Genomic DNA, 248019 nt, shown 5'->3' with positions numbered 1-248019 from the left:
TTGTGTCTCCTTCATACACCAAAACCATATACTCAATTCTCTATATGCTCCTGGATGTCCCATGGACATCTCAAACTCTGCATGTCTAAAGCTGAACCCTTGGATTTCCCTGGTGGTCTAGTGGTTACAACTCCATGCTCCTGAAGCAGGGGACCCAGGTTCAACCCCTGGTCGAGCAACTAGATTCCACATACTGCAACTAAAGATCAAAGACCCCGAATGCTGCAACTAAGGCCTGGCACAGCCAAATAAATAAATAAATATTAAAGCAATAGAAAATTGTTTAGGAAAAAAACAACAAAGTTGAACTCCTGGCTTTCCTCCCATACCGGCTTTCCTCCCATACCTGCTTTCCTCAGAACTCCCTGTTTCAGTATCTGGCATCGCTTTCCACACAACAGCTCAAGCCAGAGGTCTGAGTATCCTTGACTTATCCTTGACATCACCACCCACATCTGATAAAACACCAAGTTTTAGAGATTCCACCTTTTAAATATCTCTCAAATCTTAGTTGTCTCTGGCTCATCCCAGTCCAAGACACCATCCCCTCTTCTTAGACTCCAGAAATTGTCTTCAGTCTCACAGTCCTCCAACCTGTCCTACACACAATAGCCAGAGTGCTCGTTCTACATTTACCTTTGATGATTTTCCCTATTTCTCCCCAATTGACTCAGAAACATGCAGTGTCTTCCAACTACCCTAACAGTAAAATGAAAACTACTTAGCATGATCTATAAAGCCCTGTGTGTTCCAGCTTTTCTTACTTCTGCAGCCTGGCCTCATGGCTCTCCCCTTCAGTCTCTGTCTTGTCACACTAAGACAGGTGTGGTGACCAAATCCTCCATGCTGGATAGATGCTGAGATGGAGTCAAGAAGGCAAAGGTTTGTTGGGGAGTAAAACCTATGAAAGCAAAGAAGGAAGCAGGATTGGGCAAGGGGGAGTCATGAAGACCACAATACAGGCCTGTCACAATCTTTGTCAGCACCACGGGGAGCTCTGGAGCAAAGGTTGCACATTACAGGACGCACACTGGATGTAAATGGCCAGGTTCTTATACCACAGTCCTAGTCACTAGCTGGGGCCATTGGAGAGGACCATAATCCCATCTCAAATACTGAGGTGGAATTGAAAGAGTTAACAGTTGTAAGGTTGTTAATTGACCTTACTTTTTTTTTTTGGCTTCAATAGCACATGGGATCTTCCCTGTTCAGGGACAGAACCTGTACCCACTGCAGTAGGAGCACAGAGTCTTAGCCACTGGACTACCAGGTAAGTCCCAACTGACCTTCTCCTTGACAGTCCTCTTTTGAAGAGAAAGCAGCTATTTCAGCGTCTACCACCAGGAAGCATACAACCAAAGTCCCCACTGAAGTCTGGGGTATTAAGGACGTTTCCCAATGAAGTGGCATTCCCAATGAAGCTGAGGTCTAGGCATTCCCTGGTGGTTCAGTGGTTAGGACTCAGTCCTTTCACAGCCGGAGACCTGGGTTTGATCCCTGGTCAGGGAACTAAGATCCTGAAAGCTAGTGTGTAGTAGCCTAACCAAACAAACAAAGGCCTGCTGGGTAGATTAAAATTGTCCAGGGAAGCATGAAAGTATTCCAAAGACCAGCATGTGGGAAAGCTCCGTGTGGTAAGAGTATTGGATCCTTGAAGGAAATGAAAAAAGATCCTTGTGGCTAAGCACAATGTGTTGAGCAAAATGTTGGCTTCCAGCACACTCAGGAAACAGATCTTTTTCAAACTGAAGGTGTAAAAGACTTTGAGAACCTCTAATTAAAAAATGCAGACCCTGACCCTCACCCAGAGAGTCTGATGCAGTAGGTCTGGTACAGAGCCCATTACCTATGTTTTAAAAGGCAATTTCCCCTGGGGATTCCAAAGTAGGTGGTTCACAGGACACACTTTGAGAACGGTGGTAAACAGTAGCTATTATTATCTCTTTACTTGTCTCCTATAGACTGTGAGTTCCTCTCAGTTTTCTAGCATTGGGCATAAAATATACACGTGATAAACATTTGAGGAAGGAGTAAATGGCAAATGAAAAATGGAGGCAGAGCCAGGTAATAAAAATGGGATAACTAAAAGCATCTTATAAACTATAAATAAAATGTTCTATTCTGTGAACAGTGACTTTCAAACTTTTGAGGCATGTCCCACAGTAAGAGATATATTTTACATTGGGACTCAACAAACACACACACATGTATAATTATAAAACAACAGATTCAGTAACCAATAGTTACCTTTATTGTATGTGAAGCATCCTGATATTTTCTACTCTATCTCTTTCCAAAAAGTATACTGTTTTAATGATCCATTCATGTGTCTTATGCAATTTAAAACACAGTGGGTAAAGTGCAGTCACTATCCCCTGACCTATTCTGTCCCCACTCCCTCTGGTATGATTGTGTGCTCAGCTCCTCAGTCATGTCCAACTCTGTGACCACTATGGACTGTAGCTTTCCAGGCTCCTCTGTCCATGGGATTTTTCAGGCAAGAATACTGGAGTGGGCTGCCAATTCCTTCTCCAAGGAATCTTCCCAACCCAGGGATCAAACCTGTATCTCTTGAGTCTCTTGCATTAGCAGGTGGATTCTTTATCAGTGCGCCTCCTGGGTAGCCACAGGTATGATTTGGCCTTGCTAAATTAACAACTGCAGCCATGAAATTAGAAAATGACTGCTTCTTGGCAGGAAAGCTATGACAAACCTAGACAGTGTATTAAAAAGCAAAGACATCACTTTGCCATCAAAGGTCCATACAGTCAAGGCTATGGACTTTCCAGTAGTCATGTATAGTCCAATGAGAGCTGGGCCCTAAAGAAGGCAGAGTGCTGAAGAATTGATGCTTTCGAACTGTGGTGCTGGAGAAGACTCTTGAGAGTCCCTTGGACAGCTAGGAGATCAAACCAGTCAATCTTAAAGGAAATCAATTCTGAATACTCATTGGAAGGACTGATGCTGAAGCTGAAGCTCCAATACTTTGGTCACCTGATGCAAAGAGCTGACTCATTGAAAAAGACTCTGATGCTGGGAAAGATTGAAGGCAGGAGGAGAAGGGGACATCAGAGGATGAGATGGTTGGATGGCATCACCAATTCAATGAATGTGAACTTGGGCAAACTCCAGGAGATGGTGAGGTACCTGAGTCCATGCAGTCGCCAAGAGTTGGACATGACTTGGCAACAGAACCACAACAAGTTAGTGACAAGTACCCATGGCTTCTGTGAACTTAGTTCTCAAGTCTCATATATGGTGCTTCTTCTGACTCAGAAGATCCTTCTCCCCATTCTTACTTGGGTATGTGTGTGTTAGTTGCTCAGTTATGTTGAACTCTTTTGCGACCCCCTAGACTACAGCCCACCAGACTCCTCTGTCCATGGAATTCTCCAGGCAAGCATACTGGAGTGCATTTCCAGTTCCTTCTCCAGGAGATCTTCCCGACCCAGGGATCGAACCCAGGTATCCTGCATTGCAGGTGGAAGCTTTACCATCTGAGCTACTACACCTTTTACTTACTTGAGTAATTCCCATTTATTTTATACTGTCCTGTGGCCTAAGAAGACTCCCCTCTCCTTATGCCTGTCTTAGGCTAAAACAGCATAGTGTTCCCAGCTCTGTCACTTTGTATAGAAAGCGTCTGTGTCCATATCCTTTAGCAGACCATGAATGCTTAGAAGCCAAGGTTTCGGCAAAATGGTCAATCAAAAAATACTTGTCAAATACCTGAGTAAAATCTAATGTGCTGTTATGTGTTATTTTGAGAGGAAAAGTCTGGGTGCTAGAGAGGTGAAGAGGAGGCATGAGCTAAATGGTATAATTATGTTGTTAAACACATGAAGCTTCTGTAAACAGTCCAGGAAAAAACTCACATTTTCAGATCCTTCCAAACTCTATGACTCACTAAAACCATTCACTACTACAGTCAAGTTTTAAATCAGAGTGCAGGTTTTTGCCGTGTGATTTTTGTACAGAAGCTAAACATTTAAGAGTTTTTAGCATAAATATTAATAGAAATAGCGATTCAGTGGGAAGTGATAAAGACTTTGATGCCGGAATCAAACTGAATGGCTCACACTCAAAGATGTAACCTCAAAGTGTCTAACATGATGGCCATAATTGAGATGGACAAGCCCTCAGAAGGAGTAGAGTGGCTCTGCTATTCTGCACAACCAAAGGTCGGTTGGCTAATGTCCACAAGCAAAGTGAGAAACTGAAATTACAAGGTCTTACCTTTTCTTCACTCCTAAAGTTACTTCTGTTAATTTACATATACTGCATTTTAGAGACAGTGTTAACAAAATCCAATAACATTTCAAAGAAGCTTGTGTTGCCTTTAAAAACTGCTTCATCTTTGTAAAGGCAAAGTATTTTTGTCATTTCTTAGTGTCCTTCACTTTAAGCATTTCTACTTAAAGAGGCTCTTGACACTCCACTCCTTTCTCTGTCCCTGGCATCTTTCTTCTGTCTTGTATTCTCTCTCTTCTCTTGAATAATCAGAAACCAAAAGGATCTTTGAAATGCACCTCTCTGACAGCTGAAGTGGGTAAGGGACTACCTTGCACCATACTTCATAAAGAAGGACGCCAGAGAGCGGGGCTCAGCTCCAACTGCTGGGAGCTGGGGCTGGTGTTCAACAGTGGTAGCAGCGATGTAGGGATCTGAGAGGAAGATGAAGAAGCATGCTTACATGTGAAAACTCTGCTGTGCTCCTAGTGTACTGACACTTGGTAAAACTGACCAACCCAAATTTAGTGCTTTTATTCTTTGTTTTTTCTATTAAGAATTGGAAAGGGTGGCATACTAGGCCACTGGTTAAGTGAAATATTCACTGTGTGCACTTGTATGACCTTGCTTTCAGTCTGAGAGCATGTGATCTAACACTGAGCTTCCTACTTTTCATGCTTAATATGAGAATTAATAGAACTGTCATAATATTTATGCAAATACTACATTATAAACATACAGCATTTATAATACTATGTCTATTATGACCTTTTGTCTTTTAAGACTTTTTTCGAATATCCAGAAGTCAAGTGGGCCTTAGGAAGCATCACTACAAACAAAGCTAGTGGAGGTGATGGAATTCCAGTTTCAAATCCTAAAAGATGATGCTGTGAAAGTGCTGCACTCAATATGCCAGCAGATTTGGAAAACTCAGCAGTGGCCACAGGACTGAAAAAAGTCAGTTTTCATTCCAATCCCAAAGAAAGACAATCCCAAAGAATGCTCAAACTACTGCACAATTGCACTCATCTCACACGCTAGTAAAGTAATGCTCAAAATACTCCAAGTCAGGCTTTAATAATACCTGAAGCGTGAACTTCCAGATGTTCAAGCTGGTTTTAGACAAGCCAGAGGAACCAGAGATCAAATAGCCAACATCCTCGAAAAAGCAAGAGAGTTCCAGAAAAACATCTATTTCTGTTATATTGACTATGCCAAAGCCTTTCACTGTGTGGATCACAACAAACTGTGGGAAATTATTCAAGAGATGGGAATACCAGACCACCTTACTTGCCTCCTGAGAAATCTGTATGCAGGTCAGGAAGCAACAGTTAGAACTTGACATGGAACAACAAACTGGTTCCAAATAGGAAAAGGAGTATGTCAAGGCTATATATTGTCACCTTGCTTATTTAACTTATATGCAGAGTACATCATGAGAAATGCTGGGCTGGAAGAAGCACAAGCTGGAATCAAATCAAGAAAAACACCAATAACCTCAGATATGTAGATGACACCACCTTTATGGCAGAAAGTGATGAAGAACTAAAGAGCCTCTTGATGAGAGTGAAAGAGGAGAGTGAAAAAGTTGGCTTAAAGCTCAACATTCAGAAAACTAAGATCATGGTATCCGGTCCCATCACTTCATGGCAAATAGATGGGGAAACAGTGGAAACAGTGGCAGACTATTTTTTTGGGCTCCAAAATCACTGCAGATGGTGATTGCAGCCATGAAATTAAAAGACACTAGGTCCTTGAAAGAAAAGCTATGACCAATCTAGATAGCATATTAAAAAGCAGAGACATTACTTTGCCAACAAAAGTCCGTCTAGGCTATGGTTTTTCCAATAGCTATGTATGATTGTGAGAGTTGGACTATAAAGAAAGCTAAGTGCCGAAGAATTGATGCTTTTGAACTATGGTGTTGGAGAAGACTCTTGAGAATCCCTTGGACTGCAAGGAGATCCAACCAGTCCACTCTAAAGGAGATCAGTCCTGAGTGTTCATTGGAAGACTGATGTTGAAGCCGAAACTCCAATACTTTAGCCACCTGATGTGAAGAGCTGACTCATTGGAAAAGACCCTGATGCTGGGAAAGATCGAAGACAGGAGAAGAAGGGGATGACAGAGGATGAGATAGTTGAATGGCATCACCGACACAATGGAGATGAGTTTGGGTAAACTCAGGGAGTTGGTGATGGACAGGGAGGCCTGGTGTGCTGCAGTCCATGTGGTCGCAAAGAGCTGGACAAGACTGAGAGACTGAACTGAACTGAACTGAACTGAACATGAATACCCAGACACCCTTGTCAGTCATTTAACAAAGTTAGTAGAGACTTTCCTGGTGGTCCAATGGCTAAGTGTCCACCTGCCAATGCAGGGGACATGGGTTCTATCCCTGGTTGGGAAACTAAGATCCCACATGCCATGGGGCAACTAAGACAGCTTGCCGAACAAAGCTACTCTGTGTGAGCTCTGGAGCCTATGGGCTACAACTACAGAGACACCCACATGCTGCACCGAAAGATCCTGAGCACCACAGTGAAGACGCAATGCAGTCATAAATAAATAAATAACAATATTACTAGAAATCAAAGAAAGAAAAATTTACTAAGTCCCACCACTGCAACAAATCAAAACTCTCTTCATTTTCCTGCGTTCCCTTCAAATCCTTGCCTGTATCTCCATCAGCTATTTCACTTGCAAATGACAAAGAACAATAAACAATAGAGGAATTGTTGAAAAGTACAGTTTCACATGAGGCTTCACCCAACAGCTTGAATTAAATCACCAAGTACCAAGTTTCTTTCAACTACACTATTCTGCCTACCACTGCCTTGCTTTGTCTTCAGGCTCTGTCTGGTGAGCTTAGCAAGTCCCAGGCCCTCCCAGGGTAGGAAAACAGCTACAGAAGTTCTAGATCCCACACTCTTACACCTCATCAAGCCCTAGCAGTGGGCTCCAATTAGTTTACCTGCCCATCCCTGACTCAACCCTATGGTCAAGAAGGTGATGTTTAGATTGACCTGAATTATCAGAACTCAACACATGGCTGAGAACTGGTGAGAAGTGGTTTCCTTTCAAACAAACATATATGCTCTTATGAAAAAAAGAAAATAGATGCTGAATAGCAGAAAGAATATATGCCTGTTACCATATGCAAACTTGATTTGTTTTATCATTATAATCACCATTTGTTTGGTTGAGGGTTTCTTTGGCACACCCTGCAGCATGCGGGATCCTAATTCCTCAATCAGGGATCAAACCCATATCCTCTGCAATGGAAGCGTAGAGTCTCAACCACTGGACCACCAGGGAATTCCTATAATCACTGTGTGGATGTGATTTTATATTCTGCTTTTTAAATATACTTTTATTTATTTATTTTTGGCCACATCAGATCTTAGTTGCAGTGCACAGGCTTCTCTCTAGTTGAGACATGTGGGCTTAGCTGCCAAAAGGCAAGTGGGATCTTAGTTTCCTAACCAGGGATCAAACCTGCATACCCTGTATTGGAAGGTGGTTTCTTAACCACTGGACCACCAGGAAAGTCCCTATATTCTGCTTTTTAGACACAATTTTCTATAGAATTGTGTCTCAATAAGTTGGACTCATAGTAAGCATATTTTTTTTCCTGTCTTCACCTCTGGCAGATAATCTATATAAGAGTGTTTTCATTTTATTCTACTGCCGTATGGACTAGATTGGTTTATGGTAACACTGACAGATATCTAGGTGGGAGGCCCAGGGGAGAAGGGGAAAGCCAGTGAGCATAATTTTTTTAGTAAGCATGCTTTTAATGCTGTTAAATTTATGTCATTTTTAGTGATTCTGTCATCATTTAAACTTGAATGTAAAATACTGCTGATGCTAATGAAAAATCTAGTGACCAATCTTGCAAATAATAAAAGCATTAAAATGAATCATCCATGGAAGCCTGTGTATCATAACAATGATCAAAACACATCTTTGATGTGGTCAACAATTTAAGGTTAAGACCACAAGTGAGTATTTATTCATTGATTTATTCATTTATTTTCAACAGACATTCAACAAGTACTCGTTGTTTGCCAGTGTGTGCCAGAGTAGAGAATACAAAGGCGAATCAAACCTGGTCCCTGACCTCACTGATTGTGTGTTTTTAGCAGCATTTTCCTCAAACCTCATTCTGAGTTTCATTATCTTGTTTTCTATATATTTTACTTTGATGCAGCAAAATTCAGTAAAAACCTCAAGCTTTATATCTCTGATAAATTTCTTCCATGGGGTGGCCTGAACATCATTTCAATTTTCTTCAGACTGACCATCAAGCTGCAGGATGGCAGTGTCTAACTACAAAAGAGATTCTTGCATATTTGCTTATGTGCCTCCAGAACTTAGTTATCAGCACATAATAATTTCTAGAGATATAAAGGAATATTTGACTAAATGGAGACAGGTGACATGCTTCCAGATGTCAGTCCTTCCCCAATCAGTCTATTGTTAAGTGCAAGTCTAATCAGTCATCATATTAACTTTTAAATTATAACATAATTTAAAGATAGTTTTAATATCTTCCGGAGAAATATAGAAAATGAGTGATGGTTAGCCCTTCAGAGAAACTTTATTTATTTTTCATTATTTTGACCATGCTGGGATCTTAATGATGTTAACGAAAGTTAACTACCCCAATGGAGTGTGATGAGAAGGGCGATTCACTTCTGTGTTGCTCTTTCCAAGAGCAGTAATTAGACTGCAAGTCCAGTCTAATCATGAGAAAAGCATCAGACAAACCCCAACTAGAGAGAAGCCTGTGTAAGGCAACAAAACCCAAGGACCACAACCAAGATCCTACACAGCCAAAAATAAATAAAACTTTAAAAAATAAAATAATTCCAAAATAAAAGTTTACCTTGTAAAAAAAACAGCATGATGCTGGCATAATCACATGCAGATAGAGTAATGAGACTGGAGATACTGCCTAGAAAGAGTATTAGGATATAACAATATAATAAAAGAAAAAGAAGGTGTTACAAATTACAAGTAATTTATAGATTAATCAGCCAATAAAGCTGAGCCACAGCTGTTCAACCATTTGAAATTAAATCCAATCTGAGCTTTACTTCCATATTCATCTATGAATAATCTATAAATATTGAGCACCACCCGTATGCCAGGAAGTATGTTGCGTATTAACACTGTTCCTATTCTCAATGTGCTTACAATTTAGTAGGCAATGAGACTTGGAACAGGAATTATAAATGTAATTATTGTAAAGGGGCAATCAGTTCAGTTCAGCCGCTCAGTCATGTCTGACTCTTTGCAACCCCATGGACTGCAGCATGCCAGGCCTCCCTGTCCATTACCAACTCCCAGAGTTTACTCAAACTCATGTCCATTGAGTCGGTGATGCCATCCAACCATCTCATCCTCTGTTGTCCCCTTCTCCTCCTGGCTTCAATCTTTCCCAGCATCAGGGTCTTTTCTAATGAATCAGTTCTTCACATCAGGTGGCCAAAGTATTGGAGTTTCAGCTACAGTATCAGTCCCTCCAATGAATATTCAGAACTGATTTCCTTTAGGATGGACTGGTTGAATCTCCTTGCAGTCCAAGAGACTGTCAAGAGTCTTCTCCAACGCCACATTTCAAAAGCATCAATTCTTCGGCACTCAGCCTTCCTCATTGTCCAACTCTCACATTCATACATGACTGCGGGAAAAACCATATCCTTGACTAGAGGGACCTTTGTTGGCAAAGTAATGTCTCTGCTTTTTAATATGCTCTCTAGGTTGGTCATAATTTTTCTTCCAAGGAGCAAGCATTTTATAATTTCATGTCTGCAGTCACTATCTGTAGTGATTTTGGAGCCCCCAAAATAAAGTCTGTCATTGTTTCCACTGTTTCCCCATCTATTTACCATGAAGTGATGAGACCAAAGGGGCAATACTGAGTGCTTGAAAAGTGTTCCTAACCTAGCCCCAGGCATCAAGAAAATCTTCTCTGAGGCAGTGACATTTAGCTTGACATCTGAAGACAAGAAACTGACCAGGTAACAAGGGAATGAAGCGCATTCAAGGAAGAGAGACTGACCAAAGTAAAGACCTGAGATGTGTGAGATGACCTAAGGAGAAAGCTTAGTGTGGCAAGAATAAATAAGACCTTAGAAAATAGTCCTAAGGGACTCTAACATTAGAGGATGAATAGTGGAGCAAGAGCCAGCCTTGGGATAGAAAAGAAACACTCAAAGATGTACAAGGAAGAGATGCACATGTCTTCAAAACATAATGACAATATGGAAGCTAAGAAGAGAAATTGTGAATACCAATTGCTATATGCTGCTGTAGGTTGAAGTGTCCCTTTGATTTAGCAATATTAGGTTACTGGTAATCTTAAATAAGAGCATTGAAATGATTGGAATAAAAGCCAGATTAAGTGATCTGAAAGGGCAAGAGATACGACTTCTGTTTTGAAGATGGCAAAATGATCACTTACAGGAGTGTGCTAAAGGTATAAGACACTCTTTTCACCCGAGACTCTGAAGATTCTATTGGTGAGGGGAGCACTAGCATCCTTGAAAGGCTCTGTATTGGTCATTCTTGAAAAGTCAGAAATGACAGTGGTAATGCTGCCATTGAAATGGGCTCCCTGAATTCTATGTGTGATAAGAGTGGCAGAGGCCAAGTGGAGCACGTAAGTGTCAGAGAGATACTTTAGAACTCTCTCTCTCCCTCTACCCTGTCTCTCTGGTGTGCATGGGGGCAGGGGTAGGGATGGGGGAAGAACACATGTCTGTGTGTGCATGTGCAAAGACAGCTAGAGCAGTGCACTTTCATTGGCAGAGACAGTTATGCTTTCAGTCAGTTAGTTCAGTCGCTCAGTCGTGTCTGACCCTTTGTGACCCCATGAACTGCAGCACACCAGGCCTCCCTGTCCATCACCAACTCCTGGAGTCTACCCAAACCCATGTCCTTTGAGTCGGTGATGGCATCCAACCATCTCACCCTCTGTCGTCCCTTTTTCCTCCTGCCCTCAATCTTTCCCAGCATCAGGGTCTTTTCCAATGAGTCAGCTCTTCATATCAAGTATTGGAGTTTCAGCTTCAATATCAGTCCTTCCTATGAACATCCAGGACTGATCTCCTTTAGGACGGATTGGTTGGATCTCCTTACAGTCCAAGGGATTCTCAAGAGTCTTCTCCAACACCATAGTTCAAAAGCATCAATTCTTCAGCACTCAGCTTTCTTTATAGTCCAACTCTCACATCCATACATGACCACTGGAAAAACCATAGCCTTGACCAGATGGACCTTTGTTGGCAAAGTAATGTCTCTGCTTTTTAATATGCTGTCTAGGTTGGTTATAACTTTCCTTCCAAGGAGGAAGCGTCTTTTAATTTCACAGCTGCAATCACCATCTGCAGTGATTTTGGAGCCCAGAAAAATAAAGTCTGACACTGTTTCCACTGTTTCCCCACCTATTTGCCATGAAGTGATGGGACCGGATGCCATGATCTTAGTTTTCTGAATGTTGAGCTTTAAGCCAACTTTTTCGCTCTCCTCTTTCACTTTCATCAAGAGGCTCTTTAGTTCTTCTTCACTTTCTGTCATAAGAGTGGCGTCATCTGCATATCTGAGGTTATTGATAGTTCTCCAGGCAATCTTGATTCCAGCTTATGCTTCATCCAGCCCAGCATTTCTCATGCTGTACTCTGCATATAAGTTAAATAAGCAGGGTGACAATATACAATCTTGATGTACTCCTTTTCCTATTTGGAACCAGTTTGTTGTTCCATGTCCAGTTCTAACAGTTGCTTCCTGACCTGCATACAGGTTTCTCAAGAGGCAGATCAAGTGGTCTGGTATTCCCATCTTTCAGTATCTTGCCTCAAATCTGTGTTGACTCTCTGTCATAATCTAGACTCTAGAGACTTTGATCATATCTCCTTTCCTTATCACCAAACCAGCTTCCACAGATGGTTGATTCACTGCCTTGATGACATCTTGTTGACTGTGAGAGGCAAGCAACTTCCTATGAGCAGGAAGTTGCTTATCCAAAACACTGGATGCTTTGATAAGACACATGAGTGTCAGAAGGGGGGAAATAAACATAAACATTCATGAGACTGTTACATTGATGAACTTTCCAAGGGTCCAGTGGTCTGAGCCATGTAAAATGTGTAGTTCTCCAAAATGAGATGAAGAGTAGAAGAGAGGAGGCCATTACTCTGGAGATAATTGCAGCCAGAGATGTGGGCAGACATGAAAGCCAGAGTAGCTTCCCAGGGAGCTCTAGAAAACGATCTGCTTCTGCTTCACTATTTCAGACTAAGTCAGTTGGTGGAAGTGTCTCGGGTTCCTGAGAATTATGGCACCTTCCCAGTGCCTTCTGGAGAACTACTCAATCATTGATGTCTCAAGGTGAGACTTTTGGGGGCACTTTATCTTTGATAGTGGTTTCTCCAGCCTTTACTCTCCTGCTCTTCTAACTGTTGTATAAACCCCTAATTCATTATTTAGCCTTTCATATCTAGAAAACATAGAATGGTTCTGTTGTCTGATCCAGCCCCTACTTCCCTACTTATTCAGGAATCTTTGACTTCACTAGATTTTCAAGTGGTTGTACCAATTTACAATGCTATTGACTATTTCAGTTTCTTCCCTTATAAATTAGCCATTCTTCTTATTAATTGCCCATTTTTCTGTGGTTTTTCTTCCCTTATAAATTAGCCATTCTTCTTATTAATTGCTCATTTTTCTGTGGTTTATGTGATGGTTAGCTTTATACGCCAACTTGACTAGGCTATCAGTTCAGTTCAGTTCAGTCGATCAGTTGTGTCTGACTCTTTGTGACCCAATGGACTACAGCACGCCAGGCTTCCCTGTCCATCACCAACTCCTAGAACTTACTCAAACTGATGTCCGTCGAGTCAGTGATGCTATCCAACCATCTCATCCTCTGTCATCCCCTTCTCCTCCTACCTTCAATCTTCCCCAGCATCAAAGTCTTTTCCAACGAGTCAGTTCTTTTCATCAGGTGGCCAAAGTATTGGAGTTTCAGCTTCAGCATCAGTCCTTCCAGGGAACATTCAGGACTGATTTCCTTTTAGAATTAACTGGTTTGATTTCCTTGCAGTCCAAGGGACTCTCAAGAGTTTTCTCCAACACCACAGTTCAAAAGCATCAATTCTTCAGCACTCAGCTTTCTTTATACTCCAACTCTCACATCCGTACATGACTACTGGAAAACCATAGCTTTGACTAGATGAACCTTTGTCAGCAGTGTCTCTGCTTTTTAATATGCTGTCTAGGTTGGTCATAGCTTTTCTTCCAAGGAGTAAGCGTCTTTTAATTTCATGGCAGCAGTCACTGTCTACAGTGATTTTGGAGCCCAAGAAAATAAAATCTGCCACTGTTTCCACTGTTTCCCCATTTATTTGCCATGAAGTGATGGGACCGGATACCATGATCTTAGTTTTCTGAATATTGAGTTTTAAGCCAGATTTTTCACTCTCCTCTTTCACTTTCATCAAGAGGTTCTTTAGTTCCTGTTCACTTTCTGCCATAAGGGTGGTGTCATCTGCATATCTGAAGTTATTGATATTTCTCCTGGCAATCTTGATTCCAGCTTGTGCTTCATCCAGCCCCCCATTTCGCATGATGCATTCTGCATATAAGTTAAATAAGCAGGGTGACAATATACAGCCTTGACATACTCCTTTCCCAGTTTGGAACCAGAGATCTCTAGTCTTTCCCATTCTATTGTTTTCCTCTATTACTCTGCATTGTTCACTGAGGAAGGCTTTCTTATCTCTCCTTGCAATTCTTTGGAACTCTGCACTCAGATGGATATATCTTTCTTTTTCTCCTTTTCCTTTTGCTTCTCTTCTTTTCTCAGCTAATTGTAAGGCCTACTCAGACAACCATTTTGCCTTTCTGCATTTCTTTTTCTTGGGGATGGTTTTAATCACCACCTCCTGTACAATGTCATGAAGCTCTATCCATAGTTCTTCAGGCACTCTATCAGATCTAATTTCTTAAATCTATTTGTCACTTCCACTGTATAATCATAAGGGATTTGATCTAAGTCATACCTGAATGGCCTAGTGGTTTTCCCTACTTTCTTCAATTTAAGTCTGAATTTGGCAATAAGGAGTTCATGATCTGAGGCACAGTCAGCTCCCGGTCTTGTTTTTGCTGACTGTATAGAGCTTCTCCATCTTTGGCTGCAGAGAATATAATCAATCTGATTTCAGTATTGACTATCTGGTGATGTCCACATGTAGAGTCATCTCTTGTGTTGCTGAAAGAGGGTGTTTGCTAGGACCAGTGCGTTCTCTTGACAAAACTCTGTTAGCCTTTGTCCTGCTTCATTTTTTACTCCAAGACCAAACTTGCCTGTTACTTCAGGGATCTCTTGACTTCCTACTTTTGAATTCCAGTCCCCTATGATGAAAAGGACATCTTTTTTTGGTGTTAGTTCTAGAAGGTCTTGTAGAACCATTCAACTTCAGCTTCTTCGGCATTATTGGTTGGAGCATAGACTTGGATTACTATGATACTGAATGGTTTGCCTTGGAAATGAACAGAGATCATTCTGTCTGTTGCATTTGAGATTGCACCCAAGTACTGCATTCAAACACAAATCTAGGTATTGCTGTGAAGATATTTTGCAGATGTAGTTAACATCTGCAACTATTTAACTTGAAGTAAAAGAGATCATGCTCACTGAGAGAATAATACATATGGGGGTGGGAGGGAAGAAGACAATCTCTCCTATTTAGTTCTGTGTCCCTGGAGAACCCTGCCTGATACAGCTTTTGGTACTAGGAAGTGGGTGCTGCTGTAACAAATACTGAACATGTGGAAATGGCTTTGGAATTGGGTAATAGGTAGGGGCTACAAGAATTTTGAGGCACGTGATAGAAAAAGCCTAGATTGCCTTGAAGAGACTGTTCTAGAAATATGGAGGTTAAGGTAATTCTTGAGGTCTCAGATGGAAATGAGAAACATGTTTTTAAACCCTCAAAGAAAGGCAATCCTGGTTACAAAGTGGCAGAGAACTTGGCAGAACTGTGTTTTACTGTTAGGTGGAAAGTAGAAATTGTAAATAATGAATCTGGGTATTTAGTTCAAGAGATTTCCAAGAAAGAGCATGGAAAGTATGACCTAATTTCTTGTTGCTTACAGTAAGACATAAGAGGAAAGAAAGAAATTGAAGAAAGGGCTGTTAAACAAAAAGGAACAAACACTTGATGATTTGAGAAATTTTCAGCATATTCAGATGATACATACACTCTGGAAAGAGAGGCAAGGGTGTGTGTAGCTGGACAAACTGTTGTGGATGAGATTAGTTGTGTGACTTACAGATCTAATCAACCACCTCAGAAGAACCCAGGAATAGACATATGGGTTATACAGGAGGGATCTGTGGAGAACCCTCTTGTGTAATGGCATGGATCCCCCTGATATATAGAGAAGACTAACAAAGGTTTGTGAGAATGTCATATCAGCAGAAATACTGCCAACCTGGACTGAAGGGGACAGAGACAGAATGAAGGAAAGCTGTGGGAATTCAGGGATTCTACAGATAGGAAATGAGCTGCAAAAATTACTCAGCTACATATATATGTTATGCTTCAAATAAAAGGAAGAGTGACTCCAAGGGCAGTACCTTGGACACAGAGGCCAGAGAGATGGGCCCAGAGGAAGGAGCTGAAGAGACCTCTTTGGTCTCAGAGGGCAGATAGAGTCACAGAGAATGATTCTCCAGCCCCAAGACCTAATGGAATTTGCCCTGCCAGCTTTTGAATTTGCTTGAGATCAACTCTTGGCAACACCATGGACTGCAGCATGCCAGATTTCCCTGTCCACTATCTCCCAGAGTTTGCTCAAACTCATGTCCATTGAGTTGATGAAGACATCCAACCATCTCATCCTCTGTCGTCCCCTTCTCCTCTTGTCTCCAATCCTTCCCAGCATCAAGGTCTTCTCCAATGAGTCGGTTCTTTGCATCAGGTGGCCAAAGTTTTGGAGCTTCAGCTTCAGCATCAGTCCTTCCAATGAATATTCAGAACTGATTTCCTTTATGATAGACTGATTGGATCTCCTTGCTGTCCAAGGGACTCTCAAGCGTCTTCTCCAACACCACAGTCCAAAAGCATCAATTCTTCAGTGCTCAAACTTCTTTATGGTCCATCTCTCACACCCAAACATGACTCCTGGAAAAATCATAGCATTGACTGTATGGACCTTTGATGGCAAAGTGATGTCTCTGAGTTTTAATACACTGAATATATCCACTCTTTTTTAGATTCTTTCCCATATAGGTCATTACAGAGTATTGAGAAGAGTTCCCTGGGCTATACAATAGGTTTTTAATATTAATAGTTATCAATTTTATGTGTAGTAGTGTGTATATGTCAAGCCCAACCTCCCTATTTATCCCTCCCCCACCCTTGCCCCTGGTAACCATAAGCTTGTTTTCTACATCTGTGACTCTATTTCTGTCTGGTAATTAAGTTTATTTGTATCACTTTTTTAGATCCTACATATAACTGATATCACACGATATTTTTCTTTTTCTGTCTGAGTTACTTCATTCAGTATGACAATATCTAAGTCCATCCATGTTGCTGCAGATGACATTATTTCATTCTTTTTTATGGGTGAGTAATATTCCATTGTATATATATGTACCACAACTTCTTTATCCATTCATCTGTTGATGGACATTTAGGCTGTTTGGCGCTTGTAAATAGTGCTGCAATGAACATTTGGGTGCATGCATCTTTTCAAATTATGATTTTCTCTGGATATATGCCCAGTAATGAGATTATAGGATCTTACGGTAACTCTGTTTTTAGTTTTTTAAAGAACTTTCATACTGTTCTCCATGGTGGTTTATCAATTTACATTCCCACCAATGGTGGAGGAGGATTCCCTTTTTTCCACACCCTACGAGAAAGAAATGGTAACCCACTCCAGTATGCTTGCCTGGAAAATTCTATGGACAGAGGAGCCTGAGGGGCTACAGTCCATGGAGTAGCAAAGAGTTGGGTATGACTAAGCTCACCCACACACATCCAGCATTTACTGTTTGTAGATTTTTTGATGATGTCCATTTTTATGGGTGAGAGATGATAACTCATTGTAGTTGTGATTTGCATTTCTCTAATAATTATCGATGTTGAGCATCTTTTCATGTGCTTTTTGGCCGTCAGTATGTCTTTGGAGAAATGTCTATTTAGATCTTCTGCCCATGTTTTGATTGTCACCTTTGTATTCGGCAACCGGGCAACTTGTTTTCTAGCTTCACAGGTTCACAGAGAGAAATTTTGTCCCATGGTGGAGCATTTTCAGAGTGTCACCCACACTTGATTTACAAAATTTAGATTATGAGGTTTGGGACTTTCTAAATTGATATTTAGATGAGATTTGGGACTTGAAGTTGATGTTGGAGAAATTTAAGACCTTTGGAGGTGTTTGGATACAATAAAGGTATTTTGCATATGGCATGAATGTGAAAGTACAGGTTCAAAGAGCGGATTGTATTGGATTGAATAGTATCCTTCTAAAATTCAAGTCCACCGGAACCTCAGAATGTGACCTTATTTGGAGGTTGGATTTTTGCTGATGTAATCAAGTTTAGGTGAAGCCGTATTAGATCAAGGCGGGCCCTAAATATAATAGTTAGTGTCCTAAGAAGCCCATGTTAAGACACAGACACAGGGAAGAAGAACATGTGAAGACAAAGGCAGAGATTAGAGTAATGTGGCTAGAAGCCAAGAAATGCCAAGGATTACTGACAACCCTAGCTAGAAGAAAGGCATGGAACAATTCTCCCTTAGAGTTGCCAGAAGGAAACAGAGCTGCTGACACCTTGATTTTGGACTTCTAGCCTCCAGAACTGTGAGAGTATATTTCTGTTATTTTAAGCCACTTAGTTTGTGGTAATTTGTTACAGGATGCCTAGGAAGCTAATACAGTCAACATTTAGGTGTTGACTGGCATTTTATCATTATATTCTAAAGACATATCTTTTATTGGGTATTAGATCACAAATAATTTCTTCTGATTTGCCCCTTAGATTTTCACTTTGTCTATGATGCCATTGACATACATGATTTTTAACATAAAAGGTATAACCTTTTTCTTCGTGTTTTGTGGGGTTTTTTGGTGTCCTGTTTAAGAAATCCTTCTTACCCTGAAACAATGAAGATACTCTCCCATATTTTCTTTATAAGTGTTTATGAATGGAATGATATAGAATTGTAATTTTTTTCAATCAATTGCTTCAGCACCACTTAGTAAACAGCCTGACTCTTCTCCACTGATACATAATTCTATTTCTGTCATATATCACGTTCCATATATGCAGGGGTCCATTTTTTATCTCTCTCTTCTGTTCCATGGATCTATTTGTCTACCCTTGCACCAATAACACATCAAATACTGGAACTGTGTAGCAGTGGTTTTCAACTAGGGGTGATTTAACCTCCCAGGGGACATTTGGCAAATCAGGAGACATTTTTGGCTGTCATAATGGAGGTTGGGGGTGGTACTGGCATCTAACAGTAGAAAATGGAAATGCTGGTAAGCATCCTACAATGCACAAACCAGTCCCACACAAGGAATTATCCTGCCTCACATGTCAGAGGCACTGAGGTTGAAGGACCTTGTTTCATAGAAGGCTTGTATCTGATAGGAAGTGCATTGTCTCACTGAAACCTCACAATAACTCTATGTGATAGGTACCACCACTATCCTTACTTAACAGATGAGAAAGTAGTAGCTCTCAGTTGAGTGAAGATCCTACATCAAACATTTGTCAATAATTGGTAGAATCTGGATATAAACCTAACTAAAACTCCCTAAAATAAGATAGTTCTCATCATGTCCTAAGACAGGGCTTCCAAATTATAGTGTTTTCCACTGATTAACTGATTTTATCAGAAAACTCACTGTACACCCTTTAGGTGCCAGACTGGGTTGAATGGCGGGAACTCCCAGCAAACAAACCAGAGTCCCTGGCCTTGTGGAGTTCATAGTCTAATAGGGAGATAAAAATGGGAACAGACAGTCTCTCCTAAAATGCTGTGGCAGAGGGTAACCATCACTTCAGTTGCCTATCATGAAATAGTGCTTTAAAAGTGTCATCCTATGTACTCCCAAGTTTTGTTTAAAATCTGAATTTTAATCCATGACAGAAAGGGTTTGTTAAGCAAAATTCAACTTCATCCCAAACTCTGTTCAAATTACTGCAAACTACAAATAAACTTAGCAAGTGGAATTGTACCATTATGGGTATATAAATGTAGGGCAAAGACTGCATGTGAAGACTGGGGGCTTCCCTTGTGTTCCAGTGGCTAATACTTGGCACTTTCAATGCAGGGGCCTGAGTTTGATCCCTAGTCAGAAAACTAGATCCAGTACACCACAACGAAGACTGAAGGTTCTGTATGCTCACCTAAGACCTGGTGCTGCCTAATTAATTAATTAACTTTTAAAAATATTGGACAGCAAACTTCATATAAAGACAAGTAGTTAAATCTCTTATTTTGGTGGGAATATAAATCAGGACAGTCACTATGAAGAACAGTACAGAGATTCCTTAAAAAACTAAAAGCAGAGCTACCATGTGATCCAGCAATCCCACTCCTAGGCATATATCCAGAGAAAACTGTAATTCAAAAAGATACATGCAAAAAGAAAAAGAAAAAAAAAGATACATGCACCTCAGTGTTCACTGCAGCACTAATTACAACATCCAAGACAGAAGCAACATAAATGCCCATTGACAGATTAATGGATAAAGATGTGGTACATATATACAATTAAATACTACTCAACCATAAAAAGGAATGAAATAATGCCATTTGCAGCAAGATAGATGGACCTTACTTACTAAGTGAAATCAGACAAAGACAAATATCATGATATCACTTATATGTAGAGTCAAAAGTTATACACATGAACTTATTTATAAAACAGAAACAGACTCACAAACTTTAAAAATAAACTCACGGTTGCCAAAGGGGAAAGGTCTTGGGGATGGATAAATTAGGAGTCTGGCATCAACATATACATACACACATATATAAAATGGACAATCATCAAGATCTACTGTATAGCAAAAGGAACTCTACTCATATTCTGTGAATAACCTGTATGGAAAAGAACCTGAAAAAGAATGGATATATGTGTAACTGAATAACTTTGCTGTACACCCGAAACTAAAACAACATTGTAAATCAGCTTATACTTCAATATTAAATAAAAACTAAAAATATAATTGGAACAAATTTGTCAAAAAATTCTCTTCTTTTGTTTGGAGAGAAAAATGCTTGTCATTTGTTCTGAATTAATACAATAATCATGGCAGGGAACCTGTGGTAAAACAGTAGAATCAAAGTTAGCATCATTTAACCTCTCTCTCTGCCCACCCCAGCCTTTCAGAAGTTTGAAAAGAAGGCCTGCAGGGTCATTAGTTTCTCTCTGTGGTAGCAGGATGGATGTGTTGGTCTCAAACCATCCATAATAGATGGGTTCTAGTCTAGCTTTCAAAATCTACTCCTATGATGATTGTTCCACAGCCTCCCTCGGCAGTCCTTAAGTGTTCTTAGAATTTTAATATTTATTAAATCCAAACCTCATCAACTTATTTCCGAAGTCCAGACAATAGCAGGCAAAATCTCTTGTAATTGATTCATCACTTGTTCTTCCCTTGTTAGGTTCTATTTTACTTGCCAGGCACTTTCCATTGTCAAACTATTTCCTTCCTGTCTTGATTGCCAAACTTTCTTCTTAGTCTTACATCACTCCTATCCTCATCTCCTCCCATTCCTGCCCAGTCTCTCCTTTTCTGAGTGCAGGCTTCTCAGTCTCCTTTGGACCTAATTCTGGGAGCACTCCTGATTCCAGTTGCTGAATTTTGCAACTTTCCAGTTACCTTTTTACTTTTTCTGAACAATAATGCTTACAGGATTAATTCTATCTTATTATTACTGTAGCTAGCTAACGGAAACCGATGCTTATTTTGTAATGTTGTTTTTATGAGAAATAATCTAGCTTTAGGACTTCCCTGGTGATACAGTGGATAAGAATCTGCCTCCCAATGCAAGGGACATAGGTTTGATCTTCGATCCGGGAGGATCCCACATGCCGCGGGGCGACTAAGCCCCTGTACCACAACTACGGAAGCCCTCCCTACCTGGAGCCCACGAACCACAACTCCTGAGCCTGCATGTTGCAACTACTGAAACCCGAGCACTTAGAGCCTGTGCTCTGCAACAAGAGAAGCCACCACAAGAGAAGCCTATGTACTGCAATTAGAGAGTAGCCCCCACTCTCCATAATTAGAGCAAGACTGTGTGCAGCAACAAAGACTCAGGAAAACCAAAAAAATTAAAATCTAGCCTTAAATTTTTTCACCCAGTATCTATTTAGCCATTTCACACTTTTTAGTTATGTATTTCTTATGTACTTAAGTAGATTGGGCAATGCTTTCCTGACAAAGAAGATTTCCCTTAGTATCGTTTGGGCAAAGTTTTGTTGAAGAATCATAGCAATTAAATTTTTAATGTTCCTACTTCAAGCATTCATCCACCAGCTATTTACTAAGGATCTATTGTATTCCAAACACTGGGCCTTTAGGGTGAATCAGGCTCAGACTACCTTCCTGTAGCTCCCCTCCAGTGGCACACCAGGCATTTTGACTAATAATTATGGTAAAAGGTAATGACAGTTCTGAGTGTCTTCAGAGCACAATGGAAGCACAGCTCAGTCACAAACATTTTCTGAGTGACTTCAGTCTCACTGGCAGACACTTCAGTCTGACTGCTGAGCAGAGAGGGAGGTGGATACAAAGATGAATCATATAAGGTCCCTACCCTCAGGAGTCACAACCTAGTGGGAGAAACTGAATGGGGTAAGATGTCTTGAGGCTTACAAAGAGGAAATATTTAGGCTGAGTCTTGAAGGAGAGGAAGATAGCAGACAGAGGTAGAGCAGGGAATTCATCCAGGCAGGGTAACAGCCTAAACAAAAACACACAGAGGCATAAAACCACAAGGCTGGGACTTTCCTGGTGGTCCAGTGGTTAAGAGTCTGCCTTGCAATGTAGGAGAGGTGGTTTTGATCCCTGGTCACGGAACTAAGATTCCACATGCCTCGGAGCAGCTAAGCTCCATGTGCTGCAACAACTACTGAGCCCACTCACTGCAACAGAAGCTCCCAGGGCCACAACAAGAAATAAATTAAAAGAGAAAAAAGACTTGGAGCAGCCAAGTAAATAAATACATAAATATATACATACATATTTTTTAAAAAAGCAAGTTGCAGACAGGTAAATAGGAAAGACTAGAGATCTCTTCAAGAAAGTTAGAGATACCAAGATACCAACATTTCATGCAAAGTTGGGCACAATAAAGGACAGAAACTGTACGGACCTAACAGAAGCAGAAGATATTAAGAAGAGGTGGCAAGAATACACAGAACTATACAAAAAAGATCTTCATGACCCAGGTGATCACAATGGCATGACCACTTACCTAGAGCCAGACATCCTGGACTGTGAAGTCAAGTGGGCATTAGGAAGCATCACTACAAACAAAGCTAGGGGAAGTGATGGAATTCCAGGTGAGCTATTTCAGATCCTAAAGATGATGCTGTGAAAGTGTTGCGCTGCACTCAATACGCCAGAAAATCTGGAAAACTCAGCAGTGGCCACAGGACTGGAAAAGGTCAGCTTTCATTCCAATCCTAAAGAAAGACAATGCCAAAGAATGCTCAAACTACTGCACAATTGCACGCACCTTACACACTAGCAAAGTGATGCTCAAAATTCTCCAAGTCAGGCTTCAATAGTACATGAACAGTGATCTTCCAGATGTTCAAGCTGGATTTAGAAAAGGCAGAGGAACCAGAGAGCAAATTGCCAACATTCACTGGATCGTCGAAAAAGCAAGAGAGTTCCAGAAAAACATCTGCTTAATTGACTATGCCAAAGCCTTTGACTGTGTGGATCACAACAAACTGGGAAATTCTTAAAGAGATGGGAATACCAGACCACCTTACCTGCCTCCTAAGAAATCTGTATGCAGGTCAGGAAGCAACAGTTAGAACTGGACATGGACTGGTTCCAAATCAGGAAAGGAGTACATCAAGGCTGTATATTGTCACCCTGATTATTTAACTTACATGCAGAGTATATCATGAGAAACACTGGGCTGGAAGAAGCACAGCTGGAATCAAGATTGCCTGGAGAAATATCAATAACCTCAGATATGCAGATGACACCACCCTCATGGCAGAAAGTGAAGAACTAAAGAGCCTCTTGAGAAAAGTGAAAGAGGAGAGTGAAAAAGTTGGCTTAAAGCTCATCATTCAAAAAACTAAGATCATTGAATCTGGTCCCATCACTTCATGGCAATTAGATGGGGAAACAGTGGAAACAGTGACTGACTTTATTTTGGGGGGCTCCTAAATCACTGCAGATGGTACCTGCAGCCATGAAATTAAAAGACGCTTCCTCCTTGGAAGGAAAGTTATGACCAACCAAGACAGCATATTAAAAAGCAGACACATTACTCTGTCAACAGAGGTCCATCTAGTCAAAGTCATGGTTTTTCCAGTAGTCATGTATGGATGTGAGAATTGAATTATAAAGAAAGATTCTTTGAGGGCCAAAGAATCACTGCCTCTGAACTGTGGTGTTGGAGAAGACTCTTGAGAGTCCTTTGGACTGCAAGGAGATCCAACCAGTTCATCCTAAAGGAGAGCAGTCCTGCATATTCATTGGAAGGACTGATGCTGAAGCTGAAACTCCAATACTTTAGCCACCTGATGTGAAGAACTGACTCATTGCAGAAGACCCTGAAGCTTGGAAAGACTGAAGACAGTAAGAGAAGGGGACGACAGAGGATGAGATGGTTAGATGGCATCACCGACTCAGTGGACATGAATTTGAGTAAACTTCGGGAGTTGGTGATGGACAGGGAGGCCTGGTATGCTGCAGTTCATGGAAGTCGCAGAGTTTGACACTACTGAGGAACTGAACTGAGACAGATAAATATAGTATGATACCACTTACCTAAAGTTTCAATATATGGAAAATAATACTATATATTATTTTGGAATACTTATGTATTGAATAGTAAGATTATAAAAACATACATGTGAACATTAAATACTAAATTCATTCTGGTTACTGCTGGAAAAACAGCACGAAGGCTGAGGGAAGAAAGGGGTCTAAGAGGGTATTGTAATCATTATATTGTAATCATTCACTTCTTTAGCTGGATGGTGAATCACGTGGGGTTCAATATGACTTTCTCTTCTCTTTCACAAGCAACAATATTTTATAATTTGTTGAAGCTGGGGAGAAAGGGCCTTTTGGAATAGACTGTTAAATTGTGGTAGTGACCTTAGAGCAGTGTCAGTAGGTGGTGGGAGCAAAGGCTGCATGCAGTAGTGAGAACAGGAGGTACAATTTGAGCTGAGTTTTAAAGACTTGCAAGGCCTCAAACTGTATTTCCGGCCTCTAGTCAAGCTAACCAGGTCACTATGCCTTAGATATAGCCCACTTGATCCCCACACTAAATATTTACTTACATCAATTCTGTTCCCAGGGATTAACAGTTGTAGCTGCCACTTTCTGACAACCTGCTGCAATCCTGGCCACTATGTATAGAACACCTACTATGTGCCAGGAACTTTACAGATACTCTTCTATTTAACCCTGACAGCAGACAGAAGTAGATGTCATTCTCATTTTACAAATGAGAAAACTGAACTTAAATGTCATATTCCAGGTCACTCAGGAAATGGTAAAGCTGAGATTTATATCTATGTTCATCTGAACCTAAAACATGTCTTTCCATTAGAGCAGCCTGTCTTACCTTCCCAACTCCACTCAGTTTCCATTCCCTGACTCAATTCAAATATCCAACCCTTCCTTTTCTGATTCACCCATTCAAACATGTATTGAGTGTTTCCCAGGTACTGGTACTCCATTCATATGCCCTTGGCCCAGCCCAGAGACACTTGCAGCTTCTGAAGACTGGATGGCTTATGCTTCAAACACTGGCATCTTTCAGCCTGAAGGCTTTATCTGGCTGCAGGAGGACTTGGCCCATGTGGCAAGCAGGCTAAGGTGATAGAGAATTAGCACCTGAGGGTGCTAGCCTCAACCAGTGCAGGGTGGTGCTTGGTAGAAAATACCCCAGCTCGCTCTCTGATGGGACAACTAGGAATACATTCTGCACACTTCCTGAGAGGGCACCCAGCAGGATGGAGCCCTGGTTGCCCATTGCTGTAGCCCTCTGACTAATGAGCCTTTTATTGACTTTCTTACCTTTTCTGTCTCACTTTCCTACTCTCTCACCATACTTCTTAGAATCACGCTCAGATAAGCTCCATGTGCTTTCTCAGAGGGTACTTAGGGGAACAGAGACTAAGAGAGAGGGTCTTCCTTATGCAGAGTCAGCAAAGCCTTCCCACGAACCCAGCCACGTGCTCCCTCCTTCCACCGGTTTTGCTCCAGCTCCCTGAGGTGCTGTCATGCTATCCCAAAACCCTTCTAAATGTGGGTTTGCCTGGCTCACTTTGAACCCCTCAGAGCTGATGCCCTGTTCTTCTTTGTCTTCCTTGACCCCAGCACACCAGAACTGCCCACTGAATGCCTGCTGAATGGGCTGAGCTGTTGAAAGTCCTTCTTAAATTTGATCTAATTAATCCTCACCCCCCCTTTCAGAAAACCTTGTATTACCCTTAAGCCTAGAACTATATACAGGTCAAATGAAAATACATATAAGTTGTAACAGTGTCAGAATAAATTTTTCTTCAGTTTGAACCAGAAATAAACTAGAAAAACAAATCCGGGACTACATCTTCTAATGCAGGGGATGCAGGTGATCCCTGGTCGGAAAGCTAAGATCCCACATGCCTCGGCCAAAAAACTAAAACATAAAACATAAACTATTGTAACAAATTCAATAAAAGACTTTAAAAATGGTCCACATCAAAAAAACCAAATCCAATCATTTATTACACTTAAGATATTAATTCTGACAGTTTTCCTTTTAAAAAAAAAAAAAGCCCTACTTATGTTGGGTGCTTTGATTCAGACTATGAAGATGAATTGAAGTAATTGTTTTTAAATTTCTGTTGATTAATAAAATGCAAATGCATTGCTTGAAATGAAGGCAAGCAGGTTAGTCCAGGACCAGAGACATCTGAAGAGAAATACAGTTTTTTGTTTGTTTTCCATGAGGCACCCTTATGAAACAATATAAAGTGGTAGATAAGAGCATGGATTTTAAAGCCAGCCTGCCTCTGTTTCGGTTAACACCACTTACAGCCATGTGATCTAGAACCATTTACCCAATCCCTCTATTTCTTAGTTGCTTTAATTATAAATTAATTATAAATTAATTTTAAATAAATTTATATAATTTAAATAATTATAAATTATCTCTAATTATAAATTAGCGATAATAATAGTGCCTATTATCTCACAAAGTTGCTGTCATTGAGATGGGGGTGGGGGTGACAATCTTGCTGCTGTTTTGGCTCATCCCTGCATCTTCCTCCTGCTCCATCAGAGAGCACCCTACTCCATGTCTCTCATTCCTGAACCTCCCCCCACCTTCTCATAACCAGCCACTTCCTCACTCTTATCTCCCTTCCCTCACTACCTAGGCCTAGCCCAAGAGCTCTCTCCATTGTGGTCCCTCCCGTTTCTCATACCTCCTTTTTCCTACCTCATCTCTCTTCTCCAATTGAGGATATAGGTATTTAGAAGAGGTATATCTATAGGCCTCAGAAAGGAAGTTCCAGAGAATACAATGGAATGACTGAGGAGCAATGCAAGAAGGAAGCGCTAGGTCAGTGGAGGGGACCCAGGGAAGGGCCTGTATAGAACTGATGGAAGAAGAGTCAGAAAGGCAGGGTGACCCCAGTGAATGGGATTTACCTTGAGAGTCTCTTGGAGGAGGAAGCATTAACCCTGACTCCTTTGTCCCCAGAGCAGTGCTGTTCTTGTCCTACCCTAGGACCTTAGGTGAATCCCTCATTCCAAGTGTCTGAAAGAAGTAATTGAACCAGAATTATCTGTCTTTCTCACTGATAAAGGTGCCAGGTCTGTCACTTTGAAGAGAGGGTCCTCTAGTTTCCAGCCTTCCCCAATCTTACAGCATCATCTTGACTGTATCTGGGAAGTAGGAGATAAGAATATTCTGCTTCTTATCTATAAAACACTGGCTCTCTGGCCGTAGACCTAATTTAGATTATAATCTCCTAGAACCATGTCTAGCAGCGCTGAGTAGGAAAAAGCATAAACCATGGTGTCAGGTAGACATAGATTCTATTTTCAGCTCTGCCACTCACCAGTCACATGACTTTGAGGAAGTCATTAACCTCTCTGAGCCTCAATGTCCCCACCTCATAGATCATAGACAGAATTTTATTTATTTATTTTTTATTTTGCGGCACCAGGTCTTAGTTGCAGCATGTGGGATCTAGTTCTCTGATCAGGGCTCAAACTCGGGCCCCCTGCTTTGGGAGTGTGGAGTTTTAGATACCAGATTACCAGGGACGTCCCAGTTATAGGAAGAATTAAATGAGATGATGTATGAAAGACTCACAACTGGGAGTACTGAGACTGAGCCAATTTGTTCACCATTTGTAGTTCAATGTTCGGCAGAGAGCATGCTCTCAATAAATATTTGTTATAACTGAACGAATGAGTAGATACCTAACAAACTGTAGCCAGGTATCCCTTTGTCTGGGCTGATTCTGGCTGACTGCAATGACACTCTTCCTTGACATATTCTGAAAAAAACTCACTGCATCGAATCCAGAGATAGTACCACACTAGTCTAATGTGTGTGTGAGATTGCATCATGTCCCAGTAGGTTAAAAGGGGCTGGTGTGAAACAAAAGTTTCAATAATATTGACTGTGCCCATTGAGGAGTTTAATATAGTGCTTCTCAAATCTTAATGTGCCTCCAAATCACCTGGGGATCTTGTTAAAGAGTAGGTTCTGTCTGCCATCTTTCTGTGCTGTCATAATGGTACACACGAATGTTCTGACTGATAGTCTCAAGAGCATCAGCGATGCTTAAAAGAGAGGTTATTAGCCTGTGCTCCAAAGCCAACATCCAGTGTCTAACTGTGAAGATGGAGCATGGTTAAACTGGTCAGTCTGAAGTCACTGATGATCACAGAGCTGGGAAAATTGTTGTGAACCTCACAGGCAAGATACACAAATATGGAGATCAGACCCAGATTTGATGTACAACTCAAAGATCTAGAAAAATGGCAGAATAACCTGCTCCCATCCAGTCACTTTGGTTTCATTATACTGATAACCTTAGCTGGCATCAAGGACCACAAAGAAGCAAGATGAAAACACACAGGAGGGAAAATCTTGGGCTTCTTTTTCAAGGGATATAATGATGTATGCTCAGTCGCTCAGTCGTGTCCGACTCTTTGTGACCCCATGGAAGTGTAGCCCATCAGGCTCCTCTGTCCATGGGATACTCCAGGTAAAAATACTGGAGTGGGTTGCCATCTCCTCCTCCAGGGGATCTTCCCACAGGGATTGAACCCACATCTCCCAAGTCTCCGGCATTGGCAGGCGGATTCTTTACCACTGCGCCACCTGGGAAGTAATACATACATGCAAAGAAAATGCCTCACCGGGGGAAAAAGAACAGGTCCTGACTCAGCAGTTGCAAGTGGAGATCTGACAAGCTGCCCGGTGATGCTGAGACTGCTGGCTTGCGAACCTCATTTTGAGTAGCAGGGGTCTAATACAGGGGTGAACAAATTTCCTCTGTAATGGTCCAGACAGTAAATATTGTAGCTTTGTGAACCATGAGATTCCTGCTGCAACTGCTTAACTCTGCCAGTACTGAAAAAGGGCAGCCATAAACAACACTCAAACAAGCATAATTGTGTTCCAATAAACCTGTATTTACAAAAACCCAACAGACCGAATTTGGCCTATAGGCTGTATGTAGTTTGCCTACCCTTTATCTAATATAGGTAAAATCAACATACCACTCTTGTAATGAACATCAATGAGCTTGTCATCTGAGTGCTCAATAATTCCCTCTCATATGGTAACTTCCCCTTCCTGAAGATCCACTTCCCTCTCCTCACTATGATACCAGGAGCAGAGTACCCACTGCCAGGCTCTCACAACAATCTGCCTCTAAACCCCACCAGCCTGGTTCAGAATGGTGGCACAAGTCCAAGGGGCATCATTCACATTCACATCATCCACATTCTCTTGCACAGAGGGCTGCGCTCCAGGGGTACCCTCTACAGAGAGAACAAGGTGAAGCATCCTTGAGCTGTGAACTTGGCTGAACCATGTACCTGACTAAAGCAGGCTACTCATGGTCTTTCCTTAAGATTCTGGAACTGAGTCTAGGGGATTCCTGTTTTTGTCTGACTGTCTGTTCTCTTAAATGGAGAATATATAAACAGATAGACTCTTAAAAAAAAAAAAAAACTGTTTACTGGGATGCAGATAAAGTTAGTAGAGAGAAAGAAGGAAGCATATATTCAGAGAGAAACAATAGTGAGAGCTGGTGAGAGAGGCTTCCTGGGTTTTCAGCAGCACTGCAGTCACTGACTCCAGGTCACCTTTGAGGTCCAGCTGCATCCTTGCCCTTGCCTTCTGTGAGAAGACCTTCAATAAATGCATTTTTCTTTTGCTTAAATCCAGTAGAACTCAGTTGCATGCAAACTTCAGTCCTAATAGCATTGGCAAGCAACAAAAAAGTTCTTCAATGAAATTCAAATTTCATAGAATTTTTAAAAAAATCAATGGATAGGGACTTTCCTGGTGGTCCAGTGGCTAAGACTCCACACTACCAATGCAGGAAGCCTGAGTTGATCCCTGGTCAGGGAACTAGATCCCACATGCTGCAACTAAAAGTTTGTATGCCACAATGAAGACTCACCACATCCAAATAAATAAATGTTAATTAATTTATTTATTTAGGCTGTCCTAGGTCTTCGTTGCGGCATATGGGCTTTCTCTAGTTACGGCAAGCAGGAGCTACTCTGCGATTGCAGTGCGTGGGTTTCTCATTGCGGTGGCTTCTCTTGTTGCAGAGCACGGGCTCTAGGGGCGAACAGGCTTCAGTGGTTGCGGCATGCAGGCTTAGTTGCCCCATGGCATGTGTAATCTTCTCGGACCATCAGTTGAACCCATGTCCCCTGCATTGGAAGCACAAATTGTTAACTACTGAACCACCAAGGAAGTCCCATAAATATGTTAAATAAATAAATGCATGAACAACAAAAAAATAAATGTATAGATTGTAGTAGAAGCACAAATTTTTGTTGAAACTGGATCTTCCTGACAATAGAGTATGTCCAGTGAGTGGTTCAGTCCAGTGGTTAGGACTCCATGCTTTCACTGCTAAGGGCCTAGGTTCAGTCCCTGGTTGGGGAACTAGGATTCTGTGAAAGTGAAGTTGCTCAGTCGTGGCTGACTCTGTGACCCCATGGACCTGCCAGGCTCCTGCATCCATGAAATTTTCCAGGCAAGGATACTAGAGTGGGTTGCCATTTCCTTCTCCAGGGGATCTTCCCAACCCAAGAATTGAACCAAGATCAAAAGAGTATGTGATACTTCATAAATATTAAAGTACATCCATATTCTAATGATCCACATAGTAATCAATCATTGTGTCAGATGTATAATAATTCTCAGCCCCTAGGGCTTAGTGGCAGAGAAAACTATTCACTTGGGCAGAAAGGGATTTGGTGCAAGGTATTAAGTGAAGTCGCTCAGTCGTGTCCGACTCTTTGTGACCCCATGCATTATAACCTACCAGGCTCCTCCGTCCATGGGATTTTCCAGGCAAGAGTACTGGAGTGGGTTGCTATTTCCTTCTCCAGGGGCAAGGTATTAAGTGGCTTACAATGTTGTTAGATGCCCTGAGGAAACAGACTCCAGTTTGATCACCCAAGAAAAACTCTGTAAACCACTCAGCAGAACTGGGCTGTGAAGAAGACTTATGCTCCCTAGAAAAACAGGAGACCACCTGCTGAATCACGGAGTAAGAACCCGGCACTTGCTCTGGAATCCTGCCAAAGGATCCACTTTCAAGATGCCTTCCTCTGATGGGGGAAGGGATAGTTAAGGAGTTTGGGATCAGCATGTACATTCTGCTATATTTAAAATGAATAAAATGGATAACCAACAAGGTCCTCTTCTGCATCAGGAAGTTCCCTGCCAAATTAAGGAGCTGGTACCTCTGCTTCCAGGTACACGTCAAACTCCTTTCCTCAACCATCAGAATGAGCAAGATAGAAGCCTCAAACTCTCCCCCTTAACTGTTCATTCTCAGGTTACAGGTGGATGCATTTGAATGAAGGAACATACATCTCACTCAGAACCCTAGCAGCAAAAGAGTCTGGAAGATGTACTTTTAAACTTTTCAGTCTCTGCATTCCAGGAAGACACTCTGTAATGAGACTGGAACAGATGTTGAATGAGCCAGTCCACAGAATTAACCACACCCTTAATCAACCACACAGTTGTAAAACAAAAATTTTATTTTTGTGAAGAAAATGTAAATATGAGCAAACAAACAATAACACAGTAGTTTGCTGCACTTGTCAGATTGATGCTACATAATTCACTTTCCTTCCTTTTGCCAGATAGTGTTAGTTATGCATTCATTCCTACTTAGGCAACTGGAACAGCTTTTAACATCGCAATGACTATGATGAGAAAAGAGATCTATTCATTCATTCATTTATTCAACAAATATGTTTCAAATGCCTGCTGTGTGCCAGGCATTGCCTTTGTTCTTCAGCTACAACAGGGAACAACGGATGCTACATCCTATTAGCCAAGATTCCCTTTGAAAATTCCTTCCGTCCTCTATGAGGCTAAAAGGATTCTGGGGATTCTGTTGACATAGGCAAAGACAAAGCTGTTACAATAGTCAACGACCCTTAAGTACTTGGCCTTTCAAATCCAAAAGGTGCAAACATTTGATCAAAGCATGGAATGAAATGTAAGTTAACTTTATTGACTTAAAAATTGTGTTAAAAAATCTACATTAGAGATTTATTTTTAAAAATTAAAAAAAAAAAACCCTCTCACAGCCAAAATTTCACCATTATTTGATGACCCTTAAGAATTTTTTGCCTTGTCAGCTTTACTTTTATGCCAACTAATCTTTGGTAGTGTGTAATGGAAGAGAAAATATAATTAATCTTTCCTTATACTGAAATTACTCAGATAAATGCAATCTTTTAAGGGTTAAGTATTTTTGCTGATTTCTTTGTATATTTTTCTCCCACTCATAAGAATGAAAAAGTCTATATATAAAGTGAAATGCAGAGAAGAGGCAACAGGAAGTTTCAGGCACCTGTTAGAATTATTATTGATCTAATTACTGATTGACACCAAACCATAAAAAAACAGAAAAAACAAAAAAAGGTGTTCATGAATTTGGTGATTCATTCATTCAGTAAATATTTGTTTAAAACCCTATTATATTAGTTATCTATTGTTGCGTTATAAATTATCCCAGAACTTGGATGCTTAAACCAATAATGATAATCATTTATTACCTCTCACAGGCAGCAACTTGTTGCAGTGGTTCTGGCTTAGATTCTCTCATGAGATTATAGTTAGATGCCAGTCAGAGCTGAAGCTATCTGAAGGCTTGACCAGGGCTGGAGGATCCACTTTCAAGATGCCTTCCTCTGATGGGGAAAGGGATAGTTAGGGAGTTTGGGATCAACATGGACATTCTGCTATATTTAAAATGAATAAAATGGATAACCAACAAGGTCCTACTGTATAGCACAGGGAACTCTGCTTAATGTTATATGGCAGCCTGGATGGAAGATGAGTTTGGGGAAGAATGTTTACATGTGTATGTATGACTGAGTCCATTGGTTATTCACCTGACACTATCATAACATTGTTAATTGGCTATGTGTGATGGCTCAGTGGTGTCCAACTCTGTGTGATCCCATGGACTGAAATTATTGTATCAGGATTCAGAGAATTCTCAGTTGCTCATAAAGAATTTGAAATTTTATTTTGTTAACCAGGAAGTATAATTCCTTGCTAAAGTCTGAGGTAAAAGAAGTGGGAAGCTTGTGGGAAAGGCCTACCATGAGCTGGGCTCTAGGTCTCAGAGGCTGTTCCTTGTGAACCTGGTGGCAGATGCCCTGAGCACCAAATCCCCCTCTGTGTGCTGCACCCCCACGTGAAGTTGCAGGGAAGACAGTACCGTACCATTGCCAAATCACCACAAGAAGGCTCCCAACTATACTTGGCTGGTATGTATCTCTTTCATCAAGGAATTCTCAGGACAAATTCCATTCAAAAGGATCACCCCACCTTTGTGACTCTCCTCACCTGTTCTCGATATCCCCTCAACTGATCCAGCACTCCTTTAGGCCCTGATCCCCAGTCATTCCTTTGTATTCTCTTGAACTTTCATTCTGAAACTGCTAAACTCCTTTAGATACCGACATCCCCAAGCTTTTCTTTTGCCTAAACTGAAGCCTAGTGATCCCTTGAGGGCCCTCCCTCCACCCACCCCCACCACCAGCCAAAGCTTCCTCTCTAACTTTTTCATCTACTGAAAACTAGAAGGTGAAATCAGTGTCCTTTTTACCACCACGCATGATTTCTAGAACTTTACTACTTCTCCTTGTAAAAGAAAACTTATGGGAACTTCCCTGGTGATCCAGAGGTTAAGAACTTGCCTTCCAGTGCAGGGGACACAGGTTCAATCCCTGGTCAGGGCACTAAGATCCCACATGCCTCAGGGCAACTAACCACAAGTGCCACAAACAGAGAACCCTGCACACTGCAATGAAGAGCCCGTGTGACACAATGAAGATCTAGCACAGTCAAAAAAAAAAGAAAAAGAAAAGAAAAATTACGTGCCTTCAAAGTCTCACCTCATCCAGATTTACCACCATCTTCTCCTCCCCACAAAACTATCATTTTCTATTTTCTTAGTCATGACCTATCATCCTCTGAAGACTTTGGCATATGATTCAAGACTTTTCTCTCATTTACAATTCCTATTATCCTTCTGGGTGGTGTTAATACCCACACAGCTAAGCCTGGGCTCTTGGTTTCCTAGACCTCCTCACTGTCAATGACTATTTTCTTCATTCCATCTCCGCCTCCCTAGGTCCATGGTCACATATGGACCTTGTCGTCATCAGAATCTAGTCATATCCTAAATAACTTGTCCAAACATATCCTTCTTGAAAGGGCAAACACCACAGTGCCTCTCATTCTAGCTTAATTATTTAAGAGTCCCCATAGAAGTCACTCTTGGCCTTATCAGGATCTCCAACTTACTGGTTTTGCTCCATTCTGTCCATCAGCACCTCCCTTGTCTCCTTAATGCCTTAAACATGGTCTGTCTTTGTGGTCATTCTTTTGCAAATATCCTTGACCTCCCTGCCCCTGTCTCCTGGCTGGGAAAAAATATCTATCCTCATGGGCTCTTAAGCCTGGTTTTCTACCCCTCTTGCTTTCTTAGAAAGCTCACTCTTTCCACTACCCTCTTCTCTAACCCCCACCTCATCTTCTACATCTTTAACTTCTCCCCCTATAGCAGAGATTGCTAGCTACCAAATCCTTTTCTTCCTCTTCCTGCACACAGCTAGAGAAGATATCCAAATCTCTCTGGAAGTTAGGTATGTATTAATAGTATGGCTTTGTGTGCTGGAGTGATCACTGCTGCTTCCAAGCCAGACCCCTAAAAACATCCCATGAATATCATTCATGCTCTTTTCTCTTTCAAGGCTTGATGCAGACAAGCTTAGAATCACAGGAGTCTGTTGAAGGTGGATGAATCACAAGGTATAGGAAATCAAGGTCCTGAATTACCATCTGAAATAAACCTGATTGCTTTAGAATTTAAGTTATCAAGACACAAACTCCTATCATGTTTGAGCCATTATGCATAATTGGGAAGGTTTATAAAGGAGCTGGGCTTCCCCAGTGGCTCAACGGTAAAGATTCTGCCTGCAGTGCAGGAGACATACCAAGATGCGTGTTAAATCCCTAGGTCAGGAAGATTCCCTGGAGGAGAACATGGCAACCCACTCCAGTATTCTTGCCTGGAGAATTCCATGGACACAAGGAACCTGGTGGGCTACAGTCCACAGGGTCACAAAGAGTCGGACATGACTGAAGCAACTGAGCACACACGCACATATAGCAGCTAATGTTAGCTTAATTACTACATCATTTACTGAACTGTTTTCATCAGCACACAAACATAGCCTGCTGCTGCTAAGGCGCTTCAGTCGTGTCCGACTCTGTGCGACCCCATAGATGGCAGTCCACCAGGTTCCCCCGCCCCTGGCAAGAACATTGGAATGGGTTGCCATTTCCTTCCCCAGTGCATGAAAATGAAAAGTGGAAGTGAAGTCGCTCAGTCATGTCCGACTCTTCGCGACCCCATGGACTGCAGCCTACCAGGTTCCTCTGTCCATGGGATTTTCCAGGCAAGAGTACTGGAGTGGGGTGCCATTGCATTCTCCGAAACATAGGCTAGGATCCTCCAATTACAAGAGGAAATCTTTCCCTTGATCCAATACCCTTTCCAGCTACTACCCTCTCTTCTCCCCCAACAGCCAAGTTTTGTCAAGAATGATCTTCTCAGACTTCCCTAGTGGCCCAGTGGATATGAATCTGCCTGCCAATGTGGGGGACATGGGTTCAGTCCCTGGTCCAGGAAGATTCCATGTGTCAAGGGGCAAATAAGTCCGTGTGCCACAACTACTGAGCCCATGCTCTGGAGGCCATGCTCTACAACAAGAGAAGCCACTGCAATGAGAAGTCTAAGCACCGCAACAAACAGTAGCCCTACTCATCACAACTAGAGTAAGCCGGTGTGCACCAATGAAGATCCAGTGCAACCAAAAATAAGATAAATAATTTTTAAAATTCCTCATAGGCTATTTTAAAAAAAAGAAGAATGTTCTCATACTTTATTTTCTCCCCCAACTCATTCTGATAGTCTCCAATCTAGCTTCTACCCACATCACCAAATTTCTCTCACCTCAGTCACTAATAATCTCCACATTGGCAAGCCTTTTGGACACTTTCCAATGTCCATCTTACTAGCTCTCTCAGGAATATATGACTCAGTTGGTCATCCTTTCCCTCTTGAAACACTTTCTCTTACTTTCTGTGGCACCATACTCTCCTGGTTGATCTTTCACCTCTGTACCTATTCCTCTTTCTCCATTGCCGGCTCATTTTACCTGACCTGGACTGTCAATATGTTTCTTTCACTCCCTTTCTCATTCAACCTTCTCTCTCTGCACAACTTCATCCACACCCATATCTTTAATAACTAGCTATATATCAATAACTCAAATTTATGTTTCCAACATAGATTTCCCTTCTGAGCTCTGAATACTCTATCTACCTGATGTATTCTACTTACTCATTTCATGACATTAAAGATAGAACAAGAGTCCAGGGCCAGAGAAGTGAGAATGATTGCTGGTATATCTAAATCTAACAGGAAGGACAGGGGACTTCCCTAGAGGTCTAGTGGATAAGACTTTGCCTTCCAATGCAGGGAATATGGGTTCAATCCCTAGTCAGGGAACTAAGATCCCATATGTTTGGGGGCCAAAAGAACCCCAAAACAAAACAGGAACAATACTGTAACAAATTCAATGAAGACATTAAAAACGGTCCATATCAAAAGAAATATTAAAAAAAAAAAAAAAAACAAAAAACCAGGAAGGACAGATCAGACTGGGATGGAGGGAATAGAGAACATGGAGGACATACTGTTTTACAGCCCATGGAGCACATAGCTTGGATGGATTAGTCTCTCTCTTTAAAAAAAAAAAAAGATTATTTATTTGGTTGTACCAGGTGTTAGTTGTAGCAGGTGGGATCTAGTTCTCTGACCAGGGATTGAACCCGGGACCCCTGCATTGGGACCGTGGAGTTTTAGCCACTGGAGAACCAAGGAAATCCTGGATCAGTCTCTTTTAAGGAACTAATGAAGCAGAGACACGGCAACAAGTATTTTGCTTCATCCTTTGCCTATAATGCCCTTCCTCTAAATCAGAGAACTAATTCAGCCTGAAGGTTAGACGTGCAAATTCCCAGGCATTTGGGAAAATGTATTAAAAATGAAATTGTTCTTTGTTGAATTAAGAAGATAAACTTGTATATAATTTTATCTGTTCAAGATTGTTATATTTTATATATTATGTTTTAAAACATTTTAAATTCAGAACTAAATTACAAATTCACTAATTTAAATTATTTTAAATATAAAAGATGGAGCCCACAAACCATAGGACTTAAAGAACAAAGTATTGTTTGCCAGCTAGAAAAAGTAAGCAAAAACTGCAAATATAAGAAGAAGAGGAATTGCCTAGTGGCACAGTGAACGGGACTCCACATGCCAATGCAGGGGACACAGGTCTGATCCCCGGTCTGGGAAGATTCCACATGCCATGGGGCAACTGAGCCCCTGCACCACCACAACCACTGAGCACAAGAAGCCGCAACTACTGAACCTGATGCTGCAAATACTGAAGCCAGAATGCCTAGAGGCCCTGCTCCACGACAAAAGAAGCTACTGCAATGAGAAGCCAGCACACCGCAATGAAGAGTAGCCCCCACTCACTGCAACTAGAGAAAGCCCAGGGACAGCAACGAAGATCCAGCTCAGCCAAAAATAAGCTAATAAATAAATGACATTTTAAAAAAGAGAGAAAGAGAGAAGATGATATCCTGTCGGCAACCACCCTGAGTCCTCCAGGCTGCTGGGGTTACTCTTTAATATCCAAGTAAAGATTGCTCAAGACACTGCCCCACAGAATGTAGGAGTCTGTGCCCTCCTGCTGTTTCGTATATTACTTGGGAAGGACTCATGTTCTCCTTATCACTGATTGTCCTGTTCTCCAGCTCATGATGACTTGCTTCACTCAAGGTTCTTCCTTGGATCTGGTATTTCAATGTTTTCACTTCTTCTCATTGTTTCACTCTCTCCAAGTTGTCCAGGCCTATTCCCCCAGGCTGCCCCCAAACTCCAAATTCCCCTCACTCCTTACTTTCCCTGGCAGATCAATTCTGCCCTCTTAATCTCATTTCTTCTGTCCTCCTCTCCCCCTGCCCATTCCTAATTCCTCTCCTGAGAATCACACATTGTTTTCCTATCTGTGCCATGAATGCTGTCTTCCTCCTGAGCCATGATTTTTTCCCTGAAGAGCAATTTGTTCCCACTCCACAGAGAAAATCATTCTTTTAACATTAACAGCTGCCTCTGTGTCCCGGCATATACTGTTCCCTCTGCCTGGAATAGTCCACATACTCCTCTCAACTCCTCTCATGGCCCACACATCCTACACAAGGCTCACTCAAGCATAACCATCCCTAGCACTTGGTACACGTTTGAGAATTGAACACATTAATTACGTCTTCTCAACTCTCAAATCCAAACAGCATTCATTTCTAGAAAAGATCTTCAGGAAAAATAGAGCAAAACTGACTCAAACTTTTAATCTAATGGGTCTCAGATTCTGAGCTACTGTTACCATCAGTTTCTGCTGCTGTAGTTTTAGACATTGCATTGGCTCCTCCAAGTCAAAGGTTAGCGAAGACGGGAGCATCCTGCTCTTTCTTCCCTCCTGTTCTTCCCTTTACTCCTTTAACTGACACATTTCCAGGAGGGAATGGAAATGGCTCCTGATGGACACACTGCTTGTCAGGAACCCAGCTGCCTCCCTGTGGTCTGTACACCGTTTTCAAGATCTTTCTGGTATGCTGTCATTTCGTCAACGTTTTCGGGTTTGCATTTCTGCCTCTGCAAGTAGAAAAGCTGCAGCAATGGTTATTAGCTACCAATACAGTTCCATTTCTTAAAAATTCTTCTTCAGATAGTTGGGGACAGGGCTGTTTTCACATTGTAATTAAGAAGTCAATTTCTTCTTTATTTACTTTTGATAGTCTTTTAATTTTTTAAATTTGGAGTGTAGTTGCTTTACAATGTTGTGTTAGTTTCCACTGTACACCAAAGTGCATCAGCTAATACATATACATACATAACCCTCCTTTTGAGCCTCCCTCCCACCCCACCCCCATCCTACCATCTAGTTCATCACAGAGCACCGAGCTGAGCTTCCTGTGCCATGCAGCAGCCTCCCACAGCGTGTGTCTGTGCACTCAACCAGTCGTATCCAACTCCTTGCGACTGCATGGACTACAGCCTGCCAGGCTCCACGGTCCATGGAATTTTCCAGGCAAACACACTGGAGTGGGTTGCCATTTCCTTCTCCAGGGGATCTTCCTGACCCAGGGATCAAACCCACGTCTCTTGTGCCTCCTGCACTGGCAGGTGGATTCTTTACCACTGCGCCACCTGAGCTTCCTGCCAGCTACCTATTTTACACATGGTAGTACATATAGGTCAGTGCTACTCTCTCAATTCGTCCCACCCTCCTCTTCCCCCCATGTCCACAAGTCCATTCGCTTTGTCTGCCTCTCTATTTGTGCTCTGAAATAGGTTCATCAGTAACAAGAGGTCAGTTTAAAAAAGGAATGCATGCATCACTCAAGAGTCCGTCTTCAGGTGGAGACAGATGACCATGCAACATGGCAGTAGTATTGTGACAATTCACTTATTGTGCTGTTGGTTCTATGTACCTGTGGCATTTTGATGTACATTGCAGTTGGTAAAGCAAATGTTTCATTGGCCCTAGTCTACAAAATGTACTATCATTAACTATAATATATTGGGTGTTCTGTTATTTCCCTTTTAGCACTTTTATTAAAATTATGTTGAGGTGTTATCATAAAGCTTATTATTTCTTGTTCCTGAAAACGTTTTATCTATCCACACAAGACACAGAGACTCATGCATTTTTTTCCACACAGATTTTATCATCTGGTTATAATCTCACTTTAAAAGAGGTTTGTTCTGGGGACTTCCCTGGTGGTCCAGTAGCTAACACTCTGCTCCCAGTGCAGGAGGCCTGGTTTCAATCCCTAGTCAGGGAACTAGATCCCACATGCCACAAGTAAAGATTCCACATGCCACAATAAAAAGATCTCATATGCTGTAACTAAGATCCAATGCAGCCAAATAAATAAGTATTTTAAAATTAGATAAATAAAAGAGGTTTGGTCAAACTTGATTGTTGGGCAAATAGGTAAGTAATACAAGGCAGTGATTACCATGGGCTCTGGAACCAATGGCTTCCCTGGTAGTTCAGCTGGTAAAGAATTCGGCTACAATGCAGGAGACCTGGTTCAACTCCTGGGTCGGGTAGATCCACTGGAGAAGGGATAGACTACCCACTCCAGTATTCTTGGGGTTCCCTGGTGGCTCAGCTGGTAAAGAATCTGCCTGCAATGCAGGAGACCTGGATTTGATCCCTCGATTGGGAAGATCCCCTGGAGAAGGGAACAGCTACCCACTCCAGCATTCTGGCCTGGAGAATTCCATGGACTGCATAGTCCATGGGGTCGCAGAGTTGGACACGACTGAGCGACTTTCACTTTGGAATCAATAAACGCCTCTAAGTACTGGCTGTGACTTTGGACATTCATTTCAATTCAGTGAACTCTAGAATGCTACTTTATAAAATGGAGGGCTATGTATAACTAAGAATTTCAACTAAGGATTGAAAAGCATCAAATGATTTTCAACTTGCTGACACAGCAATTGTAGAGCCTGAAACACAGCAAGCACTTAAACAGGAATTACTACTCTACTACTACTAACATTATTATTACTGCACTTGTAGGACCTGAAAAGTCCTGACATTACCCTTGAGATTCCTTGTCAGTTTTGATCAGTGGTGTCCCAGGAAGGGGTCCAAGAAATAAATATTCTATTTTCCTACATGATTTGCTCCTAAAATCTTGTATAAAAATCAAATATGTGAAAAGTTAACTTTCTATTCATCAAGGAAAAGAAAGATATCTATTTTTTACATGCAAATATATATGTGTATATATATATATAAATACATACATAAAGTCTCAAATTATATCTGATTATATATTCTCAGTATTTTTTACCTATTCGTTAATTCTTTTTCCATCCATGTCAACACAAAATAAACTGAGTTAACACATTCTCATCTAAATGAGAATAAAGTCAACACTTCCAGCTTAACTGAATGGTAACTATTTAATCTCAATAGCAATACATTTATAAGACATATATGTTTTATCAACACTATCAGCAATTTTTTTTTCCATTTTCCTCTTAGTTATATAAAATATACAGAAAATTCAAAGTTGGACAAATATTGTTACACCAGCAAAAATGGAGAAACCAAATTGCCACTTGGTATTATGTGATGGATTAAAATGTTCACTTATCAGCAGATGTGCAAACATTCAAAATGTTTTATTTAGAGATATCAAAGTGTAATATACAAAAGTACATCAAGAACTGACTTGTAAGTCAGTCAAGAACTACCTCCACTGCACTTTGACAATCTTTTCTAAAGTTAACTCAACCAATAACTTTTCGTAATGATTATTCATCAGAGATTGTTAATGGGCAATTCTTTTTTATTCCTAGTTTTTTGAGGGGGCAGTGCCATGCAACATGTGGGATCAATGTAGGATCTTACTTTCACAATCAGGGATGGAACCCACACCCCCTACAATGAAAGTACAGAGTCTTAACCACTGGACCAACAGGGAAGTCCCTGGGCAATTCTTTTTAATAACGCTGATGTAATGCCGCAGAGCAGACTTCTGGGCAGAGGATGTTAGGAAAAGCAAGAACACCTTGTCCATAGCCACAAAAGACTTTTAAGATGTGGAGCCAGCCCTAGTACATGAGGTGGGTGGCCATTTGAATGTAAACTGGAACTACATATTTCATGTGCCAGTATTTGCAAAGGTCTTGCCTGGACTGGGGCTTTTTGTCTCGTTCTTAGAAAAACTTTCAGCTTGGAAATGTTTTTATACCAGAATTTCCCCAGGCCTCATCAACCTGTAAGCACAAAGAGGTCACATTAACAGATAAAACGCAAATTGTACTGGCTCAGGCCCACGTTCAAGACTGTAGGCAGTGAGACTGACAGGTGACCTAGAAAGCTGGGTTACCTGTGAAACTGATGTTTATTTAAAGGTTACAATGGGAACAAAAGTAGCAATGGAAAATCTGAGTGTGATGGCAGAACCATGGGTGCTGCTGCAGGAGGGGGTGGGGGAAGTTCCAGCTTAAGGGTATGTTGCAACAATGTAAAAAGACAACTTCCTGTGGCTACTCTATTGTGACCCCTAGATCCTCATGGTTCAGAGGTGTGTGTGTGCTAAGTCACTTCAGTTGTGTCCGACTCTTTGCGACGCTATGGACTGTAGCCTGCCAGGCTCCTCTGTACACAGGATTCTCCAGGCAAGAATACTGGAGTGGGTTGCCATGCCCTCCCCCAGGGGCCCTTCCTGACCCAGGGATTAAATCTGGTCTCCTGTGTCTCCTACATTGCAGGCAGATTCTTTACCTCTAGCGCCACCTGGACAACTCAGACTTTAACAAAGGCTCAGTTTAACCACTCGAAACAAGACACGACTGCAATGTAGGCCATCTCTTCTCCCCGCTCACCCAATTCTCCCCTACAGTATCAAGTTATATATTAAGAAACATAATGAGGAAAAAACAACACACCAAGTCATAAGCTCAAACCATAAGCAGCACTGACTTTAGACCCAATCCAGAAACAACCTGCAACAGAGTGGTGCCCTCTGTCCCTGACTGGGAGCCATCCTAACACAAGCTTCTGGCCCAGAGGATGACAGTCACAAGAAGCACTTCTGGCCTAAGACAGTCTCAAGCCTGCTTAAGTCACCACCATGGCTCCATGAGGCCAGACTCCTGCTAGCACACAGAGGAACCAGAACCTTCATGTGCAGAAGCGTTTCCCACTTGAGAACAGTACCTCCAAACTGCGAAAGCTAAAAGTTGACAAGCTGAGAGGCAAAAATCCTGTGGGTTATTGAGTATAAGAGTGAAATGAGTATTCACATACATCGCATTGTAGACATCCTAGTTACATGCACTGATTTCCAGACCCATATATTCGGCTGTGGGGGAGAAAGTACCATATAATCATCTCTGAATCAGAGCATATACTGTTACTGAAAGAGTGTGTGTGGGTCCGGCTGCTCGCAGCTCAAAAGGCAATAAACAGGCCAGGCTGGAGGAAAGGAAAGTTTGCTTTATTTCACATGCCGGCAACTGGGACGAGGGCGGGGGGGAGAGAGGGGACCAGCATCATCTTGGTTGTTTTAGATACAGTTAATCTTCAGTTCCAGAGTCCATTTGTTCCATTTCTTTGAGGCCAGTTCTCGGAATTGTGGCAACTCATGTTGTGGGTACAGTCTGGTCATCACGTAGTTAACTTCTCCATCTGTGTGTTTTAGTATCTATAAGACAGCTCCAAATATTATCTATAGCCCTTGAGAAAGAACTAAGGGTCCTTGACTATACTTAAAGAGTACATTATTATTGTTTAGTCTCCTTTGACTGTTTCCCTTTGTTTTCACACGTTCTCACTTCTCCAATTAAACTTATTCTTTGACTTAAGTTTCCCACAGACAAAAGGCAGGCAGAGGACATGGGTGGAGGAGGGCAAGGACCATACGGTCCTACTCCATTTCAATATTTCAGCCTGTAAGAACACTGTCCCTTCAGAGTGTTGCCTCCTAACTGACACCAAAACTGAATCTTCAGTAAGCCATTCCACCTTTTTAGTAAGTCAGATACTTCTAGGTAATGGTAAAAGTAGTAAGACCAGTCAATTCCCTGGGCATGAGCCCACTGACCATGGATAGAACCCATGACAGTACATAAAGCATCCTGAGAGTCTGTAGATGGTGGAATTGGCAGAAACATGACAGACAAGATATGGAAAATCCATATCCATAATATATGTCTAATCCTCTAAGGATAGATTTATGACTTTTCCATGATGAAAGAGATATATAATATATTCAGCCTGCATCAGCTGGCTGGCTTGTTCCTCTAAGGAATGCTATCAATTGGGGACTCAGTGTTGACATCATCTGTTAGCAGATTAGGCACTCAGAAGTACCAGCAGTCAAGTCAAGTCAGTTTCCTTAAGGGAAAGTCCATTTTGTTGAACTGATGCAGACCTCTCACCCCCATCATCAAAGCAAGCTGTTCATGAGTCCATTAAACAAGCACTGGGGTGGCTGATGAAAGGACATAGATTTGCTCCCAAATCCTAAAGGTCTATACTGTGATTCTCTTACTGGTGCTTGCCTAAGATTTTATTACCATCCTTATTTGTTAGAGATTCTTGAGTGTCACTGGACCTAGTGGATCATAAGGATCAAATAGAAGAACATCTTGTGCTTTAGCCTGGACTTGCAGAAGATTTGTTTCCCCATTTGACACTCGCAGCCTTATAAGGGACTCCTCAGATGGTTCCAACTCAAAACGTGATTTACATTGCCTCCAAAAGCCAAAAAAAACCCTATCAATTGTGATTCTTTTGTCATGGTAGATAATACATCAATTTGTCTGTCACTGTGGAAAGGATATCTCAACATGTTCCAGTCTGCTGGATTCTCAGAAACCAGTGAAGTGGCAGGTCCCTCAGATTTATCTCAGACTTTCTGGTTTGCTCATATCTTCGTTAAGGCTTCCAAATTAACTGCTACTTTTTGCTCATCAGATTCAATCAGCAAAATGTCATCTATGCAATAGACAGAGTGACGTTCTGCAGAGCATCAGCACCATGGAGATCTCTACTGACTATAACATGGCAGGCAGATTGAAAGCTGACATAGGACTAAGCCAAGATGGTGAATGTCTTGGCTGTTGTCACTGCCAGGTAAAAGTAAACTATTCATGGTTACCCTTTCAACGTGGTGTGGAGAAAAAAGCATTAGTCACATAACAGGGCCAGGGACTCTATTGATTTGTTCCAGTACAGAAACTCTTTTATAATGGGAGTTGCAACTGAAGTCACACCCTAACTAAGTTTATTGAAATCTACAATCATTCTCCAATATCCATTCTATCCAGGCCAGACAGGTAAATTAAATGGGAATATCCTAGATATCACTAATCTTGCATGCTTCAAGTCTTTGTTGTCGCACTGATCTCTGTAGTTCCCTCCGAAACACAGCATTGCTTCTAGTTTACTATCTTGGTAGGAGGAGGAAGTTCAAGGGCCTTCCATTTAGCTATGTCTACCATAACGACCTTGTCCCATGGATTAGAGAGCCAACAGGGGAATTTTTGCCTCTGGTCAAGTTTGTCTGTTCCAATCATTGGGGGAATTACCATAGGGTAGACCCATGACCTGACTGGTCCCATACATCGGTGGGCCACAGTGGCATTTTGGGTTCCCAGGAATTAACATTAATCCAAAAGTAGTGTCTAGACATCCACCAGAGGTCTAAATATTTCCTTTTCTCCACTTTAGTAAATGATATTAGGTATCTTTAGGAAAAGCTCACAAGGAAGATCTATATTATATATTTGTGGCAATTCTATAGAATTCTTCCATAATGAGACCTAGCTTTCTGTTCAGTAAAGGAGCTCTGTGTTTCAGAACTGGATTAATTCTGTAAATTGAATGAGAAGCCATGATTTTCCACTGTGGTAACCCAAAAAAAAAAACCTGAAAATAGGTACTCCAACAGACAATTGTTCATGAATGTTCACAGCAGCAATAGTCACAACAGCCAAAAAGATGGCATGAATAGATTTTTTAAATTGTGGTATATCTGTACCATGGGCATAATTTATCCATAAAAACAAATGAAGCACTGATACATTGCTACAGTCTGGATGAATCTCAAAAGCATGCAAAACCAAATAAGCAAGACAAAAAATAGCACACACTACACGGTTCACTTAATATGAAATATCCAGAATGGGAAAATCCATAAAGACATTAAAGCAGATTAGTAGTTGCCAGGGAATGGAAGAAGGGACGAATGAGGAGGGATTGCTTAATGGGTGTCTTCTGAAGTTATCAAAAAAAGTTTGAAACTAGAGAGAGGAGGTTGTCTACAACATTGTGACGGCACTACATGATGCTGAATGGCACACTTTAAAATGGTTAACGGTATGCTATATGAATTTCAAATCCATTTTTTAAAAGAAAAGTAACAAGACAGTACCCATAAATAAAAAAGTAATGAAATTATTCCTTCTCTAGTACCAATGGAAGGAGAGAATCCTGTTTTTCAATCATGCATATTTTTACCCTTTTACTTCAGAGAAACAGTACTTGAAAGAAATTGCAATGATCTAATACTACTAAATAGTTACATATTTTGCTGATTCGTTGGAATTTGGGGGGGTCAGGTGGGGATTGTTGTGAAGTCTGAGGAGGAAGAAAAGATCTATATAAAGCCTTTTTGTTCTGGTCTCTCTATTCTCAAAGAGAATATTTCTTTTTTTTTAAAAAAAATATTATTTTATTTATTTGGCTGCTCTGGGTCTTAGTTGCAGATCATCCTACAGATGCTCTTTTGTAAGCATCTAATTCCCTGCATTGAATTCCTTTATGTTCCTTTCCTTTTGAATGGTTTCCATTTCTTATCCTGAACTTCACTGACTTTCGGGGGTATTTAAAGAGATAAAGCATTGAAAGCAATCAGCCCAGTGCCTGGCACATGGAGAGGGGTCAAAATTGATAGCAATTATTATTACTACAACATATTATTTTCTAGTTCTTTATTATTACTATATGATGTAGAATTTCAATGTTTCTCCTCTTTCTTTGTTCCCCAATCCTGGTTATATTATAAAAGGTTCACTCAGGGACTTCCCTGGTGGTCCAGGGGCTAAGACTCCTTGCTCCCCATGCAGGGGGCCTTGGTTCAATCCTTGATTGGGGAACTAGATCCCCACATACTCAAGGAAGACCCAGTGCAGCCAAATAAAGGAATATAATTTTAAAAACAAACAAACAAACAACAACAACAAAAAAAGGTTCACTCAAAGAACTGAGGAGTCCTAAACTTTTTCTCTGTTTTCATTTAAGCTCCTTGTATTAGTCAAAATTCTCCAGAAAGAGACTTCCCTGGTGGTGCAGTGGTTATGAATCCACCTTGTAATGTAGGAGATGAGAGTTAGATCCCTGGTCAAGGACTATGATCCCACATGCCATGGAGCAACCACACACCACGCACCACACACCACACACCACAACCAGAGAATCCGTGCACCACAACAAAGATCCTGTGTGCCACAACTAAGACTCAACACAGCCAAATAAATAAATATTTTTTCAAAAGGTTCTTCAGAGAAAAAGAATCAATAGGATATATGAGTGTGTAAGGACATGTGGGTGTGGGTATGTAAGTGCAAGCATGCACACACACACATGCTAGCAAGTTTGAAATCTGTAGGGCTATCCAACAGTGTGGAAATCCTGGCAGAAGTTGATATTATATTCTTGAGTCAGAAGGCAGAATTCCTCCCTCTTCAGAGGACCTCAGTCTTTTCTCATAAGGCCTTCAACTGACTGGATGAGGCCCACCCACACTATGGAATGTAACTTGTTTGACTCAAAGTCTACCGATTTAAAAGTTAATCTCATCTAAAGATACTCTCACGACAACATCTACATTAGTATTTGACCACATAACATAGACTAGTTAAATTGACACAAAATGAACTATCACACTATTCAAACCATCAATCATGTCATGTAATGTTTATCTATGGATGTTAATCTACAATGCTTTAGGGCATAAGACATATTTGATTTCACTATGTATGTTTTAAAGGTGTGATACTTCAGTTTTCTTAGATTGAATACCTGATATATGCAATTAACTACAGAAGACTGCAAAATGAGTAAGGAGTAACCTAGGTCCTCTTCCTGCCTTTCGCATGCCGCAGCTAGAAGATCCTGCACGCCCCAAAGATCAAAGAACCCACGTAAAAAACAAACAAACAAACAAAGAACCCACGTACCACAACTAAGACTCAGCACAGCCAAATACATAAATAAATATGAATATTAAAAAAAAATTACATGGAGCATGAGATATAGGGAGACCATTAGGGTCCACTGCAGTAACCCAGGCAAGAGATGTCAGTCACATGGATTAGGACAATAGCAGTGGAGGTAGGAGTGGAGATTAGAACAAGTAAATAATTTTAAGATCTCTTTAAGAGGAAAAGTGACAGCATTTGGAGATGGATTGGGCACAAGGTGAAGGAGACGTTGGGGTCCCAGGTTTCTGGCTGGTACAACTAGCTAGTCAGTACATCGTTCACTCAGACAGGGAACATTGGACAAAGAAAAGGTATAGGAGAAACTGTGTGTTCAGCCTCAGGTATGCTGAATTTAAGGTAAGACACTCAAATAGAACTATCCAATAAGCAGTGGGGTATGCAGGTTTGAAGGTCAAAAGGGAGGTACAGCCTGGAGATGAATATTTGGAAGTCATATCCAGGGTCAGTCTATCTACTAGGCATGGCTAGACACATTAGTGCCCCAGTACTCTTAGGGCTCAGTTCAGTTCAGTCACTCAGTCATGTCCGACCCCATAGACTGCAGCACGCCAGGCTTTCCTGTCCATCACCAAATCCCAGAGCTTGCTCAAACTCATGTTCACTGAGTCAGTGATGTCATCCAACCATCTCATCCTCTGTTGTCCCCTTCTCCTCCCACCCTCAATCTTTCCCAGCATCAGGGTCCTTTCCAAGGAGTCAGTTCTTTGCATCAAGTGGCCAAAGTATTGGAGTTTCAGCTTCAGCATCAGCAATGAACATTCAGGACTCTTAGGGCTCATACACACAAAAAAAGTTTTAATCTCATTTAAATCATAAAAAAGCATCTTAATAGGTAAAGATGTTTTAATAGAAATTCCATGGATAGAGGGGCCTGGTGGGTTGTAGTCCATGGAGTTGCAAAGAGTCAGACACAACTGAGCACACACACACAACACACAATATATTCATCTTTACACCAGTGCAGTCATAAAAGATTATTTTAAAAGAAATGGTTCCCTAGGAAGGAGCCCACAAAAGTCCTAATGCTGTCCTGGCCGTATTAGTAAGAATGTTTCCTACCACAAATATCAGAAAGCCCACTCTCAATGGCTTCAGCAGGGATGATATTTAATTTCCCTTGTTCAGCATTTAGGGTGACTTCCAGAGATGACAGGAAGTTCATGCCCTCAAGGACAGAGGCTCCTTCCAACTCTCCACTCTGCCATCCCGGCTGTTGGCTCCATCCTCAGCTGAGAGCACACCAGTGCAGTAGGTCCAGAATACATCCAGACTTGTCAACATTCCCAGAAAGAAAGCTCCTGAGAACGTCGCTTCCAGAGAATGCTTCTCTCCTAGGAGTGAGAAAACCTTTCCCAGAAGCCCCGCAGCAAATGTCCTCTTAAGTCTCACTGGGAAGATACCCATTCTTAAACCAGTTACTGGCAAGACAGAAGGAATTTATATGATGGGCTCAGACTAATCATCTGGGGGTGCAATAGAGGTTAGGAGGCCAACCACGATGCCTTCTCTCGAAGACTTCCTCCAGGACTTGGGGCTAGAAGCTAAAAGCAGGGATGAGCTCACCCAGGGAAGAGTGTTCAAGAAAGAGAAGCACAGAGGACCTAGGAGCTTCAGTGTATCCACGCTATGAAGGCTTCCTGACTGATGGAAGAGACTCATCATTAAATACAGTTGCAAACAGACTGGAATGTATAAGCCAACTAGGTGTTGGAGACTCAGGTGTATGTTAAAACCTGTGTGACTGGGTAGGTTTCTTAAACTTTCTGCCTCAGTTTTCCTCTCTGTATAATACCCTACACACATATCAGATAAATTCAGCTATCATTGTTTTATGTTCATCCACATTATTATTATATTTAGGTGATGGGAAGACACCAGAAGGGAACTGACAGGCAAGTGTCCTGGGCAGATCTGTGGCTAGGTTATATGGCTTGGGCAGGCTGTGCTCAGTTCCTGCACTGGGTTTCCTTTTCACTAGGTCACTGAGAGCAGCTCACCAAGTTTCCCTCTGGCTGCCCCCAAGGTTGAACCCCACCAGAACCCTCCAGGCCCCAGCAGCATCTCTATAAAATCTGTGTGTTGGTTTTAGCTACACTCCTGTGCCTTGGAATCAGGATAAATTACTATCCCTCCTTTCACCCCTGTCCGCTTGCACTGCTGTCACTCAAAGAAATTAATCAGGTTTATTAAGCATGACCTCCCTTTTGTGAGCTTTGCTCCTGGTCTGCAGATCTGTACCTGTCTGCTGCTCTCCTAGCTCAGTTCCAGTTGGGGAGGCCTCAGTTTCTCTCGGTGCTCTGGTGGGGGCAGGGACAAGCAGCCGAGTGGCCACATCTTTTGTTATTTGCAGAGATTGACGCACTGGGCTGGATCGGACAAAAGCAGGATGCTCTGGTGTAGTGAGCACAAGGCTCTTTGTTGCCATGGCTGTGGAAGAAATAGGAACAGAAAGGATAAATGTTGCATCCAAATACACTAATAATTAACACTTAGCACCATGGATATAAAAAGCACTTAATACTAAATTACTGTGATCATAGTAGCTATTCTTTATTCAGCCTGACTCCATATGGCATCATGGCTTCGTAGTTAAGTATGTGTGAACTGCAGCCTGACTGTCTGGGTCCAAATCCTGGCTCTGCTACTTGCCAGTGTGGGCAAGTTACTCATGCTCCTTGAGTCTCAGTTTTGCATCTATAACGCACAGACAGTGGAAGTACACAACCCATAGTGTTAGGTGAGTTCACACTAAAAGCACTTAAACATGACCTGCCACATAATAAGCACTCAATAAATATCATATTTTTATATAAATTGGTGGGCAAATTTACACCTCAAAACAAACTTATGACATAGATGTTATTATTATCCCTATTTATTGATTGAGGAAACCAAGACTCGGAGAGGTTGAATAACTTTTCCGAAGTTACCCAGCAAGAAAGCAGCAGAATCCGATTCTGACTGACCCTAAAGCTATGTCCTTTCTACTCCACCATGTCACTGTCTTCCATGAGCTCCTGGCAAAAGGGCCCACAACAATGTGATGGTGCAGTGTTGGTGACTTTCACAACACTCTCTTTCATCACAGGTGGTACAAGACCAGGTATTTTCAGAATGAAGGACAGAGGAGTCTTGTGGACAAGAGAGCTTAATCAAGGTTTCTCTATTCTCTGGCCTTACTTCATGCCCAGATCCCCAGGCTTCCATGAAATGTACAATGCTCAGTTCTCTGGTGGAAGGTGGAAGGCCAGCTAGGGAAGAGCAGAGACATAGCCAAGGTCTGGGGAAGACTTGTTCAAGCACCATCCATCTGATGGCGTGGCTTGTAGAGAGGAGCCACAGGACAGAACTTGACCGTGGGATACCAGGCTACAGCAACACCAGGTCTGAGCCCAAGAGATGGTCGGGGACAGATCTTGCATCCCAAAAGTCTTTGGACATCACCAATAAAATAAAGTAAAACAGCACAGCCCAAAGCACCTTCATGCCAGAGCACCTTCATGCCAAAGAACTTAAAATTCTTGAGGGATGTCTGCATTTTGGTTTTTTTTAATGTAAAAGAATCTGAGTCTGGCTTATCAGACCTTCTGTGGAGCAGACATCGGGCTGCCAGACCAAAAAGTGTTCATAGGGCTCTGACCACTGTCTAGCCTAGTCAGGCCTCTGCCCACTCCTTCACACAACCAAAGTCAGGCCTCTGCTCATACTTCTACACAACCAACTCTTGTTGTGTATTCAATGCAGCTCAATTCCTAAACAACCACCTGGGCAAAAATAAAACATCCTTACAAATATCTCTGAGAAAGAGAGGCAGTTGGCTATATCATTAATTGCAACTATTCACTGAGCCCAAACTCTGGGCAAGGCACTGTACATACTATGACCCTTGTCACAGGCCCTACCCATCCCTCACTTATCAAGTTTAAGTTTATCGATAGCTCCTTATGGCCCCTCCTCTGTGATTCATGTTCAGATGTCCATCTGCAAGCAGGTAAGACGTGGTTGAACACACAGAAGAATTGTACAAAAAAGATCTTCATGACCCAGATAATCACAATGGTGTGATCACTCACCTAGAGCCAGACATCCTGGAATGTGAAGTCAAGTGGGCCTTAGAAAGCATCACTACAAAAAAAAAAAAAAAAAAAAAAGAAAGAAAGCATCACTATGAACAAAGCTAGTGGATGTGATGGAATTCCAGTTGAGCCATTTCAAATCCTGAAAGATGATGCTGTGAAAGTGCCGCACTCAATATGCCAGCAGATTTGGAAAACTCAGCAGTGGCCACAGGACTGGAAAAGGTCCATTTTCATTCCAATCCCTAAGAAAGACAATCCCAAAGAATGTTCAAACTACCGCACAATTACACTCATCTCACAGGCTAGTAAAGTAATGCTCAAAATTCTTCAAGCCAGGCTTCAGCAATACGTGAACCAAGAACTTCCAGATCTTCAAGCTGGTTTTAGAAAAGGCAGAGGAACCAGAGATCAAATTGCCAACATCTGCTGAATCATCGAAAAAGCAAGAGAGTTCCAGAAAAACACCTAGTTCAGCTTTATTGACTATGCCAAAGCCTTTGACTGTGTGGATCACAATAAACTGCGGAAAATTCTGAAAGAGATGGGAATACCAGACCACCTGACCTGACTCTTGAGAAACCTGTATGCAGATCAGGAAGCAACAGTTAGAACTGGACATGGAACAACAGTCTGGTTCCAAATAGGAAAAGGAGTACGTCAAGGCTGTATATTGTCACCCTGCTTATTTAACTTATATGCAGAGTACATCATGAGAAACACTGGGCTGGAAGAAGCACAAGCTGGAATCAAGATTGTCGGGAGAAATATCAATAACCTCAGATATGCAGATAACACCACCCTTATGGCAGAAAGTGAAGAGGAACGAAAAAGCCTCTTGATGAAAGTGAAAGAGGAGAGTGAAAAAGTCGGCTTAAAGCTTAACATTCAGAAAACTAAGATCACGGCATCTGGTCCCATCACTTCATGGGAAATAGATGGGGAGACAGTGGAAACAGTGTCAGACTCTTTTTCTGGGCTCCAAAATCACTGTAGATGGTGATTGCAGCCATGAAATTAGAAGACGCTTACTCCTTGGAAGGAAAGTTATGACCATCCTAGACAGCATATTAAAAAGCAGAGACATTACTTTGCCAACAAAGGTCCGTCTGGTCATGGCTATGGTTTTTCCAGTGGTCATGTATGGATGTGAGAGTTGCACTGTGAAGAAAGCTGAGGGCCGAAAAATTGATGCTTTTGAACTGTGGTGTTGGAGAAGACTCTTGAGAGTCCTTTGGACTGCAAGGAGATCCAACCAGTCCATCCTGAAGGAGATCAGTCCTGGGTGTTCATTGGAAGGACTGATGCTGAAGCTGAAACTCCAATACTTTGGCCACCTTAGGCGAAGAGTTGACTCATTGGAAAAGACCCTGATGCTGGGAGGGATTGGGGGCAGGAGGAGAAGGGGACAACAGAGGATGAGATGGCTGGATGGCATCACCGACTCGATGGGCATGAGTTTCAGTAAACTCCGGGAGTTTGTGATGGACAGGAAGGCCTGGCATGCTGCACGACTGAGCAACTGAGCTGAACTAAACTGAACTGAAGACGTGGTTGGGTTTACCCTGGACTCTGGGAAATACAGCCTTAAATATACAGCCTGGTGTCAGGAGAAGAGCCTGTGAAGGGGGCTCCCTAGAGTCCACAGGCTATGCCCACCTCTAGTTCAAGACAGCAGAGACTTCTCTTGTGTGGACAGGCAAACTGTCAGTGCTATGTGGATCCCACATTCCTACGCAGGCTCTGATCACAGACCCTCTTCCTCAATCCCTTCCACCCACACCTGTCTCTTGCCTCCTCCTCACACCCCTGGGGCTCTCAAATGATGACCAGAGAAGGAAGGAAATGGCCAGGCTAAAGATTCAGTGAAAATAACAGGAGATTTATACTTGAACAGACATGGGTTTGAATTTCACCATGTTATTTAATAGCTCTGTGACCTGGGCTGGTCACGTGACTTCTCTGAGTCTCAGTTTTCTATTCACTGAAAGGAGAATAATCTTCTGTACTCTTAGGGTTTCTGTGAGGATTAGAAAAGGTATATATCAGTATGTTATGCTCAGTGGCACTCAATAAATGGTAGATATTGTCAGACATAAGTTGGTCTCTTTTTTATCAATTTTTCAAAAGATTTTATTTATTTATTTTTATTTATTTTATTATGGCTGTCCTGGGTCTTTGTGGCTGTGTGGGCTTTTCTCTAGTTGAGATGATCAGGGGCTATTCTACAGTTACAGTGCGCAGGCTTCTCATCGCAGTGGCTTCTCTTGTTGTCAAGCACGGGCTCTAGGGCGCACTGGCTTCAGTAGTTGCGGCTCCCAGGCTCCAGAACACAGGTTCAATAGTTGTGGCAAAGGGGCTTAGTTGCTCCATGGCATGTGGGATCTTCCTTGATCAGGGGTTGAATTTGTGTCTCCCCCACTGGCAGGCAGATCTTTACCACTGAATCACCAGGGAAGCCCTATAAGTTGGTCTCTTTCCATTCATTTAAAGTATCTACACTTTCTCTCTCTAAATGCTTACAACCACCAGGCAACAGAGTCAGCCCACTAGTGATGCTGCTGTAAGGAGCTTGGCTGGGTTACAGTACCTTTCCTGCTGGGCTTGGGCCTTAGTCTAGTACATATGTTGGGGTTTCAGCCCCTCTGTCCACGGTTTGGTGACCAATTCTCCCGAGTTGCCTGAAGTTCAGCCTTGGGAAACCTGGTATGATTGGTCACCCTATAAAGAGAGTTGATCCAGAGCAGATGGAGAAGGTGTGAGACGTGGAAAATAGCTGGATTCCCATAACCTCTCCCAGTTTGCTGGACTGATGAGCCAGGCTGGACATCAACTCGACTCTTCCTTCTAGGTTCCCAGCCAAAGCCTAGTTAAACTGAAGTCAAGGGCGACACCTAGAGTCTGTGAAAAACTGTAGGCTGGTAACCACCCACCTGGCCCTTGAGGCCTTAGTTGGTTAGTTCGTTTCAGTTCAGTTCAACTCAGTCGCTTGTCGTGTCAGACTCTGCAACCCCATGGACTGCAGCACACCAGGCCTCCCTGTCCATCACTAACTCCTGGAGTTTACTTAAACTCATGTCCATTAAGTCGGTGATGCCATCCCACCATCTTATCCCTCTGTCGTCCCCTTCTCCTCCTGCCTTCAATCTTTCCCAGCATCAGGGTCTTTTCCAATGAGTCAGCTCTTCACATCAGGTGGCCAAAGTATTCAAGTATCAGCATCAGTCTTTCCAATGAATATTCAGGACCAATTTCCTTTAGGATGGACTGTTTGGATCTCCTTGAAGCTAAGGAACCCTCAAGAGTCTTCTCCAACACCACAGTTCAAAAGTATCAATTCTTCGGCGCTTAGCTTTCTTTATAGTCCAACTCTCACATCTATACATGACTACTGGAAAAACCATAGCTTTGACTAGATGGAAATCTGTTGACAAAGTAATGTCTCTGCTTTTTAATATGCTATCTAGGTTGGTCATAACTTTTCTTCCAAGGAGTAAATGTCTTTTCATTTCAAGGCTGCAGTCACCATCTGCAGTGATTTTGGGGCCCAAAAAAATAGTCTGTCACTGTTTCCACAGTTTCCCCATCTATTTGCCATGAAGTGATGGGACCAGATGCCGTGATCTTAGTTTTCTGAATGTTGAGTTTTAAGCCAACTTTTTCACTCTCCTTTCACTTTCATCAAGATGCTCTTTAATTCTTCTTTGCTTTCTGCCATAAGGGTGGTGTCATCTGCATATCTGAAGTTATTGATATTTCTCCCGACAATCTTAATTCCAGCTTGTGCTTCATCCAGTCCAGTATTTCTCATGATGTACTCTGCATATAAGTTAAATAAGCAGGGTGACAATATACAGCCTTGACGTACTCCTTTTCCTATTTGGAACCAGTCGGTTGTTCCATGTCCAGTTCTAACTGTTGCTTCCTGACCTGCATACAGATTTCTCAGGAGGCAGGTCAGGTGGTCTGGTATCCCCATCTCTTGAAGAATTTTCCAGTTTGTAGTGATACACACAGTCAAAGGTTTTGACATAGTCAATAAAGCAGATGTTTTTCTGAATGAACCTAGACAATATCACACAAGGTGAAGTAAGTTAGAAGAGAAAGACAGATATTATATATCACTTATATGTGAAATCTTGAAAAATACAAACCAGAAACAGACTCACAGACATAGAAAACAAACTTATGGTTACCAAAGGTGAAGGGGATGGGGGGGAGAAGGAAAATAATCTGAAAAAAAAAAAATATATATATATATATAACTGAATCACCCTACTATACACCTGAAACTAGCACAACATTGTAAGCCAACTTTACTTTTAGAAATTTTATTTTTACAAGTTTGGCTGTGAAAGGGAGGAGAATTATACAAAAATAGTTGTAGAAGTAAGCAGGATAGAAGAGAAAGGAACAGTTTGGGTTTTTTGTTTCTTTTTTTTAAGATGAGAGACAGACCAGTAGAGGGGGACCAGTGGCAAAATAGATGACACATTTGACTACAGAATGGAAGATTCTAGATGAGAGACAACTATTGATCTCTAAAGAGGGAAAGAGAGAAGATATATAGGAGAGAGAGGGAAATCAGCAAAGCAAGTTCACTGATTTTACAGGGATTTCCAACTGTGCAGGGATTGTCACCCCAACCCTATCCTTTTCTTCACCACCTGTGTTGTTCATGCATGCATGCCAAGTTGCTTCAGTTGTGTCCGACTCTGTGCAACCCTATGGACTGTATCCCACCAGGCTCCTCTGTCCATGGGATTCTCCGGGCAAGAATACTGGAATGGATTGCCAGTATCACATCAGTATCACTGATGATGTGAGTGCTGGTGGGATCCAGTGCCCTGGTTAGTCTTACCAAGGTGGTTTTCTTCTTTCTTCCTTCACAATGACAGGGGAGGAGAAGGTGATATCATCAGGTCTTCAGAGCCTGGTCCTAGGGCTATGGAAATGAAAACATATTTCCCGACTCCCACCCTCCCAGGAAGCTCCCAATCTAGGGGTTTAATTAGCTGACCCCTGAACAACACAGGGCTTCCCAGGTGGTACTAGTGGTAAAGAAGTTGCCTGACAATTCAGGAGACATAAGAATCGCGGGTTCAATCCCTGGGTCAGGAAGATCCCCTGGAGGAGGGCATGGCAACCCAATCTAGTATTCTTGCCCGGAGAATCCCATGGGCGGAGGAGCCTGGCGGGCTATAGTCCATAGAGTCACACAGAGTTGGACACAACTGAAGCGATTTAGCATGCATGCAAGAACAACACAAGTGGTGAAGAAAAGGACAGGGTTGGGGTGACAATCCCTGCACAGTTGGAAATCCCTGTAAAATCTGCATATAACTTTATAGTCACATCCCCCCATATCTGCTGTTCCACATCCTCAGATTCAACATACCATGGATGATGTACTAATACAGTATGTATTTATATATAGTATGTATAGTATGATGCCAAAACCATCCCAAAGAAAAAGAAATGCAAGAAGGCAAAATGATTGTCTGAGGAGGCCTTACAAATAGCTGAGAAGAGAAAGGGAAAGGAAAGCGAAAGCAAAAGATATACTCAACTGAACGCAGAATTCCAAAGAATAGCAAGGAGAAATAAGAAAGTCTTCTTAAGTAAACAATGCAAAGAAATAGAGGAAAACAAAAGAATGGGAAAGACTAGAAAACTCTTCAAGAAAATTAGATATACCAAGGAAACATTTCATGCAAAGATGGGCACAATAAAGGAAAGAAATGGTAAAGACCTAACGGAAGCAGAAGAGATTTAAAAGAGGTGGCAAGAATACACAGAACTTTACCAAAAAAGGTCTTAATGACTCATCTAACAATGATGGTGTAATAATCACTCACCTAGAGCCAGGTATCCTGGAGTGTGAAGTCAAGTGGACCTTAGGAAGTATCACTATGAAGAAAGCTAGTGGAGGTGATGGAATTCCAGTTGAGCTATTTCAAATCCTAAACAATGATGCTGTTAAAGTGCTGCACTCAATATGCCAGCAAATTTAGAAAACTCAGCAGTGGCCAGAGGACTGGAAAAGGTCAGTGTTCGTTCCAATCCCAAAGAAAGGCAATGCCAAAGAATGTTTAAACCGCACAGTTCTGCTCATTTCACATGCTAGCAAGATAATGCTCAAAATCCTTCAAGCGAGGTTTCAACAGTACATAAATTGAGAACGTCCAGATGTACAAGCTGAGTTTAGAAAAGGCAGAGGAACCAGAGAACCAATTGGATCAAGGAAAAAGCAAGAGAATTCCAGAAAATATCTATTTCTGCTTCACTGACTATGCTAAAGTCTTTGACTGAGTGGATCACAACAAACTGTGGGAAATTCTTAAAGAGATGGGAATACCAGACAGACCACCTTACCTGCCTCCTGAGAAACCTGTATGCAGGACAAGAAGCAAGTTAGAACTGGACATGAACAACAGACTGGTTCCAAATTGGAAAAAGGGTATGTCAAGACTGTATCATGTCACCCTACGTATTTAACTTATATGCAGAGTACCTCATAGGAAATGCTGGGCTGAATGACTCACACACTGAAATCAAGATCACCCTAAGATATGCACATGATATCATCCTAAAGGCAGAAAGCAAAGAGGAACTAAAGAGCCTCTTGATGAAGGTGAAAGAGAAGAGTGCAAAAGCTGGTTTAAAATTCAGCATTCAAAAAACTAAGATCATGGCATCTGATCCTGTCACTTCATGGCAGCAGATGGGGGGAAAATGGAAACAGTGGCAGATTTTACATTCCTGGACTCCGAAATCATGGCAGACAGTAACCTGCAGCCATGAAATTAAAAGATGCTTGCTCCTTGGATGAAAGCTATGACAAATCTAGACAGTGTATTAAAAAGCAGAGACATCACTTTACTGACAAAGGTTCATATACTCAAAGCTATGATTTTTCCAGTAGTCATGTATGGATGTGAGAGTTGGACCGTAAAGAAGACTGAGCATCGAAGAACTGATGCTTTTGAACTGTGGTGTCAGAAAAGACTCCTGAGAGTCCCTTGGACAGCAAGGAAATCAACCCTGAATACTCATTGGAAGGACTGATGCTGAAGCTGAAGCTCCAATACTCTGGCCACTTGATGTTAAGAACTGACTCATTGGAAAAGACTCTGAAGCTAGGAAAGATTGAAGGCAGGAGAAGAGGACGACACAGGATGAGATGGTTAGATTGCATCACTGACTCAGTGGACATGAGTTTGAGCATACTCTGGGAGATGATGAAGGACAGAGAAGACTGGAGTTTTACAGTCTATGGGGTTGCATAGAGTCAGACACAACTTAGGGGCTGACCAACAACAGTATGTATTTACTGAAAAAAACCCTACATATGAGTGGACCTGCATGTAAGTTCAAACTCATGTTGCTCAAGGGTCAACTGTACTAACAACTGTCAATCAACTACACTTGCTCTCACCTCCCAGGCCTTTGTATAAACTGTGTCCTCCACCTGGAGCACTTCACTCTCAACCTCCAACACATAAAGTTACCCCTCACCTTGTCAATTCCTACTTGAAATTCTGGTCTCAACTTCCCCTGGAAGCTTTCCCTACACCTCCAGACAATGTTAGAAGCAACAGTTTCTTCACTGGCCTCCCCATTCTGCCCTGGCACCCCTCCAGCCTATTATCAACTCAGCAGCCTGTTAGGTTCAATGAAAACGCAGTCTGATCTGTCAGCCTTCATCTTAAACCCTCCAATGGCTTCCTATCTTGTTAGAAAGTGAAAGTGTTTTTTTTTTTTTTAAGTGAAAGTGTCAGTCACTCAGTCCTGTCAGACTGTCTGCAACCCCACGCCTCAGCCCGCCAGGCTCCTCTCTGTTCATGGGATTCTCCAGGCAAGATAGCTAGAGGGGGTAGCCATTCCCTTCTTCAGGGCATCTTCCCTACCCAGGGATCGAACCTGTGTCTCCCACATTGCAGGCAGATTCTTAACCATCTGAGCCACCAAGAAAGTCCATCTTACTCAGAGTAAAAGCCAAAGTCCTAACAGGCAACAAGCCACTTACTACCCCTCCTCCCTATCTTATTCCAGCTTCACCGGTCCTTTGTTCCAGCACACCAGCCCCATTCCTGCCTCTGGGCCTTTACCTTTGTTCCTCTTGCCCCCACACTTCCTTCAAGAATTAAAATGTCACCAACTCGGAATTCTGACATGTTACAACATGGATGAAACTTAACAGGCATCATGCTAAATGAAATGAACCAAACACCCAGTGCCCAATTTCATTTACGTGAGGTACCTAGAACAGTCAAAATTATAATAGAGTCAGAAAAACAGAATAGTGGTTGCCAGCGGCTGGGGGGAGGGGCGAGTGGAGAATTATCTAATGTGTAGCGGTCAGCTGTGGAAGAAGGGTTCTGCACTTGGAAGAGGTGCTGGTTGCACAACACGAATGTACTCAATACCACCGAACTGTACCTTAAAAATGGAACATGGTAAATATGTGTATTTTAACACACACACACACACACACACACACACACACACACACACACAGTCACCTTCTTTAAGGTATTCCAGGTCACTCCTTATAAAAAGTCAAGGACTCAAGGAGAAAGCAATCACGTGGAAGAAAGGCAAGGGCAAAGCCAGAAAGGGGGGAGCTACAGAGCGAGCCTCCTTGAAGGGGTGGGGGCCCGGAAGAGGCGCCGCCAGAAAGGCGGGACCTTCCGGGAGTGTGTTTCTGAGGGAGCGAGCAAGTCCGGAGCTTGGGAGGGGCGTGGTCGGGGAAGGGCGGGGCGGGGCGGGGAGCAGAGGGGTGGGTGCGGCTTGAACGGTGAGAGCTCTGTATGGGAAGAGGCGAAAGTGGGAGGGGAAGCGGTGGGGGAAAGAGCTGGCAGCTGCTGAGGAACCGGATTTCCGCTTAGGCAGAGGGCGTCGTGGGTAGCCGGCTGCCTAGACTGAGCCCTCCACGAATTCGACCTCTTGGCCCGCCACAGCCCCCGCCTTCACCTCTTCTGACCTTGTCGTTGTCGACGGCAGATGTGTTAGGCGTGGCGTCACCACCTCACCTCTCGAACCGCGCGCCCTCGTGTACTACAGGCCGGTTTGTCCAGGTCTCCACCCTCAGTATCAGTAGCCCCAGCAGGAGTGCAATCCCTGCCAGACTCCGAGGACCTATCTTGGGAAACTTCTGCAGCGTCCTGATGCCAGCAGGACAGGAGTCCTACCGTGGTCATGGCCAGACGCCAGCAGGGCTACAGGAATTAGAGTCTAGTTCTCTACTCCCAGCTGGTCTCCAGAGTCCAGTCTATGCCCGGGCCGGAGTCAAGCACAGTGCCCTTGCAGGGCAGCGTGCCACAGTTAAGGTCACCCTTTTGTTTCAGACAGCCCTCACTTAGCCTCCAGAAATCTACCCTCTCCCAGGTCAAAAGTGATGGGCCAGGGGTCCTCTTTCTGTTCCCTTTGTCCATACCTGGGCCTTTGAGTGGAAATTCCTTCTCCTGGACCAAAGACCTGGAAGCTGCTCCTTTGGGGCCCTAATCATGAGGGCTGGGGCAGAACATCACCTTTTATGTATCAACCCTCTCAGAACCCTGTTCCCATGGTTCCTTCCCCCGGAATCCACAACCAAAGCCAGAACCCTCCCAGTTCCTTCACAGTGCTCAGGCCTAGGAAGGAGTAGCCCTTTCACCCCACAATTGGGCCCAAGTTCACTGGCTAAAATTGGCATCTCTTGCCATATACTATCAGCTCAGTTCAGTTCAGTCTCTCAATCATGTCCAACTCTTTGTGACCCCATGGACTGCAGCCTGCCAGGCCTCCCTGTCCATTACCAACTCCCAGGTATTACTCAAACTCATCTCCATTGTGTCAGTGATGCCATCCAACCATCTTATCCTCTGTCGTCCCCTTCTCTCACCTTCAATCTTTCCCAGCATCAGGGTGTTTTCAAATAAGTCAGCTCTTCGCATCATGGTGACCAAAGCATTGGAGTTTCAGCTTCAGCATCAGTCCTTCCAATGAACATTCAGGACTGATTTCCGTTAGGATAGATTGGTTGGATCTCCTTGCAGTCCAAGGGACTCTCAGGAGTCTTCTCCAATACCACAGTTCAAAAGCATAAATTCTTTGGTGCTCAGCTTTCTTTATAGTCCAACTCTCACATCCATACATGACTACTGGAAAAACCATAGCCTTGACTAGATGGACCTTTGTTGACAAAGTAATGTCTCTGCTTTTTAATATGCTGTCTAGGTTGGTCATAACTTTCCTTCCAAGGAGGAAGCGTCTTTTAATTTCATGGCTGCAGTCACCAACTGCAGTGATTTTGGAGCCCAAAAAAATAAAGTCTGCCACTGTTTCCACTGTTTCTCCATCTATTTGCCATGAAGTGATGGGACTGGATGCCATGATCTTTGTTTTCTGAATGTTGAGCTTTAAGCCAACTTTTTCGCTCTCCTCTTTCACTTTCATCAAGAGGCTCTTTAGTTCTTCACTTTCTGCCATAAGGGTGGTGTTATCTGCATATCTGAGGTTATTGCTATTTCTCCCAGCAATCTTGATTCCAGCTTGTGCTTCATCCATATACTATACCATATACTATTTCTTTTAATCATAACAATCCCATGAACTAGGTACTATTGAAGGAGGAAACAGACAGAACAGTCTCCATCTTGAAAGCAGGACTCCATCTTGGGCCGGACTGTGGACTTTGAGCTATATGCCCAGTATTTATGGAAATGACATACCAACTAGAAAACCAGGCCCCCCTGGATGGAAAAGCCCCAGGGCTGGTACCTAGACTCTCTGTTGCCTAAAAGAAAACCCTAATTATCTGTGTAACCAAATAGACTCATAAATTCTATTATGCTTTTTGGGGTATGACCACAGGTCTATTGATAATTGTCAACTGTTGACTACCTAGGATTAAGGCATATGAATCACGGGTTAACTTTGTTTTTGTTTTTGTTTTTATTAGTTGGAGGCTAATTACTTCACAACATTTCAGTGGGTTTTGTCATACATTGACATGAATCAGCCATAGAGTTACACGTATTCCCCAACCCAATCCCCCCTCCCACCTCCCTCACCATCCAACTCCTCTGGGTCCTCCCAGTGCACCAGGCCCGAGCACTTGTCTCATGCATCACGGGTTAACTTTGATTGTATCTTTCTTTTCCTTTATTCAGACTAGTTTCAGGGAATTTGGGGAGGTGGGTTTGGGCACGTACACTTAGGGTATATAAGGTTTTCAGAAAAACTGGTCAGGGTCCTTGGCTAAGAGGAGACTCTGCCTTGGGCCTACCGGTGTAATAAACTGCACTCCACTATCTGCATTGTCCCACTGAGTGAGTTTATTTCCCAGAATGTGTGGCTACAACACTATTATTATTCCTATTTTTACAGATGAAGAAACTAAGGCTCAGAGAATTTAAGCAACTTGCCCAAAGTTATACCGGTGCTAATCAGAATTGGAGGTGAATTTTAATGCCAGGTCTCTATGGCTTCTGGAGCCCTTGTTCTCAAAATCACTGGTGTGCAGAGTAGCACAAAGTACCTTCACCACTAATGACCAGCTTCTGGGTACTGACTTACTGACTGTAGACATGAACACTCAGCTTGGCCTTTTGCTAAGCCCTGTCTCCTCATTGCATCATTCTTCCTCTTGCCAATGAAACTCAATAATAAGTTGTCACACCAGGCTGCCTAATAAAGGAATCTCTTTTGCAATGCTTCAGACCATAGCATCCATCCCACTATCTCCCCAACCTTACACTCCATTGGTCAGTCCTCTGAGGGCTTGGCTCACACTTCTCATTGAGCTTTTGCTTATGCCATTTGCCCTTCTTGGAATGCCCTTCCAATCCCTTCAAGAGCTACAGGTGAAGTTCCAGAAGACTCCTAATCTCCTCAACCCAGGGATCTCACACTGTTCTGAATGGCAAGACCAGAAGTGGCTCCACTAAGCTTCTCTGACCCAGTACCCAATCAAGAAACTTCAAAGAGCAGGGAGGGCTTGTTCAATCCTAAGGCTTTCCTCATGGTTCAGCTGGTAAAGAATCCACCTGCAATTTGGGAGACCTGGGTTCAATTCCTGGGTTGGGAAGATCCCCTGGAGAAGGGAACAGCTACCCACTCCAATATTCTGGCCTGGAGAATTCCATGGACTATTCCATGGGATCGCAAAGAGTTAGACATAACTGAGTGACTTTCACTTTTCTTTCAATAGAGTCAGGAGGGTGAGAAAGGACACCCATGCAGCTGTTCCTTTCAGATCCTGAGCCACTGGTTTATATATATATTTTTTTCCCTCTAAATCTTGTTTGGGGCAAGGAGGGTAAACCATATTAAGGGAGAAGTGGGGTTGAAAAAAGAGGTGCAACTGAGAGATTTCCCAAAAGACAGATGCTTGTAGGAGCCATATAAATGGTCTATCTTCCTATAACATACATTTCTCTGCACTATTTTGGAGAGTGAAAATTTGTAACTTAAAAGCATTCTTTTTTTTTTTTTTTTTTAAGTTTTAGGAACATTAGGACTTAAAAGCAAAATTCTCCAAATATTTTAAACTAAAGCAGGAAAATTGCTAAGAAATTCCGTGCTTGTAGGGAGAAAATCCGGGCTCTTCCACCAACTAGAGCTGATTCTCTTTGCTCTGAGGTTGCCGCATGCATGGGAGCCCAGTGCCTGGAATCTAATGAAGGCAGCTATTGTGATCTCGAGAGTTGGGGGAAGGGAGAATCAGTGCCCAAGGGTGTGTGGCCCAGACAGAGGCCATGGGAGGGGGCAGTCCTGTGTACCCCGTGTACCGTCTGCAACACAGGCTGAGCGAGAAGGTGGAGCATGGCAGCGGCAGTCACTGGCTCCGCCCCCTCTCCCGCCCCTTCCCTGCCGTGCCTCCACGTGGTTCTCAAAAGCCGCAGCTCAGACTTGGTGGTCCCCATACAGCTCCAGTTTGCGGTAGCTCGGCAGCAGGAACTGCAAGCCCCCAAGGGGGTCCGTCTGTGGCTCCTGCCAGAAAAAGATCGAGGAAGGTGCTTTGCCGGCAAAATTGGACTCCACCGGCTTCCGACGACAAGCCAGGGACTGAGAGTCTCGGAGTCCTGAACGACAAGTGAGCGTCCCCAGGGGAAGGACAGGCCAGGGTCGCCATCCACACCGCCATGGCCGCTCCAGTCCGCCGTCTGTGTCATATCGCCTTCCACGTGCCGGTGGGGCTACCCTTCGCCCAGGATCTGCAGCGCTTCTTTGGCTTCCAGCCCTTGGCGGTGCGGGAAGCAGACGGCTGGAGGCAGCTGGCTCTGCGCAGCGGCGACGCTGTCTTTTTGGTGAACGAGGGCGCGGGGCTGGGAGAGCCGCTGTATGGCCTGGACCCGCATCATGGGATACCCAGCGCCACAAACCTGTGCTTCGACGTGGCCGACGCGGACGCTGCCGCCCGGGCGCTGGCGGCACTGGGCTGCAGCGTGCCGGTACCCCCTGTTAGCGTGCGAGATGAGCAGGGCGCTGCCATCTATGCCGTGGTCACTTCGCCAGCAGGCAACCTCAGTCTGACGCTGCTGGAGCGCACTGGCTTCAGTGGGCCCTTCCTGCCTGGCTTTAGCCCTGTGCCCTCTGCACCCGGGCCCTGCTGGTTCAGCCACGTGGATCACCTGACCTTGGCCTGCAACCCCAGCAGCTCCCCAAAACTGATGCACTGGTTCCACGACTGTCTAGGCTTTCACCACCTACCACTGAGCCCAGGTGAGGATCCAGAGCTGGGCCTGGAGGTGGCAGCAGGGTCCGGGCTTGGTGGGCTGAGGCTCACTGCCCTGCAGGGCCCTGTCGGCAGCGCTGTCCCCACCCTTGTGCTGGCAGAGTCCCTGCCGAGGGCCACCAGCGGACAGGACCAGGTGGAGCAGTTCCTGGCCAGGAACAGGGGACCTGGATTGCAGCACGTGGGGCTGTACACACCCAGTATCAAGGAAGCCACTGAAGGGGTGGCAGGGGCTGGGGGTCAGCTTCTGACTCCTCCTGAGGCCTACTACCAGCAGCCAGGCAAGGTGGAGCAGATCCTGGCTGCAGGGCACGAGCCTAACCTGCTGGCCCAACAGGGGGTCTTGCTAGATGGTGACAGAGGCAAGTTTCTGCTTCAGGTCTTCACCAAGTCCCTGTTTGCAGAGGACACTTTCTTCCTGGAGCTGATCCAGAGACAGGGGGCCACTGGCTTTGGCCAGGGCAACATTCGGGCCCTGTGGCAGTCTGTGCAGGAGCAAGCTGCCAGGGTCCAAGAAACCTGCAAAGGGCCCAAGCTGGATGCAGCCGCCTGTCCTGGAGCATTGGAAAGTTCGGCTTAGGGCCTGCTGGAACTGAGGGACATTCACGGAGGCCTGGAGTAAAAGCTTTTGTCTTTAGGGGCTTCCATTTCATCAGTACCTGCCAGAAGTTGAAACTCTCACAGGGGTCCAGAAAGGTAGGATTTTTATAACTGTGAAACATTTCTCATATTGTCTGTATCTAATATATATGCAAAGTGTAAATAGCAGCAGGATTATATGATTAGGAAATAGAACTGGGATTTCTGAATCCTCCTTGTGTCTTTCTGACCTCATTTCTCTCCATCACACCTCCAATATTATGATTAAAAACCTGTTTTTCTCACCAGCCCAGGTTGGATGCATGAGACAAGTGCTCAGGACTGGTGCACTGGGAAGACCCAGAGGGATGGGATGGGAAGAGAGGTGGGATCGGGATGGGAAACACATGTAAATCCATGGCTGATTCATGTCAATGTATGGCATAAACCACTACAATATTGTAAAACAATTAGCCTTCAACTAATAAAAATAAATGAAAAAAAAAAACCTGTTTTTCTGCATTGTTTCACTACATATATAATATATCCCTAAACAAATGATCTAAATGGCAACCCACTCCAGCATTTTTTCCAGAAAATTCCATGGATATAAGAGCCTGGTAGGCTACAGTCCAAAGAATCTTTGGATTCTTTGGGGTCTCCAAAGAATCACTGAGCACAGGAGTCTAAGGCAAAATAAATTCTCCTGTGCTTCCCCTCTCCCTAGGGAGAAGCCACTGCAGGGAGGGGCTGAGTCAGGGCTAAGCCCAACCACCTGCTCTAGGGTGATAACGCAGCTCCAATCAGAGACCTGGCCAGAGAGTGCTGGATGTAAGCCACTGGCAGGAGCTCCCTGCAGCTGCCTTCTCCCCTTCTGGGGTTGGAGGAGGACAGATCACTCAGGACGGAACACCCCCCCTCTTCCATCTGCCCAGGGCTGGCTAGGAGCTCAGAAGTCAGCACCAAACAGAGCTCTACCACTTTCTGGGTCCCTCAGAGGTAAGGAGTGAAGGGGCTCAGGAGAGGGTGGGAAGTCTCCAGAATGACTACAAAAATAAGCATTTTATTAAACAGGATTCTCTGCGGGGTGGAGGATTCCAAAGGCATCACTGGGCTGCACTGTTGAGGCTGGGTGCATCAGTGGGGACCTGGGGCCGAAAGAAACTCTCCAGGACTTGCTGGCCTGGGCTGGGCTTTTTCCGTTTGGACAGGGTGGCCACCTGGGATCTTTTGGAACCCTGTGCAGAAGACAAAGGAAACACCGAGGTGACAGTAGAGTCTTCTCCTTCCACCCCGCCCCCCACACCACTGATCTAGCTCAGATTCTAGCCTTAATACTGTAAACCTTCCATCCTGTTCCTGAGGCAGTCTTCCTAACATGCAAATCTGACTCTTCTCTCCACCCAAAATCCTTCAGGGCCCGGTGTTAACTGGCCTGGGCCAGTCCTGCTAACAACTCTAACTAATCCAACAGCTTACAGGTTGTACTGTACTTCACCGTGGCTCACACTACTCTTGGGCCAGGAAAGAACATCTTTACTGCTGATTCTCCTTCCAAACCCGGAGAAAATGCTTTAGTTCTAGGACCTAGATTACCAGCTGCTTCTTCCAAGCATCCATTCCTGACTCTTGTCTCCTAGATAGAAATGACAGCTCCCCACTTCATATCCCACAAAACTGAGTACAAACATTTCACACACTGTGACACTACTGTCTCCATCATTTGCTCCTGTCCCCTCTCTACCTGTAAGGTCTCCAGGTCAAGAACTATTCCTCTCGCTCCAGTGAACTCTGTCATGGAGACTGTTCACCCAAACATGCATCACTTAACTCACTGAAAACCTGTAGATTTGGCCCTGGGGAGAGATGGCTGGGTGAGGGCCAAAAGACTCACCTTGCAGGTGCCAGGCTGTTGGCCCTCATACATGCGGAACACCTAGACGAGACGAGGGAAGTGCAGGGCTGGCATCTTTCCCCCAAAGAGACAAACCTCTGTATTCTACCCTTAACTTCATGCCCCGACACTTTTGTTTAAGATATGTTTTTCATTTGTTTACATAGTAATAGGTTTACTTAGAAAATGCAGGGAACACGAAAAAACACAACGAAGACAACAAAGGTAGTGCCTTTTTCATGGCGGTGGAGACGGCTGCAGTGTGAAAGTCCTCCCGGGTCAGCCAGCGAGCGCCAGGTGGTACAATGGTCACTGGGGTGTGTTCTTCCAGGGCCAGACCATATACTTGGTATGTCATCTTGATGTGAGAGAAGGTGTGGACCACCTAGGGGGTGCCAAGAGGCTGAAACAGACCCGGAGATGTGGCCACAGAAGCCATCATTCCTGGTCACTCCTCTCCTCACTCACCTGCCCCAGATGCTGAAGGCGGGTGTCCGGGAGGGACCCAACCCAACTCTGCAGTTCCTGCAGCAGAGCCTCCCGCTGATGCTGCCCTGAGGTTTCTGCATTCACATTCACGGATGGGAACTCCCATAGTCCTGCTAGCAAACCTGAAAGGGAGGGCAGCCAGGCATGGGTGGGGCCTTAGCTGCTGCTGCCTCCTTTTCTTCCCTGTTGCTCATGCCACCTCCCTGCACTCCCAGGATCCAGGTACCTGAGTTGGGCCTCTGCACCAGCAGAATGCGGGCACCCCCAAGGGCCTTGGGCTGCTCCAGAACACAGATGGCAGAGCACTCCTCCCTGGGGGGCTTGCGGCTGGCCTTTCTGGGAAAGTTGGTTACTCCCAGGGTCTGGTCCCAGGGCTCCGTGGGAGGCGCGCACAGCGGGCACTGTCCAGTGTTGGGAGCTGGGAAGAGAGATCCAAGAGCTTCGCTCAGGCCGAGTGGGCTCAGGTGCCAAGCCCAAAGAGCAGGCCTTTGCCCAACTCTGTAGAATGACTCGGTTGCAGGATGAAAGGGAATGAGGCTGCCACAGGCAGCTCCCTGACGGCATAAGGAAGGGCTGGGGCTGCCACTCACCACACTCCTCCACGTCACAACTGCCCGGCAGGCTCTGTGAGGCTGAGAGCTGCTCCCACTCCACCTGAGAGGCACAGACAGGACAGGATGCCATGGGGCAGGGGTCACTCCCAAGGACGCCTGACTGCCTCCCTTCCTTGGGTGGCTCACCCTCTGGCGTGCCCGGCACAGGCTCTGCACAGGACAGTGGCTGCAGAGTGGGTGCTGCGGGGTGCACACTATGGCCCCCAACTCCATGGCTGCTTGGTTAAAGTCCCCTGGCCGGGCTGGGTCCACCAGCTGCTGGGCTAGGCTCCTGCAAGAAGGGACCATTGCTCTGAGCCAAAGACCCTTTGGAGACACCTTTTCTAATCTTCCTCTTTACCCCAGTATCCTACCAGAGGTGCTGGGAGACAAGACTGCTGCTGGGTTCAGCACCTATGGCTCGGACACGGCACAGCACCCGTATGACGTTCCCATCCACCACTCCGGCGGCCTGGCACAGAGGAGTCCGGGAGTCAGCCTGGTCTGGGAGGAAGGTAGGGGGGCATGCCCAATATCGGGGTGGGTGATGGGCTCACCTGGCCAAAGGCTATGGAAGCAATAGCTCCGGCTGTGTACCGCCCTACCCCAGGTAGGAACCGCTGCAGGGTCTCTGCTGTACGTGGCATGTGGCCCCCTAGCTCCTCTACCACCTGATTGGAATGGGAAGGTTCATGGTTACGAGACACTCAAGGTCCTGGGGCTCCCAGACCCCTCATCAACCCCTTACCTTCCGGGCTCCTTCCTGTAGCCACCGGCCTCGAGAGTAATAACCCAGGCCAGCCCAGAGTTGGTTAACTTCCTGTGCGTGGGATCAGAGGTCAGAGGGGTCAGGGATCGGTCCTCAGTAGGCCCCATTCCCCCTACCCTAGGGTGGTTCTCACCTCCAGGGAAGCACTGGCCAGGTCCTGCAGCGTTGGCCACTTCTACAGCCCGAAGGCAGACAAAAAGAAATGAGGCCAAAGGTGAAAGAAGCGGAGGAGGCCTTATTTTATCCCCACCCCCAAGGAGTCATCTGGGGTCTGGACCATGATTGACCCTTCCCCTTGTTCCTGGAAGTCACCTGCATCCATCGAGTATAATAGTTGATCACCGTGGCAACCTGGGTCTGCTGCAGCATGACCTCTGAGACCCACACTGGGGAAGAGGGGCCGGCATGAGGACACTGCTGACCACCCGAGTCTTAGCCCACAGCTCCCAGACCCTAAACGAGGTGGTCTAGGCAAAGCAGCCCTGTTCCAAGGAGATGTACTCACCAGCGTATGCCCGCCTGTCTAGGTCCACCTCACCCTCCACCTGCCAATGCAAACCCAGATGGGCAGTTAGTGTGGAGGGGACTGGGCACCAGCCTCCTATTTCCCCCACCCCCCCACATCCATTGTCCTCCTACCAGCCTTCTCCAGGGTAGGTCCCGCTTCTTTCGGTCATACCAGTCCAGCAAGCTCTCCTGGAAGGCTGTGACCTCGGCCACATCTCTGAATAGATGGTACGGGGAGACAGAGGCCTGCAATAACGCCTTCTGCTGCCTTGCCAGCCCTGCTGGGGTCTCAGAAAACTCAGGGACCGTCCCTGCACAGGATGTGCACCAGAGGCCTGGTTTCAGGCTGTCCACTTAAGGCTCCCCCCACCCCAACCCCTTGCTTGAGCTCAGACCAGGAGGCCCTAGGGTTTTGTAGCCTAAGTCAAGTTTCTAGCCTTTATTTCCCCAGGGTGGTACCCCTGGCTCCTTTGTCTCTGGATCATAATGAAAACCCAAGTTTCTGCCAAACATAATATACACCTGTGGAGGGCTTCCCATTCACAGAACACTTTCGGGTTGATAAATTCATTGGATCCCATGAAAACCAAGTGAGGAAGAAAATGCACAGACTACTGCTCCATGTCACTGATAAAAAGCATCTATTCAGAGCAATTATCCCAAAGTCACAGAGCAAAGTCAGAATTAGATCCTTAATTAGTCCCTTAATGACTTGATACATACCATGCTCTCTTCCCAGTCTGAATTTGCCCCCTTTCACAGCCAATTAAACCAGCCCCTGAGTCTGATTAGGACCCAGATCCTCACCACTGGGGGCAGACAGCTTGGACTGGCTGCTGCTGAAGGCACGTTTCTTCTTTCCCTCCTGGCTGGATGCCTGCTTCCTGCGACCACTTCGATTCCCCACAGCTGCTCGTGGCTTCTTCATGATCAGCTAGAACAGAATGGCCCAGCCAAAGTGTGTCAGTCACCATGAGGCTGAATCTTAGGGTCCTGTAGAGGGTAAAGCTACCTCCCTCCCCACACCATTCATGTAAAGTGTCTAGCTTTTCTCAAGCACTCCCCAGATGCTCACAGGCTTACTCTTGGCTGGCTGTGGTACTGAGGTATGACCAGTAGGGCTGAACTTCTGCAAGTGGCCTTAGTGGGACCAGCATTAGTATACACCTGGAGACATAAATAAGAGGCCAGAGCTGGGCTGAGTCAAAGACTAAAGCCTCCTGTGCAGGAGCATCTGCGTATCGCTGGGAGCTCAGGTGTAAGAGGTTAATCTCCTTAGGGATGTAGCACATTTACATTGAAACAGCCTTTTTTTTTTTTTTTAATTGGAGGCTTATTACTTTACAATATTGTAGTGGTTTTTGCCATACACTGACATGAATCAGCCATGGCTTGATTCCCCATCCTGTGCTCCCCATCCTGAACCCCCCCCACCTCCCTCTCCATCCCATCCCTCTGGGTCATCTCAGTGCACCAGCCCTGAGCACTTGTCTCATGCATCAAACCTGGACTGGCTATCTGTGAAACAGCTTGAGTAATCATCAAGTCTAAACCTTCATCCTATACAAAGGAGAAACCTCAGTGATGATTTTAAAAATAAAAGGCAAAGGGAAAAAAAACAGAGAAACTAAGGATCAGAGAGGGTAAAAGATTTGCCTGAAAGCAGATGGCAAGTTGGGAAGAGGGGGAAATGAGCTATTTTTATTTCTAATCTTCTCCTGATTTAGTAAATCACAGCTGCCTATCCACTAGTAATGAGAAAACATCTGGTTGATCTTCACTGCGCCCTAACTGTTCTGGCTGCTGATTTTACCTTTTATCTAACAGCTAAGTTAGTGAGTGTTATACATACCAGACCCAATGTAAATGCTTTACCAGATTTCTTACTCAGTCACTTAACAATCTCATGAGGTATGTTCTAGGATTACCTTCATTTCAGTTATAAGGAAGTTGAGGCTTATAATTAAGCAACTTTTTGATTCAAACTCCAAAGGTCTGTCTACAGAGCTATACCTGGCTATACTGCAGTCTCTGCTGAAACTCTGGTTCAAACTCTCTCCTCAAACTTTTGCTTCACACCTCATTTTCTTTTTTTTTTTAACTGAAAGATAATTACTTTACAGAATTTTGCTGTTCTCTGTCAAACCTCAACATGAATCAGCCATAGGTATACATATATCCCCCCCTTTTGAAACTCCCTTCCCGTCCCACCCCTCTAGGTTGATACAGAGCCCCTGTTTGAGTTTCCTGAGCCAAACAGCAAATTCCTGCTGGCTATCTATTTTACATATGGTAATATAAGTTTCCATGTTACTCTTTCCATACATCTCACCCTCTCCTCCCCTCTCCCCATGTCTATAAGTCTATTCTCTATGTCTGATTCTCCACTGTTGCTCTGTAAATAAATTCTTCAGTACCATTTTTCTAGATTTTGTATATATGTGTTAGAATACAGTATTTATCTTTCTCTTTCTGACTCACTTCACTCTGTATAATAGGTTCTAGGTTCATCCATCTCATTAGAACTGACTCAAACGTGTTCCTTTTTATGGCTGAGTAATATTCCATTGTGTATATATACCACAACTTCTTTATCCATTTATCTGTTGATGGACATCTAGGCTGCTTCCATGTTCTAGCTAGGCTTCACACCTCATTTTCATCAAAAGAACTTGCTTCCGCCTTCAGAAAAAAGAACCAATGCATAAACTTCCCTCCATCTGCATTTTCCTTCTCCCTTATCCAATCATATGGAGGAATGTTTTCTCCTCCTCTTCCAATTCCATCCATAAGACACACACGCTTCCTAGCAAAACTTTCTTAGCCAAACTCACTGATTTCCATAATTACTAATGGAGTGCCTACTATGTGCCAAGCAGTTTTAGGTACTTGGAATACTTCAATAAATAAAATATCAAAGGTTTGGGCCTTCACAGAGTTTATGGGATTGACAAAAAACAATGTACAAAATCAGCCAATTATATAGGATGTTAGGTGATAAAAACTAGCATAAACAGTCAAAGTAGACTTGTAAAGGGGATAAGAAGTAAGTGAGGGTGGTGGAATGTTGCAATGTTAAAAGAACATGGTCAAGGTGGGCCTTGTTAGAGCAATGTTTGACCAATGACTTTAAGCAGTTAAAGGAGTTACCCATATGGATGACTACCTGTGGGAAAGGCATCCTGAGAAGCTAGTGCAAAGGCCCTAAGCAGGGTACCTGGTGTGTTTGTAGAATGAGGAAGTCAGTGTGGTTAGAAACTGAATAAGGAAGGGGTGAGCAGCAGGTGAGGTCAAAGAGGTAAAGAAAGGGAAAGTGAAAGTCACTCAGTCGTTTCCGACTTTGTGACTGTAGCCCTCCAGGCTCTTCTATCCATGAGCTTCTCTAGGCAAGAATACTGGAGTTTGCTGCCATTTCAAACAAGGTGGGGGGAATAGGATTACAAAGTACCTTGTAGGCCACCAGAGGACTTTGGCTGTCACACCCATTGCTCTCAGGAGCCAATCCTCTTAATGTATCTTTGTAGGATACAAACAGCTCAACCTGCCTCATCCCCTCACCCACTGTGCTCCAGCCATGTTTGCCTGAAATAGTTGCAAATTCCCAAAGTGTCTGTCCACCTTGAGGCCTCACCTAGTTCATTTCCTCTGCTTGGACAGCTCTTCTGTTTTACCTAAGGTTTATTCACTCTTCAGGTCTTGACTTAAATGTTCAAATCAGATCCCTCCAGTCTTACCCACTTCTGTACTTCTCCATTGTTGCTCTTATACCAATCATAATTTCATGTTTATTTGTGAGCAGATCAGTGTCTGCTTTCCTCACTTAACTGTAAAATTCCATGAAAAGAAACTTGGGTGTCTTTTGTTGACACTGTTGTGCAGAGCACAGTGCCAGGCAAACTGCATAAAAAGTACCCCTTCTTTCCAGAATGGGAGAAATCCAAACAATTCAGAATGATGATGAAAAGATTCAATAGAGAGAAAGGATGAACTGGAAACAGCAAATAATCAGAGAGAGAAAAGGTTCAGAGTCCTTGGTGGAAACTAGAGCTCTTGGGAAAGTTCTGGTCCACGGTAGGGGCAACTCTCAGTAGCAGAAAATCAAATCCAAAACCTCTCAGGAGTAACTATAACTCCTAACTGCTTACACGCTGTCACTGCTGGAGCCTAATTCTAGTCGTCATCACGCGCGTCTATTGTTTCAAAAGTGTCCCTTTCACCCTCCTCAGCCTCATCTCCTGCCCGCTCCCCGCTCCTTTCACTTGCTGGAATGCAATGAGCTCTCCACCCTCCCTAGGAGCTTGCCTTTTCCCAAATCTTTTTTCCCCCACACTCTTTAGTCTGCATAACTTATACGCTTGCTTTAAGCTTAGCTCAGGTATCATCTCATCCTCTACAGACATAAAACCCCCAACCCCCACCCCTGGGCAGAGTCGATGAAGACAGCGTAACGCGAAAGCCTGCGTTCCCGCCGGGTCGCACGGGAAGAAGGAATTACCTCCCGCGTGATTTCCCGCGCCAAGCTCACCGACGAACTCCAGGGGGCGTGGCCCCGGCCAATTTTGGCGGCGAGCCGAACCACGCCGGCCAATACGCTTCCAGCGCGCGCCAGGCTGCCTCCTCCGCGCCAGACCCAGGCGACCTTAAAGGAAGTCCTAACGTTCGGCGATTCTTGGCGTGAGACCCCGCCCCATCCCCGACTGCAGGAACCGAGAGAGGAGACGAAGCGGAAGTCCCCCGTGCCCAGTGACTATACTGGCGAGGGACCCGCGGTGTCATGGCCGCCGACAGTGACGATGGCGCAGCCTCAGCTCCCGCGGTCTCAGACGGTGAGTGGCTTTCCCAGGGGCCGTTTTCAAAGCCTGTGCGCTCCGCGGTAGCGGAGGCCCACGGACTCGTAGTTCTAAGAAGCAGGCCTCAAGTTTCAGAGGACTAGCGCCTTCCTTTTGAATCAGCCACGAGGAGACTACATGTCCCGGTGTGCACCGCGGTTCCGCCTCCAAAAGCCTGGAGTGTTGGCAGGATAGTTAGGACTCGTGGGGGCATGTCGGGAGATGTAGTCTGGGGTTTATAGCTCTGTTAATTGGGGGAGGTTGGGAGTTGTGGTCCACAGGAAGTAGGACGGATTGGGGCGTTATTTATTAGGCTCTGGCGCGTACTGGCTACTGCCACTTGTGGCTATGAGGAACCATGGGAACGGTTACAGAGCGTTGTGGGATTTTAAAGGGCCTGAAGACCTCAAGCCTTACAAAATATTTCCTGCAGGATATGGGGAAAAGGAACCTCAACAGATTGTCTAGTTCAGCCTTCCTCTTTTACAGGTTTTGATGCTAAGGGGAAAATTTTTCCCAGAATTTTACATCGGCCACTGGAAGACCCAAGCTTTCTCTCCCCAAATTCAGGGCATTGTTCACTCCAATCCTGTTTATAAAGCATATGCAATATAACGCTTGACGGGAAAGCTGCCCCTACCCCCAGCCATGGCCTAGCTTGGTGTCTGTTCCCTTGGGCTCTTTCCTGAGTGTTAATGTCCATCACCCTTCTTATCTCCAGATGGTGTCAGCCAAAGCACAAAATCTGGGGAGGAGCTAGTAGTCCAGGTTCCCGTGGTGGATGTGCAAAGTGACAACTTCAAGGAGATGTGGCCATCCCTCCTCCTGGCTATAAAGACGGCTAACTTTGTGGCTGTGGACACGGTTAGAGCTGGGGAACTGGGAGAGCAGGTGGTGGTGAAAGGGCTGGTACTGCAGAACCTAACACAGCTCTCCCTTTACTGATCCACAGGAACTGAGTGGGCTTGGGGACAGGAAGTGTTTGCTGAACCAGTAAGTATAAGCCCTGATCTCTTTAGTCCTAGCCTTGCCAAGAAGGGCAGACCTCAACCCTGGAGTGGAGGTCACAGCCTTGGGTGGTTTGGGTCTTTCATGAAGCTAACTCCCAGCCACAGCCACCCCCAAACCCAACCCCAAGGTGCATCGAGGAACGTTACAAGGCCGTGTGTCATGCTGCCAGGACCCGTTCCATCCTCTCCCTGGGCCTCGCCTGCTTCAAGCAGCAGCCAGACAAGGTATGGGTTACTCTCACCCCCATCCCAGGTCTGTGGCTAGGGAAGGAGGGATTGAGATACTGAGGAACATCAGCTATGACGTTTTTTCTCCTAAGGCTGGATGTTGCAGAATCTTTTCTTCTCCCAGGGTGAACACTCATACCTGGCCCAAGTGTTCAATCTGACCCTACTGTGCATGGAAGAGTATGTCATTGAACCAAAGTCTGTGCAGTTCCTGGTACAGCACGGCTTCAACTTCAACCGGCAGTACGCTCAGGGAATCCCCTACCACAAGGGGAATGACAAGGTAGATCTTCAGCCTTGAGACTGCCTCTCCTGTGAATTCATTTCTTACTACTCTAGGCTGGGTACACTGGGGAGGATCTGCTTCTTAGGGAGTATGGGGACTCACCAGTGACAGAGCTGGAGAAACAAAATTGATACACTGGTGAATAGCAGTAAATTAGATGAAAGCAAGGAGAACTTTCCAGGTAAGGATGCCTGGTGGGACAGGTGTCTTGCAAGAGAGGTTCCCTAAGGCACTCTATCCTTCCTGATGACCCCTTTCTTTCCACGTAGGGTGATGAGAGTCAGAGACAGTCAGTGAGGACACTGTTCCTGGAGTTGATCCGGGCCCGCCGGCCCCTGGTACTACACAACGGTCTGATAGACTTGGTGTTCCTCTACCAGAACTTTTACGCACACCTGCCCGAGAACTTGGGAACCTTCACTGCTGACCTGTGTGAAATGTTCCCCGCTGGCATTTATGACACCAAATATGCTGCTGAGTTTCATGCCCGTTTTCTGGCCTCCTACCTAGAATATGCCTTCCGGAAATGGTGAGGGACTGGTTGAGGGAACAGGGTGGGGCCTGGCATAAGCCTGATTATTTCACTCACTTAAGATATTCAGTGAGTGCCTACCATGGGCCAGGCAGTGCTTTAGTGCCGAGGGTTCAGCAGTGAACAAAACAGACAAAACCCCTGCTGTCATGGAGCTTACATGCTAGTGGACCCATATCCTCTTGTGATGTTGCAGTGAGCGGGAAAATGGGAAGCAGCGGGCAGCCGGCAGCCCACACCTAACCCTGGAGTTCTGTAGCTATCCTTCTAGCATGAGGGCCCATATTGACTACCGCTGCTGTGCGCCACCCCCCACCTGCCGTACTCATTCCACCAGCATCTGTGACAACTTCTCGGTGAGCACACCTGCCCATTTCCTGGGGAAGGGACTTTGATGCCTGGAAACCCTCTCTAAGCTTCTTTCCTACCTCTAGGCCTATGGCTGGTGCCCCCTGGGACCACAGTGTCCTCGGTCCCATGATATTGACCTTATCATTGACACTGATGAAGCTGCGGTGGAGGACAAGAGGCGACGGAGACGACGTAAGGAAAAACGGCGGAGGGCTTTGTTGGGCCTGCCTGGGAAACAGCCTTCTGGGGAAGCTGAGGACAGTCCTCCCACCAAGCAGGTCTGTAAGGACGACCTCAAGCCTGAGGAAACTGAGCAGGAGGTGGCTGAGGATGAGACTGGGACCCAACCTGGCTCTGAGCAAGGTCCCACAAATGACCTGGAGATGGAGCCTAAAGCAACAAGTGCTGAAACCACTGACATGGCCACCTCAGAAGCCCCAGAGAGGCAAGTCACAACTGACATGGCCACCTCAGAAGCCCCAGAGAGTCAAGTCAGTCCTAACCCAGTGCCTGGGGATGGACTGCATCGGGCTGGTTTTGATGCCTTTATGACAGGTTACGTGATGGCCTATTTGGGAGTGAGCCAAGGATCCCAGCCCTGTAGCTCTGAACCATGGCTACCTGAATGTCACAACAAGGTATACCTGAGTGGCAAAGCTGTCCCCCTCACAGTGGTTAAGAGCCAGTTCTCCCGTTCTTCCAAAGCCCACAACCAGAAGATGAAGCTGGCTTGGGGCAGCAGCTGACCCAACTTCTACACAGCACTCAGGGCCTAGGAAGAGAAGCTAAGAGTGGATCAAAGGGGTCTGGATCCCTCTAGCCTGTGAGTGACTTAATCCCAACTACTCGGGGATAGGATGGGGTCCTGGCTGAGATACTGTTGCACTGCTTTGGCATCTCTGCCTTTACCTTAGAGGCTGAAGAACAAGGGTACAAGTAAGAAGGCTGACCAGCACCTGTAACACCGACTTTATTCATTTTTAAATCTCAAAGTGTCCTGGGAAAGTTTTACCAAAAAAAAAAAAACAAAACCAGAAATAAGATATGAAAATATCTGACCAGCTTCATCTTTGGTTATTTCTTATTGCGGTTCTATTAGGACAGACTGTTCCCATAGCTCCGGCCATAGCAGAAAGGGAAGAAATCAGTCCACGTATAAACCAGTTGGGTGTATCGTGTTGACAAATATACAGAGCAGGCCCTAGGGCCTACAAAATCAGCCCCACTCCCAACCACAGGGTTGGAAGTCTTTTAGGGCAGAACATTAAGACTCCTTCATAAATATGAAAATAGATTAATCAACTGGAAAAGATCTTTGAATAGGTTAGCTGAGAGCCACGACCACCACTCTGCCTTGCCTTGCATAGAAATGTAGTGACATGGTCTGGCCGTGCAGTAAGTGCAAACAGCAATTATTCAAGTGTCTTAGACATTCTGGCAAGAAGCACCCCAGTCTTTAGGTCTGAGAAATAGCCATGCCCTTTATGGTCTCCTGGTCAGCTCCAGGTTCCATCCATTAGCTTATATGCCCCAGGAAAGGGCAAGAAACAGACCCGGGGTAGGAGAAGAACCTGGGGTAATAGCTGCCTGCCAGCTCACACTAGAATTAGGAGTCCTCTGGTCTTGTCGGGAAGTCTCGGGGATCCGGTGGGAGCCAGAGCTCCTTGCTGGATTTCAGAGGCTTCGTATCAGCCATTGGCCCTAACTAGGAAGGCCTCTCATGGCTGCCTCACCTCACATAGCCACTGGGCAGTGGGAGCCTCACAGATGAGTCTGGCTTGGCTTAGCCTGCGTGTTCTGTGGGCCCCCGGGAAGAGTCTAGGCTGTATGCCGGGGGGCCCTGTGGCTTCAGCTGAAGGTCTGTCTCCAAGGTGAGGTGGATGAACTCTGCTCACCCATCCTGCTCTCCCTGGGTCCTCAGGCCCATGCCTGAGACAGAGAAGGGGACTGGAGCCGAGTCTCTTGGCCTTTCTTCTTCTACCTCCATCTCCTCAGGGGCACCTGCAAGGCATGGACTGATGCCCTGCGGCCTGGGCCCAAAACCATTTTCTTCCTTGGGGTTGGAGCAGTCCATGGCCTCATGGGCTGGAGCAACTGGCTGGGCAGATGCTCGGAATGGTGCGATCTCCCTTACTCTGTACTTGTGACTGCTGAGGCATGGTGGGGGCCCATCAGACAGTGATTCTTCCCGGCCCACAAATGGACAAGCCTCCTGATGCAAGAACTCAGGTGAACTAGGCAAAGAACGCCACCGGCGAGCAGGTGGGCCCAGGGGCTCCTGCCAGTCAGCCATAGGCATCGTTCCAGGCCCTGGTGCATCCAGGTCAAATACCAGGGAGATGACAGACTTGCTGGGAAGGTCAAAGAACTTGATCTTGCCACCTTTGAGGTCCTGGCGAGCACTAAAAGGGTTGATTTTGGGGGCTCGGGCAGCACCAACTCGTTGTGGCTGGTAGTAGGGATCCAAGACATTCACTGTACGTGGGGGCTTATTGGAGAAAATGTCTGACTGGCTTCGAGACAGCCAGATGGTACGTCTTGGGCGTGGGGACTTGGGAGGTATCTTGTCATCCAGTAAGCTCAGTCGCTTCACCCCAGGTCCTTTCTCCAAGAGTCCTGAAGAATAGTGAGTCAAGTCAGGGTTTCTCTCTAGTCATAACAAATAGAAGCAATATCTTGTATACAATGTGTTACCACTTGAGAGCAAAGTTAGGTACTGTTGTCCCTATTTAACAATGAGAAAACAGACTCAGAAGGGAGGCGATATGCTAGCGCAGAGCTCCAGGACTTTTCCTGCTTCCCCTGCTTTTTTGCCTTTCTTCTGTACATGGGATCCTGTGATCACAGCCCTAGAGGGGAAGCCCCTTCGCCCCCCACCATCCTAATATCCTCCCATGGGGTCAGGGTGGACATTCTGGTTTCATTTCTTACCCTTGGCTGTGGGCTGCAGCTCCCTGTCCCTCTCCAGCTCTTCCTCCTGTAGGCGGCTCAGAATTTCCTCCAAGGTCTTCTCAATCTCCACAAAGGATGGGCGTAGTTTGGGGTCCATCTGTATTCATCCACACCAGCCATTAGCCCTGACCTATCTTCCATCCCAAGGATGGCATTTGAGTCTCTTTCTGGCATCTTTTAAGAGTCAGATGTGTATCTAAGAGATCTTTGCTGAAGGTTCCAGACCATAAGACAGCCAGAGTGAAGGTCAGGGAAGATGCTATTGTCTAGTACCCTCCCCTATCTCAGCAGCCTTTCTATGTCTTGTCCCCTTGTTTGGCATAGAACCCTCCAAAAGGGGGTATTCACGTTGGTTGGTTCCATTCTTTGTTGAGTTCTGCAGCTAACATGTTTCTGGAAGCTACCTGGACCAGTCCCAGCTACCACTTAGTCAACTGGTAGGTGCGGCCCCAGACCTAAAGTGTTAATAAGAGCCTTTCTTATGGGCCTTGGACCAGTTGGATGCATGGTCCAACTAAAACCTGACCAAAGCTCCATCAATATCCAAGAAAAGGGGTAGTAGGTTTACACTACAAGCTGAGGACTGGATAATACAAAGCAATTTTCCTTCCTTGGTCCAAGGCTCTGGGCCAGAGTCCGATAGGCCCAGAGGAAGAAACATAGGCACTGCCACTCATTGAGAAAGAGGTCCCTTATGAGGCTAATTAGCAGCCTCTCCCAATGGTCCTAACCAGGTGAACAGGGTTCAGCCAGCCCCAACCAAAGCCTGGGAGAAAAAGATACTCACATTACAGCAGTTGAAGGTGAGCTGCAGAAAGTCAGGGGGACAGTCTCCCACCATGTGCTGGAAAGCATCATAGTCTAGCCCGAAATTCTGTGGATGGGTATGGTGGGGAAGGAGCAGGGACATGGGTAGACAGGTCATTAACCCCTCCACCCATCCTGGCCTGCTCAGGAGAGGTGGAAAACTGCCCCAGAGAAGAAGCCACAGACTAAGTTCCAGGAACTCCACCCCAAGAAAATAAAAAATTCCAGTGGCACTGATCCCCATCCTGGAGCTCACCTCTGTTCGGGGAAGATAGTCTGGATCAGCCTGGATGCGGGCGATGATCTCACAGAGGATGATACCATAAGAGAACACGTCCGCCTGGTGAGTAGTGAGATCTCAGTTTCCCTCTCAATGGGGTAAGAGGTGGGGTTTCTGCCGCTCATGTTCACTAGCCCAGGCTTGGGCCCTACTGACCATGTGCTCAGTTGCTCAGTCATGTCTAACTCTTTGTGACTCTGGACTGTAGCCCGCCAGTCTCCTCTGTCCGTGGGATTTCCCAGGCAAGAATACTGGGGTGGGTTGCTATTTCCTACTCCAGGAGATCTTCCTGACCCAGGGATCAAACCCACATCTCCTGCATTTGCAGGGGGATTCTTAACCACTGAGCCATCAGGGAAGTGGAATGAAATACTGATCATATTTCATTCAGCTCATTCACCAGGCAGCTGACAGGTACCAGTGCTGACTTTGCAGGAAGGATATAGATCCTTACCCCATACGTGAAGGGTAATCCAAGACATTTTATACTAAGAATGGATTCTACAGAGAATCAGGCCTTGGGGCCCCCAGACTCACCTTTTCATTGTAGGGCTCATCTCGGAGAACCTCAGGGGCCATCCAGAAGGGTGAACCCACCACAGCTAGCTTCTCACTTCCCGTGCTGTGGGGTGAGATTGTATGAAAAATGAGCTTGCCACTGGCAGGTGCAATGGGAGATCTGACCATTGGGAATTTCTCTCCCCCAAGGATGGGCATACCAAAATTGACTGAATTTAGAGAGCTGAGATTGGGCTGTGGCCAAGTCCTAGCCTCTGAAGAGGACGCTGGAGTCTTCCCTTCGCCTCAGTCCCTTCAGTGACCCCAGCACCCGTTAGGGCTACCTACCTGACATCAGGGATCTTCTCGGCCAGGCCAAAGTCAGCTACCACTGCAGAGTAACCATTTTCATCCCTCTTTATCAGGCAGTTCTAGGGTTCCCAAAGAAGAAGACATGGCTCAGAAGAAGGGACCAGCCAGCCACAGAGTTTCCCACCACCCCTCCCTACTACCACAGGGTACCCTGTCCTTTGCTTCTTGGTGAAATCATGCTCTTGGGCTGGCCCCAGTGGGTCTCTGATAGCCATGTAAGATGAGTTAGGCCTGGATCTTGGGTGGCTGCCCTAGGATTCATACCATGCTCCAAACACAAATATTTATCTTTGTTTTCTATGTGCTAGGCAAGGTTCTAAGATACCACAGTAAATAGAAACCCTTGTTCTCTTGGAGCTTACAGTCTAGTGGAAGAAGACAGGCTATCAGACCCTGGCCTCCCCTTCCTTCTTCCCTCAGAACGTAGAGACTCAAAGACCAGGCCTGACCTTGCCAAGTAATGTAAGCACAGGACAAGTGCCCAAGCCTACACCAACTTTCACTGCCTACAAGATCACAACCACCTTCTCCTCTGGCATTAAAATTCCATGATCTGGCTCTGTTCTGTGATCTGAGCCCCTGGTGCCCTTTGTACATATCTTCATCCAAACTTGTTACAGACAAGTCTGAACAGGCCCTTCAAACCTTTGCCTTTGCTCTTCCTTTCCATTTGGAATGTTCTCCTAATTCTTTTTTCCTCCAAAAATTTAGTGTGCTTTAAGGTAAGCTTACCTTTCCAGTCCTAACCTCTCCAGTTCTTACCTTCCACTTTCTCATCTCAACTCCATTAACTCCTCTCTGCCACTTCCTCTTACAGCCTAGCAGAGAGTCCATCAGCCTCTCAGGGGCAAATTCAGGTTTGGGCCTTCCTTTCTCACAGTATTCAATTTATGAGAGAGGTTCAGGACAAGCTTTTTGAACAAATGCTGCTGTCTCCAGAGAAAGGATAAACCCAAATGACTTTAAACATAAAGCAGCAACAAGCTCTCCCCAAATATCATTCAAAATGGACCACTCTGGCTCAGGAGACACCTCATTCTACCTCCCTTCCTCCAGGTGCAGCAGAGAGCAGGGATCCTTGGCTCACAGGGACATTTCTGGGACTGGCAAGGCCCTCTAGCCCTCCCTCTTCCTCACCTTGGCACATAGTTGCCAAGGCATTGCCAAGTCATCTGGTTACTTCACATCAGGTACAAATTAGTCCCTTACTCTGGCCTTGATGTGATCACACTATGCTCTCTTTCTCTGAGCTGGAAGCAGCCTGTGATTTCATTACATCTTCTACTGCCCTCGTTTCCTGATAGACATAACTGTCTCTGGCTTCAAAGCAGGCCTGTCCTTGTGCTTGTCCTGGCTTCAGCCCTTCCATCAGTCCCCTGGCTCAGCAATCCACCACCCCGACCCCAGCTCCCTGACTTTACAATCTATGAGAAGATGGGTTCTAAGCTAGCCTGTCTATTAGGCAGCCAAAGTCTAGGCTTTTGGGCGACTCAGATCTGTTGCTTGTTTTCCTCCCCTCCTCCTCTTCTTTTCATCAACAACTCAGGCTCCTCTCTCCAAGGATCAGTCTAAAGTCCTGTTTACTACTGGCTTTACAGCCCTCAGAAACAATCCTGTGAAATTCAGCTTAGGTGCAGCAGTAAGGAACAGAGCATGGCCAGTACACTGCCCTTATCAAAGGTGTTCAATTTCTGTCCCATCTTCACATTCATGAAGCCCTCTCGTACACTCACTGTAGACCAACCATCCAGGAGGAAGTGACTCACAGTAGTAGCTTCTCTGAGCCGCTGAGAGATGGTTAAGGTAAGGTTGATCAGGGCCCCACAACATGGGTTAGCCTGCCTAGCCCAGTCTGCCTCTGATCTGGAATGTGACCCCTGCCTCTCTTAAAGCTTCTCCATAGCCAGCAGCCAGGCACTGGAGCCAAAGACAAAGATGGACTATGAAAACCACAAGAGCCAACTTTAGGAGTCTGTATCTGAGGTAATAAGGAAAATGGGGAGGAACCCTGACCAGGATTAACTCCTATGGAGTTTTTCAATAAACTCCTGAGCCTACCCTTAGTGGGGTCTAGACTAGTGAAGTCTGGCTGGCAACACTTGCTGTTTTTACTTTGTCATCTCCCACCCCTTCCTCACTGGCTTCTGCTGGAAGTGTTCTCTCTGAGGATTCCTCTGAGTTCCATGGCATTAAACTCAATAGACATAACCAGTCCTTAATATTACTTGATTTTGCTGCTGTTGACATTGCTGATTATTTCCTTCAGCACTTTTATATATGATTCAGGAATCCTATCTGCTGGGCATGTACAGACTAAGCCATTGTGGCCCTGGAGCAAAGAGACTAGCTATCAAAGGCTAATTACAGGCTATTTCTGTTGCTTCTGATTCTTCTCTCCTGGCTTCTGTGATACTATAGATTTCCTTCTCTACCTCTGGCTACTCTGAACACTCTAGGGCAAGCCCCTCCTCCCATCCCCCAAGGGTGATGCTCTCAGGGTTCTCCTAGGCCTACAGCTTGTGCTCTCTTGTGGAGACTATTCCCCATTTCTTTTCTAATTACCACTTCTGTACTGATGACTCCCAAATGTATATCCTCAGCACTGACCTTTATTTCTCAATCTTCAGCTTTGCACATCCAGTCTATATCTGGATGACATCTGGATTATTTACACTGAACTCTATACATGCAAACTTGAACTCATCTTTTCCCCAAAAACTAAATCTCTAGCTGTATTTTTATGTCAGCTAGTATTGCCATTTTCCACCCAGTTTACTAAACTAGAAACTTGGGATTCATCTAGACTTTCCACTCTTAACTCCAAATAATTTTAGCTTCTAAATGTTTTCCAGTCGCCCCCTCCTTTTTCATCCCCATGACTACTGCCTTAATTCAGGTCCTCCTCTGAATACTGCAATATTCTAAATGGTCTCTGTAGCCTAGGCTAGGCTTGATCTCCGAAATCCACCTTCCTCACTTCTGCCAGCATGATCTTTGTAAAATGTAAATCTGTGTTACTCACCTACGTAAAAGCCAGCAATAATATATTGTATGATTCTATTTCTATGAAATGTCCAGATTAAGCAAAGTCATAGAAACTGAAAAAAGATTAGTGGTTGCCAAAGACTGAAGGGAGGGGAGAACAGGTCATGGGGTTTTCCTTTTGGAACAATGAGAAGATTTGAAATTAGACAGTGGTGATAATTGAATATACTAAAAACCACTGAAATGTATACTTTGAAAGGATGAATTTTATTTTATGTAATATCTCAAAAAAGCTGTTATTTAAAAGAAGCCAACAATGGTTCTTCATTTCCTCTCTAGAAGATAAAATCCAAGTTAGACAGTATATGATCAGACTCCTCTGCTTTCAATTCTTATCCCCTACCACTTCAGCCTCACAGTCTGCATATCATACTGTTTATGTCTCTATGCCTTTGTTTATGCCATTCATCTGATGTGATCTGGAATATAACCCCACCACACACACAATGTGGGTTGCCATGCCCTCTTCCAGGGGATCTACCAAACCCAGGGATCAAACCCAGGTCTTGCACACCAGGGCTTCCCTGGTGGCTCAGTCAGTAAAGAATCCACCTGCAATGTGGGAGACATGGATTTCATCCTTGGATTGGGAAAATCCCCTGGAGGAGGGCATGGCAACCCACTCTAGTTAGTACTTATGCCTGGAGAATCCCCATGGACAGAGGAGCCTGGCAGGCTGCAGTCCATGGGATCACAAAGAGTCGGACATGACTAAGCAACTTAAGCACACACACACAATACTTAGTAAGTAGAATTCAACTTTCAAGATTCAGCTCAGGCATCACCTTCTCCAAGAAGTCTTCTCTGTACCCTCAGGTTGGGTTCAATATCCTTTTCCAAAGTATCCTTTGTATTCTCTTCTCTCTAACCTTAGCAATTTGACCTGAGTGTCCGTTTCTATAGTCCCTTCCTATAGCTGTAGGCTGTACGTCATATGCTAAAAGATTCAGCAAAGCAGCAATATCTTAAGAGCGAAGTGCCCTTGAGAATATTTCCTAGCCCCTTGTGCAAGGGAAAGACTGTCTACTTCTGCCTGTGTGGTACCTTATGAATTAATAATAAAACACTATTCATAAACTAGTCCAAGTGATTCAAACAACCTTGTCAGGTGGGCAGATCTGAGATTTTTACATTTAAGATGAGAAAAGTGAAGCTTACAACTATGAGTGGTAAAGATGCAGGTCTCCTGATTCGAATAGAATCCCCCACTAATGATTCTGGCCTTTCCAGAAAAACTGGTTGAAAAGCTTTCCACTAGAGACAGCAAGGCCATGGCAGGAACAATGTAGTCTTAAGACAGAAGCAGAGGCCCGGGCCCATGGAGAAGGCAGCACTGTTTGTGCAGGCAATACAGTAAGACCCCTTCATCTGGGATGCTAGCCCCCTCTCCAAAGCTGATTAATCCAAGGGCACCTACTGTAATGCTTGCATTTCTCACCCAACTTAGACATGGCCGTAATACAGACTGACTACAGAGGACAAAATATGAACTCAGACCACTGTGGGGTTCTGAAGAACCCAGACTAATTTTCAGGCTCTGAGGGATACAAAGTCCATTAAATCAAGCTGAAGAATGCTTTATTCAAAAGTATGCCTGGAGTAAGCAGCAGACATAAGAAAGGCCCAGTCAGACTTCCCTGAGGTGAGAGGTGACCTTTTCTGGTTCAAAGAGGAGCCCAGGCACTGCTGCCGCCTGGCTTCCATTCCTCTTTGTCCTTACTCCTATTATAATACATCACACAGTAGCAGAGAGACTTACATGTCTGCCTCTTCAAAGGGCAGGGAATGATCCTATTCATCTCTGTATCTCTAACCTAGCAGACATACAGAAAGAACTCGGCCAAAGTTTGTCATGTGAAAGTTTGACGAGTAAAGCTTCTTTCGAAAGCAAGTGGAAAGGCACACACTAATCATACATTTGACTCTCCATGATGGAGACCAAGCTGACAAGAGACTCAAGAGGTGGCCATGAACACATTTCTTACAGAAATGCACAAACCCTTCAGAGCTGGGCCCGAGGAGACACCTGAGAGCAGATCCTGAGGTCTCCTAGAATAGCTGCACAGTCTGTACCAGCACTGAATAAAACCACCTAAACAGAGAAATGCCAGGTCCATTTGTAAGTGTTAGCTCTAAGCTAAAGCTATTTCTGTAACAACAAAAAATGGCTTTCCGTGTGCCAACACCTCTCTCCCTTTACCCCCAACAAATTCACTCCATAAATCCAGTTAGAAAGAAAGTATTGACTCTATGTCTCAAGAAAGATTAAAAGTTTCTTTTCACAGCACAGCAAGATCAGAGATTGAACTGCCCTCCTAAATGTCCCAGAGACAACTAGAGTCCAATTCGGAGATTATCTGGTTTGCTATAATGTGTCCTGTCCCTTCCTCTCCATTCCACCATATGATCCTATACCTTCTCCATAGTTCTTGGGAAGTAATCTGCTCACATATCTGTATCTCCAACTTGACTCAGAGCCCATGGATGGTACAGATTAGGTTCCAGTAATTTCTATCTCCTCTAACAGCACAGTATAAGTGGTTCCAAAAGGCTGTTAATAGTTTTCATTATAAAAAATGACTACAAAGGGCCCTAACACACACACTCTACATCCGCCAGCATTCAACTCTGTTTCTAATTCATGTTCTCTCCAGTCTCTGAAACAGCTGTCTTGAGTTTGATGTATGACACAGGGAACCCAAAGCCAGTGCTCTGTGAAAATCTAGATGAGTGGGATGGGGAGGGAGCTGGGAGGGGCGTTCAAGAGGGAGGGGACATATGTATACCTAATGCCAATGTATGTTGATGTATGGCAAAAACCATCACAATATTGTAATTATCCTCTAATTTAAATATATATATATATAAACAAACAAAGAAGCCCTCCTTAGCTGCCCTTAAGAGCAAGGCTCACATACAATTGCATCAACCGTTTCTAGCCTGCATGTTGCCACTTCTTGATGGAGCTCAAGAACTGAATGTTTTTAAAGCCACACAACCTCCCATTTCCTTCTAAGTAATCAGCATTCAGTTCAGTTCAGTTCAGTTCAGTCGCTCAGTCGTGTCTGACTCTTTGCGACCCCATGAATCGCAGCACGCCAGGCCTCCCTGTCCATCACCAACTCCCAGAGTTTACTCAAACTCATATCCATCAAGTCTGTGATGCAATCCAGCCATCTCATCCTCTGTCATCCCCTTCTCCTCCTGCCCCCAATCCCTCTCAGCATCAGGGTCTTTTCCAATGAGTCAACTCTTCGCATCAGGTGGCCAAAGTATTGGAGTTTCAGTTTCAGCATCAGTCCTTCCAATGAACACCCAGGACTGATCTCCTTTAGGATGGACTGGTTGAATCAGCATTGCCACTGCACAAACCTAAATCAGCCTGTTTCTTAGAAGTAGTTACAAAATTAGACTGAACAGCTATATCTGACAGACTTTTAATTCTTGAAAACAGTGTTGCAGTAACCACTGATGTGTGAATTCTACAAAGGCAATAATACTACTTTCAGTAGGCACTCTGGAAATTAGGATTTTCTCTGCCACTACTCTAGGCCCAGGATCATTTGCAAAGTGGCATATGCTTCTCTCTGTCCTGATTTACCCACCTGAAACACACTCCCACTACTTTAAATCCCTCTTATTAGCTCTGGTCTGAGACGCCAGGGCTGATGTCAATAGCCTAGGGACACTAAGGGCCCAAGAACACTGAAGTCATTTAAAGAGGTGGAGTAAAACTGGATCTGGGACTCAGAATCTCAGTTCTCAAGCAGATGTTCTGGCCTCCATGCTGTCAAGCACATTTTCTGAAAGAGGGCCAGGAAGCCTCTACTCTGACAGGCTCTATGTTAGGTGCTAGGGGTAAAAAGGTGAATAAGAGCAGCACTTGAGAAACTCATGTGTTGGTGGAAGACACAGACACAGTATAAACATCAAATAGCTGGATGTGTACACACTAATATATAAGTAAACCTTTTATTGCACTTAAAGAAATCAAACTCAGACCCAAGGCTGACAATGAGGAGATAAATTGGAAATTTCAAAGCCCTACTCTGTCCCGTTGGCGTTATTTTTCCCTTAGGCTTCTCATTCTTAGAGTCACTGTCACCACCACACAGGTCTCCTGGGTGGGACTGCTCTGGTCTAGGTGTGAACTTACAACCTCTCCTTAATCTCTGCAACACTGTGAAGTTGAAACATTTGGATAAAAGGGCAATAAATACAGTCTCTCAAACTGGATGGCCTGGCTTATAAAATTTGCTTGTTTTTCTTCAACTTGAGATTCCCTAAAGTGTAGTTCCCAGCCTGTCTCCCGGTTGCAAACTCATTTGTTCTCACCACCCCCTAAAGTTCAGACCCAAGAAAGTACACCCAATAATACCAGAGAATTCTTTCTCCTAAATTCCTAGTTTCTCATCTCAAACCAGCTGACATGGGAACACCCACTATCAACTAGGAAAACCAAAGGACAGTGGTCTTACCCTAAAGAGCCAAAAAGGGTAGTCATTTTTACAATACATACAATATGACAATCCCAGACAGAACCACACTAGCACAATGGGATAAAATATTTTGGGGGCACAGAATGGAATATGATGAGTTCCTCCAGAAAACCTAGGTACCCTAATCTACTGATTTTTTTTCACTGAAAACCCATAGTCTATAGCTAAACACTCAATTATAAAATGCTATGAACTCTTCTTCAATTATTTGCCAACAGACTATCTCTGGTCAGAAATTATCTTTCTCGAATATTCCTTCATGCATGGTGCCAGGCACAGAAGACACTCATGTGGGTATGTAGGAAATATCTGTGTGACTGACAGATAACTGATCATGACCTCCCTCCATGTTAGAAGACATGATGCTCTCTAAGTAGGAAGCAACAATTTGATTTTAATTGCATGCCCAAGGTAAGCCATCAACTTAAGACAGTATCTAAGTTGATACAACCCCACCCATCTGCCAGGAACAGGTGCAGTTTTCTAAGTCTTGACTTTCTAAGGAAGAAGAGGCTGATGAAGGGATAAGACACCACCATCCAGTTCCCAGCTGTCTAGCTCTTGCTTATACCAATGAAGATAAAGGACTTCTCACAACTAGGTCTCAGCTGGTCACCAGATTCCACCAATCTTAAGGTTTCTTCAGTAACAGTGCAGCTGACTACAAATGGCACTGCCACAACTCGAGCCCTATGAGCACTACTGAAAGCTATTTTCTGTGTAGTAGTCACAAACCAGTGGCCAGGGTCCCTTGGGGACAGTACTGCTGTTTAGAACACTAGAACCATTCTAATGGGAGGTAGCCAGGGACTCACTGCTCTAGGTCTATTGGCTCTGAGAGCACAGCCTGCTTTTGTTCCCTTTGCAAACTTTTTCCTATAACAGGTTTCCTTACCCCCTTATCCATGACAGAAGAGCTGCCTGAATATGTATATGCATGTATGTACATGTGCATATGCATGTGTTGAGGATGCAGAATGAAGTGACCGCTATTCTTAGACAGGTATAAAACTTCCATACACCTCCCCTGCATGCATGTGTGTGCACTCAGTTGCTCAGTTGTATCCGACTCTTTGTGACCCCATGGACTGTAGTCCATCAGGCTCTTCTGTCCATGGGATTTTCCAGACAAAAATGTTGAAACTGAAAGGTTGCCATGTCCTCCTCCAGGGGATCTCCCCAACCCAGGGATCGAATCCATGTCTCCCGCATCTCCTACATTGGCTGGTGAATTCTTTACCACTGAGTCACCTGGGAAGCCTCATATACCTCCCTAGGAGACTTTTAAATCAGCTTCTGAACACAAGTTATATTAGATGATTTATAGTTCCCATATGAATGGTCAAACAGAACTATTTTTAAAAAAATTTTTATTGGAGTATAGTTTATTTACAATGTTATGTTACTTTCTGCTGTACAGCAAACTGAATCAGTTTTATATATATATGTGTGTGTATATATGTGTGTGTGTGTGTGTATATATATATCTCCACTCTTTTTTAGATTCTGTTCCCATATGGGTCATTATGGAGTATTTAGTAGAATCACTGTGCTATATATTAAGTCCTTATTGGTTATCTATTTTTTATATATAGTAGTACAAACAGTACTACTTATATAAGCCTTGTCATGTGGTATCCTGTGCTACTTGGCCCTGAGGTGTCTGCCTTGTAGTATAGCCAACTTCCTCTAAAAGCAACTCTTTTCTAACCTGGTCACACAGCAATTTGGATAGCAAGAGAATACTACAGAGACCAGCTGATGCCAAAGAGGAACTGGCAGGATGGCAGAAACTCAATCACACAGAAAGAAAATGGGTCAGTACATTATGGCCTCCAAAACCTGTACTCAAGTGACTAAAAATCACAGAACCCCTGGTGGAGACCATGGGAGAGAATACAAAGAGGCAGGTTCCCACACGGCCTTGACTACTGTCACCCCTAAAGGGCAAGAATCTCTTATGTGTTCTTGTGCCATCTATTCCTGCAACACACATCCAGTAGTGAGTAAAACTAAGAATAAAGGTTCTCAAGATGTATGTGCTGATGGACTCAGCAATGAAAGGAACCTGCTATGAGCCAAGATTGGCTTTCTAAGGACTAGTTATACACAGTAATAAGCTGTATCTTCCATGATTAAATGTTGAATTTATAAGAGATCTCCAACATTCTGAAGCTCATTAATGACTGGTTTCTTAACGCAGTTTTCTTGGTAAATGGAAGATAGTGTCTCAAAGAGTTGTGCAAGTAAAGCCTTCGTACCTTAGAGGTGAGGTCCCGATGGAAAATGCCTTTGAAGTGAAGGTAGCTGAGGCCCACTGCTATGTCATAAGCCAGTTTCACCCTCACAGTCCAGGGCAAATGCAGGTTACTGTCTAGCAACTGTTCCAGGTTTCCAGAGTTGATATACTGCAAAACAGAAGGAAAACCCAGCTACCATTTGTCAGCAACATTTAGGGTGGGAGTAAAACTACTAGAGGGTAAACACCTAGGAGACAGAGACTGTATTTTTTTTTTAAGTTACTGAGCAGTTATTCTGCATCCAGGCACTATGGCAGATGCTGCACCTTCCTTTGAGATCACAATCTATTAAGGGATATAGACAAACAATAGCATGTAGTAAATGCTAAAAGATAGCTCTGTACAGTATGACAGCACAAAGGGAAAGGTACAGACTCAACCTAGGCATGTCAGAGAAAGCTGCACAAAGGAACCGAGGAGTTCAAAGGATGACTTGGGAGAGCAGGAAAGAAAGTCCACACAGAGGGAGCAGCAGACATCAAGTTATAGGTTAAGAACATGGTGTATTCAGGAAACTAATTTACTCAGTATGGCCAGAGTGCATGAGAGGTGAGGCTGATATGCTTTGCTAAAGTATATGGACTTTATCCTGTCTATAGGGAACAAAAGAAGCCTTTTAAGCCAAAGAGCAACATGCTCATATTTGCTTTTTTAAGGAAAAGATTATTTCAGCAATGGTATGATGGATGGATTAGAGTGGAGAATATGGAGAAGGGAAAATAGGTTAGGAAATTACTGCAGTAATCCTGGTGAAGGAAGAATGCCTGAGTTGAGGCAATAGTGGAGGCATTGGAACAGAGCAAGATTCAAGATTTTAGATGACAAAGTCAAAAAAACTTGATGAACGCCTTGATGAGGAGGATGAGAACAGTGAAAAGCTCCTAGGTTGATTGCAGGCTATTGGCCCCTGTGTGCCATTATTAAATATCCAGAATATAGGGAGAGGAGGTTTTAAGAAGAGGCAATGTTAAAAGACATTTAACAATGTTCAACTAAGACATGCTAGGCTTAAGGGCGTGTGGAGATACCCTGTACCAAGTCAGTTTGAAGTTGAGGAAAAAAATCTGGGCTAGAGACTAACATTTAGGAGGCAATGACATTGAGCTGAAGTAGTCACTGAGGCTAAGGAATGTATGGGATTGCCCAGGGGTTAACATGTAAAGTGGGAAATTAACAGAATCCCAAACAACTGGAACATTTACAGAAGCAGGCAGAGGAAGAATCACCAAGCAAGAATGTCACCACAGAAGCCAAAGAAGGAGAACATTCCAAAAGAGAAAATGACCAAAAGTATCAAAATGCTACAGATTAAGTAAGATGAGCCTGAAAAGTGTCCACTGAATTTGCCTCTAAGAAGTCACCGGCGGGACTTCCCTGGTGGTCCAGTAGTTAAGAATCTGCCTTCCACTGCAAGGGATGAGGGTTTAATCCCTGGTCTGGGAGCTGAAAATCCCACACGCTGTGCCTCAGCTGCTGAGCCCACACCCTGGAGCCCATGGGACACAATCAGAGAGAAGCCCACGTGTCACAACAGAAGATGCTGCATGCCGCAAGACCCAATGCAGCCAGATAAATAAATAAGAAGTCACTGGCAACCATGGCCAGAGCAGTTTCAGTAAAGTGGTTAAGACCAGAATAAGACCAAAGTGCATTGATAAGTGAGTAGGAGACAAGGCTAAGTGGAAACTACATGAAGATGTACTCATTCAAGAAATCTGGTTGTCTGTCATTCCTACATACCCACAAAGAGCTGCTTTGTTTTTTGTTTTTATAAGAGCAAATAAGTCTATTCATACAGAGATAATAATAATAACAACAATAGCAGTGGCAGCTAGTATTTATTTAGTTGGTGCTTACTTTGTGCCAGGCACTACTCTGAGGACTTACATTAATTACATCATTTAATCTTCACAAAACCCTAAGGTAAGTGTACTATTATTCTCATTTTACAAGAGGTATTTGGAGGTTCAGCAACTTGCTCAAGGTTACCCACTTATTAAGCAGCAGAGCCAGGGTTCAAACTCAGGCAGTCTGGCTCCAGAGTTCACACTCTACCCCTATATTAAATTGGAGAGTTAGAGGCTGTGGCACCTGGACCAGGGAGCCTCATGCAGAACAGGAGCTCAAAAATTTTCGCTAATTAAATTCAAATGAATTTACTCAAACGTCACATGATGTATTATTTCCCTCTTCCTTCCAAGGAAGAAAAAGGGGCAAATTCCTCTAAGTCTAAAAATAAGCACTTCATATCTTTCCGGAGTTGGGGGTGATATTGGATTTACAAAAGACTAGGGAACCTAATGGGAGAGAAGACAAGGAAACTGAATTTTAGTCCAACTCTGCCTCTTAACAGCCATTTTACTTTGAACAAATCGACTAATGAGGCTTTCCTTCTGTTTTTCCATCTATACAACAGGTATGATAATCCATGATCCATATACCTCACGATGTTATTATAAGAATTGAATACAAATACATGAAAGGGCTAAGAAAAAAAAAATAGAAGTTTCATATAATCTTAGATTCTCTGATGTGGTAACATGAGTACCAAAAAGAACCAGTTGGGGGCAGCATGAGGCAGCATTTCAGATCCTTGGATGAAGTAGATCAGGTTTGGCAAGGCAGAGAGAATGGCTAAAAATACGCCAATTTTCTCAAAAGGGAAACCTGTTGATCTGCTTCATCTTGTTTGACAATCCATCTTTGGAAATCTCAAAACAAAGCATAATGACGGCATTAGCATAGCACCTTAGTCTCTTCACTCCAGTTGAATTTGTTCACGGTTCACATCTGAGGTGCCCATTTGCTAAAAGGAAAGTGCACTTGCAAATTCCAAGCTATAGAGGGGCAATAAAGCTGACAGCTAATCATGTAGACAAATTTCGCTAGCTCTGAGAGTAAAAAAGGTATGACAAGGTTGTAATCCACTTCTTTGGCACCATGACAGTGTGACATGGAAGGCCTGACTTCAGGAGCCACTCAGGTTTCCCACTGAGGGCCAGGCAGAAAAGACTGGTAAAAAGCCTGTATGTGTACTCTCTGTGGGCCAGGGTAAGCCACGACTCTTGATTCAGACAAACGCATGTTTATTCTGTCCCTCCATGTCTCTGAAAGTCTGAGAAATCCACAGACCAAGCCATAGGGTGGGGAACAGAGGAGAGAGGTGAGACAAGGTGAGGAATCACACTGGCTATTAGGCTCTGACTTTTCAGACATGGTGGGAAAAAAGCACAAACCCAGGACCAGAGAGGGAAACCAAAAGGAGTTTATAACCCATTTCTCTTGCCTGCCTTCAGTGAATCCTTTGGTGGGGCTGATAAGCCTCTGGGGCTCTCAGAAACCACAACGTCTCAATGTCTCAAGACCTTTGCATGTATGAGGAAAGGAAGTTAGAGATCTGCCAACAAGGAAGATTTCTAAGTTGCTACACACTCTGTGTGCCCATTAGTTGGAACATCCACTTCCCCATAAGCAACACCGTGTGCAGACTCAGCTGGTGTGTGCTCTGAACAAATCCCACTGTGGGAAGCAGAGGCAAGAACAACTGTCCCCGCACATTCAGCTTTCTGGACTGGGGACAGCTGCTTTGCTTTCATTTTCTTCCAGACCACTCCCTTGCGAGCTCCACAAAACAACCGTAGGCATTGGCAACACATTTAAATACCTACCTGAGAGAGAAGATTTTATAATTTTTATTGTTACTCTTTTTAACTTTCAAATTCAGAAACTATAACATCAGCTAATCAAATGTGTCACAGGGACTTAATACCTCTAAGTGACTGTTCCCCAAGTTCACCTACACCAAAACCTGCTTCTCCTACTCATAGTTTAGTAAAATGTTAAGAGCTTCTGCCATTTCATTTGTGTGATACTTGATTTCATTAAAGACTTGTTTCTTAAAAGGCAATGAATAGACAAAATATGTGTTGGTGACTGAACAATATTACTATGTATGTAAAAAATCATATGCCAACACTCTAGAAAATTATCAAAGGAACAGGTAAGCACACACTCAGTTGGCCACTCAGGAATATCAGCTTATTTCTCCAAATACTTATTGAGCACTCCTCCCCTTTCTGCTGCTGCTGCTGCTAAGTCACTTCAGTCGTGTCCAACTCTGTGCAACCTCATAGACGGCAGCCCACCAGGTTCTGCCATCCCTGGGATTCTCCAGGCAAGAACACTTGAGTGGGTTGCCATTTCCTTCTCCAATGCATGAAAGTGAAAAGTGAAAGTGAAGTCGCTCAGTCGTGTCCGACTCTTCGAGACCCCATGGACTGCAGCCTACCAGGCTCCACCACCCATGGGATTTTCCAGGCAAGAGTACTGGAGTGGGGTGCCACTGCCTTCTCCGCCTCCCCTTCCTACCACCCCCATATGAGAGTAAGAACTTGTCCATTTACATCAACATTATATCCCCCAGTGATTACAAGAGTCCCATCCACATAGTAAATGTGGGTATATAAATAGTTTATACCGTAAAGAAGTTCATGAAAGACACACTGGTAAATAAATAATACTAATAACCTTTTAGCAGAGGTAAATACTTGGGGTATAAAAGTAGATATTGAGGAGTTTGGAAAGTTTCAGAGAAAAAGTAATATCCGAGTTGGATCCTAAAAGGCTGAGAATGGCTCTTTCCATATATGCCCTATAGAGTCTGATGGTATCACTCAGACACAGAGAGACACATAAACTTGTTCATACAAAGAATATTCTGGAGCAGGACTAGGCAATACTTACCTCTCACTGAGGTAACATGCACTACACCCAGGACTCCTGTTCTCAATTCCTGCTGATTCTAATCATAACCTCATCCAATCATAACCAGTCAGAAGAATAAGAAAAAATGGTTACCTTTTCTTAACTCTAAATTATCAAAGTAGTGATATCTATAATCAAACAAACTTATCTATGAACAGTAGTTCAAAGGCATATTCAGAGAGGTACTAGAGAAAATATCAACTCCAAGAATTATTATTCCTTTGTGAAAAATCTACCCAAATAGCCTAGAGCTAGGGCACTTAAGGCAGATGAATGTGCTGCCATTCCACTAACAGACATCATTTGCTGCCACCTAACTAGCGGGGTTGTCCCGAGGAAGATCCAGCCACCTCTATCCATACACGTACAGAAATACTGAAAACCTACTACATGAAAACATAAAACTAAGTGGGGCCAATCCCTGCCCTTAGTTCACAGTCTAGTAGTAGAAATGATACAAAAATTAACAATGTTTTTCACCCAGGACAATGACCAGATGTGCTTTAGAAATATCATTCTAACAGTAACGTAAAAACTGTACAGAAAGGTCAGGAATTGAGGCTGGAAGACAAGTTAGGAGGCTCCTGGAATCCAAGTGAGAAGTAACAAAGGCCTGAAAAAGACTGGGAGAGAGAATGGAAAAGAGGTTAATATCTGGAGACATCTCAGAGGTAGAACCAAAGTGATTTGGTGTTTAATCAAAAGCAGGGAAAAATAAAAAGAGATAAGATATACAAAGTATTAACATGTCTAGCACATGCTTAGCTTAGCTCACAGTACACAACTCATTCTTTCCACTATTAATATCTTATAATCATTCCTCCCCTGGGTTACTCTACTAGCTTTCAGAGTAGTCTTCTTTTCTTTTCCTTACATCTTGAATAGACTTAGCCCTCCTTCCAATCCATTTTCCTTAATATATTCAAGATTAACCTTCTAAATGCCAACCTTAAGTCATTCCCCTTTTAAAATTATTCACTGATGCCGTATTACTCTTAGGATAAAATCCACAATCCTTAGCATGTCATATAAAGTCTTTCACTCCTGCTTATAAGGGTCTGATCCCTGCTTACTTGCACATTTGTGCACATTGCTGGCCCCATTACCTGGAATACCTTTTCCCACTAGGCCTGGCTAATCACCCATTGAGGATTCAGTTCTGTTTCCTGGAAGCCCATATGCAGGGTTGGGAGTAATAAAGACATTCTATGCAAAAGGAGCACCAAGTGCAGTGATTAGTAGTTATTCCTCTTTTTTTTCTTTCCCTACATGAAGTATAAGCAGGGGAGAAGGAATGAGGTTAAAAAGTGAAGCCAGGCAGTACAACATAGTGGTGAAGCCCACATACTGCAGAGTTAGGCTGCCTCTGATTGATTCTCACCTCTGACTAGTTGTGTGACCTGGGTTGGTTACTCCTTAACATTCATCTATAAAATGGGAATAATAATAGAACCTAACCCATAGAGTTATGAAGATTCAATGAATTGATTACCTGTGAATGTGATCTTATTTGAAAATAAGGTCTTTGGCAAATGTAATCAAGTAAAGATAAGGTCCTTCTGGAGTAGGATGGATCCTTAATCTAATATCTTAACAAAAAGAGGAGAGGAGACACAGACATACAAGGATAATGCCAGGCAACAATGGAGGAAGAGATCTGAGTGATGTGTCTATAAGCTAAGGAACACCAAGAAAAACCATGAAGAGGCAAGGCTCTTCTTCCTTTAGAGCCTTCAGAGAGAGCAAGACCCTGCCAACACTTTGATTTCAGACTTCAAGCTTTCAGAACTATGAGAGAATAAACTTGTATCATCATAAGCCACTCACTTTGTGATGCTTTGTTATGGCAATCCTAGGAAACTAATACATGACTGAAACTACATTTTAGAAAGCTCATGGTGTTAACAGGTGTTAACAGGAGGAGGTTAAACCTCCTACTGCTAAGTCACTTCAGTCGTGTCCGACTCTGTGAGACCCCATCCCTGGGATTCTCCAGGCAAGAACACTGGAGTGGGTTGCCATTTCCTTCTCCAAAGCATAAAAGTGAAAAGTGAAAGTGAAGTCACTCAGTCATGTCCGACTCTTCGCGACCTCATGGACTACAGCCTACCAGGCTCCTCCGTCCATGGGATTTTCCAGGCAAGAGTACTGGAGTGGGTTGCCATTGCCTGAGGTTTAAAGGCTACTCCATCAGCCCAGATCAGAGATGACCAAACACCTGACTTACAGTGCTATTACAGGCACGAAAAAGTAGGCTAGAGTTAGAATAAACAGAGGTAGAATCTAAAGGATTTAGCAAACGAGTCGTAGATATGAGAACTGAGGGAGAAGAGTCAAAGGCAACTCAGAGATTCCAAATAGAGGTGTTGATAGAAACAATGGGAAGAAATCCTATAATCTTACACACCGAAAGTAAGTCAGAAGCCCATCAGAAACCAGCATCAATATCAAACAGCCAAATCAGAGGCTTGTCCAACCTCTGTTCTTTGGATAGGCCCTCTGCAGAGGAGGGCCTGGGCCCCGACCTACTTTTCACTGAAGCCCAACAATGCCATTGTGCTGGTCACTGTATGTTTGTTGGTTGGCTCCAAACACAAAGGCTAGCAGACATCCCATCCTGCTGGCTTGGTTTAAAGAAGAAAAGAAAGCTTTGTTACTGCCCTGGGTAATTCCGGGACAGGCATCCCAAGAGCGCCCTGTGGGAGGCTCATGCTCCAAAGGAGCCCCCTGTTCTCAGCTTGAGGTTCCACAGCCACCACACAAGTGAAGTGCACATCCACACATCTGCCAAGGCCTGAGTTTGCCACAGTTCAGCCTCCACTCCAGAAGGTCCACCGGGACCTGCATGACTCAAGCAGTCAGCCGTAATGAACTGAGTCAAAGAGAAAGGGAACCCAAGGTGTATTGCAGAATATTTAAATGTTAAACTCTCTCTGTTTTCATATGTGCTTAATTACTATGCAGAATACTCTTTTTCCCCTTCATAGCTTTGCTAATTCTTATTCATCCTTCTAAACCCAACTCGAGTTGCTTGTTTTGGAAAGCATTTCCTGATACCCCACCCCATTCTTTGTGCCTCTTGGGCCCCCTGTATGTATTTCAACCATGCTTATCATATTGCAACATAACTGTGATGACAGGGACCAGATCATTCTCAAGTTTGTAAGTCCAGTATCCAGTAAGGTAAATAATAAATCACTGAATTAATAAATGAATGACTAGGTACATTTAAATAATAGAGGCAGGTTTTAAGTTCCCTCTTTTATTAGAAGCTCTCCCAATTCTGTAATTACTGTAATTTAAGATCAAAAAGAGAGATGTGCTTTTAGAGGAATTTTCTGATAAATATCATGCAAAACAAACATTTAATAATGCTTACTTGAACACTTCTCAGATGGCACTAGTGGTAAAGAACCCACCTGCCAATGCAGGAATAAGAGAGGTGGATTGGGAAGATCCCCTGGAGAAGGGCATAGCAACCTACTCCAGTATCCTTGTCTGGAGAATCCATGGACAGAAGAGCCTGGTGGGCTAAGGTCTGCGGGGTCACAAAGAGTCGACACAACTGAAGTGACTTAGCACGCATGCACTATGTAGCAGATACCACGGTAGCAATAAACACAAAGCAAAATACAAAACAGCCTGTCTGGCCACTCAGGGGAAGGAAATTCTGAGGGTCTTTTGACCACTCTATCAGCAAACTCCTTAAAGTGATCAGAATCACATGGACTTAAAATAATATATCTAAGATCTCTCTTTGAAAATTAGAGAAGGCATTTGTCAGTAGCTGAAAAAACCAGGTTAGAAGAGGCCATAAAGATACCACTCACTCTTTCCTCATACTTCCTGCAGACACGAAGTATAAACCGTTCACCACTTTAAGAACATGTTTGTTTAATGCACCTGAAGTAGTACAAGTGTTTTTCTATGCACATAAACTACTATAAACATCAAAATGACTGTGTACCCACAAGATTCAAACAAGTATGACTAAGCTTTTCCCACAGATCTTTAACTCTTACTGTAAACATCTCATAATCAAAATCAAATTTGTTTAAATAAACATTAAAAGATAAATCTGTAAAACAAATCTTCTCAAAGAAATGAACTAAGATAACACTAAGACTATTTTCTTTGCCCTACTAGCAATCAATGATCTCAGACATGATTTAAGATCAGCCTAGGTCTCCTGACTACTCTATCCAGTCTGCTTTCCTATCCCTACCTCCATGATATCTTCACCAGTGACACAGTTATTAAGGTCATGTTTGAAAGTTTTCTTCTATACTTCAATTTAAAAAAATTTTTAATTCAAATTTTAAAAAATAAATAAAAGCATTCTTCCCTCCAACTTGCTACCCCACATCTACTACAACCTCACATTTTCCAGATTCAGACAGGAACCTCTGACATTTACCTTGTGATTGAGCTCACAGTGAACAAAGCAATCTGTTAAGGAAGACAACAGATCCTGCTTCCCCCTTCACCAGATCTCAGGAGTAAGGGCTCGATAGTGGACAAAATGAAAATGGAAACCAAAAGAGGTTTACATTTCTAATTAAGATGATTTATATCAAAGAAGACTACAACATGGAAACTTACATTACCATATGTAAAATAGATAGCCAATGGGAATTTGCTGTATGGCTCAGGGAACTCAAACAGGGGCTCTGTGACAATCTAGAAGGGATTGAGAGGGATAGGAGGGAGATGGGAGGGAGGTTCGGGAAGACATCTATGGCTGATTCTTGTTAATGATTGACAGAAAACCACAAAATTCTGTAAAGCGATTATCCTCCAATTAAAAAAAAGGAGGGAAAAAAAAGGAGGGGGGGAGAAAGGAGATTCTATTACCAAATGAGCCAATCATTTCTTCCACCTCTTCTGTCCATATCAACACACAACTTGGCCTATGGATAAGGAAAAAGTCAAGCAAAATTTAGAGGCAAACTATAAGCCCAAATGGTACCTTCTAGTGGCAAACGGTAGGTAGAGGGGCAGAAAGGAAGGAAATGTTTCCAATTTGCTAAGTGGAAAACAGCTTCCCAACTCAACAGTCACTCCAAGTGCAGGGAGAAATTTCCTCTAAAGACTAAGGGTTAAATAGGTAACTAATTATCCGCAAGATCCAAAAATTCACAAAGACTAGCTGGAGTTAGTAAAGGAAGGGGTGGGCAAAGAGGAGTCAGCCAGTTCTGGTTCAACTGCAGAGAAAACAGATTCCAGGTCTGGTGTATACATAAGTGAGCTTCCCAGGTGGCTCAGGGGTAAAGAATCCACCCACCTGCTAATACAGGAGACACAGGTTTGACCCTTGGGTCGGGAAGATCCCCTGGAGGAGGAAACTGCAACCCACTCTAGTATTCTTACCTGAATAATCCCATGGACAGAGGAGCCTGGTGGGCTAAAGCCCATGGGGTCACAAAGAGTCAGACATGACAGTGACTGAGCATGCATGTATACATAAGTATCTACAGCTGCAAAGAAAGAGAGCCTTTTCTTTGGTTTCAGACAATCTCAAATGTTGGAATTATGTGCCCTCCGTAAAGACAGAGTAGAGAATTCCTGGGTGGCCCAGTGGTTAGGATGCCATGCTTCTACTGCAGGGGCACAGGTTCGATTCTTGGCTGGGGAACTAAGGTCCTGCAAGCTACACAGGAAAAATGAGAAAGTAAATGAGAAAAATGAGATGATTAATCTCAAGTGAAGTTAAGTCTAGATTTATTTTATCAACATATTCCAAATTATCTTTTTTCTATCAGTCACTGGACTCTCTGAGAAGCAGCTAACACTGGTCTAAGGCCAACTCTCAACTCAAACAAAGCAAGCAGATCTGGATATATCACTCAAAGCGGTTTTGGGGATGCTAAATTCTAAGAAATTTTTCTAAATGGCTAGAAGCAGAGAATGAGCAAGCTGCTGAATTCTGAAACCTCTTCCAAATAAATTCAGAAGGTTCTAATGCACAATTAACTTCACTTTTTGAGTTCACTGAGATTCAATGCCATTGCTAGATCAGTGTAAGCCTCAATAAAAGGTAATTGAATTAATGAACATATTAAGCATCTCCAACCATTTATCTACATATAGAGATCCCTTCTACACTCTCCATGAATCTACTCTCATCAGCTACCTCAGTCTTTAGAGCTTAGACCAAAAAGGTCTTGTCCAAGGAAGGGCTTTAAGATGCAGTGATGTGTTATCCTTAAAAAGATCAAAGACTTGAGTCTGGTCTTCCACAGCAAACAGACTATTCTGATTAAGTGTTATGTTAAAAAAAAAAAAATCCCAGGTAACACATACATGGCTGAGTAGGCATTCCATCAGCATTCTGCAAATTTTCCAAATCTCAGTAAATGAAACAACCACTCACCTAGAAAATGGGCCTCATTTGATTCCTTACTCTTTTTCTTATCAAAGTCACAAGACCTTGTATTTCTATTTCTAAAAGAGACCTTTAAAAATCTTCACAGATACCACTCCAGTTCAAGCTACCCACATTCTCTCATATAATCTGTATGTTTCCCCCCACTGGTCTCCTTGTCCTCACTTTTGTCCCTCTACAATCTATTCTCCACAGCAGCCAAAGTGCTATTTTTAAATGCAAATTGCATCCTACTGTTCTCCTATCTAAAATCTTTCAACTGCTTTCTGCTGTATTTAAAATAAAATTCAAAATCTTCACCATGGTCTATAAGACCCTGTATGATCCAGCCACTATCTCTCAGATTTTTAATACTCTTTTCTCTAATCTTCATGAGTGTCTCCTTATCTTTTATGTATTCCCAGAAAAGTATTTATATGAATTTATGTAGAGGATAAGTTAGTCAGTATCAACATAGGTACATTCTCCTTCCTGATTTCATGGATGGATCAACAATTTTTTCAAAGATACCCATCAAAAAAACAATGCCCAAGGGTATGGAATAACAATACAATATGGTGGGATAGACCTGAAAGGCAGTCCATGCTAAACTCCACATCATACAATTGAAGTCCTTCTATAACATCCTTGCCTAGGGGCCAAAGTAATAAGTTAGGGAAGAGAATAATCACACTAAACACAACTGTCCTCCTTAATTGTGGTGCCCTCTGACTAACACTCCAACTTTCCAACATCTAAGAATGTGGTCTTTAGCATCCTGAGCTTAATACAAAGGCAGTAACTGAGGAGGTCCACTACTTCCTCTACCAAGCCCATGCTCTTCAGTGACCTGCTACCTACTTATTGCATGGTAAACAAAACAGAACATGGTCCCAGTCCTGCTGGAATTGATATATGGGATAGGGACAATAAACAAACACCAAATAAATAAAGAAATATATTTTATGATATTTGCTACAATGAAAAAGGGAAGAGTACTATCAAAGAGAATAATAATCTAATGATCTAGATGCAGGGGGAACCATTAGGAAAAGCCAATATAATGAAAATTTAAACGAAGACTTGAAAATTGGGCTAAGTAGATAAAATGAAAGAAGAGTTTTTCAGGTACTATTTAATCTAATTCTCAGCTTCATTTTATATAAGATAGTAACAATAATGTCTACATCTCATAGGGTTGTCAAGTTGTCACAGGGTGAAAAAAGAAAATGCATGCCAAACTTGACATTCTAGAAATATTAGCTATTTCTTTAATGAGCATGTGTGATTTTATGATCAGAAAAAAAAGTTATTTTTTAAAAAGTGTCCCTGATACTGCCAAGTACAATAAATTATTGGTTAAAAATTAAAATATTTCCTCATCCAAACACTTCAGTTGACTGAAAGATTTATTGGGCAAGTAATGTCTATTGTTTTATCTCTAAGTCCAGTATTCAGTTCTGTTCTTTCTGAGCATATCAGAAACACGTTTGACTGACTAGCTAGTCTGGGTAGAAAAGAAATTTCTGAGTAAATTAGTTACAGAAGAAAAGGATAACAGTGCAAGAGGTCTTACAATTGAACAATTTAAGAAGCCATTTAGAAATTATTCCATTCATGAGGCAAGAATTCTACGCATTCATACAGGTACTAAAAATCACTGGAAGATTTTTCTCAATTTCATTTTTTTTGATGACATAAAATGTTTACTGTTTGCTTCCTTTCCTCCCTATTCAATCATTCAGCCAATACCTATAAAAGCATCTTCTAAACATAAGGTACTATTGGGAGATTAGGAATACAGATAAGTAAGACACTATGTTTGCCATTATATAATAACCAGCAAGTGATTTTACAAAGCACTTTCACAGTTACCTCATTTGAACCTTGCAAGATCTTGAAACATTCTTGTCATCCTTTTCTACGAATGAGGAAACCAAGCCCAGAGAATTTAACTAACTTGCCTTTGGCTATTCAATGGATCTGAGATAGGGATCTGCACACAAGTCTTTTGACCCTGAAGTCTGGATTCCTCCTTTACTCTAGGAGCTTACACTGCTGCAAGGAAACTAAAGCAAAAGTAACTTCAATACATGGTGAAATGTATAATAAGAGAGGTACCAAAAAAAAAAAAAAACTGTAAAAGAAGATCAATGGAGGAAAACATTTTGACTACCTAAGGGAGAGGTAGGGAGGTGTAGCAATGGCAAGGAAACAATCAGGAAAGGTTTTATGCAGAAATAAGTGGCCTTTGAGCCAAGTGTCTTGAAGAGGGGGAAGATTTCCATTGGATAAAGGAAAAGAGTATTCTGGGTTGAAGAAATAATATGAATAAGGAGACAGGAAAACACACACACTTCATTTAGGAAACACATAAAGCCTAGTTTGCCTGAATTATGGAATACTTGTTGAGGAAGAGAACAAGAAGAAAACAGGGCAGGCTAGAGCAGAGGACTGGATACCAGGCTAAGAGTTTATTTTGAGTTCCATGTTTTAACCCTAGCTGGGCACTAGATAACCTATGGTGCCCTATTAATTTATTTTCAAATACAGATGCCTGGGTTTCACCCAAGACTTTAACTCAATAGGCCTTGTGTGAGGTCCCGGCATCTGTACTTTGTAAAAAAAACTCCTAAGCAATTCTAACAAGCCACTAAGGTTACAAAACTACACTGTAATCAATGAGGAAATCACAGAATACTTATGAGCTAGAAAATGTCACTGATTTTTTATTCATTTAATCAATCAACAAATATGATAAGCAGTTATCACTGTCAGGCACTATGAAGGAACCAATGGAGGCCAATGCAAACAAAACAGACCCTGACCTCAAGGAATTTATATAATCTACATACAAAGTCAGTTCAGTTCAGTCACACAGTCATGTCTGACTCTTTGCAACCCCATGACTGCAGCATGCCAGACTTCCCTGTGCATCATCAACTCCTGGAGCTTGCTCAAACTCATGTCCATCCAGTCAGTGATGCCAACCAACCATCTCATCTTCTGTCGCCCCTTCTTCTCCTGCCTTCAATCTTTCCCAGCATCAGAGTCTTTTCTAAGTTCTTTTCAGTTCTTCACATTTGGTGGCCAAAGTATTGGAGCTCCAACTTCAGCATTGTCCTTCCAATGACTATTCAGGACTTATTTCCTCTAGGATTGACCAGTTTGATCTTGCAGTCCAAGGGACTCGTAAGAGTCTTCTCCAACACCACAGTTCAGAAGCATCAGTTCTTCAGTGCCCAGCTTCCTTTGGGCTTCCCTGATAGCTCAGTTGGTAAAGAATCTGCCTGCTATGTGGGAGACCTGGGCTCAACCCCTGGGTTGGGAAGATCCCCTGGAGAAGGGAAAGGCTACCCATTCCAGTATTCTAGCCTGGAGAATCCCATGGACTGTATGTATAGTCCATGGGGTCGCAAAGAGTCGAACAAGACTGAGCAACTTTCACTCACAGCTTTCTTTATGGTCCAACTCTCACATCCATACATGACTACTGGAAAAACCATAGCTTTGACTAGATGGACTTTTGTTGGCAAAGTAATGATATCTCTGCTTTTTAAAATGCTGTCTAGGTTGGTTATAGCTTTTCTTTCAAGGAGCAAGCATCTTTTAATTTCACGGCTGCAGTCACCATTTGCAGTGATTTTGGAGCCTAAAAAAATAAAGTCTGTCACTGTTTCCATTGTTTCCCCATCTATTTGCTATGAAGTGGCAATGTGGAGACCTGCGGAGAAGGCAATGGCACCACTCCAGTTTTCTTGCTTGGAGAATCCCAGGGATGGGGTTGCACAGAGTCAGACACGATTGAAGTGACTTAGCAGTAGCAGCAGCAGATGAGACCTGATGCCATGATCTTCGTTTTTTGAATGTTAAATTTTAAATCAGCTTTTTCACTCTCCTCTTTCACTTTCATCAAGAGGCTCTTTACTTCCTCTTTGCTTTCTCCATAAAGGTGGTGTCATCTGTGTATCTGAGGTTATAGATATTTCTCCTGGCAATCTTGATTCCAGCTTGTGCTTCCTCCAGCCAAGCATTTCACATGATATACTCTGCATAGAAGTTAAACAAGCAGGGTGACAATATACAGCCTTGACCTACTCCTTTCCCAATTTGGAACCAGTCTGTTGTTCCACGTCCAGTTCTAACTGCTGCTTCTTGACCTGCAAACAGATTTCTCAGGAGGCAGGGAAGGTGGTCTGGTATTTCTATTCTTTAAGAATTTTCCACAGTTTGCTAAAGATTAACCCACACAGTCAAAGGCTGTGGCATAGTCAATGAAGAAGAAGTAGATGCTTTTCTGGAATTCTCTTGCTTTTTCTATGATCCAACGGATGTTGGCAATTTGATCTCTGGTTCCTCTGCTTTTTCTAAATACAGCTTGAACATCTGGAAGTTCTTGGTTCACATACTACTGAAGCCTAGCTTGAAGAATTTTGAGCATTACTTTGCTAGCATGTAAGATTACTTTGCTGCATACACAGCAAAAAGTAAATTAAAGTCAATCATAAATACTATGGTATTATGGAAGCATATAGGAGGGATGTCTAACTAATCTTGGGAGATTAGAAAGACTTCCCAGAGAAAGTTATATCTAAGCTGAGTCCTGAAGGTTAAATAGGATTTGACCAGGCCAATGGGAGACAGAAAGATTGTGTTCTAGGCCGAGGGAGAGCTGGGGCAGAGACCCAAAGGTGAAAAAGGTCACATCTCATTTGTGGAACTGAAGGAGAAAGAGGTTGAGTACAGATGCAGTATACAACTGAGACAAGAACCAACACATCAGAAAGAACAAGTAGTGAGGACAGAGAGATGATGAGGACCAGGATTAGACATTCTGACTTTACTCTGAGGGCAATGAGGATCCATAAAATGGTTTATGAAAGGAAAAACAAAATTAGCTTTGCATTAAACATTGTGGTATTGGCATAAAGACAGACATATAGACTAATGGAATAGAATAGAAAGCCCAGAAATAAACCGTCATGTATATCAAAGGGAAAAGGACGGTCTCTGCAACAAATGAGAAATGGAGAAATGCAAGTCAAAACCACAGTGAGTTATCACCTCACACCCATTAGAATGCAACTATTCAAAACAAGAAAGAAAGAAAACAGTAAGCATTGACAAGGATGTAGAGAAATTAGAACCCTTGTGCATTATTGGTATGATTGTAAAATGGTACAATAACTATATAAAACAATATGGTGGTTCTTAAAAAAGTTAAAAATAGAACTATATCATTTAGCAATTTTGCTTCTTGGTATATATCCAAAGAAATTGAAAACGGGGTCTCTAAGAGACACATGCACACCCTTATTCAAAGCAGTATTGTTCACAATAGCCAACAGGTGGAAGCAACCCAAATTTCCACAGAGGGATGAATAGGTAAGTAAAATATAGTATGTGTATACTTGTGATGGAATATTACTCAGATTTAAAAAGGACGGAAATCCTGTCACATGTTACAACATGGGTGAAACTTTAGGACATTAAGCTAAGAAAATGAGCCAGTCACAGAAAGACAACTACTGAGAAATTCCACTTTTTTGAGGTACCTAAGTAATCAAAATCATAGAAACAGAAAATAGAATAGTGGTTACCAGGGACTGGAGGAAGAGGGAAATAGGGAGTTGTTTAATAGTACAGAATTTCAATTTTGCAAGATGAAAAAGATCCAAAAACCGGTTGCACAACAATATAAACATATTTAATACTAACTATTGAATTGTACACTTAAAAATTGCTCAGATGGTTAAAAAATAGATTTGTATTTTAACAGGAACTCTGGCTGGCAATACGGACAATATGGATGCAAGGCAAGGAACAAGACTGATAGGGAGACTAGTTTAGAGGGTTGTGGCAAAAGATGATGATAGCAGAAGGAACTCGCCTGAGGTGAATGGATTCAAAATAGAAAGGAGGCAAAATGGTCAGGGCATGATGATTGATAAGATGTAAAAAAGGGGAGAGATCAAGGAAGAAGGGAAAGAGAACTCTAGTTTTAGAAAAGCAAAGCACTATACTAATACTTTTACAAGTTATTAATTAATTTAATAAACATTTATTAAGGAGTTACTTGTGCCAAGCACTACAGAAGGCTTTAGACAATTGTTCTGCCACCTTCACAGAGCAGTTTCTCCTTTTGGAAGTTCATCTAAACTAGCCCTTGACACAAAGTGTCTCCTTAATAATTATTTGTTGAATAGGATATAGACACGAGCAATTACTATGAGAAGTCGAAGTGTACTAAAATGAGCACGTTGAGGAAATAAAAGTTTATGATTCATTTTGGAAATCATTGATCTAAGAACCTACCATGTAAGCAAGCAATGGCAACTGTGATAACAAGAGAAGAGCAACATAAACAGCAAGGAAACACAGAGTAGAGCCAGTGATTAGGTATCAAGTATAGGAATGCTGAAATGCCCTAAAGTAGTAAGAATGTGTGAGAGGTCCATCCTCCCACCATTGTCCTATTTGCTACAGAATCCAAAGTAGGAGAAGCTCTTGAGTCAACACAGATCCAACTCTGATGGATGATACCACCTGTCAAATTAAGAAAAACATATTTGTCAAAATTTCTGTTAGAAACAGGTTTAGCCTAAACTCACAAGGGGTTCTATGAATTCAAATGCCATACTAGTTTCACAGTCATGGAGAGGATTGAAAGAAAGATTAGCTAGAAGTCTCCTGAAGCATTTTGTATATCCTCTGTCCTATCACTATCAATCACTGAAAAGATTTGTCAGTTGCCCAAAACCACCCTGAAAGAGGCAGATGTCTGTGGCTAACAGCTTAATGGCTGGAAGTTCAAGTGTTGGGAAGCAGTGTCCACTCATTCACCTATTTATCCATTCACCTAACAAATATTTATTGCATGCCAGTTACGTGATTCAACACTGAACAAAATAGTCAGGATCAAGGAGCTTAAAGTTGAGTAAATGGGATTATAGTCAGGTAGAACTTGAGTCAATCCCAGTTTCACTACTTAACTAAGAGACCTCAGGTAAATTAACTTCTTTTTCAGCCTCAGATTTCTCACCTGTAAAATGGGAAAATACCACATATTCGGTGGGATTGTATGCTAATGTATCCTCCCCACCCCAAAGGAGAGGCTTAGTAGGACCTGGCCCACTGAAATAAGAAAAACAGCTTAATGATTTTCATTATTATTACGCAGAAAGTAATACAAGCAGTTGAAAAACGCCTCCTTCTAAATCAATAAAATGTTTTCTAGTGAAAAAGCTGATAAACAGTATCTGCACAAGGAAGGTATCATTCAGAGCACTCCTTGAAATCCAGATGCTTTATGAAGTTATCTCCACTTAGATGTTCAGTAAATATCTCAAACTCAATCTGTTCAAAACTGGCCTCTTGATTCTCTTCCATCTTGTACCTCCTGAAGTTTTCCCATCTCCATTAACAGAAACTCTACCTTTCAGATGTTCAGGCCAAAAACTTCAGTTATCCTTGAATTATTTCATCTTCTCACACCCCTCACCCAGTGCATCAGAAAAGTTTGTTTTCTCTACTTTCAAAATAGATCTAAAATCACAAGTCTCACTGCTACCACTCTGATCCAAGTAAGTCACCATTACCTCTCACCTTTTTTGCATAGTCTCTATTTATTGCATGGACTCTGATGCAATAGTCTCTCTTAACTAGTCTTTCTGCTTTCACCTTTGCCTCCTTTTCAGTCTATTTACCACACAGTTGCCAGGGTGATCCTGTTAAAAGGTAAGTCACATCATGTCGTAATTCTACTCAAAAACCTCCAAAGACTTCTCAATTCATCCTGAGTAAAAGAGGAAACTCTTACAATGGTCTATAAAGCACTTTGCAGGCTCTGGCCCATGTTTCTTCTCTGACTTCCATCTACTACTATTCTTTTTTTCCTTCTGCTGCAGCCACATCTTCAGAGTTCTTTGACCACACCCAGCACCAGGCATTTCTCCCTCCATATCTTCACACTTGCTATTTCCGCTGCCTAGAACACTTTTTCCCCAGATATTCACATAACTAGTTCCATTATCTCCTTAATTTTTATCTCTTCTGTGATATCTTCTCTATCCACACACTCAAAATTGCAAACCCTAGAGCACATAGCATCATATATACAATTTGTTTTCTTGTTTAGTCTAACTCCTCTCCCACCCTTGATGATTACAATGTAATTTCCATGAGGGCAGAGATCATCATTTGTTCATTATTATATTCTAGAGTCTTCCCTGTAGCTTAAATGGTAAAGAATCTGCCTGCAATGCAGGAGACCTGGGTTCGATCCCTAGGTTGGAAAGATCTCCTGGAGAAGGAACTGGCAACCCACTCCAGTATTCTTGCCTTGGAAATCCCATGCACAGAGGAGCCTGGCAGGCTATAGTTCATGGGGTCTCAAAGAGTTGGGCAACTAACACTACACTATATTCCCAGTACCTGGAATAGTGCAAGACACATAGTGGGAGCCAGTAAATTTTTTTCTTTAATAACTAAATGAGCTAGAGGCATGCTAGCAAGTCAGAGGGAAACTTCTTTAAGAAAAAAGTAAATTAAATGAACTCTTCTATTATTTGTAGGTTAGGCTGCCAACCTCAAATTCTTATTTCTCAAATGTCTTAAGGAGTTACTAAAAATAAGGGCTGAAAACATGTACCACAATTTATTTAGAGATTTTTAAAATTACTAAATGACCAAACCAAAAAGTTAATAAAAGCTGCATTTTTTTCAGAAGTAAAGAAGATGCCAACATGTATTCATAGGAATGCTTTAGCTATTTTTACAAGTATAAATGGAATAAACTTCTAATTGTGAAAGGACTTGAGATGTAACATTTCACACTATTTTTGACTGCTGGCTCTTTCCACTGGAGTTAATGCAGCTTCTACATGTACTATGGACCCAGCCACACAGGGTATCATTATACAGACCCTATTTAAGAGACTGACCTTCACTAGAGAACTTGGAATTTGACATAACTTGGAAAGTGGAAGCGAGAAGAGAGACAAGGGCATCCCAGGTCCTGGAAGGCATATCTAAGGCCAGCACATGTAGAAGATAGCAAAAAGACCCACCTAACTAAAGGGAGCAATTTGAATTCTGAAATCCGATTAGAGAAAGTCTAGAATACTAAACAGAAGTTTTTAAACAGAAGCATCACTTTATCAAAGTATGCTTAATGAAGATTACTTATGTAGTAACATATCAAACTGAAACAAAGGCAGACCAGGGACAAGAAAAGCAGCCACATGCTTGAAAGGTAGAGGGCATGGCTATGCTGCCAAAGTTAACTCAAGGCAGGCACCAAACAACTTTGCATTTGACTCAAGGTAAGTTCTCTTGTCTGGAGAGTCCCTTGGATGGGGTAGCCAGGTGGGCTACCGTCTATGGGGTCGCACAGAGTCAGACACAACTGAAGCAACTTAGCAGCAGCAGCAGCAAGGTAAGTTAGACCAGGAGAATACTGGGTCACACAAAAATAAGAAAAGCAGTAGGCAAAACCAATGGCAATATCATAGCACACCAAGAAACTGGAATCGGGGTCTGGCTGCTCATTTTTATAAATAATGCATGAGTTTGGTTACTGAACCCACAGAGTTTCCTTTCATTGTAAGCTCTCTGATTATACAAGACTTCTTAGAGATCTGACAGAAACTGACTCAGAAACAACACGTATCAACCCATATAAACAAGGAATTTCCAAAGTAATTCTTCTTTAATAAAGAAGGTGGGGAAGGAGGTAGAAATGGTGAGTGAGAAGAGGATGAGGGCTTTGTGAATTAAAAATTCTCTTCAGCCACTTGCAGGGCTGAACATTCCCTCATGAGTGAAGAGCATTTCTTTCAGTACCAAGTATCTAACTGGCTGAGGTGACTTTGCTGTAAAGAGGCCAAGCAATTGCTCTGTTTGTAGCTGCCATGCCATGTTCAGTCGCTTCAGTCGTGTCGACTCTGCGACACCATAGACTGTAGCCTGCCAGGCTCCTCTGTCCAGGGGACTCTCCAGGCAAGAATACTGAAATGGGTTGCCATTCCAGAGGATCTTCCCAACCCAGGAATTCAATCTACATCTCCTGCATTGCAGGCAGATTCTTTATCACTGAGCCACCAGGGAAGCCTCCCTTTTATAGCTAAGTGGCTCTTATTGCCACAGTGGAAAAAAGAATAGTTTTTTCATGAAGAAATGGCAAGAAAGACTCCAAAACATCCTACCAATTCTTTTGCTGACTCCCTTGACCAGAGTATTGTCACCTGAGGCCCCTACCCTACAGCTCAGCTCATCCACCAAATTCCCAATCTTCTAGGCACTAAAAGGTTCTGTACAAAGAGGTTCCTCCCCCAAAAAAGGAGTTCCCCAAACTGTTTGATATGAGGATATTTCCCTCCTTGTACCTTTCTTAACAAAGTAAAAAACAAAAAATATCCCAAAACCAAACCATAAAAACCATTATGAGATAACATGTAATCTGTCTGTAAGCATCTCTCTCCTCTCTTTCTTTGACATTCCCCCTACCTGAATATGGAATAGAAAACAGCATGTAAGTTGGTGGCAGCTACTTTTTGATTATGAGTAAGAGCTAACCTTAGGACGAAGCTGACAATGTAAGCATAGAACAAAGAAATGGGGAGAGATGGGGGGGTCTCTGGATAACATCTATTTAGCTGCTGAATTAAACCAAGCTCTAACTAATAAGCTGGAATTTCAGTTTATATGAGTCCTTTTGTTGTTTAAGGTCATTTAACTATTTTCTGTTACTTGCACCCAAATACATTCTAATATATCCAATAACCAGAAAACAGCTTTCCCAAATAACACAAAATATACAAAGTTAGTCAGAAATGAATTCTACAGATACAACATGTGTTACACATACAAGAACCTGTGTTCAGGACTATGGGGAATACATAAGTGAATTAAGGACAGTATGTTGCAATAGAAAGAGTATAGACTTTGAGGTCAGATTAACCTAAATCCAAATCCTACTTTGAGGAAGTCACTTAATTTCTCTAAGCCTTAGGTGTCTCATCTATAAAATAGAAGAAACAGAACTACAGAATTGTGAGAACTATAGCTAATATATACAGCACCAAGCATAGCACTCAGTCCACTTAGCATTCAGTGGGTGCTTAATAACTAGTAGCTACGATTTTTAAAATGAGAGCGAGTCTTTACCCTCAAGTAGGGTAGAAAAGACAAATAATTATAATGTGCTGAGATGTTTATAGGGTATGAGATATTGCAACAAGGCTGCAAAAGGTTCCAATTCTTCACCCCTTACTGAAACAATGTTCTTTGACACAAAGAACTTTGCAGTGTGCTCCCAGTGTGGATTCAGGCATGTGACTTGCTTTGTCCAATCAGATATTAGCCAACCAAACTGGAACATAAGCAGAGTCGTGAAAAGCACTTGTATAAATGTGCTGGCACACTCTTGCTATTCTGGTATCATCTTAAGAAGGAGGAGCCCAAGTTAGCCCACCAGTCCCAGAAGACAATGGGAAACAGCTGAAGCAAAGTGCCCACACAAAGCTCACCCTAGAGCAGACCACCAGCAGACCTGCGGATAGGTGACTGAGCAAGAGAGAGAGCAGCAAAACTGCCCACTGGGCCACTGGGCCCAGTTCAGCTTAGCAGAACCTCCAAAGGTATGAGAAAGAAGTGTTTATTGTTGCATGGTTTTGTGGTTGAATATTACACAGCAATAGCTAACTGACCATAGGGTTATATTTCTGTCTTTAAAAACCAAAGATTTCCACTTCCTTGATACTCGTGACTAAATGAAAGACAAGGTTAGGTCTTCTGAGGCAAAGACATACTTTCAGATTCTTAATTCAACTCATTAAACTCGAAAGTACCTGATCTTTCATCAAACTGCTTTCTCTTTAACAAATACTAATTTGCTTAAAAACTTAGAAGTCTATGCTTACTATAAGTGGTTCAAAAAAACACTCGTAAATGTCTGTTCCAAGTTCAATTAATGTCTACAATTACAATGAACACTTGTAGAAATGGCTGAGGTCCAGAAAAGTCTGTATCACCACTGTATGTGAGAAACATTCTTCTTAATAATATCAATACTTTATAGGCATCACTAAGAGCTATGCTTCTCTACTGTAATTACTGACAAACTATTTTGAGAGAAATAAGGAATGGTGCTCACATTACTGTGGAGGACAGGCATTCCACCAACCCCAAGTTCTAAGTTTGCTTGATGTTATTAGTAATTTATCTTTACGATCCTTGGTGAAACCAACAGTTGTACTGTCAAGTCAAATTATCAGACCATTAAACCTAGGAGTTTCCAGAAATCTATGCCATGATGGCCTTTATTGATCTCCTTATGAAAAACAAGCAAGAATATTTGGATATTTGGGCTTCATGACCTTTGGCCTATTAATATAATAATAAAGATTATTAATGATAAGTTGTATCAATATCTCATTAATTATACAGAAACACTCACAAAACACTTACTGTATCTTGCATATGACTATAAGTAAGCTACTAAGCAACAGAAAATATTATTTAAGTGCAACATGGTCAGAAGAATGTTGTACTACGTAAATCATCCATTTCTGCCCTTTTGGCTACATCCACTTTCAAATTTGAGGCATGATCACAGGTTTTAAAGCATATTCTTATTTGTCAGTAAAACTAATACACAAGCCCTTTCAATGAACTCACATTTCAGAAAACAATGATATAAACAGGGGGTGAAACAAATAGTTTCACAAGAGTTTATGATTGGTGTCAGAGCTCTGGTGGATAGAGGGCTTGAGAGGAGAGAGTTTTATCTTTGAGGAATATATACATACTCACTTCTGAGAAAAGAAATGCACAGAAAATATTTCTTGATCCAGGATGCTGGTTATGGGTGTGTTCATTTGTGAAAACCTAGTGAGATACACATTTTCCATATGTGTGCTTTTCTTTATACTTTGTAAAAGGTTTTAAAATTTTAATGACATAAACAGCAGTACAGAATTAAGTACTAAAGGAAAACTACTGACAATTCGAGGAGTTCAGGAGGGACTGGTCACTGTTAATGCTATAATAGTTAAAATGTATTAAGCAATTACTGTATGCCAGTTACTGTGTTAAAAAAGCATTTTACATCCTCACAGTATCACTGTGGTCATAATCTTAACCAACAGCATTTGCCACAACTACATAATTACTTCTTTCTCCTTGAAACCCCTTCCTTTCCATTCCAGGCCAACACACTCCTGGTATTCTTCCTATTTCCCTAGCTACTCCTTAATCTGCCTTTCCCACCAGACTTTAAAAATTCAAATACTTTAACACTCAGCTATAGTCCTCTTCTCTATCTAGACTCCTTGGGATAGGTACTACTATTATTATTCCTGTCTTACAAATGAAAACATTGCAGCACAGGGAGATTCAATTATTAGATTCAATTAGTTATTATGGAATCCAAGAATATTAAGAGATATCGCAATCAACACTACAGAGCCCATGCTCTTCACTACCTCACTAACCCACTTTCTTTGGCCTTCCATATAAGAGGCAGGACATAGCTATACACATTCCACATTCTGGTGTTCTCAGTAATTGAGAAAAAAGACATTGAGTGAGGCACATGGGACCCTCCTTGATAATATATTAAGGATTAATACCAGGTACGAAGCCAGTACAAAACCAATGCTATTGCAAATTCTGTTGAACAATTTTCCTTCTTAAATTCTTCACTTTGTATTCTGGTGCTTCTCAAGGAGAAATGTGAAATCATTCTAGAACATAGAATCTGAAGAGTTTTCAAGAATACCTAGGAGCCTTATGAAGACCTACTAAACCTAGAGTATTCTAGGAATACAAATTTTTAAGAAGCGACCCAAGCAAATTATGAAGCTGGTAACCTAGTACCTGAATTTGGGAAGCATTTGTTTGACAGGAGATTCTCTGGTCCTCAGAGGCCCTAAGTAGTGACCACTACATATTTACCTACCTAGAAGAGACTGAAAATGAAATGAGATTAGAGATGTAAACTCTACAAGGAGTACTTTCCTCCAATCAGGACACTAGAGCAGCGACAGTGGAATTTTAGATCAGGACCCCACACATTTCTTAATAGTCTGGGAATTTGTTGCCATGATACAGCATGTAGCCAAGTGACATCATCCCTTGGTTTAGGAGGGGTCATCCTGCCAGCAACAACCAATATAATATTTGAGCACTCACTCCCAGTTCAGTTCAGTCACTCAGTCATGTCCGACTCTTTGCAATTCCATGAACTGCAGCACGCCAGGCATCCCTGACTCTGTCCCAGAGTTCTCACCAAGTGTTATCAGGGAATCCAAGAGTATTAAGAGATATGGCAAATTGTCCCAAGGCTACAGAAGAAAGCTTTGTTAACAATGCCCTTTTGCATAAACATAAATGAATACATATTTTGCATACATATGTGAGTAACAATTAGAGTGGAACCATAAATGCTGAAACTAAAGCAAAGAAGTCACTTCAACATGCTTATTGAAGTCTTACCTCTGTGAGTGCATGCAACTGTCCTTGATGTACACACACACCCATGAACCTACAAAACAAAACAGATTTTTTTTAACAAATGAAAAGGACATGAACATAACTAGTGTAGTTGTGCATGCATTAGAGACAGTCCAATACCTGTAAAGTCTACTGTCCTGAATAACACTGTAGTTTCTCAAACTTTAATACCACTCTTCTAAATTCTAAGTTTATCATGAAATATCTGGCTGTGGCAAGATCCGGTAGTAAAAAGCATTGGTGGAAGAGGGAAGGGAGCAAGCCTTTAAAAACAGCATGGTATAATGGAACAAGCACCAAGCTGGAACCAAGGAAACTTGATACTGGTTTAGCTTGGCCATTATCTGTCTACATGCTCACACACACAAAAAGGTCACAAACCCTATGGTTTCCTCAGTTTCCTCATCTAGAAAGTAAGTAGGCTGAACTACCCAATATGAAGGTCTGTAATTTCCAATCAATGAACTGGGGTTGGGAATACCCACATTTATTAGAGGACAGAGAGCTAACTTGCTTAACATAAAAAAAACTCTTCTAAATATGTAATTTTAAAAAGAACCCAATAGAAAAATAAGCAAAAAGCATGTACATAAAAAAAAAGTAAAAATCCACAGAGAAATAAGAATAAAGGGTTAATCATATAAAAATGTGCTCTCCCTCATAATTAGAGAAATGTATACTAACACAAGGAGCTATTACTTTTTAAATCTATCAGTGAATGAAGATTAAGAATGATAATGATTGGGAGTATTCCTCGAGATGGATCCAGTGGTTAGGACTCTGCTCTCACTGCAGAGGGTGCAGGTTCAATCCTTGGTTAGGGAACTAGGATACTGCTTAGGAATGCAAGCCCAACAGGACAGCACCCCCCAACCCCCAGAAAAGAATGATAATGCTCAGTGTTGTCCAGAATGGAAGGAAACAAGAATAGGAAATACGGCTCAGTTCTCAGTACAACTTTTTCAAAGGGTAATTAATTGATCATATCTAGTAAAAATTTTCATTACTCCAATTATCCACTTCTAGAAACTTATCTTACAAGTATACTCAATTTGGTTGAGCAAAAATTCACATAAAAGGACATCTACTTTTATGTGTATGTGAATCTAAATACCCATCAAATAAAAGACTTGTTAAATATTTACATTATAATTCATAGATTAGAATACTATACAGGCATTAAAAAAGAAGGAAGTAATCCTTACGCCTGACATGACAATATACACAAAATATACTGCTAAATGAAAATGTCAAGCTTTAAAATGCCATTTGTGTAAAAAAAATTTATGTATTAATAGAAAGTATCTAGAAGCATTAATAATAGATCATACTGAGGAGATAAAGGGTGATTTTTATTTTTTAGTGCATATACTTAAGTTATATTTGAAGTTTCTTCAACCATCAGCTTACATTTTTAGGTAAAAATAATTTTTAAACAAAAATCACAAATCAATTATGATGACTGATGATAATCATTAAGTGACAGAAGATAAATGACATAAAGCCAATGACACTCAGGGCTTAGGTTGTCAAGAAAATACCCACAAGGCCCAAGTAAGCTCTAGTTTAGAAGAGAAAAGAAAAGGGAAGAGATTGACTAAAGTGATAGTGAAGGCACAGCAGTGACTGCTCGAAAGGACCCTAAGGTTCTATGAAGGCAGAGTCCAAGTCATAGCACCTAACAGCGCCCAGCAAGTGGTTTGCTTACTCAGCGAACAACTACTGAGTGGAAAGGAAGTGAGTGAGGGAGAAAGCCTGGTCAGCTGTAACAACACAGCGGTTAAGACCTGCTGCTCTAACCAAAATTTCTAGTGTGAAAATTTCACAGTTTCTCCAAGAGGTTTTATTTAGACCACTGATTTTCCCTAAGGGCATCCGGAGACATGGTGGGGACTTGAGAAAGGAAAAAAACCCAAGGAAATATCTAGGTAGCACTGAAAATGAGCTGCAGGTTTCAACGACAGGCTAAAACTTACCTCTTGGGAATAAACAGGCTTAGGAATAAAAAGGAAGTGAAATAAGAGAGTAGTTAAAAGAGGTCTGGGAAGAAAAAATAAAAGAGGTCTGGGACTTCCCTGGTGGTACAGTGGATAAGAATCCACCTGCCAATCCTGGGGACATGAGCTGGATCCCTGATCCAGGAAGATGCCACATGCCACGAGCCCCAACTACTGAGCCCACATGCTGCAACTACTGAAGCCCAGCACACCTAGAACTCGTGCTCTGCAGCAAGAGAAGCCACCACCACGAGACCCTTGCACACCACAACCAAGAGTAGCCCCTGTCTGCTGCAACTAGAGAAAGTCCACACACAGCAATGAAGCCCCAGCACAGCCAAAAATAATTAATTAAAAAAATTAAAAGTACAGAAAGAAGATAACTGACAATCTAGATATCGATTTTAAAAAAAGCTCTGAAGGTAGAGGGTGTAGGTTCAAATCCCATCTCCACTTGTTACTAGGCAAGCATTAGTTTCCCTAAAAGCATCTGTCTACAATGTGGGAGACCTGGGTTTGATCCCTGGGCAGGGAAGAATCCCTAGAGAAGGAAATGGCAACCCACTCCAGTACTCTTGCCTAGAAAATGCCATGGACGGAGAGCCTGCTGCAGGCTACTGTCCATGGGGTCGCAAAGAGTCGGACACGACTGAGCAACTTCACTTTCACTTTCATAGGATAACAGTGTCCACAAAGTAAGGTTGTTGGAAAGACTAAATGAAACAACTTCATTCATCGGTCAGTTTCTTTACTGTGAAACTCACTACCTAATATGGAAGAGAATGAGATAAGCAATGTAGGACAGGTAAAAGTCTAAAGAATAATTAACATAAGTAACACAGAGTGCTGGAAGACTGAATCTGGAATGCTGAATGTTTCTGGGTGGCATGGCATAGGGTCTTTGCAGATACAGCACCTGACAGCTTCAGTTTAACATCAGAAACCAGCTGGGTAAAAGAGAGGAAGCTGTACCAGAACAAAGGAAATCCGGGCAAGATAAATGAGAAAACAATCAATCTGGGGGAGCTGAAGTTTTACAAGTATCTTTTTTTTTTTACTTATTAAAGACGTTTTATTTTTTTTTTTGTAATAATGTTTTCATTGAAGGACAGTTGATTTACACTATTATATTCACCTCAGGTGTACAGCAAAGTGATTCAGTTATATATATATTCTTTTTCAGATTATTTTCCCTTATAGGTTATTACAATATATTGAGTATAGTTCCATGGCTATATAGTAGGTCCTTCTTGGCTATCTATTTTACATATAGTAGCATGTATATGTTAAACCCAAACTCCTAATTTATCCCCCTCCCACCTTTCTCTTTTGGTAACGTTAAGACTGTTTTCTATGTCTGAGGGTCTATTTCTATTCAATGTCATATATGTATACATATATATGTATGTGTGTATATATATATATCCTTTTTCAGATTCTCTTCCATTATAGGTTATTACAAGATACTGAACATAGTTCTCAGTACTATACAGTGGCTCCTTGGTGATTACCTATTTTGTGTATAGTAGTGTATCTGTTAATTCCAAACTCCTAATTTATTTCCCTCTTTACCTTTTGGTAACCATAAGTTGGTTTTCTATGTCTGTGAGTCCATTTCTATTTTATAGATAATTTTACTTTGTACTTTTTAAGAGTCCACATATAAGTGATATCATGTGGTTATTTGCCTTTGTCTGACTTACCTTCACTTAGTATGATAACATCCAAGTCCATCCATGTTACTGAAAGTGGCATTATTTCATTCTTTTTATGGCTGAGTAATATTCCATTGTGTGTATATACCACATCTTCTTTACTATAGAGGTATCTTTAAAAAACGTCAGTGTTCTTTAAGTGTTTGTACAGTTCCTCAGTCACCAGAATTATGAGTCAGTATTCTATTCATTTAACAACTATTTGTTGAGTGGTCACTAAGTGCAAGACATTAGGGACAGAACAGTGAATAAAACAAAGTCCCTGCTCTCAAAGCAGTTTCATTCCAGGGGTCATTCTACTGGAAAGTAATTGTAATAAAAAGTTAAATGGATGTTTTGCAGAATGCAGTTAAATTGTTGTGCATAAATAGCTGTATCTAGTGAACCTCTTACAGGAAGGATGCTGCCCTGAGATTACATGGTATTTCTGCCTAAGGATGATTCTATTCTTATTATCCCACCATAGCAAAAAGAGGTAAATAATATACAATAAGCTTTTATTACCATATACAATAAGCTTTTATTACAAAAATTTTACTATAATATTACAATAAGTAATATACAAAAGCTTCACTACAGCTTTCTAAACTATAAAGGGCACTGCTGCTGCTAAGTCGCTTCAGTCGTGTCCGACACCGTGTGACCCCATAGACGGCAGCCCACCAGGTTCCCTCGTCCCTGGGATTCTCCAGGCAAGAATACTGGAGTGGGTTGCCATGTCCTTCTCCAATGCATGAAAGTGAAAAGTGAAAGTGAAGTCGTTCAGTCGTGTCCGACTCTTAGTGACCGCATGGACTGCAGCCCACCATGTTAATGGTTTTTTAACCTCTGTTAATGGGATTTTCCAGGCAAGAGTACTGGAGTGGGGTGCCATTGCCTTCTCATAAAGGGCACTAGCAGGGGTTAATAAATAAGACCTACTACTTGTTTTTATAAAATTTTATTGGAATATAACCATGGTATTTTCTGGGGCTGCTTTTGTGCTACAACAGCAGACTTAAATAGTTGTGACAGAGACTGTATGGCTTGCAAAGACTGAAACATTTACTATCTCGTCCTTTACCAAAAGAGTTTGCTAATACTACCTTAAAAGACTGTTAGGAGGATAAAATGGGATATTTCAGGTACAATATCTAGCCTATGATCAAATAAAGGTTAATTGGTTTTTATTTTATTATTACTAATGATTTTAAATTATACCATCTCTTATATGACTATCAGAGTTACCTTTTCAAAACCTGAACTATGTCATTTCCTTCTTTATAAACCTTCAATGGCTCCCTTCTGCCTATAGAATAAAGTCAAAATTCCTTACCACAGCATTTGAAACTTTCCATGATGTATTCTAGCTTATCTTTGGAAGCTCACACTTTCCCATGAGCCTTATTCTTCACCCATTTCTCCCTTTCCTCTGCTTCTATCCTACAAATATATTTAAATTTACTCATCTTAAAAAATGCTTCCCTTGTCCCCTCTCTAGTGGTTCAACAGTAAAGAATCTGCCTGCAATCCAGGAGCTGTGGAGATGTGGGTTCGATCCTTGGGTCAGGAAGATCTCCTGGAGGAGGAAATAAGTTTCTAATGGCACTCCAGTATTCTTGCCTGGAAAATCTCATGGAAAGAGGAGCCTGGTGGGCTACAGTCCATGGGGTTGCAAAAGAGTTGGACAGGACTGAGTGATCAAAACAACAAAAACAAAGCCCCATCTCTAAAATATGATCCTAAGTCATTCTTTGCATTTGTAACCAACCTTTAAGAGTAGGTTACATATACTATAGGGCTTCCCTAGTGGTTAAGACAGTAAAGAATCTGCCTGCAATGCAGGAGACAAGGGTTCAATCCCTGGGTTGGGAAGATCCCCTGGAAGAGAAAATGACAACCCATTCCAGCATTCTTGCCTGGAGAATTCCATGGACAGAGCAGCCTGGCGGGTGACAGTCCATGCAGTCACAAAGAGTCGGACACAACTGGGAGACTTAACACTTTCACTTTACATACATATCTTCACACTATTTGGCTTCCCTGGTAGCTCAGCTGGTAAAGAATTTGCCTGCAACACAAGAGACCCTGGTTTGATTCCTGGGTCAGGAAGATCTGCTGGAGAAGAGATAGGCTACCCACTTCTATATTCTTGGGCTTCCCTGATGGCTCAGCTGGTAAAGAATCTGCCTGCAATGCAAGAGACCTGGGTTCAATCCCTGCGCTGGGAAGCTCCCTTGGAGATCTTCGTGGCTACAGTCCAAGCGGACACAACTGAGTGACTAACACTTTCACTTTACATACACTATCTACATATCTTTAACCTTCCTTTGTTCCTAAACTCATTATAACCTGCCTTCTGCCCACATAACTCTTTCTGTAACTTTCCTTACTGTGGAAGATTCAGAGTTTCATTTGTCTCTGCATTTCTAGTACCTAGTATAGTATCTTACACACAGTAAGCAAGATCTCAGTAAAGATTTGTTGAAGGGCATGAATTATGTTTATGACCTGGAAACTTAACTTCAAGCTCCTCCCTGAGTTGGAAGACTTCATTTACTTACTGAAAATTATCCTTCTAGGATCAGCTAAAATTTCATTTTCTCTACAATGATCTTTAGGATGCCTTCAGTTAACATTAGTACTCTTTCTCTTTCTTCCTGGCTCCCAGCACTGCTAATATCCTTCTTTGCAAGATTGCTCATTAGCATAAATCAAGAGGTCCAAGGTCTGGAGTCTGACCGCTTGGATTTGAATCCTGGCTCTGCTTACTGACGACCTCTCCGTATTTCAGGTTTTTTCCACATGCAAAATGGAAATGTTGGTATTATCTAACCTATATGGTTATTGTGAGGATTAAAATAACTTGAGCTCTTAGAACATAATATGCACTAGAGAATGTTAGCTATTACTCTTTTAACCTTTCTGACTTCTCCAGATCGGAACATAAGGAAGGAAGACTTTTAAGAGTACAGAACTCATCTAATTTATTTCTGTATACACACAATGCTTTGCACATAAGATGCTAAACAAGTATTTCTTGAATGAAAAGGCAATAATCACCAAATTAGTTTCATAACGTAAACTCGTTTTATAAGAAAGAACATTTAGAGGCAGGTACAAGACTAGAAAACCAAGAGGTATTTATTTTATTTCATCAAATATTTGTATAGAAGGGAGGCAATAGGATTCTATTAGCAAAACAATGGCTACATTCTAAAGTTATAAACGTCATCTAGAAACTGAAAGTACTTGGTTTGAGTATGATTTACCCTTGCTTCCCACCCCCTCAGACCCACCATCACCATCACCACACCACCCACGGAGATGTCACAGACGACACGTTCAGGCAGGCACTGGCTTCGTGTGACAATCTTCCCCACTCCCTACTCACATCAAAACATCATAGTGGTGTCGCACAATTCTACTTCTACGTGAAACTTTTCTGCTAGACCTCCTCAACCTCATTTCCTTTCCACCACCACCACCACCACATCAAAAATGGTGTTAAAGAGCTGGCAAGCTGAGACAGGCATTAGCTTTCTATTGGAAGAAGAGCTTGAGCAGTGTTAATCATTCAAGTTGCTATAAAAAGCATATACTTTTATTTTTTAGCATATACTTTTAAAAGGGAAATATTACTCATCCTTAATAGGGAAGTGATTTATGCCTAAAAATGCATTTAATATATCAACAGTAAGTTTTCACTGAAATTTTTATTGCTACTTTAATAAAAATCTAAACTGTGGCCAAAGCTGAAAATCTTTCTTGGTAAGAGACAGGATCTTAAAAAAAAATTACAATATGAATGATTCTTATTCTCCACTACCACCACCCAAAATCATGCAAGCTTAAATTACTTAGCTCAGAAAGGGGACATTTTCTTAATGGATATACTTGAAACTGAGTGACAGATTACTCAAATTTGTTATTTTTAATTTCATATTACATACACATTTGCACTGTCTTTTAAACCAGTGCTTCCTAAATTTTAATATGGAAACAGATCACTCAGAAGCTGTGTAAACTGAAGAGTTTGATTCTATAAATCAGGGGGAGAACTGAAATTCTGAATTTCTAAAAAGCTCCCAGGTGATCCTAATGCTGCCTGGTCTATGGAGCATATATTGAGTAGCAAGGCTCTGTCTAGAACAAAGACAGCTAGCTGATCACTACTCTAAAGTTACTAAGACTATTACAGGAAATTCCCAACTGTGATACTACTGGTAAACTAGAGTTTGACCAGAGACTTAATTATCCTGTCTTTCCTGTAGAATGATTTACCATTCCCCATAAACTATCATAACCACACTTTTCCATAACTTAGCTTTTTTCCTCAGACTGTTTCCAATGTTTAGAATGCCCCACCCTTCATTTTCACAGAGTTATATTCTGCCCCAAAGCTCATTTCCTTTCCTCAAAACAAATCTGGCTCTAAGTAGAAGTATTTCTGAAATAGCATGCTTCTGAATTACCAAGGCACTCCATCTACACCACACTGCCACATTATCATAATTTTCTACCTTTAACTGTTTCATAATATGCCTTATATTTCCCTTAGGAGACCATAAGCTTCTAAAAGCACTCTCGAGTGGCATACGACAGTATATAAACACTTGCTGGATAATTTTTTTTATATATATAATTTAAAACACAATTCTGACCACTCAAATATTACTGAGTGCCAACTATGTGCCAGGCACCAGTAACAATCATAACAATTATTAAGAACTAACTCAAAGAGCGCTTACGGTCTAGGCATTGTTCTAAGCACTTTATGTTATATTCATTTAATCCTCATAATAACCCAAAGAAGTAATACTTTTATTAACCTGATCACATTGATGAAGAAAATGAGGCTCAGAGAAATTAAGTGATTTGTCCAAAGTCACACAGCTAATAAGTGGCAGAGTCAGAAGTCAAATCTAAACAGTGGGTTCCAAAGTCTGTGATTTTGTTTTGTTTTTTTTTTTGCGGGGAGGAGGGCGTGCCATGTGGCTTGGGGGATCTTAGTTCCCCCTACCAGGGATCAAATCCAGGGCCCCTGAAGTGCAAGCATGGAGTCCTAACCCCTGGACCACCAGGGAATTCCCAAAGTCTGTGCTCTTAACCACGATGTTAAAATATCTTTCCGTAAAGTTATAAAGAGGATATAAAAATGAGTAAGACACAACCTGTTCACTTAAGAAGCTATTGGCTACTCATGTAAAGTAATTAGCCTCCAACTAATAAAAAGAAAAAAAATAATAAAAATAAAAAAAATAAAAACTTAAAAAAAAAAAGAAGCTATTGGCTACTCAAAAAATTGTTGTGGCAGCTCAGAGCTCCTGATATAAGTCCAAACTCCTTAGCATGTTATTCAACAGCCTGAATGATCTAACCCAAATCTCTCTTTCTTAATCTATTACATCCATCTGCATTCTCTATGTTTTACTGTAGTTACATAACCAGCTTCTCCTAAATATGTCCTGAATTCTCCCACTTCCACTTCCATTTTGTTGCTGGAATAAATCCATCATTCTCATCAAAATTAATCTTTCTCTTCCCTATACACTCAAATTACTCTATTTAAACTTCTACTGTAACACTAACCAGGCTTGCCTTCTACATGTTTTAGCTATGTCCACCTTTTCCACTCAGTTAGAGGATTCTTGAGGGCAGAGATAGAAGAGTATGGAAGAGATGGTTACTTGTTAACTTCCCTTTTCCTCTTGAAGTAGCCTACATTTCCCAGCTGATTAAGACCATAACACTGAGTTCTGGCCAGTGGTACAGGGACAGAAGTGATTATATCATTTTCAGACCTGTCCCATTAAAAACCTCAACATCATCCTCCATACTTTCTTCATCTGCCAGCAGATGCACAAGATCCAACAGAGGAATCTGAGGCCCTGTCCTAGGTTAAAAGGGCCCCCCCACCCTTCAACCTCCACCAACATGCACTGGATTAGAATATGAGTAAGAAACAGCATTTAAGCCAATAAGATTTTAAGTTAGCCCACATGGACTAAATACACCTTATAGTTTTCTTTCTCTATATATACCCAAAACACTGCCTTGTTCATAATTAGTGTTCAGTAAATATTTAGAGTCCAATTAAAAGTTAAAATTCTTACTGCAAGGCAGAACCTTTCAAGACTCTACTCTTAGCCATCAGTCTTCAAAACTGGGGAATGAGAGAGATTATTTGTTGAAGTATGGGAAGAAAATTGAAATTTTTACTTTTTTTAATACAACAAACAGAAATGTTTACTAATATTTAATATGGGTTGATAGTAGCACCTGGGATGGGCTCAAAAATGTTTTCCTAATGGATTCCATGGTAGACAGAAGATATCCAAAGATGTCCATGTCCTAATCCCTAGAACCTGTGACTATGTTAGATGGCAAGTAGAATAAATTAAAAAAACTTCAGATGGAATTAAGGCTGCTAATCAGTTGACTTTAAATTAGGGAGATTATCCTGGATTAGCAAAGTGGGTGCAGTGTTCTTCAAAGGAGGAAAGAGGGAGGCATAAGAGTCAGTATCAGAGGGCTACAATATGACAAAGACGCAACGGGTCCCTACAGGCTTTGACGATGGAACGGGACTACAAGCCAAGGAATGCAAAACAGTCGCTAGAAGCTGAAAAAAGTAAGAAAATAGATTCTGCCCTGGAGCCTTCAGAAAGGAATACAGCCCTCCTTGAATTTAGCCCACTAAGATCTGTAAGATAATAGTTTTCTGTTATTTTAAGCCATTAGGTTTGTGGCAATTTGCTACAGCAGTCCTAGAAAACTAACAATCAAAAAAATCTAAGGGTCACTATTTTATGTTATAATGTTCACAGATCTAAGATAGACTTTGGGCTTTGACTCTTTGTAAAGAAGCATAAGGAAAATAAGAACGTTATTTTCCTTGGTGATATTTACATTTAGTAGGTCAAATATTTATTGAACTCAAAGTCATGTATAAAGCTCACAGTTAAATGTTTAAATGTTATCCCTTCTCAAAAGTTTATTACCTAAATAGAATAATAAGGAAGAGGTATGGTAACAGTCTAAAACACATCTATCCTTCTTCTAAAAAACAAAACAAAACACTGATACTACTATTTCGACTGGGACCTCTTCAATTCTGCATAACAGGACCTAGGAAGAGAAATCCAGCCATTGCGTCGAAGCTGTCGAGAAAATTACTCTGTACTGCTCACCTACAATATACTTGGAAACTGTGCTAGGTGTTTTATAAGTACTACCTAATATGAAATCACCCCTATTTTATCATCTAGGAAAATAAGATTCAGAGTATTTAAGTGACTTGACAAAGACTAAGGAAGGTACTGGAAATTGGATCCATTTTGCTCAAAAGCCTATGTTTTGTTCTGTGATAATCAGTATGTATGAAAAAGGCCACTAAATCAAGAATAATTTTATTTTTGATTCATAAAAAAAGAACTATGTATCTGCAAACCAATGAAAATCTGACTAGTTTGCTTTACAAGCCTTTCTACTGCCAACTTTGATCAGTAAAAACAGCACTCTTATTACAAAAGTTTTTCTGACCTGTACTGGTCTTTCCGGAAAAATGTCTGACTCCAAAGTTTGGTAAAAACAATTAAGAGGCCTGAAATAAACTTATAGCAAAATATTAGAATGTGGGCATGATTTTTATAATAAAATGCTTTCTAAAAGGTCTGCATTCGAAACTTACTTAGACTGGTTTACTTTAAAAAAAAAAAAAAAAAAGTTTTTCCAGAAGTTTGAATATATTTTTATCTTATTTCCTCACATAATTTTGGAAGGCAAGGCCCTGGAACATACTCCACCAGATTCCACTAAGCTGTAACGTGTGGCACTAAAAGGAACTGCTTTGCATTTTACTCCCAAATAAAGCAAAGATACCAACACTCTCTCTTGGACTAGAAAAAATTACCAATAACCAAAAAGGAGAAGAGACGGAAATGGCTCAAATCTCAAGTCCCAAAAGAGCTATGAATCCAAAACCCATAAAAAAAGGAGTAATATCCTTGGGTAATTAAGGCTTGCTGGAGTTGAAACGTGTTTTAGAGGTACTACATCATGGAAAACTGGTTGTACTGGGTCCTAGATATGAAAACTCATAAGGAAAACTCAGCTGAACTGACATTAACCACCAGAGCTCACATCAGGTGACACTGAGCAGAGCTGGTTCAGCCTGGCTTTGTCTTTTCTGCCCACAGCTTTTATAGTCCAATTTTAAGATCGCTAAAGGCAGAATAAACATGCCTCAGCCATCACTAGATTATGTCAATAGCACTACATATAATAACAAAAGGACCAATCAAGTTCGTGTTCAAATTTTACTTTTTCTTAGTAAAACAATACAAATGTCTAAAAAGTTAAAATGAGATCTGTTTGTTTATAAATATTATACCAATTTAATAAACATAAAAACATCCCAGATTTCTGAGAGAAAAATATCCTCTATCTTGAATAACAACTGAAAGTAAAATGAGACCAAGAATGAATTCATTCTGCATTTTATTTCACAGAAAATTTTAAACCATATTGCTCAAAACAGTCATGCAAGCAGCAAAATACCAAGTCTCCCAACAAAGGCAGAGCTATTAATATATGGGCAGTGACTTCAAAATGTCCCCAACATGCTTTTTGTTTGTAAATCCAGGAAGTTCAGAAGAGAACTAAAATCCACAAACCCAAGTATATAGATTGTCTCCCCAAGCACTGAAAAAGCTTCTTCCTCCTTCCCAAATTTATCCTTTAGCCTACAATCACTCATAAATTCATGCCAAAATAGCAAAATATAAACACAAACTTCAACTTATGTGAACATACTTTTGAAACAACACTCTCCCAATGATTTATTTCTTCCCCAATTCAACCCAACAAGCATGTATCAAGAAATACAATGTGCAAATACTTGTACTCTCCAAAGATAAACAGAAAACTTAATTCTTTTTTTTTTTCACTGCCTGTCACATATATATAAGCACAGTGCCAGGCAATAAGGATCAAGTAGGGGCCATAGAAATAAACATAAATAAATCCTTCTTTAACGAGCTCACAGACAAATAATGATAATAGTAGATAACATTTAGGGAGCACTTATGTATCAGACACTTTAAATACTTTACAGGAGTTACCTCATTTAATCTTTATGAAGATATAGGTAGTAGGTACTATTACTCTCTCCATTTTACAGATATGAAGACCGATTAAGTGGCAGTCAGAAGTAGATCCTTAACTTTTTTTTTTTTTTTTGCTTAACAAGTTATCTGTTTATTGTTTGAATCCTTAACTCTTAAGCTTTATGCTATACAGCCTCAATATATAATGCTTCAGATGATTATAAGAGCAACAATAATAAAAAATTAAAGTTAAGATTTAGTGCCTTGCATTGTGATAAGTTGTTTGTGGACATTATTTCATTTAATCATCTCCATAAAAGCAAGCAGGACCCTGGGCACACAAGCCTTTCAGACAGTTGCTAATCTGGGAAGGGAGGGGATGCTGAGACAAGGGAGGAGCAGTCAGGAAACAAAGGATAGTGTTGCTACCCATCCTCCTGCAGCTGCAGCTCTTCCAGCTGCCCCAACAGCCTCCGCACCCCCACAACAATAACAACTGTGTGGAAGGTGAACAGTCTCTGCCTCTGCCAGCCAGCCTCAACAGTTCCTCGGTGCAGCTCCCCAGGAAGAGTAGCAATGGCAATGATTTTAACAATGGGGAAAATGGGGGGCTAAAACATGTACCCTCCTCATCCTCTATCCACAATGGAGACATGGAGAAGATTCTTTTGGATGCACAACATGAATTCAAACGGAGTAGTTCAAGAGACAGTTCTCACTGCAACAGCAGTGAGGGGGAGATCATGTCTGTTGGGAAACACAGCAGCGGGGACCGTAGCTCTCAGTCAGAAGAAACTGCCGGAGAGAAAGATATGGGTGCACTGAAGAAAATCGCAGACTGGGTGTCCAGCTGGTCTAGCAGACCTGAAAACATTTCACCTAAGGAGTCTCACTAAGGCACCCTAAATATTCCATTTCCTTAAGCATGAGGAAAAGTAGAGCCATGAAAAAGGGGGAAATTTTCTTTCTCTGCACAATTTCTTAAGATATTCATTCCATCTCTCTTCCTTTGCCATGTTTTGGCTTTGGAGCTAGGCACCTACATTGGAAAATGACTAACCACAATTACTGCCAGTACCTACTGAAGGAAAAGAGCCCCTGGGAAAGCGTGTGACTTGTGAAGTGTGTATTGTCAGTAGTTTATTTGAACTTGAGACCATTGTGAGCATGACCCAACCTACACCCTGTTTTTATATATCCAAGTAGTTCCAGTAATTCTCAAATCCATTATTTTATTCAAACTCCGAGGCATCAAGTTTTACTAATCTCGTTCTCTTTTTGACCTAAAAAAAAACACTTAGGAATTTCTTAACAAACTTTACTGTTGTTTAGAAATTTGCAAGGGATTTTTTTCTGCAAATACTACCAGCAAATTATGATTTTGTCAACAATGTGGTTGTTTCCTTTTAGTACAACTAGACTTAGACCTATATCATTCATGATACAAATTTTACTCTTGCAAGATAATTTCTATCTTTCTTTTTAAATGAGACCAGGTTAGCAAGTGATGTAAAAGCTTTGTTGTTTTTCAAGACAAAGGCAAGTTTGAATTTATACTTATTAAAAAAGAAAATAAATTAAAAAAAAAAATAAAAAAATAAAAGAAAAGAAAATAAACAAAAGAAGACACAATAAAAAATATCCTGGGCAATAAAAAATTATTTTAAACTAGAAAAGAGAGAGAGAGAAACAAAGAGCAGTCTTGGGGCAGGGTCCTGGTTCCACCTCAAGAGATAAAACATAGTATCTTTGAGCCGTTCTACAGAATTAAAATCTCCAACAAGTGGAAGATGTTAGCATTCTTCATTCCAGAGGAGATCATAGTTTGATTAACCTCTAGAAGACCAAGAGAAGACCACCTAAGGCCAGATAAAAGGAGTACAAGCCCTGCACACACCTTGATCCTTATCAGCAACCCTGCCCTTGAACCATTCCTATAAAACTCACCAAATCTCCCTGGGTTGGGACACAGTTTTTTTCAGAGCATGAGCCTCCTGTGTCCCTCTTTGCCTGGCAAAGCAATAAAGCTACTCCTTTTCAGCTATTCCTTTTCGCAAAACTGTCTCCAAGATTTGATTCAGCACCACTGCACAGAGGCTGAATTTTTAGCACCACCACCAACCTGGTACAGTAATACTATTATTATTTTCTACTTCACAGATGAGAAAACTGAGGTTATAGAGGTTGTATGACTTATCTAAGGTCCCCTAACTATTAAGTGATAAAATCATCCTGAACATCTCCTCTAAATTCCAGACATGTTTACCCAACTTGATTATCTCCAGATCTCCTATCCCCAAACCTGTCCCCTACAGTCTTCCCCAGGATATATACTGGAAATTCAATTCTCCCAGTCATGAAAGTCAAAAATCTAAATAAGAGTCATTCTAGACAACTCCTTCTTTGTGCTAATATCTCACACCCAATCCATTAGAAAATTCTATTGCCTGTACTTTCAAAAATATCCAGAATCCAATGACTTCTTTGCACCTTCACTGCCACCCTAATCCAAGCTCTCTCTGAAAGAAAAGTGAAAGTGAAAGTCCCTCAGTCGTGTCTGACTCCTTGTGACTCCATGGACTATGGAATTCTCCAGGCCAGAATACTGGAGTGGGTAGCCTTTCCCTTCTCCAGAGGATCTTCCCGACCCAGGAATCGAACCAGGGTCTCCAGGAACGCAGGTGGATTCTTTACCAACTGAGCTATCAGGGAAGCCCAACTGCAACTACTGCAATTACCTCCTAACTTAACTTTCCTCAGTTATAATTTGAAAGTGAAAGTGTTAGTCACTCAGTCGAGTCCGATTCTTTGTGACCCCGTGGACTGCAGCTCCTCTGTCCATGGAATTCTCCAGGCAAGAATACTAGAGTGGGTAGCCATTCCCTTCTCCAGGAGATCTTCCCAACCCAGGATTGAATCTGGGTCTCCTGCACTGCAGGCAGATTCTTTACCATCTGAGCCACCAGGGAAGCCCAGTTATAACTTGAAAGTGAAAGTGAAAGTTGCTCAGTCGTGTCCAACTCTTTGCGACCCCATGGACTATACAGTCCATGGAATTCTCTAAGCCAGAATACTGGAGTGGGTAGCCTTTTCTTTCTCCAGGGGATCTTCCCAACCCAGGGATCGAATCCAGGTCTCCCACATTACAGGTGGACTCCTTACTAGCTGAGCCATGAGGGAAGATCATTTATAACTTAAATAGCTTCAAATAGCTACATGATGAAAAATAATAAGTACCCCAGGCTCCCCATATCATTACTAAATCTTACTCCTCTAAGTAACAACTCTTTAAGCTGTTACTTCTATTTACCAACATAGCTCTAGCTAACTAACATACTAGCACTGCTCTTTCTGACCTACTGACTTACCAGGGTGAAAGCTGAGGGTTTCACCCTCTTAAATTACTTCCTTTCCAATACTATTAAGACAATTTTGGGTAAAATCAATATTGAGGAGAAGCAAATGAAAACTCAGCATTTGCACTTTTATAACTGATTATATCACTATTAAGCCAAATAGTGTATTATGATTACACTTATTTCCTGCATAATTTTTAATGTTTTGCCTAATTTTTCATTTGCTTAGTTACTATATGAAAGTTAAAGTGAAAGTCATTCAGTCGTGTCCGACTCTTTGCAACCCATGGACTATATGCCTACCATTGATCATGAACTCCTTACTGCTAAATTCAGGCTGAAATTGAAGAAAGTGGGGAAAACCACTAGACCACTCAGGTATGACCTAAATCAAATCCCTTATGACTATAGAGTGGAAGTGAGAAAAAGATTTAAGGGACTAGATCTGATAGAGTGCCTGATGAACTATGGACAGAGGTTCGTGACATTGTACAGGAGACAGGAATCAAGACCATCCCCAAGAAAAAGAAACGCAAAAAAGCAAAATGGCTGTCTGAGGAGGCCTTACAAATAGCTGTGAAAAGAAGAGAAGCAAAAAGCAAAGGAGAAAAGGAAAGATATACCCATTTGAATGCAGAGTTCCAAAGAATAGCAAGGAGAGATAAGAAAGCCTTCCTCAATGCAAAGTGATCAGTGCAAAGAAATAGAGGAAAACAACAGAATGGGAAAGACTAGAGATCTTCAAGAAAATCAGAGATACCAAGGGAACATTTCATGCAAAGATGGGCTCAATATAGGTCAGAAATGGTATGGACCTAACAGAAGCAGAAGAGATTAAGAAGAGGTGGCAAGAATACACAGAAGAACTATACAAAACAGATCTTCATGACTCAGATAATCATGATGGTGTGATCACTCACCTAGAGCCAGGCATCCTGGAATGTGAAGTCAAGTGGGCCTTAGGAAGCATCACTACAAACAAAGCTAGTGGAGGTGATGGAATTCCAATTGAGCTATTTCAAATCCTAAAAGATGATGCTGTGAAAGTGCCGCACTCAATATGCCAGCAAATTTGGAAAACTCAGCACTGGCCACAGGACTGGAAAAGGTCAGTTTTCATTTCAATCTCTAAGAAAGGCAATGCTAAAGAATGCTCAAACTACAACACAATTGCATTTATCTCACATGCTAGTAAAGTAATGCTCAAAATTCTCCAAGCCAGGCTTCAGCAATACGTGAACCGTGAACTTCCAGATGTTCAAACTGGTTTTAGAAAAGGCAGAGGAACCAGAGATCAAATTTCCAACATCCACTGGATCATTGAAAAAGCAAGAGAGTTCCAGAAAAACATCTATTTCTGCTTTATTGACTATGTCAAAGCCTTTGACTGTGTGGATCAAAATAAACTGTGGAAAATTTTGAAAGAGATGGGAATACCAGACCACCTGACTTGCCTCTTGAGAAACCTGTATACAGGTCAGGAAGCAACAGAACTGGACATGGAACAACCGACTGGTTCCAAATAGGAAAAGGAGTACGTCAAGGCTGTATATTGTCACCCTGCTTATTTGACTTATATGCAGAGTACATCATGAGAAATGCTGGGCTGGAGGAAGCACAAGCTAGAATAAAGATTGCCGGGAGAAATATCAATAACCTCAGATATGCAGATGACACCACCCTTATGGCAGAAAGTGAAGAAGAACTAAAGAGCCTCTTGATGAAAGTGAAAGAGGAGAGTGAAAAAGTTGGCTTAAAGCTCAACATTCAGAAAACTAAGATCATGGCATCCAGTCCCATCACTTCATAGGAAATAGATGGGGCAACAGTGGAAACAGAGGCTGACTTTATTTTGGGGGGCTCCAAAATCACTGCAGATCGTGATTGCAGCCATGAAATTAAAAGACGCTTACTCCTTGGAAGGAAAGTTATGACCAACCTAGACACCATATTAAAAAGCAGAGACATTACTTTGCCAACAAAGGTCCGTCTAGTCAAGGCTGTGGTTTTTCCAGTGGTCATGTATGGACGTGTGAGTTGGACTGTGAAAAAAGCTGAGCGCCGAAGAACTGATGCTTTTGAACTGTGGTGTTGGAGAAGACTCTTGCAAGTCCCTTGGACTGCAAGGAGATCCAACCAATCCATCCTAAAGGAGATCAGTCCTGGGTGTTCATTGGAAGGACTGATGTTGAAGCTGAAACTCGAATACTTTGGCCACCTGATGCGAAGAGCTGACTGATTGGAAAAGACCCTGATTCTGGGAAAGATTGAGGGCAGGAGGAGAAGGGGACGACAGAGGATGAGATGGTTGGATGGCATCACCGACTCAATGGACATGGGTTTGGGTAGACTCTGGGAGTTGGTGATGGAGAGGGAGGCCTGGCGTGCTGCGATTCATGGGGTCACAAAGGGTCGTACACGACTGAGCGACTCAACTGACTAAACTGAATTCTTCCCAAAGCCTCCAGTAGAACTGTAAAATTTTTCTGAACACGAATGTCCATCCTATCAAACACATCTGGGAATCTATGAATTCTTTCCTCAAACTCCACTGCCCAATATCTCTCCTGAAGTTCTTGATCCTCCCACTCCAGTTTAGACTGCTTATTCTCTAGACTATTGCCCAGCAGTCACCCTGGGACTTGCTATCACCCTTCTTTCCAGATCTTATGCCTTTTTATTTTTATTTGTTGTTTTGTTTGCCCCCTTACTTTTGATGAGACACATCCTCCAGTAGCTTCATAAGAAACAGCTCACAAGAGGTAACATTTTCAACAACATGCATGTCTGAAAATGTCTTTACTCTCATGCCTGACTGGTAGTTTGACTGGATATAGAATTCTAAGTAAGAAATCATTTTTCTCAGAAAGCATTGTTCTATTGGTAGAGCTTCCAGAGCTGTTTCTTTGGTCTTTTTTTTTTTTTTTTTTAAGATTTATTTATTTTTTGACTGTGAGTCTTTGTTGCTGCATGTGGACTTTCTCTAGTTTCCACGAGTGAGGGTTACTCTTCACTGCAGTGTGCAGGCTGCTCGTCATGGTAGCTTCCCTTGTTGAGGAGCACAGGCTCTAGGTGCAAGGGTTCAGCAGTTGCAGTATATGGGCTCAGTAGTTGTGGCCCATGGGCTTAGTTGCTCCGAAGCACGTGGGATCTTCCCGGACTGGGGAATCAAATCTGTGTCCCTTGCATTGCAAGGAGGATTCTTAACCACTGGACCAACAGGGAAGGCCCCAAAGCTGGTTTTGAGAAGTCTGATACCATTTGAATTTTCAGTCCTTTATATGGCCTCTGGTTCTCTCCACCCCTATGCTGTGGAACTGCTTAGAATCTTATTTTTATTACCCATATTCTAAAATTTCACAACTAAATGCTCTGGGATGGGTCTTTTTTTTCATTCATTATGCTGGGCACTTAGGAGGCCCTTTCACTTTGGAAGTTCATGCCCCTTAGTTGTAGAAAATGTTCTTGGATTAGTCAAAAACAGACTTCCTAGATTGATCCTTTACTTTTTAATTCTTTTCTCTCTTATTTTCCATCTTTGGTTTTTCACCATTAATGGATGATTTCCTCTTTAACGTCTTGGCAGTCCAGTCAAATACTTTAAATAAAACCATAAATAAATAATCAGATAAAACTATATATAAACATAAAATCACATTTTAAAATTTTCAAGAATCTTTATGGCTCTCTAACTATTCCTATTTTATGGTATACTATTCACTCAGACAGTAAAGTATCTGCCTACAATGTGGGAGACCCAGGTTCGATCCCTGGGTCAGGAAGATCCCCTGGAGAAGGAAATAGCAACCCACTCCGGTATTCTTGCCTGGAAAATCCAATGGACTGAGGATCCTGGTAGGCTACAGTCCATGGGGTCATCAAGAGTCAGACACACTGAGCGACTTCACTCACTCACTCATTCATAGATGCAGCTCCTTCTCAAACCTCTCCTAGAAGATGTATATTTAGAAGATAATAATTAGTTTTTTTCCTGGTTACACTTCAAAGTTTTCTTCTTTTACTTGGGGCTCTTTAATTTCTCCAAATCCACCAGTTTCCTGGCAGGTGTGGGTGGGATGGGGATGCTTCCTACCTGCTTAAGAGTCAAAAAGGATAGAAGAGGACTAGAAGTCTCAAGAGTCTCACCATTCGGTATACAGACAGTCCCTTCATTTCCCTCTTCTTAGGGTAACATTCCTTCTCCATCAGCTGTCATACTAGATGCTTACCTTGAAGCATGTATGATTCAATTTTTTTCCAAAAATAAAAATTCATCTCTTGTTGAGGTGGGTGAGACTTAACTGATTAATTGTAATGAATGGAGATGGTGACTTTTAGGCCCAGTTACTCCTGAAAAGACTTTCAATAGTCCTGTTTTTAGCCCAAGCCTGACATTCACCTTCAGTTCCAGAGCTGAACTGTAGGTTTTATAGGTTTCTGTGATGCAAACTGGCTTGCTTCTATCTATCACCTGCTTCTATACACACTACCTTCAGGGAACTCACCCTATCTGAAGGCTACAAACAATAAGTAAACAAATAAACAAGATATTTTCAAAGATGATAAGAATGATGTAGACAAAGCATAATAATGAGCGGGTAAAGAGTGATACTGGATGGCTATTTTAGACAGGCTAGTCAACAAAAGTCTCTTTGAGGATGGGATATCTCAGAAGAAGCAGGCTAAATGATTCTGGAACAAAGACATTATAGGAAAAGGGAAAAGAAAGTACAAAGACCCTGAAGTATGAAAGAGGTTGGTGTATCTGAGAAACAAAAAGGCCAGTGAGGGTGGTTAGGATGGCATAAACTAGGAAAAAGTGATCAGAAATAAGGTTAGGGACTTCCCTAGCGGTCCAGTGGTTAAGACTTTGCCTTCCAATGCAAGGGGTGCAGGTTCAACCCCTGGTCAGGGAGCTAAGATCCCACATGCCCCCTAGCCAAAAAACATAATCTCACAGAAAAAAAACATAAAACAGAAGCAATATTGTAACAAATTCAATAAAGACCTTAAAAATGGTCTACATTGAAAAAAAAAGAAGAAAATAAGGTCAGAGAAGCAGATAGGTCAACTCATTTAAGGTCTTGTATGCACGCATCTCAACGTCAAAGAGTTTAGACTTTATTTGAAGAGGGACGAAAAGTCATAGAAGGAAATTCAGCAGAAGAGGATGGTATGATCTGATTTACCTTTTTCAAGTTCAATCTGGCTACTATGGAGCAAGAGGGGAATCTGGGAGATCAACTAAGGGTGTTGAAGTAGAATGGTGGCTATGGAGGTAATAAGTGGTAGTCAGACTCAGGGCATATTTTAAAAATAATACTAAACTACCTGAAGGTTTAAAGTAGGGTATAAAGGAGAAATATTAAAGATGACACCTAGGGTTTTGGCATAATTAATAGATGAATGGTAATTCCATTTGCTGAGAATGGGAGACATCTAAAAAGTAAAACATGTGAGTGGGATAGGAATATGATCAATAGAGGCCCATAATAGGTGCTCAGTAATTGGCACCCATTGTTTACATTAACAATCATCTTCCATTGTATGTCAATTACATCTCAATAAATTTCTTAAAAATCACCTTCTTTCTGGGGTTATACTACTTCACTATCCACAGACAATGACATAAATAGTACTGAAGGTTATTCTACATTTATTTTAAACAAAAACTTTCTGGTTATATGAAATTAGAACTTAGACTCAATTCATAAGCCATCAGACTTTCTACCTTAGTACAGAGAAGAAAAAACAATATTAAGATCCCCTTACCAATGTGGATGGAAGAGCCTGGTGGGCTACAGTCCATGGGGTTGCAAAGAGTCGGACACAACTGAGCAACTTCACTCACTCACTCGCTCACCAATGTGCAAGCGTTACAAAATTTGCTTTGACGGCTATATTGACACTCTTTCACCTAGTTACTCACTAGGATTACAATGATAAAATCAAAAAGGGGAACTTTAACCCATCATTTTTAAATGCTCCCCATTTATTCTGAACAACACGTGCACACAGACAATGCAAACACACCCTGAGATAATATATTTTTCAAACCTGATCATTTAAAAACTATTCAACATTAATTCAGTATGATTTCTAAGCTGATCTATTCTCCTCATTTAACAAAAGGGGAAACCAAAGCCCAGAGGTCAAATAACTTGTCCAAGAGAACACAATTAAGAAATCACAGAGTGCATAAGAATGTGCATAAGAATAGCTGAAGATAAGGCTAGAAAAACAGAGCAGACATTAGCTATCTGTCTAAAGAATTTCTGATTCAATTCTGAAATAAAATGGGAGCCACAAGAAGTTTTTAAGAAATGTTCAGTCACTAAGGTGTGTCCGATTCTTTGTAACTCCATAGATTGCAGCACACCAGGCTTCCCTGTTCATCACTATCTCCTGGAGTTTGCTAAAATTCATGTCCATTGAGTCAATGATTCTATCTAATGTACTCATCCTCTGCTGCCTTCTTCTCTTTTTTTTTTGCCTTCCCTTCTCTTCTCCTTTTGCTTTCCCAGAATCAGGGTCTTTCCCAATGAGCCAGCTCTTTGTATAAGCTATACAATTAGAGCTATGTATCAGGAAGAGTGAAAAGGAGGGCAAAAAGAATAATTCATTCAAGGCAAAAGTGAAGAGGATTGAACTGACAGATGCATAGGGGAAGAAGAAGATGCTAAAGTCTTTGAAGGTTTAAAATCAAGAGCTTAGTTTCTGATTAGAAGCAAGGAATAAAAGGAATAACTAGAGATGAGTTTGGGATTTTCATAATGGGTAACTAGAAAGACTGCTATCTCAATAATGAGGTTGGGAAAATATTCTGACACACCCTCATAGCATTAGTAGATATTAGTGTTTCCTAGGTGTACAGTTTGCTTCCTAAGGAGACCATCTGGGAGATAACAGCCCTCTACTTCTCATCTATTCACCATGGTATTACCTAGCATGGGGTTGGACTGAGTAGTTCTAAATAAATATTTGGTGATTTGAAAGCATATTCTTCATTTTAACAAAATGGCAATCATATTGTTACAAACGGATTCTGAAGAGGAGTTAATTCTGAACAAAAATAGGTAGATAGGAAAATAAATTCAGAATGTGGCCTAAAAAGAAGTAAACATGAGATTGTCAACAAGGAGTCTAAAAGAAATATTAAATTTCTCATGGCACGAAGAATAACAAAGAGGTATGAGAACAAATCTTGGTACAGGTCCTCAAAAAGGCCATCGGGGAGTGGAAGTGAGCAGGGCACAGAATTGGATTACAGATCTTTGAGCATAAGACTTCCTGGCATAAACAACCTTATTCACAAGAGGTCCAAACTATCGGTCCCTGCCCTCAACAAAGCACTTTATTGTTCTTTTTTTCAACTGATAAGTTAGAGCAACTGATGATAAAGCAACCTTAACTGTATCCATGTATTTAAAAAATACATACACAAAAACAAAATATACAAATCTACTTGCCTCTGTGTCTCACCAGGGCCACTCTCTTCCTTCCAACTAGAAATCTTAGGAGGGAGAAAGATAAAAAGAAAAAAGGAAATAAGGAGGCTGGGGTCAAGAAAAGAGAGAAATAAAACTGCAAAGGTTCAGCTCATTCACTCATGCTGGGCACAGAATAGTTGTGCCAGCAGAGAACCAATTCAGGCCCAGAGAATCAGATGCCCACCATCTGGCAGCACATGCAGATAGCCTTTTTTCCCCAAATACACCTTCAAAATCACCAATATAGCAATTTTCAACTTTTTCTTTGTTTTTGAGTAGGAGATCTTTTCTGCAAAACTCTTAGATGGAAGTTCAATATAAAACAGCTTCTCTGGTTGGATGAAGCAGAGATGGAAACCGAAAGGCTCATCTGCTCAGCCACCTCCCTCCTGAGGTTAAGCCCCTGAAGACACAAGTTGGTGAAAATCCTAGGGTTCCAAGAGATGGATTCTTCCCAATTTAAATCTCATAATGAAGGAAAACTTTGGTGCATACTTCTGTCTCAGCTTTTGTACCTCTAAAAACAAACTAACCTATACTAACAGCTTGAAAATAGGCTAAGAGCCATACTAACAAATAGGAACAAAAAATTTGAATCACAAAAAATATAAAGTATGAACAGTAAATTTCTAAGTCAATTAGAAAAGCATTAAGGAAATAAAAATTCTAAGAATTTGAGACTGGAACACAGTTATGCATCCTCAGTTCAGTTCAGTTCAGTCACTCAGTCGTGTCCAACTCTTTGTGACCCCATGGACTACAGCAGGCCAGGCCTCCCTGTCCATCACCAACTCCCGGAGTTTACTGAAACTCATGTCCATTGAGTCAGTGGTGTCATCCAACCATCTCATCCTCTGTCCCCTTCTCCTCCTGCCTTCAGTCTTTCCCGGCATCAGGGTCTTTTCAAATGAGTCAGCTTTTCGCATCAAGTGGCCAAAGTACTGGAGTTTCAGCTTCAACATCAGTCCTAGAGAAGTATAATAAATGCTTCTACTGCTATAGGACTCCTCTGGTTAACAAAAGCCAAGAGGACTCTGCTTGCTGTAGGCCCCCTTGATAAGATAATTTCCTTCTGTTGTATTCAAAATATACAATGAAAGTAAAGGCAAGAAAACATGAAAGATAAACAACTAAAACTTCTTTTAAAAGTAATCCACTTCTAGGCTTTTAACTGCACTATATTTGAGACAGATGGCTTATGCAGGACAAAAATGTCACCATCAAAATGCAAACCCACCATGGTTAATAATCATTATAATAATTTTCATGTATTATATGCTTACTATGTATTATAACAGATCTATAGATTTTATATACATTATCTCATTTGTTGGCTTATTGTGAAGATCAAGATAGAATTAACATTACATTTTATATGTTAGAAAACAGCTCACAGCAAAGAATATTATTTTTTGTAAGTTAAAAGGAAAGGGTGTGTCATTCCTGAACAACGAGGAAAAAAAAAAAGATAGGTTGAGAAAGTAGACCAAGGAGACATCAGAACAGGAATGGTATTCAACAAGAGCAAAGATGTACACAGACTGAAAGCCCAGGATTGTCCAATATAGTAGCTGCTAAGCTTCATATGGCAATTTAAGTAAAATAAAAAAAAATTTAGTTCCTTCTTTGTACTAGCCACATTTCAATGCTCATTAGCCACATGAAGCTATTGAACAGCATAGATAAAGAACATTTCCACCATTTTAGAAAGTTCTATTCTATTCAACAGCATCATTCTAGCAGAAAACTCTTGAATGTATTAGAAACAGCAGTGGACCCTCAACAAATGTTTGGTGAGTGAATGAATGATAAAAGACAGATGGGATGCAGTGAGCCATTTAAAGAACTAGCCAGAGGAAAAGAAACTAATAATAATAGCTAACATTTACTGGACACTTAACAAAACCAAGTACTATTCCAGGGTGCTTTATATGGATTAAATTAATCCTCAATAACAACTCTACGAGGGATTTACGGTCATTATCCCCATTATAGATGGGAAACCTAAGGATCTCAGAGGTTAAATAACTTTCCCAAGATCCAGGATTTCTATTCAGGCAGCTTGATCTGGAATCCAGAGCCTCCATTTTTAATCAGTACACTATATAGTATTCTACTTCTTTATATAAGAACTATATCTTTAAATTTTGCTGTCATGTAATAAAATTTGTTTAGAGTCACTCTTCCCATGCAATTACCAGTCAAGTTCATAGTGAAGAGAATAAAAAAAGAAGTGATGAATAAAGAAGATCGGCAGAAAATATATCAAATGTTAATACTAGCTTGATGCCTAGATGCTGATATTAAGACTATTTTTTATTTTCCTGTTTTTCTGAATATTATTTTCTCAATGATACACAGTGATGATGTATCATTTCTACAATAGTAATAAAACAGTACTTTTTAAGCAAGATGAAAATATAATCAGCTTTAAAATTCCTAAGAAGAACATCAAATCAAGACTCAACCATCTCGAGGAAATAGCAACACACTCCAGTATTCTTGCCTGGGAAATTCCATGGAGAGAGGAGCCTGATGGGCTACAATCCATGGGGCTGCAAAGAGTTGAACACAATTTAGCGACTAAACAACATATACTATAAATGGTATACTATATATTAAATAGTAAAAAAACAAACAAACAAACAAAAAGACTCAACCATCTCAAACTGTAGATGTTCCCTAACTGATCTCTTGGCCACCAGTCTCTCCATCACTAAACCATTCTGAATTTGCCATTAGTTACCCTCTGTCATCTAAACCCTGCTCAGAATTCAACACATAAAACATAAAATATAATCTTCTTGGCTTTGGGCAAAACATTTCTGAATAGAATGGCCCAGTTCTATCTTTCCACATTTATCTACCAATGCTATCCCGTCAAATCCTTTAGGAGAGACATGACAGAAAAAGTTCTTCTGGGTGAAACATGGTAGAAAGAGTCCTACCTCAAAGTTACAGACCTCATACAACACATAAATCTCTTGGCCTGTTTCTTCAATGGAGAATAATTATGAAAATTAAATCTTTAAATAGGCAAAATATCCAGCATACAAGGAAGACTTCAATAAATGGTTTTCTCAATGTTGTTATTATTAACAAAATTTTTTTCAATCCAATAAATTGCTCTATTTATTCCCTGACCAGATCACAAAAATAATCATAGTAGATATCTTAGTTCATCCTTCGAACAAGCTGTTGATTTAGTCTTCCCTGTGGCTAGCATCTCTACCTTCTACAAAATGGGTGGTCTTTTCCTTCATTCAGCCTCATGGAGAAGAGAATTTGAACAGCCACAAGAAGTTGTTTCCTTCTTTTTTTTTTTTTCTTTCCATTTGTTTTTATTAGTTGGAGGCTAATTACTTTACAATATTGTACTGGTTTTTGCCATACACTGACATGAATCAGCCATGGATTTACATGTATTCCCCATCCTGATTCCCCCTCCCACCTCCCTCTCCATCCCATCCCTCTGGGTCTTCCCAGTGCACCAGCCCTGAGCACTTGTCTCATGCATCCAACCTGGGCTGGTGATCTGTTTCACCCTTGATAGTATACTTGTTTCAATGCTGTTCTCTCAAAACATCCCACCCTCGCCTTCTCCCACAGAGTCTAAAAGTCTGTTCTGTACATCTGTGTCTCTTTTTCTGTTTTGCATATAGGGTTATTGTTACCATCTTTTTAAAATTCCATATATATGTGATAGTACACTGTATTGGTGTTTATCTTTCTGGCTTACTTCACTCTGTATAATGGGCTCCAGTTTCATCCACTTCATTAGAACTGATTCAATGAATTCTTTTTAACGGCTGAGTAATATTCCATGGTGTATATGTACCACAGCTTCCTTATCCATTCATCTGCTGTGGGCATCTAGGTTGCTTCCATGTCCTGGCTATTATAAATAGTGCTGTGAAGTTGTTTCCTTCTTTGAAGAATTTTCCAACAGTATAAGTCTTATAAATCAGATCCTCCATGTAGATAATGCTATATTTACCAAGACATCAGGCAATCCATGTGTTATCTGTCAGGGAAATGTGCTTCCTGTTGATTTTATCGTAACCACATCTGTAGATCAATTCATCTACTGACTTCAGGTTTGGTCACTCCCACGCAATATATGGTTCCACGGTCCTCGGCATGTTAAATAGAGCATAGTTGATCTTAACGAAGGTGCCACTGAAGACTTGACAAAGGTGAAGAAGTTGCAACGTCTTTCAGATCTGTGAACTCACAACACCGATGCCTCTGATCCTGATGACAAATGCCAGTTTGGGCTCTGCAGGTAGAAGCTGCCAGCTTTTCTTGCCATCCTAGCCATCAGAATCTCAGTTCTGTACATCTGCCTATACTCTTTGTGATAGCACTTAGCTTCTTTACAGATAAGCTTCATTCTTTACCTTGTGAAGAATCTTTTGGGCAAATTTCTTTCATAGGCACTTGATCTTCAGCTCTGCAAAATTCTTTCACTTTTCAAAAAATATATTTGTTTTCTAATTTTATTTATTTTGACTGTGCCAGTCTTAGTTGCAGCACACACAATCTTCCATCTTCGTTGCGGCATGTGGGATCTTTTACTTGCAGAATACAGAATCTTTAGTTGTGGCATGCAGGATCTAATTCCCTAACTAGAGGTCAAACCCAGGCTCCCTGCATAGGGAGCGTGGAGTCTTAGCCACTGTCCACCAGTGAAGTCCTCAAAATTCCTTCATTTTTTTCTTAAGGGTTTTAGTAGGAGCATTAGTTTTCTCCTCTTCTGCATACTCCATAGCCAAATGGGTTTTTAATTCACTGACCCCTTAAAAGGCTTTGCACTTTTACCTTTATGCTTTATTTGTTATTATTTTGTTCCTTTCTGAGTTTCTAGAAGACTCCTGAGAATCCCGTGGACAGCCAGAAGCTCAAACCAGTGACTTAAAGGAAATCAACCCTGAATATTCATTGGAAGAACTCATGCTGAAGCTGAAGCTCCAATACTCTGGCCACCTGATGCGAAAAGCTGACTCAATGGAAAAGACCCTGATGCTGGGAAAGACTGAAGGCAGGAGGAGAAGGGAAAGACAGAGGATGAGATGATTGGATGGCATCACCAACTCAGTGGACATGAGTTTGAGCAAACTCCGGGAGATAGTGAAGGACAGGGAAGCCTGGTGTGCTGCAGTCCATGAGGTCACAAAGAGTCAGACACAACTTAGCGACTAAACAACAACAACAATTTTGTTCCTTTCTGAGTTCTTCCCCTATCTTCTAAAATCCTATTAAACTTCACATTCCAATTTGATTCAACCTCCTCCAAGAAAGCTTTCTGGCTCTGCCAAGGGAAGTCCCAACAGTTGCCTTATTAAATGCAGTTAATTACCAGAAAATTAAGTCTCAGTAGGTAGAAAAAGACCTACAGCCCAGCTAAAATTCCAGCAAGACAAATGCAGCATGAAACCTTTTCAGCTATTAATACTATTCTAACAAGTTTCCAATAATGTTTCAGCTTTCTCACTGATCTCTGAAAGGACGGAAAGGCCATTACCTAAGGATGTTGGGATGGGAGAGTCTATTCATGAGCTGCACTTCTTTCAGCATGTTTGCCCGGTTACTGCTCAACGTGTTCATCTTAAGAGCCATCACCTGGCCGGAAGCTCGGTGGCGCACCTAGAAAATAAAATAGAACAAGAGACTTAAGGATGGCAGCTATATATGAGGTCAAAGTCTCCACATGTAGAGCATGCTAAGATGTTTTACTGACAATTCAGATAAAACAGACATGGTAAGGGATGTTTTTCTATAAACTCTGATTACATAAGGGTTTCACATCTGTTAACAAAGATGGATTTATTCCTTTGAAGACCAAAACTGTTTCATATTAAGCTGGCTAGAAAATACATGAATATACCTCAAGAAATCATGACTTCTAACTTTGCTGTCCACCTGAAACTATCACAACATTGTTAATTGGCTATACTCCAATACAAAATAAAAAGTCTAACTTAAAAAAAAGAAGAAATCATGATGTTTTTTAAAAAATACCTTAGAGAGAAACGGGGAAAATGTAGGCTGGTTCCTAATGGCCAATGCTTCTGAGCCTTAGGACACTAACTGGAAAGTCTCTTTCGTAGTTTTAACTGTGCACAGAAAAGATTCATGCACAAGGCTTATATAACACTTAATGAACTATAAAACTGTCTTTATAGGACACTAAACCCACATCCTCAAAATCTCTCCCAAGCACCATAAAATGTATACCTATACAGAAAAAATTATTGCATGTTAAATACAGAAAGAGGGCAGTGAATCTCTGGACCTAATATTGAGTAACCCAACCCAAAGTTCCTTAAAATTATTTACATACAATCAAGTCAGATACAAAAAACCTGAGCCACACCACTCACACCATTACCCATATACACAGAGCAAAGTCTACTTCTAAAATGTTCATCCTCTGTAGAACTCAATCTATTTTACATGTAAAAATATTATTTTATAATTTCAATGCACATGCCACAGGCTTAAAAAAACTCAACACTTTACCTGCAAGAAAATTAACTATGTTTTCAGCCTCCAAAAGTAGTCTCAGTGGTATCAAAATGAGAGAAAATATTTTGTCTTAACCAAGAGAAGTTCAATTATTCACTTAGATATGTGTTTCCTACTGGGCAATTATGAATGAGGCTGTAGAAAAGTTACAAAGTACCAAAGACCTCATTACTTACTGGTTAAAAAAAATTCGTTTCAGATCATGTACAACAGGGACATGCCATGCACAACTGTCATCATTCTATGAACTTTCAGAGTATCATTTCAGGATCTTATTTCTACTTCACCAAGTGGAAATTCCAATAGAAAACATGAAAATCTACTCAACTCTTCGATCTCCAGAAATTCTTTGACAGGACAACAGCCTCAGAAGTTTAGTATAGCTATTAATATAGGACAGACAACACAGCTTATCTTAAAACTCAAAGAAGCAATGTTTCAGAGTGTCTAGACAGAAGAAGGGGAAGGAAGAATTAAAACACTCAGAGCCACAGGAACCCTGAGCAGAAGAACTGGGCACAGCACTGGCTGTCTCTGCCCTCTTCTAGATCCCTGAGTGAGATTTGGAACCAGCTCTCTTCCTAGTGCATCACGATTCTGTTGTCTTGTACCTCGTGACTGATGAAAGAGAAGTGGCTTTCCTTTTCAGATCCTGCGTGGATAAGTTAAAAGAGACATTTATATACAAAGAACACACTGACAGTATTTTTCCAGCTCTATTAACAGAAGACATCTGTTTTTTAATAAGGGCTCTCCATTCTGAAAGTCACTCTTTTTTTCTTTTCCCCATCATCTGAAAATTATCACTCTTGAGGTTTTGTTTTGTTTTCTTTTTTTAATGTCTGCTTTTAAGAAACTTTGATAAAACAATGTGTGAAATTTAGGGATTAAAAAAAGTTGTTTCAAATTAATCATAAAAAACCCTACTTCCTTAAACAAGTAGACAAGGAGATGAACATGTTCATAACACTGTATGTCTTTCATCTGCATAAAATATTTTCCTCTTTCTTCTAGCCCCTCAAATTCTACCTATCTTTGAAGGTCACACTCAAATATCCCCTTCCTCTCTGACATCTTCCTTGTCTGTCTCTAGGAACTGTTTGTGGTTTCCTTCTTTATACTGCCTCAGAACAACAGTATACAATTCAAGACATAGTTCTGTGCATAAATATCTCCTCACTAGGCTACAAAGCATTTTGAGACCAGGATCTATATTGTATTAATTTTTATTTTGCAGTACCTAAAAGGCCTGGCACATCATAAGAGCACAATGAAAACAGCAGCAAGAACGATACAGCAGCAGGTTAAATGATACTTCTAACATACTTTTTAAGGGCCAGAGCATCATTCATTTATCCAGGTAAGTTCTTTCAGGGTAGCTCTTTTCTTTTTCTCTTTTTGGTGGCAGAGGTATGGGGGAAGGATATAAACAGAAAAGCAGTACAAGATTCGGCTTAAATTTTCTGGAATTAGCCATCGAGAAAAGGACAAACAATAAGCAATTTGACCAATCAGTCAAGAAAGAGAATAAAGACTCAAATACATCACAAGAGGTATTTATATGAATGTTAATGCACTTAGGGAAAAACTTCATGGGACTTCAGTGAAACCTCCAAGAATTAATAGATTTGGACAGATTTTTGAAGTACAAAACTCACTACGGGCAATAAAGAAAAAGGTATCATCCAGTATAGAGGTCCACAGGACTTCCCTGGCAGTCCAGTGGTTAAGACTCCACATTTCCAATTCAGAGGACATGGGTTCAATCCCTGGTAGGTGAACTGAAGATCCCACGTGCCCCAGAGCAAGGCCAAAAGAAAAAAAGAACCATAAAGGTCCACTAAACATAGGGAACCTGTCTAAATCCAGGAGGATCTTCATTCCAAGTTGTCAAAACCACAGCAATTTGTCAGCCCTCAAACCTACTTAGATTTTCAGAATGAAGGGAAGGTCAATTTCTGCTTAAGTTTCTCCTCTACACATAGATCATTGTTACTACTACTAAGAGGATTTCCAAGAAACTGATATCTTTAAATATCTTATTTTTAAAAAATTAAAAACAGAATGCAATTCTACTTCTAGGTACAAACCCAAAAGAACTGAAAAAGGGTCTCAAAAAAAATATTTGTACACTCATGTTCGAATCAGCATTATTTATAATAACTAAAGGGCAGAAGCAACCCAAGAGTCCATCAACGGATGAACAGATAAACAAAATGTGACACATGAGGGAATATTATTCAGCATTAAAAAGGGAGGAAATTTTGACACATACTGTCATATGGATGATATTATGATATTATTGAAGATATTATGCTAAGTGAAGTAAGCCAGTTAGGAAAAGGCAAATACTTATGATTCTACTTCTATGAGGTTCCTCGGATAGTTTAATTCAAACAGAAAGAATGTAGAATGGTGGTTGCTAGGGGTTGCAGGGAGGAGAGCAATTCAGAATTGTTTAAACAGAGTTTTAGCCTTGCAAGATGAAAACAGTTCTGGAGAATGGCGACACAAAAATATGAACTGAATTGTACACTTAAAAATGGTTAAGATGGTAGATTTTATATATACTTTACCACAAGTATAAATAAAGGAAGGAAGAAAAGAAAGAAGAGATAGAGAGGGAAGAGAAGAGGTAAGAAAATTACTTACCAAGGTAAGAAAATTACTTACCAAGGTAAGAAAATTCTTACCAAGGTAAGAAAATTACTTACCAAGGTAAGAAAATTCTAACCAAGGTAAGAAAATTACTATCCCTCTTTGATTTTTAAATTCAGCTGATGCTACCATAGGATGCTACCATAGGATCTTCAAATTCACTTTCTAAAGAAGAACATAGCAGAGTGGTGAAGTACTCATGCTTTCAAGATGAGCAGACCAAATTCAAGTTTTAATGCTCAGAGTGACTTTTATTTGAAGTTTTCTGTTGTAAAATAAAGAGAATGATAGTCTCTATATCATTCGGAGGATAAACTGATGTTGTTATGTTAAAGAAACAAAAAAATGTGTATAAAGTACTTAACATAGTGCTTGGCACATAGTAAGTATTCAGACAAATAGGTACTGTGTTTAAAAAAGATAAGAAACTATATGTTCATAACAGTTTAGCATATCAGGTGATTTTGAGATAATATAGAAAATGTATACCTGTAATTTTAAGTGAAAAGAGCAATATTCGAATCTGTATTGGCCTCCAAGATGATTTATTTATTACAAAGGGGAAAAGATAACCTTTACAATGGAGAAGTCTGGCAGCTAGCACCTTAACCAAGGGGTTATAAATTCAGTTATTATCAAAAGTGAGACATGCAACATTATCAACCTTCTGAAGCAATGAAATACACTTGCCAAAATGTTTAACTCAAAACCTAATCATAAGAAACTGACTCATCAGAAAAGACCCAGATGCTGAGAAAGATTGAAGGCAGGAGGAGAAGGGGATGACAGGGGATGAGATGGTTGGATGGCATCACTGACTCAATGGACATGAGTTTGAGTAAATTCTGGGTGTTGGTGATGGACAGGGAGGCCTGGCGTGCTGCAGTTCATGGGGTCGCAAAGAGTTGGACACAACTGAGCGACTGAACTGAATTGAATCATAAGAAAAAAATTAGATATATTCAGAATACCTAAAAAACAACTGTACAGTACTCTTCAAACAAACAAAATGTGGGGGAACATTCCAGATTTTTTTTAATTTTTGAAAAAAAAAAAAAAATTTTTTTTGGCCATACCTCATGGCATGGGGGATCTTAGTTCCCTGACCAGGGATCAAATCCATACCCCCTGCAGTGGAAGCACAGAGTCTTAACCACTGGACTGCCAGGGAAGCCCTGGAATATTCTAGATTAAAAGAGATTAACAGTCATAACCACTGAAATGAAACAAATGAATTCAGGGTCCAAAACTTATAAGACTTTTTGGAGGCAAAGAGAGAAAATTTTAATAGAGACTGTACATTAAATTATTTTACTGAATTAAGACTAATTGTCTAACGTATAAAAAATGATGTATTTAAGTGTCATGATGTCTGCAATTTGCTTTCAAGTGGTCTGTCAAAAAAACAGATAAAGCAATGTAATAAATACTAACAACTGATGAATCTAGATGAAGGGATTTACAGGAGTTTATTGCATTATTCTTTCAATTTTCTACAGATTGAAAAAGTTTTCAAAAGTTGGAATAAACAAGTAAAAATTGAATTTCATTTCCTTACATGAATTTACAAAATTAAGAAATAAAGATTAGCTTTTAATTGTAGGGGAAAAAATTCTGCATATGGCATATGCCTAAGTTTATGTGAAAACAAAAAGAAGTGGAAGTAAGTTTATACAATATTAATGATGCTTATCATTGACAATAGACCAATGATTTTTTCTTGCTTTTATGTTTCTTCATTTTCTACTTCTTCCATAATGTACTTGCCTAATTTTCTAATAGAAAACATAGCTTTTCAACTTTAATTTATATTCATTTTTAACTAAATAAGTAATATATGCATATATTTTCTTTGTAACACATTAAAACAATATACATAAGTAAAGTCCTTTTTGACTATCAGATTCATTAATCCCAATCTTCTGTGCTCATTCTCAGAAGTTGTTATTATTTCAAGATTGATTAGTACCTTTCTGGGAATTTTACAAAATGCACTGACCAAAACAACAACAAATCACTGGTGTGTATAACGTATACATGATCTAGATGAACGATATATTATGTAAATCAGAAGATGAAAGCTCTACAAAACAAAGGCTTCTTTCAACATCTCAGAAGTCCAAGTACCCTATATGTCCTAAGTCTTAGGAATGTTTCAGTAGTAAGCTGAAACAAAAAAACAAAAAAGCCATAGATACCGTCACCACAATGAGAAACCCGAGAACCACAACAAAGAGTACCCCTGCTCACTGCAACTAATGAAGAGCCTGAGTAGCACTGAAGACCCAGCAGAGTCAAAAATAATTAAATGATTTTTTAAAATAATAATGATAAAAAAAAAAGATCCACAAACAAAAGCTACAAACTAAGCCACAACTAAGAGTTGGCCAAGTGTGTGCATGCAGCTTGAAAGTAACAGATAATCTTTCATTAGTCTTTTCAGTCACATTCAAATAGCAAATACTACCAGTCCAGTTCAGTCGCTCAGTCATGTCCGACTCTTTGAGACTCCAAGGACTGCAGCACTCCAGGCCTCCCTAACCATCACCAACTCCCGGAGTTTACTCAAACTCATGTCCATTGAGTCGTGATGCCATCCAACCATCTCATCCTCTGTCGTCACTTTCTCCTCCCGCCTTCAATCATTCCCAGCATCGGGTCTCTTCAAATAAGTCAGTTCTTTGCATCAGGTGGCCAAAGTATTGGAGTTTCAGCTTCAACAGTCCTTCCAATGACTATTCAGGACTGATCTCCTTTAGGATGGACTGCTTGGATCTCCTTGAAGTCCAAGGGACTCTCAAGAGTCTTCTCCAACACCACAGTTCAAAAGCATCAGTTCTTTAGCACTCAGCTTTCCTCACAGTCCAACTCTCACATCCACACATGACCACTGGAAAAACCATAGCCTTGACTACATGAACCTTTGTTGGCAAAGTAATATCTCCGCTTTTTTTTTTTTTTTTTTTGTCTCCGCTTTTTGACAAGCCATCTAGGTTGGTCATAACTTATCTTCCAAGGAGTAAGAGTCTTTTAATTTCATGGCTGCAATCACCATCTGTAGTGATTTTGGAGCCCCCCAAAATAAAGTCAGTCACTGTTTCCCCATCTATTTGCCATGAAGTGATGGGACCGGATGCCATGATCTTAGTGTTCTGAATGTTGAGCTTTAAGCCAATTTTTTCACTTTCATCAAGAGGCTCTTTAGTTCTTCTTCACTTTCTGCCATAAGGGCAGTGTCATCTGCATATCTGAGGTTATTGATATTTCTCCCAGCAATCTTGATTTCAGCTTGTGCTTCTTCCAGTCCAGAGTTTCTCATGATGTCCTCTGCATATAAGTTGAATAAACAGGGTGACAGTATACAGCCTTGACGCATTTCTTTTCCTATTTGAAACCAGTCTGTTGTTCCATGTCCAGTTCTAACTGTTGCTTCCTGACCTGCATATAGGTTTCTCAGGAGGCAGCTCAGGTGGTCTGGTATTCCCATCTCTTTCAAAATTTTCCACAGTTTATTGTGATCCACACAGTCAAAGGCTTTGGCATAGTCAATAAAACAGAAATAGATGTTTTCCTGGAACTCATGCTTTTTCTATGATCCAGTGGATGTCGACAATTTGATCTCTGGATCCTCTGACTTTTCTAAAACCATTTGGAAGTTCACTGTTCACATACTGTTGAAGCCTGGCTTGAAGAATTTTGAGAATTACTTTACTAGCATATGAGATAAGTGCAATTGTGCAGTAGTTTGAGCATTCTTTGGCATTGCCTTTCTTTGGGACTGGAATGAAAACTGACCTTTTCCAGTCCTGTGACCACTGCTGAGTTTTCCAAATTTGCTGGCATATTGAGTACAGCACTTTCACAGCATTACCTCTTAGGATTTGAATTAGCTCAACTGGAATTCCATCACCTCCGCTAGCTTTGTTCATAGTGATGCTTCCTAAGGCCCACTTGACTTCATGTTCCAGGATGCCTGGCTCTAGGTGAGTGATCACACCATCTTGGTTATCTGGGTCATGAAGATCTTTTTTGTACATAGTTCTTCTGTGTATTCTTGCCACCTCTTCTTAATATCTTCTGCTTCTGTTAGGTCCATATCATTTCTGTCCTTTATTGAGCCCATCTTTGCATGAAATGTACCCTTGATATCTCTAATTTTCTTGAAGAGATCTCTAGTCTTTCCCATTCTGTTGTTTTCCTCTATTTCTTTGCACTGATCACTGAGAAAGGCTTTCTTATCTCTCCTTGCTATTCTTTGGAACTCTGCATTCAAATGGGAATATCTTTCCTTTTCTCCTTTGCTTTTGGCTTCTCTTCTTTTCACAGCTATTTGTAAGACCTCCTCAGACAGCCATTCTGCTTTTTTGCATTTCTTTTTCTTGGGGATGGTCTTGATTCCTGTCTCCTGTACAATGTCACGAACCTCTGTCCAAAGTTCATCAGGCACTCTGTCTACCAGATCCAGTCCCTTAAACCTATTTCTCACTTCCACTGTATAGTCATAAGGGATTTGATTTTGGCCATACCTGAATGATCTAATAGTTTTCCCTACTTTCTTCAATTTCAGTCTGAATTTTGCAATAAGGAGTTCATGATCTGAGCCACAGTCAGCTCCCGGTCTTGTTTTTACTGACTGTATACAGTTTCTCCATCTTTGGGCAGCAAAGAATAGTATCAGTCTGCTTCCAGTATTGACCATCTGGTGATGTCCATGTGTAGAGTGTTCTCTTGTGTTCCTGGAAGAGGGTGTTTGCTATGATCAGTGTGTTCTCTTGGCAGAACTCTATTAGCCTTTGCCTTGCTTCATTCTGTATTCCAAGGCCAAACTTGCCTGTTACTCCAGGTGTTTCTTAACTACCTACTTTTGCATTCCAGTCCCCTATAATGAAAAGGGCATCTTTTTGGGGTGTTAATTCTAGAAGGTCTTGTAGGTCTTCATAGAACTGTTCAACTTCAGCTTCTTCAGCATCACTGGTTGGGGCATAGACTTGGATTACTGTGATACTGAATGGTTTGCCTTGGAAACAGAGATCATTCTCTCATTTTCGAGATCGCATCCAAGTACTGCATTTCAGACTCTTTTGTTGACTAAGATGGCTACTCCATTTCTTCTAAGGGATTCCTGCCCACAGTAGTAGATATGATGGTCATCTGAGTTAAATTCACCCATTCCAGTCCATTTTAGTTTGCTGATTCCTAAAATATCAACGTTCACTCTTGCCATATCCTGTTTGACCACTTACAGTTTGCCTTGATTCTTGGACCTAACATTCCAGGTTCCTATGCAATATTGCTCTTTATAGCATTGGACTTTGCTTCTATCACCAGTCACATCCACAACTGGGTGTTGTTTTTGCTTTAGCTCCAAATCTTTATTCTTTCTGGAGTTATTTCTCCACTGATGTCCATTAGCATATTGGGCACCTACCAACCTGGGGAGTTCATCTTTCAGTGTCCTATCCTTTTGGCTTTTCATACTGTTCATGGGGTTCTCAAGGCAAGAATACTGAAGAGGTTTACCATTCCTTTCTCCAGTGGACCGCATTTTGTCATACTATCATATTCCATATATAAATCACTGTGCTAGATGCTGAGAAGGCTGTTACATATCAACATGAGACATCAGTTTGTCAGATCTCCCAGCAATCCTTGTTCTCCAATTGCAAAGTTATCTTGTTGCTCTCCAGCTTAAAATTCTTCAGTGGCTCACCACTACCTGGGGAATAAAGTCCAAACTCCTTTTAGCAAAACTAAATCCATCGACTTCTCCTTGTATATTCTCACTATCTTCTCCCCTTCAGCACTCAGTGTGTGCTCAGTCATGTCATTCTTTGTGACCCCATGGGCTGCAGCCCACCAAGTTCTTCTGTCCATGGAATTTTCCCAGCAAGAATACTGGAATGGGTTGCCATTTCCTCCCCATGGGGATCTCCTGACCCAAGGATCAAAACCGAGTCTCCTGCATGGTAGATGGATTCTTTACCACCGTGCTACCTAGGAAGCCCTCTTCTCCCCTTACCTTTAGTTATTATATACTAATACTTCTAATTATTTCTAAATGCATCACCCTCTCCACTTTTCCTTTCCTTGACACATTCTATTCTCCTTGCCCTGATGTAATCCTCAACCCCCTAAGCCCTATCCTAATCTCCCTTCCAAATTCTTTTCAATTATTCAAGTTATAAGAAACATCATTTTCCCTGGGAAAAATCTCACTTTATTTCAAGAAAAGTTAGATGGCTCCACTGTGTTTTCTTAATACTCTGTTCTTATTTATCTCTGTTACAGCACTTTCATATTTTTTCAAAAGGTTTATTTGACTGCGCCAGTCTTAGTTGCGGCACTCAGGAGATCCATTTTCATCGCAGCACACAGGATCTTTAGCTGCGGCATATTGGATCTAATTCCCTTACCAGGGATCAAACCTAGACCCCCTGCGTTGGGAGAGCAGAGTCTTAGTCACTTGACCACCAGGGAAGTCTCAGCACTTGCATATTGTATGCTGTTAGTCTGTCCACTGATCTCCAATATATCTAAGGGCAGTTCTGGTTCAAGGTGGCAACTAGGAAGATCCTGAACTTACCTCCTCCCAAAGACACAGAATCTACAATTGCATATGCAACAACTTCCTATATGCTTAAGGGCAAAAACTGCCTTATTCATTATTCATTTCTTTATTCTGAGAACAGCTATTCAGCTCCTCCCACCATCCACCTGCAATACACACCTTCTGACAAGCAAGACTTCTTTTCATATGGACAAATCTAGATTTTAGTCACAAATCATTAAAAGCTAATCAGGAAAGAAAAGCATGGCAATTGTTATATAACTATCAACAGACACTAGTAGACTGCAAACTATAGACTCTGGAATATAACAGAAAAGGCAGATTACAGGTTATACACAATCTTAAGGCCACTAGTTATTATTTTATCCATTTTTATCCCATTCAAGTAAGCATATTAACATACAAGTGGGAATGAGAGGAAATATAGTTGTTGTTTTAGTCACTCAGTTGTGTCTGACTCTTTGTGACCCCATGGACTGTAGCCCACCAGACTCGTCTGTCTATGGGATTCTTCAGGCAAGAATACTGGAGTGGGTTGCCATTTCCTTCTCCAGGCGACCTTTCTGATCCGGGGTTCAAACCCGTGTCTCCTGCATTGGCAGGTGGATTCGTTACCACTGAGCTACCAGGGAAACCTCAATTAGTGGTGTGCTGCGATTCATGGGGTCGCAAAGAGTCAGACATGACTGAGCAACTGAACTGAACTGAACTGTGTGTGTGTGTGCTTAGTCGCACAGTTGTGTCCAACTCTTACAGCCCCATAAACTGTAGCCTGCCAGGCTCCTCTGTCCATGGGATTCTCCAGGCAAGACTACTGGAGTGGGTTGCCATTTCCTTCTCCAGGGGTGCCTCTAATTCAGCTCTAATTTATATTTTTAAAATTAAATTATTTGCATATACTGGTACTTCAATCATTTAAAATAACAAACTTCATGCAATAACTTCAGCTTTAGCAATGTGATATGAAACCAAATTGAGAAATTCTTCTCTGGCACAGTGCCTAGCATCTAGTAGCTGACTCCTCAAAAAATGTCTGTTGAATTTAAATGGTTAACTTGAGTCAGGACACTTATTTTCCAGAGGGGAAGAAAAGCATAAGCCTCTGACCAGCTCACAGAAATACTAAAGGGAGAATTAAGTAATAAAAAGGACAACAATGTAAGAACTGTAACAAAGTAGTTAATCATAAAGTTAACTATTAGATAAGTGGCTTAGGACTTTCAGCCAAGAAGTCACAGTGAGTGTATAGTAAGTATACAGTAAGCTGGTATAGCAACATTAATATTAGGCAAATAAAGTTTAAACAGTAATCTTCAAAGGAGGCTACAACACCTCACTTCAGAAGTGTTTTTGAAGTTTGCAGGTGAAATGCTTTGGTTCTAATAATGACTGGGGGCAGGGAGTGCTGCAGGCCTGAGATGCTAAGACATCCTGCAGCTCCAGGACTGTAGGCACAAGGAAGCATTGTTTCATGTGCTGTAGAAAATGCAAATGTCTTATCAGATATTCATGTAAGTAAAGAACATACTTATTATTATCTAAGCTTGGATTCTAACTCCATTTTACATTAAAAACAAAGTCACCTTGCATGGTATTAGTATATACTGAACTTCCTAGGAATGCAACTACCTGTAAATTAAGGAAAATTGCTTTTTGTTTTGTTGAGAATATCATTAAGAACTGGTCATCATTTCAGAAAATCAGACCACCAATGACAGTGCTGCTCCTGAATCCCAATATAACACATCTGTATCAGATCCATTTGCATATTTTTCATATTCATATTTTTTATATTTATGGTGATTTATTTAAAACACTTTTTATTTTGTATTGGGGTGTAGCCAATTAACTGGAGAAGAAAATGGCAACCCACTCCAGTTCCATGGGAAATCCCATGGGCAGAGGAACCTGATGAGTTACAGTCCGTGGGGTCACAGACAGTCGGAGAGGACTTAGTGACTAAACAGCAACAGAATAGCCAATTAATGATGTCCTAACAGTTTTCGGTGAATAGCGACCACAGAGACTCAGTCATACATAAATATGTATTCATTCTTCCCCAAACCCCCCTCCCATCCAGGCTGCCACATAACATTGAGCAAGAGTTTCATGTTACTTAGCCTTTTTTAAAATATCAAACATACATAGGACTTTCCTAGTGGTCCAGTGGTTAAGAATCCTCTGCCAGTGCAGAGGACACGGATCTGATCCCTGGTGCGGGAAGATTCGACATGCAGGGCATGTGTGCCACAAATACTAAGCCTGTGTGCTGCAGCTACTGAAGCCTGCATGCCCTAGAGCTCCTGCTCTGCAACAAGAGAAGCCACCACAATGAGAAGTCCGTGCACCACATCTAGAGTAGCCCCCTCTTACCAAAACTAGAGAAAGCCTGCGCACATCAACCATGACCCAGCACAGCCATAAATAAATAAATACAATTTTTAAAGAATATATGTATAAAGTGTATTTTTGCTTTGCCCACAAACTTATCATTGTGCCTATTCTGACAACTTTTTTCTCTAATGAAACATTCCAGATTAAATGAACATCTTAGAAACACTCTGATAAACTTGGCAAAGATATATTATACCTCCTTAATCAATCTGTAATTTGTCTTGGCAAGCTATTCCTATTTCAACTGAAGTTCCTCTTTCCCTTATCACATAGAAATAAATCTGGTCTATTATTACACTTTTATTCTAATATTCTATGGCATCTGCTTTTTTGGTTTTGTTTTTGCATGGAGTGGCTTCTATCTTCTCTTAAAACTAAAATGAGTCATGCTTGAGAAGGTAAAAGCATCTAACTGTTTTATTATGTATTCCAGCACAGTCAGGCCCCAAAATGTGCATACTGAAATCTATATTTTTACTAATTTAATTTTACTCTTCTTTTATCATACAATTTTATCAGTGATATTTACCATTGATCTTATATAACTATAAACAACAGAACCACAGTTCCATATCAATTTCATTTCAGGGTAGTTAAGAGTTAGGTTTTAAAAAATTGTTATAACAGCTAAATTTATACCACTTGCCACATACGAGGTTCTGTTGTGTAACTGCTTTATATATTTTAACTCAGTTAATCCTCAAAATAATTCTATGAGATATTACTAACATTTCCCATATTACAGCTATGGAAACTGAGGCAAAGAGAGATTAAATAAGATTTTTTCAGAGCTTCAGCAAATAGCTGAGCCAGCATCTGAATTCTGATAATGCAAAGAACAGTGGGCCTGAAAGTGTTCAAAACAAGTGGTCTAAGGAAAAAAGCACTGCATGCACAAGAAAACAATTTACCAAATGCATGGATACTACATCATAAGAACTGAATCACATTCTCAGACCACTATGAGATAAAATTTAAAATCAACAATAAAGAGATAATTAAAAATAAGCATAGTGGGCAATACTGACTGTTTACCCAACATCTATCGTCTCCTTTTCTTGACTGACGTAAGTCCAATTAGGTGGCACTGTGCTTAATTAAAATACTCAATCTTCCCTTCCCTGCAGCTAGGGTGGACAGATGTCCTAGTCCTAGTAAGGACATGGAAGTGGGAATTGCTTGGTAGAGGATTCTGGGAATTCTAATGTTTTCCTGATGAAATTCTTTTTATCTGCTGAAGCACAGATGTGGTGCTTGCATCAAGAGCAAGAGGACAAAAGCCACACACTAAAGAGAGCTAGTGGAGGCCTGAATTGTTGATGAATTCCTTAAGCAGTTATAAAGCATAGGAATTTCTCAAGATTTCCTGAGAAAAATTATTATCTTATTTGAATAGTCACTGTGTTCTGATTCTATAACATACTGCCAAAGACAATCCTAACTGATCTGTAAAATATTAAAAATAAATAATTTAGAGTTCAACCTAAAGATTCTAGGGAGGACTTCCCTGGTGGCCCAGTGCTTAGGCATCCATCTGCCAATGCAGTGGGCATGGGTTCAGTCCCTCGTCTGGGAAGATTCCTCATGCCGCGGGACAATCAAGTCCATGCTTGGCAACTATTAAGCCCATGTTCTACAGCCTGTGCTCTGCAATAAGAGAAGCCACTGCAGTGAGAAGCCCACACACCGGAACTAGACAGTAGCTCCTGCTTGCTGTAACTAGATAAAGGACTGTTAGCAGCAATGAAGACCCAGAGCAACCAAATATTTTAAAAATAATAACAAAAATAAAGATTCTAAGGAAAAAAGAAAGTATAATAATAAAGATAAAAGCAAAAGTTAATGAAATAGAAAATGAAAAAATAATAAAGAGGGTCAACAAACCAAAAGCTGATTTGGGAAAAGAAAAAAACTCATAAAGAAACATATCTCCAGGGGCTTCTTTGGTGGCTCAGTAGTAAAGAATCCATCTGCCAATGCAGGAAACACGGGTTCAACCCCTAGCCTGGGAAGATCCCACACGCCAAGGAGCAATTAAGTCCATGCACCACAACTGAGCCTGTGTTCTAGTAGCTGCAACTACTGAGCCCACATGCTGCAATTACTGAAGCCCAAGCGCCTAGAGCCCATGCTTGGCAACAAGAGAAGCCACAATGAGAAGCCTGCACATCACCACAAAGAATAGACCCCCCATCCCCACTGGCCAAAATTAGAAAAAAGCCCATGCAGAAACAAAGACCCAACACAGCCAAAATAAATAAATAATAAAATTATTCAAAAAAGAAAACATATCTCCAGAAATCTTTCATTTTCAGGTCACTGCTTACCTTTCTAGACTCATCAAAGGCTTGCCACTTCTTTCCATGAATTCAGCAGACTTGAACCAAATCCAATTTCTCACTCACCACTCTGAGAATATTCCATGCTCTTATTCCCCTGTGCCTCCACAAATGCTTCTCTTCTTGCGTGAAATACCCTCTTCCCTGGTTGTCTTCTTGACAAGCTCTTTCTTCTTCTAGAAGACTCACTGGTGACCTCCTCTGAGAAACCTTCTCTGACTCCAAAGTCTGTACTGGTGGCCCATATTAAATTCCTTGGCACCCTTTGCATACTTTCACACACTTACTAACTATATAGTAAGTAATTTGAGGCTCTTGCTACAGGCTCTGTTTTAGCAAGTACTATACTTTAAATATATTTTCTTTTTTCTCACCCTAAGCAAAGAGCTTATTTAGGGTGAGATTTTATTCATTTCTCTACCCCTAACACTAGCTCAATGTCCTATACCTAATGAGCACTAACTATATATTTGCTGAGTAAATGAATGAATGATTAAGATAGCAAATAACTGCAATGTTTATTACATGCTCGAAGTATCAGCAGAGTGCTATGAGATCTTAAAGGGGAAGAAACCAACCCTCCCACCTTCCTTATTGCAAAAATAATATGCTTTAAGATAAGGGTTTTGTTGGGTTTTTTTTTGCTACACCACAAGGCCTGCAGGACCCTAAGTTTCCCAACCAGGAATCGAACCCCAGGCCTTTGGCTCAGTTCGAAACAGAACAGTTTCTAATCACTGGACCCCCAGGGAAATCCTAAGATCAGCGTTTTATATCTCTCACATGCCTTCGCATATATCAACATCAACAGAAATACACCCATGCACTGAGTGAATCCAAGTTGTACATACAACTTCTGTGCTTCCAGTTTTTGTTTTTCTAGCTGGATTATTAATTAAGGTGAAGGATCTTGGGAGCTACTTCGGCATAGCAGTACACACACAATAAAACTCTCAACCTGATAAATTATCCCCTGATGTTACCTAGTGCTGAGTTCATCCCCCAGAGACATCTGTGAAATTCTTTACTAATCAGTAGCCCAACTTTCCACATCAGCTCTGGAGGAAATAGTAAATGGATGGAATATGGCCAAAAGCTACAATCATACACTACTGTGAGTGAACCTTAAGAATACATGTGATACCAATAGTCTCCTTTAAAACGTATCACTTCACCCCAAAACCCTGAACCTCCCCATGAGAGTTCCCTCTCTGAAACATCACTGTACCTCAAGGAGGTTGCAAAACCAGATAAATGCAACAAGAGAAACAGCAGGAAATTTAGTAAGAAGCAGTTTTGACAGACAGCAAGGATATGTAACAAGGACCATTTCCAAGGTGAAGAGCCCTAAGAAGCCTTGGACTGCTATCATCCTTTCTCCCGGGGTTCTCAATGCTAAACTCTTTTTAAAAAGGTGGTGGGAGATGGGAAGGAACTTCTTTCCTCTCTATTCTCTTTTGTAAATCTCTGTAATACAGTGTTAGCCCCTTGGATTCAGCACATGCAAAAATAAATAAATAAAAATATTTTTTAAAAGTTACAGAAGAATTAATGAATTAAAGAAAAATTAAAGAAGAATTCTGGTGGGTCAGTGTCTAAGACTCCATGCTCCCAAGGCAGAGGGCCCAAGTTCAACCCCTGATCAGGGAACTAGATCCCACATGCCGCAACTAAGAGTTCACATGCGACAAAGAAGATCAAAGATCCTGCATGCCACAACTAACACTGGGAGCAGCCAAATAAAAATAAATAACTTTTTAAAAAAGAGTTAACTGCAACCTAAATATAATGATGTTACATAAGACTGTAACCATAACTTGCTAGGAGACTCCCATGTTTGCTGGCTTTGAAGAATCAAGCTGCCACATGGAGAAGGAAACACAGCAAGGACCTACAGCCCTCAATCCAGCAGCCTGCCAGGAAGTGAATGGTGCCAACAACCACATAAGCTTAGGAGCAGATCCTTCCCCAGCTCAGTCTCATATAAGACAGCTGCCCCCACTGACACCTTGATTGCAGCTTTGTGAGCCTCTGAGGCAGGGGACCCAGCTAAGTCATACCTAGACTCTTGAACTACAGAAACAAATATAATAATATGTGTTCTTTTTAAACCACTGCATCGGTGGTAAAATTGTTATGCAGCAATAAATAACTAATACACTATCCTTCCCTTTGTGTGGCAATTACTCTTGTACTTAAATAATGTTAATATAACTGATTACCATTAGATTATAATTTCCACAAGGTCAGGATTAACAAGTTTTAATCATCACTGTATCTCAGTGCTATATCTCAGCACTTAACACAGTGTCTGGTGTGAACAGATGGATAGATGGATGAATAAATGCCTACTCTGTTCCAGGCATAATGCTATATCTTAGAGAAACAAACATAAATAAGACACAGTCCCTGTTCCTATGGAGCTTAAAGCTAAGTAGGATGACAAAACACTTAATCAGATGATTTCAAAAGAATATGTTAAAGGTAACATCGGCTTCTGTGAAGACACAGAATATGGGCTTTTAACTCAGACTGCATGGGTCCAGGTACGGGAGAGGAGAAAATCTTCTCCCCAAGAGTAGAAAGACAAGCAAGGCTTTGGGGGGGGGATGATCAAATCAGTGCACTATGAGTACTACTCTCTCAAGATTGACATAATTATCAATAATATCTTCAGAATACAATCTAGTCCCAAAATGACAAAGTATTCGGTATGTTGCCACAGCTGCTGCTAAGTCGCTTCAGTCGTGTCTGACTCTGTGCGACCCCAGAGATGGCAGCCCACCAGGCTCCCCCATCCCTGGGATTCTCCAGGCAAGAATACTGGAGTGGGTTGCCATTTCCTTCTCCAATGCATGAAAGTGAAAAGTGAAAGTGAAGTCGCTCAGTTGTGTCCAACTCTTAGCGACCCCATGGACTGCAGCCCACCAGGCTCCTCTGTCCATGGGATTTTCCAGGCAAGAGTACTGGAGTGGGTTGCCACTGCCTTCTCCTGAGTATTCAGTATGGTGGGATTAAAAACAAGGAGCCACACCTCTTGAGAAGTGAGAAGACACATTTTAGTGTATTAGTTACAAGAAAATCTGATATCAAAGAAATTCAATTAATCTTCTAAAGGAATGTTTGGGGATTGATTCTCAATAGATCAATACAATCAAGATTTATATTGATCAGGCAACATGATCTTATGTATAGAAAATTCTAAAAAAAAAAAACCAAACTACAAAAACTATTAGAATTAATAGAAGAGTTCAGCAAGGTTATAGGATACAAGATAAATATATAAAAATCAATTGTTTTCTATACTGTGTTGTGTGAGTCCATAGTCACTCAGTCGTGTGTCAGACCCTTTGCAACCCCATGGACTGTAGCCCGCCACACTTTTTGGTCCAAGAGTATTCTCTAGGCAACCCACTGGAGTGGGTTGCCATGCCCTCCTCCAGGGGATCTTCCCAACCCAGAGATCGAACCCAGGTCTCCCGCACTGCAGGCAGATTTTTTATCATCTGAACTACCAGGGAAGCCTGTTTTCTAAATGAAATTAAGAACATAATCTTCCTACAACAAAACTGCTAGAAACAAAGTCTAAGAACCTTAGGACTTTGAACCCAAGGTAGCTGGAGCACTCTCCTTATAGCACATAAAGTTCTCTTCTAGAGGAGGCAAAAAGGCTGCTGCTCTGCCTGTTTTTCCCTACAATATCCCATGCTGTCACTCTGGAAGACACCAACTGACTTTTGCCTGACACTGACATTCTCAGTTTGATCTTAGCCACTGCATTCTTCCAACACTTACACTCCTGAAGTTAAAGGAAGGGTCCTCATTGCTGGAGTATAAAAATCCTCCCAAGTGAAACATCACTCTTAGTTTTCTTTTTAAATCCCCTTTCACTGTAATAACTTTTGTTTTAATAAAATATTCCTTTTTTTTTTAAAGACCTAAGAAGGAAGGGAGGAACACAGAAAGAAAGGAAGAGAAGAAAGAAAAGACAATTCCACTTACAATAGCACCAAAAGTTAAGAGCCGAAATGACAGAACTATTAGAAGAAAACATTAGGGTAAATCTTCACGTCATTGCATTTGGCAACAATTTCATGGATATGACATCATAAGCACAAACAACGAAAGGAAAGCTATAAATTGAATCTCAACAAAATTAAGACCTTTTGTGCATCAAAGGACACTACATAAAGAACTACAACTTAACAAAAACAACCCAAGTTTAAAAAAAAGAAAGGAAAGAATATGCAACAGATTAAAGACAATCTCTTCAACAACTGGTGTTGGGAAAGTTGGACAATTATGTGTAAATCAATAAAATTAGAATACTCCTTCACACCATGCACAAAAATACACTTAGTATCATGCTGAGTGAAATAATCCAGAGAGAAAAAGACAAATACTATATTTTATCACTTACTTGTGGCATCTAAAAAAACCCAAAACTAGTGAATATGACACAAAAAAAGCAAAACAGACACAGATACACAGAACAAGCTAGTGGCTACCAATGGAGCAAAGAAAAGTGGCAAAAAAGGGGCAAGGGATTAAGAGGTACAATCACTATGCATAAAATAAACTAAAAGCACTTTACCTATGGCACAGGGAATATAGCCAATTTTTATAATAACTATACATGGACTATAATCTGTAAAAACTGTGAACCTCTATGTGGTACACCTAAAATTAATATAATACTGTAAATCAATTATTATCTCAAAAAAAAAGCTCACAAGATACTACTTCACACCCACTAGGATGGTTGTAATAATAAAAAATTAAAAAAAAATAAAGAGAATAGTAAGTGTTGATGAGATGTAGAGAAACTAGAACCCTTACATATTGCTTGCAGGCATGTAAAATGAAACAGCCACTGTGGAGAACCTCAGTACCTCAAAAAGTAAAATGAAATAACTATATGACCCAGAAATTCCACTTCTAGATATACAGCAAAAGAATTAAAAACAAGTACTCAAACAAATACTTGTATAAAAATGTTCGTAGCTGCACTATTCACAATAGGCAAAAGAGGGAAACAATTCTAATGTCTATCAACAAATGACTATATAAACAAAATGTGGTATTCCATATACCGGAACATTACTGGGCTATAAAAAGGAATGAAATGTTAATACATACTATAACATGAATTAATGCTGAAAACACTATGCTAAATAAAAGAAGTCAGTCATAAAAGTCACATATTGTATGATTCCATTTATATGAAACGTCCAGAATAGGCAAGTCTATAGACACATGAAGTAGAACAGTGTTTGCCTGGAGATGGGGGAAGGGAGGAATGGACAGTGACTATTAATAAGTACAGGATTTCTGTTTAGAAAGATAAAAATATTTTTAAGTTAATGGTGAGAGATGTACTGCCATGTAAATACACTAAAAACCACTGAATTATGTATTTTAAAAAGGAGAATTTTATATTACCTGAACTATTTCTCAGTAAAGTTCTTATTAAAAAGAAAAAAAAAAGTACCCTGATACTTTGTTCTGGAATAGAATTTCAGGTTTTATAGGTTTCACAATACACACTAAAATACATTATCTCATGGGGGTACTTTAATTATCTCAAGAGACTGGAAAAGTCGTCAGCCTACAAATCCTCCTTCCAATTATATTTCCAAACAAAACAAGGAGTAGTATAAGAAGAAATTAAGAGCCTTCTACTGTAGCCCAACAGAAACACTCTTAATGTGAAACTGAACAATGCTACACTGGAGCTGAATAGCTTTTTCACTTACCAGAGGTGAGAGACTGGGGCCATTGTGCCATTTGGTTTTACATTCTTTTCTTACAAATGTACATACAAACACTCACGTCACCTCTATTTACACATACCTCAGTTCTTCCCTAAACAGATTTCACTAACATCCAAAATGTCTAAGTCATTTCTTAGAAACAACTGAAATTAACCTGTTTTATAGTATTTTTAAAACAAGAAAAAGATTAACAGTCAAAGGAACTCTCGGAAGCTCACAAATGGTTATAAGTGTAAATCCAACCTATTTTGCTTCTAAAAGGGTATTTTTTCTAATTTCAGTAACAGATGTTATATACATTATATCTTTTCTAGTGCTGTTGGGTCAGGGCTTTATAACCTCAGCACTATTAACATTTTGGGCCAGACAATTTTTGGTGGTGGACGGCTATCCTGTGCATTGTAGAACTGTTAGTGGATCCTCTACCCACTAGATCGCAGTAGTACCACTGCCCAGTTGTGACAATATCTCCAGACATTGCTAAATATCTCTTAGGAAGGCAAAACTGACCCCAGTTGAGAACAACTGCCCTGGTTCATCATTCATAATTATTTCTGGACTTCCCTGGTGGTACACTGGCATCCACACTTCCAATGCAGTGGGCCTGGGTTTAATCCCTGGTTGGGGAAAATCCCACATGCCGCATGTCATGGCCAAAAATAAGGAAAATGAGCAATTATCTAATTGTAATTCATGGAGCTACTGACCCACAAAGTATACAATAAATACCGTGAGGTTTGATAGTCATGGCTTTCTATCCTTCATAACATATAGCCTAGTAGTCTTTGTTACTTATCTAAAGACAGGCTTCAGAACTAAATTGAACAGATTAATATAACTAAAATCTATTCTTAAGGATGAATGACCAGAGGGTCCTAAATCCTAAAACAGAATTATTTTAAAACCAAGATCCCACATGCCATGTGGTGCAGCCAAAAAAAAAAAAAAAAACACACAAAAAGTTCACATTCTTTAATATGAAGTCATCCATCATCCAGTTTTCTTTTGCTATCTAAGGCAACTAAAAGTCCTTAAGATACCTGCATAATTTATACCTCCCACATCAGAAGTTAAATATTTTCTTTTATTGCTACTGATACATTTTTTATTTAACCTGACCTTTACAGCTCTGTAATCATCTGTACTTTGTAATCAAAGATAAAAACTAACCATCACCTAGCTGTGCGCTACAGAGCTGTTAGACCAGAGGTTGGAAAACTTTTTCTGTAAAGGGACAGACAATAAATATCCTGGGCTTTGAAGTTATATGGTCCCTGTTGTAACTACTCAACTCTGACACTGTAGCACAAAAGCAACTATAGAACATACATTACCAAATAAGTGTAGATGTGTTCCAATAAAACTTATTTACCAATGCAAGAGGCAGGCAAAAGACTACAATTTGCCAAACCCTGTATCAGAATACTACATGTAAGAAAAAATAAAGATATTTATTCCTCTTTCCCAATGATGTTTTCATCATAAAATTAAACTAATAATTTTCTAAAATACCATAAAATACAATTAACTTCTGTTGTTGCTGTTCAGTTGCTAATTCGTGTCTGACTCTTTGTGACCTCATGGACTGCAGCACACCAAGGTCCTCTGTCCTGCACTATCTCCCAGTGTTTGTTCAAATTTATGTCTATTGAGTCTGTGATGCTATCTAACTATCTCATCCTCTGCCACCACCTTCTCCTTTGGCCTTCAATCTTTCCCAGCATCAGGTTCTTTTCCAATGAGTTGACTCAGCTGGCAGCAGGGGGCCAAAGTACTGGGACTTCACAGGGTTGATTTCCTTTAAGATTGACTGGTTTGATCTTCTTGCAGTCCAGGGCACTCTCAAGAGTCTTCTCTAGCACCACAATTTGAAAGCATCAATTGTTCCAAGTTCAGCCTTTTTTACAGTCCAACTCACACATCCATACATGACTACTGGAAAATCCATACCTTTGACTATACAGACTTTCATAGGCAACATTCTTTCTAATATGCTGTTTGTCACAGCTTTCCTTCCCAGGAGCAGTAACTTTTAATTTCATGGCTGCAGTCACTGTTCACAGTAATATTGTAATTCAAGAAAATTAAATCTGTCACTGCTTCTACTTTTCCCCTTTTAACTAGCTTTCTTCAATTAATAAGCTTTCTCCTATTTAGTAACAGGTATTCACAGTGGAATAATGCTGGATGCCTTAAATGAGGAAAAAGAGCCAACTATGAAATCAGGCTCAGGATTGAGATTTGTACTATACCAGTATACAGAAGCCTGACCCAAGAAATTAAAACAAATCCTTTAGGTTCAGATGCAGAACCTAAGCAAACCCAGCAGAAGCAATGTCAGATCTGTATATTAAAACACATCCACAACCTAGAAAACTGCAAGGTAAAACCTATCTCCCTGAATATAGACTCTCAATATAAAATTATAAATCACAGAAAAAATGAAATACCAGCAGGTCAAAAGACCAAATAGTAAAATATCCACATGCTAAGACTTGCACCTAATCTGAAAGGGACTAAAAAAAAAAAAAAAAAAGTTTAATGGTCAAAATTTACTTCTCTCTATGCAAATCTACCAGAAAACCGATAATAACATTCTCTTTTTTCAAATTTTTATTTATTTATTTTTGGTTGCACTGGGTCTTCGTTGCTGTGCACAGGCTTTCTTCAGCCGCAGCAAGCAGGGGCTACCCTTCATTGCAGTGCACAGGCTTCTCATTGCAGTGGCCCCTCTGGTTGCACAGCGTGAGCTCTGGGGATGCAGCCTTTAGCAGTTGCGGCATGTGGCCTCAGCAGCTGTGATGCATGGGCTTAGCTGCTCTGTGGCCTGTGGGATCTTCCCAGATCAGGGATCAAATCTGTGTCCCTTACATTGGCAGGCAGATTCTTAACCACTGGACCAGCAGGGAAATCTCAACAATAATTTTCTAGTAAAATATAATTACTGAAATTGACTTAAAAGCAACAAAAATTTATACACATCAGTTAAACTAGAAGGACAAAAAAAATTTTCAAAGAACTTGGCCAAAATTTGACAGAGGAATTCAATCAAATACTCAAGGAGTAAATTATTCCAATAATATTTCAATTGTTCCAAAGCATAGGGGAAAAAACTTCCAAATGATTTTTATGAACCAAGCATAACATTCCTAACAAAACCTAAAAACAGAAGCATAAAAGGGAAAAACACAGCCTATTCTCATAAGTATTCAGATATAAACATCCCAGCAAAAAGAAGGTAGCAGCTCATTAAAGAATAATATACCAGGAATGCAAAGATAGTTTACTATTAAGACTACTTACTAATATAATTCACTTTACTGACTGGAAAAGACAAACATAAATGCATCATCATATGTATTACAGTTCTTCAGAGAAACAGAACCAACAGGATATATACAGAGACAAAAATATTTATCACAAGGAATTGGCTCACACAGTTATAAGAGCCTGATAAGTTCCAAGATCTGCAGTTGGTAACATGGAGACGCAGGAAAGCCAATGGTGTAATTTCTGTCTGAGTCTGAAGCCCTGAGAACCAGGAGAGCCAATGGTGTAAGTTCCAGTCCAAAACATGGCAGTTCAGTTCAGTTCAGTTACTCAGTCGTGTCCAACACTTTGTGACCCCATGGACTACAACACGCCAGTCCTCCCTGTCTATCAACCCCCAGAGTTTACTCAAACTCATGTTCATTGAGTCAGTGATGCCATCCAATCATCTTATCCTCTGTCGTCCCCTTCTCCTCCCACCTTCAATCTTTCCCAGCATCAGGGTATTTTCAAATGAGTCAGCTCTTCGCGTCAGGTGGCCAAAGTATTGAAGTTTCAGCTTCAACATCAGTCCTTCCAATGAATATTCAAGACTGTATTTCCTTTAGGACGAATTGGTTGGATCTCCTTGCAGTACAAGGGACTCTCAAGAATCCTCTCCAACACCACAGTTCAGAACTATCAATTCTTCAGTACTCAGCTTTTTTTATAGTCCAACTCTCACATCCATACATGACTACTGGAAAAACCATAGCTTTGACTAGACAAACCTTTGTTGGCAAAGGTCTCTGCTTTTTAATAAATCTTTAATAAAATCTTTAATAAAAGGTCTCTGCTTTTTAATATGCCATCTAGGTTGTTCATAACTTTTCTTCCAAGGAGTAAGCATCTCTTAATTTCATGGCTACACTCACCATCTGCAGTGATTTTAGAGCCCAAAAACATAAAGTCTCTCACTGTTTCCACTGTTTCCCCATCTATTTGCTATGAAGTGATAGGACCAGATGCCATGATCGTAGTTTTCTGAATTTGAGCTTTCAGTTCAGTTCAGTCACTCTGTCATGTCCAGCTCTTTGAGACCCCATAAACCACAGCATGCCAGGCCTCCCTGTCCATCATCAACTCCCGGAGTTCACCCAAACCCATATCCATTGAGTCGGTGATGCCATCCAACCATCTCATCCTCTGTCATTCCCTTCTCCTTCTGCCCTCAATCTTTTCCAGCATCAGGGTCTTTTCAAATGAGTCAGCTCTTCACATCAGGTGGCCAAAGTATTCAAGTATCAGCTTCAACATCAGTCCTTCCAATGAACACCCAGGACTGATCTCCTTTAGGATGGACTGGTTGGATCTCCTTGCAGTCCAAGGGACTCTCAAGAGTCTTCTCCAACACCACAGTTCAAAAGCATCAATTCTTTGGCGCTCAGCTTTCTTTATAATCCAACTCTCACATCCATACATGACCACTGGAAAAACCATAGCCTTGACTAGACGGACCTTTGTTGGCAAAGTAGTCTGCTTTTTAATATGCTGTCTAGGTTGGTCATAACTTTCCTTCCAAGGAGTAAGCGTCTTTTAATTTAATGGCTGCAATCACGATCTGTAGTGATTTTGGAGCCCAGAAAAATAAAGTCAGCCACTGTTTCCACTGTTTCCCCATCTATTCGCCATGAAGTGATGGGACCAGATGCCATGATCTTAGTTTTCTGAATGTTGAGCTTTAAGCCAACTTTTTCACTCTCCTCTTTCACTTTCATCAAGAGGCTCTTTAGTTCTTCTTCACTTCTTGCCATAAGGGTGGTGTCATCTGCATATCTGAGATTATTGATATTTCTCCCGGCAATCTTGATTCCACCTTGAGCTACTTCCAGCCCAGCATTTCTCATGATGTACACTGCACAGAAGTTAAATAAGCAGGGTGACAATATACAGCCTTGACATATTCCTTTTCCTATTTGGAACCAGTCTGTTGTTCCATGTTCAGTTCTGTTGCTTCCTGACCTGCATACAGATTTCTCAAAAGGCAGGTCAGGTGGTTTGGTATTCCCATCTCTTTCAGAATTTTCCACAGTTTGTTGTGATCCACACAGTCAAAGGCTTTGGCATAATCAGTAAAGCACAAGTAGATGTTTTTCTGGAACTCTCTTGCTTTTTCGATGATTCAATGGATGTTGGCAATTTGATCTCTGGTTCCTCTGTCTTTTCTAAATCCAGCTTGAACATCTGGAAGTTCACCATTCACATACTGTTGAAGCCTGGCTTGGAGTATTTTGAGCATTACTTTACCAGCATGTGAGATGAGTGAAGATGGCAGGCCCAAGGCCTAAGAAGAGGAAGTATTTCGGTTTCAACCCAAAGGCAAGGAAATACAGATAACTCACCTAAAGAAGTCAGGGAGGAATTCCCTCATCACAGGAAGGTCACCCTTTTAGTTCTTTTGGGGCCTATGCTCAGGCCCTTTGCTCAAATGATTGCTCAGGTGGTAAAGAATCTGCCTGTAATGCAGGAGGGCGGGGTTCAATCTCTGTGTCAGGAAGATCCCCTGGAGAGGGGAATGGCAACCCACTCCAGTTTTCTTGCCTGGAGAATTATCAGGCTCCACAGTTCATGGGGTCATAAAGAGTTGGACATGACTGAGTGACTAACGTCCACATTAGGGATGGCAATCTGCTTTACTCAGTCTACTGATCCAAATGATAATCTTATTCAAAATGTACTCTCACAGACATACTCAGAATAAAATTTGACCAAATATCTAGGCACCACCTGGCCCAGTTAAGTCAACATATAAAATTAACCATCATGCTAGAGATTTTGAAAAGACATACAATAAAAGTCATCATCCATACTGCATAAAAATAGTTCTTAACAAAACAGGAGGTTTTTTTATTACAATTTTGAAGATCAACTAGAAAAAGAAGTATCTACTTCAGCCCCCAAATCATATCATGTTTAATTAGGAAACACTACAGGTATTCCCATTAAAGTCAGAAACACAGACAAAGATATCAAATACCATTATTTTTTTAACACTTTAGGAAGTATTAGTCAATGTTATTTATTGAGAAAAAGTGAGATAAATAATTGGAAATAAATGTATCATTACTCACAGATATGACTATATATCTGGAAGATCAAAGTGAATCAACTAAAAATCTATTGGAAACATTAAAAAAAATTCAGCACACTGGATGCATCAAAGACTAATGTGTAAAAATTACGCCAGTCAGGATGGCTGCTATCCAAAAGTCTATAAGCAATAAATGCTGGAGAGGGTGTGGAGAAAAGGGAACCCTCTTACACTGTTGGTGGGAATGCAAACTAGTACAGCCACTATGGAAAACTGTGTGGAGATTTCTTAAAAAACTGGAAATAGAATTGCCATATGACCCAGCAATCCCACTTCTGGGCATACACACTGAGGAATCCAGATCTGAAAGAGACACGTGCACCCCAATGTTCATCGCAGCACTGTTTATAATAGCCAGGACATGGAAGCAACCTAGATGCCCATCAGCAGATGAATGGATAAGGAAGCTGTGGTACATATACACCATGGAATATTACTCAGCCGTTAAAAAGAATTCATTTGAATCAGTTCTAATGAAGTGGATGAAACTGGAGCCCATTATACAGAGTGAAGTAAGCCAGAAAGATAAAGAACATTACAGTATACTAACACATATATACGGAATTTAGAAAGATGGTAACATGGCCCTATATGCAGGGCAGAAGAAGAGACGCAGAAGTACAGAACAGACTTTTGAACTCTGTGGGACAAGGTGAGGGTGGGATGTTTCAAAAGAACAGCATGTATATTACCCAGAGGAATCGGGTGGAGAGGGAGGTGGGATGGGGGACCAGGATGGGGAATACGTGTAACTCTATGGCTGATTCATATCAATGTATGACAAAACCCACTGAAAAATAAAAAATTTAAAAAAAAAGACTAATGTGTAAAAATTAGTAGTCTTCACAAGCAAACAAAAAACAAAAGATATAACGGAAGTGCAGCTGACATTTACAAAATGAATATCCAGAAGAAATGTGGAATTTTTATCTTTTTTGTTTGGAATTTTTATTTATTTATTTATTTTTTGGAATTTTTAAAAAAAATTTTAATGTCTACAAAGAGACACAAAATACTTGAACAGATGAAAAGGTATGCCATATGCTTATATAAAAAGACTCACTATCATAAAGATAATAATTCTCTAAATTAATCTATAAATTTATTCAAATCTCAATAAAAGGATAATAGGATATTTTTAGAAATCAGCAAACTCATTTTATTATTTTTTTTGCAAACTCATTTTAAAACTCACAATAAAAATAAGGAAGAATTGCGAAGAAAATTCGGAAAAGGAATAATAATGATGAAGAAGACTAGAGACTAACCAGATATTAAAATAAAGTTGAAATGATTAAATTATTATAACAGTGTATTATGGTAGACAGGCCAATGCAACAGAATAAAGTCTAGAAAGACACCAAAATACATACTGAGGGAAATTCAGGATAGAATAAAGGTGACACTTCCAATCAGTGAGAAAAACATTACATACATTAAATATTGCCGGTACAACTGAGTAGACATCTTAAAAAACAAATTCCAGATAGATCAAACATTTAAACATAAGTAGTAATACCATAAAAATGATAAGAAAAAAATTATAATGTTATTTATAACATAGGAGTATAGAGAGCTTTTTTAAATAATAAAAGAAATAAGACAATAAAAAACTAAACTATTTCTACATTGCAAAAATTGTTAAAAACTAGCTTAAAAAGCACTACAATCTTAGAAAATACAATTTATAGCACACATAAAAAGAAGTTCTACAAAACTAAGATACTTGTAGAAGAATGAGTACTATATGCCATGTAGAATTCTAAGCACTCAGCATACAGCAGTGCAGAGATAAAAAGAGATTTAAAAAAGAAACCTGTCCTCATAGAACTTACACTACCTCTACCATGGAGTAGGTAAGTAAGTAGGTAAATAGATAATTGATATACAGACATGCACACACACATACACATACAGACATACATGTATTTGCTTACGTAAGTACAAAATATCTCTAGAAGGACACACAAGAAAGCACTGAATACCAGTTACCTAGAGAGAAGAAAACTGAGGGGCAGAAAAAAGCAAATGATTTTTCACTGAATAACATTTTATACCTTTTAAGTTTATACTATGTGATTTTTAAAATAAATTCAATTAAAATTACACAAAATTCGATGTTCAAAGAAAAGCAGGAACAGGATATTTGAAACAAAAGAGAAATGCATTTAAGAAAAACAAATAGAAAGTCTACAAAACTCTCATCACAAGAAAAAAAGAATCTGCAACTATATGATGTGATGGATGTTAACTAGACCTATTATGGTAATCATTTCACAATATATACTCATATGAAATCATATTGTACACTGAAAATTAATACACTGTTATATGCCAACTGTATCTTAATAAAATCTAAAAGAAAAAAGCCAAAAAAAGAGAAAGTCTAGAAAAGAAAAACATAGCAACTGAAATTTAAAAATCTCAAAGGCAGTTTCAATAATAGAGTAGGCCTCAAATGAAAAGAAAGGAAATAGGAAAATGGGCTGAAAATCACCACCACACTCCCCCCTAAAAAAAAATAGCATAAAAAGGCAAAGAAATAAATACACGAGAGAAAAATTGAGACATGAAAGATAGCATGAGACAATCCAATATGCATGTAATGGGACCTTAAGAGACCAAAGAAAAGAGCAGAATTTTAAAAGATAAAATGTCCAAGAATTTTCTAGAATTTAAGACACATGAGTTCTCAAAATGAAGGAGTAAATCACATTCTAAGCAGAATAAATAAAAATAAATCAGCTCCAAGACCAATATAATAAAAACTGAACAAAGAAGAAAAAAAAACTCTAAAAAGAAAGGAAAGGCTGATTAACTAAAAAGGGTAGCAACCAGACTAACAATTAACTTAGCAACAGCAGAGGTGAATTAAAAAAAGAAAAAGGGAAGAATAATTTCAAAGTGCTAAAGAAAATACTGTCCTAAATTCTATACACATTAAATTATCATTTAAGAGTTTATTCAGTGTAAAGATAGAAGTAATAACAATAAATATAAACAGATTACAATTTCTCTGTCTCTTTATGGGCAAATTTAGTTTTGGATCAAAAAATTAAATATAAAACTTTCACAGGACATACATAGAAAATGTACTATCACAGACAGAACAAAAATAGAGACAGAAAAAGACATACTGGGAAAATAATAACCAAAACAACAGATAAATGCATACAGTGAGGAAGAAGGTACATAATATTGATATCAGATAAAGTAGAAATCAAAGCTAACAGCATAAAGTGGGTCAAAAATAGAAAAATAGCATTTATAAAATATATATTCTATAGCATACAATCCAATAATAAGCATCAATTTCTATTAATAAATACTTCACAAAATGGACTATAAACAAAATAACCACACTGACAGAAACACAAGGAGAATCTATAAACACATTAGGAAATATTAATAGACTTTTTTCAAAGAAATAGACTTAATAAATAAGGTCATATAATATTTGAATAACAATACAAAAGCTTAATCTAATACACAGAACTTCATGCAATCAAACAAAACAGAAATTCATATTTGTTTCAAATATATTTGTGGCATTCAAAAAAATCTGACCTTGTACTATACCAAAACAAAATCTAGACTATATTCCAGAGGCTTCCCTGATGGTTCAACAGTTAAGAATCTGCCTTGTTGGACATCCCTGGTGGTTCACTGGTTAAGAACTTGCTTTGCACATGGGCACATGGGTTCGATCCCTGGTCCAGGAAGATTCCACATGACACAGGGCAAGTAGGCCCTTGTGCCACAACTAATGAGCCTGAGCTCTAGACCTTGCAAGCTACACTACTGAGCCCACCTGCTCTAGAGTCTCTGAGCCAAATCAAGAGAAGTCACTGAAAGAGAAGCCCACACACTGCAACTAGAGAAAGCCTGTCTGCAGCAATGAAGATCCTGCATGGGCAAAAATAAATAAATAAACAACTTTGTTTTATTAAAAAAAAAAAAAAAAGGATGTACCTTGCAATGCAGAGGACTCAGGTGCAATCCCTGGTCTCAGAACTAAGATTCCACATGTTGAGGATCAACTAAGTCCTGGTAGACCACAACTCCTGAACTCTTGTGCCACAACTCAAGAGTCCCTGCACTGCAATGAAAGATCCTGCATAATGCAATTAAGACCCAACACAGGGCTTCCCTGGCAGTGCAGTGGATAAGAATCTGCCTGCCAATGCAGGAAACATGGGTTTGACCCCTAGTCCAGGAAGATTCTACATGCTGTGGAGCAACTAAGCCCATGCACCACAACTGCTGAGCCCATGAGCCCTGGGGACTTCAAGCCACAACTACTGAGGGCCGTGTGCGTAGAGCCTGAGCTCCGCAACAAGAGAAGCCGCCACAGTGAGAAGCCTGTGCACCACAACAAAAAGGAATAGCCCCTGCTCGTCGTAACTAGAAAAAGCCCACAGGCAGCAATAGAGTCAGAGCAACCAAAAAAATAAATACGTGAAATAATTAAAAAGAAAGAGTCAACACAGCCAAATAAATAAATATTTTTAAGAATAAATTATATTCCAAAGACAGACTTCATATAAGCCATTCTCTGTGATCATGATGCACTAAAATTAGAAATTAAATATCAAATAATTACCCAAAAGAAAATTCACCATGTAGAAATTTAAAAATTTCATTTAAATAATTCTCGTATCAAAACGAAATCAAACCAAACTACATTTAGAAATGATGAGAGCACACTGAAAACCTGTGATATGGCCAAGTCTAGAGGAAACTTTAAAGCTTAAGTGTATATATGAGAAAATAATAAATACTGGGAAAAACTGAGATAAGAATAAAATTCAAAAAGCTACAAAAAGAACAAAACATCACTAGATCTAATAAGAAAGTAAACAAAAGAAAGTAATACAGATATAAGTAGAAAATAGTGAACCATAACACAAACAGAAGATAATCAGCAGAACCAAAGGTAACAATCTGACTGCCAGGTTCTGCCCAGGGTGGAGTTATCAACAGGTGTGGAAACAGAGACGAATCTCCCTGGGACAGGTACAAGGGCAAAGGCAGGACCAAAGAGACTTCATAGCTATCCCCACAGGTCCCAGAATCCTATATTTCTTAAGCCTTCAGTTTATGAATAAAGGATAGCTCTTTTTTTTTTTCCTTTTTTGGCCACATCATGTGGCTTATGGTATCTTAGTTCCCCAACCAGAGGTTGAACCCAGACCTTGGTAGTGAAAGCATCGAGTTCTAACCATTTGATCTCCAGGGAATTCCCAACAAGCTCAACTTTTTTTTTCTAAGCAAATCCTTTGAGAAGAAACCTAAAATAAATTTGTGTTGTTTTATTTTAAAAATAGAAGACACAAATAAACTATATTAGAGGAAGGAGGCATATTGATATGGTACAAATTACACTAATTACACTTAGGTTTGGCTGCAAACAGAGGACCAAATTTTAAAAGTCTTAAGAATTTTTTTCTCACAAAGAGACTCCAGGAGACAGTACAGAACCAGGCAGCTCTCTTCCCTGTAGGCATGGAAGATGCAGGCTCTGTCTTGTTGCTCTGCCACAGATGGCCTCCATTTGTAGGGTCACACTATGATCAAAAATGTATAACAGCAAATATAAAGGAAAAATGGATATAAGAAATGGCAAAGGAAGATTTCCAAAAGCTCCCATATGACAATTCTGCTCACACCCTATTGGACAGAACTACTCATACAGTTAAACCTAGCTATAAGCAAAGCTAGGAAATGGCATCAGTGTGCCCAACTAAAAGATCTATTAATATGGAAGAAGGAAAATACTGCTACTGTGGAAACAAAAAATCTGTGCCACATCAATTACATACAGTATTTATGCCCACAGATCTGAAATTTTAAGTAAGATTAATTATATCCTAAGAAAATAAAATTAACAAAAATTACTTAAGAAAGGAAAGATCCCACACAATGTAAAGCAATTAAGCATGTTCTCCTCAACTAATGAACCAACATGCTCTGGAGCCCACACGACACAACTAGAGAGTCTATGCACCTCGAAGAAAGATCCTGAATGAAGTGACTAAGACCTGATGCAGTCAAATAAATAAATAAATACTGAATGAAAAAAAAAATTTTTTTTTTTTTTGCCACGCCACTGGGCTGGTGGGTTCTCAGTTCCCCAACCACAGATAAAACACAGGCCCAGCAGTGACAGCACCAGGTCCTAACCACTGGATGACAAGGGAATTCCAGGCACAAAAGGACAAATATTACAGTTCCATTATATGAGGTTCCTAGGATAGACATATTCATAGAGACATAAAGTTGAACAGATATTAACATGGGCTAAGGGAAGAGTTGACTCATTGGAAAAGACCCTGATGCTGGGAAGGATTGGGGGCAGGAGGAGAAGGGGACGACAGAGGATGAGATGGCTGGATGGCATCACCGACATGGTGGGCATGAGTTTGAGTAAACTCTGGGAGTTGGTGATGGACAGGGAGGCCTGGCGTGTTGCAATTCATGGGGCTGCAAAAAGTCGGACACGACTAAGCAACTGAACTGAACTGAACTGAAGGGTAGTAGAGGGAGTTTTTTTTTAATGTGTACAAAGTTTCCATTTTGGATGATGAAAAATTCTGGAGGAGTGGAAGAAGCTCCTATCTTATTTTAATTTTTGATCAGCATGGATTATTTTTATAATCAAAATAAATAAAATATCTTACAAGTTAATAGATAGCTCAAGAGGAGTTTACAATACTGCTCAAGATCCACAGCATCCTGACAAGGCAAAGCCTACATCCTAATGAAACACAGCTGTGAACTCTGCAGTGAAACTGACCTTCAACAAAACAATATGAGAAAAACTATGGCATCACTCACCTTGAACACTTCAGAGAAGAAGCCAGACCCTATTTTTTCACAGGTGAAGTCATCTAAACGTGTCAGTCTGGAAAAGGCACTTATAAGAGCTCGATATGAAGAGGGCCAAATTCTTCCCACTTGGGTCATGTTCCCATCCCCTCCACCACCTCCTTCAAAATCCTCAAGACGCTCCACATGTGGAGGAAATCCTGCAAATGAATTCCGTTTGCTCCGATCCATAGTCTTCAATAATCACTTTTTTCTTCTTTTAAGAATGAATTCCATACATAGTAAGTTTTTGTTGAGTTTTACTTCTCTTCTGGCTTGACACTAAACAAGAGATCAAAATAATGTTTCATTAAAACCATTAATAAAAATTAAACACACCCATACAGTAAACTATTAATGTAAAAGTATTGCCTCTCATATTCTAGTTACTGATTTTCAGATCTAAAAAACACTTTATGCCTTTACCTTCAAAAAAACAATGATATAGCCATGATTTATTGAGCACCTACTATCTAGGAAACAGTATGAGAGTTGTACATATGTTATGTCATTTGATTCTCAAGTAACCCATGATACAAAGATTATAATGCTTATTTTGCAGAGAGGTCAAATAATCATACAGTCACTAAATAACAGAGATAAAACTAAAATGCCAGACTGTCTGATTCAAAAACTTGCACTCTTGCCAAAGCCCTTCACAGTCTCACATAATTTTCTGTTCATTTGAAAAAGTCAAGTTCAAATGTATAAAACAAGGATGACAAATATTTCACATTTTAAAATTACATAATTTTAAAAGAAAAGAACTATATCCAAAGGCAATTTAAAAAGCCACTCTTGATTAAACAACCCAGTCTAGCGGAAATGCCTTCAGAAGGCTCTACCACTCTGGTACCTGACTAAGAATAAAAACAACAGCCCACTTTTTCTTTTAGTCTGTCTCTACTACTTTTTCCCACAAGAATCAACTATATTTAGGTTTAATTAATTCATTTTGAGTTTAGTTTTGTGTTTGGTGTTAAAGAATGTTCTAATTTAATTTTTTTACATGTAGCTGTCCAGCTTTCCCAGCACTTATAAAACTCTTAGAGGAAAATATAGGCAGAACACTTGACATAAATTACAGAATTACTTTTTCAATCAGTCTCCTAGAATAATGGAAATAAACAAATGGGACCAAGTTAAACTGAAAAACTTTTAAACAGCAAAGGACATCATAAAAAAAAAAAAGATGATGACAACAACCTACAAAATGGGAGAAAATATTTGCCAACGATGCAATGACTAAGTAATTAATCCCCCAAATTTACAACAGCTCATGCAGCTCAATTAAAAAAAAGGGGGGTGGGGTGGGGCGGGGCAGAAGATCTAGACAGATATTTCTCCAAAGACATACAGATGGCCAAAAAGCACACGAAAAGATGCTCAACATTGCTACTTATTAGAGAAATGTCAATCAAAGCTACACAATATCAGGCTTCCCTGGTAGCTCAATGGTAAAGAATCTGCCTGCCAATGCAGGAGATATAGTTTTGAACCCTGATCCAGGAAGATCCCATATGCTGTGGAGCAACTAAAAGCTGTTCGCTACAACTACTGAGCCTGTGTTCTGAGGTCTGGGAGCTACAACTACTGAGTCCATTTGCTGCAACTACTGAAGCTCAAGTGCCCTAGAACCCATGTTCCACAACAAGTGAAGCCACTGCAAAGAGAAGACCTTGCACTGAAACTAGAGTAGACCTTGCCTGCTGCAACTAGAAAACCTGTGCAGCAACAAAGACCCAGCACAGTAAAAAATAAACAAATTTATATATCACCTCACATCAGTCAGATAAATACTGGAGAAGGTGTACAAAGAAGGGAACTCTCCTGTACTGTTGGTAGAAATGGTACAGTCACTATACAGAACAGTATGGAGGTTCCTCAAGAAACTAAAAATACAGCTACCATATGATCCAACAATTCCATTCCCGGGATTTTTTCTCGAACCTGAGAAAACCATGGTTCGAAAGGATACATGCACCCTAATGTTCATTTCAGTGCCACTTACAATAGCCAAGACATGGAAGCAACCTAAATGTCCATTGACAGATGAATGGATAAAGATGTGGTACATAAATACAATGGAATATTACTCAGCAACTAAAAAGAATGAAATAGTGCCATTTGCAGCAACATGAATGGACCTGGAGGTATCATACTAAATGAAATCAGACAGAAAAGACAAATTTCATGTGGTATCTCTTATATGCAGAATCTAAAAATATGATATAAACAGACTTATTTACAAAACAGAAACAGGCTCTCAGACAATGAACTTACGGTTATCAGAGGAGAAGGGGGAGGGAGAGGGATAGATTGAGAATTTGGGATTAACATGTACACAAAGCTATGTTTAAAATAGATAACCAATAAGGATATACTGTACAGCACAGAATACTCTGTAATTCCCTAAACAGGAAAATAATTTGAAAAACCATACACACATGTATATGTATAACTGAATCACTTTGCTGTACACCCAAAACGAATACAACATTATTAATCAACTATATTCCAACATAAAATAATAAAATTAAAATTAAATTAGTACTGAAAAAAAACTCTTAAAAAAGAATCAATTATAAGAGTCCTATGCAAAATGTTACATTGTGATCCTACAATTAGTGAAATCCTTTTGTAAATGTTATGAATACCTAACTCAGACTACCTCTACCCACCTCTAATCATGGAGAAATAGCGGCAGGGCTCACAGGACCATCCTTACACTATGCCCCTGCTATAGCGAAAGCTGGTGGCCTTCTACCCAATATGGACCAATCACATTTTCTTTCCTGGCAATTTGGAATTGGAATTAAGATATTCCAGCCTCAGTCTGGCTGCTTTCTAAAATGAAAGCAATGTAAACTCAGGAGATGTTGTCCATGTCCATTTTCTACCAAGCAGCCTTGAAGGCAGAAAAAGCCAAGGGATTGAGGCCAATTTGTAAAGAAAAAAAGACAGAGACAGCAAGAACTTCTTGATTTTCCTAACGTGCTCTATCTAGTCCCTGATTCCTGAGGCCTAACTGCATCCTGGCTTAAGGTTTCACAAGCTATCCCCGTATCTTTAAATTACTTTTGCTTAAGCTAGTTTCACCAGTCTTCATAGAAAGAAGAATACTCCAAGTTCCTACAGTACCTCTATTGAACTTCTGCCAAGAAGTGGCAACAGATCACCAGTTCAAAAATTTAGCATTATAAGATCAACATTTTTTAAATTTTACAGCCAACAGAGACCATAAAGTTCATTCTATATTTGAAGAAACACAAGGACCAGAAAGTGGAAAGTATGTACCCACAGCTCTAAGTTATTTACTAGCAAAGCTAGACATGGAATCAAGGATAGTGCATCTCTAAAAGTTGATCATCTGCTTCAAAATTACCCAAAGGCTTTGTTTAAAACTCAGATTCCTGGGTCTCAACCTTGACCTACTACTCACTCTTAGAGTGAGGCCTGGAAATTTTACCAAGTTTCCCAGAAATTCTTATGTGCACTAAGAGTTGAAGATCCTCTACAGCAAGGAAGGGGAATATTAATAGATTAAAAAAAAAAACTTTTTTTAAACCACCAAGAATTTCACAAGCATTTTCTCATTTAATCCTCAAAATATACCACCAGGTAGGTGTATTTTGAGGATTTTTTTGAGGATTTCCCCCAAGTTATAGAAAAAGAAATGTAGGCTCAGGAGGTAAAGTAACTTGTCTAAGGAAAAACAGCTAATAGAATCAGCACTGTAATCAAGGTCCACCTAGCACCAAAGTTCAAGCTTTCTCCATTTCATTATTACTTAGTTCAGTGTTTTTTCCACTAAGAGTTAAAAGGAGTTAGGCTAGTCATCTGCATAGAAAAGAAAATCAGGACTTGAGTGCAGAAGAAGGCCAGCCTGATTACAATTTAGAAGGCCAGGCTGATTACAATTTAGACAGATGGAAAACAAAAAGAAACTTTAGAAAAATACAGAACAGGAGAAAATATTTTCAAAATAAAGCAACTGACAAGAAATTAATCTCCAAAATATACAAACAGTTCATCCAACTCAATAGCAAAAAAAAAAAGAAAAATCCAATCAAAAAGTGGGCAGAAGATCTAAACAGACATTTCTCCAAAGAAGACATACAGATGGCCAACAGGCACATGAAAAAATGCTCAACATCACTATTAGAGAAATGCAAATCAAAACTACAATGAGATATCACCTCACACCAGTCAGAATGGGTATCACCAAAATGTCTACAAACAATAAATGCTGGAGAGGATATAGAGAAAAGGTAACCCTCCCCTACCCTGTTGGTGGGAATACAAATTGGTAGAACCACTATGGAGAACAGTATGGAGGCTACTTTGAAAACTAAATATAGAACTACCATATGATCCTGTAATCCCACTCCTGGTCATGTATCCAGAAAAAATTAAAATTTGAAAAGATATATGCACCCCAATGTTCATTAAAGGACAATTTACAATAGCCAAGACATGGAAGCAACCTAGATGTTCATTGACAGAGGAATGGATAAAGAAAATGTAGCATATGTACACACACACACACACACACACACACACACACACATACACACACGGGAGTATTACTCAGCCATAAAAAAGAAAGAAAGAATGCCATTTGCAGCAAATGGATGCACCTGGAGATATCATACAAACTGAAGTAAGTCAGACAGAGAAAGACAAATATGATATCACTTATATGTGGAATCTAAAAAAAAGACAAAGATACAAGTGAACTTATTTATAAAACAGAAATAGACCCACAGATATAGAAAACACATTTATGATTACCAAAAGGGAAAGGTGGGAAGGGATAAATTAGGAGCTTGGGATTAACAGATATATACTGCTATATATAAAACAGATAATCAGTAAGTGCCTACTGTATAGCACATAGAACTATATTCAACACTTTTTAATAACATATAAGGGGAAAGATCCCTAAACAGAATAGAGATATATACATGTATAATGGAATTACTGTGCTGTATTCCTGAAACTAACACAATACGCTATACTTCAATAAATTTTCTAAAGAAAAAAAAGATATATATACCCCAATGTTCATTGCCCCACTATTTACAACAGCCAAGACATGGAAGCAATCTAAGGCCTTCAACAGATCAATGGATAAAGATGATGTGGTATAATGTGCAATTTAAAAAAAGGGTATAAAGGAACTTATTTACAAAACAGAAACAGAGTCATAGATATAGAAAACAAACTTATGGTTACTAGAGGGGAGAGAGTGAGAGGGAAAATTGGGGGATGTGGATTGATATATGCATACTACTACATATAAAATAGGGAACTAATAAGGACCTCCTGTATAGCATAAGGGACTCTACTCAATACTCTGTAATGACCTATACGGGAAAAGAATCTTAACAAAGAGTGAATACATGTATATGGATAACTGATTCACTTTGTTGTACAGCAGAAACTAATACAGCATTGTAAATCAACTATACTCCAATAAAATTGAAAAAAAAAAAGATGTGGGGTTGTGTGTGTGTGATACATACACACATACAATGGAATATTACTCAGTCATAAAAACTGAAGTAATGTCATTTTTAGCAACATGAATGGACCTAGAGATAATCATGTTAAGTGATGCAAGTCAGAGAAAGACAAATACATGATGTCACATATGTGGAATCTGAAAGTAAAATGATATAAATGAAATTACTTTTAAAATAGAAATACACTCACAGACATAGAAAACAAACTTACAGTACCAAAGGGGATGGAAGGGGCAGGGTAAATTAGGAGTTTGGCATTAGCAGATACACACTTCAGTTCAGTTCAGTTCAGTCGCTCAGTCGTGTCCGACTCTTTGCGACCCCGTGAACAGCAGCATGCCAGGCCTCCCTGTCCATCACCAACTCCTGGAGTCCACCCAAACCCATGTCCATTGAGTCAGTGATGCCATCCAACCATCTCATCCTCTGTCATACCCTTCTCCTCCTGCCCTCAATCTTTCCCAGCATCGGGTCTTTTCAAATGACTCAGCTCTTCGCATCAGGTGGCCAAAGCATTGGAGTTTCAGCTTCAACATCATATAAAATAGATAAACAATAAGGACTACCGTATAGCACAGGGAACTATATTCAATATCTTGTAATAACCTATAATGGAAAAGAATAAATATACATATATATGTAAAACTGGATCACTTTGCTATACACCTAAAAGCAATACAACATTTTAAGTTAACAAAGCTTCAATTAAAAGAAATAGTTTAAAAAATAAAATAGGCTAAAAAAAAGGAATACTGAGTGGGAGTGGAAAGAAGCAAGTTGTAGTTCACAGTATCATTAAAACTGAAATGAAAACAATTTTTAAGAAATTACAAAAAAATTATAGGACTATCCTTACAAAATGATACCGTTTTCATTTTTTTTCTGTTTATTATATATATATATTTTTTATTAGTTGGAGGCTAATTACTTCACAACATTTCAGTGGGTTTTGTCATACATTGATATGAACCAGCCATAGAGTTACACGTATTCCCCATCCCGCATTTTCATTTTTTTAAATGTATTTTTTAAACACACAAGGGGGCTTCCCGGTGCCTCAGTAGCCACCTGCCAACACGGGAGACGCAGATTCTATCCCTAGTCCAGAAGGATCCTACCTGCCACAGAGCAGCTGGGCCTGGGCCAACAGTTGAGCTCGTGCTCTGGAGCCTGGGAGCCAAGGCTGATGAGCCTGCTGGCAGCAACTACTAAGGCCCACAACCCTGGAGCCCCTGCTTTGCAGCAAGAGAGGCCACCACAGTGAGAAGCCCATGAATGGAAACCAGAAAGTGGCCCCCACTTGCGGCAATTAGACAAAGGCCCGGGTTGCAGCAAAACCGCAGCACAGTCAAAAGCAAATAAATTAAATAAATAAATAAAAATTATTAGACTAGGCCTGAACACCTCAACTACTGAGCCAGTGAGCCTCAACTAGAGCGCCCACGCACTCCACAGTTCTCACACCACAGCTAGAGAGAAGCCGGCACACCACAACTAAGACCTGATACGGCCAAAATAATTAATTTTTAAATACATACAAAATAACATACATTTATAGAGAGGTAGGATTGATTAAAAGTATACACTTTTTTTTTCAATTGGAACCAATTCCTTTATTAAATAAGCTTCATTTGGGAGTTGACTGCCACAGACCTCAGGAGAAAATGCATCTTGCTTTTGCAGAGATCAACATAGTCGAGCAATGCCCAGGCTTCTTTTTCGGAGAGGTGAACCCCAACTTAGAGGAAGGGGCCAAGGAGGCTTCCACACTGAAGGTGACATGGAGAAGAGGTAGTAATCTTATGGGAGCCAGCTCAGGGAACAAACAGCGCATGGCCACCTGCTGCTTCCCCGTGCCCTGCCAGGAGAGCTCTGCGAAGCAGAGGCATCCACGTTCCCAAGCAGGCACCAGCAACACCTCCAAGGCAGACTCCGAGCTCGCCCCGCTGGCGGGGACCTGAGGAACCTGAGGATGAGGTTCCAAAGGTAGCCCCTGCAGAGGGTAAGAGTCTGATCAGGAATAAAAGTAGACAAGTGGGGCGGGGCGGGGGGGAAACGGCTTGGTGTGTATGTGTGTTCAGTCCTGTCTGACTCTTTGCAACCCCATGAACTGTAGTGCACCAGGCTCCTCTGTCCATGGAATTTTCCAGGTAAAAATAATGGAGTGGGTTGCCATTTCCTTCTCCAAAGGTATACATTGATTAAAGGTATAGCCTCCAGACAAATCTGGCTTCAAATCCTTGCTCTGTAGCTTGCTGTTATATGAACCCAGCCAAGTTATTTTAAAACCTCTACATTATTTACAAAATGGAAATAAACTAGTACCTGCATTATATGGACTTCTCCAGTAGCTCAGACGGTAAAGAATCTGTCTACAGTGCAGAAGACCTGGTTTGATCCCTGGGTCGGAAAAATCCTCTGGAGAAGGGAATGGCTACCCACTCCAATATTCTCGCCTGGAGAATTCCATGGACAGAGGAGCCTGGTGGGCTAGTCCATGGGGTCGCAAAGTCTAACATGACTGAGCAACTAACACTTTCACTTTATACTTTCTATAACATTTTATATGTATTAATTTGTTACAGTCACCATAAGGTTATTGATTAAATGAACAGTGTCTGGCAAGTAGTAAGCATTCAAGCCAATTGGTTACTATAATTATTATTTTGTTGCTGTTGAGCCCCTCAGTCTAATCTGACTTTTTGTAACCCTATGGACTACAGCATGCCAGACTTCCCTGTCCTTCACCATCTCCTGCAGCTTGCTCAAACTCATGTCCATTGAGTCGGTGATGGATTCCAACTGTCTAGTGCTCTTTCATCCCCTTCTTCCCCCTGCCTTCAATCATTCCCAGCATCAGGGTCTTTTCTAATAAGTCAGTTCTTCGAATCAGGAGGCCCAAGTATTGGAGCTTCAGCATCCATCCTTCCAGTGAATATTCAGGGCTGATTTTCTTTAGGATGGACTGGCTTGATCTCTTTGCAATCCAAGGGACTCTCAAGAGCCTTCTCCAACACCACAGTTCAAAAACAATTCTTCGGCGCTCAGCCTTCTTTATGGTCCAACTCTCACATCCACATATGACTACTGGAAAAACCATAGCTTTGACTAGACGGACTACTGCCGGCAAAGTAACATCTCTGCTGTCTAGGTTGGTCATAGCTTTTCTTCCAAGGAGCAAGCATCTTTTTATTTCACAGCTGCAGTCACCATCTGCAGTGATTTTGGAGCCCAAGAAAACAAAGTCTTTCATTGTTTCCCCATCTATATGCCATGAAGTGACGAGACTGGATGCCATGATCTTCATTTTTTGAAAGCTGAGTTTTAAGCCAGCATTTTCACTCTCCTCTTTCACTTTCATCAAGAGGCTCTTTAGTTCCTCTTTGCTTTCTGCCATAAGGGTGGTGTCATCTGCATATCTGAAGTTATTAATATTTCTCCCAGCAATCTTGATTCCAGCTGTGCTTCACCCACCCCAGCATTCTGCATGATGTACTCTGCATATAAGTTAAATAAACAGAGTAATAATATACAGCCTTGAAGCACTCCTCTCCCAATTTTGAACCAGTCTGTTGTTTCATATTATGTTCTAACTGTTGCTTCTTGACCTGCATACACATTTCTCAGGAAGCAGGTAAGGTGGTCTGGTATTCCCATCTCTTTCATAATTTTCCAGTTTTGTTATGATCCATACAGTCAAAGGCTTTGGCGCAGTCAATGAGGCAGAAGTATATGTTTTTCTGGAATTCTCTTGTTTTCTCTATGATCCAACAGATGTTGGCAGTTTGGTCTCAGGTTCCTCTACCTTTTTAAAATCCAGCTTGAATATCTAAAAGTTCTCAGTTCACAGACTGCTGAAGCCTAGTTTGGAGGATTTTGAGCATGACCTTGCTAGCATGTAAAATGAGTACAGTTGTGTAGTAGTTTGAACATTCTTTGACAGTGCCCTTCTTTAGGACTGGAATGAAAACTGACCTTTTCCAGTCCTGTAGCCACTGCTGAGTTTTCCAAATTTGCTGGCATATTGAGTGCAGCACTTTAACAGCATCAACTTTTAGGATTTGAAATAGCCAACTGGAATTCCATCACCTTCACTAGCTTTGTTCATAGTGATGCTTCCTAAAGTCCCTTTGACTTCACATTCCAGGATGCCTGGCTCTAGGTAAGTGACCACACCATCATAGTTATCCAGGTCATTAAGATCTTTTTTGTATAGTTCTTCTTTACATTATTATTTAAAGATACATATTTATAGCAAATGTCTAAAAGCAAGAAGTAGAAAGCCAGTCACTAAATTCATCGTAGTAGTTGCCTTGGTGGCAAAGAAGAAAAATGAAATACAGAAGGGAAAAAAGGAGACTTGTATTATAGCAATAATGTTTTGTTCACTTTTATTAAAATATCAAAACAAACATAAAATTATATGTTTGCTAATTTTATTTTTTTTTTTCACTAACTTGCTGCTATTGTTGTTCAGTTGCTAAGTCGTGTCTGACTCTTTGCAACTCCCTATAGATTGCAGCACTCACTATCTCCCAGAGTTTGCTTAAATTCATATTCATTGAGTCAGTTCAGTCCAGTTGCTCAGTCGTGTCCGACTCTTTGGGACCCCAAGGACTGCAGCATGCCAGGCTCCCCTGTCCATCACCAACTCCGGCAGCTTGTTCAATCATGTCCATGGAGTCAGTGATACCATCCAACTATCTCATCCTCTGTCGTCCCCTTCTCCTCCTGCCTTCAATCTTTCCCAGCATCAGAGTCTTTTCTACTGAGTCAGTTCTTCACATCAGGTAGCCAAAGTATTGGAACTTTCAACTTCAGCATCAGCCCTTGCAATGAATATTAAGGGCTCATTTCCTTAAGGATTGATTGACTGGTTTGATCTCTTTGCTGTCCAAAGGACTCTCAAAAGTCTTCACCAGCACAATTCAAAAGCATCAATTCTCTGGTGCTCAGCCTTCTTTATGGTCCATCTCTAACATCCGTACATGGGAAAAAAAACATAGCTTTGACTATATGCACCTTTGTTGGCACAGTGATGTCTCTGCTTTTTAATACACTAAGTTTGTCATAGCTTTCCTTTCAAAGAGCAAGTGTCTTTTAATTTCATGGCTACCATCACTGTCCTCAGTGATTTTAGAGTATAAGTCCAAGTCACTGCTTCCCACTTTTCCCTCTTCTATTTGCCATGATCTGATGGATTGGCTGCTATGATATTAGTTTTTTTAATGTTGAGTTTTAAGCCAGCTTTTTTCACTCTCCTCTTTCACCTTCATCAAGAGGCTCTTTAGTTTCCTTTCATTTTCTGCCATTAGGGTGGTTATCACCTGCATATCTGAGGTTGTTGATACTTCTCCCAGCAGTCTTGATTCCACCTTGTGACTCATCCAGCCTGGCATTTCACATAATGTGCTCTACATATAAGTTAAATGAGCAGGGTGACAATATACAGCCTTGTCGTACTCCTTTCCCGATTTTCAGCCAGTCCATTGTCCCATGTCTAGTTCTAACTGTTCCTTCCTGACCTACATACATGTTTCTCAGGAGACAGGTAAGGTAATCTGATATTCCCATTTCTTTAAGAATTTTCCACAGTTTTCACTAACTAATATTTGTTAATACTGGGTGATTGTATATTGTACTTTTTTCTACATTTAATTTTTCTAATAAAAAAAAATTTTAAGTTGTTTTGGTTTTGTTTTGTTTTGTTTTGCCAATACAACAGCTATGCAGTGTGCTCAGGCCAAAAAAGCTGACAACAATTTGGCAAATAAATAGCATCCCAATGTGCAAGCCAAGTCTCACGATTCCTAAACTTTTATTCCGCAACAGTTCAACTGTAGTTCTTGGTCCAAGGAGCATTTATATTTTAAGCTAAAAAATCAAAAGCACTGGGAGAATTTCTGGATAGCTTTCCTTATTCAAACCCACAAACTCAAAATATAAAAACACTCATGAAAAATACTGATATTTAGTTGTAGAGCCCTTATTATATGGTAAAGCAATACTAACTACTAGACAGCTGAGGGAAGTAAGTGGGAAAAAGTACAGTCCCCTTATGGGAGTAAGAACTTTATTAATCCATTTTGGAGAAGTGCTGAGCATGGAGAAAACTCCAAACCATGCCTTCTGCTCCCCTGGCCAACATACTGAATGACCACATTTTAAATGAAACCAACCAAGTTACAAATAGCTTTCAATGTAATCTGATAAATTTTAATTCAGCCATAAAAGACAGCAAAGGTGTGTATGAACAGACTCTAAAACCATATGCTGTTTTTTAAAATCTGAAAATGACTAATTTTAAAATGAGACAATACATTCTTTGAAATGTGTGAGATTCTATGCTATTTTCAGACTCTGGATTATCTCTCTTGGTGTCATTTATGGAATATTACCTTTTGATATTAATGTGCCCTTTAAGGGTAGAAGAGAAAAAACAACTACAGTTACTCTTGCTATCGAGGCTATTTGATTCAGGAGACAACACACTGATGATCAAGAATAATTAATTTTTAGCTTGTAAAAACTTGCATTTCCTAAATGGAAGCTGATGATACTGTGAGCTGTTTCACTAAATATATCCGAGCGAGAGTCCCAGTGGTTCTCCAATAAGGGCATGTGAAAATTCTGGGGGAAGGAGGCTCTTCTCAGGGAGGAGCTATTGTCACAGTGGCGGGGGTGTGGGGTGGGCACTTTTGGCATTTTAGTGGGCAGGGCCAGGGAAGCTAAATGTCCTACAATGCACACAGCAGTCCTGCACAACAAAGAACTGTCTTGCCCTAAATGCCAACAGTGCCCCTGTTAAGAAGCACTGTGTGAGTAAAGCTTAATCAGTTTTGTTCTTAAACTAGGAAACAGCCTTTAACACTCTTTCAAAAATGCCAAAATCATGTGCTTACAAGCACACAAAGAATTTTGTAGTGTGTTCTCAACTTCAATATTCATAAACTGGGAAGTTCAGAACTCTTTCCCTTTCCCATAAGCAGGTTTGTCTTTTCAAAGGCTAATTTTCACTTACCTTGGGATTGATTTCTTTTTCACAAAGAAAGTACAATTAAAGGCTTTTATTGAAGAAACTAATTGAAAAAGCTGTCCATAAAAAAGTCAGTAAAAAATAAATAAATAAAATTAAAAAATAAAAAAGTCAGTGAACTAAATATTGTAAGATATATTTCATCTTTCCAAAGTAGGAATTCCACAAATCATTTTCCAGAGAATTAAGAAACTTTCTTAGGACTCCCAAGTAGACCATACACTCATTCACAGTGCTTCTGGAAATAATAACCACAACCACCATTTACCATAGGTCATGGATTCTACCAAGTGTTTTTGCATTTGCTATCTCTAAGCTTTATGACTCTTGAGAGACTCCTGGACAGCAAGGAGATTCAACCAGTCCATCCTAAAGGAAATCAGTCATTGGAAGGACTGATGCTTAAGCTGAAACTCCAATACTTGGGCCACCTGATGCAAAGAACTGACTCATTTGAAAAGACCCTGATGCTGGGAAAGATTGAGGGCAGGAGGAGAAGGGGACGACAGAGGACGAGATAGTTGGATGGCATCACCGGCTCAATGGACATGAGTCTGAGTAAGCTCCGGGAGTTGGTGATGGACAGGGAAGCCTGGCGAGCTGCAGTCCACGGAGTCACAAAGAGTCGGACACGACTGAGCGACTGAACTGAAGCTTTATGACAACTCTGCAAGATAGGTATTATCATCTCCATTTTAAAAAGAAAGAAATTACAACATTGAGAAATTAAATTCAAATAAATGTGGCTCAGCTGGTAAAAGAATCTGCCTTCAATGCAAGAGACTGCCTGCAACACAAGAGATGGCCTGCAATGCAGGAGACCTGGGTTCCATCCCTGAGTCAGCAAGATCCCTTGCAGAAGAAAATGGCAACCCACTCCAGTATTCTTGCCTGGGAAATCCCATGGTTGGCTATCGTCCATGGGGTCACAAGAGTCAGACACAACTTGGCGACTACACCACCACCATCAGTGACAGACTGTATTCAAATTCAGAGTTCTAAAACCAAATACTTCCACTACGACATGTCTCCTCCGGAAAAATAGCTAAATTTCTGTTAAAAAACTGTTTATTAGCTAGGTACAAAGCTACTACTATTCCTCACCCTAATTTAACAGAGACTAAAGAATATACAGATAAGAGCTCCACTAGCCTCTGGAGCAAAAGCCTTCAGTCATTTAACCACATTCCACAGGCATAAAAATTAGCATTGGCTTAAGCAGACTATTTAAAGAACAGAGGCCAAGCTGACAGGAAAGATATGCAAACTCCCAATCAGTCCTTCTTTTCTATTCTAAAGTACAGTATTAGTTGTTTCTTACCCTTTCATTCCACAGAAATGAAGCAGATGAAACTTCACAACAACGCAGATGCAAATAAAATCCTGTAACACACTGAACAGCTACCAACCATCAGGTAACTGGATAAGGCCAAGTGTCAGCCAACAACCATAATCTTCAACATCCATCCAAAAATGGAATCGTGTGCACACAGTTGGTAATGAAGTTCCACAAAGTGAGTAAAAAAAGATTTCTGAAACTTTTATACCCTGGGTATAAAAAGCAGAAAAAGAATGCAAACATAATGTCCTGCTATCCTAATTACACTTTGTTTTCTTTCTATCATCATAAAAATTCCCTAACTAATTCAAAATAAATGAAGGAGTCATCATGAGTAAGACGGAGCCCAGGAAACTGGCCATTTTCCAGAGTTGGAAAACTGATAAGTACATTAGCTGTATATCAAGACCAACCACATGGCAAATCTATATCACAGGTCTACTCAGTTGCTATCCTTTCTATGGACCAACATAGCAAATACAGACACATTTCAGGATGACTGCCTAATTAAAAATAAAAGCAATACTGCTGAACTTGCCATCCTGCTGTGAAATAATGAGTTGCAGTTTCCATTCAAACCAAAAGCAATCTAACATAAAAACTGGCATCCCCTATTTAATTAGTCATGAGTATACACAATGGCATATATTACTGCCAGACAGATCAAAAAGCCAGTTCTTAAAACTGTATTGTCTCTTTTGGATAAGCATATGCTGCTGTAACTACAATCCACCAGGCCCTAGGTCATGACATAAAACAGGCAGGAGAAGGGTCGACAGAGGATGAGATGGTTGTACGGCATCACCAACTTGACGGACACGAGTTTGAGCAAGCTCTGGGAGTTGAAGGACAGGGAAGCCTGGCATGCTGCAGTCCATGGGGTCGCAAAGAGTCGGACACAACTGAGCGACTGAACTGAACTGAGTCCAATCTTTCAGCCAATTCAACAATCTCCTCTATTAAAAAAATCAAATGTTGGGTCCCCACTAGGTACAGGGCATTATGGTAGTATGTGCTATAATATTTACAGAGCATTTACTATAATCCAGATATTCTTCCAAGTGCTTTATATTTAATATCCGTATCAGTCCTATAAAACAAATACTACAGCTGATCCTTGAACAGTGGTGAGGGTTAGGAACTCTGACCCTCAGACGCAGTTAAACATATATATATATGGTCCCCAAGTTTCTCTACATCCAACCAGTCTCAGATCATGTAGTACCATTGTATTTACTATTGAAAAAAAAATGCATATAAGTGGACCCGCGCAGCTCAAACTCATATTGTTCAAGGGTCAACTGTATTATTATCCCTGTTCTACAAATGTGGAAACAAAGACATGACATGAAGGGATTACTTAACTTGCCGAAGTTCTTAGAGCCAAGATGTGGTAGAGCCAGAAATTCAAATCCAGAGCCTATGTCATTAATACTATACCATTACATCTCTGCAAGGACATAGAAAACTGAATAAAGCATGACTCCACCCCTCCAGGAGCTTAGTCTCCCAGGAAAACACGTGTAAATCAATAAGTACAATATAGCGTAATAATTGTTAGTGACAGGTTTAGAAGTAAGGAGGGGTTAATACTTATTGTTCTCACTTGAGCGCGAAGAAGTAGGAAAGGAAATATGTGATTTTAAAAAGGGGAACAAGGGCTTTCCTGGTGGTCCATTGGTTAAAAATCTGCCTGCCAATGCAGGAGACACAGGTTCATCCCTGATCCAAGAAGATTCTACATGCCACAGGGCAACTAAGCCTGTGTGCCACAACTACTGAGCCTGTGCTCTAGAGCCCACATGCTGCAACTACTGAAGCCTGTGTCGTAGCTCATGCTCTGCAATAGGAGAAGCCACTGCAATGGTAAGCCCAAGCATTGCAACTAAAGAGTAGCCCCAACTTGCTGCAACTAGGGAAAGCTATTGCACAGCAACAAAGTCCCAGCGAAGTCATAAAAAAACAATTTTTTTTTTTTTAAAAGATGAACAGAATAGGAATTCCCTGGGGATCCACTGGTTATGACTTGGTGCTTTCACTGCTATACCCCAGGTTCAATCCCTGGTTGGGGAACTAAAATCCCTCAAGCCATATGGTACGGTCAAAAAAATTTTTAAATAAAATGAAATTAAAAGATAAACAAAAAACCCAAAGCAATCTATAGATTTAATGCAACTCCTATCAAATTACCCATGACATTTTTCACAGACCTAGAATAATCCTAAAATTTACATGGATCCTCAAAAGAGCCAGAATAGTCAAAGCAATCCTGAGGAAAAAGAATAAAGCAGGAGGCATAACCCTCCCAGAATTCAGACAATGCTGCAAAGCTACAGTAATCAAAACAGTAAGGTACTGGCACAAAATCAGACCTATGATTAGTGGAACAGAATAGACAGCCCAGAAATAAACCCACACACTTTCAGTTAATTAACCAACAAAGAAGGCAAGAATATACAACGGAGAAAAGATAGTCTCTTCAGCAACTGATGTTAGGAAAGTTGGTCATCCACATAAAAATCAGTGAAGTTAGGACACTCTATCACACCATGCACAAAAATAAATTCAAAATGGTATAAAGACTTAAATATAAGACAAGACACAATTAAATTCCTAGAAGAGAACATGGGCAAAACATTCTCTGACATAAATCATACCAATGTTCTTAGATCAGTCTCCCAAGCTAATAGAAATAAAAGCAAAGTAAACAAATGGAACCTAATCAAACTTATAAGCTTCTGCACAGCAAAAGGAAACCATAAACAAAACAGAAACACAACCTACGAACTGAGATAAAATATTTGCAAACAATGCAACCAACAAGGGCTTAATTTCCAAAATATACAAACATCTCATATAACTCAATAACAGAAAAACAAACAACTCAACCAGAAAATGGGCAGGGAACTTCCCTGGTGGTCCAGTGGTTAAGACTCCATGCTTCCTTTTCAGGGGCATGGGTTCAGTCCCTGATCAGGGAGGATCACAAATGTCCCACACCACCAACTCCACCTCGCCAAAAAAAAGAAAATGGGCAGAAGATCTAAACAGACATTTCTCCAAAGAAGACATATAGATGGCCAACAAGCATATGAAAAGATGCTCAGCATCACTCATGATCAGAAAAATGCAAATCAAAACTACAATGAGGTATCACTTCATGCAGGTCAGAATGGCCATCATCAAAAAGTCTATAAATAGGGACTTCCCTGGTAGTCCGATGATTAAGACCCTGAGCTTCCAATGCAGGGGGCACTGATTCAATCCCTGTCAGGGTCACTATGATCTGGCATGCCATGCAGCATAGTCAAAAAACAGTCTGCAAACAACAAATGCTATAGAGGTTGTGGAGACAGGGAACCCTCCCACACTGTTTGTGGGCATACAAATTGATACAACCACTATGGGGAACAGTATGGAGGTTCCTTTAAAAATTAAACATAGAACTACCCAATGATCCTGCCATCTCACTCCTGGGCATATATCCAGGGAAAACTATAATTCAAAAAGATACATGCACCTCAATGTTCACAGCAGCATTATTTACAATAACCAGGACAATGGAAACAACTTCAAAATGTTCATTGACTTAGCACCTACCGATATTACCAAAGTTTACCAAAGTAGAAAAATGAGTCAGAGGTAACCATTTACTGAGGTGCTATTATGTTCCAAAGCCCAGTCTCATTCCTGCCTCCTTAGCTGAGATTAGATAAGAGGTCAAGGGACCATCAACACACACAGGATGAAAAGAAACAACAGGTAAGAATAAAACCAAAAGGAAGCATGTCACACAGGCCAAAGGCGGAAATGACAAACATATCAAAAGTCACAAACCAGTCAAACAAAATGAAGAAAAGTGTTCAGTGGATTGGACACTACAGAGGCCACAGTTAGCTCAGTCTACTGAAACACTACCACTAGTGAGCTCTCTTTGATTTCACTAATTCCTTCATCAGCCTGTTCTACTATTGGAAAGTTTTGATTGTTACAAATTTCCCCACCACCCCACCACCCCCCCACCCCCCCACCCCCCCCACCCCACCCCGCCTCCCCACCCCCCCCACCCCCGCAAGGGAAGAAAAGCACAGAAAAAGCACAGTGTGGGGACTTCCCTGGGGGTCTAATGGTTAAGACTCTGAGCTCCCAATGCAGGGCGCACAGGTTCGATCCCTGGTCAGGAAACTAGATCCCACATGCCACAACCAAGGCGTGGCACAGTTAAATAGATATTTTTTAAAAAGGAAAGAAAGAAAGAAAAAGCACACCACGATATTCAAATTCTAACTCTGAAGGAGAATTAAACTAGGTATAAAAGACAACTGGGGAATTTTTAATAAGGACTACTATTAGCTGTTAACAGAAAGTTATTATTAACTTGTTAAGTGTGATAATGATATTAAGATTATTAACTTGTTAAGTATGATAATGATATTAAGATTATATAAGACCTATTTTTGGAGATACACACAGAAATAGAAGTGAAATATCATGTCTATATTTGTGCTAAAATATATCAGAAAAAAAAAGACGTAGCAAATTTTACAAAATGTTAATAATTGTTAAGATAGTGGTGATAGGTAAATGGGTGTTTGTTATATTTTTATCATGATAATAACAAAAACAGAAAAGGCTTCAGATAAACGATAAACTTTTTTGATAAAAAAAGAAAATCAAGCAAATGAATGAAGCACAGAGCTCACAAACACCAACAACAGAAATGGAAAAACCAAATGGTCTTATGTTGTGTGAATGACTTCTTGTTGCTTAGAATAAAACTTATAATAAACTACCATATACATATTCAAAAAATGTGCTTTCTAAAACACCTTAGAAACTAATAAAGAACCTAATGTACAGCACAGGGACCTCTACTCAAAATTCTGTAATGGCCTAAATGGGAAAAGACTCTAAAAAAGAGTGATTATATGCATATGTATTACTGATTCACTTTCATGTGCAGCAGAAACTAACACCACACTGTAACAATTAACATAATATCGTAAATCCACTATAAACTAATAAAAATTAACTTAAAAAATAAAACAGCTAAGAGGAAAGAGAAGAAACTGTGCTAGATAATTCAAAAAAAGACCCAGTGATAGTAAAGATACTGAGATTGAAAAAGCATGTAAAGATAGATAAAATCTCATGAAATGAGAGCGGGGGGGGCGGAGGGGACAATTTTTCTAAAATAACATATTGTTCAGTTAAGTTCAGTTGAGTTGCTCAGTCGTCTCTGACTCTTTGAGACCCCATGAATCGCAGCTAGCCAGGCCTCCCTGTCCATCACTGACTCCCAAAGTTTACTCAAACTCATGTCCATCGAGCCAGTGATGTCATCCAACCATCTCATCCTCTGTCATCCCCTTCTCCTCCTGCCCCCAATCCCTCCCAGCATCAGGGTCTTTTCCAATGAGTCAACTCTTCACATCAGGTGGCCAAAGTATTGGAGTTTCAGCTTCAGTATCAGTCCTTCCAATGAATACCCAGGACTGATCTCCTTTAGGATGGACTGGTTGGATCTCCTTGAGTCCAAGGGACTCTCAAGAGTCTTCTCCAACACCACAGTTCAAAAGCATCAATCCTTTGGCGCTCAGCTTTCTTCACAGTCCAACTCTCACACCCATACATGACCACTGGAAAAGCCATAGCCTTGACTAGACGGACCTTTGTTGGCAAAGTAATGTCTCTGCTTTTTAATATGCCGTCTAGGTTGGTCATAACTTTCCTTCTAAGGAGTAAGTGTCTTTTAATTTCATGGCTGCAATCATCATCTACAGTGATTTTGGAGCCCAATAAAATAAAGTCTGACACTGTTTCCACGGTTTCCCCATCTATTTCCCATGAGGTGATGGGACCAGATGCCATGATCTTAGTTTTCTGCATGTTGAGCTTTAAGCCAACATTTTCACTCTCCTCTTTCACTTTCATCAAGAGGTTTTTTAGCTCCTCTTCACTTTCTGCCATAAGGGTGGTGTCATCTGCATATCTGAGGTTATTGACATTTCTCTTATTGTTACATATTATTTAAAACATATGTACGTGACCAAACCAAAACAAGTTTAAAAAATTCTGACTCTAACTTAGCAGGTGAATGATCTTAGGTATATTAACTTCTCCTCTAATTTATAAATTAAAGATAAATATTAACTATATTTCACTGAGTTGTTATGCAAATTAAATGAGAACATACTGAGGAATTCTAAAAATGCATATATGAAGGGACTTCCCTGGTGGTCCAGTGGCTAAGACTTTGAGCTCCTGATGCAGGGGACATAGGTTCAATCCCTGGACAGTGAACTAGTTCCCACATGCCATAACTAAGAATTTGCATGCTGCAACTAAAGATCCTGCATACCGAAGCTAAGACCCAGCACCACTAAATAAATATTAAAATTTTTTAAATGCATATATGAAGCACAAGGCAAGGTCCTAACACATAGTAAGCATTCAACAAAAATTAGTTCCCTTTCCTCTCTCTCTCCAACCCCAACCTTAATCCTAGTTCTGGATACTTCAAATATATAACAAATTAAGTCTGGTTTTCTTCTTTATGATACCTTTTCAGTTACCAAGTTTTCTCCAGGGCAGATACACACAAGCCTTTCAGGTCTCCTATGGAACAGGGCAACAAGAGCTTCTTGGTTACCTTCTTTAAAGTTTAGCCTTAATTACCCTCCAAACCAACAAAGCCGCTCTAAAACACAACAGCAAAATATGTACATGATATTACATATATGATCTAACTAGGAGAGAATTGAGGACTATTATTTCCCATAACCTGTAATTTGGATATAAAAAGCTTTGTTTCCAAATCTTTTTTTTTTTTTTCTTGGCCGCACCACATGGCTTGTGGTATTTTAGTTCCCTGACCAGGGACTGAACCTGGGCCCTCAGCAATAAGAGTGTGGAGTTCTAACCCCTGGACTGCCAGGAAATTCCTTCTGATTTTCTCTCTTTTTTTATTTCTTTTATTTTTTCCAAACTCTTGTGTCGTGGACTGACTTTCAATAGACGGCAGTGAGAGAGCTGCTCTGCTAACCACAAAATCCCAACCCAGAAGCAAGTCGTCTATGAATGGTTTAGCACCAGGTTCCCCACAAACATGCAGTGCACGACAAGCAAGAGGCTCATCTTCTAAGTACACCAAACGGATCTAAAATTTTGTATGCTGGAACATGAAGTTTGACACAGGATAAACTCATATTGGATCCTATTCAAATAAGCTGACATGCTGAAGTACTAGGAGGATGTATGAATTTCCAGAATAATCTCTAGTTTGATAAACTTTATTTCTCTTTTTTTTTTTGGCCACTCAGCTTGTGGGATCTTCATTTACCACCAGGAACTGAAGTAGGGCCCTTGGCAGTGAGAGCAGAGTCCTAACCACTGAACTGCCAGGGAATTTCCTGATAAATTTTCCTATTTGAATTTAAGAAGACCACTTAGGTCAGTTAGACAACTCACCTCTTCTTTTGAGTTAGAAGGCTATTTAAGAGACTGGGGAAAAAAGCAATCAAGAGAAAAGAGGAAGTTAGGCTCCTGGGTTAGGGCAGGCTCTTCTACAGTTTACATCACAAAGTTGACGTCAAAAGAAAAATCAAATTTTTTTAATTTTTTTTTTGACATCAAAGGCAAAACAAAATTAGTAATATGAAGTACTGTCAAAAAATATTCACCAAAAATATTTTTTATTCAATCTTATTTCTCTCTCAAATGTATCATTTCTACTAAAGGGAATACTTTACAGCCATTAAAAGTGACACTTAACTATAAGCACATAAAATATATATATACAAGAATGTATTAACTTACACGCTGTAACAAACAAATAAAAAAAAAACTGGAGCCAATCCAAATATCCATCAATAGGGTAGGTTAAATAAACTGTAGTATATCCAAATAATGTATTATATCGTCATTCAAAGAATGAGATAAGTTCTATATATACTAATATGGGGAGATGTTCAAGTTTCACTGTCCAGTGACCGTGAAGTGAAGTGAAGTCACTCAGTCATGTCCAACTATTTGTGACCCCATGGACTGTAGCCTACCAGGTTCCTCCATCCATGGGATTTTCCAGGTAAGAATACTGGAGTGGGTTGCCATTACCTTCTCCAGAGTTCTTCCCGACCCAGGGATTGAACCCAGGTCTCCCACATTGTAGGCAGACGCTTTACCGTCTGAACCACTAGGGAAGTAAAACAAAATGTATAGTGCAATCTTATTTTTATTTTTTTAATATAATAGTAAACATTAATTTATATCCAGAAAACAATTTGGGCATTCATATATTAAACGGTCATAATGCTGGAGGAGATGATTATGCAAGAATCATTTCTGTTCAGTTTTTTTTTTTTTTCACAATTATCTTGCATTAATTTTGCTTTTAAAAATTTAGATTAAAAGGTTAGAACTAAAAATCACCCTTTCATCTGGAGCTTAAATGACATGAGATGAAATTTACAACATATGTTAAATGGGAAGAGGGAAGGGCAAAAATACAAAAACTGAATAATTGATAATTATATAAAATTATGCACTGGAAAAAAAGGAATTATACCAAAGTGATGGCATTGTTTTGGATGGAAATGTATGACTCATTCTTTACTCTTACTCTAAACTATCTATAATGCTATATTGATAATAAATATAGCAAAATTCAAATAATTTCACAATCAATGTATAATGAACCTGAGTCTCTGAAAATACTCAATTATAAGTGTACAGAAATACAAATATAAAAGATGTAGTAATTCAGTTAAGTTCATATTAACTACAGCATGCATGCATGCATGCTGAGTTACTTCAGTCATGTTCGACTCTGCGGCCCACCAGGTTTCTCTGTCCATGAGATTATGCAGGCAAGAATACTGGAGTGGGTTGCCATGCCCTCCTCCAGGGGCTCTTCCCAATCCAGGGATCAACCTGCATCTCCTGCATTTCAGGCAGATTCTTCACCCACTGAGCCACCTGGGAAGCCCAACTACAGCACACTACCTGGCATTTCTTCTACTTTCTGATAGGGATTTGCTTCCTTAAAATATTTTCTTTCTGATTTAAATTCAGGAAAAAAATTCCAGTTCAAAAATAAAAATGCATTATTTAATGTAATTATGGAGCTTTAAGAGGACTTTTGCAGGGTTTTTATGGTTTGTTTGGGGAGGGTTTTTTGACCAAGCCATGCAGCTTCCCCCACCAAAGATCAAACAGAGTGCCCTGCAGTGAAAGAGCAGTCCTAACCACTGGGTAACTATTGTGAAGTCACTCAGTCGTTTCCGACTCTTTGCGACCCCATGGACTGTAGGCTACCAGGCTCCTCAGTCCATGGAATTTTCCAGGCAAGACTACTGGAGTAGGCTGCCATTTCCTTCTCGAGGGGATCTACCCAACCGAGGGATAAAAACCCAGGTCTCCCACACTGCAGGCAGACGCTTTACCGTCTGAGCCACCAGAGAAGGCATTTGCGTGTCATCCTTGCGCAGGGGCCATGCTAATCTTCTCTGTATTGTTTCAATTTTTGCAAACAATGCCTATTTTCATGGGTCTTCATTCTGGGTGTGTGTGTGTATACTTTCCAAATAAAGGGTCATATTCCAATCTGAAATTTCAATTGTTTAGATGCAATTTTGATAACATTTCTATGATTTCACAGGCATAAAAGATTTCAACATCATTTCAGACTAGCCAGAAGGAAGCATGGAAGAAAGTGGGGAAAACCACTAGACCATTCAGGTATGACCAAAATCAAATCCCTTATGATTATACAGTGGAAGTGACAAACAGACTTAAGGGATTAGATCTGATAGACAGAGTGCCTGATGAACTATGGACAGAGGTTTGTGACATTGTACAGGAGACAGGGATCAAGACCATCCCCAAGAAAAAGAAATGCAAAAAAGCAAAATGACTGTCTGAGGAGGCCTTACAAATAGCTGTGAAAAGAAGAGAAGCCAAAAGCAAAGGAGAAAAGGAAAGATATACCCATTTGAATGAAGAGTTCCAAAGAACAGCAAGGAGAGATAAGAAAGCCTTCCTCAGTGATCAATCCAAAGAAATAGAGGAAAACAATAGAATGGGAAAGACTAGAGATCTCTTCAAGAAAATTAGAGATACCAAGGGAACATTTCATGCAAAGATGGGCTCAATAAAGGACAGAAATGGTAGGGACCTAACAGAAGCAGAAGATGTTAAGACGAGGTGGCAAGAATACACAGAAGAACTGTACAAAAAAGATCTTCACAACCTAGATAATCACCATGGTGTGATCACTCACCTAGAGCCAGACATCCTGGAATGTGAAGTCAAGTGGGCCTTACGAAGCATCACTACAAACAAAGCTAGTGGAGGTGATGGAATTCCAGTTGAGCTATTTCAAATCCTAAAAGATGATGCTGTGAAAGTGCTGTACTCAATATGCCAGCAAATTTGGAAAACTCAGCACTGGCCACAGGACTGGAAAAGGTCAGTTTGCATTCCAATCCCAAAGAAAGGCAACGTCAAAGAATGCTCAAACTACCACACAATTGCACTCATCTCACACGCTAGTAAAGTAATGCTCAAAATTCTCCCAAGCCAGGCTTCAACAATATGTGAACCGTGAACTTCCAGATGTTCAAGCTGGATTTAGAAAAGACAGAGGAACCAGAGATCAAATTGCCAACATCCACTGGATCACTGAAAAAGCAAGAGAGTTCCAGGAAAACATCTATTTCTGTTTTATTGACTATGTCAAAGCCTTTGACTGTGTGGATCACAACAAACTGTGGAAAATTCTGAAAGAGATGGGAATACCAGACCACCTGACCTGCCTTTTGAGAAATCTGTATGCAGGTCAGGAAGCAACAGTTAGAACTGGATATGAAACAACAGACTGGTTCCAAATAGGAAAAGGAGTATATCAAGGCTGTATATTGTCACCCTGCTTATTTAACTTCTATGCAGCATTTCATGAGAAATGCTGGGCTGGAGGAAGCACAGCTGGAATCAAGATTGCTGGGAGAAATATCAATAACCTCAGATATGCAGATGACACCACCTTTATGGCAGAAAGTGAAGAAGAACTAAAGAGCCTCTTGATGAAAGTGAAAGAGGAGAGTGAAAAAGCTGGCTTAAAGCTCAACATTCAGAAAACTAAGATCATGGCATCTGGTCCCATCACCTCATGGGAAATAGATGGGGAAACCGTAGAAACAGTGGCTGACTTTATTTTTCTGGGCTCCAAAATCACTGCAGATAGCTATTGCAGCCATGAAATTAAAAGACACTTACTCCTTGGAAGGAAAGTTATGACCAACCTAGACAGCATATTAAAATGCAGAGACAATACTTTGCCAACAAAGGTCCATCTAGTCAAGGCTGTGGTTTTTCCAGTGGTCGTGTATGGATGTGAGAGTTGGACTATAAAGAAAGCTGAGCACAGAAGAATTGATGCTTTTGAACTGTGGTGTTGGAGAAGACTCTTGAGAGTCCCTTGGACTGCAAGGAGATCCCACCAGTCCATTCTAAAGGAGATCAGTCCTGGGTGTTCATTGGAAGGAATGATGTTGAAGCCGAAACTCCAATCCTTTGGCCACCTGATGTGAAGAGCTGACTCATTTGAAAAGATCCTGATGCTGGGAAAGACTGAAGGCAGGAGGAGAAGGGAACGACAGAGGATGAGATGGTTGGAATGGCATCACCGACTCGATGGACATGGGTTTGGGTGGACTCCTGGAGTTGGTGACAGACAGGGAGGTCTGGCGAGCTGCGGTTCATGGGGTCGCAAAGAGTTGGACATGACTGAGCGACTAAACTGAAAAGGAAGAAAACTGCAACCTGTAACAGTTCACACAACACATGACAGCTAAAAAAATTCAACATTTATGACGGTTAAAAAAATTCAATGACATCAGTTGCATATAAAATTTCTTAAAAAAAAATAAATAAAATAAAAAATAAATAAAATTTCTTAGCTTGGCATTCAAAGACTTTGCTCTATTAAAACTGGCCTAATTGTTATACCCCAGACTTAACCCTCCTTTCAAGTGTAGCTTTCCCCTCCTAACTCGGCTTAAATGATGTTCACGTCATTCCAGCTTTGTGTTCAACATCTTCTCGGTCTTCCTAACTTCACTCTTACACCTCTCCCAATTTACTCTCCAAAATGAGTAAATCTGAGAACTTTTCATGTGTGACACAAAGGCTTTTTCTTATTTGGCCCCTGCCCATATCTCCAGCCTTATCTATCTGTATCCCTTTACCCACAGACACAATCTGCTACAAACATAGAGAACTACTTGTATTGCCCTACCCATACTTCAGTGCCTAGAAGGAATATTCCTTCTCTCTGGCGTGTTTTTCTTGACCTCTTCTATGTGGCTCTCTGGGGATCATCTCATATGGGAAGTGTTCTCTGACTCTTCAATCTCTGCTATGTTTTGATAATGCCTGGCACTAAGCTCTGTTATAATAGTTATCATATAGTATTCTAATGGCTGCTTATCTATCTCTTTCACTGAACTATGAGCTCCATGAGGACTTAGACTTGAACTTACTCACCTCCAAATGAGTATGGCATACAAACTTTAATATTATTGTATGAATAAAAATTTAGAGCGGAAATAAACTAAAATAAATAATTATATGTCATTTAAATTCCATACCTTGTATGTAAAAACATATTCATCCATTCGTTCATTCAGTCAACAAATATTTATTTAGCACCTTAAGGGCCAGGCACTATGCCAAGCCATAGAGAGCTAGTGATGACAATATAGACACATACACAAAAAGAATCCTAAGAGTCTTTGAATTTGGGGAAGATCCGAATAATTTAAAATCATCTCTATTTCCCAATTCCTTCTTAATGAACATGCATTAATTTTATAATCTCACACACATACAAAGTGAAAGGTCCTCCCAAATTACAAATACCTACCAATCAGTAAGAATATAATACCCAAAGTAAATAATGTGCAAATTTGTGAACATAGCTAATGCAAAAGCAAAACAATTTTTAAGACCTTTTAGGCAGATTCCAATTATACCTAATACAAAAAACAAGATTAAGTACGCAAAAATACTTCATGATTTCCACAGGGCCTACCTTTGAAAAAAAAATACCAGGCAAACTGTCCAAGAAAAACACTGACCACAAGATCAATACCATCCTAGTTTCCCACACTGCAGAAAAAAAAAAAAAAATGCCATCCTATTCCATTTAATTGGAGGAGGAAATGGCAACCCATTCCAGTATTCTTGCCTGAAAAATCCCATGGACAGAGTAGCCTGATGGGCTATAGTCCAAAAGGGTGCAAAGAATCGGACATGACTGAGCAACTAAGTACATTCCATCCAATGCAGAAGAGGTGACATCCTCCATATAATTTGTTCAGAAGACAAATTAACAAACATCATATTTCATCTGTATAATGATTTACAGTTTACAGTTCACTAAGCACTTTGACCTTTACAACAATTCTGTTTTCTTGTTCCCATTGGATAGAATAAAAAACTAAGGATTAAGATGAAGAAGATCTAACTATGACTCAAAACCAAAAGTCATAAAAGAAAGAACTGATAAGTTTGTGTACATAAACATCTAAAAGTTCTGCATAGGAATAAAAGAAGTCAGAAGACAACTGTCAAAATGGGAAAATATCTGCAATACTCCAGACAAAAATAAATGTATTTTATCATCTTATCATACATATATATGATACACAAAACATAGTCCACATAGTGTTAGTCGCTCACTTGTGTCCGAGTCTTCGGACCCCGGAGACTGTAGCCTCTGTCCATGGAATCCTCCAGGCAAGAATACTGGATTAGGTAGCCATTTCCTTCTCCAGGGAATTTCCCAACCCAGGGATCAAATCCAGGTCTCCCGCATTGTAGGCAGACTCTTTACTGTCTGAGCCACCAGGCAAGCCCATATATATATATAAATACACATATATTATAAATCAAGAGGAAGAGACTTACAGAACAGTAGGAAAGAGATCTATGACTCAAAAGAAAAATAGGTAAAGTATTTAAACACACAGTTTACAGAAATGGAAATATGAATGATCAAACAATATAAAAAAATCCTTGATCTTAATAACATAATATTTTAAAACCTAAAACTACTCCAAGGTATCATTTTTCTCTATCAGACTGGCAAAAATTCAAGTCTGATAACAGCAAAACATAATACTGATAACACTGATCCTAGAGCCAGAGTACTTAGTTTGAGTTTCTGCCACAGTAGCTATGTGATTTGGGCAAGGCATTTAAATTTTCTACTCATTAAGTATTTTGAAAAATGGAGAGAATAATTGTACCTAACTCAAAGGATGTTATTAAGATGAAATGAAGTAATGTATATAAAGCACTTAGTATCTGGTACACAGGAAGCACCATGTAAGTATTAGCTGTGATACAGTCAATGTTGGTGAGTAAACAGGCAACGTACACTTTGAAGCAACCCCAAAGGAAAGCAATTCGACAATACATTTCATAGTTATAAAAGCATACATCGTTTGACTTAGAAATCCCACTTTCTACAAAGTTATCCCACAAATGGCCTTCCACACATGTAAGGTGGCATGCATATGTTCAAGGGTCTCCATTATAGAACTACTTATAATATCAAGACTAGAAGCAACACAATAAGGAACTAATTTATTTGACTAGAAATAAATTATGATACATCCATTCAATGAAATACTATGCAAAAAAAAATTTTTTTAAAAAGCAGGAGTTCTCCAATGACCTAGTGATTAGGAATCTGGGCTTTAACTGCCATGTCCCAGGTTCAATCCCTGGTTGAGGAACTGAGATCCTGCAAGGTGTGAGATGTGGCCAAAAAATAAACAAAAGGTAAGAATAAAAACTGTAAAAATAAATTAAATTTTAAAAATTTAAAAATTAAAAAAGCAGAAACTATGTACTGAACTGGAAAGATCTCTAAGATATATTAAGTGAAAAAGTAGTTTAGGGGTAACAGTTTGAAGGTGCACAACAGTGGGGACCACGGGCTAACTTTTGCATGAAAAGTAGAAAAAATAAGATTACATATTCATATTTGTAACCATCTGCCTAAAGAAAGTCTTAAAAAATGTAAAGAAACTAGTAAAAGCAGTCAGGAAGGGAGCATGGGAGGAAGAGGCATAGGAGTGAGATTTTCACTGCTTATATAAAATATATAAATGGGCAACTATTTGAATGTATTACCTTTTCAAAAATTAATTTTTAAAAATAGCTCAGAGCATAAAAATTTCACCTACAATTATACAGTTAATCATAACAGAGTGGATTACAATTTTGTCACACTGCCTTTCTGAAATTTTCAAGAATGTAAGATTTTAAAATGATCACAGGACTCCCCGGGTGGCACAGTGGATAAGAATCTGCGAGTCAATGCAGGGGCACAAATTCAATCCCAGGTCTAGGAACTAAGCCCACGCACTACAACTACTGAAGTCTGTGTGCCTAGTGCCTGTGATCCACACAAGAGAAGCCACTGCAAGAAGTCCAAGCACCACAAGAAGAGTAGCCCCCAATCATGGCAACTAGAGAAAGCCCACGCAAACATAAAAAAGACCCAGTGCAACCAAACATTTAAAAAAATATTTTAAAAACATTTAAAAAAAATAGTCACAAGTGAGACTTCCCTCGTGGTCCAGTGATTAAGACTGCATTTCCACTGCAAAGGGAAGTAAAATTCCATATGTCACATGGTGTGGCCATAAAATAATAATAATGATGATGAAGTTTTTTAAAATAAAAATTATCACAAGTAAGTTTTTCTCTGAAACAACCACTCCCTCAACAAAAGTAACACCAGTGTGACCACACTGAAGTCATCTCCATATGATGACTTGGAAAATATATATAACAATGTGAGTCTAAAATATTCACCATCACCTACACTATTCAATGCAATAATTGCCTTTCATTTCCTGGAAGATGAAATTCTCATAAAAGCCCTTATCATAGGTTTCAAATTCCAATACAACATTCATTTTGCAGAAAAATGAAATGTACGACACAGAAATTATATTCGTAAAAACTTAGACACTGAGAAAGAATCATTAAAGCAAGTCAGCTTTCTACTCTAAATAAGCCAGAGGATGAGTACATATAAATAGGAAAATGTGTAACTTTGTTTTTACAAATAACCTAAGTACAAAATGTTATTGGGGATAATGGGTTGGAGAGTCCTAGCCTAGCTTCTCTAAATACACACTTTTAAACAGAACTAAACAGGCCTGAGTTCAGTTGCAAGTCGTGTCTAATTCTTTGCGACCCCATGGACTACAGCATGCCAGGCCTAATATATTCCAAATTACAAAAGACTGTTTGAGACCACCATCCCAAATTTATTTATCTGTATGAGAGAATACATCATACATCGAGTGTATCAAGTATCTGAGGATCTCAACATTAATTCACACACAAGCACACAAGTACTTGTACCACCTAGTACTGCTTTTGAACAAGTGACAAGGAATGTCCAACTCAATTTTGGGTCTCTTAATTATGAGCAGCCCCACATATAGGACCCAGTATCTCCTCTGTTCAACTTCCTGCTTCATAGTGAGCAACTATGACATCCATATTGATGACATAATATTTGTCATAGTCCCTTATCCTCCCACTAGTTCAATAATCTCTATTCCCCTTCAACAGCAGTGAGACAGTTACATATTGCTTTTAGTTTTTACCTTGAAACTATATTTATATTGAACTCACAGCTTTCTCATTTTGTATTTCTTACAAAACCTAGTCTTCAACCACTTTCTGATTGTCTCCTTATTCTCCAAGTACACTAGCCCCAATGAACGTTTTATTTCTTATAGCCCCAGCTTGGACCCTCAAAGTCCATCACATCTCCCACACTATCATGAGCAATGTAAAGTTACTCTCCATTTTATCTTTCTTTCTTGTAAATTCCACTTCTGGATCCACCCAATCATCTTTTTGGCCCTCATGCTCAGGCTGCTGAAGAAGTGTAAAATCCATGGTGCTAGGCCCCATTATTATAAATATTACTGGACTTACATGTGGTTAGCAATTTTTGGTTTGTTTAATCCTTAATCCATCCCTCTTTCATTTTCCATTCAAGATTTCCAAGGCCATGAAACTCAAGCCAGAAACTCACCATAGTTCCTTCAGTCTTTAAAGATAATTGACTTCTCCACATATAACCAAGCACATCAAGAAAACAAGACCATCTTTAAACTCGCTCACCTTCTTTCCCTCCAACCACATCAGTATCCATATTTAATGTCTATTCTTGTGATGTCAAAAAATGAAATGCTCAACATATTAAAATTTCTCCTTATAAATAAAATTTCCCTTCAACCTACAAAACTGTTTCACTCATACTAAGAAAAACACACATGTGCCATAGTGGAAAGAACACAGGTTTCAGAACTAGACAGACTTTTTTCAAATTCTTGCCTATAGCCTTCCCAGCTATAAAAGAGGGATACTGCTGATATGAAACAAGGCTGTTGTGATCTTTAAAGCATCTCTATGATACACAACATATAGAATAACCTCAACAAAGGTGTTTCACTACTATCAGTTTTCCTTCACAACCACAGTTGTTGAACAAGGAATTTTACTCACTGTTCCACATTTTGTTCCTCAATACATCATGATCCGATTATTGCCATCCATCATTCCCAACATTAAGCTATCTAAAGTGTCTTTCAAAGAAAACAAGTGATCTCCTAATTACTAAATTCAGTGGTTTCTTCCTAATTCTCATTATACCGATATCATACACTGATAGTCATCCTCTCCCTTCTTGAGATCCTTTCTTCCTTTGGCCTCTATCATAATGCCACTCTATTCTAGTTCTTGTCCCATTTTTTTAACCTCTCTTTCTCAGTGTCTACTACCCTACAAACAATGATATTCTTCCTGGTCCACAGCCCTTGTCTTCTCTTCTTTCAGCATTACCATCCATACTAAGGCTTCAAATATCCTGCATATATTCTTAGTTGACCCTCAAATATACGTATCCAGTTCCAAACTTTCTCCCAACTTTCAGACCCAAATTTCCAGCTACCCACAATAATATCTGAAAAACACATCAAACTAAACTTGTCCAAAACCAAATTCATTACTTTCTCTCATAACTGCTCCTTTATTCTCTATTTCAATTAATATTATCAATCCATCCCATCAGTCACATTAGAAATCTCCCACTAATTCTCTCCACTTTGTTGTGAGAGCATGTTTGTTTGGAATTGCATGCCATTCTCTTCACTCTCCTCTGACCTGGATTAGCACATTACTTTCCAAACTACCGAGGCTATCTCCCTCCAAGTCTTCACTTTGAATTCTTCCTCCCTATTTTCACCAGAGATAATCAACCATACCAAACTCCTGCTTACAAAAGCTTTAAAAGCTCTCCACACCTACGGAATAAAGTCCAAATTATTTAGCAAGTACCCCCCCCCCCCTTCAGAGGGATAAACTGACAGATTTTTATTTTTAAATTCGACAAACCCGGTTTCACTTCTAGCTAAATCTGAATACTGGCTTAGTCCAGATTGTTCAAAGTGAAGGATAAAAGGCAGAGGAGGGAAAAGGTGAGATTGGGATAAGAGGGATGACAGGGAAGGACTGAAAACGAGCCAGTAGTGCCTGAGGGGAAGAAAGTGTCTTTCAAGGGTAGAAATGGATGAGGGAAGATTATGTTTGAGAAAAGTTTGAGAGTCCAGATCTCCGTCCGAGCCGACAGGGTGAAGCTTAAGGTCTCAGACACAGTTCTCCGAGGAAACAGAGTCCTGTCTCTAAAGTGGGAAAAGTGCCTGAGAGGAGTCGGGGACCGGGTCCCATTTATGAACGAACTTCTCACGGGTTCCGGGCCTCTGAAGAGGGCAGAGAAGGCGCGGGGGGAGGGGAGAGGGGGGAGAGAGGGAGCTGTCCCGGGACCCTGAGGGAAGTGAAAAGAGTAGGGGAAGGGGCCGAGGAGTGTCCCCAGCCGCTGAGAGAAGGGCCTCCGGGAAGCGAAGGAGTTCTGCCAGTGCTAAAACACCCGAGCACCAATGCTCCGGAGCCCAGGCGGGTAGCAGCCGCGCGCGCGGGCCGGGTGCCCTGGGTTCGTGCCCCACGCGCTCTCTTGGCGTTACCTGAGGCGGGACTGAGCAGCGAGAGGGGTGCCTGCGCGGGCGGGAGGGGGAGGCGGAGGCAAAGAGGGAGCATAGTAGCCCTCACTGCTCGGAGGCGGCAGCGGCTCTTAGCCTGCGGAGGCGGTGGGGGTCCCTCTCACAGAAGCCGGCGACTCGGCGGGGTCAGCGGCGGCGGAGGTCGAGGAGGCTACTGCCATGACCCCGCAGGCGGGGTCGCTCCCCCTGCTTGTTCGGCGGGGCCAGGAGGATGATCCGGCCGGAGAGGCAAAGAGGGCAGCTGGGAGCGCCTCTAGGCTCCCTGGCCGCGAGCGACTGAAACGCCCGCCCCGCTGGGCAGGGGAGTTTGGGGCGGGGCTTAGTTAGCTCCGCCCCTCACCTCAAGCCCTCTCTCAGGACAGCCAATCAATCGTTAATCCTTGAAAAAAACGAGCTGGTGGAATTGCCCAATTAGCGCTAGGAATACCACGTGGTATGAGGGCGGGCACAATGGGCGTTCAGAGAAGCCAATCATCAGCCCAAAGCTCCAACTCTGGAGGACTAAAGGAGCCAATAGGAAGAAAGTGGAGGTAAAAACAGAAGAGGTAGTGTGTGGGAAAGGCGGAACCAAGGGCGGAACCAAGGAGGAGGGAGGGAATACACCTGGGGGAAACCCAAGTCCAGGAGCCTCTCAGAGGGCGGGACAGTAAACACAAAATGGGCCAATCAAAATGCCAAACATATAAGCTCTTGGTAATAGATAAAGCCAACAGAAAATGGATTCGACTGGCGCGGCTTTTGGGTTGGAGAAGAAACAGCTGAGTAAGAACTGTCTGAGTAGGCAAAAGCTGTATGAACGCGGAGTCCGACAGGATCTCAGTATAGTGTGGGGAGAAAACTGATGTGAACAATTATTAGCGACTTGAGATAGTAAGAGAATAGAATAGAAATAGAATAGAAATAGAATAGAAATGCTAAGCGAGTAACTCATCTAAATTAAGAGATTCGATTTGGTGAAGGCTTCTTGGAGGGAACCCTTGAGCTGGCTTGAAAACAGGGCAGGGAATAGAATTCTGTTCAGCTGTTCAACAGGTATATATTTCCTCTTGTTTTCCCTATGCCTGGACCTCAGGCAGTCATAATCTCATGCCTGAGCAGATTGGAATAGGATTAGAGCTTCCAGGGGGAAAAAAGAAGGTAAACAAACAAAGGAGTATGAACCTTCTTGCACCAGTGCTTCCTGGGGTTGGAGACCTCCTTTCTGACATCGTTAGGCTTGCCTCCTGCTGGGTCTTGACAGATGAGTGGAATTTGAATAAGTGGAGTGGTGTGCATTCTTGGTGGTAATAATGTTTAAGAAAGGGGACTTCCCTACAAGCAGTAAATGCTGGAGAGGGTGTGGAGAAAAGGGAACCCTCTTACACTGTTGGTGGGAATGCAAACTAGTACAGCCACTATGGAAAACAGTGTGGAGATTTCTTAAAAAACTGGAAATAGAACTGCCATATGACCCAGCAATACCACTTCTGGGCATACACACCAAGGAAACCAGATCTGAAAGAGACACGTGCACCCCAATGTTCATCGCAGCACTGTTTATAATAGCCAGGACATGGAAGCAGCCTAGATGCCCATCCGCAGATGAATGGATAAGGAAGCTGTGGTACACATACACCATGGAATATTACTCAGCCATTAAAAAGAATTCATTTGAATCAGTTCTAATGAGATGGACGAAACTGGAGCCCATTATACAGAGTGAAGTAAGCCAGAAAGATAAAGAACATTACAGCATACTAACACATATATACGGAATTTAGAAAGATGGTAACGATAACCCTATATGCAAAACAGAAAAAGAAACACAGAAGTACAGAACAGACTTTTGAACTCCATGGGAGAAGGTGAGGGTGGGATGTTTCAAAAGAACAGCATGTATATTATCTATGGTGAATCAGATCACTAGCCCAGGTGGGATGCATGAGACGAGTGCTCGGGCCTGGTGCACTGGGAGGACCCAGAGGAGTCGGGTGGAGAGGGAGGTGGGAGGGGGGATCGGGATGGGGAATACGTGTAACTCAATGGCTGATTCGTGTCAATGTATGACAAAACCCACTGAAATGTTGTGAAGTAATTGGCCTCCAACTAATAAAATAAAATTTAAAAAAAAAATAAATAAAAAGAAAAAAAAAAAGAAAGGGGACTTCCTTAGTGGTCCAGTGGCTAAGATTCCACAACTCACAATGCAGGGGGCCTGGGTTCAATCCCTGATCAGAGAACTTGATACCGCATCCCACAACTAGGGAGTTTCCATGCCACAACTAAAGATCTCACTTGACTCAAATAAGACCCACGTGCAACCAAGTAATTTTTTTTTTCAAAAGAAGTTTAAGCTTCCTAGTTAGCTTAGTGGTAAAGAATTTGTCTCCCAATGCAGGAGATGCAGGCTCAATCCCTGGGTCAGGAAGACCCTCCCTAGAAGAGGAAATGGCAACCCACTCCAATATTCTTGCCTGGAGACTCTCGTGGACAGAGGAGCCTAGCAGGCTACATATACAGTCCATGGAATCCCAAAGAGTTAGACATGACTGAGCACTTGCACAATGTGGGGTAGGAGATAAGAATGGAGAAAGAAAAGGTTAAATGTGAGTTCAGTTTAAGTGCCAGACTTGTCCTTTCTTTTTTATGCTGTGAGAATTATCAAAGGTTCTTTAGCAGGAGAGTAACCTTAACAGGACACTGTTATAGAAAGATGGATAGCTCACAGGATCTCTAAAGGGATAAAAGAGATCAACATTGGCCCAGTTTCCTTGGTCAAAAAAGCCTTCTCTGTCTCATTCTTCTGGCAACAAATCATGTGCTGCCACCTGCTGACAGTTCAAATACCATCGTTCCACATTGCTATTGGAGCCCTGGCACCCTTACAAACCTGTCTTCCACAGACGTTGATGCAAAAGAGTTGATAAATAAGCAGACCACTAGTAGCAAGTAGATTAAATAATATCATTATGCCAGATGTATCACCTCCCCAGTGAAAGATGGAAAACATAGGGTTTCCTTGTACCTGCTTCAGCAGGAAGATGAGCCTTGATGGGAAGTTTTTGGAGTTTTTTTGAACAGGTTATATTTGACCCAGGTCTGATCTAGTCATTCCACTCTCATCAATCTCCCCAACGCTAAAGGGAAAGAAACTCTGAGGATTGCCTTATAGCTATGTAGATGTCAGAGGCCCACTCTTCATGACTTGTCTGCTAGTTAAGTCAGGACCTGAATGTACCACATAACAGGAAATAGTTCCTGCCCTCCTCACCCCAGTCTTTTATTATGCTTTTATTTCAGATAACTGTCTCCTCTTCCTAGCTAGATTGAGTTAAGAGCTGGGAGTCCACTGAACACCTTTGTTGTTGTTCAGTAGCTAAGTCTTGTCTGACTCTGCAACACCATGGACTACAGCACACCAGTCTTCCCTGTCCTTCACTATCACCTGGAGTTTGCTCAAACACATGTCCATTGAGTCAGAGATGCCATCCAACCATCTCATCCTTTGTCTCCCCCTTCTCCTCCTGCCCTCAGTTTTTCCCAGCATCAGGGTCTTTTCCAGTGAGTTGGCTCTTCACATCAGGTGGCCAAGATATTGGAGCTTCAGCTTCAGCATCTGTTTCTGCCCTACTCACCCCCAGCCTTTTATTGTGCTTTTATTTCAGGTAACTGTCTCCTCTTCCCAGCTAGATTGAGCTAAGAACTGGGAGTCCACTGCACATCTTAGCTCAGGACAAATACATACCAGGACTTGTGTGCTTTAAGTTCAAGAAACATCATCCACTTGTGCTAAGCAACTATACTCCACTAAAAATTAATTTAAACAAAAGAGCACCTTTGAGTCAGTTCTAATTAGGTAGATGAACTTAGAACCTATTATACAGAGTGAAGTAAGTCAGAAAGAGAAAGATAAATATCATATTCTAATGCATATATACGAAATCTAGAAAAATGGTACTGAAGAATTTACATTCAGGGCACAAATGGAGAAACAGACATAGAGAATAGACTTGGGGAGAGGAAGGGGAGTGGGATGTATGGAAAGAATAATATGGAAACTTAATAGTAAAGCCAATGGGAATTTGCTATATGGCTAAGAAAACTCAAACAGGGGCTCTGCATCAACCTAGAGGGGTAGGATGGGGAGAGAGATGGGAGGGAGGTTCAAGAGGGAGGGGATATGTGTATACTTATGGCTGATTCATGTTGAGGTTTGACAGAAAACAACAATTCTGTAAAGCAATTATCCTTCAATAAAAAATAAATTATAAATAAGTTACAAAAAAGTTTTAAAAAAGGAGAAAACACCCACTTAGTGGATAAATAACATTATTTTGGCTATGTCTAGCAGAGGAAGAGACTTCATGAGACCTCAGTGAGATGCTACTACTTCTTGGAATGCACTGTCCAGAATACAAAGCCCAGGTAAGGAAAAAGTAAAGCTTCCCTTACCTGCCTAGGAAGACATACTTTCCAGAGAGCATCCAAGTGGAGGAAGGATCAGAACCAATAGCCAAAAAGCATTTTTTAATATAACAGGAAATATCAGTGTCTAACTCCTAGTAAGTACTGAATCATAAAATTTGTTTCAGTTAATAAATACAGACATGCATATTTACTATGCTACAATACAATGTAAACTATTTCTTACTAGAGGTCACTGTCAAAAAATCCTGAAAGCCACTGGATTAGAGGTTGAGGCTGAAAGACTGACCAAAGAGGAGCCTGCTACAGAATCACAGCCTGGGTTGCTGAGGATGAAGAGATATAAAGGGGCCAGAGAGAGCCTCAGGAGACAGAAGATGAAAAAAAAAAGAGAACTCCTTCTATTGCCCAGGTCAAGGGCCCACCACAATGTCTTGTCCTCCTCTGCATCCCCACAGCAGTACTGCCTTGAGCACTGGCCTACCTCATTCTACCCACCAGACTGGGAGCTTCTATCTCCTTCCAATTTCCACTGAGCACAGGGTCTATACTCAGAAGATACAATTATAAATGCCCATGAACTTGGGTTTCAGAGAGAGAGGTAGCAGGAAGCAATCAAGTGACAGGAGGAAGAAAAGGTACAGCTGAGCCTATCCCATGTGGGTGCTGATTCACAAACACATCAGGGAGGGTTAAACCATTTTATTGCAATTGGTAGACATGGATGGACAGGCAGTGACAAGCCTCAGTAGGGAGGGCAAACACCAACTAGATCAAGAGGGGAGGGGCAGGCGACTCAGAAACAGGACCTTGGAGGGGAAGGTGAGCAAAGAAGACTTCATCCTAAAAAAAATAAATAAATAAATAAATAAAGACTTCATCCTACTACATTGCAAGTCCTTACAGGTCACTTAGGAGTATCCTGGGGCCCTTAAAGAATAGGTCCTCTTGCTCAAGCCTCTGGGCCTGGAGCTGAAAGCTGCTGGGCTCCGGGTTAGAAAGGGTATGCCTCTGGAGATCTAGGAGGAGAGATAGGGGGAAAAAAAAAAATCATCAGCAAGCACTGTGTTACACACAGTCCTAGGCTTGGGCCCTGTTGGGGAGGGACATTCAGACCTGATGGGATAAGGAGCAACAGAGGTTGATGGATTTCCAAAGAAACAGGCAGAGACCCCATTCTATCCAGTGTCAAACAATTAGGCAGCTGGCGTCCAGGCACCACTCAGATTCAGCCTCCTGCCTTACCCTCACTTAGCTTCGTTAAAAGTTCCCAGCTACTGTTACTGTCCAGAAGCCTGACTTCAGAGCTAGATGAAGAAAGCGACATGGTGAAGGTGGGCAGTCGAGGCAGCTTAGATTGGAGGACATGAACGGAAGTCCTGCAAAAGGGAAAGAATCAGAAGTAGACAAGGTGACAGTGGGTCAAGGGGCCCTCCCAGCACACACCTGACCTGTCCTCCTTCCTGAGGCTAGGACTCCAGTCTCTTCCCCCTTTATCCTCCAAATACAGAGATACCTCAGAGACACTGTGTCAAGCAAAGAAAATGTGCAGTACTGCCCATATGGGCTGTAACCCCCTACTATACCTTCCCTACCAGCCCATGTCAAATCTGAGATAGCTGAACTGTGGTCCCCAATGCCTGGCCTCTGTGAGACAAATTCCTTCCACCGCCATAAGCACCCACACCTCCTGACCTGAGCAGGTCATGCTCCTGCCGGGCATCCTGGACCTCTGTTCTGACAGCCTCCAGGGTGTGACCTTTGCCGTCCTGGCCACTTTGCAGCTGATCCAACATCTGCCATACCATAGGGCCAGGTAGGACCAAACTTCTACCTCTCCAGGAGGAGCACCTGCCTCCCCATGATTAGCCTCTTGAGCCCACTTGGAGCCCTCAAGTGGACAAAGATAATTTCTCATGTCCTGGAGCAGAGGGCTTGGGAAGAAGAGCTTTGGAGGGAGGTGGAGTCAGCACAAGGAAGAGATGGAAAGAGATAGGAGTACGAGAGGGTATCCTGGCCTGCCCTCAAAACAGGATAGATAGAGAAAGGAAGGGGCCTCCAAAGGGAGAGATGAACAGATAGGTCCGATCCTGGTCCTACCTTCCAGCTGCAGGCCTGACCTTGCCGCCTCTCATTCATCTGTTTCAGCAGCAGCTCCTGGTGCTGGCCTGCAGATGAGAGAAAATGTGAAGGAACATCTCCAACTTCCTTCCTTCCCCTGGTCCCTGCCTTGCGCCCAGCCTGGCACTGAAAATGGACAGATACATTCTGGTCCAGCTGCTGGGAAGTTTCCAACCTGACTGGAGAGACACACTCACACCATGTGAGGAAAGACAAAATACTTGGCCAGGTTTCTGGGTAGCTCAAGCAAAGTTATGGTCATTTATTAGGAAAGCAAGAAGGCTTTTCAGAAAAGGGAACAGGTGGATTCACACCCACCCTCAACCTTTTACTCACTCAACTGGTCCCGTGGCAACTTTAGGTCCTCCCGAAGAATCTCTGACTCCTTGCCCAGCAGTTGCCACCTTCAGGGATAATAGCAGTGTCATTCTAAAGCCAATTAACAAGCCCAGAGGAGGCTACCAGAATGCCAGGAGTTCAGGGCTGAAGAAGACAAGGTTTTGCCCATCACTTACTCATTCTGAAGCTCTTCGTGAAGGCCACTGGTGGCACTGCACTCCTGTGGTCCTGTCTGTATTTGGGCTCGGGCCTGTTCCTGCAGCTGGCTTCGAAGGCCCTGCAGTTCCCTTCTCATCTCTTCCAGACGTTGCTCCAGGTGAAGGACCCTTTGCTCTGGGCCCCCCTGCAGCAATCTTAGTGATGCTACAGTGAGACAAGTTGGGGATCAGCCCCCTAAGAACTTCACACAAGAGCCTATAGACTCCACTTGCAAATCAAGACACAAGTGCACAGACAACAGAAGAGCCACAAAATGTGCACACACATTTGAGGCTGTGTATATGAAGAAAAGAACGATCAGATACCTTCCAGGGCAGAGATATTGTACCTCTGCTGCTCTCGCTCTTCCAGCAGGCCCTGGACAGCCTGCCGTAGTGCTTCAGTCACCTACCCAGGCAGAAAAGCCCCATGAGCTCCCCAACCACTGGTAACCTCATCTCACACTCACACAAACCCCAAATATACACGCCTCAGGAGTCCATGCCTCACCTGAGCCTGGGATCTAAGCTGGGATCGAAGAATAGTAACTTCGTCCCAGAGAGAAGATGCACTGTGGGCCTCAGCCCAGTTTAGCCTCTCTGGGAATACGGGAGCCTCTAGAGCCCAAGCCTTTTGAGCTTGGATTCCTGACTGGGTAGGCAAGTGATGAGGGGAAATCCAGGTCCCAGCCAGGTCTCCTGCTGAGGGAAAAAGGAAGGGACAGGTGCAAGGCCCCTTAGGTGGAGGGGGGAACAGACGTTTCTTCAGGAAAAGAAAAAGTTGGAATTTGAAAGGAACAGTGGATAACACTGGAAAGAAAGGCTGAGGGACAATATTCACCCCAGGTAGAGACTCCAAGTGGATACAGCCGTTGCTACAAAAGAAACAAATGCACAGGCCAATGAGTTCTGTTTTGCAATTTATTAACCCACATCCCCTAAACAGGGGGGCGGGGTACTCAGGCGCCCCCTCACCTTAATCCTTCTCACATTTCGGTCCGTAGCATTGAGAAGCGCATCGAGCTGCTCAGACCAGCCCAAACTCCTACTCATGGCCTGCGGCAGGGGTCTGGCTTCCTGGCGTCTTGTGCCCTTGCTCCCCACACTGTGGACACCCAAGACACAGCCCAGGGAAGACCACAACGTAAACTCTAAAGAGGTGAGTGGGGGGGATGCAATACTAAAGGTAAGGAAGCAATAATCAGACCAAAACTGCGCTTCTGGGACTAGTCCGGGGAGCGGCGTCCTTGGGGACCTAGGGGGAAAGCGGGATGCCCTGATGAATAAATATCAATTAGGAACTGCAGGTGCTGAATCTTGGTTTAGACGTCCCCAGACTCACAACTGGCCTCATAACACCAAAACTGTGCCAGTGACCACTGCCGCCGCCCAGTTCAAACCTTACGGTAGGCCGGAAAAACCCGACTTCGGACTGGCCTCCGCGGCGCCACTTGGGAAATTGAGTTCGCCTCTATTGGAGACAATCGGCGATGGAGGCCACCGAACTACGTTTCCCTGGAAGCAACACGCTCAGTCACAGCCCCGCCCCCCCCCACCGTGAAGCTTGCCGGGAAACCGAGTTTTTCTGCTTCTGTAGTGAGTACCTCTACGAACTGAATGAACTACGTGTCCCAGGATGCATCGCACGGAGACCACACAGTCCCGCAGTTGATCCCCGTAACTCTTGGGAAATGGAGTCCAAGCTGTCTCAAAGCGTAAAGTCCCGAGTAACCTTGAGACTCCATTCCCCAGCAGGCTCAGTGTGTAACGTGCACTATGGAGCCGCTAGTCGCAGAGCTGAAGCAGAAGATTGAGGACACGTTGTGCCCTTTTGGCTTCGAAGTTTACCCCTTCCAGGTTGGTTTATCCCTGCTGCGGTGCTAGGGCGAAGCGTATGGATTGCTTCGGTGCCACTAACGTGAGGCCCGTGAATTTTCTGATCTTTCTCGAGCTCCTCTGGCCGCGTGTCCGTTTGATTGTAGAGACAGGGCGCTTGAGCTAAACGGGTAGAGTAGCGTTGCAGGTTTGTTCTTTTGTTGTTGTTGTTCAGTCGCTCAGTCGTGTCCGACTCTTGGTGACCCCATGGACTGCAGCACGCCAGGTTTCCCTGCCCATCAACAACTGGAGCTTGCTCAAACTCATGTCCGTTGAGTAGGTGATTGCCATCCAACCATCTCGTCCTCTGTCGTTCCCTTCTCCTCTTGCCTTCAGTCTTTCCAACGAGTCATCTCGTTTACTCTGATGCAATGCTGCATTGATGAGTAGGGGACACCATGTGATCCAGTAACCTAGTGGTTTTGTCACCTAGGTAATTTAGAGGAGGAAGGGGATCTGTGGAGCCAGAGTCACTTTGGAAGCTTCCCGAAAGAGTTTAGGAGAGGGCAAGGTCTGGGAATGTTTGTATGGCTCATGAGCAAAGGGCATTCTGGATGTTGAACAAGCGAACAGTTGGCTTAGTTGTTGGATCTACCTGCAAAAGGTTACATTCATGATGTTGCTAATCATCAATGTTGGGCTGGGTTTAGAAACTGTACACTTGCCTGACACAGAAGTCTGGCATCAGGACCTACCCTTATTCATGTGGGTCCATCTCCCCCCACATCCAGTGCCCTCTGCACTGATCCCTGTGCTTAGTGCAGGACTAAATCAACTCAACCTGAGCCTTTTGCCTGGTGTTTAAGAGACCACCCTTTCCACTTTCCACTGAGTGGTATACAGCAATGCTGGGAGAGGATTATAGAAGAGGTAGTTGGGTCTAGCCTGAGAGGCTTCCCTGAAAAAAATGGAGTTGAGCTATATATGAAAAGATAGATTGGAAGGAAGGAGGGTCATGTACATCTCAAATATCAGGAATAGCTTGAGTCAAGGTGTGGAGATAATGGTGGATGGCAGGTGTGGGAGAGATTGGGGATACCTATCTGATATAATCAAGAAGACCTTGGTAGTAGGAGCTGTGGTATTGAACAGTGCCACTTACAACCCTGCCAGTCATCCTATGTTCCTACTTCTCTCACCTTCCCAGCACCACATACAATCATGCACAGCAATCTTTAGGAATCTGTCTCCTAAATCTCACAGATCCATTTCCTTCCATTCAACCAATCTATGCTCTGGTTCAGCCCACTATTAGTCATTTGGATTTCTGCAATAAACTCCTTGCTGTCACTTTGCCTCTATTCCTTCCTCCACACTGCAGCGAGGTTGATCTAAAACTGATCATGTCAGTTTGCTTCTTAAATCTTCAATGGCTAACCCTTCACTATCAGCAAATTAAATCCATATTCCTTCAATTGGTATTCAAGGCCAGTCACAGTCTCATTCTTACTGATCTCTCCAGCCTTCTCTCCCTCTGCTCCCCTCCACAGATGCTACATTTCTATCAAACTAGACCATTTGCTATTCTCCTAGTATGCTTTGCATTTTTTGCCTCTTTGTTTATGCTGGGACCTGTTTAAAACACACCAGATTCTCCCTCTCCACGTCAACCTGTAAGTTACCTTCCCAGCCATCAAGACTCAGCTTCCAAGAAGCCTTTTCTAATTTGAGGACCTTCATTGGCCCTGTTATTGCACTAACCACAATACAATCAATTTCTTCTTTTATTTTTTTTCAATTTCTTCTTTCTTAGTTGTTTATGAATCCTTTGCCTATTATAACTCTGTCAGATGAGTCTCCCACAAACACATGTCACGCAGCATCAGGAGAATTTCATTGTTTGAACAAGAAGGAAGCTGGGCAAGATGCATGAAACCTTGAATGCCAGGCCAAGGTATGGGCCTGGCTAAGGCCTAAGTTGACCCTCTTGTGCGGCCTGAATTTTCTCTCTGTTCCAGGTGGCATGGTACAATGCACTCCTGCCTCCAGCCTTCCACCTGCCCCTGCCAGGACCCACACTGGCCTTCCTGGTACTCAGCACACCTGCCATGTTTGACCAGGCCCTCAAGCCCTTCCTGCAGAGCTGCCACCTCCAGCCACTGACTGACCCTGTGGACCAGTGTGTGGCCTACCACCTGGGCCGAGTTAGAGAGGTGAGCAAGGCTGGCTATAGCCTCACCCAGCTTCCAAACCTGCATCTGCTTCCAGTTCCTCTAAGCTCAGTATAGAAGCTAGACCTACGGCAAGGAGCCACTTCCCCAGCAGGATATCCTAAAGTCAGCCTTGACATTGTGATCTCTCCCCATTCTGCCTTATCTCAGGTTTAGCCAACCCCCACTAGCCAACCAGGTCTGCAGTGGATTGATCTCCCCCTTCACTGATGGGCAACTTGATGAGCAAACTTCCCTTGACCTCCAAGTGAAATAGGAATAAACCCCAAAATTCTCCATGCATCTCTCACCTGTCTTTGCCCTAGACCTGGGAGCCTTATGGGGGCTTTTGAAGACAGAACAGGATCCCTGCACTACATACTTTACATGTATATATAAATACATATACCTACACTGGGTCTCCCCAAAGCTGGACCATGTCTTTCTCTGCACTGGGCCTCTGGAGGGCAGAGCCGTAGCAGAGGTTTCTGAACAATCCTAAACAGAATTATCATTTTCTTCACACTGGAGCCTCCAATCTCACTCCAAGTTTAAGGTAATGTTTTCCCTTTAAACATGACTTCTAAGGACAGGGACATGTAACACAACTGAAGGCTCTGTTGAACATGATTATGATTCCTGTTGTGCTAAAAGTCTTCATCTTATTCTCTATCCCAGAGCTTCCCAGAGCTGCAGATAGAAGTCATCGCTGACTACGAGGTACACCCCAACCGTCGCCCCAAGATCCTGGCCCAGACAGCAGCCCATGTAGCAGGGGCTGCTTACTACTACCAACGACAGGATGTGGAGTCTGACCCTTGGGGGACCCAGGTCAGAGGGCAAGTATGAGCAAATAGGGGCTAAGAAAGAAAATGAAATAAAAATCCCTCAAGATTTCAAGTCCCAGGAATTCCCTGGTGGTCTAGTGGTTAGGATTCCAGGTTTTCACTGCCATGGTCCTGGTTCAGTCCGTGGTTAGAGAACTGAAATCCTGCTAACCATGTGGCGCCGCAAAAAAAGAAAAATTTCAAGTCCCATTCTTCTCCCTTCGCTGGGTAAAGGAGTTGCTGGGCACAATCCAGGACAAGAGTGCACCATAGTCAATGATCCAGTTCCACAATTTCATCTACTTGCAGACACATCAGGTCAGAGAAAGTGAAGTGTTAGTTGCTCAGTTGTGTCCAGCTCTTTGCTTTGCGATCCCATGGACAGTAGCCCACCAGGCTCCTGTACACAGAATTCTCTGGGCAAGAATACCCAGGGGATCTTCCCAATCCAACCCAGGGACTAAACCCATGTCTCCTTCACTGGCAGGCAGTTTACCATCTGAGCCACCAGGGATCAGGTTAGAGAACTATTCTCTTATTGTGACAGAATGGAGCAGGTAGAGCTGTGATTAAACCCACAGTGAGACTGGGAAGCTGAGGTTCAGTTTAAGTAAACTCTGCTTGGGGCCAGTGACTTCATGAAGAGTTAACGGAGTAGGGGAGCCCAGCCAAGACTAACAGAAGTTCATGTGTGTGTGTATGCAGCACAGCTTGTGGGATCTTAGTTCCCTGACCAAAGACAGAACCTGAGACCTTGGCAGTGACAGCATGGAGTCCATTGGACCACCAGGAAATTCCCTGACAGGCTCACATGTAGAATCACTCTGTTGAGTGAGAAATAAGTGAACTAGCTTGCACTGATGGTAGTTATTGGTGCCCATATGACCACCATGACCTTGCTTTCTTTTCACCCTCTCCCCAGCACATAGCAGGTGTATGCATACATCCCAGGTTTGGGGGCTGGTTTGCCATCCGAGGGGTGGTGCTGCTGCGAGGAATAGAGGTGCCGAATCTGCCACCCACAAAGCCCCTTGACTGTGTACCCACAAGAGCTGACCGCATCACCCTGCTTGAACGCTTCAATTTCCATTGGCGTGACTGGACTTACCGGGATGCTGTGACACCTCAGGAGCGCTATTCAGAAGAGCAGAAGGTGTACTTTTCCACTCCTCCTGCCCAACGCTTGGCCTTACTGGGCTTGCCCCAGCCCTCAGAGGAGCCTAGCTCTCCATCCCAAGAGCTTCACTTCACTACACTCTTACCCAAGAAGCCTCAGAATCCCAGGAGAGGCTGGCTCAGCCCCACAGTTTCCCCACCTACATCCCCTGGTCCCTGATACCTTCACTGCCTATGGGATCCTCATTTAGGGCAGTGGCACCTGTTAAAGACTTTTACACTACTATTAATATTTTGCCAGGGAAGAAACTTATTTTGGGTATAAAATGATTATTTTTGATAAAGAATTATAGTAGAGATCCTAAATAAAATGAAAATAACAAGGTTCAGGAAAGTTTGGTTAAGACAGAAGACCATCAACAACAAAAAAAGACCAAAGTAGATCCAGACCTCCCACCTGCCTTGGAATATGGGATCGCTACCTGTTGCCATTTCTCTGCAGTGCTTCAAAATGCTACCTGTTGCAGGGCCTGAGGAACTATCCCCTAAATAATAGTACCTGCTTCAGAGGGTTATCATGGTGACTGAATAAATGTGAAATTGCTTAGCATATAGTAAGCTGTTGTTGAAGGCGCCGGGAATCCTGCCCACAGGTAGGCTGGGCTAGTGAGGTGGTGTGGTGTCTGGAAGGGCACATATTACTGAAGGATCTTCAGTTGTAAATCTGCCCTAGCCTTGGGCCCAGGGGAAATCCACCTTCCCCCCACTGACAACCCTCCCTCAGAACACACATACGAATGAAAACAGTTCAGTCGTGTCCAAATTTTTGCAACCCCATGGATCGCAGCATGCCAGGCTTCTCTGTCCATCACCAACTCCCAGACCTTACTCAAACTCATGTCCAAGTTGGTGATGCCATCCAACCATCTCATCCTGTCATCCCCTTCTCCCTCATTCAGTCTTTCCCAGGATCAGGAAAGGTAGGGCTTCCCAGATAGCTCAGTTTGTAAAGAATCCACCTGCAATGCAGGAGACCCCAGTTCGATTCCTGGGTTGGGAAGATACACTGAAGAAGGGGGAAAAGCTACCCTCTCCAGTTTTCTGGCCTGGTGAACTCCATGGACTACATTTAGTCCATGTGGTTGGAAAGAGTCAGACAGGACTGAGCGACTTTCACTTTCATGAGAACAAGAACTACCCTTAAATCAAGGCTGGAAACCCAGGGAAGACAAGAGGTGCTCACCACTGTGCTTCTGACACAGAAAGCCAGCCCTGGGTTTGCCTCCCCCTTTCAGTTCCAAAGATACCTAAAGCCCATAACTCTGTAATCTTAGATAGACACTGTACCAGGCATTTATCCAGGTTTTCATGCAGCCCTCGTAGTACTGGAAATGTCAAGAACCTCACTGCAACCTAGCGTACAGCATAAACTGCAACGCCTTGGCTGATACTGTAGCAGGTCTTGCTCTTTTCCCTGTTGTCTATGTACATTTTCCCTCAATATCATTTCACGATTCTGAGGCAGTTCTTGCACCTTTTTTTCCCCAAGCAGGAAAGCAGAGTAAATTCCTCTTAAAATCAAAGGCTAATGCCACCGCCCGCCCCCCAACCAATGAAGAATCAACAAGATCTCATTTCAAATTTAATAAAACTACAAAAGATCAAAAGTGATACCCCTTACTGTATACATCAGTTGGCCGTCCAGAGGAAGAAAGGCTGGCCTCCCCAACCCCTGCAGGAAAGGCCCGTCCTGTCCCACAGACATCCTGGCGGAGTGTAAAATCATGGTTTTAAGCATGACAATAGGACAAAAGAGGTTTTGTTTTCAAGGCTGCCTACTGCAGCCTGGCCCTAAAATGGCCCAGTGCTCACTTCTGCTTAGAGAAATATTCTTTGCTCTTCTGGACATCAGGCTTGATGGTATCACTGCCAGGCTTCCAGCCAGCTGGGCACACTGCAAGAGAAAGGGAACTGATTAATAACCGGATCAGTAGTGAGCTCCACCCTCCTAAGGACAAACGGATGCCTCAAAACCAAATCTGAGCCCTAAAGGGCTTCAACATTCAGGTACCAGGAGGCCTACCCTCCAGTCAGATCAATTCAGCCTTTTAGTACAAGACGAAGTAATCCTCACCATAGGCCCAATTACTATACTTTAATTTTCATGCAGTAACTGAAATTTAAAGAAATTAACAGCTTCAACTTTATGCTGTTCTAAAAACAATCTATCTAAACCATGTATGGCAAGATATTTGAGATTTTGTTAACAGTGGGTAGTAAGTAAATGGGTACTCATATGCTCTCTGTAATTTTATGTATGCTTCAAAAATGCATCTTTTAAAAAATAAGCTTCAAAAGATGGTTCTGGAACAGCTGAACTTCCACATGTACAACAATGATGCTGGACATCTATTTATACCATATACAAGAAGTTTACTTAAAAACAGATCAAAAATCTAAGAGCTAAAACCATAAATTCTTTTTTAATTAAAGGATAATTGCTTTACAGAACTGTTTTCTGTCAAACCTCAACGTGAATCAACCACAGGTATACATATGTCCCCTCCCTCCCTCCTCCCTCCCCATCCCACCCCTCTAGGTTGATACAGAGTTCCCTGAGACATACAGCAAATTCCCATTTGCTACCTAATTTACATATGTAATGTAAGTTTCCATGTTACTCTCTCCATACATCTCACCCTCTCCTCCCTTCTCCCCATGTTCGTAAGTCTGTTCTTATGTCTTATATAAATTCTTCAGTACCATCTTTCCAGATTCCATATATATACATGTTCGTATATGATATTTATATTTTTCTTTCTGACTTACTTCACTTTGTATAAAGGGATCTAGGTTCATCCAAAAATCCATAAATTCTTTGAAGACAACCCACAGAATGGGAGGAAATATTTATAAATCGTATCTAATGAGGGATTAATAGCCAAAATTAAATCCAAACTCCCACAACTCAACAACAAAAAGACAATTCAAAAATGAGCAAAGGACTTGAAAATAGATGTATCTCCAAAGATATACAAATGGTCAATAAACACATGAAAATATGCTATTACCAGTCATTAGGGAAATACAAATCAAAACCACAATAAGATACCACTTCATATTCCCTAAGATGGCTATAGTTTAAAAAAAAAAAAAAGATGGAAAGTAAATACTGGGAAGGATATAAAGAACCCTTGGTATTGTTAGTGGGGATGTAAAATGGTATAGGTGCCGTGGGAAAGTCTGAAAATTCCTCAAGAATCTAAACACAGAATTACCATAGGACCCAGAAATTCTACTCCTATGTATATATTCAAAGTAACTAGAAACAAGGATTCATATATATTCACTAATATTTTAGCAACATTATTCACAATAGCCAAAAGGTGGAAAAAAACCTGTTAACAGACAAAATGTAGTATACATAGGAAAAGTGAAAATTGCTCAGTTGTGTCCAACTCCTTGTGATTCCATGGATTGTAGCCCAACAGGCTATACTCTGTCCATGGGATTCTCCAGGCAAGAATACTAGAGGGGGTTGCTCCAGCCCTTTCCAGGGGATCTTTCCCACCCAGGGATTGAACCTGGATTTCCTGCACTGCAGGCAGATTTTTTCCTCTCTCAGCTACCAAGAAGTATACATATATATTATTATTATATATTATATATATATATATTAGTGCTTGGGCCTGGTGCACTGGGAAGACCCAGAGGGATCAGGTAGAGAGGCAGGTGGGAGGGGGGATCGGGATGGGGAATACATGTAATTCCATCGCTGATTCATGTCAATGTATGACAAAACCCACTACAATATTTTAAAGTAATTAGTCTCCAACTAATAAAAATAAATGAAAAAAAAAAAAAAAATGAAGTTCTTATACATACTACAGCCTGGATAAACTTTTGAGAACCTTAAAAACATCATGCCAAGTGAAAAAAAAAAAAACCACATTATGCCAAGTGAAAGAAACCAGACACAAATGGATAAACATTGTATGATTTCACTCATATAAAATATTAAAAATAGGTAAATTCATAGATGCAGAAAGTTGAACAGATGTTACAAAAGGCTGGAGGGAAAGGGGAATGGTGAGTTATTTCTTCATGGTTACTACTACTACTGCTTGTTTGCTGCTGCTGCTAAGTCGCTTCAGTCGTGTCCGATTCTGTGCGACCCTGGAATTCTCCAGGCAAAAACACTGGAGTGGGCTGCCATTTCCTTCTCCAATGCATGAAAGTGAAAAGTGAAAGTGAAGTCACTCAGTCGTGTCTGACTCTTCGAGACCCCATGGACTGCATGCAGCCTACCAGGCTCCTCTGCCCATGGGATTTTCCAGGCAAGAGTACTGGAGTGGGGTGCCATTGCCTTTTCCAACTGCTTGTTTGGGATGATGAAAAAGTTTGAGAAATAGTGCTAGATATACAACACTGATGTAACTAGTGCCACTGAATTAAACGCTTAAAATGGTAAATTATATCATATATAACCACAGTAAAAACTGACCAAAAGAAAAAGTGACTTACCTCTCCAACCCAAGAAAAAAATACAAGCTAAAAAATGACAAAGTTAGGACTGTGTAAACCCTAACACTAAGCTGCTGCTTCTATCAGCTGGCTTTTCAGAGATATGAAAGCAGCAGTTTGCCTTCTCAGTGTTCCTTAACTCTGCCAAACAAGAATGCCTGAAACACAAAGGGGCAGGACACCTCCACAAGGTCCTGCTTGTTTAACTAAGTAATTGCCTTCTATGCCTTGGTAAGCAAAAGGTCTGAGTTTGAATCTCTCAAACACTTTATGCAGAAAAGTATAACCTTCAGTCTTTCCTATGATCCTGAGTGAGCAATGCTCCTTGGGAAAACCTGAGGAAAGTGAGATAAGGGGAGCAATCTCTGATATTCCACTCTTCACCTGTTGTTTTGTCTTGCAGGAGACATGTAGTCACCAAAGTCCAGAAACAAAGCAGCAAAAGTCTCACTTTCTCCAGTGAGAGAAGCAAAGCCCTTTTCTCCCCTTGGATGTCATAGCCTCAGAGGTCAGACACTACAAACAGCCGTCTGGGAACAACGTATGGAAGCTCTTAGCTGCTTTACAAAATCTCCATTGATCCTTACAGTCATTCCCTTTAGTGCCACCAAAGGGTTAGAGCACAGGTCATAAGTATAAACAAGCATCTGAGAATAAAGAGCAGCATAAAATCAGAGACCAGACCCAGCAGTTTACCACCAGGGAAATCAAAGATTCTTCTGTCCTGGAAGAAAACACAGCTTTAGAAGAGCCCAATTACAAACCCCGACACAAAGATAGGAGCAATAATGAGCCAGAAAGAATAACCTTGACAACTTAGTATCCTTGCACTAAGGCCTCTTGGCACTTAAGACTGTACCAATAATCAATGACAGGAAAGAAAGATCCACACTTGGACTCATACCCAACAGTACTGGATTAATATGAAGCTCAGCACAACTGGCTGAGTCCCAGTTTTACCAACTTTCAATAGAAGCTGAAGTACAACTCTCCCCAACACAGAAGGCTCTAAGCAATGCCTTTCTCAGCATTTTAAATTATGTAAAAAAAAAAAAAGGAGGGCTTTGAATTTTGATCCCAGTTCTACCATTAACTGAATACATGCAGTGTTTCAATAGTGGTTTATTGGTCCTAAAAACAGGAACACAGAGGCTTCCCTGGTGATTCAGTGGTGAAGAATTCACCTGCCAACACAGGAGACATTTCCACCCCTGATCCGGGAAGATCCCACATGTCATAGAACAACTAAGCCCGTGCACCCCAACCACTGAGTTTTAGAGCCCAGGAGCCACAGCTACTGAAGCCTGCGTGCCCAAGAGCCCGCAGCCCACAAGAGAAGGTCCCATGATGAGAAGCCCTCACACAGCAGGAGCCCCCACTCGCAACTAGAGAAAAGCCCAAGTAGCAACGAAGACCCAACAGAGACAAAAATAAATAAATTTTTTAAAAATTTAATTTTTGAAAAATTAATAAAAAGTAGGAACTTAGGATTTAAGTAAAAAAATTTCTTTGTAGTATTGTCAGTTCACCCCTTTCTCTGCTAAAATGTAATACAGGTTCACTCAAAGATTCCCCCCAAAAGTGTAAATTCAAGATAAAAGACATTTTAAAGAAAAATAGGAACATAGGATATACAAATATCAGATCATTATGTTGTACACCTGAAACTAACACATATCTCAATTTTAAAAACAGGACTGTAGGATTATTTGTCAAATAACACGACAGCACCTCATATAGAGTGCTTGATATCCAGAGGCTCTCAAACACTATCATAAGCCATTAAAGACTGCACACAGAAAGCTGTGCTTGTTTTAGTGGGATGGGAAGCAGCAGAGAACAAGAGTGTGAAGAAGCAAGCTTCACAACTCATGAAAGCTTGGGTTCAAGAGTCTATCCCAGTAAAAATTAATTAAAAAAAAAAGTCTACACTATACATGCAAGGGAAAGTCCAATAAAGCGCCAACTTTGCCATCCCCTCCTCAGCTCCTTCCATCTTTGTGCTGAACCATTCTCCACCAGAGGGCAGTCTCAGCAGCTGTCTGCTTCAATCCAGAGCAAAGCCTACACAAACTTCTGCAAATGGTGCCTTCTGATTCCCATTACCTACTAGCCTTTCACTCCAGCCAAACTAGCACTTTTGGGTCCCCCAAACACCACTAATCCAGTCTCTTAACTTCCACCTCCTGTAACTCATGAGATCAGAGCTGAACAGTAGCAGTGATCACAACTATTTTATATCCTCAATTACATTAAGCTGGGGTGGCTGGGTGGGGTTCAAGATCCCCTTCCCCCTACATATCCAGCACTTGCAGCAGACTGAGGAGCTGTTCTTAAAACTAAACTCTTAGTTGGAGTAAGGTGGTCTCATTACAAGCAACAACTCCACTGGGCGAAAGTGGGGAGTTTTCAGAAGCTACAGTCTTATAAACTGAGAGGCTGGGAGCAAGCAGTTCAGGACTTTATCAAAAACACAACACTTCAGATGAGAATGACCAGAGCAGTAAGAAAGACCTACACTCTAGTGAATGCTAGACAAAAACCATAAATTCAATCTTCTCAGTCATGTTTACATTTTACAAGGACAGACTCACAAAAACATCATCTTTAATCCTGAAACTTCTCTAAGGACCTTGAGATTTCATCTCAAACCCTCTTACTCTAACCCCTCCTCAAAAAAAAAAAATTTTTTTCTCCAAAAAAATTTTTATAGAGTATTTATATAATTTGGTATTTGGTGACTGTAATTCTTTTTTTATATATATAATTCTTATAGACACAAAAAACACCCTGCATAACAGAATGAATTTTTAAAAGACAAAAATGTTAACACCTATGAGATCCTCCTACACTTTAACAAGTTGAATCTGCAGCAGTAATTCTAAATGAGCAAGGGTAGAAGCTGGGAATATGCAGTTGGAACAAAAAGCCTTTATATTCTCCTCCCCAAGCTGTTCTATTACCTCACCCCCACAAACCACTATAATCCTGAGACTGCAATTTCTTAAAGAGACATAATAACCCTTTTCCTTTCTGGTAGACTTTGTTCCCACCATCTTTCCCACCTATCACTCCACTGTCCTGTCACCAGGCAAATTGGCTTACCTTCCCCATGTTTGTCAGTGAACTGGAAGGCCTGAACTAGTCTCAGTGTCTCATCCACAGAGCGGCCAACAGGAAGGTCATTTATGGTGATCTGTCGAAGGATACCTTTATCATCAATAATAAAAAGGCCCCTGGAAGAAAATATTAAAGGTCTGAGGGAGAGACAGTACAGTTTTAGAAACTGCTGTTAAGAGTAAATCAACAGAAACTGGCCTTCCGAACCTTAGGTCCCGCATAAAGAATGAAACCATTATGCCATACACCTTAAGCTTACACAGTAATGTATATCAATTATTTCTCAACAAAACAGGAAAAAAAAAAAAAAAGAAATAAGAAAAGTCTCCACAGATCACAGCTCTACTTATAAAAGATCTTCAGCCAATCAGCCAGTTTCCTGGTACATATATACCTGAATGAGATGCCTTCATCGGCCTTTAAGACCCCATAGTCCTGAGCAATGGTGCGCTTGGGGTCTGATATCAAAGGAATGTTCATGGGTCCCAGTCCTCCTTGTTTCTTGGGTGTGTTGATCCTAAAGTAAAAAAAACATACATGCAATCACACTCATTCAAATTCTTCTGTAACAAAAGCATTAACTATATCTATCCCACGCCAACATTGCTAATCTAATTCCCCAGAAAACTTTTCAAGTTTTTTCCATCAGTAAATGGTGGTTTACTCGCTAAGTTGTGTCCGACTCTTGCGACCCTATGGACTATAGCCTGCCAGGCTCCTCTGTCCATGGGATTTTCCAGGCAAGAATACTGCCATTTCCTTCTCCAGGGGATCTTCCCAACCCAGGAATCAAACCCGGGTGTCCCACATTGCAGGCAGATTCTTTACCGACTAAGCTATGAGGGAAGCCCAGTAGTAAATGCCTGAGACCAATTAAAAGTCACCAGGGTACATTCAGCTGCAACCCAAGCTGCTTTTCGTCTACTGCTAAGTTATAAGAGCAACAAAAGGAAGTCAGAGCATTTGCACTCCTTCCGTGAGGAGCCAGAAGTCAATATTTGAAAATGTCCATTGCCAAAGCCTCTGGGTTCCAGTTGCTGCTTAAAAGTTCCTATGACTGGACTTCCCTGGTAGTCCAGTGATTAAGACTTCTACCACGCTTCCACTGCATGAGACACAAGTTTGCTCCCTGGATGGAGAACTAAGATCCCACATGCCACACAGCACAGCTACAAAAAAAAAAAGAATCCGTAATAATTTTCTAAAATAAGCCCATGCCAAATGGACCAAGAGATTTACCATGCCAGGTGACAGAAGTGAGAATCCACAGAAGCACCAATTACTTGGCAGTTGAGTTTCTTAAATTCTTCTGCCCGATCACTGAAAGCAATGATCTCCGTGGGGCACACAAAGGTGAAGTCAAGAGGGTAAAAGAAGAACACAACATATTTTCCTGAAAAAAAAAAAAAAAATGCCCAAGCTACCCTTTGAAATAGACTTCCTTGCTTTGCAGAGAATGTAAACCTAAAGACATTTTCCTATGCGAAAAATGAAGCCTTTTTAAACTGATGGCAGACAACTGTTAAAACACCAAGATGCTCAACACAGCTACTGTAGGACCTCGGCCATAAGAAAAAGTTCTTCCAATTTCCATGCTTTATTTTCCTTCTTCCATGTTAGCTGCCAACTACAGATAAGCACTGTTCAGTCTAATCTTGATCTTCTCTGAGTAGTTAAAATTAACAAACACCAAGTTCTTCAGTGAAGAAAAGAAAAAACAAAGATGCAATCATCTACTGCCAACACTCATATAATCAGTGCCCAGAAAGAGCTGAATTGCTGGATACTCTGCCACAAGGCAACAAGACCAACAAGAGCAAGTCAGAGCCTTGGCTATTTTTCCACAGTGAACCACAGTAACATGATAGATAAGGTCTAAGTGATCACCTAAATCACCACAAACATGGTTCAAATAAGTCTGATAGGATGCACATGCAAAGAAAAAATTTCTAAGACAAAAGTTCCCAAAATTCTCCTGGTAGGTAATAGGATTTCTAGTTGGAATTTTATGAAAGTCATTCTGATTACCAATTGAAGTAGATCTTCAACCTGTAAAGCAGTCTCTCACCAACAATTCCAAATATTCACAGTTCCAGATACCAGCAATGTTTCAAAATCAAAATAAGCTGGTCCTTTTGACATTCACTTCAACCTTCCCCCAGGGTTTTGCTAACAAGCTTCAGCAGGTCAAGCCCAGGAGGGCACAGAGCAACTCTTCCTAAACCTCATGCCTTTACCCTTGGGCCAGGGTCACCTCCCTACGGTGCTACTTACTTTGTTTGCCAGGAGGAGCTTCCCTCCATAGGGCCCCACTTATCTGCTCTCATTCCAACCAGTATGTATTATGTGTCAGGAAATCTAGTCATAGGTTTTACCCAAAAGCTAACTCTATGAAATGCTATATCACCAAGAAAGGTATACTTGACACCTGAGTTCTTAGGTTTGCATTCTAGGAAATCCATATTTTGAACTGTCCCAGAATACCTTGCTATTCTAGGGCAGTAAAGTAAAAAAATCCTCATTAGTATTTGCCTGGTGTCTACATGAAACTACTTAACAGAAAGGAGAGTTGTTCCAATTGTGACATCAATTTTTCTCTGGGGGTAAAATGTCAAGGGAACATGCCTAAACCCTCAATCGTGACACACATTTTGTAAACTGAACAGTTTCACAGCTCCAAAGACTTGAGCTCTGAAGCTCTAAATTGTCCAAGGCTTTAAACTGAAACAAGATAATAAGTGTATCTCCAGTAAAATAACTGAGGAGCAATATTGGGAAGATAATTGAGATATTATGTCCAGATATAATGAAGTATGCACATGCCTTCTCCAGAAGTAGTTTGGACTTGGGAGATCTACCCTATGTTCACAGATGGTAATCACCACTTCAATTCAATAGGAAGGCAACAGTTTCTTATCCTAAAGACAAATGTAAAAATCATTTTACACTCAAACATGACAAGAGATACAGAGAGTGAATAAGCCCTCCCTAGATTGTAATATAATTCCATATTAATGAACCTAATTACTCTTACCTTTGTAGTCAGCTAGGCTGATATCCTTGAACTGCCCATCTGGCATAACAGCTGTTGCTTTGAACTGGGGGGCACGGTGCCCAATTTTGGCATTTCCTGAAGACATAGTGCTATCAGCTGGAAAAAATAAGAGAAAGTGAATTAGAAACAAGTCTTACTTTTCTAGATAACAACCTTCATCTATTTAAGAGACTCAGCTGTTGAAATTGTGCAGTGGTCTTGAGCATACACATAAACTTTTATAACAGTAAGAAACATAAACTGAGCTTTCCAACTCTTCAAACAAAAATATTACACATCTCTGAATCTCAGTCTCATTTTCATTTTTGAGTGGAGGGACTGTGCATTTGAGAGTTTTAAATTTTTATTGGAATATAGTTGATTTATAATGTTGTTTTCACTTTAAAATGGAAATTTCTTTATAAGGAACTCTTCCTGTTCCTGAACCATCATCTGTACAATTGCATTTTCTTGTGTACGTTTATTATACAAGTGTACACAGAGAGAAGAGGGTGGAAACTCTCAAACCTGGACCCAAACGTGCAATGCCATAAACACTAAGCACCCAAGCCCCAGAAGCTGCCATGATGCCCTTTCCCTGGACTGCGCCTCCATCTGCCTTCAGAATGTGGGAAGCACACTTTAATCTTTCTCTGGGTAGATTTCCCAAGACACACACCCTAAAGCCAATCCAACTTTTTAAGAGGCCAAGACCAAGATTATGGCATCTGCTCAATTTCAAAATTCTAAGCGTTGTGCCCAGAAGTCCTTTCAAAAATGAGTTTACCTAGGGACCAAGGTCCTGGAAAAGTGGTAAGTAGATCAAGAGTCAATTTATTGCCAAAAAGCAATGTAACACTGGATTCACCCTGGTCAAGACCAAGGTAAGATTTAACCCAGTAAATCATCAGTTTGATAATCCCAAGAAGCTAACTTGTTAAGTCCCAAAATTCTTGGTTCATAATACTACAACCATAAAAAAGATTGAACAGAAACTGTGACAATTTTTTTTTAACCGCTTAACACCTTTAATAGCAAACCAAAAAACCCAACCAAACACACGAGGTGACCCTAATATACATGTCCTCCTTATTCAAATCTGCTTTTCCAGGGGATCCCCACGTTCACTAAAGCACGACCAAGCGCGGGGGCGGGGAGGCTGCTGATTTCCACCGGGTATGTCCCCTTCAGGAACTCGCCGCTTGAACGTCCTTGGTGAAAGCCACTCCCCCAAAATCCACTTTTGGTACCCTCCCTGCACTGCCATCACCAGCCCCAGCCTAGCACCTCAGAAAGCTCCAGCTTTAGAAGAGTGCTCAGTCTTCACCGAGGGCATTTAGAATCACTACAAACCCCATTCTGCAGATGGAAAAATAAAGACGAAGAACGGAATCTTAGTAACTTTCCACACCTGAAGACCGGGAACAGCCTCTCCCTCTACTACATGACCGACGGCTAGCCCTCAGTTCCTGATCAGTTTGCAGATTCACTCGAGAAATTTCCCTTACCCGCCCGTCAGGGGACTCCATCACCACCAACCCGCCCAGACGCCACGCCAAGCCAATCAGCGCTTTCTGCTTGTGTTGCTGGGGTAGGGGAGATTCAAGCTGCCGTTAGCCTCTGGTTTCAACCTCGTCCCCGCACCCAAAGGAGCCCCACACGAGGGTCGCTTCGCCTGGCCGCCTTCTTTGTCCGAGGAGCCCAGCTGAGTTCGGCGGACTCCGAGAAGAAGACGGAAAAGATGCCGGGCGGGGCGTGGGGCGCTGCCCTCATACTCACCAATTCCACAGAAAGACGACCGACGCCAGCGAGGAAGAAGACACGCGAGGCGTGCTCGGGACGCTGCCTTTATAGCCTGTAAGGCTCTCGCGAGAGTCAGGGCGGGCCGGGGGTGCGGGCGGGGGAATGGGGAGGGGGATCTGGCCAGAGTACCGCCCCGACCCAACGTGCCCCGCCAGGATGACTCAGCGCTTTCCCTCACTGGGGGCGGGCTCCCGCCCTTAAGTAGCAAGCCCCCTCCCCGCCGCCGACGGTTGAGGTCGGAGTTGGAGGCGTTCTTTCAATCATTGCAGAACACAAACGCCCTCCTCTTGTTCGTAAGGCCCAAATCAGGGTGTGGGCCCTCGCTGCTGCTCACGGAAGACTACGTCTAACCAAACCCTGAAGAGAACGATCTCTTCAAGTAGTTCTGAAATATTCCGCCCCTATTTCTGCAGCCTCTGCTCTAGTGCTGATCCTCCGTAACCCTCATTATTTAGACAGCCTCCCTTGTTTTTCCTTAGAACAGGGTTGTTGCATTCCAGCTCCCCTGCATGAGTTCCTATCCCATCTACTCCACTGCGGCTGGAGGAAATTTTCTGAAATCTGATCTCATTCATTCACCTCTCTGATTTGTGGTTCATAGAAACTGGGACTCTGTCTTCCTGGGTTAAAACTCTTGTTTTATGTGTGGCATTCAGGCAAGAGTCTTAGTCAATTAGCCTTACTTTTCTCGCCTGTAAAATGGGAATACTATGATTTCTTTGTTGAGATCATCTCTAGCTTATTTAGCAATTCTCACACATTAAAAGTGTTAGCTGTTGTTATTAGTGTAACTCTTCTTGCTCCTCTGTTGTAACACCTAGGACAGAGAGTAACTGTTTGAAACCTCGGGCTTTTGTTCGAACATGCAGAACCTATTCTCTCCTATTTGGCCTGCAGAAAACGTGCAAGCTGAAGCATTACCTTCTGACTTTCACTGATCCTCAATTCATTCCATCCTTTCTGCGCAATCAGTAGCCTGCTTGGTCACAACCATTTCTGCGTCCTCAAGTCACAACCTAGCACTGGATATAAAATAAAGAATGTTGGATACATATGTTAGGTAGTTAGAATAGGAAACAGGAGGCCAGAATGGCGGTGGCTAAAAGACAAGGAAGGGAAAAGCCCGCGAAAATAGAACAAAGGAAGGGCTAGGGCTGGAGTTGAGGACCTCAGGTAGAACAAACAGCCCTCGTGGCTAGCCCAGTTTACATAGGGCAGGCCCAGGGGGAGGAAAAAACAGAACACAGAGTACTGTGTTCCCCTTTCTGCCCACAGCCCCCAATACCCTATTTCCTTTGGACCTTATAGCAAGATAAAAAGTAGGGAAATGCTGTATCATTCTGGTTGAGCATCTCAAAATGTGTTGGCATTTATCATCCTACTGCACAACAGTAGTGATTTTATTTCCCCTTTTTTTTCCTTCTCTGCCTGAGAGGAACAGTTATTTGGCCATTACTCATGTCGTTCTATTTTTATTTTTAATTGGTCACAACCATCCATTACTGTGCTCAATCAAATTTTATTTTTTTAATATCATTAATATTTTCATTTATTTATTTATTTTTAGTTGTGCTGAGCCTTCGGTGCTGTGCCAGCTTTCTTTACTGGTTATGGGGAAGGGGGTTGCTACTCTTTGTTGTGGTGAATGGGCTTCTTATTGAGTTGGTTTCTCATGTTGCAAGCACAGACTCTAGGCATGCAGAGTTCAGTAGTTACTGGCGCATGGGCTCAGTTGCCTTTTAGCATGTGGGATCTTCCTAGACCAGGGAAGATCCATAATTGAATCCATGTCCCTGCATTGGCAGGCAGACTCTTATCAACTGTGCCACCAGGGAAGCCCCTCATTTACTTCTTGAGGGTTCAGGGGAAAACAGACATTCAGAGTTTACTGTTTTTGTGTAATCAGTCACTAAGTCGTGTCCCACTCTTTTGTGACCCCATGGACTGTCGCCCACCAGGCTCTTCTGTCCACTCTTCTGTCCATGGGAATTTCCCAAGCAAGAATACTAAAGTGGGTTGCTGTTTCCTTCTCCGGGGGATCTTCCTGACTCAGAGATCAAGCTTGTGAATTCTGCATTAGCCTCAGAGCTTAATAGTGGATGGTTATTGCTGTTAAACCAACAACACACAGTCCTAGTTCACCCAGAAGAAAATTACCATTTATTGTGTCTACCATGTGTCAGGCCCTGGGCTGGGCACTTATCTTATTTAAGAATCAAGAGTTATCCTGGCCCAGGGAAATATTAATATCCAGTTCTTGTGGGAATATAAAAAAAAGAAATAGCAGGACAGTTCTGACAAGAGAAGAACTCTATTGACTGCCTGTGTAATTAAGTGATGGTAGAGTCTCTTTCCTCAAAGGACTGTAAAGATTTTGGAAATGGGGGCAGGGAAACTTTATCCTTCTACGGGACCTTTGTCCTCCCTGTTCACCAGTAGTTCTGGGAAGGATTTTATGTTTTATTTATATTTGTAGTACCAGAACCCATCATGCTAACTGGCCTAGGAGATCTGCTTAATTAATTTTGCAAGGCACTGCAGATTTTTGAGATGTGGAATTGACTTACTTGAACTACATTTTAAGATGATGATTCTAGCAGTTGTGTAATGGATGAACACAATGACTAGGAGACAAGAGACCAACTGAGAGGCTACTGCAATAGTCCAGGTAAGAGACGTATCACAGGGACTCCCCTACTGGTCCAGTAGCTAAGAATCTGCCTTTCAATGCAGGGGGCACAGGTTCGATCCCTGGTTGGGGAACTAGGATCCCACGGCAATCATAACTAGTAATGAGGGGCAACACTGTGAGCAACCAAGTGCTTGAGCCACGTCAAAGATCCCAAGTGCTGCCTCTAAGACAGAATGCAGCCATATCTAACTAACTGACTAAATATTTTTAAAAAGAAAAAGAGAAGTCTCAGAACTAATGACATTGGCAGCAGGAAGGGAAGAAGAAGAGAAAGTATATTTATACAGGCTTTTGGATTAATTGCATTTAGGGTGAGAGGAAAGAGGAGGTTCAGTCTGAGTCCTTGGTTTCATAGGAAACACATAGGAGGAGACAATTTTAGTTTAAAAATAGCGATGAACATTTATTGAGTACTACCTGTTTTATAAATGAGATGCCTGATACCCAAAGAAGTTAAGTAAATTGTCTAAAGTCACAGCTAAGTGGTGTTGGACCCAGATGCCATCCAGGCCAGCAGAGCCATCATGTTGCACATGAGGCAGATGTAACATTTATATAGACCACATAGACCATAATGTGAATGGTGCCCCCTGGAGATGTGCCTTACAGTGGGTTTAGCCAGGCTGACTCTGGAGTCTACCTTATTACTGACTCCTCTCTTAAAGGAGACAATATAATCAGTTTGGTTTGAGGCAAACAGCACTGAGATGCTCACAAGACAGCCAGGTAGAATTATCCAGAGTTGCCATTTGGAGATGAGCGTTTGAACATTTTCCTATTTATAGGAGGCCTATTCTCTACTAGGTAACAGACATGCAAAGATATTCAAAACACCATCTATTGAGGTGTTTTGAAGAATCATTAAAGAGTTAGCTAGGGCTTCCCTCCCTGGTGGTTCAGTGGTTGAGAATCTGTCTGCCAATGCAGAGGACACAGGTTCCATCCCAGGTCTGGGAAGATCCTACATGCTGCAGGATAACTAAGCCAATGCACACAGCTACTGAGTCGCACTCTAGAGCCTGTGAAATGAAACTACTGAAGTCCACACACCCTAGAGCCCATGCTTTGCAATAAAAAAAGCCACCGCAATGAGACGCCTACACACCACAACTAGAAAGTAGCCCCCACTTGCTGCAACTAGAAAAAGCCCTCGTACAGCAACAAAGACCCAGCACAACCAAAGATAAATAAATGAATAAAAATAACTTTTTTAAAAAAGAATTAGCTAAGGAGAAGGAGTTAGCTAAGATCCAACCAGTCCATTCTAAAGGAGATCAGTTCTGAGTGTTCATTGGAAGGACTGATGTTGAAGCTGAAATTCCAATACTTTGGCCACCTGATGCAAAGAGCTGACTCTTTTGAAAATACCCTGATTCTGGGAAAGATTGAAGGTGGGAGGAGAAGGGGATGACAGAGAATGAGATGGTTGAATGGCATCACCAATTCAATGGACCTGAGTTTGAGCAAGCTCCGGGAGTTGGTGATGGACAGGGAGGCATGGCATGCTGCAGTCCATGGGGTCACAAATAATTGGACATGATTGAGCAACTGAACTGAACTGAACTAAAGGAGAAGAAAAGTGTGGAATGAGTTCCAGGCAGAGAAAACAGCAAAAGAAGTGGAAAACAATATGTTTGGGGAAGCACAAAAAGTTGAATATTAGTAATATGTAAATGCAAAAGTCTAGAATGTATAGACTAAGAACACAGAGATTCTTTATGATGTACCCCATAAGCTAGGCTGAGGAGCTTGAATTTTATCCCAGGGGGCAAAATTGAATATGGAAGTATAGAAAGAAAGTAAGAGTTGTGAATAGGAGAATGACCACATCAGGTTGTATTATTTATCATTCTGGCAGCTGCAGCAAAAATAGATTTAGGGGACCAAGAGATAAATGATAAGGGAGACCAAGAAGGAAGCTATAGCCATGACTGGGGGAAAGAGGTCAAGAGCCCGAGGGAAGACAGTAGTGCCAAGCGTGGAAAGATGGGGTCAGATGGCAGAGTTTGCAAGATCTGAGCATCAGTTACAAGAATTAAAAGAGAGGAAGGAGTCAAAGATGAGTCCCAGGGAAACTGGGTGTGAAGATGGTGCAATTCGGAAGAGATAATGAGTCTATTTTGGGACATGCTGAATTTGAGATTCCCGGAGGAGATGGACAGGGGGATGTTGGAAATGTAGAAACTTGAGTGTAAACCTGTGGAAAGGCAGGGACCCTGCCTATGCTGTTCAGCACATTCTAACTCTAATACTTAGCAGGCACATGATAGGTACAGTAGATATTTGTTAAATGAATTAATGCATTACACTTTCTGGCATAATTTGTGATATCAAGGATATCTGAAACTGTAGGAGGAAAATGAAATCCCTAAGAAAGTGGAGAGAGGGGAGCCAAGACCAGAATCTCCAAGATTTTCTATGAGGATAAGAGGAGGGACAAAAGCAGTTAAAGGAAGTTTAAAAAACCTACCCAAAACCAAAACCTAACCGAAACCAAAAAAAATGCAGCATTTTGTGCACAAAGGGTCACTCATGAAGATGGACTGTTTCTACCCAGAATAATTTCCTTTGATATTCACCATCAGCATTGAAGTTTATTGCACCTAGCAAAGGATAACAAAAAAGCAAACAAACCAAAAAAGCAATGAGTTAACAGTTCGGTCATTATGTAGATATATATGTCACCCTTGAAATTTACTGCTGAGTTTTCTCTAAAATCCTTTAAATTTAAAAAAAAAAAAAATCTGTTACTAAGTTGCTGGTTGCTAAGGGCTTTAAGTGGGGGCTTTCTTAAAAAGAATTGCTTCAGGTCAGGGCAGCTGCTCAGTAGGCCCTTAAAATTTTTCTCTGTCTAGTTCAAATAAGGATGGCTCTCTGCTGGGCACAGCATTGGTTCCCAGCACGGTTCTGTAAAAGATTTGGTTCTCTCGATCTATTAAAATAGTATTCTGAGGGGACTTCCCTGGTGGTCCAGTGACTAAGCATCCATGCTCCCAATGCAGGGGGCCTGGGTTCAATTCCTGGTCAGGGAACTAGGTCCCACATGCTGTGACTAAGACCTGGCACAGTCAATTAAATAAATAAAAATAAATATAACTTACAAAAAAAATAGTATTCTGAAACAAAAGTAACATTAAGTCCCTTATGAAAGGAAAAATATTCATGAGGATCCCCAATGTTGCTTTGATTTATTAAACTTAATTATTTAACTTTCATTAATTTTATTTCATTTTTAAAATTCAGAATACATATGTATATGTGTGTGTGCATGCTCAGTTGCTTTGGTCGTGTCCAACTCTTTGTAACCCTGTGCACTATGCACCAGGCTCCTCTGTGCATGGAATTCTCCAGGCAATAATACTGTTGTGGGTTGCCATGCCCTCCCCCAGGGGATCTTCCAGACCCAGGGTTTGAACTTGGGTCTCCTGCACTACAGGTGATTCTTTACTGCTGAACCATAGGGGAAGCCCCATATATATGTATGCTGCTGCTGCTGCTAGTCACTTCAGTCATGTCCGACTCTGTGCAACCCCATAGACGGTAGTCCACCAGGTGCCCTCGTCCCTGGGATTCTCCAGGCATGAACACTGGAGTGGGTTGCCATTTCCTTCTCCAATGCATGCAAGTGAAAAGTGAACATGAAGTCACTCAGTTGTATCCAACTCTTAGCGACCCCATGGACCACAGCCTACCAGGATCCTCCATCCATGGGATTGCCCAGGCAAGAGTACTGGAGTGGGTTGCCATTGCCTTCTCCATATATACGTATCAGTTCAGTACAGTTCAATCGCTCAGTGGTGTACAACTCTTTGCGACCCCGTGAACCGCAGTATGCTAGGCCTCTCTGTCCATCACCAACTCCCGGAGTCCACCCAAACCCATGTCCATTGTGTCAGTGATGCCATCCAACCATCTCATCCTCTGTCGTCCACTTCTCCTCCTGCCCTCAATCTTTCCCAGCATCAGTGTCTTTTAAAATGAGTCAGTTCTTTGCATCAGGTGGCCAAAGGATTGGAGTTTCAGCTTCAACATCAGTCCTTCCAATGAACACCCAGGACTGATCTCCTTTAGGATGGACTGGTTGGATCTCCTTGCAGTCCAAGGGACTCTCAGGAGTCTTCTCCAACACCACAGTTCAACAGCATCAATTTTTCTGTGCTCAGCTTCCTTTATAGTCCAACTCTCACATCCATACGTGACTACTGGAAAAACCATAGTCTTGACTAGACAGACCTTTGTTGGCAAAGTAATGTCTCTGCTTTTTAATATGCTGTCTAGGTTAGTCATAACTTTCCTTCCAAAGAGTAAGTGTCTTTTAATTTCATGGTTGCAATCACCATCTGCAGTGATGTGTGTATATGTGTGTGTGTGTGTGTGTGTGTGTGTGTGTGTATATATATATATTTTTTTTTTTTTTTTTTGCAACATAGTGCAGCATTCAGAATCTTAGTTCCCAGACTGAGAATCAAACTTGTGCTCCCTGCATTAGAAGCACAGAGTCTTAACCACAAGTCCTCCAGGGAAGTCCCTATATTCAGAATATTTAATATTTTGATAGGTTAAGCAATATTGAATATAATTTAAAATATTGTTTCATGAAAATGTTCTTCTTGTTCATCACTACTATACTTGCTGCTGATGAATTATTGCCAGTTATAATATACAAAATGAGTTTATTTTAAACAATACCCTTCATGAATATGGTCCCAATACTATTATAGTTCATCACCTCCTGGTTCTGCATACTTTTACTGGCTAACACATGTGTTGGTGACTCAATTCTCCTATTACCTTTCTCTGTTCAATTAGCCATGAAACTGGTTCATACAGTGTTTTTTTACATCATCTGGCCCTCACTTAACTTAAAGCAGTAGTTACATCACAGCACTAATTTGCTGTGGTGGACACAGTTAACTGACTCAACAGCAATTGCCCCCTTCTTCATACTAACTAGATGCAACAGGTGAGGTAATTCAATGTGAGTATAAAGCAGATGTGGAGAAGGCAATGGCAACCCACTCCAGTACTCTTGCCTGGAAAATCCCATGGACGGAGGTGTCTGGTAGGCTGCAGCCAATGGGGTC

General features: G+C 41.4%; 7 protein-coding genes and 3 pseudogenes across 14 annotated transcripts; 4 read left to right on the top strand and 6 right to left on the bottom strand.

Moving 5' to 3' along the window:
- The first annotated feature begins 65234 nt into the window (after window positions 1-65234).
- HPDL (4-hydroxyphenylpyruvate dioxygenase like) lies at window positions 65235-66984 on the top strand. Its single transcript, XM_065929366.1, has one exon. The coding sequence runs from the start codon at window positions 65447-65449 to the stop codon at window positions 66617-66619; it is 1173 nt and encodes a 390-aa protein (XP_065785438.1). The 5' UTR covers window positions 65235-65446; the 3' UTR covers window positions 66620-66984.
- Window positions 66985-67673: 689 nt separating this feature from the next.
- On the bottom strand, window positions 67674-75534 carry MUTYH (mutY DNA glycosylase). Of its 6 annotated transcripts, none has more exons than XM_065914138.1 (17): window positions 75396-75533; window positions 71946-72037; window positions 71678-71804; window positions 71003-71181; window positions 70869-70908; window positions 70676-70749; window positions 70497-70538; window positions 70343-70414; window positions 70152-70265; window positions 69969-70066; window positions 69742-69886; window positions 69592-69655; window positions 69228-69419; window positions 68981-69123; window positions 68745-68897; window positions 68513-68554; window positions 67674-67856 (listed from the first exon to the last, which is right to left on the bottom strand). In XM_065914138.1, the coding sequence occupies exons 3-17, from the start codon at window positions 71796-71798 to the stop codon at window positions 67725-67727; spliced, it is 1611 nt and encodes a 536-aa protein (XP_065770210.1). In that variant the 5' UTR covers window positions 71799-71804; window positions 71946-72037; window positions 75396-75533; the 3' UTR covers window positions 67674-67724. The 6 variants fall into 6 exon arrangements, with proteins under 6 accessions (XP_065770210.1, XP_065770216.1, XP_065770225.1 ...); XM_065914144.1 differs by having other exon boundaries at window positions 71954-72037; window positions 75396-75527; XM_065914153.1 differs by having other exon boundaries at window positions 75366-75485.
- On the top strand, window positions 75497-79137 carry TOE1 (target of EGR1, exonuclease). Its single transcript, XM_065914167.1, has 8 exons — window positions 75497-75696; window positions 76421-76563; window positions 76652-76692; window positions 76838-76934; window positions 77062-77220; window positions 77493-77752; window positions 77952-78111; window positions 78190-79137. The coding sequence occupies exons 1-8, from the start codon at window positions 75645-75647 to the stop codon at window positions 78850-78852; spliced, it is 1575 nt and encodes a 524-aa protein (XP_065770239.1). The 5' UTR covers window positions 75497-75644; the 3' UTR covers window positions 78853-79137.
- On the bottom strand, window positions 79058-214998 carry TESK2 (testis associated actin remodelling kinase 2). 2 transcript variants are annotated; one of them, XM_065914119.1, is made up of 11 exons: window positions 214698-214998; window positions 181647-181958; window positions 147673-147794; window positions 118484-118532; window positions 92821-92967; window positions 82992-83074; window positions 82683-82767; window positions 82122-82205; window positions 81846-81932; window positions 81038-81155; window positions 79058-80722 (listed from the first exon to the last, which is right to left on the bottom strand). In XM_065914119.1, exons 2-11 carry the CDS (start codon window positions 181866-181868, stop codon window positions 79998-80000), a joined length of 1722 nt encoding a protein of 573 aa, XP_065770191.1. In that variant the 5' UTR covers window positions 181869-181958; window positions 214698-214998; the 3' UTR covers window positions 79058-79997. The 2 variants fall into 2 exon arrangements, with proteins under 2 accessions (XP_065770191.1, XP_065770194.1); XM_065914122.1 differs by lacking the exon at window positions 92821-92967.
- On the top strand, window positions 128772-132387 carry LOC136152665 (BCL2/adenovirus E1B 19 kDa protein-interacting protein 3-like pseudogene; annotated as a pseudogene).
- On the bottom strand, window positions 145323-146712 carry LOC136152413 (large ribosomal subunit protein uL30 pseudogene; annotated as a pseudogene).
- On the bottom strand, window positions 205045-205126 carry LOC136156766 (U6 spliceosomal RNA; annotated as a pseudogene).
- Window positions 214999-219860: 4862 nt separating the features above from the next.
- Window positions 219861-223368, bottom strand: CCDC163 (CCDC163 homolog). Its single transcript, XM_065914181.1, has 10 exons — window positions 222770-223368; window positions 222636-222669; window positions 222306-222496; window positions 222122-222203; window positions 221774-221960; window positions 221595-221662; window positions 221238-221305; window positions 220833-220933; window positions 220383-220516; window positions 219861-220156 (listed from the first exon to the last, which is right to left on the bottom strand). Exons 1-10 carry the CDS (start codon window positions 222845-222847, stop codon window positions 220038-220040), a joined length of 1062 nt encoding a protein of 353 aa, XP_065770253.1. The 5' UTR covers window positions 222848-223368; the 3' UTR covers window positions 219861-220037.
- Window positions 223369-223443: 75 nt separating this feature from the next.
- Window positions 223444-229398, top strand: MMACHC (metabolism of cobalamin associated C). Its single transcript, XM_065914197.1, has 4 exons — window positions 223444-223651; window positions 225628-225822; window positions 226498-226650; window positions 227569-229398. The coding sequence occupies exons 1-4, from the start codon at window positions 223571-223573 to the stop codon at window positions 227980-227982; spliced, it is 843 nt and encodes a 280-aa protein (XP_065770269.1). The 5' UTR covers window positions 223444-223570; the 3' UTR covers window positions 227983-229398.
- On the bottom strand, window positions 229392-240359 carry PRDX1 (peroxiredoxin 1). Of its 2 annotated transcripts, XM_065914214.1 has the most exons (6): window positions 240220-240353; window positions 238441-238557; window positions 236646-236799; window positions 235801-235923; window positions 235392-235522; window positions 229392-229716 (listed from the first exon to the last, which is right to left on the bottom strand). In XM_065914214.1, exons 2-6 carry the CDS (start codon window positions 238544-238546, stop codon window positions 229631-229633), a joined length of 600 nt encoding a protein of 199 aa, XP_065770286.1. In that variant the 5' UTR covers window positions 238547-238557; window positions 240220-240353; the 3' UTR covers window positions 229392-229630. The 2 variants fall into 2 exon arrangements, with proteins under 2 accessions (XP_065770286.1, XP_065770280.1); XM_065914208.1 differs by lacking the exon at window positions 229392-229716 and having other exon boundaries at window positions 235276-235522; window positions 240220-240359.
- Window positions 240360-248019: the final 7660 nt, after the last annotated feature.

The sequence above is a fragment of the Muntiacus reevesi genome, chromosome 1, assembly GCF_963930625.1.
Source record: "Muntiacus reevesi chromosome 1, mMunRee1.1, whole genome shotgun sequence".
In the NCBI taxonomy this organism is placed as follows: Eukaryota; Metazoa; Chordata; class Mammalia; order Artiodactyla; family Cervidae; genus Muntiacus; species Muntiacus reevesi.
This window is presented reverse-complemented; position numbering and strand designations above follow the sequence as displayed.

Excerpts from the sequence above, each read along its gene's own strand:
- PRDX1 (XM_065914208.1), bottom strand. The coding sequence starts at position 238,546 with ATGTCTTCAGGAAATGCCAAAATTGGGCACCGTGCCCCCCAGTTCAAA. Across the intron at positions 235,924-236,645 it reads CACTTCTGTCACCTGGCATG|GATCAACACACCCAAGAAAC; the intron begins GTAAATCTCTTG and ends TTTTTACTTTAG. Across the intron at positions 235,523-235,800 it reads GATGAAGGCATCTCATTCAG|GGGCCTTTTTATTATTGATG; the intron begins GTATATATGTAC and ends ATTTTCTTCCAG.
- TOE1 (XM_065914167.1), top strand. The coding sequence starts at position 75,645 with ATGGCCGCCGACAGTGACGATGGCGCAGCCTCAGCTCCCGCGGTCTCA. Across the intron at positions 76,935-77,061 it reads TCAAGCAGCAGCCAGACAAG|GGTGAACACTCATACCTGGC; the intron begins GTATGGGTTACT and ends TTCTTCTCCCAG. Across the intron at positions 78,112-78,189 it reads GCATCTGTGACAACTTCTCG|GCCTATGGCTGGTGCCCCCT; the intron begins GTGAGCACACCT and ends TCCTACCTCTAG.
- CCDC163 (XM_065914181.1), bottom strand. The coding sequence starts at position 222,847 with ATGAGTAGGAGTTTGGGCTGGTCTGAGCAGCTCGATGCGCTTCTCAAT. Across the intron at positions 222,497-222,635 it reads ACTTGGAGTCTCTACCTGGG|CAGGAGACCTGGCTGGGACC; the intron begins GTGAATATTGTC and ends TTTTTCCCTCAG. Across the intron at positions 222,204-222,305 it reads AGCTTAGATCCCAGGCTCAG|GTGACTGAAGCACTACGGCA; the intron begins GTGAGGCATGGA and ends CTGCCTGGGTAG.
- HPDL (XM_065929366.1), top strand. The coding sequence starts at position 65,447 with ATGGCCGCTCCAGTCCGCCGTCTGTGTCATATCGCCTTCCACGTGCCG.
- TESK2 (XM_065914119.1), bottom strand. The coding sequence starts at position 181,868 with ATGGATCGGAGCAAACGGAATTCATTTGCAGGATTTCCTCCACATGTG. Across the intron at positions 118,533-147,672 it reads TCCCATCCCAACATCCTTAG|GTTCATGGGTGTGTGTGTAC; the intron begins GTAATGGCCTTT and ends TTTGTTTTGTAG. Across the intron at positions 81,156-81,845 it reads TCACCTTCAACTGCTGTAAT|ATGGACCCCAAACTACGCCC; the intron begins GTGAGTATCTTT and ends GGATGAATACAG.
- MUTYH (XM_065914126.1), bottom strand. The coding sequence starts at position 74,420 with ATGAGGCAGGTTGAGCTGTTTGTATCCTACAAAGATACATTAAGAGGA. Across the intron at positions 70,067-70,151 it reads CTTCCATAGCCTTTGGCCAG|GCCGCCGGAGTGGTGGATGG; the intron begins GTGAGCCCATCA and ends CCTCTGTGCCAG. Across the intron at positions 69,420-69,591 it reads TTGTGACGTGGAGGAGTGTG|CTCCCAACACTGGACAGTGC; the intron begins GTGAGTGGCAGC and ends CTCTCTTCCCAG.
- MMACHC (XM_065914197.1), top strand. The coding sequence starts at position 223,571 with ATGGAGCCGCTAGTCGCAGAGCTGAAGCAGAAGATTGAGGACACGTTG. Across the intron at positions 223,652-225,627 it reads TCGAAGTTTACCCCTTCCAG|GTGGCATGGTACAATGCACT; the intron begins GTTGGTTTATCC and ends TCTCTGTTCCAG. Across the intron at positions 226,651-227,568 it reads CTGACCCTTGGGGGACCCAG|CACATAGCAGGTGTATGCAT; the intron begins GTCAGAGGGCAA and ends CCCTCTCCCCAG.